This window comes from Balearica regulorum, chromosome 2, assembly GCF_011004875.1.
Source record: "Balearica regulorum gibbericeps isolate bBalReg1 chromosome 2, bBalReg1.pri, whole genome shotgun sequence".
NCBI lineage: Eukaryota > Metazoa > Chordata > Aves > Gruiformes > Gruidae > Balearica > Balearica regulorum.
In genome coordinates this window covers 123,070,453-123,358,810 of record NC_046185.1, presented here as the reverse complement: position 1 = coordinate 123,358,810, position 288,358 = coordinate 123,070,453, and the positions used below count along the sequence as shown (strand labels likewise).

Below are 288,358 nucleotides of genomic sequence, written 5' to 3'. Positions count from 1 at the left end.
GAAGAACTCCTGACTTTAGGGACCATCCAGAGATTTGCTGCAGTTTATGCAGACGTGCATGCACAGCCCAAAGCAAGGCTGTGCAGGAATACTTGAATTATTTCTGTTTAGATACCTCAGCAAGGCTAAGCAGCTCTGCCAAGGCTATACCCTGAGGTGACTATATTGCTTCCAGTAGCCCTAGTAACCCATGGGTCCTGTAGACATATCCTTATGTTATCCTTAGTGATCTCATTAAAGTATTGGCCCATTCTATTAGTTAAATAATATTCAGGCTGTTGGTGCCTCAGGGCTGCACTACATTACTTGGGTTGTTCTGGAAATCACAAACTGAAAGCCTACAGTAGTCCTCTTATCATACCTTCTTATTCAAATAGCCAAGGTTTCCTTTGATGACTGAGAAGCTTTTCTTCTGCTGAAATTACCCAGTTCAGATGCCAGATGGTTCACATCGCCACACAGCAGGGGAAGGATCTAGATATTGGTGGGGTGAAGTCAACACTCAGGCAGGATACAGTAGTCATGCGAAAAGATTGCCAGCCACTGGACTGAACAATGTTCCAGTTGATACAGGCAGAGAGGCAAAAATTAGATAAAATCCAGATGCCACTTAGCCTCAAGGCAACATTTTCAGAAAAGATCTCCTCCTAAAAAGAAAATGTTGAAAAGACAACCAGTTCAAACCTGCCACAAAAAACAGGTAGAGGAAAGAAGTTACATATGTTCTAAGAATCTATAGGACTGGAATAATTTGAGGAATAATAATGAGCTGCATTCTGTTCCCTGTGCTCAAGCCTTTAAGTGAGGCCATCCCTTGAAAAGAAATGGCACTCTGCAAAGGCAGGAATCCTCCCATGTGACTTTAAGATTAAAAAGAAATCACATAAAATGCAAGTGATCCAAAATTTATGATACAGTGAAAGCAAACTACCTCTTTTTGAGGGGAGAGAGGATCTGTTTATTTTCTTGCCAACTCACATGGTTTAAAGAATAATCAGTGACTAAGGAATCTAATGTAATTAGGGAACTGAATAGCCTAATAGCAAATGCATCTTAAATGCAGTTGAATGCAGAGTAATGGAAGGAACAAGATGAACTCCTTGCATACTCTGATGGCTTGTACCCATAACCATTTAGAAAAAGAATTAGACATCTTTCTGAAAAGCACAATGTCCAGTGGCAGTATAAAAACACCAAATGACTTTTTAGCTTTCATTAAAGAATAGATAACAAGCAATCTGAAAAATATCAAAGTGCCATTATATAAAAATCAATTGCAGAATTACATTTCAGTTCTGGTCATCCAATTTCACAAAAAACAGAGCAGAAATAGTAAGGGACAGGTAAAGGCAATAAAAACAATTAGAGAGACAGAAATATTTCCAAATAGGAACAGGCTAAAAACAAAGAAAGATCATAATTCTTGTCTGGAAAGCAAAAAAAAAAAAACAAAACCCTGGGAATAGGACAGATCTATAAAATAAATAATTTATAGAAAAATGCAACAATAGGATCCTAGCTAATAATGAAACACAGTAGAAAAGATTTCTAAAACCAGTAACACACACGAAACTCAGTTCCACAAGATACTATTGAAATAAAGAGTTCAGTAGGATTAAAAATGGGACGTATTGCTGCAGGCACAAGAAAGTCTCCATCTGAAGCTACCTAAAATAAATACATTTCAGTAACACCAGCCTGCTTGCTTTCAGATATGATTGTGTATTACTGCAAAATTGTCCATGAAATATTAGATTTTTATCTTCCTCTAAAACATGTGGTATTGGCCGCTGCTGGTCTCCGGAAATGCAGCTCTAGATGGATCTTGAATCGGATCCATTACAGCAACCCCTGTGTTACTTTTGAAACTGAATAGCATAATATTTTCACCAATAAATTAGTAAATAAATACCTTGACCGTTCACTTCAGGGAGAAAAAAAATAAAATGCAAAAGATAACATCCCAGGGAGTTATTTGTAAAAGAGGGAAATAAAGCAACAACAACAAAACAAAATAGCAGGAGCATGATACATATCGATGAAGGTCTTGTCACTTTGAATCGCTTAGCACAAATAACTTTTGCCAATCTGTTCAAGAGCTGCAAATGCTGAACACTTCTGAAAAATATGATTTATAATAACTTCTGCAACTACAGTTCTTTAGCTAAATGTTACAGAGGCTAATCCTTTCTCATGTTCCCCCAGCCAAGGTTACTAGTTGATCTCACCCATAATTGAGCTACTACTTCAGGAAGTGAAGTACACTCTGAAGGTATTCAACTTTTTGTAAAAGATCAGGACAAGGTTTAATGACTCCAGGTTCCTCCCCACCCCCCCCACCCCCCTTTTGGCTCATAGCACAAAGTTTCACACAGTATAATTGAAATAAATGAGATATTACACCCTAAAAGTCAAGTTACATATAATTAAAATCTAATCACTGTTCACTTCAGCTACCTACTAGGACATCACCTTTTAAGTCTCAAAAGCAACACCATTTTAAGTGACTCATTTCTGTCTGCCTTTTATTTACAAATTACTAGCACTATTGAAGTGTGTCTGCTTTGATTATTCCATGTACATCACCTAATAGAGAGGTTTGAGCTTTCCAAGCTCGTTTGATGGAGATTCACAGATCGGATTCAAACCAAGGTCCCTGAGATAAAATGCACTTATTTATCCACTAAAGCCATCTACTGGAAAATCAATATCTCAGATGTAATGAGTTGTAAGACAAGTAAATTAGAGTACAGATTACTCTGTCAATTGGAACACATAAATTTCCTCTGTAATTAAGTATTTCATGTGTGGTGCATTGCATTTGGCACTGGTTGCTTTGTCTAATTACTGTACATTTTATTTTAAATGAACGAGAAACTTCCTAAAATACATTGGCTTCCACTTCCAAAGGTGCACGTGCCAAAACTGAGGGTCTGGAGTAACCAGAAAAAATTTCCTGCCCTAGCAGGAGCTGGCATTGAAAATAAAGCATGCTGTATAATTAATGCGCCTGTCCTTTCTCATTTCAGCCCTGCTACTTATATGAAAACAGTTACTTTAGAATAGCTCTAATCATTACTTATCCTAGTCACAGAAACAGTGTGGATATGGAAGGCAACATGAAAAATTATAGCTCAAATCAATAACTGAAGGAAATATTTCTATTTAAAAATGCAGCTAAGAAGAATACACAATTACTCCATGTTGTTCTTAAAACATCCATTGACTAAGAGTGTGTGAATCCTGTTCAGGTTTGCAGATGGTTGAGGCATCTGAAACCTATTACACCTGTACTGACAGGAGTACACTGTCTGTTCAGGACGTACACAGCAACATCATCAACTTTGGAAGAGGAAGACTTTGGGGTGGGATGGGATCCTGGACAAACCCAGAATATTCTAAATGCTTGAGAAACCTATACCACAGCTAGAGCCCCCATGCTGCTGAAGATAAAGGAAGAGCTTGGAGTTTGTCCATGTTACAACAGTAGCATGAAGGACCAGCAATAATCTGAGACCAAGAGCTCTTATGTTGTGCAAACCTCTGTTCTCAGGACAGAGATACCAGAAAGGTTACAATACCTGCATCCCAAGAGCATGCCTGCAGACTTATGGATATGAGTGGTGCCTGGACCCTTTGATTCAAGAGGAGTCTGAACGTTTGGTTCAGCTCAACTAGCTCTAACAGGATTTAAACACAGAAGGCTGATAAATAGTATGTTTGCATTTGCACAGATCTGAAACTCACTTCTCAAAAAAAAAAAAAAGCACTAGGAGACTGCACATGCATGGTTATGGAGGATTATATACCAGGACACACTGAAAAATCACAGATCACCATGTACGAACTGATTTTTTTTTTTTTAAAAAGACATTTCATATTATTCTGTGATTTGCAGGTACTGTATTTAGAAAGGTTTTGCTCACTCTAGTAATGAAAAGGGACTGTGTTGTCTGTAGTTCTAAAGAACATCTTTGTGGACAGAGATAAAAAGTTCACTTTTTTATGTTGTTCATTTGTTCTTCAGCTCCTTCCTTTTCACTGCTGCATCTGATCTGCTACCCAGAGAAATCAAAGGAAGATTTTTCTGATCAGTGCTCCTCTGTTGGTGTCAGATACAATCAAAGACTGGGAGTTTATTACATTACAAAGTGTTGGGATTTAGTGGCAGATCAGATCAAATCAGCTAGGGGAAACTACCACAGATCAACATTTAAAGTGCATTGCCTTTTTCTTGAGTAAAACCTGGCTGTTGTCAAGGAAGAAAACTTTTCATATTTTGATACTTACTTTGTCCTTTCAAAGAAAGCCACGTTAACAAAACCCAGATGTATGAGAAAATAGTTCATTGTTTGGACTGTCCGCTAAGTGGGAATTATTATGATTTCTTATTTATTTAGCATGCACTGCAAAGAAGATATTTTATTGCCAACAAACCAAAAATTATTCTACACCAAAGCCCTCCTCTACCTCCAGTAATATAGAAAAGAATTTACATAAGTATGAGGTATACTTACCTCCATTCTAAGTTCATTTTACATTACCTGAGGGATGTAAAGAGGTCATGGTGTTACTGAAGATAAGGCCATTTCCCATCTTCAAAAACCTTTACCCAAACATTTTCTAGTCATCTAGTCGGTAGCTCAAGTATCTCCTTCAGGCCTATCTACACCATGCAATCAAGTAATGCACAAGAGTCTCTAGGCAGTAAATCTAAATGGCACACACAGAGCTGTGTGTGATGACTAGACGAGGTCAAGCAGCTGTGCCTGATGAGCTCAGGCACTGCAGTGGAACAATGTGCCCATCCTGCATCTGAGCCTGACTGGCTCAAATATCCCTGACATAACCTGTGAAAATTTTTGAGAGAACAAGGCAAGCATCTTTCTTATTCTTTCAAACCCTCTTACAATCAAAAGTAATCCATTTCCAGCAAGAGACATATAAGTCAATAAAGCTTTAGGATGCTTTTGTGAATCACGGCTTAGCAGATCTCAAAAAGCAGCAGCGTAGTTGTGCATTATAATTCAGCTGGCAGTAATCATGACTTCTTCACATGACAAGTCCCATCAAAATCAAAAACAACACAAGAACTTTAGGTGCTGATATTGCAAATGACAGCACACAGGCAAACTGCTGAAACTACACATTGTACCACTAAAAATCAATAGAGATACTTTAAGATCCTCCTTTCTACCCTGGTGTTACCAATTGCTGAATTTAAGCTACACTTTGCAGTCTTGTAGTAGGATATTCAAATAGAGGCAAATACACAGAGAAAGAAAATAACTCATCTGCTTAGGTTCTTAAATACTGGTTATGATGTTCTGCAGTCCTGAGCTCTCACACAAAAGTTTTCAACAATAAGCATGCGACAGATACATGCACATTGTGCTAAAGAGTTTATAGCGTAATTTTAAACTTCATACCCAATACACGTGACTCCTTTTTAAAGTAAGACAACTAGCTTTAGATGACTGACCTGAGAAAACAAACGAAACAAAAAAATTGCAATGGAAGCAGCACTGTAGGTTATTGGTTTTTTTAACCACACCATAACTAAGCAAAGTCACAGTAGGTAAGATTTGCCACAGGCTGGCCACATCAAAAGCAGAAGTTCCTAGTACTTTGTCTCCATCAGGATCAGACTAACAAAAAGTGAAAGAGCCACACTCCTTAGAGTGAAGCTGCAGGAGACAAAGGTTCTGCCACTCTCATGATAAGCCATGGAGCTGGGCACACAGAGTGATCTCCCCACCTGGGCAGCCACCAGCTCAAAGTCTACATACACAAAAGGGGAGAGCTTCAAAACTTTCCCAGTCATTCAGCACTCAGCAGGGTTTAAGACACAACTCACCTGCTAACCTTAAATAGCAGAAAATCAGATTACATGAGGAGGATGATAACAACTTTAGAGTACCCTGATCCTAGTACAATAAGAATTCAGCTGATTCAACCTGCCTGCACTTATGCTACTCTTCCATCCAGTTTGCTGCTAAAATTAGGTGCCGTTGTCATTGTAGGCATCTACAGTATAAACATTGAAAATATGGAAACGCGTAGCCTGAACTTTTTCAATTTATCACACAAAACTGCATAAATTTATCACACAAAACTTGATTCCTAGCAGCCACGCAGACACTTTTTCCTGACTATTAATCGTAGGATCTAATCTTGAGTGCTACGTTCAACCATGCCCTAAAGCCCTGAAGAAAGCACTGGTGAAGCCATTTCTGTTTTAATACAAAGGAACTAGGTGTGGGAGAATATTCCGGAAAAGTAATCCAAATTCACTTTTTAAGAAGCTTAGTTAAACTGCATTAAGCTGGCAAGTGGATGCTTTTTCTCAGAATGAAAGTGCCTTAACTTGGTTTAGTTTAATTTGCTTTGGAAGAAGATCAGGAATTAATCTGATTTAACTAATCCACTTTAAGTCCATTAATTCCTTCTGATTCTTGAGTTTTCTAGTGCAGACAAACCCACTTTCATCTTAATGGTCAGAGTCTGAGCTTGCAGATCTAGATGGAACAGTTTAAGGAGCGCATTCCAAATACAGGTTACATCTTCATGGATAAGCCTCATTAAAAATTTTTGTGATCTTACCTAATACAGTTCCATTGGAAACCAAAAGAGATTAATCACCTTCAGTGATCTACAGAGTAGGCCATGTGTGTACTAAATACACTAGACTAATTTAAGGCAGGCTCACTAGATACTCTGGTGCTCAAGAAGCTTTTAGCTGATAAAGGTTGGAGGTTTTATGAGTCATATTTTTTTATTAGCTGAACTGGTATATTGAAAATACTGACAATGGATCTCAAAAGGAAGAAAATATAGAACTTTCCTCTCTCACCTTACATTAGCATTGATATCCCACCCAGGTTTTTAAGAGTTCCTTCTAGAGCAGTTGATATGCAAACAGGGTAGATGCTTTGAGGTAGAAACTTTCAGGTGGCCCTGGGGCACCAATCCATCACCTGGAGATGACACTGGTATGAGCCTTGCCCAGTATTTTCAAAGATTTTCCATCTATCACCTAAAGAGAGGTCAAATATATTGATTATTTTACAGGGCTTCCCAGGACAAAAATTACAATTAGATTAGGGGGAAATGTGAACAAGTGACACAAACGCAAATTGTAATTCACTCCAGGAAAGAGATGCTGAAGTCAAGCCTGCTGCAGTTATTCATGTGGGTTTTGTGACACTTGTCAGCTATGTATCACAACCTTGCTTCAGGGAACAAGTAGCAAACAGCTCCACTGTTGCCAACTCAGACTAAATATTACCTGCAGTTCTGCAAATGTGGTTTTGGAAAGAGAACTGCTTGTGCTTCAGAGAGAACTCATGCCTCCACACTTCTCACTGTCCCAGCTCTCTCAGGGAAGGGCTGCTACTCTCCCTGCCTTACATCTCCACCGACTCCAGCAGGCAGTACTGAGTGCAACTGGGGCCAGCCACTTTCCAGAGGAGCAGTTTAACCCAGGCAGAGAACAGCAGCTTTGGGCAGGATACACTGGGTCCTTGCTAACGTTCCTTCTGGTCTCCAGGAAGAGGAACTGAGAGGTGCAGACTCTAAAGCAAAACTCAGAAAAACACAAGGATATGGTACAGATGCCATTTTGCCCTAGGAGCAGAAATATCTCAGTATGGCTCTGTATATAATAGCCATCTCACTGAAGTACTTAGAAAAAAATTGACAGCAGAAAATGTCAGGTTTCAGGTAAAATCTGAATGGCGTATGACCCCAGCTCATACTCTGCTACGCAGTGCCAGCACATATATGTACTCTGCCTACACCAAACTAGGCTTACTCTTAGCAGGAAATCTATGTCAAACCCGTTCATGGTATGTTGGTCCCAGCCTGCGTTCCTCTGTCTATCATGTCATGAAGCCAATGAGCTGGTGCCCAAAGCACAACTAATGACAGACATTTCATAGCTCAGGGGAGTACGTGACCTACTTAACCACTGACTGAACAGTAGCTGTCCTACCTGAACGTTACCACATACTCTCCAGCCAGTTAAAAACATCACCAGCCACTGGCTGCGGCAGGCAGAAGGGGAGAAAGCCTCTAATCCTACCATGAGCTCCTACATGACCATGAGGCCTGGGGGGTGTCTTGTCACTGATTACCTGAACCTCCACAGTGCTTTCTTTCACATTAGACTCTGCCTTGGTGCTCTCTAAAAGAGCAGAACTGATGCAATTAATCCACATTTTGACTAAATCCAGTTGCCACAGTAATAAAGCCATGATGACCTAGTCCCAACTAATGAGAGTAACCTCACTTACGAGTTTGAATAGATTTGTGTAGGAAGTTAACGCTAGTAGATTGTAACAAGCCTGCAAAAGAAGTAGTTTTGTGCGGTTAGCCTTCTCCAGGATTGTTAAACTTCTACAACAGCAAAGCAGGTAAAAATCTTAAATTTAGCACTGAATAGCACTTTCTATTTTAAGGCATATTTATGACAATAAAACCTGCTATCTTCCACATACACATGCAAGTGTTATTGTTGGGGTTTTTTATTGATTTAGAAACAGACACATTTTCCACTAGCCAGACATTAAAGCAAAAAACCAAAAAGCTCACACACTCTGAAAACAAAATATATTGACCATAAAAGCCAAGCTCCATGATGAATACAGAAGTAAAATCTTATGTCTTAATCATAATATTACCTGACTGTCAGATACAGCAGACAACAACAAAAAAAAGAATGCTCACAGTCTACAGAGGACTACAGCAATATATTGCTGTATTTAAATGTGAGTGATAGATAATGGAATATCTGCATCGCCATCTTGTGCCTTGCCACTCTCCAGCTCATCCACTTTGATTTTTGAATGGAAAGGAAAAAGAGAAGAAATCCATGATTAATGCCATTTTCTAAGTATTCTGTTTTACAGGTATTTAACTTCTCCACAAGAGGAAGAAAGAATAAGGGTGAGGGGAGAACCTCTCAGAAGTGCTGCTACAGATAGATAGTTCACAATGCATTCTCCCCCACAAAGGTTATTTGTGTATGTTTTCAAAATTTGGGGGTTTATATATATAAAAGATATTTCCAGACAACATAACATAACATGGGATTTCACAAAAAGTTTTATAAGACCGTGATAAGCAAGAAAGAGAAAGATATAGGAAATTGCTACATTAAGCAACATAGACATTACAACTTTTCACAGATTTTAACAGAATATAGAGTGAAGACACAAAGGGAAGATGATTTGTGTGTTGCTTCTCTCTGTGCCAGGCCTGAGAGACCACAGAGCTTACCAATGCAAAGATCTTCACTCAAATTGTTCTTGCACCGTTTCAAGGGAACGGCAGAGACACAAACTCAGCTACTGCCCCAAAATCTACTCTGGCATGGCTGTGAACCTGTAACATAGCTGATGGGATATATGAACAAGAATCAAACTTCAATTCAAGTCCTGGATGACACTGAGGATACTTCGTGTGAAGGTCTTCCCTAGTCACCTTCTTCCTTCTTAACAGTAGCTCATCTCTTCCTCCCTTAATCAGCCCTATCACCTTTCCCTGTAACCTAAGGACTACAGATCAGCTCCCTGAAGTGCTTAATCCCCACAGCCACCAGCCTGCTTCCTGCCTGTGCCTACAGGTAACTCACTAGAGCTTCTGAGCCTTTTCTTCCATTACCTTTCTAAGTCTTCAGATTTGCAAAGTTATCAACATTGCTTCTGACCAAATCTTTCCCAGACTCGCTCCCTCCCTCTCTCCCATCACAAGTCATACTGCTTGTACACCTTCTCACATCCTGCTTTTCTCACCAGCAATCCTTTTCCAGCATCTCTTATGACCGTATTTCTTTTACTCTCAGCTTTTCCTTGTGTCTTTAATAATGCTACCTACTTCCTGCCTCTCCCTTTTCTTCCTCTGCTCTTTTTAGTTCTTACAATTTCTTTCCTGTCTCTTCACAGATGGTTCACCATGCCCTTTTCTCACCTCTTCCACAGGCCATATATGCATTTGTTCTCCACTCAGCCTACCCTCTGCTCTTTCATTCTTACATTTGATTTTTGAAGCTACATTCAACAAAATCTAAACAAAAAGCAGGAAAGAGAGAAAGCACTAGTAAAGCCCTGATCATACCTCCATATATCCTCCAGCAAATTTAGCTCTAGTAGCCTCACTAACAGTTTAAGGAGGGCCAATAGATCTCATTCAGGTAACACACCTGGAGCAGTAAATGACTGCGCTCAGCTGTCTTGGCTCTATCTCAGATCCTTAGCACAGAGATATTGCTGTGCCCCGTGAAGCCAGGCATTACTCTTAGTGTATAATATAAACACTGCATAAGCAAACAAAATTTAACACAGGACAAAACTACTTACTTCATATTAGAAAAGCATTCTGGAAAATAAATTTCCAGAGGACTACTGCTCTTCCAGTTGTGTGGCCTGCAGCCTTATACCTTTCAGTAATCCAGCTGAGGCAGTCAATAACCACTCTGAAAGACACTGCTGCCCATGGTGAATTATTGCTTAATTAGATGGAGCCGGAATGTTCTACCACATATGCAACGTTTATGAATAAAATCAAGTGTATCCTGCTTTCTTAGCATTCATCTCACCACAGCATAAAACCTAGGAAGTGACAGCTTGCTACCGGGAGTAAATCTACCCAAAAGAGATATCTGTTATATTTTTTAAAAAGAGTGTAACTATAAACAGTTCAAACAACTCAATAGTCTGCAGTGCTGTCAGTCATAAATGCTTATGTGGTTCAGAAGCAGAGAAAAGCTCCAGTCAATATCAGGAGCCCACTAAGATGAGCTGCATCGATGTGGAAAACAGCCTGGTGAGAGTTTCTCCACAAAAGCAGCTCTGCGGTCACTCCCCTTCTGTGCTCACTCTAATTCCCCACTAAGGCTGCCTTTATACTAATTCACTTCCAAACTAGTTTGAGGCAATTTCAGAAAGATCCTCTGTTTGGATGAAGAGTAGCTGCACGAAGAGTTTGTGCAGAAATAGCTGGCGTGCTTCAAATTCACATTCTGGATTGTTTTGAAACAGCTTTCATGTACAAGTATATACCTTAAACATAAAATCTCTGCCTTGAAGGATTTATTATCCAAAAAGCCAATCTTGCAAACACTTATACACCTTCTCAGCTTGTGGTACACAATTAAACCCTTCCAGTGTGTTTTAAGAAGGTTGCATAAAATTTCACGATCTACAAGGTTAGGAATAGCTTTTAATTTCCGAGTTAATTGGCAGTGATCTCTCTCATGTCAAACTCCCAACAACAGGTCGATAAATTCAGTGGGAGGTCTTTTCAAGCAATATTTGAATTTCCAGTTCATAAGAGAAGACTCTAAAATCAGAATATACTTGAGTGAATGCTGCACTTCTCAAGAGGCTAAAATCACTTACACTTCCCACATTTCAATTTTTTTGTTAGATCTAATACTGTAAAGACACATGTTAACTGTTTAATTATTTGGTTAGTCATTACTGAGGGCTTTCTATACAAAATTGGCACAAAATTAATTCCCTGATTAATTTAACTCTCAAAAAGGTAGTGCAAAGAGTGAACAGAAGGATGAAGGAAGATTGTAACTAATACCACTGCTAGAAGGTTTTGTAATTTGTGTAGCACAGGGAAAGTCCCTACAAACAAGACCTAAAGAAACATTGTGTGATATACATATATAGGGCTAGAAGTCTGGGAGAACAGTGATAGTAGTCCAAATAATTCCAAATATAATTGTTAAATAAATAGAGATGCTGGTAGTGAAAAGTCATTCCAATATCCAGTCAGTACAGGGCTGAGGGCAGTAACCACCAGGTCTCACAAATAGGCGATGCTCTCCGCAGAAGGGAATAACCGCACTGAGAGCAAAGGCGGTGTACTAATTCCATTGAGCACTGCTACTGATAGGTCTCTGCAAAAGGTCCTGGCTAGATGAAGCTGCTGTTCTCCAAAGGAAGCCCTGAGGAAATGTAATCAAAGGCTCTAACGAGTGAGTGGAAGATGGACTGTGCAAGACTGAAGGCACAAACACTAATGGCAAATGTGGGCGGTGCATATTGGACTAGTTATCTTTCTACAGTAACTGTCATCATTGATGTGACGTGTAAATGAAAGCTGGTAATATACAAAAGACCATGAACTTAGAGAATGTATGTGTAATTCATCTCTTCTATAACATTAAATATAGGACATTAATAGCTCCAGCAGGATATTAAAGTATAAATTCCTCAGCACAGCCTGGACAAGAGTAGCTAGCCCTCAATGCCTTCCTCAAAAAAAAAAAAAAAAAGCCTTCAAGCCCTCACATTTTTATTCCAAACCTCAGTTCTCAAAGACATGGACCGTGGGTGATTGAAGACAGTAAAGCTTTTGAAAAAGAGAGGGAGATTGAATTCCTATAGAGAAGAGGGAGAGTGTTATTGGCTACTCAGTACAAACTTTGAAGCTGAAGCAGTGAAAATAAGTGGGAAATTATATTGGAGGGAGGCTGCCCAGAACACAGATATATTTAGGCTCTAGTTGAAAAAGGATAAGTATGGCTACCTACTTATTAAGACTAACTGGATTTGTGTGTGTGTGTTTGTAACATTTCCTTCCATATTGGCAGGCAACAGTATGGCCTTAACTCTTGGTTGGCCTTGCTTGGCCAGTTAAATTTATCTGAAGTTGGCTACAAGGCAGCTTGGGGAAAAACCGCTGGATGGAGCAGACAGTAAAAATTTCAGTATGACAATGATCCTTGAGGACCTGCAGGCATTTTTAGGAGACCCAGTGCTGTAGGGTACTTCTTGCTACACTGCTAATGACCCTTATTTGCAGTTGGTATCACTGGTGCCAAGCCTTGGAAAATAGCTCCCTGTGGCAAACACAAACCAGCATTTCTTTTGCAAAGAGCAGATGGATGAGCAGTACCCTGGGACTCTAGGCAAAGCCTGAGGCATCACACTTGGGAAATTTTCAGTTATCTTTCTTTTCCCTGTTTCCATAATTTCAGGAGAGAAAGAAAGCAGCCAGGCAAATAAGTAACATTTCTGAAAGTCATACGGTTACATTGCTTTACTGGTTACACTATAAACTGGTCCTTTTTCATTAATCAAGACAACTGCTGAAATGTATTTCACTTCAGTGGTGATGAATGCCTTTGGTTCTCAGCATCCCAATTCATAGTGAACACTTGAGAGTACTGCAGATAGATCAGGTAGGGTAGCAAGAAGAGGGGCAACGGCTGCTATTTTAGAGGCCAGTGGATTTCGTGTGCTAGTCTCTTTCCTGATTTACACTGTGTAATGTTGCAACATGTGTGAAACACCCTGGACCAGCTGGTTGTGAAAGTAATTTGGGTTTGTATCTCACAGTCTACAGCTGCCTGGCTTGGATAGAGCGCCACCATTCTCCAAGTGATTCTCACCTTTAAATGAACTTGTTATTCACTGTATGTTGTTCCTCATCAACTACAGTCTTGGTTTCTTTGGGTTATGACAGTTCTGCCAGGCATGTGCTTTTCACGGGACCGTAGCACCAGCAGCCCCACAGAAAAAGTCTGCATGAAAAACTAATTTACATTGAATCACTGCAGCGTCTATTTTACCAAAGCAAGTGGTTCTACACTCAACCAGTGTAAGCCACAGATGGGATGTTTTAGGCAATCAGCTGTAAGATTAGAAAGAAATCCGAATATATAACCTGCCCGTACATTTCTGAATTTAAAAAATAAATATTCAGTAGCATAGGAACAGTAGACAGCAGGTCACTGCTGTCCATCAAATATTTTATCAACTTCAGTAATGGTACATGGATAGTTATCTGGGATGAAAACACACTGCTATGTAGTCTGCTTTGATTAACTCGTCGCATAAATCCTCTCTTACAGGAATTTTTAGGAGGCATTGAAAGCATTATTAGAAATGTGAAGGCTAGAACTGTCAGGAGCTACAGTGTGGAGGAGCCTCAATTGAACAAGGCAGCACATAACAAGAAGAAAACCCTCTAAATTAAAAATGTTTGATTAATTTAACTTTCTTATATGAAATCAAAAGCCCAGTTTGTTTCCTAATCCTTCCCTTGCTGGTCAGAAAAGCACCTCCACTTTAGAACATTATTATGATTTAGTTTCCAGCTATGATTTCCCCAAGCACCTTTGCCAATTGGATGTCTCAGGTCAGGTGAAGTTTCATGAATGACTGGACTACTGGTAAATTTTAAGCTTCCTATAGTCTTAATATTGCCTCAATACTTATAAATTCCTCATATATCCAGAAATAAACATAATTTTTCAAAGAGGTGACACCAGACAAAGAAGACCCAGATTGAGTTGAAGTCCTTACAGGAGCTGTGGATGATGAGAGGACATCCCACAGACTGAAGAATGAACAATACTGTTTTGGAGTTCCTAAGAAACCTGGGAAGATTGTAGAAACACCAGAAAAAGTCATTAGACCCTTGGAAGGAAAAGGAATTTTACATGTTGTTGCTACTAAAAGACCCAAATAAAAATGAGTAAATTAGAAATAAAGTTTTAATAAGATTCTCTCAATTTTTATTCCAAATCTCTTCCACTTCCTAGATGTAGTTTTTGTGATACTAATCTATTTTTTAGCAGCTACACAGCATTTTTACTAAACAATTTCCTGTCTTAGAAAATATTTACTTCATGTGCAAAATTAAAAAAAAAAAAAAATCATAAAGCTGGAAAGGTCTCCATTTTTTGTTTATATATGGAAATCTATTTTATTTGGATGTTTTCTTACAATACCTCATGGAAGTCGTACACTGGTTGCTGAATGCTCCCATTTTCCTCTGCACATTGTGCTCCCTAGCTGGATTTTCTCTTCCATCATTAAAGACCACCTCTCACAAGGGATGAGGCTGTCGTAGTCCCATTAGGAAGGAAGGAAATTATGAGCCAATAGGGAAATATTTTTGAATTCAAAATATAACTGATTTGAATTAAGTATTCCATTTTCAAGTGTTTTGCCAAAAACCTTTTTTTTTTTTTTTTAAGACAATAAAATCAAACTACAGTCTCCATACAGCTTTGTTTTAAAGTTTTGTCAACAATCGGAAACCATCAGGCAACACAGTGTTTGTCCATAAAAATGATTTATCTAAGTGTAGGAAAGCTAGAAACCCCCAAATTTAGGCACAATAAACCCAGAGAATTTCTGCAATGACAATAACACTACTGAAATTATTACAATTTAAATCATAGTAGGTCAAACTTAATTTATTCAGGCAGAATTTGTTCTTTTTGTAGGAACATCTGTGAGAGAGACTGTTGGAAAAAGAGACAAATATCCCATGCTTTATTCTGATTTCTTTTACTAAACCAAATTTATTTACCTAAACTAGGTAATTTTCAGTATAGTAAATCCAGAGGGCCACTGCAGCCAGGGAATGCAAAACTCTTTGCCCTCCCCAGAAGGAAAGCAAACAGGATCTGTGAGAAAAAGAAAATGAATGCCTGAGATTCTCCAGTATAAAGCAAGCACGACCTCTAAGTGTGTCCTATGTGTTGCTAAGGTAATGCTTCCTTCACTGTAGTATTCAAAGTGAGAAAAGGCATGATACTGCAAAAAGGGGATGAAGAATGGTAAATTTGAAGGAATAATGTCATAATAACCCTACTAACATTCTTTGCCTGTGTTAGTGCTACAACCACACATGTTCTTAAAAAGATACAATTTTTTAATCTGTTGTGTTTCTTAACATATATATTGCTTGTTTCCCTCTTCCCACACGCTTTGACAGGTAGTTTCTTTCTCTTGTTTTGTTTCTCTTTCATCTGTTGGTTTTCAGGAACAAGAACTATGTGTGTGTTTTGAATTTATAGCACAGTAAGAACATACTGAATTTAAAGCCATAATCTAATGTAAAGACATTCAAATCACTACAAATAATAAAAGGCAGATATAAATTGTCCTAGACTGCATAGTTCTAAATGCAAGAAATATGATTCAAGATTAAGTTGTAGTGGCATTTTGGCTGTCTCAATATAGACTAAGCAGAGATGGAACGCCTGCTCTGATCTTCATAAATTGAAGTTCAGTGCCTGTGTAGATTTTGAAATGCCATTTGCATATGCAAATAACGTTATTGTTATGTAAAGTGGACATTTATTCACATAGCAGAGTGGAAAATGTGCGATATGCCTACGCACAATTAGTGCAAGCAACTGTGCTATCCACATACACAAAAGAAACCCTAATTACAAGAAGCAGCTACCAAGTAACTTCCAGGTCAATGCTATACTTTCCATGCTTCAGCAGCATGCAGTCAATGACATTACTTTAACGGTTGTTTTCAGAAATTGCCAATAATCCAACAGGGGAAAGAAATTAATTTTCAGATGTAATAACAATAGAGAGATGGCAGTCATATCCCTCACATTGAGACAGGAGGAAAAGCAGAGATTGTTTAACTCAGTATTCCTGAAAATAGTTCCAAGAGCACTTGCACTCCAGCAGACCTGAGCTGCCATCACTTCACCACCACAGACCACTCACTATTCTCTGGCTACAGGAAATACTTCTCCAACATCTGCACATGTATAAGATAGCAAGCAGATATGTAAGCCAATGAGACACATACTAAAATTGCTGTAAAGTAATTCATCCTTCTGCTTCAGTTAGTCATCCAAAAATAATCAATACATGCAGACTTTGAACGCATCATGAAGGTCAGGTTTGGCAGGGAGGCTTTGCTAAGTGAGTGAAACTATGAACAAAATTTTTTCTAGGGGAATAGAAGTTACCTCACAATGACTTTGAGTCTTTCTCATACCATCTTGTGATGACATGCGTTTCTTTATTCTTAATTTATTTCTCTGTGGGAGGTTGAGTCTGAACAATAAGCAAAATGGCAGGCCCACCAAGAGAAAGGTAAGGAGGGAGGGAACGTAAGTGTCATATTCAAGGAACAGAGATACTTAAACAATGACCAGAATATCCGTGAATGAACACTGAAGACACATTTACAATCCATGTTACTTAGTCTTATTTAAGACAGATTGATCATAGAATCATAGAATCATAGGGCTGTAATATCATAGAATCATAGAATGGTTTGGGTTGAAGGAACCTTAAAGACCATCTAGTTCCAAGCCCCCTGCCATGGGCAGGGACACCCTCCACTAGACCAGGTTGCCCAAAGCCCCATCCAACCTGGCCTTGAACACTTCCAGGGATGGGGCATCCACAGCTCTCTGGGCAACCTGTTCCAGTGCCTCACCACCTTCATAGTGAAGAATTTCTTTCTAACATCTAATCTAAATCTACCCTCCTTCAGATTAAGGCCATTACCCCTTGTCCTATCACTGCATGCCCTTGTAAAAAGTCCCTCTCCAGCTTTCTTGTAGGCCCCATTTAGGTACTGGAAGGCTGCTATAAGGTCTCCCTGGAGCCTTCTCCAGGCTGAAGAACCTCAACTATCTCAGCCTGTCTTCACAGGAGAGGTGCTCCAGCCCTCTGATCATCATACAGCTATCAAAGTTATCATATATAATTGCTGCCATTTTCATGGAAATAAAGAGTGTTCATAAAGTCATTTGACTCTGCTAGTCCTTCTTTACTCATAGCGAAATTGAGTAAGAACATGGTTTTAATCTGAACAGAAGCCCCCCCTCCAAAACTATTCTTCGTGAGCACCCCTACAGGTCTATACACACTTCAGTCTTTACACTTTAGCAATAACACAGCTGTTCCCCAAATGTGTTCAACAACTGTTAGCTAATGCCATCAGTTTCATAGTGTAAATGGGTCCTAAAATAGCTGGAACATTATGTCCTTTACCATTATATCTTCCCGCCTGACTGCCAGATTGTTCTCTTTTCCTTTTTTGATGGATTAAGTAGAACCACAGCAATTTGTTGATTTGAAAACTAAGCAATCTCTTTAAACTGTCTGTGTGCTTATTCAGTGCTGTCACTGACTCTACCTGAATTCATTTTGGAGCCTGCATTACAAAAGCTTTATTCTTGAGGAATTTGCATATGCAAGCAGTGTTGATAAATCCAATAAAATAGACTCATTTCATATCTAGACACATCTCTAAAGATTTACTTTTTGGCTCAGTTGCTGACATTGGCTCCCTTCAGTTGTCTTCTTGCCTGTCTCTTTAGGGGCATAGGTTGATTCTGCAAACATTTCACTTGTAAGGGATGTCGTTTCACAGATGCCCCTCTCGCTGGACTGTGCAGAAACGCTAGCAATTACAGCACTCTTCCAAGTTTTGTCAGCAGCAACAGGGCTTTATTCAAGTATCAGTGTGACATTTCTTGAGACCAGCAAAGAAAACAGGCCCAATTCCATTGCCAGAAACCAAGAAGAAATGAAATAACAAGAGACTTGATATTACAAAGACATTCTTCTCCACAACTTAAGAGCTCCCTCCTTCTCTATTGAGAGGTATGTGGATCACAGGCTAGATGTTAAGGTTTGGTTGTGACACCTCTTCACTCAGAGGGCATAACTACAGTCCTGTTGCCCTTTGTCCCAGAGCAAGAAGGAAAAAAAAAAAAAAAAAACCCACCAAACATTTGTTACCCCAAAACCTCAAAATGGAGCAAAAGCTTGCACTGGTATAGCAGGGAACATTAGCAAGGTCAGCTCACCCTGCCTTTTCCCCTAGTCCACCAATAGATGGTGGCAAAGACCCCCTCCGAAGCTGCCACTGGACTTGCACAGTTAACGGGTTCTATATCCCTCTAATAACATATCAAATGGGAAAGGCAGTTGCAGGCATCCCCTTTGCAACAATCACCTATAAACCTGTGAATCGGTTTTTGTTTCTAACATACCTGTACATAATTATTCTGTTAATGCTAGCTTTCTTTATCTTCAGATATGAATGTATTTGTTCCTTCCTTTGTAAAGTTACAGTAGTGTTTCTCTTTAATTTCATGCAACAGTGCATAAAGAGGAAGTTCAAAGCAAGCTCTTCTAAAATATGTTAAGAAATGATACTTTTTCCTAAGAACTCAGCATATCTCTGCCTGAAAGAGAGGAGGAACCGGAGAAGAAAGACTCACAGAAAGTGAATTCAAAGTCTTGTTACAATATGTAACATTTTGAAGAGCTCTCTTTTGAATTGCCAACAGTTGAGGCAACTTCATGTCATTTCAAGAGACTCCACATAGCTGCGTGCCTCTCTTGGGCACCTGTGTCAGGCTCAACGGAGTTTTGATGGCTCAGGGGAGCCAAGTATCAGAGTCTTGTTACGCAGTATTTGGTGGTAAAATCAGCAAAAATTATTTTGGTTTGATTCAAAGGCTTTTTAAGTGCCATCTTTGTGTTTCAAGAAGCTGTGCAAGAAACTTACTTCTCCCTGACTCAGGAAGAGAGCAGTGTAGGTAGAGCACTAAGGGTGGCTGGTAAGTCACTAGCACAGGTGATACATAAAACAGGAGCTCTGAACATTTGCAAAGAACCCATCACAATACTGGCTGAAGTAAACCAGGCATGCTGGCCAAATTACATAGCACATAATAATATCCTGCCTATCTTAATATGACATTGTTTTCATGATGATATTGACCACCTTATTTCATGGTCTTGTGTAATGTTGCCAGCAAATGACTGACTGTCCCATTCCATACCAACTTTTTGAAAGATGGCCAAGCTTTATTACCCTTCTACTTGAGAACAAAGACCTTTGAGGTCCTCAGGTTCAAATTTGTAAAAAAAAAAAAGTTATTTTAGTCTCTTTGCTATCGAGTTCACCTCTGAACACAACCATGCTAGTTTCTTTTACCAGACACCTTTGCAGAGCACTTCACAAGGATTTTCTGTATTTAGATATTGCACTTACGTGCTTTTTAGTTCTTTCCTTATTTGCAGTAACTAACTCATCTCCAAGCTAGGGATCTATGGTCAGCTTATTTGTTTAAGTACCAATCTGTCAGTATAAATAACCCATTGTGCTTCAAGATTTCCATTTTGAAAATAAGAACAAAAAAGATATTCTCAGCTGTTCTTTCCCTAGCAAGTATAAGGAGAACTTCCCCCATATTTTGCACAGAGCATAATTGTTTAAATTTTTGTATGGAGGATCTAAACTATTTTTTCTAAATTGTAAACCTTATTTTTCCTTCTGGATTTGGAATGTAGGTGTGTAGAGAGTCCAAAAAAGACATTCCTAGTGACCCATGGGACTCTTATTTCCTACCAAGAGATATAAAAAGTAGCTCTCAACCAGATATCTGTGGTGTTGGACCAGGTGAGCTCCAGAGATCACTTAAAACCTAAATTATTCTATGAATCTATGACTCTATAATTCATTCCCCTATTAGTTCGCTTCTCTGGGTTATTTATGATAGAAGGGTTGTGTTTCTAAGAAAGAGATAAGTTCAAAGCAGAGAGGATGGATAAGGAGTTCAGTTTCTCTTCTTATCCAGCCCTGAGCTGATACAAACACAGAAACTGATAAAATACTCAGGCTCCCAAAAGGCACTATACTGTGGGTACTAATACTTTGTTAAGAGATCATCACGCATAATGCACAAACCTCCTAACACTCAAAGTCTAGACAGCCCCTTTTTTACCTCCGTAAACTATCCCTATCTTACTGAGTCACACACTCTCCAGAATGAGTTTTTCATCGTCTACATGAAGTGAGGTGGTATCTTTACTAATGTACAAAGCAGATGCTAAACTGTGGGTTGTGTCCTGTGCCTTAAATCATGCCATCCAGAATCAGCTTATGCTTTTGATTTCATCCATGCATTTAGCTGAGACAAGAGTATGGAAAGAATTTGCACTAGGATTTTTTATTATTATTACTATTATTGCTATTACTATTATTATTATTAATAGAGTGAGATGGAGGGAATCCAGTTATGTTCCCAGCCACCATTATTCTTCATTGGCTTTTACAGATATTTTGATTGTTTTCTGATGATAAAACATATTCCTGAAGGTTTCAATACTATGTAGTTTTCTACAGAGCAAACCGGGCAATAGCAGCAAAGAAAACTTCACAGTAGCCCTACCACAAAGGGACAAAATCAAGTAATGGTTCAAACAGTTTAGCAAAAAAGCTAGGTGAGAGTGTAGTGCACCGGACTGAATAGTGGTCACCCTTTTTGCCAGTGTACTTAAAAGAGATTCCTTTGGAAGTGTGGATTATGGCATTTCTTGGGCCAAATAGCATGATGGCCTGAGGGCAGGAAGTGAAAACGCACCTTCAGAAGTCAAAAGGTTTCCAAACCCACCAGCTGTGCTCCAGCCGTCCAGCAAAAGACTATATGTAACAAAGACACATTTTAAATGTGGTTTTCCCATCCAGCAGTGTTTGCTGAGTCTAGGCTACTGCTTTGATCTGAAAGGCTTCTTCAACATCTGCAAGCTGAATTGGGAGTAGTAGCAAGAGCACTACGGCTTCAGTTTGTGTAGGCAGGAAAAAGGGATTGTTTGTTTGTTTGTTTGAAGTCAGAGCACAGAATGGAGGGAGCAGCCTTCAGTCTGAAGAGAAATACTGGGAAGTTCAGCATACTGAGTATAATTATTCCTAAAAGCTCAGCACTTGATCCAATGTCTATTTAAGTCGATGGGCGTTTTTCATTGACTAGGGGTGATAGATAAAATGGGCCATTAGTGCACTTTTTAAAAGCTCAGCTGAACAAACACATCACTAGGTAGCTCAGATCTTTTTTATAATGCCTTTCCTTCTCTCTCAAATACTGCATTTATCTCTACTCTAGTCCTTCACTGCAGCTTGTATTGTAACATTTTCACCTGCATCACACAAGGAGAAAAATTCTCGACCTCTTTTCCTCTTAGTCAGTAACAGAGAATCTGCTCCATTAGTGTCCTCATATCACTGTAGCTCTGAAGATTAAGAAATTTTATCAGGGTGTGTAAAGGTAGATTTGGGTACTTAATGCTGTATACCTAAGCTTTTAAAAAATCACATTTTTTTTCTTTAAAATTCTAATTAAACTAGTTTGTTAAAGAATTTCAGATCTCTTACTTTGAAGTACAGAAGAGTGAAACAACTGGGCAATAAGCATGGATTCATCAAATGAGAAGTACTTTGAATTTTCCTACTCACGCTGGACATTTCCCAGAGGAGTAAAGAGAGAAAAAGAAAACAACTTTAGAAAAGTCATCTGCGTTATACCAAATTGCCATTCCATTCTGCCTCCTAAAAGGGTCTTGTCAACTGATGGTAGTGTGATTTAATAGCTAAGATTAGGTAAAAGTAGATACCATGGAGAAAACACGTAGCACACAGCAGTAATAAAATACAGCAGCAGGCTCTCATTTGCTGCCCACATACTGTAAACTTGTGGGTAACTTCATATGTGTTAAGCACCCTGTATTAAATTCACAGAGAAGCAGAGCCAAAAAAAAAGCCACCAGCTTTAGCTGTCTGGACCAGTAACACCTCCCACCTGCAACGGCACTTACTTCTTCGCTTTTTATTTTTTCAGTTTTCTGTTTACTTAAGATGTAGTACACTCAGTCCTAACACCATTGTCCGTATTGGGGAGCGGAGCATGGGCAGGCAGATCAATGGCAAATGCAGTTTACTCACCTTTCACTGCTGGTCTAGACTACCAAATGCAGATGTTTACCTGCTGTTTTACTTGCCATTGCACCACTGGAATAGAAATGCTCAAAACTAAGCAGTCCTGCAGCATGATTCCCCTAAACAGCTGGAATTCCTTCAAAGACAACATTATTCTTATTAGTACACAGAAGTGGTAGGTCAACAATTCCAGAAGCATCTCAGATGCTTAAAGGTTTGCATGCTGGTGAATGTCATTTTTATTTGAAATGCAACAAGCAGTGTTTAAAAGGAAAACATTAAAACTGAAGGATAACATCATTTTCAGAAACATTGACAATGTTGCTGAAAATGAAATATTGGAAATAATCAAACATTTTCAGATAACACTGCCTTCCGGCTCCCCTGTGCTTTATGAGACAACAGTGAGTCACAGCATAACAACCTTAGTGATAGGCAACATTCTGCAGATGCAGTGGTATCATGACTCAAAAAATACACAGTATCACATGATTAGAAAATTAACAGGTGCTGGTACTACCATGGTGTCTCTACTCGGTGCTACCTGTGTCTCTGCCCCTGTTTCCTGCCCATGTGAGCCTGACGCAGTTCTGGCAGATCAGCTCCCCTGCCCCAGCAGCAGGCAACTGGAGGAACCGGGATGGCTCTGCCTCCCTGTTATTCCTCTGCCCAGGATGAACGCCAGTGCTGCCACTCTTGTGAGCCTGTGAGGACCTAAAGGTCTGTGGAAGAAAGGAGAGGAGGGAGGGATCTTACACTTTCGTACGCTGTGCTGCGAGCTCCAACTTAGAGTGTGAAGCTCTCTATTGACAAGTCCCAGCTCCTCAATCTTTGTCCCCAAGCCAACTAATTCCTAGTCTGAAATCAACCGCATTGCAATAATTTTTTCTATTATCAGTATTATTATACATTCACTAGGTATTGTCCCTGCCTAAGCCACCTATGTACCTCCTATAGCAGTAGCAAAGGAACAAAAATGGAGAACTCAGCCTCAGGAAGAAAGGATGTCAGCGGGGGGGGACACACGCAGCACAAAATACCCTTTTGTTATTCATGAAAGGGAACACTATTTCATTTTAAATTAAATCATGAGGCTTTCTATTTGTCTGAATCATCGCTTTTTGCTGATACCCTCACTACTCACCATGTCTAGAGTTTCTGATTTTCCATCTGGGTATTTAACAAACAACATAATTTGCCTCATAAATCTTTGTTAAGATTTTTTGAATGCTGGCTACTTCCCCACACACAGGCAAGCAAATGCACTCCCATTTCCACAGCAGAGCACCGCATCTCACAGCAGGAGAATGAAGGGGAAAAATACGCAACAACACAAAACCCAGCTGTAGCACAGTCCTATGAAAATGAATGTTAGGAAAGCTGATACAGATTCAACCTTCCCTTGAATTCTCAGAATGAACCCAGCTTTATTTCCTTTGTCAAGGAGCAAGGAGAATGGTTTTTTAAGGAAAAGAGATATTTAGAACTGTTCAGAGAGCTTCCACTTTCCAAAAGCCTTTCCTTGAGGGTGAGCAAGGGAGGAGGGAAGGAAGGACTTGTCAACAGATAGTAATGAGAGGAAATCATGGTAATACCCACTCTTACTCACAAACTATTGCAAACTATTCCAGAACTGCATGTGTTTGTTCCCTTCCCCCAATCCCACTGCCCAGATTACGTGTCATCACTTTTGAAATTAATCACAACACACTGTCTTATCACAAAAGTTAAAACTCTGTCCTTCATGTTCTTCCTCACCAAGGACAAGCAGCAGTAGCTTTCGAGGCAAAACTGTCAGTGTACACTTATAATAGTAAATAAACAAACTAAGGATTACAAGCTCCTAATGAGGTCTTTCAGGCTTTACAGATCAGGCTTCTCAAATTGCCGTTCTCAGAACAAAGGAGTCTTGCTAATCATTGGATTTGTGCTTTACAATTTTGAGAAGTTTGTAGTGCTATTCAAATGATGCGATCTGCTTTTAGATTTCTTTCTTAAGGACCTTAACAGGACTATCCGTCCCTTCTCTTGGCCCCGCTTCAGGAAATATTTTGTCCCATAGTAAGTCAGCTCTTATTCATAAATTCACCTAAGCATGAGTTTAAAAGCATTGCACATAAATCCCCATGAGGTTTGTGTTTAAGTATACATTACCTGGAAAGTAAATTTCCCCAAAGCTTTGAGAATGGACTCAACGACGGAAAACTCATTTTGTAGAAAATGGGGAACTGTGCCTGCTGGACAAGCATCTAAGAAGATGCTTTTTTGAAGTTTTTGTTCTTTCTTTGTGTTAAGTTTCCTTCCCTGAGTTCAGATATGCTGAGTAGCAGGTCTCTAAGATGCTGGCTAGAGAGTCGCAGAATTCTGGTTTTCATGCTGTGCTTTGACCTCATCTGATTTAATTTACATATTTTGCCGCTTTTCAGCTTGGCCTGTCAAATTTGCTTGATATATGCCTAACTCTCTTTCTGCCTTCTCTTCCGAGGGCTTTATCACTCGTCTTTATTTCAGTGCACTTAATTCTCAACAACAGTTTGGTGCTTGTGCAGAAAAAGCTAGTTCTTTCCTTGGTCTTTCTCTTCAGTCCAGCTCTCCTCCATAGCTTGGGTGCTCCTAATTGCATGGGAGTTCGACTTTTACTAGGGGAGGCTCTTTTTACACCAACAAGCACCGCAAAGTGCGAATCAAACCAAAGGTTGTTTGACTGAGAATTTAGAAAGTTAAACTGCTGAAATAAGTAGTTTATAATTAAAGTACTGAGAAAACCTTAACTGAAGAATCACTAGAGCAACACTATAATTACGCTGTCCTTCATATCCCGCCATTAGCATTTCTAGAAGTGACATAATAATAGCATGGCTTTTTTTTCTCTTTAGGAACTGTCAGCTCTCTTTACAGAATTCAAGTAAGTTTATAAAGAATATCAAGTTCTTAAATGGAAAATGCAAATGATGATTTTTGTGTTAGAGACATGACAGTCACATTAGTAAGCTCATGAAATTCATGGCCATATATGTTTCAAGTCAGTAGAGTAGAACACCTTTTTCCTTTTCCTTTTTTTTCCCTATCTATTCAGGGTTCAAGAAAAAAAAAGACCTAACAATCACTCTTTTGAGCTCTCCTGTTAACTGTTCAAATCAAGTATTTTTGTAGACTGCCTGTACTTTTAGGAGCACACAGAGAGCCCATCTCAGTCAATTAGAAGGAAGGTTCTGATCCCAGACATCAAAAAGACTTTATGCAGGTAGCAACCAAGTTTGTAATAAGAAACACATTTTGGGGGATGTCCCAAGAACACCCTTTAGGCTGTTGTTGCCAGCAGACAATGCTCCTGCTGCCCCATAGCAAGGAAAAGGCTGCAGTACCAGCTGTGGCTGTTGAGAACCTGGGAGCCTATTTGGGCATGTATTCTCTGACCACCACATCCCTCAGGAGGTATAATTTCATTTGCATTCTAACACGTCCTAACACATTCAGAAAGAAGTAGAAGAAAGTATGTGTCCCTGTGTTCCTATGTTGGGGATGCTAGTGAGGCTTACTGCTGATTCTGAAGGAGAACTGATACATTTTCAAAGCACAAACTGTCAAGAGTTGTGGCTCACAACAGGACGCAAGGCTTTGGCAGCCAGTTCTGTTCTGTTGATTCTCAGTCAATCATAAGTGTCAATAAAAGAAAAATGTGTTTAGGAAAAGCGCATTTTCTGTCGAACAAGCAGCACAAGTATAATGGAGTTGAAATGAGATACTTGAATATTTTAAATCTTTTGTGGAGTATGGAAGTGAAATAAGTAGCAAAACAAATCTAAATGTGTTCTCTAATAGATTTTAATTATTGACTGCTTGAAAATAAATTATTATATTCAAAAAACTATGTGATGTTGATTAAATTGCATGAAATTATATGGTTAGGATATTTCATAGTGCTTGTGATATAATTTGCTAGCCTTTCAAGATCATAAAATATTACACCGAGGGCAAATACACCTCATTATAACAGTTTTTGGGGAACACAAGCATCTCACATCTGACACAGGCAGGTAGCATTTACCTGTCATATATGTACATATAAGATACTGATTTACTAAGAACAGACAGGAATGAGAGTGAGGTCCTGGGAACATGTGAATGAGATGTGAACTGAATCTGCATTTACCAAGTTAGTGCAGCACCAAGCTCATCTCATAAACTATATGAAAGTCAGTGTATACTTGTTTCAGTCTAGTACTACTTAAATGTAGCTATACTTCTTTCATAGATCAGTTCCCTCCAGCTCAGAGCAGCAATAGAAATAACTCACAGCTGACAAAACATGCCAGCAAAATTGCTGCTGATAAAACCTTGAACTTTTGTTCTTTTTAGAAGCTTGGTCCAGAACCTGTGTAATGGAAGGTGGCCAGAGGTCCTCACTCCCTGCCAGCCAAAGGTCCTTCTTCCATAATAGAGATCACAGCGGTAAAAGATGGACTTCTGTGTAAGTCTCTTTCAGGTTGCATACAGTGCGAGAAAGGATTTGTCTTTGCACCACAATTAAATCAAGCTGTGGCTCCAAAACTCCCTTTTCCTGTATACAACCCAAACATCCCTTTTACCGTATACATGACAAAGGCTTCCAGCTCAAGCTAGTTGGCTTGTAAGATGAGTGGATTAGATCAAATCAGCACAACTCAGTTGTTCACCCAGTCATTGTGGAGCATATTTTGGTGTGGCTAAGGGCTAGACTACATCAGATGGGAGGGGAAAGAGTGAATATGTGGGATGTTCTGGTACTTTGTTTTCAGGTTGAAATCCCTGCAGCGTCATGATGGAGTTCTCCCAAGTGAACTAGCAAGCTTCTGCCAACTGGAGAAACTCTTCCAAAAGGACATTACATTCTTTTAATGATGAGTTAAAGCAGGGGAAGGAAAAGTTCATACAGTTGCATCTGTATGTTAGATGTCCTTTTTTAGACTTTGGCAATCTTCCCACTGCTGTCCTACACTTTGCTGTCTCTCGCCATGACCAATCTGTCAGATTACCTAGCTGCCCTGTAGTGCACCAGAGTCAAGCTGACCAGCTGCTAACTCATTGCTTTTAAAAGCTGGCATGTAACTCAGTGCATTCCACTGGTGGTCACACAGTCCTAAAAGCTGATTATCCTACTCAGCATCACAGCAATCATGGATTGTGTCACTGCCTAGCAGTAAGCAGAGATCCCAGATTTCTCTGACACTTGATAGAAGACTTTATTCTACTTTAAAAGCTGTCACTGTAGCACAAAGAGCTATGAACTATGAGTAAATAAAGGTAGGACAGGGTATTTGCCTAGGACACATCTTAGGTAATGTCAAAAAAGAGGTGCATCTTTTTAAACAGCACAGGACAGTAAGAGGTCTTCTAATAACTGTGCAAGTCTTCATCCTTACTCTGGGTTGGATATTATGGAAAACACTGAGACATTGAAGATACCAGAATCAGAATTCTGATGAGTTAGAGATGAACATCAGAATAATTCTGCTATGAAGGAGCCAAAGAATAACAGAGAAAGAGAGAGAGAGAGAGAGAATGAGTCCCAAGCTCAACAGGGTTATGTAGGGGACCTGGCAGTACACGCTACATTAAAGTACGTGAACGGATGATCTAAACAAAGAGAGATCCTCTGTGCCTGACAGAGGCTGCATTTTAGGCAGGTATTAGTGAAGATCCTTTCTGAACCTGTTTGGCTCTATCCCCATATTCTCACATGTATGCTGGGAAATTCACATCAGCAGCAATTATTTTCCTTCTATTTTCAGATCCCACAGACCTCAGCTGCATTAGCACTTACCCCTCAGCTGTCCCCTTTCATTTGGCTGGCATTCAGGCCATACTCTTTCTGCACTCCAAGTGCCCTCTGAAAGGCTTCATATGACAAAGCAACAGAGGGTAAGTTGGAAACCTCAGCATCAGTGATGGATTAATGAGCCTTTGTCAAACCCTTGTATGTTCTCTTTCAAGTGCAAGGCAAAGTCCTTTGATCTTTCCTTATCTACCATATTTATATAGAAGCACGTAGACCAAAAGAGCAAACAAATAAACAAAATCCCTCAGGTCCACCAAAATAAGAGACTTAATTGGACAAGTTTTTCCTCCTAGGAGAATCTGAGAATAAGCAAGTAACAGATATGTAAGATATATGGCTTAATGCAATAACGGAAGGCTCTTGCATGCCACAGGAATGAATGTAGCCTAACAGCCTAGGGGAAATGGAATTATCCTTGGTAGAATAACTGCAAATGTTATATTTTGACATATACTATGGGTATGTACACCATATATTTTATATACATATATATTTGTTTGTTTCCTCCTTTTTACTCATTTAAGGTGTGATTTTTCAAAATTGCCTAAGTGACTTTCCCATTTTAATTTAATTGAATTCCATAATTACTGAAGATGACAGCATGAGGCCAAATGCTGCCCTTGAAATCATTGCCTTCTCTGGGAATTGTGTGTATTCAGAAGACCACAGGCTTTTGCAGAGGCTGAATCTGCAAAGTCTGCATAATTGTAGCAGCCTGGTCTGGCCTTTTGGAGCTGGCAGCCAGAGTTACGCCTGTGCAAGGACTGTTGACAAAGCCTTCAATATATACACCATTTGAAAAAAAAATCTTTAACAGAAATAGTCCATTCTTCTCCAGACATCTGTGCTGGGATTTCCCTACCACTTCTCTGTAGTTTGGAGTGAGTGCCATGAATTATTTTAGGAAAAGTGTTCCATTGCAAACTAGCAGAACTTGATCCCTCTGTCTTTCCTGCGGCAGTGCCATTTCCAAATCCCTGCCAATCATGTTGGAGAAACACTGCCATGGGCTGTGATTGTGACAGTTCCAACAAAGATCACTGAAAATTTCATTCTGAGCATCCAGCCAGGTGGCTTTAACAGGTATCAGTCTGGAAGACTTGTGCAGAAAAAGGTGGATGCCTTGTGATAATTCCACCTGGATGAACTTTTCCTGGACTTGCTTTACTGAAATGGGAAAACCAGGTGGGAAACCATCAGCTTTTATTAGGAAAGGATAGTAATATGGTTATAGTAACAGAATCCAACAGAAGGAAAGAAACCAGCAGATTGTGCTTGTATGCGCAGGGTACCATGTATCCACTTGTTTATGCACTCCCTAACCTGCATTAGGCACCTGAACATAAACAGTTTACATCGTAAATGTAGGTTGACCAGATTCATTTTGATAGAAGAGGGTTAGGCATTGCTGGCAGCCCTGAATGAGTGATAGCATCTCATATCACAAAGGATGGTGATAAGCAGTTGTGGCATGAACTACTGGTAGTATCTGCTTCCTACTGCAAGCGGAACACAGCATCTCTCCATAGGCTTAAGAGCTAACCTATTTAAAACTGGAAAACCAGCAGTAATGATTTTATATATATATATATATGAAATGTCAGAGTGCAAAACTGATGCTGGTGCTCCTGTGAGCCAGTGGTATTAGAATGAAGTGTAAACCCCCAGGTTACGTTACATTCTTGTATGCCACAAAGACGGGGGAAAAGTGATTCCAGCTTCTGAAGCATCTGATAATAGCATTTGTGGAGTCTGAACGGGGAACCAAATCCCAGCCTCCTTTACTCATGTGAGTATTTTTTTGCTGAGCTATTCTTAAAATAATCATCAATTCCCGCTCAGTGCTTCCCCCCATAAATTAGTTTCTATGATGTATAACAGCCACTGAAAGAAGAATTGAACAGGGGAAATTAACTTGCTTTTCAGTAACAGAAATTTATCAAGGCCCCAGTTTTTACTGGGACAAAAACAATTCATTTAAGCCTTGTCAAGATTCCTAATTAAAAATCCTCTACTCCCAATTGCAACTTACAAATACTGTGCTTAATTTGGAAGTTAATAATATTTCCATGCATTTCTGCTACACTCTGCTACAGCAGCTATGACTCTAGTCTGATAACAAGAGCACTGTACCCAAGCCAGCAGTAAATGACTTCCCTCATTTCTGTGCAAAAATGAAACTTACTTTGTAGAAGGGGGATGGGGAGGTTTGAAGCTGTATTTATTGTCTGAATTTCAGCTCCATCGTATGAGATAAGAAAGATCCCTCTCTTTCAGGCTTAGGCTAATGCATCAGATATTGCAGGCCTGAAAAGCTTTGACTTTTTCTTGTGAATCAATCTGCTCCCGTCAGGCTACCTGCTGCCTGCCAGGTCTCCATTGGTAAGTGTTTGTGTGAACAGCTTGGGTCATAGGTCACACCAATAGGAGATCAAGCCTTCAACCAACTAGCCCATGAGTAGATCTCAACTCTGGTTTCACTAGTTGTGAGTTGGGGGTTTCTTCCTTCAAAGACTTTGGTAGCATAGATCTTCAGCATGTGCAAAGACCAATTTTTCTGTTCTAAAAGAATATGATTAAGATTATTCTGTTCTGTCATGGAAGGTTATGATTTCATAGGTAATCATTCATAGAATCACAGAATCATAGGATGGTTTGGGTTGGAAGGGACCTCAAAGATCATCTAGTTCCAACCCCCCTGCCATGGGCAGGGACACCCTCCACTAGACCAGGTTGCCAAAAGCCTCATCCAACCTGGTCTTAAACACTTCCAGGGATGGGGCATCCACAACCTCTCTGGGCAACCTGTTCCAGTGCCTCCCCACCCTCACAGTAAAGAATTTCTTCTTAACGTCTAATTTAAACCTACCCTCCTTCGGCTTAAGGCCATTACCCCTTGTCCTGTCACTACACTCCCTGATAAACAGTCCCTCTCCATCTTTCCTGTAGGCCCCCTTCAGGTACAGGAAGGCCACAATTAGATCTCCCTAGAGCCTTCTCTTCTCCAGGCTGAACAACCCCAACTCTCTCAGCCTGTCCTCATAGGAGAGGTGCTCCAGCCCTTTGATCATCTTCGTGGCCCTCCTCTGGACTCCCTCCAACAGCTCAATGTCTTTCAAGCCTATAGCACCTTGACTGGATTTTTTAATGCAAACTACAATATGAACTTGAAAGAAAAACAACTCTCTCAATCATTATCAACACATAACAGTTCATCTTTCTCTACTTATGGAGGAATATTACAATGCAGAAATTGATGTGACAAATTTCCAATAAGTCAAAACTCAACACCTCTGTTACGTGTCTCAAAAATACTTTACTTTGAAGCAACCCATATTCTGCCCTCATTATACATCAGTAACACCATTTCCCTACACCATCTCATCTCTGCCAGTTGCCTCCTTGCTTACAGTCTGTGAGACAAGAATATGCATAGCAAATCATACAGTGAGGGTCCCAAACATTTATTTTTCTGTGCACCATCAATCTCATTACCTCAATAGCCAGCATGTTGCCAGACTTCTTGAGAATATCACTTAAAAATAGACAGTATTAAGGAGAGATTTGAGAGAGAAACAGGAGGCAACTTTTCCGATATTTATAGGGAAGGGTTTTCTAATAATCAGGGCCAGGACAGGAGAAAACGAGAAGCTGTGAGTTTAAAAATTCAGACTAGATGTAATGGAGAATGCGATCCCTGGCTGATCATGAGGCCATCGTGAAGTTTGACCTAAACTATATCTTCCAATAAAACAACTGAAAACCAGACTTGACTTTCCTAATGTTTAAAAGCACTTTGAAAAAGAAGCATGAAAAGGCTTTTAAAAGGAGAACTAGCCTTTCTGTTCTTAGTTTTATATGAATTGGATATAAATACATCAACAGTCAAAAAGTGACTTCAGAAATGGCAGTGTAAACATTAAAGGGAAAAAGCCTCAATACAATTTTTGTCCTGGTTTTTTAAAGCTGAATTTAAATATTATTTGTCCTTGAATTTTGTTGTACATCTCTCAGTTTAACCACATTAGAAATTATTAAGAGCCGAAACCAAGTTAAAACTAGGTACCAGTAAGATCATTTTTTTTTAATCCTTGAAGACTGGCATACATGCCAATTTATGAACTCAGAGCTGCAATGTGCAAATCACCTCACTGACGGGGAACCCTCTCAGGACCTCCCTAACTAATACTATTAATTCTCCCTTTAGAGTCATTAAGAAACAAGATAAGAAAACTTTTCCTCATGTTGTTAGGACCTGGTATAAAGCCACCAAAACCAGTACAAGTCTTTCCAATAGTTTCAGATCAGGCCATAAGTCCTGAGATGGCCCCACCTCTTGAATTTCATGAACTATGATTCCTCAGCACTGGCAGCACACAATGTCACTGGCAAGGTCACATCAACCATGAAACCCAGCCAGTGGCAGCAACCAGCCTGCCTTTGGTGACATAAGAGAAAATTCAATGGGCTACGTGTTTTTTGCAGTTATCAGTTTGCACTCAATGCATGGGGAAAGAGAGGGAAAAGAATGAGTCTCAGAGTTCTGCCACTCTACCTGATATTCTCTTAATTATCCCTAATTATCCTATTCTCTTTAAATTTTCAATTTAAATACTGTACACTTTGTATGGCAGTTATTTTTACTTACTCAAATTATTTGATTTTTTTTTTTCCTGCTCTGTAAACACAAAAGAATAGATGTCTTGGCCTTGAGCTGACATCACTTGAGTAATTAGACTGATGCTGGAAACCTACAGTTTGACCTTCTGTGTATTCCTATATAGTTCTTAGGGATGTAACTTTTGTTAGATAAAGCACAGTTAGACAGTTGTTATGAAAGAAATTATAATTGACGGAAATAGCAGAACTAACTTACACAAAGTGTTTACCCAGTGACTCGCTAAACCACTCAAAGACCAAAAGCTCACAACAGTCCTCCAGTCAGCAAAGTTCAAACAATCTGGAAGATGCTCTCCACCTCATAAAACTCATTCACCTCAGCCCAAAAGAGGAGCAGCACAACTCTTCCTCTGGGGATACCTGACCTTGGAGCCTCTCCAGGGATGTCTGCGACCAAGATCATGCAGCCCAAACCAGCACACTTAATGCCCTACTCCTCTAAACTATTGACAACTGCTGCTGAGGTGAGCAGCTAAAGTGGAAGTAGAGACAATCCCATTTCTGCATCTTTGTAGTCTTCTATCCATTAATAATCACTCTTTCAGAGACAATAAATATCTAAATTTCTTCATACAGATCTAATTATCGCATAATATTTGATGTGTGAGTTCAGTCCGTCCTGACCTAACCCACAACCATAGGAAATGCACTTTGAAACTTAATAGTCTCACTGAATTTGTATTAATTATGATAAGCATGAAAATAAGCAGGACTACTAACAGAAGGTTCAGAAAGTCTAGAAAGGGTTTACCTGTTACAGCTATTGTAAAACATTAAATAAATAAATGCAAACATTCTTCCTACATATGACATCCCATTAAAAAGAGCTCCAAAAGTCATCACTTCCTCTTCAAGTATTATCATGGGGCTGGTGTCACAAATTTGGTTTCTCTGGACATACAGGTTTACCTTCTCGCCAGAGATGAAAGACTTATTGATACTGAAACAGCTTTAAAAAAAAAAAAATTGCTCAAAAAAAATATATACAAACTTGTATTTATAAAAACACCAAAAAAATACCTAGTTACCATAAATTTTGTGAAATAATAATGCAGTTTCTGCTTTCAGACTTAAACCTATATTTAACCACTGCTCAGGAGGGCACCTAATGTAAAGAACACATTAGCCTCATTTCTATATGAAGCAGGTGGTTTCTTCCACCTTCCCTCTGAAACATCTGGTGCTGACTACAGTCAGAGACAAGTTTGTAGAGTAGATTGATATGAAGTCTAATTCAGTATGGCAAATCCTCCGGGACAAATTCCACCATAGTGTCCAGATGTACCATGACTCTGTAGTCAACAATGTTGCATAATTTATATCATTATAGATTTTCCCAGGTTGGCTGGGACTGGGTTTTGAGGTTTTGTTGCTGTTCTTTTTTCCTCTTTATTGGATTTTAACAAATAAACATACACAAAATTGTGTCTTTAGCATATTAACTCCTGGATATAGTGATGGGTTTTCTATAAGGCTACTGAATTCAAACAGGGAAAAAAAATCCCCTGTTTCATGAGATGGTCACATTAGTCATGTCAAGAAGTACAATGCAGTACGATAGGTAGTGATCTTACATATGCAAGTGCCTATTCTCTAGATCTAATAGCACAGTTGCTTCTTCACAAAGTGCTGACAGGTCCTGCAAACAAAGCTATTGTGTCCAGCTGTATTACTCAACATAAGAAACACTTCATCAATAAGAATGTTTTTGACCACCTGCAGCCTGCCCTGACAGTCAGTTCTTTTCCTTCCTTCATAACTGCATACAGAATTGAATTTAAATCTGAAGCAGTGATTTTTACCTGAAAACAATTTGAGAACTTGTGACCTGCACACACAGGGAAACTACAGATGGTCCAATAGGCCCTGAGAACAAAGGGAGAAATGAGAGGAATGAATAGCCTTGTCCTCATTCTCTTGTTCTCTGTCTTTTGGGAAGACATCTGTAGACTATTTGATTTCCTTCCCATTGAGAAGTGATTTATTTTTACTCATCGCCTGCTAGAAAAGGTTGTGTTCATGTTAGAATTAGCAAATACTTTTTCCCTCCGTGGGAACTGCAGTCCTGTTCCTCACATTGCTTTAAATAATCTTCTTTTTCCAGAATTTAACAAAGCACTAATGGTCACACAACCATTCCCTCTGCAGAGCTTTGATTCTGTTTACACCAGGAAATGATAACATCACAAAAAGTCTGTTATTCAAAGGTAAACTTAAAAAACAATGAGTTTGCATAGTTAAGCTGGTGACGGACTTCTCATACCTGATAGTAAGCCTCCATGAATACAATTGCAAGCTGTAGATACAATCAACCTACATTTTAATTTTATTTCAGGACTTAAAGTAGATTCCTCATGCATCCTGAATACAGCAAAACCCAAGTATTCATTACAATCAATAGAGTGTATTATATTGTGACCTCTCAGCTGTAGCAACATCTTTCACCCAGCAGAAATCATTCTATGTGAAGGGACCTTGAGCACAAATTAAATGAAAGTAGACTGCAATCGAGGGAAATTATAGTCATAACTGCTGTAGAAATGAAGTCAACTCTTCCTCTGCATGATCACAGCAAACAGTGCAGATGCTCTCTGCTATCAGCATTGATGCAGGTGCCAAAATTCCTTCCTGCTAAAAGAGTTTTATTAAAATGCCTTTATCCTTAAGGGATGTGCCATCAGTATTACACAAAGACAGAAACAAGTCTTGAAAATACAATGGGAGCTCAGGAACCAATTTGATCTACTAGTGCTATTATAATACAAATGAGTGTCTAATGACACATATTACACTTCAGGTGTGAAAAAGTATCTATACATTGCCTGCCTAAGTGATGTGTATGGAGTTGTACAAAACACACTTAAAGGTCTCCTACCCCAAGAAAGTTGACAGAATCCCATTCTAAGAAACCCAAAACATAAACTTATTTAGAAAATGGAATGTTTTCTTTTTCCTTCCAACTGCTTCTTCAGCATAGATTTCACAGTATATAATTTTTTCTCTACAAAGCTTATAAAAGCAAGTGATAGATCCTTAAAAGTAGTAAATCATCAGAATCCAAGCTAGCTTGACGATACCCAAAAAGCTAAGAACACATAATGGAATCTGCTTGCCAACAGCCACCAATTGAAAATACAAAATATTACTACTTATGACCATATTTATCAGAGAGAACTCACTAGCTGGTATAATGCATTACAGTCAATAAAAGAGCATAGAAAGGGCAGAGATATTGTTCTTCTGAGCAGAGACACCAACTTCAGGGCTTTAAGCCTTTAAACAGAAGATCAGATTTAGCGGACATGTTGAGCTCCCTAGGAGAAGCCTAGTGCCAGATTTTAGAATAAATTGGCCTTTCATGAAGGTAGAAATCTCTGAGTTTTCTAAATAAATGAATGCAAACCCCACAATTCTCTTTTAGGACTCAAAGAGCTTAAATGTATATCACTGAAGGAGCAACAGGCCACTTTATTTCAAAGACACTAGGGAATAAGGAAAAAAAAAAAAAGAAACGTTAAGAAATGCTGGTCACAAACTATTTAAGGATACTTCCTCTTTAAAAATATGCTTCACAAATATATCAACTAAATGAATCCTCCTCAAAGGCTAACTCCTAGTACATGTTACAGATTAATTTACAGCGCTAACCTCTTAAAGAGAAAAATGCAAATAGAAACAAAACATGCCATCTTAATGGAACTGCTTGCAGGACACATACCCATTTCCATCAATAACAAACAGCATGCTCTGGGGACCAGGACAGATCGATGACAGGCAAATAGTAAGAAGTCTGAACCGATCATTTCTAACATCACTTTAGGATTCCCTTCTCTTTCCATTCTGAAACTGTTAAAAGCTGAGAAGCGGGGGAAAACATCAGAGGAAGAGAAACATCTCTTTTCCCCATGAAAAAAGTAAGCGCACAAACATACTATCTTTTTTATTTATGGCCTCAGCTCTTTATTGAGACAGCAAATATTTGCATATATATTTTTTTCCCCCCACTAAAGATATTGGAAAAATGTAATGGAAAGTCAAATTACTATCTGTCATAGTCCTGGCTGAGTCTCTTTCATAGACAATCATCAATCTGCTGTAATTGGACCCAACAGTTGCATCCCACACATTTCCAAGCCAGCTGTATCTGGCAAGATTCCAAATACTGTCTTTACTCTGGGTCTCTTCAGCAAATTTCTGGATACAGAAATTCTGTCTGAAGCCCTCTTGAAGGGATCTTTTAGTCTAACTGCCCAGGGCCTGGAATCAGTGGTAGAACCCAACTCAACTTTGCTGTTAGGCATGTTTTCCCAGAATTACACCCAGCTGTAGCTGTTCTATAGACATTCAAAGGAATTTCCTACAAACACGTACTTTAATTTTAGCTGGTTTTAGAGCATTGCAATGTTTGGGGAAAAAAAAAACCCAAAACCCCAAAACAAACAAACCCACAAATACTTGAAAAATGTCTCACTTTGGAGCATTTGGATTTGATCTGTGTCCTTGAGGAAGGACAACACTCCACTTGCCCCTCAGCTCATTCAGCTGTCTTCTTTTTCCAGAAGTAGGTTGGACATACCTCCTTTACTTTTATGGATATGTCTCCTTTATGGTATCAGAACACTATTCTTTTTCTTCTTCCTCTACTTGAAATTTTCCCATCTCTGCCTCCTGCCTCCCCTTCTTTATTGGCAGCTGAGCAGAGAACACATGAAAATCAGTGATTATGCTAGTAGAAACTCTTTTATTCTACCACAGTGGAAATGTTTGCTGAGACCTTGATTGGCCTCTTTCTGCTTCCCAGATGCATTCAGCGCTGCTATAAAACAGATATTCTTCTCTACACTGGAGGTTACAATCATAAATGATGCTCATAAAACAAAGAAGAATTCTTGTCCTGACAGGGGCATATTCCCCACACTGTCACACTATTGCTCCTATCTTTATGTACCAGAGAATCAACAGACTCTTTTGAAGGAGAGCTACTGTAGTGGGGTATAAATAGCTTCCCTCAGCAGAGCCCAGGCCATGTGTCATACTAACATGGCTAGGATGCCTCCAATCCCCGTCTTAGCTACCTGTGGTACACCTGCGTGGCGCTGACCTGGTGCCTTCTGACCATCAAACTACTGATCCTCTTTGGTTTTGCTAATTGGCATTTATGGGAGCAGAATGTGCTTTGGATGCAATTAAAGAAGCATCTCTACCTATGGGCTTGCAATTGAAAACAACTAAATTTGTGCTAATGTTTCCTTACGAAGGGCATTATCGCATATAATAATTCATCAGTACAAAAATATAAACATGAAATTAAGGCATATGGAGCCTCTCTAACATAATGGTCCATGAAACAGATAAGTTCACAAGATATTGTTAAGGGTTTTCAGGCTAGAGAACACAGATACTCCTTCTTAAAACAAGAATTCAATACTTATCCCTAGGCTCTTCGTTTGACAATTTCCTTCACAAAGCCCTGTGTAGCTATAATGTGGGGCCGGTCTAATTTTGAAACATCTTGTAAACTGAACCTTGTCTCAAGCTGAGCTCTCCAGATCAGGTAGTGAGGTCAACTCACCGAACATGCAAGCCCCCAGCTATACAATCGATCATGAAGTCAGGATTCTACGCTGTGTGTATTTTAAATAAAACAACACTGAAACTCTCTTAGCCACCTGACCCTTTGGTCCTAATAATAAACAGATCTACTCAGCCAAACTCTGCTGACACAAAAAGATCCACTTAAATAAAAATAACCCTTTCTTCCTCTTCTGATCAGTTACCACCTAATAGATCGCATCACAACTCAGAAAACCTGTAATCTTAACATCATAATTTCTTTCCCCTCTCTACTAACAAATCTCTTTCTTAAGATTAAGAATTTTATCTTTCTTTATGAGTTACACAGAAAATTTTTGCACCCTCCATGTATTATCTTCTGAGCCATACCTTGTCATTAGCTACTTTCCAATTGCTCAATATTTGTACCGATTGCCTCCATTCCTTGCTGCTGACTCTCATGACACTTGTCATTAATTTGTTGCCTAAAGAAATCATTCTGGAAACCTTCTGAAATAACTCACTTGCTTGGTGCATAAAATTAGGCACTTCTTCAATAAAGGATGCAGGTTCATCAAACAGCCAAGTTCTAAACAGAATTACTTGAATCTTGATTTGATGCCTTTAGGCACTAGGCTGTCATGTAAAGGAATCATTAATAAAGCAAGTATAATTTGTACACCTAGAACAATTCACTCTTCAGTTGGGAAAAAAGCATACTGAATCATTTGAGCTAAATTCCCAAGAATCCCTGGGAAAAGGGCCAAGTAACAAAAAATCCATTTCAGCACAAGACCAAAGAAAGCAAAGTAGAACAGGTTTTTGATGTTATCCTCTAGACAACTGTTGACCTACAGCAAAACAAATTTATAACCACTTCTAACTAATCACATGGCTGCTTTTTTCACTCTTACTCTTTGTTTATCTATGCAGATATAAGGAGTTGACAGAATACTGGATTACTTACTATAGTCACCTTATCCCACAACTTGAGAAAGAATAGGAAAGTATTATTTTCATATGCAATCAGCAAAGCAATACTATCTGGGAATAAACATTCTTCACCTTAGGACAGGAGAAATCTCATGCTACCTTAGGACAGGAGAAATCTCACGCTACCTTCTCCATACTAGAATTAGTAAATTACCTCAGCTATCTGAGAAGCTTTGCTAGCTGACTGCTAAAGGGCAGTTTGCATTTTGCTTAACTGGAGTACAAACTTATTAAGCAGTTTACTTATATTATCTGTAATGTTAACAGGCTACCAAGGAAATGCACTAATATGTCAAGTATGTCAATCTGGGGGGTGGGATATAGGAGGTGTCAGAGAGAGAGAAATTACATATATTTATGTATTAATATCTTTTCATCTCAAGAAGCTGGTGATAGGATTCTGTTAATATGTCAACATTTTCACTTGGAATGGGTTTCAGTCTGATCTCTCTCCTGAAGCACTGGGTTGTTTCTGGGGAATAGGAAGAACAGGCCTATAAAATTCCTTCCAGGCTGAACAGCAAAACCAGCAAAAAACAGCAAAAAACAGCAGCTGCAGGAGGTATGAGTGGTTTTTTGGCAGAAAGGCATCCTGTCATGCATCAGATCCATACTCATTAGTATTAGTGAGCATTGCTGCAGTCAAAATTAACTATTATGCACAGGACTCAAGGATAATTTAGCCTCAAACAATGAGAAAGCATATGTATTTTAACATTAGAAGCAATGGTGGCATCAGCTCAGCTGCACACTTAGTTCTTTTGAACAGAATGCAAATCTAACCCCATGCAGAATGCAAATCTAACCCCATGCAGAATGCCTTCCTGTTATTCTAGTTGAAGACTTCCAGAATATTAAATAGAAAATATAAAACAGTCTTGTAATGGGACAAAATAAAGAAAAAATAGGTGTGAAGAAAAAAAATGTTATTATTTGCACCTAATTCTGCACAATACTGAGGACATGCTAAACATTAAGCATTAAGCATTACTAAGCATTAAGAGGTCTCATTACCATTCAGGTAGCATCTAACAGAATCAGGCCTTTCATAAGGAGATAGTACTTACAGATAAGGTCATAGCAACATTTTTCATCAGTACATCTCAAAGCACCACATGAAAGAGGCTATTATTATGCCCATTTTACAGATAAGGAAATTGAGGCAAAAAAGCTGTGAAGTACCTTCATCAAGACTTGACAAGATACTATTAGACCTAAAAATAAAATCCAGTTCTCTTAAATACTCATCTAGTCTAGTCTGGAGCTTCCCAGGAGGAAAAGGAGACAGTTGTTCTTGGACAATGATAAGGAAGTGACTTTTCAGAGGTGCAGCCAGTGAGGGAGAAAGACACTTGAAGCCTACAGAAAAAAAATGCACATATTTTTTCCCTTTTTATAGCCAACACCATCACCAGATCAATAAGCAGCCTCGAGTGCTAAAGACTACATTTCTTGGCCTGGTGTCAGATGGCATCCCAGACAAACAAATCCAACTGCCCTCAAAGGGTTGCTCTGAACTGAGTGGGATTCCCTTCAGGCAGAAAAGTCGCAGGCACAGGACAACTTATAGGATCAAGATATAATAGCATGATTAATTATTAATTTAAAAATGTTTAAAATTGCAACGTCTCTTTAAATATAAGCTATTTCCTACGTAGTCTTGACAGTACTCTCATTAAATGCTAATAGATGATTCTGTAATAAACAGAAGCTTAAAAATGAATCACATTTATATACCTTGGGATGTCATGAGTAACAACGTTTTGCAACTTAGGAGTGCAGAGAATTTTTTTTTATGATGCATTGATATCTCCTTGGCATTGAACAACACTTCGTAATATCTTACATTATAATTTTATTTCTTTTGTACCAAAATTTGTAGTTGTTCTATAAATTTCAAATGTTAATTGTATAATTGTCCTTTATGAGTATACAAGAAAGTCTCTTCAGTTTCACCTTTTTTTATACATGCAGAGCAATCAGTCCCTTGTGTGCCATAACAATGACAAATGTGAGGTATTTTTCCTTCTGAGTTAAAAGTAATATACCACTTCCCTCATTAGAAATGCAAATATTTGGGCTGAAGAGAAGAATTGTAACTAAGCAATGTTTTCAGAAGGTCACATTTCTCATGACCTACTGTGTAATCCTGTTCTAGGTGTACACATCATAATTTACTCTCAGCAAAGCTGCTGGTGATGCTGAGGTAACAGTTAATTAAATATTTTGTTCTAAGGCACTTTGAAATCCTACGATCAAAGGCACCATGCAATTTCAAATATTATTACATCCAAAATCATTGTTATCGGCTACTATAATAATATAAATTACATTAACATAGACTGCAGTCCTATCAATGCAAACAAACTTGAATTTCAGAGGAGTCCTAAAATGAGATTCTGGTGTTGGGACAGAGGTAGGTGACTCAGCCATTAAAAATGCAGCACTGTCTCAGCTTTTTTTCCTTTGCAGCAAAACCTTGGAGCCATACTATAGGGTACATCTCAATCCTGACACAAAAAAACAAAGAAGTCACCCACTGTTTATCACTGCTATTCACACAGTTCCAAGCTCATCATAGCCACTTTCTAGGGAAACCACATGATGTCTGCACATTTGCAATATTCGAGCTGGAAATAATAGCAGGGCAAAATAAAAGGTTTATATTTGGATATACCAAGGGAAAGAAAACAAGATGAGAACCAAGCTATTTACTTAGGTACAAAAGGATGTGTATAGAGATCCATTTTTAGCAATAAGGTAAGTTATTATGTTGGTTGTGTAAAAAAGCAGACAAGCATTCCATGTAAGCTCTGCGGTTTAGTCGCAATGTTGGTTTTAATCTAACAATTATTAATTACCTCATCTAATTATTAGTAGTCACTTTGTATGCAGGACTACAACACAAACATGAACCAGAAGACTTAATTTCCTCTTTCTTTACATCTGTAGGTTCTAATTCTGTCTACTGTGGGGTTTTACACAATGGTGACACAAGTGTTATTATTGCTACTTATGACAACATGGGGATCAAAATACTTGTTTTATTTGCTCATCTAGATTTTAAAAACTGGCAAAACACAAGTTTAATACTAACTATCAAATTAGTTACATCAATGCAAACCCCTAGAGGTATGTGCACACACACAAATTACTGTGATGTAAAGCAAGGAATGTATTTAGAGATATCGTAGACTGATAGAACGATTAAAATGGTGTAGCTTAATTTGGGTATGTGTATGTCAACAGAAGAAAATAGCTTCTACTTAATTTAGGCTAACATTTTAAAGGAATTTACTCAGGTAGACAAAATAAGCTGTCTCGAAATTCTCAGAAATTGCCACACAGACAAATTACAGTAAGGTAATAGGCTACTGTGTATCAGCTGATCCATGGCCATGGTTCATGTCAGTTTTCTTAGCCTGCAACAAGTAGTGAGATAACCAAAGTTAGCTTAGCCATCTTTCCATGAAACCTAAACTAATTCAAATAATTTGGACACATGCGCAGTCACTGTAGATCAGCTGATACACAATATCTTGTCAAGGCATTGCATTGGATGAAGAATGTGAGAACAGAATAAAATTGTTCTAACTTCTGTACAAAAAAAAAAAAAATAAATGACCAAACTAAAATGGGATAAACTGCATTTTGTTCCAGTTGCTGCATTTTTCAGGGATCTATGTCAGCCTAATCTAACTGGTAGTGGTGCCAATTTTCTTTATCTAGATGGAAACATACAGAGCCATCAATAAAATGTAGTATTAGTTTAACTAAGTGCACATTTAAAATGACTAAATGTAACTCAGTTCAAAACACTACATTTAAAGTAGGTTTATTTTAATTTGCTTTAATTTGATTAGGAATGGGCTTAAATTAAACTAATATAGTCTTAAATCAGAATGCTGTATGGAATACCACAACTATGCAGTTTTTTAACCTATAAAGTTGTTTAAAAATGCTTTCTAACCTCATCAGACAGGCCAAAATTAATACTGGTAAAGGTACTAGAAGGTCCAATTAAGACCTCCATTTTTTGCCAAGAAGCTCTCAATTCTGGTAGTCTTTTGCCTCTGAGTATGACCCAAAGGTGGAAATATTTGCATGTGCAGGGTTATTATAAATATCTGATTTATTCCTCATTGAAATTTAATCCTACTTGAGGAAATACTGTCAGGTAACCCAGAAAGAGTTAATTATTATGCTTGGAAGAAATGAAATATTTCTACAGCTTTAGCAATCTAAATTAAAAATGTAAAACCTTTTGCTCCTCAGACTCAAGGACTACAGCTAATTAGACTGAATCATAATGCTCCCTTAAAACCAATACATATTAAAAGAAGAGTATTTAAAAGACTAGAGAAAACAACATAAAGAAAAAGTAACAAATTAGTAAATTCTTCATGATTCTGCAAATCAGTATCAAAGGGTTTACTGTCATCATCTTTTAACGTCAAACCATATAAAAGAGAATTTCTCTACATGTTTTGAAGCAGGAACATTTCAAGAGAGATTTACTGGGTATATTGCTTTGGATGGAAGTGCCAAAATACACAGAAAAAATATTACTGTCCAAGATGTCCAATCTCATTTCTAAATAAAAGAAGTAATAGCCTGAGTTTCATCCATTACAGGAATACCAATGGTTTGAGAATCACTCACACTAAAACGACAGAGCAAAACATCTTCAGCACACACAGGAACAAACAAGGCCTTGATCCAGGAAACTGCTCCCTGCTGAGACTACTTGAGATCAATTAGACTCAGGACTGACATGGGACATGGTTTATTCAGAGCAGATTGCAAGACTGAGGTCAAAAATCTAAAAGAAAACTTTAACAGAAATTCCTCTCATTGCAAGAAAAAGCCCCTTCTGCATTTTTCAATTTTCCATCTTTTGTTGTTCCTTCTATTAAATTTTAATATTATATCTTATTGTAAGGTATTGGAAAGGCCACGGTTTATTTTATTCTTAACATTTTTCACTAGTAAAAGGGGATATAACCAATGTAAAAAAACATTTAAAATAAATAATTTCAGATATACTACTAATACTCACTGATGACTTCATGGGTGGCCAAAATGTTTCTAAAGGGCTAAGAAATTTTAAGGGCAGGTGTTCCCCAAAAGTCAGTCCACAAATTCCTCTTCTCTCCCAAAGGCAAACTTCCAGATATCTCTTATTTTCATTTAAAAGTTTCTCAGCTGGTCCTTGTGGGTATAGGTAGTGTAAACTGGTGGTGATGGAGAAAGATCATTCTGAGCTGTTATGATTCAAGTGCTGGCATGGGTTCTAAAATAAAGCAACATTCTCAGTGCTATAATAAAGGCTGATCCTCCAACATGTCTGGTTTTACTATTGAAACTATTGCTGAGGTACAGTGTTAGTTATTCTCAGCAATTCATACTAACCTTGGAAAATTTGCAGAGAAAATTGAGAAGTGTCCCACTCTACTTAAATATGCACAGTATATCTACAGATTCAATCCATTAGCTTAATAAAATTGCATTTATTAAAAAAAAAAATTAATTCACCATGGAGCTTGTGTGCTCTTCCTATTTTCACTGCATTAAGTGAAATGCAAAAGGCAGACACTTATCCCAGCAGGGAATAGCACTGAGATATTTCATGGCTTTGTAAAGTTTTAAATCAAAGGAGACCATCAGATCATCCCATCCGCTTCGGGTACATCATAATCCATTACGTCTCATCTAGTCACCACTGCACTGAGCCTCCTCTAACTTGTGTTTGTTGAATGCCTGTCTACCGAAGTAGACACCTGGGGGTTTTGCTTCAGTCATTACTGGTTAAACTGCAGTCTCTGTGGCCCCTGCTGCAGCTGCAAATGAACCCAGAGAAAAAAAATGGCACGGTTTTGTGTGGCACTCTCTGCCAGGGCACTTCACACACATCACAACTCCTTGTGTTTACACGTGAAGACAAGGCTGACATAAGGGCGCTCAGATCCTTCGCAGTTCATGGCACTTGAGGACTCTGACAGCAGGAGTGGCAGGTATGTAGTAGTGACAAAATCTGAAAAGACAGCTATTGTCCCTCCAGTACGTGCTGGTGCCATTCGGAGTGACTGGCCATCAGACTCTTTCCTGAAAGACAGGTGTGAGGTGTTTCGGGACTATTGGTCCAAAAATGACTGATACAACCCTAGCATCTGATCGGGCAGGAATAACTACAGAACAGTTTTTTACAGATATCGGAGGGTTCCTTCACTTCACAACTATGCAGATCTTTGAAACCAGGACACTTGTAAAGACATTTATCTGTACTATATAGCTCCAGCACAACTAAGACTAGCAGCTGGCTTCAGGTAAATGTGGGCAATACTTCACTGTCTCCTCTTCCTCTGTCATTTGGCCCTTAACTTTGATAGTGCACTTGTTCAATTTGAAATTTCCTGCCTCACTGACACAACTGGAGCCTGGATTAGGGTGTATATTAACATACATGAAGGCCTTTGAAGACAGCTACTGCCTTTTTCAATGTGTTTAGCAACTGACGTAATCATGACCAGCACGACAACGAAGGTTAGACCCATGCAGAGGAGTATGTTCACGAACAGTAGGTGAAAATGGATCAATACGATCATGGCTGTCAAAACCAAAGTCATTCAAAGGATTTCTGAAGAAGTTGGAAGGAATTTAATGAAGGGGTGTAGCCACTCCATCTTTATATTCTTGAATGAGAACATGAGGAGACACAGCAGGGGCATACTTGCCAAGTGTGAAAGAAGTGAATCTCCCACAGGGCCCAAGGAATGGAGAAGCCCTGATGCTGAATTAAAAAGAGAGGGAAAAGCACAGATGTCTGGATAAAGAGTCCCACATGATTCCCTCAACTGAGTGCAGTCGAGTTCTGCTATGCCACAGAGGAAAAAGAGAACTGCTATTAAGTCTTCCAGTAGTGGGGCAGAAAAAACAATAAAGAACCACCACCTGTTTCCTTAACAGTTTCACTTTCTAGTTCTCATCTGCAACACTGCAACTACACTGCCTGCAAACACAATAAGGGGACCTCTTTTCCTCTTTTTCTTTTCTCCTGTAGTCAGTCATTTCTGCCTTTCCCTGAGGTGCCACTGAATTCTAAAATTCAAGGAAGAACTTAGTCAGTGAGTGAGTAGGAGTGTAAAGGAAAGAAGGGGGAAGAGAAGGCAAACAAGCAGGTAAATGTCAAACCAAACAAGCGAAGGTAACTATAACACCAATATCAAAGCAGCAAAAGCCACAAAGGCCGAGAACCTGAGGCTGATGTGATTTACTTTCATGCTTTAGGACATTCAGTTCCATATAATCCACTGTCAAAGTCAATTATAAATAGTACAGGATCTGCTGTTGGAACTGATCCAATCCATTCAGAAGAAAACATCAAATGCTGCCTGTAAGGTACATAAGCACTTAATGACAAGGATTTATACCAAGATACAATCAAAATGAACAAGCTGCATAAAAGAGCAAACCAAAGCTAGGTTGCTTGTGTCTCTCTGTTTTTTAATATCTTCACTTGATTTCTCAAGGGATTATTTTAAACTAATTTCTTCAAATATAACAGCATTAGCAAACAAAGGACCAAAGATTTTTTTTAATACTGGCCCATAAAGTTGCTTTCCTAAGTCTGTGTTAATCTGTCAAAATAGACATAATTTTTAGATTTTTAAAACACTCAGAGCCTGGCACCTTCTGCTTAAATCAGTAACACCATCTATCTCACAGCACATGACTTTACCACTACTGAGAGAATGATCCACTCTTGAATGTGACGACGTAGGGCTATTTGAAGAAGGAAACTGTGCTGGTAGGCATAGGGAAATGCTTTGAAGAGTTTGAAATCAGAGTACAGTCTCTTTTCATCAAAGATATACAGGCACAGCTGTTTATTCAAAACTGGAACTGCTCCCCAGATCTTTCCCTAGTTTTAGGGCAGAAGAATAATGATTTTTACTATATCTGCTTGGCTAAGAAACACCAGACTGTTCTGGTGAAAGAGGGCCTTGGCCACATTTATTTCTGTCTTTGCCCTTTCTTGTCTTGTGTACAATTGCCATGTACTTCAACACAAAGCCTCTAACACTTTGGAAATTCCAGCTGGCACCAAGCAGAGCAACATGTGCCCTCAGAAACACATGCTGCTGTGAGCCCATCAAATCTATTCTCCTCACTTTAAAGTGGCTTCTCAACAGGCAACAAATGACGTTCTAGTTCTACCAGATGGCAGAGTGTCTAAAAGATCAACAAAACCTCCAAAATTAACATTAGGATCAACATAATCCCATGGCCCAAGCCTGCACTATGGGAGAAGTCCAAACCTCACCTCACAAGTACAGGTTGACTTTCTCTTACCTTCTGTTCTTCTAGCATTAACATACAACAGTAGGAATAGTGTATATTTTAACCTTAAATTCCATTGCACATACTCTTCCTTTTAAGAAACTGTGGAGTGGGCAGTGCTGTCATATCCTGCCATGTGATGAGGAATATAAAGACCATACCAAGTGGTGATATGGGTGGGAAAGGACTAGTGGATTGCTTAGCACACCCTCATCTAGTGTATAAACTCGAGGTAAGCAAAATTGCTAGGAGGTGCATAGAAGTGCATTCATCACTGAGAAGAATCACGCAATCCTGCTGTAAAATCAGAAAGTAGGAGAGGAGACTGGATCAGATTTTCATTTCTAACTTCCAACGTTTCATCAACCCAGGTCTGGACAATTATGACGCACTGATGCACTTGTAACTTGTGGGAAGCAAGCTGGTTTACTGGATACCTATTGCTAGCAGATAAACCGCTATGGCACAGGCAGGCCCAGGGAAAACAAAGCCTACAAGAGCAGAAAGAATCCTCTAAAGTGATATTCCAAGTGACTGTGTATATCCTTTATGGAGGAAAATCGTACTTCTACTGTTCCTCTTGAAAACAGATGCAAGATTTTTTCCAGCCCTGTTCATTTGACTTCTCCTGACTATGTTAACAACTTATTCCTATATTTCTCACTTCTTTTTAATAGGAAGGATTCCACTGAAAATTGTGGATAGCACAACAGACTAGTTTTAGTTCACCTTTTTAGCACAGTAAAAATCTTTCTACACTATATAATTTCATTTGCTGCAATGAATCATTATAAAGTCAGCTGAAGTGCAAGATAACATATCTTAAGAACCTTCAAAGAAAAAAAAAAATATAACGGTATCTACCTAATTATACATCAAAGAGTACTTTAGGAATAAATTCTGTTATCTGCAATGTTAGATTTTTTTTAGTGCTCTACTTTAGTAATAATATAAGAACAGTGCTGCTTGAATTAACCACAGATTTCTGCATAACTGCGCTCAGATATCAGGGGTGTCCAAATGTCCTTTTACATGTCCAGTCTATTGTTGTCATTAGAGATTCTCATTCCATATTTCCCACAAAAATATTCAATTCTTAATGCAGAAGTACTTCCACTGTGGTCCTTTTTAATAACTTCAGTCTTGTCACAGTTCAGCATAATATTTTATAAAGCTTCTTTTTGAGTTAAAGGGCATGAAGTTCCAATAATACGAGTAATATATATTGCATTTGTATTTCAGTTTTCAATTATTTTCACGTTTCTATTATCAGTTTCTCCACAAAAATGTTTATATGGGGGCAGTCTCATTTTACACACAAGAATACATCTAATTCTGACATCCATCTGGTATGCTGTCTGGAAATCTTTTTTATTATATTTGTCACAGTATATTTAGAGGTAAACTTACTCTGTGACATTTCGAGATATAACAGCATCTTCTCATGCACACTAACAAAAATCCTAACAATCTCCTATACTGTGTTGAAAAATTGCCCTAAATCATAGATACAATGTTTTTCAGGGTACTTTGAATCTGCATATTATTTAGCGTCTAAAACACTTAATCAAAGTTGATCAGAGTTGAGGTTGGAAGGAACCTCTGGAGATCAACTTGTCCAAACCCCTTGTTCAAGCAGGGACACCTACAGTCAGTTTCCCAGAACCATGTCCAGACGGTTTTTGAGTATCTACAAGATGGGAGACCCCACAACCTCCCTGGGCAATCTGTGCCAGTGCTCAGTCACCCTCACAGTGAAAAAGTGTTTCCTGATGTTCAGAGGGAACCTCCCACATTTCAGTTTGTGCCCATTGGCTCTGGTCCTGTCACTGGGCGCCACTGGAAAGAGCTTGGGTCTGTCTTCTTTGCAACCTCCCTTCAGGTATTTATATGTATTGGTCAGATCCCTCCAAGCTTTCTTTTCTCTAGGCTGAGCAGTCCCAGGTCTCTCAGTCAGCCTTTACTCATAGGAGAGATGCTCCAGTCCCAAAATAGTTTTCATGCCCCTTTGTTGGACAATCCAGTATGTCCATGTCTCTCTTGTACTGGGGAGCCCAGAACTGGACACAGCACTCCAGGTGTGGCCTCACCAGTGCAGAACAGAGGGGAAGAATCACCTCCCTTGACCTGCTGGTGATGCTTTGCCTAATGCAGCCCAACACCACACTAGCCTTTTTTGCTACAAAGACACGTTGCTGGCTCATGTTCAACTTGGTGTCCATCAGGACCCCCAGGTCTTTTTCTACCAAGCTGCTTTCCAGCTGGATGGCCCCCCGCATTTATTGGTGCGGAGGTTGTTCCTCCTCAGGATCAGCATGAGCCAGCAATGTGCCCTTGCAGCAAAAAAGGGCAACAGTTTCTTGGGCTGAATTACAAAGAGTGTTGCTAACAAGTCAAGGGACGTATATAAATACCCGAAGGGACAGTATTGGATCCAGTATTGACCCTTGGGGTGCATTGCTTGTTACTGGCCTCCAACCAGACTTTGTGCCACTGATCACAACCCTCTGGGCTCAGCTGTTCACTCAGTTGTCAATCTCCCTCACTGTCTGTTCATCTTGTTCACACTTCAGCTTTTCTGTGAGCATCTTTTGGGAGGCAGTGTTGAATACCTCAATGAAGCCAAGGTATACAATATCCACTGCTCTTAAGTTTACCAGAACCATGATTTCATCTCATATTCTTTTATTGTTCACTAATATATCGACACTCCTGATGTGCTCCAGTTAACATTTTTAAAAGAGAGTAGGTCGAACATTCAGGATTCATCAGTAGGTTCATTGCCTCTGAAATCAGTGATACATTGCTGCTTCCCTGTTAGACCAGGAATGAGCCTTTAATACTGGGAAGAGGAAGCAAGAAAAACACAGGAGCAACCAAGTTCATGTTTTCTTTTTTATTTTTTTATCCTTTTTTCTTTATAAATTCACTTCTTTGGGGTATCCTTGAGGACATCTCTGTGAGATGTCTGAAAGAACAGAGAATGACGGACTGGTAATTGGGATGGAAGAATGTCCTCTACCCAGCAGTCCTTAAAAAAAAAAAAACAGAAGAGCAGGACATGAAAAGCCGGAATCACTAATAGACCAAAAGAAGGAGTGGTGACACAATAAAAGACTATTCAGAGGCAGCAGGCTCCAATGCTCCTCAGTTTTGATTAAACCCCAGAGCAGGCTTATCTTGTGTACTGAATGAACCAAGGGGTCCTTTGGAAAAAAATGGGAAAGCCTTGGTGGCAGAGAACTAATTAAAAACTAATAGCAATCATATACCAAATGAGAAGTCATTAAGAACAACTTAAAACTGTAGATTCCTTACACATTTTACCCCAGTGTACTTTCTTTCAAACAAACAGACATGATATTCAAATTCAGATCTGTTTCCAAATGATTCACTTTTTTACATGCACCATCCAAAATCATTTAAATTATCTTCCTTAAAAATAAGAGTAAAATTCCTTCTCTTTTTAAGATGTTAATTCTCAGAGCAGAGGTGGCATAGGAGACAATTATGAAATCTCAAAGTAAAATTCATCTTTCAAAGGGTAAAAAGTAGTACAGTTACATAATTTAAAAGGTAGAGTAATAAAATAGTAATAACGCTGGCAACTTCTTTCTAAAGATCTTGGAAATCTGTACAAACATTGATGTAGATGTAAGTATAATTTATCTGGAAATTAGGAAATAGTTTCATTTCAGAGATGAATAAAGGCACACCAAGGTTAACTAATTAGCTCAGAGTCACTCAGGTATATCATGGAATCAAAAAGAAGGATTCAGAACTGCTGTGCTTGGCCACCGTTTTAAAAATATAACTGAAAACTGCTCCAAAGTAAGTCACGTGCCTACTTCCTAGATTACATTCCATTCAGGAGTACTATCTATCCAGAAAATAGATCACTTTGTGCCTTACATTAGCAAACAAAAGAAGTTACAAATCTGCTAGTACAGTACCTCAGTAAAGAAACATGTATAGCATACAGTATGGAACAAATGAAAAGGCAAAGTTCTGAAGATGTTTTCTCATTTTCTTACCTGCTTTTATTACTGCACACAAATGAGAACAAGGTTGTGTGGAAAGACTAAATGATTAGAAGAAATGCAAAACAGAATCACCTGGATAAAATTAAATTCTAGTATAAAAATGTGACTGATAATGTAGTGGGAGGAAGAAGGTGCATGCTTACATGCACTCATTTTTTATCAGTGCATGACTGAATCTATTCTACAGCATTACATACCAAGGTAAGAAATAATCAGATTCTATCCCACATCTATTTCCTCTAAAAATGTGCTAATATATACAGAGGGCAATACTGCAACACAATCAGTAACATCCTAGACTGGCTTCTCTAAAGGGGAAGCATAAAGAGTGTAATTCACTGGCATTATAGTGAGATATTTCAATAGAGACACAAGAGAAATCAAATAAAAAATGAAAAGTGAAGCTCTTCCTTGATATGGTATTAGTCACTGTCTTTACCTTTAAAATGAGTGATAAGGGATGAAGCATACCTCATGTTGGTTAATATCCTGTTTGTCACCATTATACTGAATTTAGCAGTCTATTTAACAATCAGAGAATTTTAATCTCATTTGAATGTGACTCCAAAACCTAACATGGCACTTGTATGAGTCCAATCTGTTGCTGAAGAAGCACTGCTTGTTCAGGTAACATCTGTGTGGAAGTAGCTTTAAATTTACAATTCTGTTATTTCCAAAATGTCACCTATTTCTAAGTAACAAGAAGAATAGCACCTCCACGTGGTTGTACAACTTTCCCCAATTACAAAACCAAAACACAGTGGAAAAGATAAGACAATCTGAACATTGAATATCCCAGGACAATTCAGATACTATAATATGAATATGTTTTACCTACCATCAACCAACCTACCTACCATTCTTACATATCAAGCATCCCGGTTGCTATTTTGTATTGCAATATGGCTAGATAATATCAGAATGATTCAGTGGAAAATATTTTGATTTGTTTTAATAGTAATGTAAAGTTTTGACAGAACTCATACACCAAAGCCAAAAGGGTCTGTATTTTTAAAACCTGTATCAAATTTTCATTTGCATTAGTGTCAGTCTGTTAATCTTTACATCAGTTCTTCATTTAAGCAATACATGTAGAAGATTAACACACCCACATACATTCCTTTGCTATCATTTTTGCCATTCACCTAACCAAAAAGACAGATCCTGAAGTGCACTGTAGTTGGAATTGTATGGATCTTAACAGATCCAGAAGCGAATTTTGATGGCCGGGTAATAAGGAATTAGGAAACAGAGCTGTAAAAGCTATCAATGTAGAAATTTGCAAATGGAGAGGTTTCATTAAGGCTTTATCTGGAACTATGTGATTTTTTAATTTATTTTTTTTTAATTTGCCTGTTTTAGAGGAGGAAAATTTTTATCTTAAAAAAATGAACACCGATTCAAGGTGCATTTTTAAAAGTCCAACACATGAAAGATTTTCCTTAGTGTGTTCTAAATGCTGTACAGATTCTCAGTCATCCTGTATTTTCTCAGTTGTCTTCTTTATTCCTCAGCAGAACACTGTCAAGGCAAATCATACCAAGGCACCCGCACAGAAAAAATGACCATGTATATTCAGAAGATATTAATAAATTTTCTAATCTTGATTAATACAAGGCAGCGATAAATTTTTTCACTTTTTGCACACATAATTGCAATTTATTTTAAAAAATGCAACATCTTTCCCTCTTGTGACAGCAAAGCCTCTCACATCTTTTGAGTAAAATCTTAAAAGGATGTCTCACTGTATTCCTTTTCATTAGCAGTCCATAATGCTAAAGCAAGAATATTGTCATTTCATTACAAATGCAAAATAATTTGCATCATCTGGGACTCAAAAACCACACAATCTACTAGAGAAAAATCATATGAGAAAAAGGAAAATAGGAAACAAATTCTGTATCAGACAAGGAGGCTAAATTAAGTGATATTTAGAAACAGGAACAAACCAAGTGTTTTACTTAAGATCTCATCTTTACTTAAGATCTATTTTCTGAGCAAGTTACAAGATCATTAATTGACACAATATTCAAAGGCCAGAGTTTTGAAAGAGAAGCATGCAAGAGCAAGCACCTCCCAGTCAACATCCTGCCAAAGGCGGCGATACATCTTTTGCTATAGCTTACAACTCTATAGAGCTGATAACTAAACCAACTTATGCCCCTGATCTGTCAGTCTTTCATGTCTCAGATAAGTGCCATCAACTGCATCATGGTAGAAGGGCTGAGTCTTTCTCTCTGTTTCTGCACCTGGAAAGCTTTCACTCAGAAGACATTTCATGAAAATAACTATATTTCTGCAGGAAGTTTTAGTTTTATTGAGTGACCATTTTTTTGCAAAAGAATGTTTCATCAGAAAATTCATTATTTGAATTCTGGAGCATAGTCATGGCAATTAATATATTTTTCTGATACCATTTTTCATTAGTTTCTTTCCACACAGACATTTTAATATGTTTCTAATAAAATAGTCATCCAAGACAGACAGAAAGACAGACACTTTAAGGAATATTAAAACTGCCTATCACAGTGCACAAAGAGAACTTAGGAGCCTACTAAGGAATCTATATTCAGGAGTAATCAATCATTCACAGTCTGTATTAATCACAGTCTGTAAGACTTGGCTGTACCTGGAGAGTTAGGAGCAGTAGTTAATTTGGTCATCTGCAGTCCCAAAACAGACTTCTCAGTTTTCTGAGTAGGCTGCACAGAAAAACAAGTCTGGCAGCCTTGGACAGTATGCACTGAATCTGTCATAACTTTCTCATTGTTAGAGGTCTACAATATGCCTTCAAATCTTTTTTTTTTTTTTTTTCCCCCACCTAATCAGAATGACTAAGACTATAACGTTAATAAAAGAGCCCAGAGACTGTTCTCTGTCTTTAAGGCCATGTGGCAGATGCACACCACATAGCATTTGACCCTCAGTCCCTATGGGCCCCATGAATTGCCCCTCTGACCACAAGACATCATTATTTTTTACTGTGTTTTCTTTTCAGTTCAAACCACCTGAAATAACATAAGAGCTGTTCATACAGCTCTTCCAGCTTTGGTTGTTCTCTGTCTGCAAAATTTTACATCTAAAAATAGGACTTAAATATCCCTTCCATAATGATATGTCATACTGAAACAGCAGGCAAAAAAAATGAGTATGTATTACCATATACTATTGCTGTGGCTGGTAGCTGTACTGTAATTAAAAATTGTTAATGATTCTATTATAAGTGTCTAAATCACAGGTTTTATCATTTAGCCTTAAAAGATAATGGCTTCATTTTACTTCATTTACTTGAGTGAGTAATCCGAACTTGTGAAAGGAATCATGTTAATGAGTCACATCAATAAAGATGCAGAATTGGCCCTAAATTGAAAGTAACATTTACAGTGTAAACTTTCACTGAAAGCCACATTTCTTTCTTTCCCCCTCTACCTGTAAATGAAGAAGAACAGCTTCATCTGAACCAAAATGAAAACATGTAGATGCTCTCAGTTGACACCAGATTTGTTTTCAGAATTAAATAGGAAATTTATCAAGTGAGCAGTCATTACAGGGTTATGATTTTTTTTGGAAAAAATCTTTGAAATGTAGTTCAGGTAGTTCATCATCAGTGGTCAGTGCTTTTGTAAAGCAAAATCCAAAGGATCTTGTTGCAAATCATAGAATCATAGAATGGTTTAGGTTGGAAGGGACCTCAAAGATCATCTAGTTCCAACCCCCCTGCCATGGGTAGGGACACCCTCCACTAGACCAGGTTGCCCAAAGCCTCATCCAACCTCATCTTACATAAGGTGCTGAGTTTATACTCACTTCATACTCACTTCATACTCAATACACCCCCAAACTCACTTCAAATCCAGTAGTAATTGGTCAGATCCAAAGGACATGTTTGTTTCTGGATAATGTCTACATATCATGATTTTTAGTTGGCAAATATGAGTCTTTTCACATGTTATGAATGTTTATTTGACCATATAAGGCCTGACCTTTTTCACAAGAATCAGTTCATCAGAGTACAGAAGAAATTCACTCATTTTGATGGAGATCCTATCTGCATTTTTATGCAGTGCCTCTACCGTGGGATTTCCTAGATCCACAAGGTACCCCTTGCACTTAACACTCCATGCTCTGTAGCACTGTATTTTTTCCCACAACATATTATTTTAGACACTAAGACAAATGATGTGCCAGTGCATCAACAGAGATCTTGTATCACTTAGCATACCGACACATAGAAGTGCAAAATCACAGTGAAGAATGAAGTTTCTTTGACGGACAATGAACTCCAGGCTACTGAGGCTAATAAAACAATTCCGTTTCTTCTGCTAAGCTGAACAAGGGAAGTGAATGTGTATCACGGAAGCTAGGAAGAAGTTTGTCCATCAAAACTGGTGACAGAAAGGTGCAACATTCAAGGTACTAAGAGTGCTGGAGAGCTGATGCAAAGGAGGCCAAGCCAATGACAATTCCGGTGATTTACCTTATTTTGAGCTGCTTATTTTAGTGGGGATATTGAACTCATAAAACTAGATCAGGGTTTGGAAAGGCAAAGTTTGATCCTGATGAGGTAAAGTCCTGCCAGTCCCCCAGCTCAGTCCTCGTAGCAATGCAGGAAGCTGCTCTTTATCAACACATCAGTTTCAGACCACAGAGAACTTTCAAGACAGAAATTAGACATTAAAAAAGCACACAAAACAACAGATAACACATCACCATTAGACTAGGACAGAAAACAACATGGAAGAAAATTTGACTCAGAGCTCAGAGGAAAGGGCCAAGAGCAGGATGAGCAAAAGTGCTTACGTGTGCTAACAGCTAAAAACCTAGCTCAAGAGAGCAGCCACTGAAAGAAAAGCTAGGTTAGGCATGTCTTTGAAAAGCTTACCTACCATTTAAATTCCAGTGATAACAAGTGATTAAAAAAAAGGAACAGGAAGCCGCAGGCTGAGACTTACAGGAATCAAGGAATTAATTTTATTTGTATATGTATATATGTATATACATATATATGCACTGAGCACCTAAGAGGCTTTGACAAAATGCTGAAGTTGTGTGGACTAGAATAATTGGAAATTATTCTTGGGGCAAGGATTTTCTTCTGGGTTTTCAGTTACAAAGGAATTGTCTGAAATGCTCTCAGAGCTACCAGATTATGAAAGAATGCTCAGTGGGGTGGATCCTTTGGAACAGCCTTGAAAGTCTCAAAGGTTAGCAGTTTCTCTGATTTGTGTCAAGGGTGAAAAACAAGATGGATAGGTCCAAAACTAAATTAATACTTCACCAGGCTACAGAAAGGGCAATGATTTTGACCTGGGGGCAAAAAATCCTTGGATATTGGGAATGCAAGTGTGAGATGGCAATGACCACAGAGGAGGTAGAAATAAAACTCAAGGGGCTTCATGAACTATAGGGTATCTGCCAATTTCCAAGCTGGTATTCTGAAAGACTTAGCACATGCATTCACATGAAAATACTTTTAATAAATGTCTCAACTTGTCACATGAACAGGTAGCAGCAATTATTAAGTTTGTGTTTATGAAGCAGTGGGGACAGAAAAAATGGTCCAGACAGTTACAGCACTATTTGGGCCTCAATGGAACACAGTGTTTTCAAACAGATGACACTGGTAAATGGAAATAAATACAAAATGGATTCAAAGGCAGATAAGTCCAGACTAAACTTGACAGCATTCCTTTTTAAAGAGAGCTGCCTTTAAAAGAAAATCCTTAGATGTCCTCTGTCTGGACTTCAGTAAAATAGCTAATACAGGGCTATGTGGGAAATTAATAAATAATGCTAGAGAAGAAAGAGGTAAAAGAGAAACTGCTAGACGGGTATTGCTAAAGGAAAAAAGGAAATAGAGGGTTGGATAGTTGACAGTGTTGAAAGGGGCAGTTTGACACCAAAGGAAGCTTAATGGTAGTTACTCGAGGATCAGTTCTGGGGCCAATTCTTTTTAAATTTTCTTTCATGATCATGGCATAAAAATGAGCGGTATGATGATACAAAGCAAAGAAGCATTGTCTGTACAAAACAAAATCAAGTCACTGCAGAGAAAAATTGGAATGATCTGAGGACAGAAGTAATGGAAAAAAGAGTGTGGACTGCAACACTATTTACTTGAGGACCTAATTGCCAATCTTTCTGCAGTAAATGTAGGAAATCACTAGTTGAAAATGCCTGAAGAAAAGGGCCTATCTTGGTTATGAGACACAGATTTACCAGGAAACTAGACTGTCCTTCCTCTCTTGCACCAGCATTTATCTGAGAGCAAGCACAGCACACATACTCCCACTGCATGTGATGCAATTTCAGTTGTTCAGCTTCCTAGTCACCCAGTCAGATCACGGCACACTTAAGGCTGATCACAGAACAACTACGAGCAATGCAGCTGTGACAAGAATGAAGACAAAATCAGGATGTATTATTTGAGGTATTTTCCGTGGACACAGAGAACCATGTGCGCCATTATAGAAGGCATTGGTAACCAGTGACAATTCCAGCCACCCATTAAAAAAAAAGGAAGACCAAACAGGAACAGGTGAGAGAGGCTACTACGGAAAGCACAAGAGTTCTGGTTGATGCAATAGCAGAACTCTGAAGCTGAAGTTGCAAGAAGTTTTGGGCAATTCCTTTTTCTTGGGTTGAAATCAGCAGTCTTTGTTAGCCTGTCTCAATATTTTAAGGTGACGGTCCTGAACTAGGAGCAAAAAGTGTTTGGTTTTTTTAAAAAAAAGTCTCACAACAGGACAAGTATCTTAACAGGTTTCTTTAGCAGAGCTTTAGATTTATATTTACAGCTTTACGCAGATCCAAGATTACAGAGATAGAAGAGACACTAAAAAAATAACAACTCTGCATGGTTTATCTTTCATGCCATTGTACAAGAGTGCATTGTACCATTGTACACTCAAAGAAAGAATCAGTAATGCAACCATAAAGTGATATATTTAATGCGTTCTGCAAGAAGGGCAGTTAACATCACCACATCATAATACAGTCCCATAAAGATTTGCTCACCCTGAGCCAACACACAGAAACATAATGCCTTCAAAGGCTTTTTATAGCCCCCTAGTCTAAAATTTCCAGAGTCTAATAAATAAATAAATAAATAAATAAAGTTATTAATAAAGAGTTCTGACCATTGAGGCGAAAAATGTGCATTTGTGTAACATCTTTTTGTAACCAGGATTAGCAAGCAGAAGGACCACACAGTAAAGCCTGGGGTTTCATTCATTCCTCCAAATAGCCTCCAAATAGTTCACTGTTGCCTTTGCTTGGTTTATATCTTACTTACAAAGTTTTGCATTAAATCAAAGTAATAGTCTTTTCAATCTTACCCTCTTTTCCACAGTAGCCACAGGCAGATAATTTATGCAACAGTTTAAACTTTCTGCCTTGCTAAGGAACTGTTTGATATCACATTGATGTATAAAGTTCCTTCCTCACCTCTGGCAGGTAAAAGTTAGATTATACCCTGAAAACTTACATCCCAGATGATAGCCATTCCTTTCAATATTTCTAATATAAGCTAGCATTACTGTGGTTTGTGTACTAAATATCTCTGTAAAGTGGGAAGGCCCATCTAGAAACATGGGCCATATATGACTTGACAAAATTGATGGAGTCCGGCTGCTCTCTTCTCTTACTAGTCCTGAGGCACAAGTGAGGAGGGAGCTCTCAGCCACCTATGCCCAGTCTTCTTTTCCAGCAGCCCAGCATGTGGCAGTCACAGAAAAATGGGAAAATAGCAGTGAAGGGCTGTTGTGAAAGCAAGCAGCGGGGACTGGGATGGATCAATGATTCTGGAGGTGGCTGTGAAGAACAGCCAAAGCTTTCCTTGATAGATATGGACAGACATACGCTGCATCATGCATCAGCAACGTTTTCATTGCTTCAGGGAAGCATCAGATCTAGCAAGCATACTCAATCTCACTGATTTGGGCATGTTCAGTAAATCCAGTGCCATAAGGATTAATCTAGTTTACTGTGCAAGTGCAAATCCTCTGGACAGTCCATTATGTGCTGGGCGTGTGACCATGGAAGAGCCATGGCACACAGCTCAAGTGCTTTTACAAGAAGCTGTGTGGCCAACTATAGCAGAAAGACTGGGCATCACCAACATAAATAAACAATGGCAAAAAGATTGTCCACATATTAAGATACCAATCTAGCAATCAGGTCACTAAAATTCAGTTTTGTTCTACAAGAAATTCTGTCTGTGGTCCAGGACAAATTATCTAGTGTTCCCCCAGTGTCAATACTGTTCACTGGATTAGGGGCATGATAATACTTGCTGCCTTAGAAGCCTGTTGTAAGGATCCATACATTAAGGATTCTTAAACATTCAGATCATATGCAATTGGATGATTACCCAAGGTAGCAAGAAATGTCAGACCCATGAAGTTCATTGCCTCAGATCTTGAGGCAGTGAGGCCGCGTTTATGCAAAAAGGATTTTCTGCTATCAGTTTTAAACTGAAAGGCTATGATTTCATTGTGAACTCTCTGTTCTTGTGTTCTGAGACAGTTAAATCAGTGCACCTTCTGGACCTTCTCTAAACCATTAATAATTAATACACCTCCTTCATTTCAGCTCTTATTCATTTCTGGTCTTACGTAAATATCCCAATCTTTTTAATCTCTGCATGTATGGAACTCCTTCCATGACTCTAATCATTCTCATTACTATTCTCTATTTCCTAAATGAAATAAAGTGATCAAATTGAATGCATATTCAAAATGGAAGGTTACTACTGCTTTATGTAAGATGTTTATAATACATTCAATTCATTTCTAAATTTCAGAATCCTCTCTTGTTTTTGTCCTATGTATATGTGTAGATGTTTTCAATTGGAAGTCCACAGTAACAGCATAGTCTTTCCTCTGAATATAATTGCTGTTCATTTAGGACTTCTCAGGGTATGCAAGCAGTTCTAATAATTTTTTCCAATGTTCATTAATGTTTTCTTACTTTATCAGCTACTGTTGGAGTACAGGCTTCCAAACTGTAGCTCCCTGCATTCTGCACCCTGGTGTTCTCTCTGTTTTGCTCTTATTTAATTTCTTCTGTCTCTCCTGTGTCAGCATAGCTGTTTCCTGAGCTTTGCGCAAAAATTCTGTTTTTTCTTCAATTTTATTTCTGTTACTCAAATAATTAGTATCCCACCATATCTTGTACTGCTGCCTTATGCCATTGTTTTGCATAAACCGAAACCCAATCATATGGGCACAATGAGAAGACTTTCACTCATCTACTGTGCTGGTCAATCTGTTTAGCTTGGCATGCTCCCATGAACTCTCTTGCTTACCTATCAGGATCTTTTCCTGTCCGTTTGCCTTCCTTTCTGTTTTACTTTAAATCAACAGTCTCCCGACCATCTTAATTGCCAACTGTGCTATACCATCATTTTGTGTTACCCATGGAAGGTGCCTTTGTCCTCAAAGTCCTGTTGATGCTGACTTGGTCAAATCCAGCTGCAACGTGGCATGAACCATTGTCTGAGTACAGTAATCTCAGGCCAAACACATACTTTGCAAAACACACCTGGGGCTCCCTAGTCAGAGCTCTTGTGTGTCCTTCAGACTAGCACTTCCCAGAAATGCCTGTAGTGTCTTACAGGTAACTGTTACCAGAAGTCAAGTCTATTCTCACCTTCTGCCAGAATTGAGGTGTGTAAAGATCATATTGCATACTGTCTTTGGTTTCATCATCCAGTTACATATGTGCCCTCAATTATATATTTATATCTGCCAAGCAGACAGGCTCTCTAACTAGTCTTAGTGATGTCTGTAATTTCATATATGAGATGTTATCTATTTCATACCACCTCCTAAGATTATGACTCGATTCTCGATAACTAAAATGTCTCAACCACACAGCTCATCCATCATCTCATGTAGGAGATAGCTTTGTGTGGTACTTACTCCTCACAGTCCAGTCAATGCCAGAGTTTAAATGCTTTTACTCTCATTAATCCCCACTTTCAGTACAGTGATGTGTTATGCAAGAGAGCACATACACATCTCAAGAAAAGAAGCAAATATAACAACAAAATCCATTGCTGGAATCCATCTCACAGAGATGCGTGCATTGTGTTCAGGAAAACCAGTTCAGTATCTGCTACTGGTAGTGATTCTTGCTCCATGTTGTAGTTCTGGAGTCTTCACAACACTCAGTCATCTGAGCATACTCAGAATGCAGCTTTTTTGATGAGACTGCTCACAGTGCTGGTACCAAGAGGTGATCTGGTGAAAATGTTTGTTTGCAAAAAGCTCAATTTGTGACTCTTGTTCTAAGAGCCATTTTTTGTGTCTCTTGATGCTTTCTAACAACTTCTGCAAGCTGCTCCTTAGCAGCCACAGCATTCTTGGTTTCCAGCAGGACAAATACTTTAGGCAAATATTTCAGCTATAATATTTTTATTCTTCAAATGCCTGTTCTTGGGCCCATGATTCTTCTCATGCTGCATCGCTTCTCATGGTTAAAACCTGTCTCAAAGACTATTTGTAAAAGCATTCAGTATCTAGAAAGACAGTTAGTTATTCATCCTTATAGATCATTGGCTCCCCTCATACACATCGGTCTTATATATTCTTAATAGCATCTCAAGGCTTGATCATTATTTCTTAGAAGCCTACAGAGGTCAGTTGCTCTCACCTTCACCTTGCCCATGTTTTCAGTAATACACTTTTCCCAGTACTTGCTCATAAATTGTTGCACCTTCATTGCTTGTTTCTTGATGCCTCGTTTACCTTCAAGAATGTCATCAGTACTGCGCCTAGCAGTTTTTCTAGTGGGTGTTTCAATTGACATTAGAACTTCTCTGAAGATGGACAGATACTTAAAGCTACTCATGGCCAACCCAATGATAACAAACAATAAAGGTAGTTGCATTGCCTTATTATGCCAAAACTTGTACTTGACTTCACCTAAAATGGTATTTTTCATCCTAAAGCAGATCCTACATCCTCAGTCTCTGGATAAGGCTAATGACTTATTTTCAGTGTGACCTCAGTACAGGTTCTGATGTCACCTGAAGAGTCCTTTATTTCTTGTGGAGCTAGATTACCATTGTAGTCTACTGTAAGTAATTACACAGTATGGTAGTTCATTGGTATGTTTGCCAGTTCCTTTCTATGGGGAGTTTAAAATGAATTCATTCTCACATAGTAAACATGGGAATATACCTCTAAACTAATCCTGCACTGTAGGTGTCCTTTTCCTTGAAATATATTATCATTCTCCTATTTGGATGCTGCTAGACAGTTTTCATTTCTTTTTTTCAATCAAGGACTTCATTGCTGTTCAACAGTGGGAGGTACACCTGCATTTGGACTACTGGAAATTCTAACAAATAACGTATTATTTGGGAAGGAGGGGTTCTTATGGACAGTATGTATTCAGCCCACTGACTTCAGAAAGATTTTACTGTCTTTCATCACTTGGTAAACAACCTTCTTAAATATAACCACTTCATTTATCAGCTGATACTATAATGCAGTTGGAATTTAATTGGTTGCCAGTCTAATAACATAGCTTCAAATATTATTTGACATGAACATATACATACACGCTAGTTTTGGGATCGCTCACACATGGCAGACAGCTCTTCTATAGGCTTCCTTCATTACCCACACTGCTGCTTACCACTCTTATGGTAGTTTCAGTTTTGGGATATGAAGTCTTTCTAGTCCTCATCCCTGCCCCCAGACTGGGCCTTTTTTTTTTCCTGCTTTTCATACTGCTTTCTGATGTGTCCGCTAGATCACAGTATCAGCCTCAATGTCTCCTACTTCATGGTTTTCTTTAATTTGAGCCAGCAGATTGTTTTGTTGGTTTGGGTTTTTTCCTGGTATCCACTATTGCTTTGAAAGTTTCCCTGGATAGCGCAACAGGCTTGGTTATTGGAAGCTATGCTGTTGCACTGGATGTATATCTCTTGACAGTCTTTCCTGCGAGAAACTTGTCTGCCACATACAAATCTGCCATTAACAAGGAATCTTTAATGTTTCCAGAGTTTCACGGGGCTACAAGAATTCTCAGCTCTTGGTATAATTATTTCCTTTTCTGCTTGGCTTCAAGTAGAAAATAGCAAAAACAGCACAACAGCCTCTTGTCCATGATCATCTTCTGTGGGGTCACGTTACTCATTAAGTACTTTTATCAGTCTTCCCAGTGTTTCAGGCACAACAGCATCTTATTTGCTTCTCTTCCATCTTTTCCCAAAAGGATAGTAAAAAAATCCCAAACTTTACTGTCATTTTCTCACCTTTATTCCTTTGGGCATATACTCAATTACTTTTTTTAACCACTTCCTTGTTTGTGTAGGTTATTTTGTCCGGAAATCCACCATCACATGTTTAAAAGTCCCTCCAGGCCATCTGTTTGCTTTACTCTTAGCTTTATTTTCTAGTTAATCATATTTGAAGGAGGAGGTGTGTCTCTCTGGAATTATTGCTGCTGACATGTTTCTGCATCATGTACTGGACAATAATACAAGAAGACTCCATGTTTCTAACACTAACCTGGCTTTTTAATAAGCAAACTATTTACACAGATGCTGAGACTGCAATTAACACCAAAGAAATGTGCATGCAGATTAGCTTATGTGTGGTCTTTCAGATCTCCCTGCAACCTATGTTCTTCTCCCTGGTTTCACACAGACTGCTGTACTCAGTTATCTTTATTTACTTTGCCAGCCTGAGGAATTGTACATGATTTAACAGCAGCTAGAGAAGTCAGATGCTGAGCACTTACTTATCAGTAGCAGTGGCAGGTGTTATTCCAATAAATCTGTCTTTTCCAGCTTGGATTTATATTTAGGTACTCACTTAAGCAAGACTCAATCTATGTTAAACAGAATTCCTCTCAAAAAAGGGAATTTTAAATATTAGCTCTAGCAACGTTATCTATTTACTAGGAGAGCAAATTTTCAAACCTCTGTGCTCACGTTACACGAGTAATACAGGCATATGCAGATAACTACCAATTTTAAGTATTGATGAGTTTTTCTTAAATCCATCACTGGTCTTGTACACCTTATCTCACTTGGACTATGATGTCACCCACACAGGATGTCCAAAAAGTCTGTGCTTAATAAATCAGTGTATTATGCTGATAGAAAAAACCTTTAACGTATTCAAATTTACTCTTTGATCACAGACTACGATGGTATTGCCAAGATAAGGATAAAAGGCACATTTAAAATTACTTTAGCTTAAATATTTAAACACTACTATTTCTAAATTCAAATGTATATAGAGATGTTCTAAAATATATGAGCTACTAAAAATAAACTCTAAGCTCTTCCTATGGTTTTTGACTTAAGCAGCTAAACACGGCAAAATATATCACATATTTTGGTAGGACATTAAAACATGACCATTAAAATGTGGTATGTCCTGTGGAGGGCTCTTTAGTCAATAACTCCTGTGTTAATCTAGAAACATCCTGTAATAATTCAGGCAAATCAGAGAAAGAAATGACAGTTCAGACCTTGTGCTTAAACATTGTGTTCTTTAGTGTAAACCAGCAATGAAAGATTCATTTCACATTTAAAAATTAAACAAACAGCTATAAATATAAAATATGGTATCAATTACAAAATGAAGATTATATTGCCTTTAAGAAAATCCAGCTAATTTTCATTCATCCAAATATGTTCAATCTTACTTAAAAATTAATATATATGTAGAGGCATATTGCATTTTTCCAGGAAGACAGACATAGTATGTTTTCTTACTTCATACTGCAATACAAGTGGCCACATCTGCTCACCTCAGAAAGCAGATGGATGTTCAAATACTGTATCAAAGTATATATTTCAAGGAGAAAATTTAACTACCTGGGTGTCACAGTTTAATTCAATATAGCCGAAGCAGGAAGATTAGAATTTTAAAAAATTTCCTGAGTTAATTGATTGATGAATAACAGCTTCCAAGAACAGACCTTTACTCATCTCTTTTCATATACCCTGATCTGAAATTCACTCAGATTACCTCAGGTCATAAAAAATGATAACTAAGGACACACTGAAGTGTGCACTGCACACTGCACACTTGCAGTTTCTATTTTCTAGCATTTTTCTGAGATTTTAATTTACTGAGATACATGACCAGAATACCTATTTCTATAAAACTACTTCTAGAGCTTGAGTCAAGAAATATTAAGAGCAACTATTTCCCCATAGTGTTTCTGTGAAGAGCAGTAACGACCTGGTGCCACTTCCCTCTCTCAAGGGGGGAGAAACTTTTTTACAACTCTCAACCATAGACAAACAGGAAAGCTTCTCAGCTCCAAAGATAAATATTTTTATAAAGATGGTTATTGATGCAAATGTTTTCTGCCAGATTAGCTTTCTTGCCCAATAGCTTATACAATTGAAGAGGTGTTTGCCAAAATGATAGCGATATAGGTACAAATAACTTAACAATAAAAGAACACCAGCACAAAGTCTGGAACGTGAAATCTATACACATCGTAAGTTATTGTGGATCTATCTGATTTTATCACTGCTGAATGCTTTTTAAATGTTGCATTCCTTTCACATGTGCAAGGAATATTTATATAGCAAGCATATAAATGTCAGCTCTTTCAATTATAGACACCTACTAGCAGGCAGCCAAATTGTCTATATTGTAAGAGGGAAATTTAAGAGATTTAGGTTTTGAGATAGCAACAGCCAATCAGAAATGTAATAAAAAGCATAAATCTTTGGAACATAGTTCAAATTGTATCTTCTTAAAGAATGATCTATAGTGCATCATATTCAGCAGCTCCACAGCTTGGAGTACACCTCGTGTGAACTGGGTACAGCCCTGTGCAGAACATACATGTTTTTCATGGGGACACTATGTGACGGGATGTTCCACACTGAATAGACATGTCACACGCTGACTACATTTAGCCCTCCACTGGGCAGTGAACTGAAGACAAGGAAAAACACCTTCCTTGTCACCCAGACTGAGTGAATGAACAAACATTCCATCTGTGAATAACTGAAGAAAAAATTAAAATTCATGGAGAACGTGGGGTTGTTTGCTTAGCATAATCCTAAAATGTGTGCTGTTCACACAAATTTATGTAAAAAAATGAATACTTGTTCTTCAAAAATAAATAAATGTTTTGCAATAGAACTCCATCATCTCTGATGCTGATCATAGTGGCTTTCTTTTGTCATGAGAGTGATGAAGTATGACTAGTTTTAAGAAGCCATATCATGTAATTATTATCAACATCCACATATATTCAATTGGACAGGTAATTTTTTTCTCGCTGATATTGGCTTCCATCAGCTCTATGGACAGATCTTCTTTTTGTCTTCTGGAATGTTCATAATACTATTGGGAAATTGATTTCTAAATTATAAACGAGGCAGGGTCATTTATAATAAACAATGTTTTTTAAAAGATCAGGTTTTTGGAAGTCAGTTGCTAACATTAATATGAACTGTCATTGCAAGGGGTTTGTTGAGCATAGCTAGAGCAAAGAGGACGAGCAAAGTACAGAACAATAATATTGTAGAAGAGGACATTATTGAACAGAACAGATAAAATGGGATGCAAAAAATACATGGTGTGAGGAGTCAGAAGGTTTAAGAAACTGTGAACTTTAAAATGATTGTTTCACTTATAGCTTGGTGCTGATAGTAAGTAGTCAACTAACTGGTATCACCTATACAAGAGGCTAGCTGAGTTTACTAACTGTATATAGGCAAGTGTGTAGAAATAGCCTAAAGCCCAGGCACAAGCTGAATTTCTCACTTCTCCATAGTGTTTTCCTGCAAAAGCTGATTAAAGGGTCAGCTCTACAGCAACCCAAATAGTGCACCTAGTAGAGAAACCCCATGCACTTTTGAAATCACATAAGGTTATACTTATTTGCTATGTGGATGCACTGCAGGATAACTGCAACTTATTTGCCCTCAGGATGTCATCATGTCATGGAGGTTCGCAAAATGAGATGCCTGAATGTTCTTCCAGGAAGGCCTCACTGAGTCCTACTTCAAAGCCAAATGGGATGTGTAAGCTCAAGCTCCAACTCAAGGAAAACTGCTTGTTACAGAGACATAAAATGTCAAGGTTTCAAAGCATTTGGGGGCCACCCAGATCACATACAATGTGTAAGTAAGGCCAGGGGTTATTAACAGTTGTGATATCTTTGTATCACCTGCTATGTTATTTATATAACAAGTAGGTCACATGGCCAAATATCACTCTACATGTTCCAATGACTATTACCCACACATTTGTCCTTCCTTAGCTTGTTGTTCTTCATTCAGGCCCCAGTTTTGCAGAGTTCCATGGCCTTGTCATGAGGATGGTATTAAAGTCTCAAGACTTTACATTCAAATTTGTTTGGAACAGAGACTGTCTTGTGATATACGTCTGTATAATGCCCAAGGTTTCAGGGTATTGGAGCTTGCTGTTACTAAAAAAACAACCAAAAAAACCCCAAACAAACAGCAATGCAAAACCAGTAGAAGGTTACATTCTCTCCAAAAGATTTCTTCCACACATTAACCTAGTGAGATTATTTGGAATTAGCTGGTCTGTAGAAAGTATTCCTCTGACCCCATTCTTCTTTCTTCTGTTCTCTTTGGAATTGAGAAGGCACCTAGAAATGGGCTCTTACCCACTTTAATCACATCTTCCCTTCAGAATCAACAAACAAAGTCAGCACTATTGGCAAAGAAAAGAATATAACATTTCAAGAGAGAATAATCTTACTTGCAAACCCTCATCAATCTCATTTCCATTTCTTGTTTGCATTCTGGAAACAACACTTTTATATTGCCACTATACCCTTGCAACAATTATCATCTTCAGGTGTCTTTATTTTTGTAAACTAATGGGTTTTATTCATAAATAAAAGTGGGATTGAATAAAGAATGCTGGTAAAGCTAGCAAATAAGAAGCTTTCAAAGCAGAAGTATTCTGGTCTTCATTACCCTAAGACACTGTATTAAAGGCTTTCTCCTATAATAATCTTAACACTGTAAACAAGAGGTATCTGCTTCTGGAGAGTAGTGGAATGAAGGTGCCACAATATTAGCAGTATCACAGCAAGTAACAGACAGGCTCTGATGTGACAGAATAATAACAGAAAATACATCTATTTCAGGAAGAAAACATACTAACTTGCAGTCAACTCCACATGCTGGAGAAATACGGGTAACAACTCCTTAAACCGGCTTCCGAAGAAAGATGGTAGGATATTAGCTTACTGCGTCTCTTGCTGAGAGACACAACCAAGTGCATTACACAGAATGATGAGTGCTATTTTTGAAAAAGGGCAGTTAACTATTTCTACCAAACCTAATAATACTTGCCTCTTCATATGAAGTTTTCCAACTCACCTGCATCTCACAGCACTTTGCAAAGTGCTGTTCTATAGTCCCTTTTGCCCAGGGAATTCAAAAGCAAAGTATTATCAAAGTGGGGTTGCCTCTGAGGAAACACCAAAGGAGGAAAAAATATACCCAAACCATTTCTGCTGCTGCCAAGAAGATTCACCTCTTACGTCGTCATCCTTGCAAGTTCACTCATGGAGGAGGCTGCATATCAGAGTTACAGAGAGAAGGGGTAAAGATAAGCAGGCTGACTGGAAGGATGTGGTGAGGAGAAAATAAGGTCAGAAAAACCTTGGAGGAAGTACAGTTTGATAGAATGGAATGTGGAAAGCCTACACAGTTGGGAGGGCCAAGACCCAGAGGTAAAGATAGTTCATTAACATTTATATGGACTGTCAACCACTTTGGGAAGTAGACCACAGATATGACAACCCTGCACTGCACAACAAAGTTAGTTCTAGTGGGGAATGTGGCATCTGTTGCACAATGAGTAACATTTCACCACATTCTAGGGGACAAAATAAAGAAGCATCTAACTGAAGCTACTAGGAAATTTAATAGGCAACAGGTAATTCTCTACACTACAGACTGGAGTTTGCTTTTCCCACATCTATTAAATGAGAAAAGGCTCTACTTAGCTCCTAGCTAGTGGAAGACAGTTGAGTTCCACCTTATGTTATTCTTCTGCAGAGGTCAAGTAATGCAAGAAAAACTCTCTGCTGTGCAATTCGCTAGAGCAGAATAGAGAGTTCCTCTTCCACAATCCTTTAAGCAACACCTTCGCTTTGTATCCATTGCTAGTAGAATCCATAATCTACCATATGGAGCTCACAGTAGACACTGCATTGGCTCAGTTCCAGCAATTATCTGAAAACACTGTTTCAGCCACTAAATCTACAGTTTTAATCAACTTACAAAAGTAGATCGTCCCCAGCAGTGGGCCACTGCATTCCTCAGTGTTTAGGCCTCATAGAAACAGTGATTGCATCTGTCACCCCAAAAAACCTACTCTCTCTTAGACAGCTCTTCACCATCCCTAGAGTCAGACTCCACATTTAAAATTCATCCCTCTGAATTTAGGCAAGACTTTAAATATGGAACAGTGCCCAAGTTGTTGCTTATTTGGACCAGAATTCCTGTGAACCGTAAATGACAGGGTTTGAGACAGAACTATTATATGTATCATCTGATTCCTAGTTTGACCACAGACTTCCGTACTGCTCTTAAGATATGTTTTATGGGAATCCTTCTAGTATAATTGAATTTCTTGGCTACCATTTCCTTTGTGCCAAGGAGGGGGGGAATACCAAAAAAAAACCATGATGGAAAAACTGGTAGGGACCTCAGCAGTGCAATTTCCAGACAATCCCACTGTTTAAATGAACAACAATGCCAAAAACATTTATTTCTAAGATCTTTAATTCTAGCCACCTTTAAGCCTTGCAAAATCAACTGCAGCCTAGAAAGAGAGCAAAACACAATAGATCAGTTCATCTTTTCTATAGTAGATGTCTATTCTGCACAATGCTCCCACCTGTTTAGTAATGTGGGAAGGACTGCAATTGCCTGTTGCCTCAATCCCAAGGAACACAAGTCTTTGCTAATACAAGTATCTATCTGCTAAAACTCTCTGTAACAAATATGACCTTTGGAGAAACAGTATGCAAGAGGCTTGAATTCTTTAGTTACTACCTACCCATGTAGAATGTAGTATATGACATTGAAAATAGTCATCTTTTCACCAGACATTAATTCTATCACCTCATATTAATTATATCACCAGATATCTAACTCTATCTGGCCAGACTCCCCTATGTCTTCTCCCTGTGCAATCACTTACATTTTTCTAATTTAAAATAAAAAGTAGGTAAGGTGGTCATCCAGTATTGTTGGGACACATAACATCTGTTTTGTAATAGCACAAGGTGCTCTGCATTAAAGAATTTTTTTAAATATCCAAATTCTTCAACATTGGTATACTACCACATAGAAAAAATGATTAAAATGTATAGCAAATAATCTTCTTAGAGACAAATATTTTTGTCCTAGCAAACAGCAGATTTAATCTGGAAGAAGTCTAAAACACATTGCTAAAAATAATCTTTCCAGAGCAGACATAAACCTTCAGGTAAACTTCTGTTTACTTTTACTATTGTTTGATCACTGTTGTCACTAAGAGCTATAGTCATGGACCATGAAGTCACACCACCTTAACTACTGAAAAATTAATATTTACTATGCAATTGATCTTACTTGTACATTGTCAAACACAATTGTCAAAAGTTTCAGGGCACAAAACTGAACACGATGTCCTCAAAAGTGACATAAATGCCTGGTGTCTGCCCACAATACAGTGTAATTCAGTGCCATACTTCTGCAGTTAACAATACTATGAAGAAAATAAACCATATTTGCCATAGAATTTTGCTTTGTGTCCCATACCTTCACTTTCTGTCTTGTTTGCACACTTCTGTTGCCTTGTATAAATACACAATAACTACATCTTCATTTTTCTTAGGAGAATACATTTGGGGTTTTTTGCCTTCCCATCAAGTCTGAACTGTCTTTAGTTTGATAGAGTTAAGATGCATGTGGAAAAAAAAAATAAAAATGAACAGCCTCTACCTTATTCAACAGTGTTTGACATGAGTATGAAACTGGAAAAAACCATATCTTTGAAGTGCATGTGGTATCATACTGTGACATTATATTGCCAGGTGGTGATAAAACGTGACACCATGTGAAATGATGATACATCTTTGTCATGGAGAATTTTGGCTGCTTTGGAAGAGTATCACTTGCTGTTCTGAGAAAGAAAAATTCTAAGTTATCAGGAAACTTACAGGATGGCTGCATCCAACACTGAAGAAAATTACTTGAAAATAGTTTCAACTTCACTGCCCAGAGCATACATTAAATGCATTATCTGTATTGAGCTCTGCTGCAGCTCTAAATTTAGTGAAATGTGGTTTTCACTGAGGCTAATGAAACTGGTAATCCCTATGGAGAGTGAAATTTCAGCATTTTCTTTATTCAGTGGCTTCTCATTTTCCAACCAGACCACCTCAGGCTATGATTTATCAGAGCTCAGAAGCTAAAGTTTGAGGGCCTTTTTAAATACATGGATAGGAAACCTTTTTGGAAAACTTAGTGTTGAAAGAAGTGATAACGATACTATTGCACTACTATAAACTCAGAACAAGGGTAGTAGGTACCTAGCCACTGAAATTCCCTTCTTTTGATTGAGATCTAAAATAGAAGTGTAATTAGCAGAAGATTTGCAAAAGATTATTTTTAAAAAAAAAATTTCCCCACAAGAGGAAATGCCTATACTCTTATTTCAGTGGGATATGAGGCTGTAGTTCTGCGTATTGCCAGGTCACATTGTTTCATCTGGTTTAACTGTGGGCATATAACCATAGTTCTGTTGAATTTGCTAGATGACACAACTTGGAGCTTATACTGGCTTCATGCTTTTTTAATAACTGTATGTCACTAGAGAAGCACCTGCTTCCCCCTAAAATTGGGGTGATAAAGATCATCCATACCCAACTGGCATAAAGTTAGCAGGAGCAAAGCTAGCCTGCCAAAAATTTTCAGAGAAGTCTAACCTAGCCATGTGAGTGGGGTTGTTTAGTCCTGTGGCCAGGGTAGTTTCCATGCAAGACTAAGAGCTCTAATGTTGGATTTACTGTATCACCATGTTATAGCTTGTACACAGATCCAAAGACAAAAAAACCCTGATTTGATGCTCAGTACATGTTATGAGGATGGGATTTACCTCTACATTAAGACATCTAAACTTAGGGTTCTACATTTGAGCTAGATGTCCTCACTCCCACTGTAGTTAGTGGAGATTTGATCAATATAGTTGATTGAATCCAAAACCAAGTCAGCTCAGAAGTCTGTTCTGAATTTGGCAGCTCATAGGGCCAGCATGGTTAAAAGCACTATGTCTGTGGCCAATTTTATACAAATGAACGGTGCATCTGTCAACCCACTTCATTATTTTTGACTCCTGAACCCAAATGACCAAGGACCCACACATAGCAGGATCAATCACAGTTTTGTCACAAGGCTGAAATTCACATCTCTACATACCATAAGGGCCACTCTATTTCCACAGTGCCATCATTCTCTGTATCTGTACTTAATCTCTGTCTTTAGTTCAAAGCTCCACTTAAAAGCCAATAAAACAGAAGCATAACAGTTAGGATTTGGTTTAACACCACAGCTCAAATGGTTTAATTTCCTATCAGCATTAAGTCCTCTTCAAGAAACGTATAATGGCAAAATTTACACAAAGCACCTAAAATTACCTAAATGCCTGAGGTACTGAGCTGCCTGCTGAAACATATACTGATCCTATACATCCTCTAGGCAGCCTTTGCTGACTGACACCTAAGAAATCCACTATGGAATTTAAATCTCCCCCTACCCAGACTTCTCAGGCTCTCTGTCCGATAATTACACCTCGGTATTACAGCAAGGTTCAAGCATCCTCTCATGCATGACATTTAACTGAAAATGGTTCACCCCTCAGCGAAAGTTTGGATGAAGATACTAAAGATATCCCCTGCAGATCAGCTTAAAAGCTTTTTAGCTTTGTTATAAGATGAGAGTCTGATTGTATTAGTATCAGCTAATTGATATGGGGAAAAAAAACTTACTGCCTTAGGTTTAACCCATCTTACAACTGCCCTATAGTTTGCTGGTAAAGCTGAATAGTCAGAGATCAAGTCTTATGAGATGCAGCAGAGACTGGAAATTGGATGTTTTCCAGCTCAGCAATTGGTATAGACGTTATCTGGATTATGCAGTCCCTCATTAAGAAGTGTCAAGGATTAGCCAGAACTAAAAACACTTGTGGGATTAGGGATTTATTTATATGGGGACAATCAGGAAAGTGAATTAACTAAAAATGTTACTTTAAAGAGAAGCTGTAAAACTGCATTAAACCCTAATGTGTATGTTCTCCTTTAGAATTACATTTGAATGATCTAACTTCACTGTAGAAGTAAATTAAATTAAATTAGGACCACTTGAATTCTGGATAAGAAGGTCCTTGGGGGTTTTAATGACGTTTAACTGATCTAAGTCACATCTTTAGCTGACTCACATTAATTTTCATGAATTGCCCCGTGTAGATAAGTCTCAAGTTCTGAAATGAGGAAATCCCACAAAAAGAATAGTGACTGCTAAATTAATGGCAACAAAACATTTCTAAAAACAGTAGCAACACAGCTTCTTCATCTGCAAAGGCAACAGTAAGTAATCACAATGACTCTGGATCTGCATACTGAAGGACAAGATTTAGTAACAGGTTCTTCTTGTGCCAATATCCAAGTGAGGCTCCTTCCATACTTCTCACATTGAAAACTGCTCACTCTGTAATTGTTGTTCAGCTAGTCTTACTCCAAAGATTTTAGACTTTTAGGCAACTCCAACCATTTTGGAAGGCGTTTAGGCCAAGTTTAATATTTATAATTAAAGAACTGTAAACTGTTGATACATCAAGAAAACAGCTTTCTTTTCTCATTTTTTCATTCCAAGTTCAACTGCTAGAGCCAAAAAGAACAAGACTCAAAACCATCTTTTGTTTGTTTCCATTTCTGTAATCTATGCAGTCCATGGTTGACAACTTCTATCCAATCTATTTCTTGTATGGTATTAGAAAGCCAATGGGACAAATCGCATTACTGACCTTTCTCCTTTATGGATGTTCAATATCGTGTTTCCAGAGGGGAAGGAACTATATGGTTCTGTAATATTATTGATATGAGTCAAATTATGCACCAGTTCGTTTGTTGCAAATTCAGCTAATTTACCACTGTCATCCTTCTGTTGTGCATCTAGAGTTCCTTCCATGCTTTTACTGTCTATAGAACAAGTACTATTACATACTCATATTTGGGGTGCGCATAAGACTTCATTCCCTCATACAAGGTTTCCTCTTCCTTAAGAGGTGTTATACAAGAATATGCATTTAAATTGTAACAGCAGGCATTATAAATAGGTTTTCCTTGCTAAGAGATGATTCCTTGAGTCCCTCTCATGACATGTGCAGCAATGAGCATCACATCACTGTGGATGGGTTGTAGTTATTGCTATTCAGAGAGTATCTCTACACTTAATGAGGTAAAAAAAATGCTGCAACAAGGCTAAAAGATAATGGACCATTGGTTCAAATCCTTTTGTCTTCACCACTGTCAGTAGCTAAGGGTAAAGGCATCCATATTATGCCTCAAAAGAGGCAAACTCAAAGATTTTCCTTGTGCACAGGATAATCTGTGAAGGCCTGACCTTCGTTGCTAATAGCAAACACATTAAAACAGATTAAAATGTAGGTCTCAAAATATCCTGCTTTTGAACACATGCACCTAGAAGGACATTATGTCTAATTTAGGTCTTTTGGGAGGCTTAGTATTCAGATCATATTTTACAGATGTCTTAGTATAGTTGCAGAAATAAAGTACAACATGTTGGTTCAGTAGAAAACATGTTTAAAAAAAAAAATCAAGATTGATACAGTGTTTTCTCCTCATTCAAGACTAAAAGAAAAAGCTACTTTGTACCAAAACCCAAAGTAATTTCATTATCGCCATTCGTTATGGTCTGAAACAACATGCATGCTACCAGAGTTGTTAAAAGGAGCAGAAAAACTAAAAAGCTGTAATGGATTGTAGTAAAGCTTAGCTTAGCACCTTTACATTTTTCCATTATGGAATTAAGACTTCAGCATTTTGATTAATAATCCCTGATGTTTTACCCATTGTATCATGATGTTCTACAGAAGGAAACACAAGCTGCCTATTTCAGGGCACTGAACAAACCAGCAAAGATGAGGGGTGGGGGTGGTTGCATTTATGTACAAGGTAGAGAATGCAATATGTCTCTGAACTTTCTGGAAAATACAAAGGGCTAAAACCAGAGAGGTTAAGGGGAGGAAAGTGTGCCAGTTTTAAAAATGAAGAGGAAGCCCATGTAACCTGGACTTCCTCAGTGTTTGTGAAATGCTAACATCCAAGCAGATCTTTAAATGAAAAAAACATCCCTGCTTCTCAATTATGCTGGGGTGACAGGGATTGCAGAACTTCAGAGAGTGTGGTTCTGTAATTCTGGTATGCTGTTGCCCATCACAATATCCTGATTTTATTTTCCACTGGGAAAGATAAAATCAATTATTTCTTTTTTGAGCCCTGAATTAGTAATGGCTTAAGCACATATCTAAATCCTTCTGATTTCTAAAATACTGTATTTTTTCAGGACTATGTTTGTCTTTTTGTTATGTGTTTGTGCAGACTCTTCCATTACAAATATAACAAATAAAATTGCAAAAGCCTGCCTGGTTCAGCAAAAAAACCCCAAACAAACCACCTTGCTTTCTGCTGACTTAATGAGCTGAATCAGCTCCTGAGTGGTTGAACAAGTAACAGTGCCTGTAAAAAAAGAGGTTGGACCATGGGGCAGAAGTAAGGGAGGGCAGAAGAGGAAGCAGGGGAGAACAGAACCTGATATCCTCCTTTCAGCAGTTAGCAAACTGTTGAATGGGCTCAGAGATCTCATCTCTTTGCAGGTTTGCAGACGCAAGTATGTCGTCTGAAAACAGGCAAGCGCCTCTGTCTTTTCCTCTTCCCTTGCTTCCCAGGGGCACAGTTCTGCTAAATGTGTAAAAAGACCTGTTAAATCTTGCAAGTTTTAGCAAAAACTTTTTTTTTTTAAACTGATGAAGTACTTGTAGTAGCTCCAGTGCATTGAATACAGTCTTATAAAGTCCTACCTACTTAATAATAACCCTGATGCTTTCTCATACTAGTATTAAGTCTCCAGAAAAGACATTTTTACAAGGCTTTTCAAAAAAGTCTTTTGCTGTAAAAATGAAAACAATTTCTTTTCAGTTTCCATCCTCTCAAAAAACAGCCTGTGCAGTTGAACTTGAGTCATTTCCAAGTACTTTCTTCTGACTACACATCACACTCCAAAATTTAAAAGAAAAGTTCTCCTCCATGAAAGTCAACATTAAAAGCTTTACCAAAAAAAACCCAAACAAAAAACAAACAAAAAACTCAACAAAAAACACCAAACCAAAACCAACCAACCAAACAAAAAACTTTAACTGTGAAACTGCTGTTGGAAGACTATATTCTCAAGATATGCTGCAAAATATTTGGAGGGAGAGGTACAGAAATTTGTCTGGATTTTTCTGTAAATTATCAACATGCACTGGCAGACTTTGCTGGAATGCACTAAAACGCAGTAGAGGAAAAATGTTGCCCTTTTCTATCTATATTTAAATTAGACCTTTGTACAAAAGCCCATTTCAAATGAGTTGGGTTTGTTTGTTTGTTTGTTTTTGCTTAAACCAACATTGGAAGAGATGAACTATTAAAAAAAAAAATCCCCCCCAAATGAAAAAGAGGATTATCCAATTGTATTTTCTACCCAGTTTTGATTAAAACTCAGTGATAAAAACCTTCATATGCTATCCCATGTAATAAATTGATATATAAGCAGCATCTGCAGAAATCCTAAAAATACAAGTATCTTTCAATGCATACTAAATATCACACACCAAACTCATCAGCCTTCCACTGTGAAATAATACAAGCACAGGTCCCACAAGGTCCCACATGGCAGTCTTTCATGCTGCCTTCTGCTCTTTTCCTGCACTGGAAATACTCTCATGACACTCTTTAACAAAATTTATCATAAACAGATAAAATGGATGGCATTTTCATTATGAATTTTACATCTACACCCCCACACATACACCAGTAGATTTTTACTGTGGTTTTATAAGTAGCAATGTATACCCATTTGCTACATCTTGCCATTGACTGGAGAAAGGAAAACAGATGTGTGTGTGAGGAGGAAATATAAGTGCAGGAGGGAAGGAAAGCAGAACCAAAAGTGAACTTCTGCATACCAAAGTTGGTGGTAGCAAGTAGGGGCTGTAACGTATGATGGAACACTGCTCTTAACATCAACAGTCTTTTGGACTGCACATAACAAGCAGGAATATAGAGATGATTAATGGGTGAAAAGTGAGAAGGAAGGAAAAGCTGAGTGGCTAAAGACTCTGTAGAGTCCCTTGAGACTGTGCTTGGCCTGCTGACCTCTGGAGCAGCAGGACTGTGGCTGCAAGATTGGGGGAGCAAACACTGGATATGGTACGAAACAGTTGGAGGCTGAAGGGGGGAATGCACCTGTGAGGAAATGACAACTTACTCAAATGCAGACACCCTGTCAATTACCGTCCTCAGTTCCTATTTTCAGAGCAATACCTGATTCCCCTGTTGAAGGTAACAGAAGAGGCAGGTGTGCCAGGAACCTTTGGAAATTAGAGTTGGACAACAAAGAATTCAAAGACCAACAGTTATGGATACTTTCCAAAAGCTAGCTGTTAAAGATCTTCCACCTCAGCTTATCTCTAAAACGGAGATACAATATCTAGCTAGCCTACAGAAGATACCAAGTTGTTGGCAGCAAAGCTCTTACTGCAATACATGGGGTAATATAAAAGTGTTAAATATTATTATTATTACAACCACTAAGAAAAAACAATATAATATAGTATTGAACAAAGGGCAGCACACTGTAATATTGATACATGCTGCTTGAAAAAATATCTTTTCCTGTCAATGGTAATAAAAACATACTATAAAAATGAGAACTTGTAAAAATAAATCTCATGTCGGTAAGCTAAGGAGGGTGAGTGATATAAGAAATTGGCATTAGTTTGCTTGATTGCTTTTATACTAAATGACTTGGGCTGAATAAACTGTCGTAAGATTCTCTATTAAGGTTGATTTGTCCAAATCCATTGCTCTGTCAGAATTTGGTCATTTAAGCATCTGTAGGGGAGAGAAATCAAATATTACAAACTCTAAAGCCAGTGATGTAACCCCTGTATTGTAATTTTTCAGTTTGAAGCCACCACAGACCATTTGGATGTTGCGAATCTCTTTATTCCCTCTGCAGGATTCTGGACACACTTACCTTTCTATTCCACCTATGCAACTTTGAGTGGAATAAAGAATATGCCAGTTTGCCACTAGACAGCATAGCTTGTGTGTCAATATCCAAGCTGACTTAACTAACTGGCTTGGTGACTGATGAAAGTACATCACAAAGCAGGACGAGTCTCACTAAAGACTGTTAAAGCCTAAATAAGACAAACAGCCTAAATGGAGCTCCAGGCCCCTGTCTGGCTATACTATGCTTTGTACCCAAGTCAACTGTTTTAAAGCCAGCTCAGGTGTATCATGAGGAGCTATAGCTGCATTGCTGGATTGCAGTGTAGATGTATGATTTGAGAGATGACTGTAGATATTCATCACCTTAAAAAATTAAAAAATGCTCAGGATGAGAGCAGGAAAGAGACAAAGACAAATTTTTAAAGGAAATAAGATTTTACTTTCTGGAAATCGCCATTTGGACATAAATTCTGATTAAGTTTAGTAATGTTTTCAGCATCTAATCACATTTGCTCAGGGTGGTTTTGGCTCCCACCAGTGCTGGTTATCCAGTAAATTCCTAACTAGTGAAATACATGACATTTCCTCAGTCCTCTAAAGCTTTGGTGGGAAGATTTCTCACAAGAAACTGATTCCAGTCCAAGACGTTCTTTGCAGGAATGCCACACAAATTTTGAAGATGTCTATTTTTAGCTTCCTGAGCAACAAGCTTGCTCATTTGCTTATTTTTCTCAGCAATTTCAACAAGCAAAAGCAGCGAAATCCTCCTCAGATGGGAGCACTACTTTCTTAGGGATTCATTTTCACCTCACTTTTCTTTAAGCAAAACAGCCATACAGGCATCCTATGTATAAAACTAAAGTCCTTAGAAAAGAATATAGACAAATGTCTGATCCAACTTATTTTAAAAGTCATTAAGTACTTAAAACATTTTAGCATGGGCATGAGTCCCATTGATATTTTTGGGAAGGGAGGGGAGCAAGTCTGTTTCTTAAGGCCTTTACCATTACAGAGCAAAAACATCAGGAACTTACTGTGTGTAATTAAGGGGTGAAGTCCACAGGAGTTTCAAATCCCTTTTTTGGTGATGAACTGATCTACAGGTACCTAAGCAATCATGTTATTTCATTAAGATACAATTCATTAAGGAACTTAAGCCTGCCAAATTGTTACCATGAATTGTAACCATTATTCTATTACCAAGACTAGAAATATTGAAAGTCCTCTATCTTTTGGGATACTAGCTATTCAGAAAATGAATAAAAGTTTTATTTAAAAACTTTTAATATTAAAGATTATATATATAATTTTTAAATTAGAGAGACTACTATCTTTAGTTTGATATGAACTACTTTAGCAAGCTATATTTTTAGGTTTATTTATTTAACCTGACCTGTTTTCAGGTCTGAGATTTCTATTAATCATCCTCTCATTGTACATTCTTACACAGCAAGTCATTTTTGTCACGTAAGTTGTCCCAAAAAGGTGACAAATGGTTGTATTTATAGGCAAATAGATGTGTTACAATGTTTTAAAATACTAGAAATTATTTCTGTTGCATCTTCTAGCAGGAACAGTAACAGTTTTATTAAAGGGTGAAACAAAATGAAAGTGAATGTTCTCTTTTTGTTCCTCTATAATGCTCTTCCTTACTTGATCTTTAATCTTTTAGCAAGATTAAAAGAACAAGACCTGTGCGATTTGTTTCAACGATAACATTGTTAGTTCAGAAGGAATGCCTATAAAGATCTGCAGTGCTTGGCAGCAAGAATTATTAATGACAGTAGCAAAGACAAGTAGACATGAATTTAAAATAAAGATCATATAATTTACAAATCTTATTTTGCTTACTCTGTTGTTTACCTGTCATTGCAATTAACAGTACATTAAATGGCTGTGATAAGAAGTCATGGTAATACGAAAAGATTTATTTTTTTTTATTTTAGTGAGGATGTATTTGAAAGAATTTGTTTCAATACTATATCCTCTCTCACGCTTCAGGAGGCCCCTTACTGCAACAAATACATATGAACATATAATTGCAAAACCTCAACATTTGCCAAGGCACTTGGGTATATATAGCATTGAACTGGAAAATACTTTAATTTTTTTTCCTCTCTATCTAGCCCAGAAAAGATCAGATAACAAATTGCTGCTCTTTAAAATATATCTATATCCATCTACCTATCTATATATGTATGCTAAATATAAAGTAAAATATAATGTAATAGTTTTCAGTAAGTTATTCAATAACTTCCCTAGGGAAGCAGTAAAATCCTGTTATTTGCAGAGATATTTAAAACTAAATTGCATAAAGCACTGGAAAAGATTATAGTAGAGAACCATTTTGCAGTGGCAAGGTGATGGACTACCCAACCTAGTAAGTCTTTCCTATCTAGATTCCATGATTCATATATATAAAGATGACCAATGACTTTTAAGCAAAAAACCAAATATTTCTTACGAAAACTCTGTCCATTATTCTGGCAGATAATAAGGTTGAGAAGTCTGACAAGTCCACTAATGATTCTAAAATTGCGACAAAATCTAAATAACTGATTTTATTTAAGTACTATTTCACAAGTACTGTATCATACTTACATTTCTAAAACATTACACTTTCTAACATGTTTACATTTGATTGGGGCCTGCCCAGAGCAAAGCAAAACAGCAAAGTCATTCAAGTAAACAAAGGGTACAAAACAAGTATTTAAGCCCAATTTGAGCTGTAAATCTACTAGTCAAGTTAGGGCAATAAATCATTGATCATATGAGTGAGTATTCCTGAAATGACACAGCGCCCTGGAGCCTTCCCAGCTTCACTGGGGATATTTACCAAAATGCCTAAAGTTAACATTGTCACCTTGTGCTCCACCTATGGCCACTTAAGAGAAAGCTGCTCTGCCATGCAATTCAGGCCACCTGCAATCCAAAAGAAAGAGACCGAAGAGGGAGCCTGAGTTATTCATCCCTGCCCCAACAGGGAGCGCAGTTTGAGACACTCCTGGGAGCCCAATTGCAAATTCTTCCTTGGAAACGTTAGCAGATAATGCTCTGCATGACCCCAGCTACTCACAGCAGAGAGCTGTGGCTAACCCCATAGTGATATACAGTTCCAGCTATTGCTTTTTTCTCTCCACAGGGAACAAAAGGTTCATATACTGGAACCATACAGAGTTTCCTATAGGACAGAAAGGGTAGTAACTGGGCTGCGTGCTGGCTATGCCTATCAGCTATTCTTTATTACAGTTGGGTGAGCCTTGAGTAACTTTGGGTTCCCTGCACGCTCCCTCTGGATACATCCCTCTTGAGAGTGTATACCCCCCCCGTCACCAAAAATAAAAATCTGAGATCCACTTCTGCAGGCTGATTCTTCCAAAACAAATTATGAATAATTCTTACTGACAACAGTGGCTTATTCCTGTTTGCAGAGTGATAATAGAGTTTCTTGAGCACAATGACTAGTGTTATACTGGATTGGAGTAGGAGGGCAGGTGATGCCTTGCACTTTCTCTGTGCTTATGTAACAGTACGGAACAGTGCACAAATCCAGCCCTTAGGCTGTTGAAAAGTATCTTATTACTGTCCAGCATTTTATAAATTCTTAATAAAACAGTAACATCAATATATAGCATGATACACTTACCACATGCAACTTTGAAGGAGGGAGGAAGGGAAGAGAAGAGAAGAGAAGGATATTTATGGCACGCTTTTTGCATCTGGGTTGCTGAACTACAGAATTATATTAAAACTGTATTCAAGGGAAATGTATACTAAGAAGAACATACAGAAAGCAAAAATATTTCCACCAACCCTAGGAACAATGCTCATATATTTAGATATATTTTTCTTTGTTCGCATTAAATTCTGTAGGGACTCGATTCAGCAAAACACTTCAACATAAGATTAGCTCTGTGCACTTTAATGGGGCTATTCATGTGCTTACAGAGAAATACTAGTTTAAGTGCTCAACTTAAGGCTTAGACATTTTAATAATTTTAAAATGACAGTCTTCAAATAAAACATGCCAAAATAGATTTTATAAAAATGGATCTTATAATAAAAACATTTGCAACTTGCAAGCAACTTTTCTCCCATCATTCAGAATCTGCAGGGATGTCCTCACCTCATCCATTGCTGGAGAGAACTCTCAAATCAGTCTCTTTTGTTATATCCAGACATAAAACCTAACTACAAATGTCCAAGGTAACCTGATCTCTAGAGCGAGCACATATTTTTAATTATTATTTTTTTAAATCACAACTCTTTTGTTAATTTTCCTAGAAAAAATGAATTTGAAACAATATACCTAGAAAACTGTCAAGAAAGATGCTTTCTTGATGCAATACCTAAACCAAAGTGCTTCTGCATGAAGTTATTGCTCTGATCCCGATTAACAGTCAGCAGCAGCATCTTTCTGGCTTCTACAAAGGACATGACATAAAAGACACAAGTCTAACACACACATCACCATAAGTGTGCTCTGGCAGCACTTCACCTCACCTTGATGGAAACCTTCACAGGAAAATCTACAGATTTTTCTCCTCTCATAGTCCCTGATCTTCTGTCATGGATTCAGCCCAGTCAGAATCCAAGCAACTCTACCTTCAAAAGAATTTGAAAACTCAGAGCAAGAAATGCTTACCTCTATTAGTGAAGGCAAGTTGCTTAGATTAACCAGGTAGCTAAGCACCAAGAATGCTCCTGCCAATTAGGATTTCATACATGCTCCTTAAGACACAGGCATTTTTCTTTTCCCTCCACCACAGTCACAGGACAGAAGTTTAGGATTTAAAATACTTCTTACATTTCTCTACAACTAAAGTCAAGTCTTCCACAACTATCATAGTTTTCTTCCTTTCTGCTTCAAGTATCACAGCTAGTACCCTTATAACACAGCTGAAGGGCAGGAAATTTAGGATTATTTAGCATTAATGTTTTAAGGGTAGAAGTTAATCACCCATCAAACAAAGATATCTGTTAACCTGCAGAACTCTTCTTCCGAACACTCAGAAATCTAGATTTTATTCATTTTAGGGACAGTCTAAAAAGTAAAATACACTATCATATCCTTACAGTTCTTTTACTCTATATGTAAACTATTCATCAGCAGATAGGACTGGGGAAGCTCCTTGCCCACAGTAGGAGATCCTGCACTAGACCAAGAGCACAAACATTGCAACAGAATAGCTCTTTTCAGTCCTTTTCAATTTTTATACCCCAAAAAGTTTTCCAATGAAGATGTATTTCTCCATAGTCAATCTAAGGTCATTGATATAGGGACTCCTTTTACAAACTCTTTATAGGTAGCCATCAAGGGGATCCACTGACCACACTTTGAAATCTGTAAGCAGCATTGTTACCAAAAGAACTGACCCCTGTGACTCTATCCAGCCAGCAGGAAAAAGCTCCACCACATGTAAGTTAGGCCTAAGAAACTGTATTTTTAAAAAAAATTCAAAGTTGACTAGATACATAATTATAAACTCACAGTGTTTGATCATGACATATATATACACTGATGAGCTTGTTTTGAACACTTAACATCTCAACTCTGCTACCAGTGTATTATTTATAACTCCAGAGCATTTCTCAAGCCTTGCAAATGCCTGAAAATAAGGACTACATAAGCACAGGAAAGGAGGCAATGCCAATAACTATGTACTAAGAGGCTCAGAAGAGCCATAATACCGTTCTGGCCAACTTAAATATTCATTCTTTCCTTGTTAACGCAAAGCCTCTCCACGTTCAGTTTCTCAATTAAACAAGAGGTGAAGTGGTTTACATAGAAGTGCTTTAGTAAGATGGAATCTAATTACAGTTAATCTCCCAATATACAAAAGGGTGGCTTCCCAACAGTTAATAAAAAGCAATGGTTAGGAATGATGAGAGTACTGCTTCCAAAATGAACTTAAGATAAAGCACAAGAATGTCTAATTACCAAATTAAAAACCTGCATTGAGAGGTATTAATTTCTTAAGCAAGGATGGGTGGAACAAGTTATGATTACATCTCTCATCCTGGAGGAAAGGAAAGCTTACCATACACAGTTCTTACAGACCTACCTTGCACTAGTGCTTAGGAAGCTGAATGCTTTTGCTTCCTTATCAAGAAACTAGGTGACATGATGTTGGCTCTATGAATAAAAGGATAATAATACCATATGGAGACAGAGGAACTAAAATATTTATATTTCATTTTTTAATCCTACTCGGGATCTGTGGTTCTTCAGATTGTTCTAATATGTGACTGACAGAGAACACTCTTAGCCATCATAAATTAATATGATTCAGGATTGCACACCTAAAGGCACTCAGGGTTTGACCTTGTGTTTCCAAATTTTTAAGAGTCTCTATAGTACTTCAAAACATAATTGTATTATGCTGACAGACAGTGCTTATAATACTCTGGAGAATCTGGCTGATCTTCAGAAGCATATCTCTATCTCAACTAAAATAGAGATTTAAGTAAAAGATGGTCAGTCATTGTACTTAATATTCACAGCTTTCCCAGTTTCTGACTGTGAGAACCAGTGGTGATTGTATTACTAAAAAATTTCTCCTATCACATTAGAAGAAACCACATAAAACTTTTCCTTGACAATTCAGGTTAGGACAGTGCACACTAAGCTACAGGCCACAGCAGGGCAGAGGAACTACAATGAAATGACACTGCATTTTTCCCAAGCCTTACAAAATTACTCTAATGCTGTTAAAAGAGCACCTCCTCGTTGTTACCTAACACAATGAGTTAATGAAGAAAACAAGAAAGTCACAGACTAATACAAGTCACTTTTCTCTCCAGAAGAAGGATAATTGTTACAGAAATAAGAAAAGATTACCATGCCTAATAATTCAAATGCCAGTAATTAACAGCCCAATAAAAATTGCCTAGGATTTCCACACAAATCTTACCATCTGCCTGCAATAAAAACCATGGAGTGTATCTCTGCTTCAAGTGGAAGTCATATGAAGGAGATGTAAGTAGAACTGATTCAGCAAATTAAAGAACCTTGTACATCAAGATAATGGGGGTATTTTCTCTAAAAAAAAAAGCAGCCCATTATCTTAGAAATTCCTGAATTTATTCTTGATATTAACAAATAAGATCATCTCAAAAGAAAAAGTTGTGTGACTCCATAAATATATACAGCCTCCGAGCATAATACTGAATGTGTGATGTTGTGTAAACAACAGTATGTAATAAAAAGACCTTCGAGTAAAGTGAAAAAATTCCTGGTAACCAGGAAAAAGATATCATGGTCCAGATAGCTTGGTCACATTCCCTATCCAGCTTGCCTGTGTGGATTTGGAAACCTGTAGTAGGGGTATGTAGCAAGATTTTGGTAGTGGGGAGACTGCAAGGACAGCTTCTGTGGGAAGAAGTCAGGGGCTGCCCTATCCTAGACACAAATGGTTCCATACAGCTCTGCAATGGACCCACTGCAGGTCAAAACCTGAGCCTATCAGCCAAGTTAGTGACACTTTTATGAAAACAAATCTAAGAAAGAGAAGAAAACACCAGCTAGAGAGAGGAGGAGGGAACAAAAAGTGTTAGAAACAGAGGGAACAGCAAGGTCAGAGGAGGAGGAAGGGGAGGAAGGGCTCCATGACAGATACTCCCTGCAGCCCATGAGACCCTAAATTTATACGATGCACTTAAAGACTGCAACTACAAAATACATCTCTCTCAAATTAATGTTGGTAAGCTCTTTATGACATTGTGTGCCTGTTAGATGACAGAGGACAAGAGCAGGCACAGAAGCTGCCACACAGTTTGGATGCCGGTGCTATCCTGTCCCCTTCCTCCCCGGCCCTGTTAACAATGCATGTCTGACACAGTAAGTTACAGGACTGAAGGCTCTCAGGATCAGTCTTGAATATTGTACATAATGGTTCACATTTTAGGCATGAGTACAGGGAATAGTTGGAAGATTTGTCCATCTCTCACCCATCCAATTTCGAACGTCAACAGTTTGGCTATTCCTACCATGTGATCTCCATGGCACAAAGAAGCTAAGGCAACACTGAACACCCTTGTGCAAAACCAGTGTGCACCTGTTCTAGCTCAGAAAAGAGCAATATTGAGATTAGAGTTATCACATAGACCTCAGCAACTTCAGATGGTCTCAAGCAACAGTGGCTCCATGCAAAAATGAGGCACCATATCAACAAGGCAGGGGAAGGGAGGGGGCAGGCAGGCTGTATGCATGTGCCAGTGGAGTAGAGTTATTAAATCAGCATTTGTAAGGCACTTATGTATCTGCGTGTTAAAGACAATTTCACACAACCCCCCAAAGTGCTTTTAAATGCAAAGTACAGAGAGCATAAAAGCAAAAAACAAGAACAAGTTCTAGAGGACAGAATTCACACCAGAAAACAACAAAGAGGCTTTTTAAAGTTATGAGATGGCTTGTTACGTTATGATATACTGCTCTGGCTGATTGCCACATCAAGGAAGGAAAACAGGGCATGTAATAGTCGCATAACCTGCCCAATATGTCCTGCAAGTGTCTGCCTTGAACTGTGGCTCGGGTGCCTTAGTAGGAGAGTTTACCCTCTGGTCCTGTTTTTGCAGCAGCAGTTCTTATATAGTCAAATAAGCAAATGATCTTTATTTTTGCCTTAGATTTCTATGACTGCTTTCCTTTAGCAATTAGAAATTATCTTTTAGGAAATTAATTTGAAATACTAACTGGGTTTTTAATCTGGGAGCATATACCAGTAACATAAAGTATCAATAGGGATTTCAGTGTCCTATGACCTACAAAAGTAGAACAAATATTTAAAGGAGGGATGCATAAAAAGATAGTGTCCTGGTTCTGGCAAGGACAGAGTTAATGTCACAAGGAGCCAGGACAGGTGAGCCAAGCTGGCCGGGGGCTATTCCATACCATGTGACGTCATGCTCACCATAAAAGGGGGCTAGGCGGACAGGGGCGGGTTCGGCGTGTCGGCGTGGCTCCGGGACAGGCTGAGGGTCCGGTCGGTCGTCGGATCGGTAAATCGTTCTGTGTTATCACCCATTGTTACTATCTGTTATCAGCACTGTTGTTGATTGTTTCCCTCTCCCTTGCTGTCCCAGTAACCTGCCCTTATCCCAACCCTCGAGGCTTTGCCCTTGTTTATTTTCCGTTCTCCTCCCCAGCCCGCCGGGGGAGGGGTGAGCGAGCGGCGCGTGGCACTTAGCTACCGGCTGGGGCTGAACCACGTCAGATAGTTTAGCAGTAAGGATTAATTATTGTGGGATCAGTTTCCTCAGGATGGGGTTTTAAACATTAAGATTCATTGTTCCAGATACACCTACGATTAAAAAACAAAACCAAACCCAAGAACACACACACACACACACACATAAAAAACCCCAAAACACCAGAAATTCAACTGGATAACAATAAATCTGGAATTCAAGTGCTACAGTCACTTACAAAAAGAGATTCCTGTGATAAGAACTGAAGACCTACAGATTAGATATCATAGAACTGTCTCAGTTCACATGTGGACAGTCATTAAAAGCCTCTTAGTAACTTTTCTGCAATACAGCAGATTTTCCATTTTTGAAGCCTCTAATCATTTGATGCCACTGTAGCAGCCAAAAACATTCAAGTCATATAAGTCATAAAGTAGTCATTGCTGAATCCTCTTCTCGACAGTGATGGAGTCCTCACTTCAGATCTATATGTGAGGATCGGTTGAAATTATACTATCCCAAAGCACCCACAAGCTCCTGCTTTGTATTGCATTGTGCATTTTGGCACAGTTCATTCCACAACAAAATGACTTAAATTCTTTTGCAATTGTGATGCAGTTATTAATGCAGCAGTTGACTAGAAGAATAACTACAAGTAGTCTAGAAAACAGCAAGGAGACAATAATTTGTCTGAATTGCTAGCAACAGAAAAGCACTAGAAACAATCCTTTGTAAAATGACTTCTCTTTCCTTAAGGCTATGCACATTTAGACTACAAACCCAATTATGGAAAAATACTGCACAATACTTACTAAGAAGTTTTCATGCATAGGGAAGTCTTTGCTGATATTATACTATACAATCTTCAGGTTTTTTCCTACCGCATTAGTTAATGCTCTGAAGTATCTCTGATATTGTAGAAGAACTTTCCAACTTAAAAAAAACTTGCTCAAATTTATCAGCCAAACTAAAATCAGAAGAGTTCAGCTTTGATGAACGATGGTAATTGTTTACAGACAATGTGCAAACAATACCCTCTTCCCCTATATTCAATTGCTACCAGGAACTGTGTGGAATGTTCTGGTGAGGGAGGCAATGAAAAGAAAAAAAAAAAATACAATTCAAGAATGATCAAAATCCTACCAACAAAAAACTCCCACCAATTTCAACAGGCTTTAAGCAACAACATAAAAATAATTTTCTTTCCTCTCTGTCCCTCAGTTGTGTGCTGCTTCCACATCTCACTCTGATGCTGTAACCTGCTGCTGGTGTTACAGCTAACAGCAGAATGACTCCTTCCTATATTCTGCTCTCCCCTCTCACTTCAATCTAGTGACAAAATTCACCTTAATTGCAACTAAGCAGTAAGAAATCCCATATATTTAAAATGGATATATTTCTCTCACTCCACTCCCCAGAAGTTAGCTTTACCCTCCAGCTGGCTCCCTTAGCAGCTTTGCTGTTCCAACATATTTTAATAAGACCCAGTATCTACAACTTCTGGGGACTTAGTATTTACCTGCTAAACATCACTCTTCAGCTATCTGATGGACCATTTAGTGATCTCCCTGAATATAATGGCCTTTTCTAATTTTTTTTTCCTGATCATCCCCAAGGCAGCACATTCCTTCCTACCAGAAGGAAGAAAATGAAAATTTTGCAAAACACTTGGCCGCAGCATTTGCCAAGAACAACTAAGTTCTTGTTAAGATGCTTGCAAACATTAGAGATGACAAAACACAACACCTCAAGAAAGGTTCTTCAGAGGTCCACAGGTTTTAAATGTTGCGCAGCACTTACTTATGCTCGTGGGTAAGAATATACACACGCATAATGTTGAGTATGGGGCAGGGGGGCGATTTTATTTATTTAAAGAAAGGTCCAGTGTGTGCCTCTTCCTCGCTTTTTCCAACAAGGGAAGGGGACTTTGCAGAGCTGGTACCAGCCCAACAGAAGGAAAAGCTCCCTTTCTTCACAAGAAGTGAAGATGAGGTTGACACAAAAGGTGCTGGTGGCAGAATAATATGCCAGGGTTGGCTAAGGAGAGCAAAAAGAATTGTGATTCCTGGCAGGCCTGTGCATGCAAACTTGAGTGATTTCTACCATTGTGCAGGTCATGGGAAAGGGAAATTAAGTAGGATAATTAAGACAGGGGAAGCAGTGGGAGAACATCAACATGTGTTTAAATTATTGGAAAGGAAGAGAAGAAATCATCAGTAGAACACTGTCAGGAGTAAGTCGAGTTTCTACTGTTACTGAATTAAATGCTAGATGACGGCCTTGTCTAAACACAACAGTTGTGCCATTTTAATTCAAATCAATTAAAAACCTCATTATAGTTACACAGGTGCAAAGCTCTTTGCAGACAATCTTGTATCAGTTTATAACTTGGCTTTACACATATCCACAAAAGGTTGCACCTGCTTAATTAAACTGATTTTAAAATTATTTTAAACTCATGCTATTTTGTCTATACGGAGACTAATAGATATTTTTAAAATGCATTAAACTTCAGATTCTCAAGGATAATTATGTGCAATAGTATTATGTTTTCTCTCTTTTAAACACTGTCATATTAATGATCATCTGAGCACGTAGCTGAAATGAAGCATCCTCCACCACATCTAGTTATGCTCAACTGTGCTACTTGCATTGTAATATCCTTCAGTTCAGGAAGTAACATACCATTAATTTCTAAAGCCATCCAAAAATCATCTTCACACCAAACTTTTTAGCTTGTTCATCTGCAGAACCACAAAGTTGGAACGACTGTTTAAGAGACTTGTTTATTCACCTCAAACCTGAACTGCTTTTCAAACAGCTTTCTAAAGTAAGGTACCTACTCTTGTTAATAAACACTGCTGAAGTGCTGCCAATAAAGTTTGGTGAAAAGTATGAATTGTTCCCACCAACCATGAGTTTGTACTTCTGATTAATAATTTATTACCTGGATGTGTCCATGTGCACAAATTTTTTCTGCACAAATTTTGTTTGCTATTCATTCAATAGCAGACTGAACATTAGTGCCACATAGTAGCTGTGTTGAGGAATGAGGAGCTCTCATCTGACATTTTTCTGTATGTAGCTCCACAACTCTCAAGATGCTCTGGTTTGTACAACCATAACATAAATTCTGCACTTGGCATTATCCCCTGAATAATTCCATTATTAAGGAAGCTTGAAAATGTAATTTTTTTTTTCCTTAAGGCATTTGGCTATTATTTTGCATGATCAGAGTAGGAAACTGATTTTCTAAATGCAAAATGGTTCATAATCGCTATGCAAAGTCAACTCCTCATTCACTTATGTGGACACTTTTGTGGGGTTTTTTTATGCTCAAAGAAAACACCACCACACACAGTGGAACAAATCAAACCAAATTACCTTAAAACGAATGGAAAAACACAAGAGGATGGGGAGGGAGTAAAAAAAAAAAAAAAAAAAGAAAAAAAGAAAATCCTCTTTCCCCATCAAGCTGTTGTTATGGGTTGAGTGCAGTTTTCAGTAGACGTGTTTTGTAACTCCTCTACAGAAATGTACTTTCCATTGCTGTCATGGCAGTATAGTGTCAAAATCACTGAAACCTTCGATCTAACTGTAGGAGTCTATGAATTTCCATCTGTGTGCGTTTGATCAATTTCATTGTAAAACTACTAAACCTTATTTCATACAGAAATTCAAATAATATATTTACAGAAGCATTAACAAAAGCTTTTACTAGAACTGTGCTTTTGCTGCCACTAAATTTCATTGCCCAAGCTCTGAGGTATTCAACAGTACAGACTTTTGAACGGTTTGAAAATGAATAGGCAACAATATCATTTGTTACCAATGACAAAGAAACACTTTACCATTAGTCAGCATTCAAATAAACCACATTCTGTCTGGGCTTGTCTATGCTCAAAAAATTGTCTGATTTAACTCTGTCAGAATGATACAACCTCCCTATTAGATGTAAAAGTTATAGCAATGGAATTTAAAGGAAACACAGTATAACCTTATCCATACTGTGATCTGCAATAACTTTTAATAAACCAGATTCCCAATCAAGGAAAGAAGTTAACATTGATACTAAATTTTACATGAAAATCAGTTCTTACATACACTTTTTTTTTTCCAGCTGATGTGCATCATCAGTTCTTCTTGGCTCCTTAACATCTAGAAAAATCGCTGGGGGAGAGAGGGGGAAGAAAGGACACAGGTATTCTATGTACAACACTACCATTTAAAGCAGCTCCTCTACTGCATCGTTAAGTTTGAACTGCTGTTACCAAAGGACAGGATCCTAGCTGTGAGAATGGAAATACCGCATTGTCATTTCAGAAAAGTAGACCAGGACTGAACCTGTTGTAAAATCAGTCAATGCATTTTAGAAAACATTTGATAGTTGCAAATTTCTAGTCACATTTGCTCTTTGTTCATGAGCCAATTAAAAAAAAAAAATCCTTCATTTGAAATGCCAGTTGGTCAGCTCATTAAAAAAAGCCTCTACTGACAACACTAGAAAAGGGGGCAAACGTCTAACTTAGTTTATCTTGAACATATTATTGGCTTATTTTAACAAGAATAAGAAAGAACATGGTATTAAAAAGCAAGCAAACAAACCAACCCACCAAACAAAAACCCCATAGCCTTCCAAGAGCTAGATTCAGCAAAACCGAACCTCAAAATTTTCTGGAAGCTTTCCCAAGCCTTATTCTAAAAGAGTATGTAAAACAGAGTCCTTTAGGAGCAATAGTATATCAAAGTGCTTATCTTAAAACAAGCACACACCTTACAATATAGTAACTCTTGCTTTCAAACCCAATGACCAAGTTACAGCTGTTGATTAATACAAGGATTGAGTAAAAATAGTTACATTCTCTACAAATTGTTAAACAGCTTTCCACTAAAAGACCAACTTTAATAGAAAGGCTTCCACTTTGCTTACAATGAAACATACTGTTTTTCTTTCTCTGGCAAATAAAATAAAACCAGAAATAATAGCAAGGACTAATTAGAATGATATTAGTCAGCTAAGGCACAGCGTGGTCCCCATCGATAATAGTGAAATTGAACTGCAAATCTTCAGGACCTCTGAAGAGTCATGTTTGTGTATCAAAGGGAATGCCTGGAGCTCAGACAACAAAACCAAAGCTATTTAATTTCAAAAATACAGCCCTACATAAAAGTCACAAAAGGAGTTGTTGGTGTAAACAGTGCAAACAACCATATATTTTTTTTATTCTGCCTGTGTTTAGTATCATACATCTTCTAAAAGCAGGCAGTCTCCTGCCATCTCAGAGTAGAATGAAGGTCAGCAGGACCATTCAAAGTGTGACTGCAAAACTTCACCAGCTTTGCATTTTCCTCACATTATCTTTAAAATTGCAGGTTTCACAAATTATTTGAGGAAGTTGCAAGACTCCCAAGTAGCATTTCATTATGAAAACTCCTAAACCAGAAGTAACTTATATAATAAAAAAAGCACCAAGGTTTCCATTTGCTGATCTCTGCACCAGCCTGGAAGTGACCCAGCAGAGGCAGGGGGGCCCAGCTGCCCTTGCAGGTGGATACAGTGGGGCAGGGGCAGCAAGGTCTCCCAGCTGCCTGAACGTCAAGCTCCGGCACAACGCTCGCTGCGGCCAACACAATTTACGCTGGGGTAATTGAACATTTGAAACAAATGGATCAAAGGTAGGTGAGCCCCGAGGAGGCACAGGATCCAAGAGTATGTTCATATCATGAAAGACAAAAGCAGGGTCCAGGACTGACAGGTGGGTGACCAGAGCTTAACGCCAGCCAAGGGCCCCCTCAGGGGAGGGAGGTGAGACCCTAGGGCTCCCTGGGGAAGGCTGGCACCGCTGCTGCCTCGCACACACATCCCACCACAAGCAGCACCACAAGACCCCTCCGAGAGGGAAGAGCCGTTGGGGCCGTTACAACTGCTAGCGCCACCCCTCGCGCGCTGAGGAACCCCAAACTACGACTCCCAGCAGGCTTCGCTCCACACCGCGCGGCTCGGGCACCCCCGCGCAGAGCACGCCGGGAAGCGGTACCGCCCCGCCAGCCCACGCGCACTGCAGCGCCCTGACACAGCGCCGGAGGCCGCCAGGGCTGATCGCCGCTCCTGAGGGCGCCCATGTGACTCGCACGCCTCACTCCGATTGGAGCCAACCACCGCCAGTCACTGCTGCCCCTCTTTCTTTTATCCCCCCCAATGACTGGCAGTGAGCGCAACGTCCCCTACTCGCGCTGCCACGCCTTCACCCCCGCCGCTCCGATTGGCTGCCTGGAAACGCCCCGCCTCTTTTAAATACCTGTCGCTCTCTGACAGGTCGTCATGGAGTTCCTGTTACAAGGGCTACCGCGGGGATTGGTCCCTCCCCCTCGCCATCCTCGCCTTTTCCTCGGAGCCCCGCCCCTCTCCCCGTAGCTCCTCCCGCCCTGGACGGCGGCAATGTCAAACCGCTCGCTCGGAGCCGACCCACGAGTCCACGAGCCCTCGCGCCCGCCCGCCGCCTCCCGCCCAGGTCCTCGCGCGCCCAAGCGCGGGGCGGCCGCAGCTCCCTGGCGCCAGCCGCGCGCCTGCGGCTCCCCCCGCTCTGCCCTCAGCCTGCGCGCGCGCGGCCGCCGGCCCCTCCCCCCCCGCCTCGAGCCCGGCCCCCGGCTTCTCGGCTCCTCTCCCGCTCCGTCACTGGCCCCGCCCCCGGGCTCGTGCGCCGCACCGGCCCCCCCTCCGCCCCGCGCCGCACTGGGATGGTGACGGCGGCGGCAGGAGGCAGAGCCCGGCTGAGCGAGGAGGCGGCGGCGGCGGCGGGGAGTCAGTGAGGACCACTGAGGGAGCGGGCGGGCTCCGCCCCTCCCCTGCCGAGCCTCCCTCCCCCTGCCCTTCCTCCCGCTCCCTCCCCCACCTCTCCTCCGCCTCCTCCCGCACGCGCCAGGCGGAGAGGCTGCGAGGGAGCCCCGGGTACAACATGGCGGAGCACTCGGCCCCCGACAACAAGCACAAACCCGCCGCCAACTCCGTGGCGCTGCTCAACAGCCGCGCCGGGGCGGGCGGCGGCGGCGGCGCGGCGGCGGCGGCTGCCGGCGGCCCCCCGGCGGGCGGAGGCGGCCTGTCGGGGGGCCTGTCGCAGCCGGCGGGCTGGCAGTCGCTCCTCTCCTTCACCGTCCTCTTCCTGGCCTGGCTGGCCGGCTTCAGCTCCCGGCTCTTCGCCGTCATCCGCTTCGAGAGCATCATCCACGAGTTCGACCCCTGGTCAGTCCCCGCCGCCGCCGGACGGGACGGGACGGGGAGGCGGGAAAGCCGCCCCCTCACGGGGCGCGTCTGAGGCGGGCGCCGCGCCGTGAGCCCCGGCGGCGGAGGTTGGGGGGGGGGGGGGAGGTGTCCTGCAGGCTTCCCCCGCCGCGGGGACGACGAGGGGCCCCCGTCGCCTGCCCCCTGGTCCGCCACTTCGCGAACTTGCTCTCCTGCCTGTTTCCCCGGCCGCCGGGCAGAGGGAGCCGAGAGCCGCGGCCCCCTTGGAAGGGAAGGGAGGGAGGCGGTGCGGACGGGAGACGCTGTGGCAGGTCGGACGGAGCCCGAGGGGTCGCGGTGCGCGGCGACAGGCGTGAGGGGCCGCCGCGGGGCAGGGGCCGGCGGGCGGGGAAAGGGAGCGAGCGGCGGTGCCGGGCGCTTTAGTGTCCCCGCAGGGCGGGAGGGAGCGCGCTGGCGGCGGCGGCGACCTCGGGGATGGGGAGGCGGCTGTTCTCCCGGATCCGGCGGAGTTGTGCGGGCTGGACGCGGTGGAGTTGCGGCAGGACTCTCCACCGCGCTGCCAAGGGGCACGGGGAAAGTTGTGGCGCTGGCAGGGAGGCGGGGTGCCAGGCAGGAATCGGGGGTCCGGCGACCGCCGTCGTAATGAAATAGTTGTACCAAACGTGACCCACGCCCGGGTCCGGGTCCTTCTTGTCGCGGCGTTGGTCTCCAGATGTGCGGTGCGGCTCCTCGGAGGGGTCTTTCCTAGAGCTCTTGTCGGCCGGGGAGGGAGGAGGGTGAGGAATGCACTGCAGGAAGTAATCTTCATAAAAGTGACTTGAGGGATTACAGTGAAATGGGTGACATTGATTTACTGCCAGGTGTTTCAAAGCTGCGTTTCTGAGCCCAAGGACTTTTGCTGTTTCCCACGCATCTTGATTTTTCTAAAGATTGCTTTCCCTCCTATAGAACCTGTCTGTTCTTTTCCCTGTTGGAGGGGACTGAAACCATTTTATGTATAAGATCAAGAAATGCTGCACTCGTTCCTTGCAGCAAGGCGAAGTGAAAGATGACGGGACATGTGGGGCAATTTTTTTAATGCAAAAATGTGACAATGAATTTTTATATTAGTGACTACTTCATGCTAGGAATCCGTGGGGTTTTTTTTATAACTTTAAATAGGGTGAGCAGCAGATGACTTTAGAATAATGATTTCTCTGTTTTTAATTTAAAATCTTATGTCTCGGGACTTACCGTTAATCACACAAAGGAAGGAGATGCTTGGTAGATACTCTGTGTTAAACTTAATCTGAAATTGTTACTGAAATTGTACTTATCTGCAAAGCATGCACTCCACTTTGATAGTTTCAAAAGCATAACTTCCTCTTTTCTGGTTGGTTCCCCCCCCCCCCCACCTCGATGCCCCCCGTCCAATGCAATGCATTCATAAATCGAAATCGTGTGTAGAGAACAAGGAGTTGCTTTGTGTTTAGATGCTGTCTGAAGCAATACACATTTTGTGATATGAAAGCCAGGTATCTTAAAATATCTTCAAAACATCAAGTAATTGCCCATAATTCAAGGGTTTTTCTGCAAACACAAATGAATGGAAGGAATGCAAACTTTCAATTAATAAAGTTAACAACAGGGGGAGCATAGTTAAACACATCTGCAGTGAGACTGTGAACCCAGGGTTGTATCCCTATGGAGTAGTTCTCAGGTTCTTCCAATCTAAACTTAAGCAAAAAGATTTCCTTTTCTGTCCTGGAGGAAATTTTTTATTAAGCATACAACCTATATTTTTTCACAACTTTATCTGATTTTTATAATAAGGCTCATCCTTGTTGGATAAATGGAAATATTACAGTGTTGAGTTGCGTAACTTTTGTTACTAAGCCTTGAAGGACAGTAAAAAATGTGCTATGGGAGTTAAGTTTGTAGTTGTTGTATGGTTGTAAAGATAAACTTCTGGTTTAAGCAATATGTAAGTTGATGGAAAGTCATGTTCCTGAGTATACAAACAGAAGGCATTGCTAATTAGAGAATAGATGAAGTTGACAAAAATAATTGATTTTAATGCAAGTCTGTGAGAAGCAGTTGAAATGTCAAGAATCACGCCAGTGTCATGTTGCTGCATGCCAGAAATAGTAGAGGCAAATGCACTTAAGTTAGTTAATGGGAAGGAGAACCTAAAATTTTAGAAACTAAGGAAAAAACAAAGGGCTTTCTCTATTGCAGCAGCAATATTGATGGAAAGAGAGAAAAATTGTTTAGCTTCTAAATACTGTTGAGTAACTAGGTAGGAATGTTTTTTCACAGTTGTAAGGGTCTTACAAGTCTGAATCTAATGTGGGGAAGGAGCTTAGGAAAAGAGATTAGAAGCAGTGCTCTATTTTTATTTTTTTAACCACTTCTTTAGCAGCTCACCCAGGTAAACTAGATTTTTTAATTTTTTTTTTTTTCAGAACAGTGTCCATAGTCTTGGCTAGTGAAACAGTTCCTAGTTTTCTCCATTCCTTTAGCTTTTTCTATCACGCTTGCATTGCATATCTTGCAATGTGTTATGTCACCTATTTTCTAGTATTCATTTTGTCATCAAGAGAGGAAGCTTAGGTATATTTGATAAAATGAGGAGCATTAGGCAATCTATTATTCTTTTGAATGGAAAAATATTGTTGCCTCTAAGGTGTAGAAAGCTTTCTCATTTACTTAGGAATCCAATTTTCTGGTATGGACATAGGAAATGTAGGAGATCTGGGGTGAGAAGAAAGGGAGATTTGCCTTGGGTTTTCTGCATATTAATTGAATCCGATACTACTTTTTTCTAACATCCCATTCAGGCTGCATTTCTGACAGTAAAGTCAGGTTTTGATTCGGGGGCAGGAGGTTTGCTTGTTTTGTAAAATTAGCCTCTGAGACTTACTCCAGCTGACATTTCTTCCAGAAACTACCCAAATGTTGTACAATAGGCCAAGGCAGTAGAGAGAGGACAGCTTTTGCTTTTGATCTCCGTTATAATACAATGCCTGTGTAAGGAAAAAACAAACTGGTATTTTGAGGTCACCATACTGTCACTTAGAAACTTGTAACCTGTTTGACATTACTAGGATTACTGTTTTTTTCCACACTGAATAGCTCTTCCATATAGTATTGCCACTTTGTTTTGATTTACTTCTCATGTCTTGTTTACTTTCCATATTTGAGCTGGTCTGGAGACTTTGAAAAATGTGTGTAACTTTTGGCAGCTCCTAGGCAGGTGAGCTGATATGTGAAGTCAGTCAGCGTTGACATTAAGCTGTGCTATTGACAGGCCTCTAGCATTTAACTTCATAATTTCATTATCAGGCCAAGAACTTGGCCAGCGTTGATACATTGGGATGGACACATTTCATGTCTGAAATTTGGTTCATCTATTGGCTGGTTTGGCAGCTGGGTGGACCAAGACCATAATTTCTGTTCTATGTACGCACAAGTACACAGTGAAAGCTTTTCATGAAAGTACAACAGCGTGGTTAACTCGGTTGTCAGGCGAGATCTTTCTTTCTGTCAGATGTTGCCGTAAATGCCAGCACGGCTGTCGAACCAAGGCAACCAAAATTATGGAATACTTGAACAGGAATTACTTTCTATGTATTGGTTTGTCTGAAGTACAGCTCCAGCATGCCCATATACTATGTCATTTGTATGCTTGTATCATATATATATATACACCTAATAATCTATATATGTGTGTATATGTATGTATACATACGAGGTAGCTGTATCTACCAAGACCATTGTGTCGTAATACTGCTACTAACTGCAACGGTAACAGCCTTTGGTACATCAGTAGTCTTCAGGGAGTGCTATCAAAATAGTAACATTCATTCTGTTTGCACAGTTCTTACTGGACTTAGAATCACAGAATCTTAAGGTTGGAAAAGACCTCTAAGATCATCAAGTCCAACTGTCGACCCAACACCACCATGTCTACTAAACCGTGTCCTGAAGTGCCACATCTACATGTTTTTTTAACGCCTCCAGGGATGGTGACTCCACCACCTCTCTGGGCAGCCTGTTCCAATGCCTGCGGTGAAGAAATTTTTCCTAACATCTAATCTAAACCTTCCCTGACACTAGTTGAGACTGTTTCCTCTTGTCCTTTCACTAGTTACTTGGGAGAAGAGACCCACCTCACTACAACCTCCTTTCAGGTAGTTGTAGAGAACAATAAGGTCTCCCCTCAGCCTCCTCCAGGCTAAACAACCCCAGTTCCCTCAGCTGCTCCTCATAAGACTTGTGCTCCAGTCCCTTTACCAGCTTTGTTGCCCTTCTTTGGACATGCTCCAGCACCTCAGTGTCCTTTTTGTACTGAGAGGCCCAAAACTGAACACAGTGCTCGAGGTGCAGCCTCACCAGAGTGGAGTACAGAGGCACAATCATTTCCCTACTCCTGGCCACACTATTCCTGATACAAGCCAGGATGTTGTTAGCCTTCTTGGCCACCTGGGCACACTGCTGGCTCATGTTCAGCCGGTTGTCAACCAGCACACACAGGTCCTTTTCCACCAGGCAAATGGTATCTGAATCATTAATGATGTCCCATGACATTAGATCAAACTTCTGTCTTTCCCTGAGAATTTTAACAGCTTGTTAAACCCCAGATTAACACCACTTACCTCAGGAAGTTAGCTTAAGCTGGAATGCAGAAGCTCGTGTGTCTGAGCATGAAACCATCTCTGTACCAGTGATCTTTGTCAGCTACGTTTGCCTACCTATGACTGCCAGGAATGTTGTGTCCTACTGTCCTGCCAGTTCCTGGTGCTGAACAGTACTACCACAATCTCATGTACATCTTTGCCTCTTCCAAACCAGCACCATTGATTGCTGAAACCACCAGCTTTTTAACTGTCATCAGGGTGACCATTGTTTATTATACCTCACAGAGGCAACGTAATTATGCTAGTGGGAAGTATGGTTTATGTATATATGATAGCAATCCACTTTCTTGTCACCGATGCCATCGTCTACTACTAGTGGACTTCGGTGAATGGGGGTGAACTGGTGAAAATAAACATAAGGTTGGTGTCATTGCTTGCATTTTAGAGGCAGATAGGTTAAAGGAAGTTAGGATTTTATCTTGGGCACAGCCAAAAAGACAGGTTTTGCTAGGTTCAAATCATGTTTGCTAAATGGATTCTTGAGCTGTTATAAACTTTTTTCATTAACGAAAACTTAAATTAACACCTATAAATATGATATGAAAGCTTCATTAAAATACAAAGTATGACTCAAGTGAACATTAGAAGTGGTGTATGGAACTGATCAAACACTGGAGATTGTGTAAATGTATTGATTTCATTGGGAGAGAGTAAGATCGTGGGTTTGTATTTTAGTTAGCTGATCTCATGGTTGCCTTTTGGAGTAGGAGTTCTCTTCTGTCACCCACTGTGCAGCCCTGCTTTTTTCTTTGTGCTCACTCTAAAGCAGTCATTGGTTGATTCAATGAGGTAAATGGTCAAAATACTGTAACATTTGAGTTCCCTGAGCCTGCCCACCATCAGTTTTTATATTGCAGTTTAGTTTCTTATTTTTGAGAAAGAATTTGAATGTTGGGAAGGAATGTAAATAGCAACTGATTTTTAGAGGATAAACTGGGATTGAGTGATAGGGTGAAGACATGTATACATATAAAACCAACAGGTTAAGACACTGGAGCAACAGGAGTGACAAAAGAAGGGGTATGTAGCAGTAAATGAGAGTACCTTAAGCTGGTATTCTTACGGGGGGGGGGGGAATTGTGTGAAGAGGATGATAGTGTTGATAATATCAATTAACAATGCTCAATCTGTAGGCTATGGGCAGATGTGGCCCACTCACATAATTCATCCGATCATTGCTTACCTTCTTGCTGGGCAAACAGACAGCAGATTGCATAGTAAATGTGGTGTTCTTGAGAGATGGCAGCCACTGTCATCCTCAAACTGTTGTCTTTCTGGAGGCTTTCAACTCATCACATTATCTTGTTGAAGATGAGTACATGAATGTGGATCTGTTTAGGAAACATTTCCCACCGGTTTTAGGATTCTTTTCCCAAACACTTCCTTTTGTTTATAATTTTCAACAACTTCCAGACCTTGGGAAAGCATTTGATTCCAGTCCAGTTTGAACATAATCACTCTGGATTGATTTTGAGATGTTGGAAATGTCATGAGATTCATATTAAAAACTTAGTATGATATCTTCATTCATAAGCTTTTTGATTCTATGAAATGAGAAGTATTCCATTTATTTCTGTTCTATAGGAATATATATTTACAAGATTGTGTACTTACTGTTAATGAACAGTTCAATTAAGTATTTTGTGACTTTTTGTCTAAATCTAAGATACAGATATATTACGTTTGAATGATAGTTGTTTACACTCTAGTAATACTCACTATTTTAGCAGGATTTCAGGTAGCAAGGTAGCTCAAACTCCTTTCTGCCACTTTATTATAGTAGGGAAAATATTCTAGCATGGTCTCCAGATCTGATTTAGCAAGGCTTGTATATTCATGAAGGGATTCATGAAGTTCAGAGATTTTTATGTTCTTGGAGAATAGCCTGCCAGATATCTTCCTCTTCCCTCCTTTTTAATGAGGAAGATTCAGATCAGACATATTTTTTTTGGTCACTTCTATTGCAATATGACATCGGTTGAAAAACTCTCGTAATCAGTCTCTGGTTTTGGGAACTTTCTAGATTATAAAATACTAAGTCCTGTATGTCTAGGGTCTTGAACGGCCTTTCCTTGTTTAGGTACTTGGAGGGTCCTGTTTTGAAGCTAAGTAAACTTTTCTAGAAGGTTTATACAGTGTTAACAGTCAAGAAGATGTGCAGTTGACTGTACTGAACTTTTCTACTGTTTAGGAAACTGCAGACATAGGTAAATATTAGAAAATTAATGGAAGGAGGACAGTCTGGAAAAAGAACACTGGATGGAGTTGAAGGCATAGCAGAGACTATGCTTTGTGAGTGGAGAGACCTCAGGCTAGATTTTGTAAGTCAGACTGATGGAGCTGAAAAGTGGTTCACCATGTGGCCTCATAAAATAACATTAATGTAAGAATCAAACCTCTGTTCCATCTCTACTATTGTTTTCTTACCATCTTTACTTAGCAGGCAATATTTCTTTCCTCACTTGCACAACTTTTAATTGGGCTGAAAAGCTCATCAAACTTCATGTGGGTGCAGTAATGGGGTTATGCATGAGAGGGTAGGAGGGGCAGTGTTCATAAAACACGTGCAGGATATGGTTGAGTACAGAGACTATCCCTACAGTCTTCTTTTGGAAAACATAGGAGGTGAGACAGAATGCTTGCAAAGTGTTGACCCTTTCATTGATTTCTGGATAGCAGAATGAAACTTAAAAGGAAAAATGTATTGGAGTGTTTTATGTAGACCAAACAGTCAAACCAAACTGGCAAGTTTAGCTTTTAATGCCCCCCCCCCCCCTTTTTTTTTTTTTAAACAGTCTTCAGCAAATACTCGCAAACACTTGACTAGCTAGAGCAAATGCTATGATGAAAATCCTTGAATGGACTTTTCTTGGCAGATATCCTATTATTTGAGCAGCTTAATATGTTCTATGTTTTAAACAGAAATTCGATTTGATTATAAAGGGTTAGGGTGGTTTATAAAGGTTATTTTTTGCTTCCTGTCATAATTCTTTCTCTAATAATCTTTGGTTTTGGCAGCCTGTAATCCTCATGTTTTAAAATCTGTCTCATGTTGAACTAGTGGGGGAAGGGGAGAATAAAAAATTTGGACAGTAAAGCTAGCAGGAAAATTCAAAATCCTATAGGTACTAATAGTTTTTAAATGGGTTAGCGGTAGGCTGGGTTTAGGGAGGTGTCTTTGCTGTTCCACAAGGATGTCTTCTGAATCAGTCGGGTTATTTCCTGTTTAATGTGTAGCTGTACATGTGTTGCAGAATTCCCTCCTTAATTTTTGAAAATTCCGTTTTTCCAAGCCCTTTGAGGTACATTTGTGCTGACGTTTAGGGCTAATCCTGAGGGCTCCTTTCTACTTAGCAGATTCATTAAAGCCGCTGCTGTTTTCGGAGCATGTGGAGCCTGGACCCTGTAGCAGGGCATGTGCAGATGTTTTTAACTCCTTCAGCAAAACTTCTTATAACCATCAGTCTTACCACTTGCTTGGAGAACAAAGTGAACTTAGGAAAAGTATTAGAACAAGTACTGCTGTAGTCTTTCTGTGCTTTACGTCTGCAGTAAATTTTATAGTATGTCCAACAGGTAGATACTATTTCCAGCCCCATAGCTGAGCAAGCTTGTGATCTTTATCTGAGCTGTTGCTGAGAATCAAGCTGAGGTTATTTTAATGTGGGTAGCCAGTGAGTCTGGGCTTGAGAGGTACCATGAAATTGACCCTAATTCTGCACCACACCTTACATAAGTTGAAGCTGCCTGAAGAATGAATTTAAGGATATAGATACAAACAAAATAGATCAGCTTTGGTATTTCTCAACTAACTGCTGCTTTCCCAGGGTAAAAGTTCCTTTGGCATATGGAGAATGAAATGCTGCCTATACTTCAAAAGATCTTGCTATTAAGTGAGGCAATATCCCTGTGTTTTAGAAAGAGAAATGGCCGATTTTAAACAGGGAATAACTGTTTGTACATGCGTGTTTATAAAAGCAGGAAACAGTATTTAAAATGCCTATCTGCTATGAGAGACCCAAGTCCAATACCATACGCTACTTTTTAAAGAGCCCATCTAATATAAATGACTGGGGTATGTGGACTGTAATGATAATTACTTCCGGGTGTTACAATGCTTATCGTATAACTTTCTATGGCAATTGATTTATATGGGTTATGTTAGTTTGTTAGGTAAAGAACATGTTGGAGTTCTGTTCAGCTGATAATCCATGAAGACAGAATTGAAAAACACCTTTTCAAAACTTCTCTCACTTGAAACAAATGAAAAAAACACCTTGGGAAACTACATTGCAACTGAGGATGCAAGTTTGGTTTGATTATTGATTTTTTGGTGGTGTTAATGGAATTGCTGTTTATCTTCTAGACTGTTTTACACAGTATTATTTACATTTATTTAAAAAGAGTGGCTCACTGTATGCATGGGCACCATCTATCCTGTTTGAATGGTAAATGGATTTTGCAGAAGGGAAAAATAGCATGTAATTATGTAATTTTAAACTGATCTAGCAAACATGGCTGGGCAGCCTACATTTTGTGAGTTCTTTGCTTTATTTTTTTCAGTTTCTGCATTCATTTTTTGCGGTTGTTATACTATAAATGGTAGCCAACTTCTTTAACTCCAAGGAGTGTGATTTTATTTATTTTTATTCCAATCTTCCCCGTAGATGGATATTTTAAGGAAATCTAGGTATAGAAAGCACTGGTTTGAGGGTGCAGCTGACAGGGAAGACCACATGTTGAACAAAATACTTGTGTGCTATAGCCAGAGGATTTGAAAATACAGGAATGCATTTTCTTGATGCAGAAGCAAAACATAACAAAACAAGCCTACTTGTCCTGAATATTTGCTTTATGTTTATCCAGCTTTTTTTTTTCCTGTAGTCTATTGCATATGTCTAATGTGCTTCCTTCCTACACTAAACTTATACCAAGCCGCCTTTGGAATTTCAGTTGAGTAACTTAGAATTTCATAAATATTGTTTGGAATGTGTATCTTGAAAAAGGCAGTTTCATCTTCATGGTTGAAATATTTTTATCATTTGTGTATTAAAGGCCTTTAAAATGCCTTTAATTCTTTCTCTGGCAATAGATAAAATGCCTTAAAGTTGCAATTCTTCTAATTTAGAAAGTCAGTGAAACAAAATTGGAGCTTTGGCATTATTGTATTGATGTTAACAATGGAAATAAATAGGCATTTCTTTGACTCGCTTTACTGTAGAACAAGAGTAATGAAAGCCAATGCAGTGTTTGAGTTTTCCAAAAAGTTGTGTAATGGTACTGTGTTTTGACTATTTTATCTTACATAGGTGACTAGAATGATTTATTTGATGTCAAGTGTCTCAAGTAATGTTTGAAAAACTGTTGCATATGTCTCACAATTCATTTTACTCTGTAACAGTTTTAATCTTTCATTTGCCAAATAGAAAATGGATTTTGACACTGGAGAGACTACCTTTTATACATTTGCAAGAGTATCTTAATTTGTGATGTCTCAGGTCAGCTAGTAATGACAAATGTAATTTTTCTGCTATGGCTAAACATGTTTAGGAGCTAAGGAATTTTTAGTGCTTTAATTTTGTAATTCACCGCTACTTCACCAATGCTCCCCCCACCCTCTCACAGTAAAGCCCACTTTTTGCTTGGGAGAAGACTGAATGATATGTTTTATGTCAAATATGCCATGGTTGTAATTGTTTCATCACTGAATTTTACTTTCTAGCTTTTGCTTTAGTAAGTCAACTTCAGGGTCCCTTTTTCCTTACACTTCCATCATACTCTAGTTTCAACACAACATTCTTACCTATGCACATTGTGGTTTTGCTTTGTGATAGTATGTTCCGTACAGTGCCATCTGCTGTCTTCTTTCAGGGCTGTCTTCAAGAAGAAAAAGCCACAGAACAGCTTTAAATGTTAGTTTAATGGGACTTTTACCTGGGAAGTTAAGCAGAGTTGTCTTCTATCTCAGTATCTAATATGCTGTGCTGGAGTACCTGTTGATATCATTTACACATTGGAAAACACTTGGAAGATGATTACAAAGGTTCCTTCGAGAACCTCCAAGAAGCTGCTGTGGCTTATAAGATGGTGGTTCAGAGTGTTCTGAGTAAAACCTGACTCTGAATATCTACAATATGACGTGGTGCTGCTAAGCTTGTCTTCACCAGTATTAATTTGCCTTATTTGCATCTAATCAAGTGAAACAGTTCTCCAGAATTTCCCATCATCTGTTGGACATTTCCTGGGATAGTTTTCTGCTGTGTTAAAAGTTAAGGCAACTCACGGAAATCTGGTAAGCACAGGTGTCAGGCTCTGCAGCTGGATGCAGGGAGAGGGAAATTCTTCTTTTGCAGTGGCAGTGAGCTACTGTATTGGCACATTTTGTACCCTGATCCAATCTCAAGTATCCATGAGTTCTATGCCCAGCAGGTCATCTGGTTATTGAGTGGTAAACATATCAATAGTTTCTGCTAAAGCTCTTCTACTCTGCTGTGCTGTAACTGTTTAAAAGTTCTGCCAGAAATAAGATTGTCATTGCTTAAATGGTTATATGGGATGTTGGGGATCTAGAGCCGAATCCCTTTTCTGAATCAGGAAGGCTAACTCTAGTTTTCTAATTTAAATGCACATTTGTGGAGAGGGAGTTGAGAGGGCATATAGTGTGGTGGGGATTGAAGCATGAAAGATCCTGGAACAGGCCAATTCATGTCTGGAGAGCAAGGAGAGAGATTTAGGATTATGTGACCTAAGGGGTGTCCCTTCAGAACTTCTGCTAGGTCTTTCCCAACAGCTCTCATGTATCCCTTGCAATACATCTTTTTTCAACCCCACCCGAATGGCAACTGATCCTCTTGCTATACGATCTTCCCTTCCTCGTTCCTTTTCGTGGGCAACCAAACATTCATTTTACCATACCCCGTTTCATGTGGCAATGGAGAGAAGGGGAAGGTGTGATAGCTCAAGTCAGTTCTTGTTATTTAATAAAATGGCATTAGAAATTAAACTCATCCATTTTACTGTTCATTAATATAAGACAGAAGGGCTTACAGCTACCAAACTGTATACTAATGTAGTCACCTGGTCAAGGAGGTGATGTGTTTTGGAAAGGACATGTTCCTGGATATATAGACAAGGCAATGGTGGGTGTAGTCTATGAATATTTCTGTAATAGCATTTGTGGCAAAAAGGCATCTTAGCTTCAAAGCATGTGTGTGTAATATTAAGCCCGTCTCATCTTAACAGTGTTTCTCCACCTCCATTTTTATTGTTTTTGTGTTTTTTTTTTAAAAGCCCCTTTAAGGTCACTTCTGAACATGAATTGGGTTTTACTAAAGTGACAGAGGAGCACAGTGAAATAGTTTGATAGCTACAGTATAGTAAGAGTAAGCAGTACTAGAAATTACATCACGTAATGAGAAAACAAACATGTAACTTTAATTTTACATTGTACATGACAGGATTTTAGTATTAATTATAAATACTGTGTTAAATGCTGAGCACTGTAGTCAGTGCAATACACTTAATCTGTAGTGTTTCTGTGAGGATACCTAATAAAAAGCAAATAATGTTTTGTTATTACACTTTTGTGTTTCTTGTGCATAGTCTTTAAAGAAATATCAGTAGCCATTAAATAGTATTCTTAACAGGTTGAATTATATTCAGTGAAAACTTGCTGCTTTCTTTTTTATTTAAACTTACTTAAAACAGTATGAAAGATATAAATGTAGTGGATAACTGATTTGAAATTGTCCTTGCCGTACTTATTTCAGAATAAATCAGACATTGAAAGTGGATCAAGAATGCAAAATACAGTTAGAAAGATAAACTCCAATCTGTGAATTGTAGGGAGGGATGAAGACCACTTTCTGTTGTCATCTACTTTTCTGGTCTTTGTTTATTTTATTGGTGACATCCTATTCCCACATCAATTTCCTCCAATGTGAGAACATGCAGTCACTTTGCAAACAGCTGGAAGCTTTCTGCCCTCAGCTGCAGGCCACTGTCCCTTCTGTTGGATTGTATTAATAGATCATGTGAGTACTCCTAATCTGCTTCAGAGAAAAATCAGGTGAAATAGTTTAAATCATCTTTAGAGTGGTTTGCATTTTAGCTGTGATTCAAGCTAATTTGTCTGATTTGGATACAGAAGCAGATTAGGAGTGCTTCTGCACTCCTTTTAACTAGTAAAACTCAGTTGAAGGATTTAACTGCCACGGTTAAATGTGGGTGAGTGTGCAATTCAGTACAAGGCATTCTGGAGTTGTGTATCTCTTCTTTTTTTTTCTCCCCCCTCTCCATTCCCTTTTGCACTTTGGGCTATATTCATACCTTTTTCAGCTTTATTTGTTTAGGGCAGAATTAAATCTATCTCTGGGTTTCTGCAAACTCTGGGCATATTGTTTGGTTTGGTCTGCAGATAGCTATATATGTATATCTATATATGTACAAAGCCACAGCGGAAGATTGCCTGATCCCTGCTACATGCCTGATGAATGCAATAGTTATGCCTATTTATGTCAGGTTACTGAAGAATTAAGCAGAATTTGAGCAGACATACTTAAATTAGATAAAATTAGGTCTTTAACCTGGCCTCAATCACTGGACAGAAATTGTTCAAGTTAGATAAACTGTCTGGTTCTGCTCTGATGATGCTTTGTATTATCCACTCTGAAACTTTTTTTTTTTAAGCGTTCATTGTAGTAAAATGTCAGTAAGTCAATATTGCAACAGATGGAGCTTAACAGGTGCACTATGAGAGGTCCAGCTTCTTGGACTAAACATAATTACATGCAGAAAGGACAATTGAAAGAAAGCGTAGTTGGAGAATGAGTTACTGAGAGCTAGTTGCAGGAGGAAGAATGGCAGGTGCATTAAGAGATGCACTAAAAAAGCAAATACTTCAGGATGGAACGCTACCTTATTTTAATTTGCTAAACTGACTTAGACTACTGACATGCAGCCACAACACTGTTGATTTTTTTTTTAATTTCTGTGAGCTAGCAAAAAAGTATGTTGAAATAATCTGTGCAGAGTGATTTGATATTTAATGTCGGATTCTGGCTGGATCTACTCTTTCTAATGTTACACAGAAGTTCAAACAACAGGCTGTTGGTTATTGAGGGGTGAACACAATAGTTTCTGCCAAAGCTCTTCTATGGTGCTATAACTGTTTAAATGTTCTGCCAGAAATAAGATTGTCATTGCTTGCATGATTATATAGGATGTTGGGGATCCAGAGCCTTTCTAAGGGTCCTGTTCACTTTTTGCCATGTCTTGTATCTTACAGGGTAGAAACGGTCTGCCAGGCCACATTGTGTCCAGACTGATTCCTTAAATTTCATTTAATGGGAAGTGATTGTGGAGTTGGTTCAAGCGCATTTTGGTGTAGCTAGTACTTCCATAGTTGCCACTGTATTGTAGCATATAGATGACTTTATTACATAATAGAGATGATGGCTGTGCCACATTCTCCCGAATAATTAAAATATAATTGAAGTACCCGCAAAGAATAAGAAATATCCTTTATTATACTCTATATTTCAGACAGTTACAAAAATTAGTATTCTTTTCTGTGTACATATTAGATCTTGCTAGAGGATAATAGGTAGTACGTTTGAGATCAGTTGAGTCCCCTATAGTTGTTGAGGTGTTACAGGCTGCTTTATCCTGTAGTAGAAGACCACAAAAAAACGTGGCTTGAGAGCTAGCTGTTCTCTATTCCCAGTCACTTCTTGTGAAGCAGTCATGTTCAGCCCATTGATTTCTAGTATCACATTGCTCATGGAAAGAATATTTTGCTCCTTAAAATATGTTATTCAGCTAATTGCTTTTTGAATTCCTTTCTGCCGACCAGATTCTGATGTACCAGCCTTTAACTTAGAAGGTCCTGAAGTTCAGCTGCCTCTGTCATGTTAAAATCAAGTACAGCATGAATCTCTTTCATCTGGAAGACGCACCCTTCTTGAACATATTCTTGAATTTGGTGCGAAGCCTTCAGAATTGCAAGATGCAACGTTAATGCACCACAGAGAAGCCCAATAGCACTCAGAAAAAACACCCAGATATAACACTATAGAGCCTTTTGAGTTTGTGGTAGTTAATACTGTATTGAGCAACGCAGTGATGCCTCTCAACAAGCTGATGCTGTCAAAAGATATAGAAAGAATACTGCCATTAGTATTGATGCCGGTCATAGTGTAGTATCTGCAGTGAAGTGTATGTCCAGTAAAGAGGAAAAGGAGCATTCAAGTTTTGCCTGTAGGAACTTTGATTTATTCTGTTTGCATCCAATCTTTGAAACCTCTTGGAAATTTTGACTGTCCCAAGAAAAAATGGCATCATCGCTTTCTTCTTAGGTCTAAAATGTTGTTAAATGTTATGAATGGCAGACTTCACTGTCTTTTAATATTGATAAAACTAACACTTTTCTTAATAATTTGCTGTGAGACATGGAATAGTTCAAAAGTAAGACAGGAAAAAGTCATGAAAAAGCCTAATAGGCATCAGAGGCAGTGTCTGAAACTGTAGGCAGATATACGCCCACTACAGTGATGACAGGAAGCATATCATGGCTTCAGAGGTGGTATATTGTGTGAAAAGTGTAAGCTGTGGTCATGAAATGCTGTAAAAAGCTTGCAGCTCTTTATCGGAAATGTTGAAGATGCCCTGGGCTCTCAGAAGAAGTTAGAGTGACTGTATGCTCCCTGTAGAATTTCATATCGTTAAGCTACTGGCAGCAAGCAGTTCCTGATTTTAGCACTTGCTAAGCGTGACATCTTATTGCAGGCAGTGAAAATACCATGCCAAGTAGTGGCAGTAGGAATGCTGTAATCCTCCTTAAACATGTTGGGGATGTTCTGATATTCTTAATAGTTACTCTATAACCATTCTGATACTCTGCAGGATTTCCATTGAGCCTGTTTGAATGTTGGAGCTGAAAAAATAGCTGCCCTTCTGGTTGTGCGATCCAGCTTTTTTTTTTCCTGCCTGGGCTTTCTGCTGTTCTTCCCCATCAGGGATTATTCTAATGGTACTACAGACAGGAGGAGTTTTGTTGCTTGGGTGTATTCCAGGAACAGAAACTTTTTCCTCCTTTGACTCAGAATTTCCATCTTTTCTGCAGTTAGGTGGCCACATCACTGCAGAACTTCCTGCCATTTTATTACTTCAGCCCACTAACTATCCTTCGTATAACAAAGGAGTCTTCACCACATTTTTCTGAGTGTGTTTGTTCAAAATTAGGAAATCTGAAATCAAAAGCAGGATCAAGACCAATTTTGAACCTGAGGAAACTCAGAGTGATAGTACTGCTGCCAATTCTCTTAGCACACATTAGACTTCTGGATGACAGTCAACTTGTGGGACGTGTATTTCTCTTTTCAAATGGCCCTACTTGCAACAAAACCCCTAAAGATCAGTTGGGCCTCTCTGTAGGGCACTCCTGGGAGCTGTCACCAAATGCTTGATATTAGTTGAGACTTATCTCAGAATACAAAGCGTAACTACAAATCCATATATTTTGAAATAAAATCATAAAGACTAAACCATCCAAAATTCCATATTTAACCCTCTAAACCCAACAGAATTAGGACAATATTAAACTCTACATCAGCTGTAGCTTTTATTTTTTCTTTCTGGTAGACTTGACTTAATAATCATCTTTTTCAATCAACTTTAGTAAGAACTGTGCAAATATGTTCCATGTCTCTTGTGAAAGACTGGGTAGAGTTAATGTGTTCATGACTCCTGGGTGTTTGTCCGGTGAGGTGCAGAAGCTCCAGTTGAGTGTGCAAAGTGATATCTTCCACATAAAACAGGTGTGCATCTAGAGAAATTCCAGAAGAAAAGATTTGTGGACACATAAGTACTAGATTATATGTAAATGTTCTAATTGGGGACAATTCATGCAATGTTGTCTTTGTGTTTGTAATAGATTTAAGATTTAATAAAGCCATTCTGCTAACATCAGCTTAAGTAAAAAAGAGAGGAACGTGAGATCTTTCTGAAATAAAATTGCCTGGTTGCTCTTCCATTTTGCAGACTTATGTCAGTTATACACATAGAACTCAGTGTATGTTTTCTCTATTCTTACTATAAGGTTTGTAACACCTTGGTTTTGGGCAGTGGGAAAGGGCTCTATACCTGTCATAAGTACTTTTGCCTAAAGGTATTACTGGTGCAAAATTCTGATCTTGATTAGTTGAGACTGGCTTAAATGTCCATATGTACTTTCCAAGGTTATCAACTCAACACATGTAAACATTTTCACGATGAGAAATACTGCCGTAGTGCGTTGAATTAGTTATGTGATTGATAGGGTACTGCACTGCCATTTTAAAAACATATGCAAAACTCATTGTGGTAATTGCTTATTCATAGATACAGACTTCAGAATAAGACTTTCAGGATGTTGTGCTTGTAGTATAATATGTAGGCAAGCAGGTGTTTTAAAATTTAATATGGAATACTGTATATATGTTTCTTCGTTTCAGTGAAAGTTACTGAACTTTCTCATTAGATTTTCCATGGAAGTGTTGCACTGAATAAATTCTTCCTTTGGATGCAAAGAATATGTCGGATATGGAGTCAATCTGCAGCTATCTCTTTCAAGAACCTAGACATCTAATCTCTAATTAGATGCTGTATGGCAGAATTGATTCTGTAATCTACATTTGCATTAAAAACTGACTTTCAGAATTGCTCAGATAGCTTGTAATGTTCACAGCTAGTTTGTATCGTGTCATTTTTCCAAGTTTGCAGATGTGAAAATTTTGTGCATCTGCAGCTGAAGACTTTTAGAGCACAGAAGCCTTTATAATTGGAGACTTAGGAAGTTTTCAACAGATTCTGCTAGTAAGGAGATTACATATTCTCAGATGGCTATAAAGTGCCAGATAAAAAGTCTAGATGATGGGGCAGTAGTAGCATGAAATTGATAGGGTTTTAAACAGTCAACAATATTCCCACAAGAAGCAACGCTCGGATCTTGCACTCTGTTGTAATGGGAGGGTCAAATGAATTCCATCGCCGCCAGTGTGATTTGCCTTAAATGTTGTTAAGATTTGGATGAAGTAACCACATAGCTGTATGTGTGATCTTTTTGTATACATTCTTACTTTCGCAGTAGGCTGAATTTTGCTTGAATGTACATCTTAAATAGTACTTTTGTCAAGGAAATGCTAAACTTAGGAATGTCAAAGCCAAAGATGTCTCCTTATAAATATAGCAGTAATTGTTGCTGGGAAGTGCTGGAGAATTCTATAGCTCCTGGATACAGTAAGTGATCACTGTGAATAGCATTAACTAATCATCTTACAGCATTACCTTGTGTCATCAAAAAAGCCATTCATAGGGTGGAATAAAAATCAAACCCAAGCATGAACAGATAGTTAAGATTACATTTTAACAGTACATAACATATAACTGAAAACTTTGCAGGTTTTATTTTGCAAGTTGCCTAGTTAAGCTTTCCAAATTAATGTTGCTACTAAAAAAAAATTATGCCTCTGCTCAGCTGTTTTGCTGTTGCTGCTTGTGCTCTGTTCTATGTTGAAATTGAAATATGCTTTGAAAATGAGAACCATATCTTTATTAACTCATTGTCAATTGTCTCCTGAACCAACTATAATATAGGTAGCTCAAATAGTGCCACAAAATTAATGGTACCATGCATAGAGCGCTTTTGTGATCATTAAAGCATGCCCCAAAAGGTTCAAACTACAATGCCAGGCTAATTTGGTGGTTGGGATTTTGAATTCAGAAATATACAAAGACTTAGGATTGTTTGATGATTCCTTTAAAGTTTATCGTGGAGGAGGAGGAGACAGTTCAAATTAAAGACCTGACAGAAAGAGGCAAGGAGAACAGCAGAGCATCACTTTTCCTTCTAGAACGTCAGCTAAAATAAGAAAAGTCAATGCTTACTGGTGTTAGTCAGGTCCTTAAGAGCTGTTCTCTGCTGAATGTTAACAAGTGTGTTATCTTCACAATGTGGACTGAGAACTTGAATATTCATCTCAGTCTTTCAAGCTAAGTTCTTAATTAGGCAAGTGCTTCACGTAATTTTGTTCTTCGTTCTTCTCAGGTCTGTCTCAAATTGACTTTCCTCAAAGGGATAAGGGAGGATGAGAACGAATCTTAGATGGAGGAACAGTTCCCATACCTCAAGATAAGATCAGTGTGCGGGTTGTGGGTGGGAGAAGAGAGATCTTTTTCCTTCAGTCTGGTCCTTTCACATAGCACTGTATCCTGTTTAGTCACTGTCACCAGCAGTGTACTCCAGTTCCTGTGTCTCCTTGGCTAATGTCTAGCCAGTCAGAAAGAGGGTTGGATAAAACCTCTAAATATCACCTATTCTTACTGCTGCTGGAGATGGACAAACTGGGGAAGGCAGTGACACCCAAGCCTGAAATGTAACCCCTACCCAGCACTGGCTGTTCTTGTCTCCATTCTGATTCCTCCCTTAGTTGCAGCCCTTAAATCTTCAGGATACAGGCATAGGCAAAGGCAGCACTACTTCTGATATTTCCCAGGGCTGTTTTACACCCCTTATGAAACCTATAGATAGTTATAGATACCGTAACAGTACTGCTGTAGAAATACAATATCACTGTGCTTTCTTTCAAACACAGTTCAAAAAGTACCAAGATAGTAAGAAGGTTAAGTGATTATGGTTTGCAATACTTGCTGTTCGTTAGCGGCTCTCTCTGTTCTGGCCAAAAGGGAAACAGTTTTGCAAGGTTCTGGCTTGTCCTTACAGGAGTAGGTGTTATGAAGTGGATAAGCAGTATCAGAGCATAATACTGGCATGGTATGATTGCTAAACCACACTGTTGTGTGGCACGCTGCCCATTACTGCTGCTTTGTCAATGTCTGAAGCTGGCTCTGATGTGCAGCATTACTCATCAAGCTTCTCCTTATGTATGCATGTGTTTTATATTCACATTTTAACTTATTTTTGTTTGCAGGTTACCTAGTGGGAGGGGGAGTGAGGTGGGTTTTATTAATTAAAGTCAAAGTGAGGTGCTGTAGTTAGGCTTCTACATGATTTTTTTTTTACATTGTTGTGGTCAGAAGGCCATTTCTTGTTCTCACCTATAGGTCTTCTCACAGTGAAAAATGAACATACCTATAGTATTGCTCATAATTTCTGCTGTAAAGACATGCCCAGCTATCTCTGCATGCTTTTCATTTGTGGTGAAAGAATCAATTGCTTTTTGAAAGAAGGGGTTAATAGATTTGTATCTATCCAAAAATATATTAGGAAGGAAGATAAAATTCTTACCTCTTAAGTGGTAGAAGTAGAATGCTGTTATGTTGCACTTCAATTTTGGGTGGTAATTCATTCTTATTAAAGACTTAATGGGATGCTGCCAAAGCACAAGACAGTTGTTTGCATCCTTCTGAAGTTTTGAAGCTTTACTAGTTTAAAACATGAGAAGAATGTCGATATGTATTCTTCTTGCCTATTTTAGTTGTTTAACTAATCTTTTAATGCTCTAAGAGTAAACATTTGTCATACTTTTGTAGCCTCTGTGAGTTTGAGTCATGATTTAAAAATTCGAAAGTAATCCATGTTAGTAAATATCTTTCTTGTTTCCTTTTTAAAGTTATAGGATAACAACATCGACCGGGTTTTCAGTGTGTTTTAAGTCCGGTCCATAGCTGGCCGGATTGTATGCATCCTGTAGAACATTGAACTCCTGCTTTTGTCTCGTACCGTACTGCAGGTACTTGGCACTAAACAAATTAACAGTAGACCTTGCTATACTAAGATAAGAGGCTAATTTTACAGGTGCAGCTTTTCATAAATCACATTATAGTTCACAGTGCAGAACTGGAGAAATAATATTTAGAAATCTAGTCAAATGGGAACAGTTGCAGGCTTATTAGAAACAAATGTCACATTGCTGTTTGATACAAGGATTTCTAGGTCAGAATGACTGATGTTTGTGTGAATTTTCTTATATAAACATGAGTAATTACTTTTCAAAGTCCACAGTTTTATCAGTTGATGTATCCCATATAACTGCTTATGTACCATGTAAGAGAGTGTTCCTGAAAATACTGTACTCGTATTTTTTATTTACTTTTAATGTCACTTGACTGATGCTGTGATAGTTCAGTGAGTGAAAACATGCAAGTTTGCTGACATCTAGACTGGAATTTCAAGTCTTTTTGTTCTTTCGCTGTGTAGATGAAGAAATCTGCTCATGACCTCTGTGTGATTGTACTTCAGGTATTAGACTTGTACTGATTAAACAAGCAGGAACTTGATGGGTCTTACAGTTTTGAATGACATTAGCTTTAAATGTTGAAATGAATTAGTTTAAAGTAAACCTGTGATATTTTGGGAATCCTAAATATACGACAGAATTTGATGTATTTTTAAAATTTGCGTTAAAGTGATGCATGTTACTGATATAAGTGGATCCTTTCATAAAATAGACAAAATGAAAAATACACATAAGCTTTTCTAATCTTGAATACTAACTGTCTTTGGAAGCCTTTCATGGTGATTTGCTCATCTAACATGTTGTCTGTTACAGTATTCCATTTAGTCATCTGAACTTCTATTTAATAAATATAATCTTTAATATTTCTTTAATGAATTTCACATTGTTATCTAAATTCCAATTAAAATATCTATTAAGAGGGTTGGGTTTATGGATGTTGCTTGTTTTAGAAGTGGTGTTCACCCAGGCTTTTCTAGGCCTCAACTCTTTACAGAGCTTTACAGTATCAGTACTGGCAGCCTTGTTAGTTTGACTTTTTTGAATGATCATGAGAGAGTTGCATTTTAGGGTAACATGCACTGCAGTTCTTCTCACAGCAGTCTGATACCTAAGTTGAAGAATTAATGGACTTTGTAATACCTGAAAGGTTTTGCTATCTGAAGTTTGAGAAGTTGGAAAAATTACGTGCCAGAAGAGTGGGTTAATGCTATGATGGCAATCCATTGATAGTTTTTAATGGGACATGGGCAATGTGGAAGACTGAAGATATTCATAGGAGGGCTTTTGTTCTACAAGGAATTTTCTGCAGCAGAGAACAGACAAAACTTTGAAGATGAAACTTCATTTATGTAGATTCTATGTTGTGTAGATTCTTCTTGATTGAAAGCAGGGAATATGTCAAGGCCATTAGATTGATAATATGAAAAAATAGCCTGGTTCCCTTTGTTGCATATTATTACATTATGTCACCTCTCAATGTTACATGAAATAGAGCAGCAGCAGATGCATTGGGTAGTTATCCTGTCTCAGAATGGGAGTCTTGTGTTGATTCTTCCATGATCTGAATTCTGTTTAAGTGGTATTCTGGATGTGGTAAATAATTGTTTGATAGACTACATTTGAAAACTAGCTTTAAAAAGGAATGCCGAAAATGACAGGAGTAATTGTCAGAGCAATGGAAACCTTTTTAATGTTTACTTAAAAAAAACCAACCCAAAACTGTAACATTTCAGTTGTGTATATGTACTGACTCTATAGATTTAGAGAGGACCATTGTACTTGTAAACTAAATGAGATGCTAAAGTTTAATTACTCTCTAGATCTTAGAAAACAGATGACTTAAGGTATGCCTAAAACTTAGGTTCTTGATTTTTATATCCCCCCCGTCCCCTTTTTTTCCTCTGTTTCTTTCTAGGTTTAACTATAGATCAACGCATCATCTTGCATCCCATGGGTTTTATGAATTTTTAAATTGGTTTGATGAAAGAGCATGGTATCCACTGGGAAGAATAGTAGGTGGAACTGTAAGTATTGTAATAATAACTTAAAGATGACTTTGCAGTTAGTTTTTTGAACTTTCAGTACAAATTTGACATTGATAAAAGGAGAATCTTAATAAAATATGCTTTTAATTGTCAAATTGCTGCAGAGAGAATAGCGAGATGTTTTTAATTTTTTGCTATGGGAACTAAGACAGTAAGTCAACATGCTTTAGTCTTTAACCAACAGCGTACTATAAACAAGAAACACAGTTTTACTTCCTTACATATGACCTTCTAATTGTAATAAATAAGGGTATTATGACTCCTGTAATTCTGGTACATGAAATGAAAAAAGCAAAAAAAAAATTTTATTTTTTTTTTTTTTTCAAAAAACAGTTATCTAAATTTCTTAAGGCACAAGTTTTAATCCAGTGGTATATTTTGAGTGAACTTCATGTGTGTATGGAAAATGTTAGGATTTCACTGGGAAAAGACCTTTTGAAATTGTATCAGCAGGACACTTGTATGAAGCATCAGGAGTAGGTAAGATGGATGTCGATGCAAGTTACAAGACATGGAAAGGTGTATGAAACTATTATCAAATCAGAATACAAATATCATTCATTAGTAGAATAGCTTTAGTAACACTAACACAGTCATGTGTTACTTAATGTGTGAAAGTGCATTAAAACTTTTTAATTATAGTACATACCATTTAAGTGCATTTACAAGTTTTTTTGTAAAAATCAGATTACAATTTGTTTTAGTATCTTAGAGATACTTTGAGACTCTTTTTATGTAACACATATATGTGCTTTTTCATACCTGTCTTAAATGAAGTAAAAACCCTTACAAAATAGAACTGAAATGTTGATTGCATACATCATTTTGCAAGTTATCTGGTATATTATGTTTTAATAGTTTATCTTGAAAACCAACTTTCAAGGATATATGCAGGTGAACGTTGTGTTGTCTGTTAATTTAGTACATCACTCTTCTTAGCTTTCAAAAGAAACTAAGGCAGGTGAAGTCCATATTAACTTTTCTAGTACATATTGATTTTTCTAATGTTGATAAATGTGGGAGGGCAGAATTCCTATTAAGAATATTTTAATGTTCTCCAATATTCTATGATGGGTTCAATAGATTTGTGTAAGTCTATGCTACCTTTCCTGGAGAACGTCTTAATTCAATTTTATAGGACTTTATTTTAATCCTTTATATCCAAAGATGTCTACAGATGTCTTGGAAATATATAATACTTAACTGACTGTCAGCTTTTCAGCTTAAAAAAAATCTTGTTGATGCATGTTTTCTTTCTCCATGGTTAACAAGAAGTGAAAGAGTGGCATGGTGTATTTTGGAGGTAAATGAATAGGGCCTGGAAATGTTGTTGGATTTCTTCTTGTTGTCGTAGGGGTTTGGGGTTTGTTTTTTTTCCTTAAAGCTGTTAGGTGGCTTGAAATTCTCTTGCAAACTTTAGCTTCTGCTTCCATACCTTAACGACAAATTCTTCTTGTTATATGATAAATGTCAGGCAAGATAGGATATTGTCTGTATGTTGCTTATTCATTTACGAAATGGATTGTATGTAATTGTTAGCATTTGGATAAAATTTAAAGAACCTCTGGTATTCAACGATGTTGTCAAAACATGATTAAAATAGTATTAAAATAATTCCATTAGCTTTACCTGCTCACTGCTTATATCAGCTTAAGAAATGACTGTTTCATTGCAAATTATATACAAAGAACCTTACCGTGATAGTTTTCTGCAATAACCTAGTGGGTTGTGGTTTGTTTTGTTTGTTTGTTTTTTTTTCCCTCCTTTTAGGTGTACCCAGGATTGATGGTGACAGCAGGCCTTATACATTGGATTTTAAATATGCTTAACGTGACAGTCCATATAAGAGATGTATGTGTGTTCCTAGCACCAGTTTTTAGCGGCCTTACAGCTATTTCTACTTTCCTGCTCACCAGAGAACTGTGGAACCAGGGAGCAGGGCTTTTAGCTGCCTGTTTTATTGCCATAGTTCCAGGTTACATATCCCGATCAGTAGCAGGATCATTTGACAATGAAGGCATAGCTATTTTTGCACTGCAGTTCACATACTATTTATGGGTAAGTAATTGCTGAGTCTTTTGCTTTGGAAAGGTTTTTTGGTTCCTCCTCCAAACAAATGACTGATTTTTCTTAGAATCCATTGAATTCTTATTTTCCTCCCTCTCATCCCTCTTCCCCTTGGCTCTTGATCAGGCCGGTACTGAGAAGGCACATGATCTGAACCACTCTATATTCATGCTCTTTAGTTTGCTGTGTAAAAGTACTGTTCACCTGAAGTATGTGTGTCCTATAGAAGTAGTAGTAATAATAATGATGATGACGGGTCTACAAATGTAAAGCAAACAGGAGGGTTGTTTCTGTTTTTCAGTTTGGAGGTATCAGTATTATGTGAGCATCAAACTTTAGCCTTTGTATTTAGCTGGTGAAAAGCAGTAGACTCTGAATAAAAGTGCTTTGAATTGTCTTTTGTAAAAGCTATTAACTGTATGGAGGGTCTAGACTTTGACTTAAGCATCCAAATTAAATACCCAAAGCTGTTCCAGAGCAAGATAATAATAAAAAAATAGTCTGGTGTCTTTTAAATAGCCTACTTGCTAGTGGAGTTTGTCTGTCACTCCTTAATCTGTATGTAGAATTGCTTCTGTAATGCAGTTTTGTATGAAGGAGTTTAGGCAATCTGGAATTTTACTTGACTGTTGCATCTCTTCTGGAAATATCACAAATAGCATAACTATATAGTTAATTCAGCATAGACACTGTGTGGTACTGTCCCTTGTGCATTCCTTGAATGTGTGTACTCTTCATTCTGAGTGTCTCCATGGACAGTATGTATATGATCATTACGGCTTTTCCCATGATTTTGTTAAGAGTTCTGCTTTTCATAAGCAGATGCATACTCACAAGTTTTTTAGCTTTAGAATATTTCAAATTTTGGGCTATTGTTCATAGGAGTATAATGGCAGGGAATTCAAGTTTTTCATGGCTGAGTGACTGGTGTTACATAAATGCAGGGTTTTTTAAATGTGGTCTTAGAATAAACTGCAGCTGTAAAGGTGTACTGTGTTTGATAACAATAGTAGAATCAACCTACATTGTTACTTTATAATAACTGAGACATGATAGCAGTCATCTGTTCTTATGGAACTCATATTTAACTAAACTGCATAATGTAATAATGTTTGCATGAACTCTTGCAGAATTCTATATGACTCAAATATATTTTATAGATAACTTTCTAGCTTTATATAATGTTGGCTTTTCATTCCTATTTTCTCATACCACAATCACCACCATCAGTTTTGGACAAAATCATACTTCTGGGCCAGTTCATGGATCCCTCTAAGCCTTTAGTGGTATCTGGATGCTCTCATTAACCTTAAGTGAGGTTTTCAAAATTACAGAATAGCTATTTTATCTATAATTGCAGAGTATGGTCTGATGCCAGCCAAAGTAAGCCACAGATAGTCTATGCTTAGAATTATAAAGTGATGTAATGCCTCAGAGAAGGTAGCACAGAAGTGTTGCAACTAGTTTTTTACCTCAGATCGTGAAGCAGAGAGTTGCATTGCATTCTGCCTCTGCTTTAACTGGAGAGAAAGGTATAAGCTGTTTTGTGTGCGAATGAATTGCACTTGTGGTTTAGTTTTATGGCCATCAGTTCAGAAGCATACAAATATAACTCAATATGTGCTAAGGAAGTTCTCTTGACAGTTGTTTTGGAATGAAATTTTGGAATATTGTCCAGTATTTGTTTGTCATTCATAAATACTTGGTTATTTTTAAAGGTGAAGTCTGTGAAAACTGGGTCAGTCTTTTGGACAATCTGCTGCTGTCTATCTTACTTTTATATGGTAAGTCTTTTTTTATATATATATACATATAATAGCTAAACTATTTGAGTAGGGCTTATATGATCCATATGCTGACAAAGAACAGGAGAAGGAGATTTTAATCTTTGTTGAAACCATAACATAAAATTGTTGCTTCCTATTACTATTAAAACTTTAAACATATGATTAAAATTATAATATAAATATAGTAAGAGTTTTGAAATTTAAAGTATTTAAATAAACAAAATGAAAACAATTTTTGGAAAAACTCTTAGGTATAACAACTTTACTTACAAATTTGTCCTATGCTGTGAATAGGTACTCTGATTCAGTGGAATTTTTGTTTTGGTGCAGGTGAATTTAAGAGGAACTTTGATATTCATGTGCTTGTGTGTCATTATTACTAAAATGCAATAATAATATTAAAATTTTATGGATAAAGTTACATTTATATAACTTTGAAAGCTATTTCTTTGGGTATAATTATGCCATAAAGTAAAGCTTACACCAGAACTGCTGATTGAATTTGATGTCAGATTAAACAATCATGAAGTTCCTTTTCATTCTTGATCTATGAAAATGGATGCTATTGCAGAGATGTTCCTAAGGGCTGGCAGAGGGAGAAAAACAGTAGTAAAATTGAGGAGATAAAACTAATAGCAAAATGGGGGGACTTGGCTTCCCCCCTCTTACAGCTTCTGAAACCTTAGACTTGAAAAATTTTCCTGTATGAATTGGTCAAAAGCCCCTTTTTCCCCCCCAACTGTTGAACTTTTTTTTTTTTTTTTGTGGTTATATGAAAAATAAATTACCCTCAAAGTAGCCACTGGTGAGACAGTCAGGCTAGTTGCTTGGTGTTGTTTAAGACTGAGGTCTCAAATACTGCTTTTCTACAGTCAGGTAACTAGGTTTGCAAGAAAAAGGAATTTAAGAACTGTTTTGCATTCATTAAAAGTACAAGGTTAATTCAGAGGTTATCTGAATGCTGCCTAGATTTCCTCTAGCTTTAATGTTCATTGGGTTTTCTGGGAGATTTTTGCTGTTGATACAGCAAATAATAATAGCTTTTGTTGCCAAAGAGGATAGTTATGTCCTGTTAAGAGTACATTTATTTCTTCCTCCATTTCTCCTCCTTTTTACCAAGTCATTAAATAAACAGCTACTTTTTTTATATATAACATTGCTGTTTACATAGCATTACAGTGAAGAGATCCTGTAGGTTTGGTACAGACCTATGTGCAGTACAAAATCAGGCAAGTAAGTTTTTGAATTGTTGTATTTATCTGCTGTAGTCTTTTTTATATTGTGCCAGTTTATTGGCAAAATCCTCTAAAAGTGCTCTTTGTAAATGTGCAGTTAACAAATACAATACATCTACAATTTTACTGCTGAAAAAATCACACAGTAACAAGACCTTCTCATCTTAGTCTGACTAATGTCTTGGTCTGTGGGACTGTATGAGAAGGAGGGGGTGTGATCTAGACTGTGCATGGTGACAGAACTTATAGAGTCAATGTCATAATCATGACATTCAATCCTTGAATGTAAATGAATGTTTTTTTCTTTTATTTTCCTTGTAAGTGCTGTCAGCTAGTGAAAGGTTAAGATTTGTCCACAGCTTAGCCTTAGTGATTAGGTGATAGAATTTTATTGCTTACAGAGTGTACCTTCATCCCTGATGGTGACTTTCCAAATATTGTATTTCCTTTGGGGAAGGAGTTTTGTTAAGACGCCCTTCTAGGCATTTTGCTTAGGTAAATTTTTAGGAAAAGGCATAATTGTACTATTATATAATATTAGTTTGTCTTTCTCTAATGGAATTAGTTATGTTTTCAGTGTAAGCTGAAAATTAAATCCAATCACAATTTTGAGGTAGTAAGAGTCAGTCCTTGCATGGGGAGTTCGGAGAACAGGTCCTTGAAAGAGAAATGGATATTGCACGAAATAACAGAAAAGTTTCTTGATAACTGAATCTGCTTAAAATATATACCTAACTCACTGTGGTAATTTGACTCATAGCATTGCGTTGCATAACGAGAAGGGTTTTTTCCTTGCATTTATATTTTTAGCATTTATTTGACTTCAGCAGCTTCTGCTTTGGATAGCTTTTTATAACAAGGAGATAAAATAAAACAAAGCTTTACAGTGAAGCAATCCTTGTAGGTGTAATAGCATGTTTCCGCTCTTTTTGCCAGTCTGTGAGGATGCCTCAGGTTTCTTTAAAAAGAAAGTGCACCTTTAGTTCAGAATGATCTTCAATGCTTACATTTGGTTTAATATTTTGATAATTAGAGATGCAGGTCTCTGGTCCGTACGAACTGTCTGCTACCTGCATCATTCAAACCTTTCCCTAAATATGATGGTGTCCTAATTGCACATGTTCTCATTCTGTTCTGTCTTACCTGCCTTAATACAATATTTTCTCTCAATAAATAAACCTGCCTATGTAAACCGTGATACTTCATGCTAGTAATATGGCAATAGGATCATGATAATCTGAAACAAGTTTATAGAAAATTTAGAAGATTTCTAGTCTGCTTGTTTCATATTGTCTGAATTGGTTACCCCAAATTTTGAAACACTTTTTTTTTGTATATTAGTATGAAAAAACAGTACTTGGCCTCGTCCTTATTTTAGAATCTGTTCTATAGAACACAGTCATTTGTGTTTCTTTTTGCATTCTAGGGCTTTAAAAATATCTACATGAATCTAAGCCCTAAAGTACAATTAAAGTGAAAACCACATTAGCTACTGCATTCTAAAAATGAAGATCTAGGGTAGGCATGGTACATATGGGAGAAGTCTAGACTGTAATTTGACAAGAGGATGTATGTTAAAATACAGATTGTCTAGTCAACATTAGCCCTTCTAAATACGTTAGAAATTTAGATAACACATTGTAATGATAGCTCATTAAATCTTTATCTAACCCAGCAATCAGTGATATATTGATAACATTGTAGTGTTTCTGTTCTAAGTACATCATACCAGTGCTTCTCAAGTGCTGCTGTTACTCCAGGTTTGCAATATCCCTGACGTTGTACACCATTCCACAGGGCTCAGCCTTCCTTCCTTGTGCATCCACCCCCGTTCCTCTTGTTTCTTTCTTTACACTACAACCTGCATTGGCTGCTCTGCTCCAGGAGTTCGGCTCCTGGACAGGTACCTTGCTCCCTTTCTCCTCTCTGGCTGGAGATACTATTCCCTGTCCCCACCAAAAAATGCAGAGCATGGCATTGAATTTGTATGTCAAAGGAAAACTTTGCATCCTACCTGGGAGTCCTACTGCTGCCTTGTGCTGCAGCTTTCACCGCAGGGAAAAGCCCCCAGCATTACATTCTTTTTTGCCAGCATGACCAGATTAGCTTGGGAGGAGGAGAAGATAGAAGGATAGCCTTGCAAATCCATCAACCCATTTCAAAAGACTTTAATATGTTGATATGTGGGGGTTTTGTTCTTTTGCGGGGTTTTTTTCTTTTTTGAGAAGAAATATTGATGAAGATTTTGGTGGTATTACTAGTAGTTCTACTTGTCTAGATGTGGTTTGTGTTTTCTTATTAGGCCATCAGGATGTATAAATCCAGCATCGTCTCTCCTAAGAATCTGCAGATATTTTCAGATCTAATTGCCTATTCCATTTCTCATAGGTCTCTGCATGGGGTGGTTATGTTTTCATCATCAACCTTATTCCACTGCATGTGTTTGTTTTGCTGCTGATGCAGAGATACAGCAGGAGGGTCTATATCGGTAAGTTTTGTTAATTGAACAGTTCTTCTCAAATGCTGAATCATGAGATATGAAATTAATTATACTGATGTGTTTTGTATCAAGTGGGAATTAAGTGATTGCATATCGGGTTGCATTTTATTAATTTGACTAGCGATTATAGTCAGTTATTCTCTACAACATGGAAATAAGGAGTTAAAACATACTCACGCTTCTAAAATTCCATATATGTAACTGCTAATTAATTTTCTCCATTCTAGTGCACTGGAAGAAAAATTGGATGGTTTGATATTTGTAGAATCCTTTTAATACATATTTTTTATATATGTGTGTGTGTGTGTCTGTAATAATGTTTCATATTTTTGTCTTTTCCTAGTATGTTAAACAGTTGCTATTTTAAGAGTTGTGCAGCAGAAATTATGTGAATTATTGTGACACATATGAGAAAAAACCTAGGGAATATTAAGCAGTCATGTAAGCTAGTCTAAAAAGTAGTTGTACGAGTCTGTTCACTCCACATGAATCCTTAAGATTTTATTGGGTTAATGGGTCAGCCTTCCTTCCAGTTTCAGGAATGTGTGAATAGTAATCTTAGGAGACCAACTTTTTAATTGATTTGCCTGACATTTAAATACTCTGTAAACTGTTTTTACAGAGGCTTTACCAGTTAAATCAGTTGGCCATGGTGTAGGTTTCTGAATGAAGTAAATAATAAGCTATTTGGGTATTCAAAGGTTTATAAGTTAGCTAGAACAGTTTTGACTCCCTAATGTGAAATCTTTACAATTGATAGTTTGAGAACATAGTATGAGTTGAAGTGTAATATCACATGATGTCTTGTATTTGTAATTATATTTTTGATACCCATTTTAATACTGTTTTATCTTTGTATTTTTAATTATTTTAATGCTTTTTTTTAGTGTCTGCTAGAGAAATTACTATATTTATATGTATATTTGAACCGTTATATACTATAATACTTACTTAATTTACTCAAGTTCAGTTTTGTATTTTTGTTACCAAAACTGTAAACACTGGTTTCATACTTCTTGTTAATATATTTATGTAATTCAGAAATGGAAATTCTTTTTAAAAAAAAAAAGATGGGGTAGGGAGGAAAGCTCTAACCCACTTTTAATTACTTGTCTTCATTAACTACTTCTTCATAACTTAAGGGGAAAGTAATTTATCTTGTTTTGCTTTTAAAATTGTTTTATTGAATATTTTCATTTTCCAATTTCTATGACTCAGGCAAGAGAAAATTAAATCTACTAATTATAAAATCATGAAGCGATGTGGTAACCAGAAACAATAAAGAATTAAGTAGTCTTGCTTTTTCAGCTTTCAATGAACTAGTCTTTGAACTCATCTGGGGAAAATAGTACTGCAGGTTCATATGAATTAAAGGTTTTGGCAGACGTTTGTTTTGCAAATAGCTACAGTGTTTTGAGATGTTATTGCTCTTCAGCTGTGAGGGAGATGTACTTCAGCAGGGTTGTCAGAATGAAAATGTGATTGCTGCTCTGCTGTTTCATTGCAACTGCTGGCTTAATTTAAGCTACCATGGGAAGCCTTACACACAGAGAAGTCTGTACATCTTGCATGAGTATATGATTTCTACATTTTTTTAACAGGATGTTTTTGTAAAACAGGTAAGAATGTTCAAGCACTTATAGAGGGAAATCAAAGTGTGCTTCGCTTCCAAACTATTCAGATAGCCAGAAGAGTTTACAAAAGCTCATTGGAGTTTTGGAGTTTCTGTGATATGCAATTGCTAGTGTGCCTGCAGCAGTCTCATAATTCCAAAAAAAAATACCAATGTGCAGTTAAAACCTTTGTAAGCTATTGTCAGCTGACGGTAGCTAGTAAAATCTGCATCCATTTTACTACTACCAAGAAGTTTGGGGATTTTAATCTCTACATCAGTTGCTTAATTTTTTAAACTAGCACAAGCCTGACTTTTGTAACTGATGAATGTTTAATCTAATATAATAGTGTAACTGTAGAGAAGAATATTTGGTAACACCACATTTTAAAAAAATAGTGATGGTTTCCTGGTATACGTTTTTTCATATGAATGTTCATACACGAAAGAAAAGGTTAATGCAACATGATCTGATATGCCTGGCAGTGTAATTCAGAATCATTTAATGGTAAAAATTTCCCACAGTGTGAACTTTTTGCCAATCTTAAAATATTTTATGACTTGCAGGCAGATGAATTTATCAGCCAGATAGCTTCTGACCCACTTGGCATGAATGGTGATCATGCTACCTACATTTGAAAGCTTAAACTGTGCTTTTTTTGGTTTGTCTTGACAGTGATCAGTATCTTTCATTGAGATCTTACTAACTTAATAATTAAGAACAAGTGCTTACAATTCCAGTGTGTTAGCAGCCCTTGTATAGGTAAATAACCTCTTCATTAAGATACAGGAACCATTGATACTATTTTCTATTATTGTACTTGTGATTTCTTTTGTAGTTTATCATATGTTTAAAAAATAAATGGTTTTACATTTAGAAACATACAATATAGATTTAAGTCATGCTTGCACGTTTAATAGACTTGGCAATTTTCACTTAAATTTGATTTTTTTTTGTGTACAATTTTTTAATGTTCTGTATACTTTTCAGAATATTTAGTAACAAACACTTAAGGATCTTCTAGAATTTAAAACTTAATTTCAATAATTCCTTGTTCTGTGTCTTGGATTTTATTATTTAAATAGTGAGCAGGCATATGTTTGTATCAAACTTATCATCTGAAGTTTTAGAATACTGAAGTAGTTATTTTTGGTGATTATAATCCATTAATTGAAAGCATGTGGTCAAGTATTCGATTGTACTCTCTGGAGAAGTTTTTCAGTAGGTTTCTTCCTGTGTTTGTACAGTATACAGCAACTAAAATTGTTTGTAAAATGAGTTTATCCATGGTAGGTCAGTACATTTTTGTTCTTGACCTAGTCATGGTTATAACTATGAGAGCAGCTTGCAGGAATGAAAATTAACTCCTTGTTTTTACAAAGACTGTGCAAACAGTAGAATAAAAAGAAACATGGAAAGCATCACCTTGATGCATCTAAGTTGCTAGGAAAATTTTGCTGTGTAAATTGCCAGGATTTTTTTCAATACCAGGCAGGCATATGTGATAGCTGGTTGAAAGAAGTGGGAGTAAGGGATGGGGGGAGGGGGGGAGGGGGGGCAGGCGGAGGGGAGGTGGGCATAGAAAGTATAACAGTTGCAGGACTGGGCTTAAAATTGATGATTTACAATGGTCTAACAAATGTGAAATGTAGTGATTTATGCCAATCATTGGACTTCCACAGGATGGCAGTGTTGTAACACTTTCATGGTACAGTAAATTATTTATGTTGTAGTGAATTCTTCAAAAATCGAGCTTCCTACAGTAAAAATGTATTTCAGTGACTTAAGAGGGCATAGATCAGTAGCCAGGCCAAGTGGTGCAATACAGATGCTTGAAGGGATACACCAAAGAAGACAGCAAGTGGTTGGAAATATCATCACAGTCACTTCAGTGACTTTTGGAAAGCATACAGTACCCTGGGAGCAGACAGTACTCCAGTGAGACCACACAGGTGCTATGGAAACTATATACCACTGGTAAATGATGCGTTCCCCAAACCTGTTCGTATGGAAGTTTGCAAAGGATTGCATGAGAACAGGGATGTCTTCGTAAGATCGAGGCAGTAACAAAGACAGTGGTTTATGATTTGTAGGAGTGTTTAAAAATCTGGGAGGTGGATTATTGCTGTTTGCCACTGAAGGAACAAAAATTCATTTTGACTTCTAAGTTGGCTGGTTACTTCAAATGTAATCAGACTCATGGCTGTTCAGAGTTGATATTTCTCTCTTCACATTCCCATTCTTCTTCACACTGGAATACTGAGGACCAAAACCCTGTCAAAATAAAGTATATGAATCTTAGTGCATACATAATAATCATTCATGTTGTTAATATTAATGATGTTCTTGGCCTCTACTTTCTGGGGGATTATGAGTCCCCATGGTTGATATAGATCCATTAATACATATGCTTAATATTAATTTTTAATTCTGTTGCTTTTCAGTTTCTTGGCATGCCTCTGCTCTTGTGTTAAAAAAAGAACAAGCATATCTCTATGCATTATCTAAATAGGTAGTGGACTGTTAAATGTTTTGCTGCTTTGAGCTCTAATCCCTTCAATTTCTCCTCATATAGAAACCTTCTTTTGTCACTTGTTATCAGAGAGCAATTCCCCCACCAGCGAGCCGCAAAAACAGGATGGGAAGAGAAAACTATTTCCAAGCTAGAACATCTTGGGTGGATGGTTTATTTCCCTAGGAGAAGAAAAAACAGTGCAATTGGGAGCAACAATATTTTGCTACTTCCTCTAAAATTGGGTGTAATAGGCAGGTTTATCCTAGTCAAAGGAGGAAAAAGTCATTTGGATGGCTGAAATATTTGGAATGATACAGTTCTCGTTCAGTGTCACTGAAAATGCGGGGGGAGGATGGACTACTATGGAACCAATGCTTTTTGAAATGTGTGTGTATTCATATTCTTCCCACCTTTCTCTTCCTCCCCTCTCCTCACTCTTTTTTTTTTTTTTTGCAGCATATAGCACTTTCTACATTGTGGGGTTAATATTATCGATGCAGATACCTTTTGTGGGATTTCAGCCAATTAGAACAAGTGAACACATGGCAGCTGCAGGTAAGAAAATGAAATGTATGCTTCCAAACAGCCTGCTTAGCACAAGAAAACCTCAAACCCTTGCGGCTTTCTTTCATTGTGTTAGAAAGAACACCTACTAACAAACCAAATTGTTAAAGAAAAAGAGGTACAATTTAGTGTCTATAGGGAAGTTTTCTTTCCAATTGACACATTATCCTCCTTTGTGTGAGTTAATGGTGGCAAAATGCCTCCATAACACTGAATCAGTTATGCGTTCTGACAAGCATTTATTTTACACATTGATGATCTCTACTGTTTTGCAATATAATGTTGCCTTCAAGCATTGTACAGTTGAAATATTCCTTGTTCGTAAACACAGTTTTTACTGAGCAATTTGGGTTTAGAGTTGATAGTCTTCTGTAATTTTTCAAAGTCAGATAAATACAAATGACTTAAATTACTAATCAGGAGGCTGATCTTTGAACAACTGATTTCAATCTTGTTTGATTCTTTTTATTTCTTTAAAGTAAGTTGATTTTTCCATAGTTGTTAACTGTCAGACATCTTGATTTCTTGACGGCAATGACCTCTACTTAGACTAATAGGTTTGTGTTTAACTGCATACACTGTTTGTGTGATATAGTTTAGTTTGTTAGATTCCTCAGGTTTTTTATTATGTGTAGTCACTTACCAAAATGTATTTGGGACAGCAATTGGAATATTAACATTTACCAGAAAAATACTTCAAAAATGGAGACTTTTTTCAACAATCTGAATATAATGGAAAGAGTAAAGATTATCAAACCACCATTTTGCATCTGAAGAATTTTACATTTATTTAGTGAATAGAGTTTGTGTCTTTCTCTAGGAGATCAGGACTAGTAAATTTCAACATTGTGCACCTCAAATTTATTGTTAAATTGAAGAAAGACCATACACTTGAGTTCTGTTTTCTTCTTCTGTTAGCTACCAGTGAATTTTCATTTTTGAATGGTCTAATCATTGGATTGATCTGATTATATACACCGAAATGAATAACAACAGAAAAACTGTGTCCAGGTTCTGGTTTAATGTTAAACTCCAGGCAGCCTTTTTGAGCATGTGGGGTGCTTACCCAGTGGATTCTGGTTTTTCAACACTAGCTTTATATAATTGAGTTGTCGGTATCACTTAATGCTTGCTTGTTTCTTTCTTTCATTAAATCCTCTTGCTTTGTTCAGTAGCTTAATTTCCATATATTACTATATTAGCCTTGTTTGTGTGTTGCCTGGGGTCTGTGTCTTAATTTTTGACCAGTCTAGGTATGTTAACCTGTGTTTTTGTCATAATCAATGCAATCTAGTTTTCAGGTGATTCTCTCCCTTTCCCCAATTTAATTTGGGAGCAAAGAGGTGGTGGGTGTTGGAGCTCTTGATATAATAAGCAAAGAATGTTTTGTAGAGTGTTATCTCTCATTGCAAGTTTCTCTCATTGCAAGGAAGTATCATCCCTGTCAAGTATTAAAGGCTACTTGTCAGAAAGTGATATTATACTGGTTTTTAGATGTAAGGGTGTACCTTACATTTATTTTTCTAATTCAAATATGGCCGACTTATGCCAATTGCTTTAACAGCTGTTAACTGCTTTTTTTAGCATTTAAACAAAAAGCTTTCTTCTCTCTTTAGGTGTTTTTGCACTACTGCAGGCCTATGCGTTTTTGCAGTATTTGAGAGACAGATTAACAAAGCAAGAATTCCAGACATTATTCTTCTTGGGTGTCTCACTAGCTGCTGGTATTGTATTCCTGAGTGTCATCTATTTGACATACACAGGTAAATAAGTGAAACTAGTTTACCTTTGGAGCAGGTAAACCAGATGATCATCATTTGGTTTAATTTAAAGTAGTTGTTGGTAATGCCACAGCAAACCAGTGCCTGTGTTACTCTGTCTTTCTGTGTGTTGGAATTTGTGCTTTCTGGGCTGCACAAAAAATCACTTTGTAGCATCATTCCAATATTTCAGTTTTATCCATAATCCACGTAACGATGTAAGCAGTCAGACTGGATGAGGAACATAACTACAGCCAAAGTGTATTATGAAGATATGTATAGCTGATCTATTCTGAATAGCATTGATAGGTCAAGGTCAGATTGCTTACTTTCTGAAATACTAGGATCTGATTTCTCTATGACTGGAATTAATCTATAAGTTCTACTTTACTTCTGTGGTTCAGCCTCCAGTCTTCAAGGCAGTTCTACCCAATCTCACAAGAGCAAGATTATATCTCAAATACAGTTCTGTTTTGTCGGTTTTATTTTGGAAAAATAAAACAAGAAAACATTTCTGAGACATGACATGTTTTTATTTTAACCACAATTTTTAAATGTCTAAACTAGATCTTAAACTAAAACCTTCAGTCAGATTATACTAATTTTAAATATCAGATAGAGGGAAGACTTAGTGTGTGAGGCACAAAGATTTGGATAATAAATGAAAGGATTTAACTTTCTCTTATTTCAGCTTGTCTGTATTTGTCTTCAGAGGGAGCTGAAACAGTTGCAAGTAAAGTGGAAATAAAATTTAAGAATCTTACTGTTTCTTTTCATCTTAAGATATTAAAGTATCTAAAGGCTTTGTTTACATGTAAAGCTTATCAGCATGTCTAGTAGCAGCTTTTATATTCCATGCCACATGTGGATTCATCAGTAGAGAAACAATAGGAAACCAGTGTTTCATTGAGTATTAGTGTTTTGGCTATAGATCGTTCCCAGTTTCCTGATCAGGCATTTCAGAAAAATTAAATGCATTCTTATCAATTATGTTTTCTGTTTCTTATACTTCTTTACAGACTGTAGGGTGCTATCTGTCATATTATCTGAGAAATATTTTATTTATTATTGTATTGCTTTGACTATTGGAGGTGTGCATGTCTTGATACTCAATGAGTACAATGTGGTCCTTTAAGACTCTTCTTCTAAAACTAACTTCATGGTTGGTAGACTTTATAGCCTGCCTAATGCAGTAGGTCTGGTTCGCGTATATTGCAAGTTCAGTGAAATTTCTTTGGTTTTGTACTATAATTTGAGGGAGTAGAAAAATTATTGCATTTAAATACCTAGGCAGCAAAAGGTTTTTTTGGTTTTTCTCCCCTTCTCTTTTTCAGGTTATATTGCTCCTTGGAGTGGTAGATTTTATTCATTGTGGGACACTGGGTAAGTAAGGATAAAGGATATAAGGATTTAGATATCAATAGCATTCTACTGAAAACTAATAATCTTTTGCTTTCCTCATCCTCAAATCCATTTAGTATTTCAAGTCAAGGAGACTATAGTGGGCTTTAATCCGTTACCTAAAGAGAGAATTTGTAGTCACCATTTCATGATCTTTACAACCATTTCACTGATTTGTCTATTACATTTCTTACTTCTTTGGAAGTCTTTGAATATGTAGCGGTATGTTTTTCTGTATGAAATTGTAGTACTTCGCATAAAATAACTAAAAGCTGTACCAACACTTGAGGACACATTTAAAAATTACAAAGAGCCTTAAACTTAGACTATTTTCATTGCACAACATTGCATGAAATGACAAAGATGTTCCACATATGATCTTGCATGTTGCCTGTTTATTATGTTCATACATCTGTTTTGTGTATACAGATGTATACTCTGAACAACTCTGGTTTATTCATGTGTGTGCTCATGGGTAAAAACCCATGTTAGTGTTTTGTTTTAGTCAGCTTTTAAAACTCTGATGTTGGATTCTTTAGCCAGCCAGGAGAATAGGAATGAAACTGAAGATATTTTTCTCAGATAAATGTTTTTAAGGTGAAATTCAATGGACAGATTGTTTTTTTTTTTAAGATTAAAAGCAGGGATAGAACTTCAGACTTTTGCAGTTCAGTTTTTTTCAGGCTCCAAAGTCCAGCTCATACAGGATTCTGTACCAACTCTGTAATAACTGTAGTAGAACAGATGTCAGTAAAGAAGCCTCAGATTTATTTGAAGAACATATAGATGTAGTTCTTTGCCTGTAAATGAAGTTGTGTGTGTGTGTGTGTATACACACACACATACAAAGCACTAAACTTTTGAGGGCTTGTCTACATTAGAAAATCATTGTTTTAAAACACACAGTGCAATTTTGAATGAGCACTAGATCTCAGTGAAGAAAAGGACATATGTTTGATACTTCACCATTCAGTCACGTAGCAGATTAGGTCCATGCATATAGCTGTCTTTAATATAGAACACAGTTTTGTCCTTGTCTGCACTGAGTGTTTGACATGTTTAGTTGACGTGTATTTCCAAGTGTAGACAAGGCCTGATTTTTTTTTTTTTTTTTTCCCCCAGCATCTGAAAGAATGTGTGGGCATCAGTAACTGGTCTGGTACTTAATACTGTAACTTTTTGTACCAAGAAAATGATGGTATTCTCTGTAGGGGAGAGTTTTCAAAATACAGTGTTGAAAATCTAGGAAACTTACTGATGTGGATGGTTATCTCTTCAAAATGTAGTGATGGCACATAGCTGCATGTTTTTCTTGTGATGAATTTGGCTTCCTATTTTGTCATAATAAAAGAAAACATCCATAATTTTCATTCTTTTAATTATTATGGAAATAATCCTTTATATTGGTGTTTCAAATAACTCTACCAAATACTTCCTAAATACAGTAAGACCTGAGGACTTTTTTTGGTATAAAAGTTTCATCAGATTTCTGCTGAATAGAGCACTTGCCACTTTAAATTGAAATGCTTCCTTTGAAATGAATTTCAGAATTCCTAATGTTTACAAGTTTTAATAATTTTATCTTTTCAAAATAATTTGAACTGAATTTTTTTTAAAAAAGGTATGCGAAAATTCACATCCCGATCATTGCCTCTGTGTCTGAGCATCAGCCTACAACATGGGTTTCCTTCTTTTTTGATCTGCATATTCTCGTGTGTACTTTCCCAGCAGGGCTGTGGTTCTGTATCAAAAACATCAATGATGAAAGAGTCTTTGGTAAGAGAAAATATTTTAAAATTGTTTTGAAAAGTCTTGCCTTCAACTTGATTCTATTTTGGTTTTGTTTGCTCAAAGCTGGTATATGGCTTGTTCTAAAAAAGGTTTAAAAGTGATGTGTTTAAAGATGATTATTAAAAGTTGCCTGTACCCAGCAGCATTTAAAATCATTTATAAAAATGCAGAGATTGATGAAATGGTGATGGAGTGTCGTCCCAAGAGGTGGGATGGAAGTATTTGCCAGTATGGCTCTGTTCTGCAGCTGGAGTTGTGTACTGTTCCACAGGCTGATCTTGCAAGTTCCACAGCACAGTTCAGCCAGATGAACGGCTCAGTGCAAAGGGAAGGTCCTTACCCTACGCAGGCTGCAAGGCAACTGACCCTTCCCTGGGTGTCTGGCACTCATCCCATCACAGATGATGAGTCAAAATGCCTTTTCTTTCCAGATTTTCTGCCAGTTTAGCGAACTGAATCACTTGCTGTGGAACAAGTGCTAGATAAGGTACAAGCCTAAGTGGAGGTGTGGGGTCTCCAATTGTTTATTTGTACGAAGCTGTACTGTGAAAGCAGACTTGTAAGATTATGAATGAGGCTTGTAAGGATGAGATTTGGAATTCTAGCCCATACAGTTAAGATCACTCAGGTCTTGGGCTCTTCCATGGGCAGGAGGCTCCAGACCAACATAGCTGCCTCTTTGCATTACCTGAGAGGTGTGTGGGCAGTGGGAACATTTCCTGTGTTAAATTCACTGACACAGCAGTATTCTGTGCTTTGTGGCTTGCAATGAGTCCTTGTCAAGACCAGCTGGGCAACTCGCTTTCAGCCTCTTACTGCTGCATCGTCCATTTAAGTCAGCATAAAGGGACCTATGAATGAGAATGGAGAACCATACTACTTTGCTACAAAGCAGAAAATATTTATGTAATGTAATCTGATAAATCTATGTCCCTTGATGTCCGTGGCAAATCTTTCACAACAATGTATTGTTAAACTGTAGCAGACAAGGAATAGCCACTATTACTTGAACAATAGATGTTCCTAACAAGTGTATACAGGTTGGGTGGTGGTGATTGGTTGTTTTTTTTTTCCTTCTAAGAAGTGTTGTGAATATTCCTTACTATTCTGAAAATCTTGTGTTGGTTAGTTTTTTGTGTTGGAGGGTGGGGCAGGTGGGGAGTAGAGTTAATACCGTTCAGGGAAACTTGCTTCAGAATAGGGCTTACAGTATCATATTATTTGTCTGTATGGAATTATAATGTAGACAAGCCCCCAATTTGTTCACAGATATCTTTAACTTAAATTTGAATTTGATATTTACATGAAATTCTAATACTTTCTTTTGCCTTTTCAGTTTTGATATTTGTTTGGTCTAGGGCTGTTTCACCTTTTTAATCATATGAAGCTACCTATTATTCCAGTAGTATTTTTGGTGTGTGATATTACATTTGACTAATAATGTATCTTCTGACACATTATTAACGAATATGAAAATGGGGTTGTGTTATTATTAACAGTTGTCAAGATGGACTTCAGGAAGGGTTTGAGACTTAAAAAGGATAAACGTTATTTGAACTGTATCTCTGTAAATTAAAAAGCAATGAAATGCAAGATGCATACTCAAGTCTTTGTATACACAGATGCTCAACCCACTTCCAGAAGTAGTTTTATGGAAAGCATGTACGTGTGCAGTCAGAGTGAGTGTTATTTTCTAAATGTCATCAGTAGCTTTGTTTTTTTGCAGTTGCTCTGTATGCAATCAGCGCCGTTTATTTTGCTGGTGTGATGGTTCGGCTGATGCTCACTTTAACTCCAGTGGTCTGTATGCTGTCTGCAATTGCTTTCTCCAATGTCTTTGAGCGTTATTTGGGTGATGATATGAAGAGGGAAAATCCACCGATAGAGGACAGCAGTGATGAGGATGACAAAAGGAACCCTGGCAACCTGTATGATAAGGTGAGGGGAGGGAGCAAAAGTTAGAAGTCAGAAAACAGCTTATTTTTACTAATTTTTTTTTCTTTTGCTCAGATATTTTAAATACCACTAGAGATCTGAGTCACTAGCATCTAAATTTACAACAAATATTGATGTTTTCCAATAAAGTGTAACTCATGTCCTGAAAAAAAAAAAAATCAGTGTCAGTGTAGAATTTGGTTCCTTCTGGCTTGATCGGTGATGAGCCTTTAACCTAAAGGAAGTGTACGGTGTTGACCCAGCTTTCTATATAAGCGATGGAAGACAGTTGCACACTCTCCTTAACTAAGTATAGCAGTTCTGTGTCCCTGAATGTTTCCCTCTTGTATTTCCTCTAACACATGGTGAAATTAAAGAATAATATATTTTATGAAAAAGTATTTCTATTCATAAACTTGCATATTATCTTCATCTCTTCATCATGAAAAAAATGCTGTTAGGTACTAATTTTTTTTATCCCTTAGGTTTTGTTATACTGACCCTGATAATGCATGAGCCTTGGGATTCTCCCTTTTCCTCACAGTAAATACCTGTGCCTTTCTCTTTTCTGCCTTGCGTTATAAAAGGGCATCATCATACTGAACCAAACCAAGGAAGTCACACATTGACCCTCAAGTAATAGTTGTGGGGCTTTTACTTCTAAAAGAGGCTTTGAAGGAATCATCCATTTTTACAAGTTGCCAGATTGTCAAAATATTCTTGTGGATACTTAGTTAATTTACGCTACAACTTGGTCTAGCTTTATAGTATCTCGTAGCATTTATGGGGTGCATGTGGTGAGGAAAAAGGCATGGCTTCCATTGTCACAGGTGATAAAAGTTGCCGTAACAGATCTATTTGTGTTTGTTTAGGCAGGCAAAGTGAGAAAACATGTGTCTGAACAGGAAAAAACAGAAGAAGGACTGGGTCCCAATATCAAAAACATTGTTACTATGCTGATGCTGATGTTGTTGATGATGTTTACTGTTCACTGTACCTGGGTAACTAGCAATGCATATTCCAGCCCCAGTGTTGTTCTTGCTTCCTATAACCATGATGGGTAAGTAAGGTCTACAGGTCTGAAAATAATTAAAGGGCAAAGCTTTTCTACTTCCTTTGCGTTAGCAATTTGCTTAATCTTGTTTTAATCACTTATTATATTAAGGCAGAATTGTCACCTGAATAAAAATAATCTTAATACTCTAATTTTCAAAAAGATACAACATTGTCCAAACTATTTAATGTAAAAACTTAAAAATAATCCTATCCAAAGCCAATAAAAATTATGGTTAAAAAAAGAAAGTTTTTGAGTCAATTGGAAAACTTGTTTATCAATATATATTTGAGTGGAAATGCATTTAGTCACATCTTCAAAAGCAGTTCAGCTTATGGCCATTCAGCTCTTGATGGGTTCAAACTTACGACTGCTGTGACTGAATCCCTTAAAGGGAGCCGAACATGTAAGAAAACCCTTATTTGTGAGCCCAGATTTATTGAGATACAGTTTATTTGTTGCTAGTATTTGTACCGATGTAAATAACGTGAACTGTTTTCCAGCACTCGCAATATCCTAGATGACTTCAGAGAAGCCTACTATTGGCTGAGACAAAACACAGATGAGCACGCCAGAGTGATGTCGTGGTGGGACTATGGCTATCAGATAGCAGGAATGGCGAACCGGACCACCTTGGTTGATAACAATACTTGGAACAACAGCCACATAGCTCTGGTAAGGGTGGCAATTTTCTATGGAGTAGAAACACCAAAATGTTTACATTGCAGTCAAATATGAAATTGTAAATGTCTGTTGATGGATAGGATGATATTAAGGAAAAATTCCATAGAGTGGGAAACACAGAGGTGGAAGGAACATATTTTTTTGCATTTATTAGAATTCAAGTATGAAGAGTTTTGGGGCTAGAAAGGATCGATTTTGCTTTTTGAGTTTCCATTTTGTTTACTTGGAGTTTCCCAAACTTCACCTGTACTTCAGTTTGTCAGATTTTCTTTGTGGGAGGACAGACAAAATCTAATGTAACTATGCAAACAGGGATCATTTCAGTTCAGCAGCGTCTTTGCCAACAGGATTTTAAATGGCACTATGAAAACTGCCCACATGAAACAACAAACTTTCAGGCATCTTGGAGATTAGAGAAAGTTTTGAATAGCAACGGACGTGTTGCAGATTTGATACAATTCTGTCTTCTCAAATTTGCAGTTAGACAAAACATCTGTACATTTAATTTCTTTCATTTCTGAAGAGTAAATTTAAGCTTTGTGCATGTGCTTAAAAGCAGGGTGTTAGCATTGCCTGTGGTTACAGGGGCACCACCTTGCCAACTTAAACTTTTTTCAGAAACAAAAGAATGCTCTATATTGTAGCTGGGCTGCAGTCCTACTAGATGCCGTGTAATCCCTCCTCATCACTCAGTGACGACATCACTCATGACTCAGTGGCCATTTCTCCCCAGAAGACCTATGTCATGCTACATGGGCAGAATGAGGAAGAGGCTTGAGGAATGTATTAGGATAGTTTGTTATCTTGTGTCCACAGCACAGCAGTTGGACCAGATCTGCAGACAAGCAGTGTTCAAAATCAACAAATTAAGCTGTGCTTTGAGCATACAAAGTCCTGAAAAAACGTGTATTGAGGAAGGAGGGATCACGTATGCATGCTTTTGACAGGGGCAGGGATCTCACATCAGCCAAAAGCAAGCTTGGGAAATTGTAATGTTGGTGCTAATATCAGTCAATGAGCCTTCCCGTGTACTTCTAAGGCACTTTTCTCTTATTTTGGTTGTTGACCTGACAGCGTTAGTGTGTTTTGATGGACATTCAACTCTGATGGCTTCTACAAGAAGCAGAAGTGCAGATACTGTATCTAGACCAACAGATCCCTGCAGGACAAGGTGCATCATGTGAATAGAGAGGCTGTGGAAGTCATCTGTACAGCATAAGCACAGTAACCATACACATTACAGCAATTAGCAATGATGGTTTTAATTCTCTCCAGTATGACTGCTGGTGCTGTCAGGTTCCATTTCAGAATGAGTAATTCATAAAGGGGGACCCAAGCAATAAGTGCATGTTGTGGCGAATACCTGTACTTGCGTTCTAAATGAGGCATGCCTGGAGACAGGTGCAGATGACTTCCTCCTGCGTGGAAATGGGAATCTGCCAAATAACTTCACATTCATTAGGATAATGGCCAAGAAGCTGAGGTTCTCAATCTTTTTGACAGATTCCAGCCTAAGCTTAGCTTTTTCTAATTATGTTCTTAACTGAATGCTACCCATTTGGATGCAATGTTATTTATATTGTAGTTACTCCCTTTTACTACAGTGATACATTATTATGCCTGTAGTGCAAGAGCTTCAAAAGCAAACAGAAGTACTGAACTGAATGCCAGTTACTGACCTAAGTGAATTGTTGTGGTGGTTTAATCAGGCTGGCAGCTGAAACAACCACACAGCCATTCACTCACTATCCTCCCCGCCCAGTGGGATGGGGGAAAGAATCAAAAAGAGAAAAAAAAAAAAAAAGGTAAAACTCATGGGTTGAGATAAAGACATTTTAATAGGACAGAAAAGGAAGACAATTAATAATAGTAATAATGATAAAAGAATATCCAAAACAAGCGATGCACAGCACAATTGGTCACCAATCAAAGCTGATGCTCAGCTAGTTCCTGAGCTGTGCTGCCTCCTGGCCAACTCCCCCAGTTACATACAGAGCATGACATCATATGGTACGGGATATCTGTTCGGGTCAGCTGCCCTGGCTGTGCTCTCCCAGCTTCTTGGCCACCCCCACCTTCTCATTAGCAGGGCAGTATGAGAAGCTAAAAAGTCCGTGACTGCTGGGCAACAACTAAAAACATCAGTGTGTTATCAACATTACTCTCATCCTAAATCCAAACCACAGCCCTACACCAGCTGCTAGAAAGAAAATTAACTGTATCCCTGCCGAAACCAGGACAATTCTTTAAGTGTCGGAAATGACCAATATGGAAGAGGTTCTGGATAGAGCTTTAAAAAGTCTTTCAAGGCCAAAACTATGTTATGCTTTTAACTCAAAGATGTCTTATTCTGATGCTGTCTCTGCGTAAACTTACTTTGAATTCAATGCTGAGGGTGCTGTATGCTACTGAGTACAATGCAGAATGGCTGCTTCGTTAGTGATGGCCAGAGCTCAAGAAAAAACAAAACCAAGAAATTACTAACATTTCAAATAACTTTGGGCTGTGTCTAAAGCTTTAAAAAGAATTTGTGATTAGGTGTTTTCTGCAACACTTAAGTCTTTGGCAATACAGCCATGACTTGAAAAATCTAGGCACCACAAAAGGAAAACCCTTATTGCTACGTTTTATACTCAAAACGCTCATTTCAAAAGGCAACACTCCTCTTACAGAGGAGGAAATACTTCCATTTAGGTTGGGCTTTTGAGTTTCTGAATAGACACAATGAGTTTTCTTTATCTGGAATGAAAATGTGAGCTTTGGTTGGTAAGCATGTATTCTTGGGCTTTGGTCCAGCAGGTTATTGATCGATAGGCAGCTATGCAGATATTTAAGATGTTTTCGCTATGATACAGGTGGGAAAGGCAATGTCATCGAATGAGTCGGCAGCGTACGAGATCATGAGAAGCCTGGATGTGGATTATGTTTTGATTATTTTTGGTGGTGTGATTGGTTACTCTGGTGATGATATTAATAAGTTCTTATGGATGGTGAGAATAGCAGAGGGGGAACATCCCAAAGATATTCGGGTAAGTGGAAACTATGCAGGAAAACTGAGATGTTCTTGGCTGAACACTATTTCTGTATGTTCATCTCCACTGTTGTGGGTTTTGTTTTTCTTTTTAAACTTTTATTTATGCTGTTGCTTTTCTGGTAGTGCTCATTACAGTGGAGGGAAATCTCTACTACTTATTGCAGTTTTATTTGAAAAATGTATTATGGGTTGTTTTCCTAGAACAGTAGGAGTGCAGAGGCCTGTAGCCCAGTTTCTTTCAATATTTATGGTTTTGAAAGGTCAGTAACCTCAAAAGCTATTCACCTTTTTTGCATGATACAAGTACAGGATATCTTTTGTAATTCTTCTGTGTGTGTCTCACCATCATACTTTAAAAAAGGAATGTTCAGACTGTTTAAATGGTTGGCGTTACGTATTTCTTCAAACTCTGTAATAGTAGGAGACAAGTTAAAGTGTTAATATTGACTTACACAGAGTTTAAGTTATTCAAACATCTTGGAGATTGCAGAAGTCTGTAGTAATATTTTCTTAAGCCTAACAAAAACTTCTAGATATTGAGCACAGGCTTAAGGGAGTAGCCCGTGTGCATAGTTTCATCTTGTACTGGAGATGAAAATGGCAGAAATTCTTTGTTTAAACACTGTCAACATATGAAATTTATGGTAACATTGCAGACCTCATATATTAACAATATGGTGCTTTTCACCTTTCTGAAGAATAATTTTGATGCTCAACTAACTTTTACATTTTGAGAGCAGTTTTCCAGTAACTACCTACTGTGAAGTGACACAACTTGTACCAGTACGATAATAGGGATTTCGGAAGATGAGTCCATTGGGGTCTGGGTTACAAGCAGGTAGTTTGTAACTGTTTTACCTTTAATGAGCACCATTGTTTTCTGTTTTAAGACTAGCTTAAATCAGCTTTTAAAGCCTGTTTAGATTCTTTATGAAACTTTTTTTTGTGGAGAAGGGAATTAGAAATGACCTTAACTAGCAGTTTGGTTAATATTGACTTTTTGTATCTTCTCTTCTTTTTAAAGGAAAGTGATTACTTTACCCCTCAGGGAGAATTCCGAGTAGACAAGGCAGGTTCTCCAACTTTGCTGAACTGCCTCATGTATAAAATGTCCTATTACAGATTTGGAGAGATGCAGGTTAGTGCTACAACTTCTACTGAATCTTAATTGAAATGTGAGAAAACAAATGTTATTGTGATATATTTTACATCTTTTGGATTGAGCGTTGCTTGTAGTAGCAGAATTGAAGGCAAGAGTTACCTTTACAAATTAAAACATGGTTATACATGGTCTACCACATATAACCCTTAGAAAAGAAAAGCATTTCTGCTGCTAACCTACACTTGTACTTAGCTTTTTTGCTGTCCCTCACGTTGCCTCAAACAAGCATCTTAATGCTTTAGCTACTGCACTGTATCATGGAATTAACTGTTAGGTTGTGGAGAGCTTTAGCTTTTTTTTTTTTAATAGCAACACAGAAGTGGAACTGTTAATTGACTATTTAATATCTGTCAGAAACTACCCAATTTCTATCCAAGTCACATCAGTGTATTAAGCAGGGCACTTACATAATAAGGGCATAATTGGCACAGAGAGTTGTCACCCCCCTTTGGGATTGCCAGACAGATGGATGTAGCTAAGTCTGCTTTGTCTGCTTTTTCATTTCCTGTTCTATTCCCCCCCCCCCCCCCCAGTGCCTTTCATTTGGATGTGTTAGCACAAGAATCCTTTATTCAGCTAAAATTGGTGCCAGCGGATCTTATTTGTAACACAGGGGTCAAATTTAACTGATAAACTGTTTCAGACTTGTACGGAAAACCAGAAAAGTGCAAGTCATTGCACTACAGAAGAGAGAGCGCAAGGGAGTGCCCGTGCTAAAACCCCACCACAGGCTGCTGCACCTCAGACTTTCACTTGAGCAGTTTCATCTCTGAATGCAGACATGCTATTTCTGTTGAGCCATGCAGTGCTGTCTCCTGCAACAGCTGCAGGAATAAGAGTGAATTTGTCTCTTTCAATTGTCAAAATGAACCGAGAGGGGTTTGGTTTTTTTTTAATGTGTAGTAATAATCAGTGCAAAAGAAGCGTTGTCCTTTGGGCCAGTTGAAAGCGTTGCCTCGTCGTGGGCAGTACCACAGTTTACAGTGACGGGTGTTTTGGGTTTTGTCTCAAACTAATATGCAACTTTAATTTTTATAGCTGGATTTTCGGACACCCCCGGGATTTGATCGTACGCGCAATGCTGAGATAGGCAACAAAGACATTAAATTTAAACATCTGGAGGAAGCCTTTACCTCAGAGCACTGGCTTGTTAGAATATACAAGGTGAAACAACTAGACAACAGAGAGACATTGGATCATAAACCTAGAGTAACCAACATTGTACCGAAACAGAAGTATTTGTCAAAGAAGGTGGGTTCCTAGTGAAGGGGTCAGGTGAACTGAAAGGGGTCAGGTAGATGGCAGTTTATTTTTAATGGTGAATCACATAGCTGGTGAATTATGTATTTCCACTAGCCTGAATGTTACGGATACTGTTCATGTTGGTGTCCAATATCAGACCTGCCTGCTGGTAATAATTGTTAACTTACTGTCTGCTTAACTTAAAAGCATGTGAAGACACAAGGCTAGATTTTTAGGTTTTTTTTTAGGCAGAATGCTAACTGGAAATAGAGCGTGTCACTGGCTGTTACAACTCTTAGGTCTTCATGTAACTGGAAGTATAATCTCTAAAGTACATCAGTTCATGTTTCAGTAACTATGGCTCACTAAGTAAATAATGTGGAAGTTGCTTTCTGACTTTGTTTGAAAGTAGTGATGCCTAGAAGTTTAAAAATGGCAATTTTGTATGAAATAAATTAAATATGAAATTTTTGTTGATGGAACTTTAGTGTCTGGCTGCTTACTGCTTGAAGTCATCTTTGTGGTTTTAAAGGTGTTAGCTGTGGTGTGCTACTTCAGCCTATTAAGTGATACCAGAGGAGCTGGGGAGACCCTTAGCAGCCCTCTCCTTCACATCTGTTTTCTATATATTCCAATATATGTTGCAAAAGGAATTCCAGAATCCTATCAGAAGCAAACGCATAACAAACTTACTTAGTACAGGCAATAAACTTACACTGCATCATGGAAATCAAAGTAAAGCACATTAGAGGGTAAAGATGCTTGTTTTTGTGATTTGATGGAAGTTCATAAAATAAGGTATTTGGGAATTGCCACTGAAGCTAGACTTACCTTGAAAGGAAATGACAAGCTTTATTGTGCCTAGCATACACTTACAGTGTAACTTCTGATCTTAAGTGACAAGCAAGGCTGTATTTATTAATGATAGATGCATTGACCCTGCTTAAGCTGTGGATGTGTCAGTTCTCTGGCTAAAGACAGGCTAAACTTGATGCAAATTCTGATTCATCACCAACTCCTGCAGTACAAACAGGCTCTACATCCCATTAAGAAATTGGAGAACCACCAATGTTTAAACTGGGATTTCTTAAATGCATTCTGAGAGCAACTTGGTAGCCACAGGTTTTCAGCAGTTGCTTCCTTACGGGAAATTCAGTCTGTCTCCTGTCACTCTTCCACATTAGGAATGACACTGCACGAGCTCAGAGATATAATATGTCTGAGTATTATGTATTAGTTTGTATCATCTGTTTCACTTTATAATAATAATATTGTTATTACTAAGAAGAGAAAAGTTATATTTAATTGGCACAATAGAGCATGCCTGCTGGTAAGCACAGCAAAGTGCAGCAAGTGTGGGAGGTGCCTGCTGTCCAATTTGTTGTGGCAGCCATGTTGAATGTACAACCCTTACCTGCCAGGAGCGTTACAACTGTGTTTATACAACTTTGAAGTTAACATTACCCAAGACTAACATTAATGCTTCCCCCCCCCATTACTACTTTAAAAAAAAATAAATCTAAACTATACTCATAATATTACCTAAGACTAACATTAATGCTTCCCTCCTGTTACTACCTTAAAAAAAAAAATCTATCTAAAATATGCTGATAAAGACAGATGAGCAGAAAGTGCAAAAACAGGCCTACAGACCAATAGCAGAGGACTAAGGACTAAAATGTGATTATGCTGGTTTTCTCTTTTGAAAAATGCTGCTTTGAGCAAGTATTTTTATCTATCATCTTGCTAACGTCTAAGAGAATCAAATAGTGTGAAAGATGTAAGAAGGTATTTCCAAACAAAGCTAACACTCTACACCACTTCTGCTCTTTGGGCATGTTAGAGCTTTGTCACGTTGGTTAATTGTTAATTCTGCCTCAGCACAAGCTTTGAAAACAATTCTATGGATCTGGTGGATGGGGCTTACAAAAGTACATCTTGTGCAAAAGCAAATGTTGGGCATGAATTAACAATCCCAACTTAAAAATAATAACCGGATAATACCTAGTTGAAGGTTTACTATTTAAGCTCTTTCTTTAAAAAAAAATGAGTCCAAAGATCAAGCATTGAAATGCACATCATTAAACCGCGGTCACAACTAAATCATTAACTAATACATTTTATTCTGTTTTTCTTTTTAGACCTCCAAAAGGAAGCGTGGCTACATTAAGAATAAACTAATTTTAAAGAAAGGCAAGAGACCCAACAGGAAGACAGTTTAAATACAGTGTTCCGATTGCTAATACGAAGCAGTTGTCCTTGAGATAACCAGTCTTTGCCTTTAGCTCAAGTCATGTTTCACAGCAACATGAGGGTACAGAACCATCATTGGTCCAGATTATTGTACAAAATTTTCAGGCAATGTCTGATTAAAAATATTGGCTTATTGAGAACAGCTGTTTTAGATTTGTAATGTGAAGCAAGACAGAGCTGCTATATCCAAGTCTAGCAGCATTTTTTTTTATTATTGGTACATATTATCCTTCAAATCCGTTGAGAATTTGGACTGACTGCACCAAAGAACCCTGTAATTTGGTCCTTGGCACATGCATACTTGTCAATCTTTTTTGGAAAACACTGCCCAGCTGAATAGCAGCAGTACGTAAACTGGAATGGTGAAATCTAAAAATGACTTGTTCTCAACAATTAGGAGGAAGCAGAGCTCTCTGAAGCTAAACTTTCCAAATAAGTTACTCCCGTGATTAATTTTCAACAGTTTCTTTCCATGTCCTTTAACTCTTGCTGCAGGCTGGTTTTGTTCTGGAGTGTAAGAAGCAAAGCTGCAGTTTTCACAAGAGATGACAGGACAGATTAATTGGATGCTCATTTAGATGGGACAAGCTGCTTTTGTTTAACATGGGATTGCAGTGCGCCATCGGTTCGTAAGGTAGACAAGGCAAATCTTGCACACTGTAGATACAAGGGCTAAATTTGTATCCTGAAAAATCTGAAATGACAGTAATGAATGCTATAGTAACGTAAAACTGAGCATCATGTAGCAGCTGGTGCTTCAGAACAGAAATTAAACTATTTTAGGTAAATGTTTACATTGGTAAAACAAGTATAGCCTGTTTAACAGGGAAAAAAAAAAGGTTGACAGGTATACAAACCCCCTTTTCTGTGGCTATTGGAGGGAGAGGATTTGCAAACCTCTTCCTCCCCTCACTGCCTTCTCTTGTGAGGGTAAAAATTTTTCTGGAAATCTGTTTCTCTGCATTTTTATTTAGCGTGCTTAAATCAATTGAAGAAATTCCTGCTATAGTGCTATTTGCTTTGTCTGTCTTTTATACTGTTTTGGTTTTGGGTTTTGGTTTTTTTTTAAAGAAAAAGTGGTGAAAACTGTCAGATTAAATGCACTAAAATATAAACGGAGACTGAATATGTTCACTTTCCACTATAGGAAAACTTTATACAGACTTGAAATTTTTCTTTAATTAAAATGAAAAGGTTTTGCAGTTTGTTTTCCTGCCACAGGTTGTAACTTTTTATAGAAACAAAACTTGCATCAATAATTTGATGTAAAATGCAGAATAGTATGTACCTTTCATGAAGAAAATGTAAATTTACAGTGTTCTGTGAGAATGTTACTGCTGACTTCTTTCCCAAGGTGTAGAATATTTTTTTGATTTATGAACTCATTTTTGACGCCAATGGTTTATACAGACCAATATTAGAGCTGCAACATTTTCACAAAGGTAATTAAATCTGGATTTCTGGCCCCCTGTCGTTTGGAGATTTCATTTTATTTTGTTGCTTTAAAGCTCAATGCAGACCAGTTGTTGACTGTAGGGGAAAATAAAGTTAATTCAAGTTTTGTGTTAAGGGTGGTGTGTCAGTTTTGTTGTGATTAACTTGGTAACATGTTGCTTACAGTCCTAGTGATAAATTCGGTCATTCAAACTCCGTAATGCAAATCTGCTGACCTCATGAAGTTGCTGTAATGAAGCCACAGCAGGTACTTCACATCCTTCCAGCTTAAATTTATGAGGCCAAACATAGGGCCTCTGCTGTGATGTAATATTTTCAGAGAACAGCAGCCACCTTTCCCAAACACACAACTTGCAGTGAATCCTTCTAGCAGCTGGAGCAGCCCCAGCTGTTAACAATTGCTTACACACAAGCAGAAGGGGCAATTACATGATGCATGAGTTGTAGTATCTCGGTTCTTCCAAGCAAATCTGCATCCTGTCCCCTCCCTGTTCGTAAGAAAGAAGCAATCTAACATTTGGAAGATCAGCTAAAAGGCAGTAGAACAGATGCTGCTGGTCAGGCTGGGGTTTGGCAGTAACTCAGCCCTGGTTTAAAATTAAAAAAAAAGGAAACAAAAGGCTGCCCTCCCATCTTTACAGTTCTGTCACAGCGTTCTCTTTAAAAGAGCAGATAGAAGCAAATCCTGTCATCTTTTATAGCTTTAAAAATGCTATGTAAAAGAAAAATAAGCTAACTACGGGAATCTTAGTCAGCCTGGGCCTGAAGTTGCCTACCACTTGCCTGACTAACTTGACTTCAAGGCTTCTGCCCATGTTCTGCATTTAAATGAAATGAAAAGCTGGAGTCATTAAGGCAGCTGCTTAGAAAAAAACAAAGCTACAAAAAAGTAGTGGCAGGCACTGTATCACCTCACATAGGTTACCTGCTTCTCCACCTGCAGCCAAGAGTTACTCAGCTAAACTAACTTCCACCTGTTCTCTCAGAGAACTGAACCACACTGTACCAGTGAAGAATACTGTCATCTTCTATCATTATCAAACATACCTTCTACGCTAGGACAAATTTTGAAGCATAACTGCCACAAAACAGTAAAATCTGAAAGGAAAAAAAATGCTCAAGCCAAGCTCTGGTCTTCAGTTGCTAAGGAACTAAAACTGCAAGTGGCTAGAAGCCAGTGTTGCATCAGTTCTGTATCACTTAATCGTTACTGGCGAGGGCAGACAGTACTATTCGTAATCCCAGAAGAAATATTTTGACTTGTGGAAGTAATTCTGTAACAGGGGTGGGGTGGGGGAAGTCATTAGTTAAATGAGTCAATAGATTTACTCTGAAAAAACAGTTAAATGCTTCCACTCAGCCCTCTGTACCTATCAATCCCACTGAGTAAAAACTGAAAACAAATCCTACTTAGCAATGACTAAAAGTGTCGATGATGCCTTCAACCCAAATGTATAAACTGCTCCAAGACGTGGCCTTGACGCAATGAGACAGAAGGCAAGGCCACACCTGGGTAGTGTTCCCTGTCCCGTTTACAGCCAGTGGTGTTTCCTGGTTTGCATAACACCAGTTCTGGCACGATGGTTTCCAACGCTGTGGATGGATGTTTGAAATAACCAGAACTGCATTATCTAACACTTGAAAAATGCAGACCAGGATCAACGAAGTCTCTCATAAGCACATTTTTCCTGCCCATGGAAGTGTCCAATGCTGCAATAATTCAGAGTTGTATTTCAAGAGGTATCTAATCAAGAATCTCTGTTAATGACAAAGTTTAAATGAAATAGGATCTTCAGAAACAAGGGAACATCTTGACCAATTTCCTTTCTATTTCTCAAAGTAAGGCGTATGTTTGTTGCCCAGCCCTGTTTTCCCTGCGTCGTGCTGTCCGATTTAAACAAAAACTTACCTACGCAGTGCCTGGCAGTGCTAACGGGGCAGAAAAACCCCACAACAAACCAGGATTCAGGTGACAAGTCACTTCTATCAGAACCATGCAAACAGCCCACGGGCGTCTTGTTGGATGCTGCTCCTGGATGTCTGAGTAACTGGTACCAGATAACTTGGGCTTCAGTGGAAAGAGAAAGGGCATTCCACTACTAAATGAAACAAATCTTTTATTCATGAGCATTGTCAGTTTAAATTCACAAATTATGAAAGGAAGGCAAATCAGAAGAGACTGTCAGAGCGTCTTTTAAATGAGAAAGGTATAAATTTTCTTGGAACATCTCTAATTTAAGAAAAGAAAAAGGTTGCATAGGCTTTCTACAGGTGTGCACAAAGAAACTGAAGTACGTGGAGGTTTTTACATTACAATTCAGAGTGTACATTGGCTACTTGAAAAGGAAAATATTTACTTGCAAGTCCAAGACAGCTACTGGAACGACCTACGGAATAAGGCTTATGAATATTTACTTTTCAGTCCTGTAAAATATATATATAACATGTAACTATCAGAAAAATAAAATGACACTTGAGAATCTTGTTCTGGAATCTCTCGCTGATGGGATCTTTTCAGAAAGGACTAAGTTTACGTTTGCCTCTCCCAAGTTACTTTGGAAAAGAAACAGCGGTAATGGCATCGGGATTCTTCACAGCATCAGAACAAAACAAAACATTTATCAGAGCACAAGTGGAATGTTCTCGGCATGCAGAAACAACCAACCATGCAGACAGAAAAAATCTTCAATAAATTACAAGCATAAAATTATTCAAATTTCTCCTTAAAAGAACAGCTACAGCGTCTTTGTAGCCTCGACAGTCAAACCATCAAAGCTGAAAGAGGTCTACTCTTTCAGGAGCGCAGGGCTGACAGAGAGAGGTTTTCAATGGCTCTTTTTAGTGAGTGTGTGGCTCGTTCTTTGGTGTGTGAAAGTCAAAGTTCTGGGAGGATGTTCCATGTGTTTAATTCTGTGTTTTCGATTGTGATGATATTGCAAACTATATGAATGCTCCTAGTTACTTATCAGACTAACCTCTGGAACGAGAGTGGCCGCATCATAAAGTTAATTCTTGCAGGTGATAAAGTACACGTTTTCCTGATAATACTTGGTAGTAGCTCAGTGATTACTATGGCAGCATTGTTTTGGTTTTGTTACAGAAAAACATCGACTACTTCTAAAAATAAGATCTTTTTTTCTTTAAAAAAAAAAGTGTCAGTTAGTTACAAACCCAAGGTCATACAGTCCACATTTTTTTTAAAAATAGGATTTAAACCATTTATAACACAAATCTTTCTAACGTGCAAAAAAAAGGACATACAAGCAAAGTAGCATTTAAGAGGAAAAAGGAGCCACACCTTCATTAAACAGGGATCTGAAGTTCAAATGTAAAGATCTATTAAATGTTGTGTCCGGATGGACATCTAATGGTATGTTTCCTTGCGTACACACCTCCATTCAGCCTTTTGAGTTGGTCAAGAGATTTTAACATCTACCTAAAAAAAAAAAAAAAATCAGAAAATGCAGGGCGCACAAGAACAGATACAAGCAGTGCCTTGACCTAAATATATTTGTGTAATATCTATAAAGCGTAAATTACTGTATTAAGAAAGCAGACACAAGGCACAAAATTACTCGGTACTACAGAAAGGTAGGCTTCCATGCTACTGAATGTTAGAAATATAGTGGTTTCTTTACGGGGCACGGTAGGCAGAAGCAGAGCAGAAGTCAGCACGTTTTGCATTTGCCCTTTGTTGCCACTTCACTCAAACACATCTTCACTTTCAACAAATGGGAACTAAAAGGCAACAGAGCCTGAACACGCTTCTAGAATCTACTTTCTCAGTGTCACAGTGGTTACCTTACAAAGCAAGATCAAGCTAGGGATTGTTTGCTTACTTTTTTTTTAACTTTACAGAACAAATTGTATCCCATTTTGTTTCATTAATAAATTTATTGTGTCATTGTAATAATTTACTAAATTGTTATACTGGAAAATCATTCATCTGAGAAAGCTAGTTATATCATCTCTATTCATCCACGCATTTCATCCAGAAGCAATCGACTGGCTCAAAAGCAAATCAAAGCACAGGTCTGCTAGGAGCCTCAACGTGGAATTAAGGGCTCCGACCAGACGAGCTCGGTCTGATTTCCCAGAGCCGCGCACGGAAGCCGCCTCTGGACTGGAGGGGAGGGCTCACACCCAGCGCAGGAGGACAGGACACCTACCCAGCCTCGCCCGCTGCAGCATGCAGCCTGGCATTTTAGCCTGAACGCATCAGCAGCGGCTTAACTTCAACGGCACGGCGGCGAAGGGAGGTGCCTCAGCACAGCCCAACGGCGCACTACGCCTCTCTTACACGGGGTGGAAAGCTGAGGCAAGAGCGAGCCGCAACACCGCAGCTACAGCTGCCAGAAGGGAGTTAGGGGAACACGTAACCCAAAAGCATCGGCGTGACAGTAGCCAGAGAACATTACACAGCAAGATCCAAATTACCAGGGCGCTGGCTCACTGGCGACCGCAGATCTATTAAACAGCCGGCGGTATGACCAAACAAAAAAAGCGAGGACACAACGGGTTAGTGCGAACAATGTTCTTGAGAAGGTATTGCTGCTTCTTATAAGATGGCAGAAAATTCACACTCGTGACAGGAAACATGCTCTTAAACCAGCATCCCGACGAGCGAGTGCGCTGTCAGTGTATCATTCTTATGTCAAAGTGAGTTTTCTCAATGACTGTTTAGACAGAACGACTGCCATTAAGTGACACGTCACATTTTAAGTGCAAAACATTTTTTGGCAAAAGTGAAAAATAGAAAAACCTTAACCAGTACTAATAAAAAAGTATTTTCTGAAATACTAGCATAGGGCCTGATCCTGCAAGCACACGACTCGGGGAACCCCAGCTGAGTCCCGCCAGAGTTCTATGCCCTAACTCTTAGAGGAAAAGGTCTTTAAATCACTGTTAGTGTTTATACGTGTTTACATGTAGTGTAAATAATACACACACAGACACATACACACTGCGTGAATATATGTGTGCATATGTGGACGCGTGCGTGTGTGTTTGTGTGTCTGTACACACAAAATGGCTCCTGAATCAAACTTGAGCTTGTGGTTATTTTGAGATGCATCATTCACAGTATATAACTTCTCCTTTGCTTCTTCTGATAACAGGACCTATTCGATGACATCTTGAAGTTATATACTGTATCATTTTAATGCCTTTAAGGTAAAGTTGTGAGGCAATCGCTCTATCCCGTCAATGGGTCTTCCAGAGAGGATTCAAGTATAGCCAGCCATCGCCCTGCAAGATAATTAGGGAGAGATTTATACACGCCAGATCTGTGGATGTCCACATAAAAGCTAAAATAATACCAGTCGACACAATAAACCATGCCTGTCGGCTGAATATTCTGCACTTAATGAATTTACAGGTAATCTGGGAAAAATTACAAGGGGGAAGAGAAGTAATGGGAAGACAAACAGATGAGCTGCTGGTTTAAATGGCTGCACGTACTGGCTAATTTAACAATACGGTCACATAATAATTCCCTCGGTCAGTCTTATTTCCCTTCCCTCCTTCCTCAAAGAAAAAGCACAGACTAACTTAGGAAAATCTGTTTCATTTCAAGCAGATGAAACCCAAGACTGTGGTTAAGATGTCCATGCTTACTTAATTGGACAAATATCCCTAGATCATGTTCCCTTTAGAGATCCAGATCAGTAGGGGATGTGAGTACACAGCATTTGCAAATTAAGGTGTGGATTTTAAGGTAAAAAACATAGCTTTAGGTGCCTAACATTAGGTACCCAAAATTCAGGTTACAGTTCATCTAACTGAAAGAAAGTGAACAAGTTTACGATATGGTCAGGGAACAAACCATTGCTGCTCTTGAAGAGCCGAACTCTGGCAAAAATTAAATTTAAAAAAGCATTGTTATCTAACACCACTAGCCCTGGTGAAACCACAGACAAGCATCCCCCTGTTTGCAGGAAGATGCGATCAGGTCTCGAATGAACATACCTCTTTGGCAAAGTATTTTGGTTTCCACGGCGTTGTAAGAGCCACACGTTGCCTCTCCTCTGCTCGCTGTCTCTCTTCAAGGCGGTGCTTGTGTTCCGTTGCTGCATCGATGTTACCTTCTTTCAGAGAATTGGTGACGTGTTGCCAAAGGTGCCTGCATGACGGAGAAGGAGCACAAGCAACAGAGTGAGAACGCGTCGGCCCCGGCCGAGCGCCCAGCTGGGCAGCGGTACGGCGAGAGGCAGGCCCAGGCCATGTTCCCCGTGCCACTTTTGCAAGTCGCAGAGCTTGTGAACCATCGCTTTACTGGGATGGGGACTCATCGCATTCGTGGACCACATTTTCAGATTTGCTCAACTCCCCGTATTCTGCCATGCAAGTTCATTTTCTTAATAGCTTTTGTTCATGTTCCTGACTCTTCACCACCTGAGCTTTTTTCTCGAAGCAGACGGATTTTTTCCAATCATTTCCCATTCACATTCTTTATTGGTGATCCACCCTCAAATGACCTGTGTTTATTCTGTGTTTATTCACGGTTAGATTTTTGAATTATAACGGAAAGTTAAGCAAAAACCAAGAGTTCATTAAATCGGGACACTGACTGCTCCCACCAGGTTACTAATGAAGGAGTTGGCACACCAATTCTAGGGAGCCCTTCTAGGTCTGTGCTCTATGTTCCCAGTTACCAATAATTATCGGTACATAACCAAATTTGTTTTTCACATGACTGAGCACTCAGACCCAATGTCTTCTCACACTATACTAGCCTAGCAGAAACTCCACCCAGGAAAATACTGAGAAGAAACGGACTGCAGCTTTCACATTTCCAGGGGTGTTTAAATGAGTTTCTGTTTACAGTCTGATAAACTGCATATCCTGCAGAAACCTTGGATACTTGTAATTTGCTTACTGGTAACCAAAAAATACAACAAACAGACTGCAAAGCTACTGGTTTCCTTATTTACTTCAACCTTTCTGTACCTAAACTACAGGGAAAACCGAGTTTGTGAGCATGTCTAAAAACTAAGAAAATGTCATCTAACCCTGCACAATGACTCAAGACACACCTTTGTACAATAAAGAAAACATATTTGCAGATAATAAAATGATGCTTAACTCATGTTTTTACATCCTCCGATAAAATGTTCCTAAATTCAATAAAAATATTGATTTGTTTTTTTGTGAAGATAAGCATCAATGGTTACTGACAGTGAATAACAAGGTTTTTTTCTAATGTAGCTAGAGTTAGGGGTGTGATGTGGGTTCCGAGAGCCTTAAAACCACATATGTGTGTATTTATATCTCACATTGCATCACATTTTACATATTTATGTATACACAAGAAATAAAATATATAAACCATGAAATTCCACTGTAATTGTAAGATGCAACATTACTTGCAACAACCTAATTTGACTACCAACAACCTAATTTGACTCAAAAAAGTAGGTGAAAACACTGCATTACCATTTTCCAAATGCTCGTTAACATGCATACAAGCATTTTTCCCCTCTACAAAATTGACATCTATGTCACTAGAATGTAATTTCGGTACCAGAGACCCCATACACAGCTTCAGCTATTTGTGCCTAGATTCATGTGCAGTAGGAGGCGAGGCTTTTTTGAACCACACCATTTATAACTGCAGTTTGCTTCCCCATTCTGTTCCCATCTGAGTTTCAAAAGCAGAAGACTGTAAAGCCTCTGCCCTTACCTGGATTCCAGTGGGCCTTGTTTTGCTATCGGCCTAATCTTTTTCCTGATAACAGGCAGTTTGCTAGTGTCAATCACTTTGGTTTCTCCGTTGCTGTAAGTAAATTCCAGCGTACCATTCCATTCTCCCTGTGCCTTGCATACGATGGTGTTAGTGGGATTGTGTTTCACTTCAGCTGTAACCCTAATTCAAGCGGAAGAAAAAAAAAGACCACAGAAGTAACTGGTACTATTTATTACCAGCATATAAAACCACTACCACAGCTAAGCCTACAAGCAGCTTTCTACATCTACAAAGTAATTTTTCCAGCAAAGTAGCGATGCTGTCTCCAGAAAGACAGACTCAACCCAAGAAAGCTCAGCTAACACAGCAATAGCTTTTGGACGGCATTCTCCCAACGCCCAGCAGTAACCCAGTTTAAAACTGGGATGCTCAGCTTTTTCCCAGAGCTGTTCACCTCATCGGCCTGAAAAACAACCCCTGATGTTCATGTGCCATTTTCAGTACACCTTATTTTCACGCCTGAACATAACGCTGTCAGATACCTATGTCAAAGACTTCAGGTACCTTTCTTTTCTTCTTTAGCAGTCGACAAGTTTACTTCCCTGCTGCTGAGAGGCAATGATGAAAGCTACCTCAGTCGTCCAAGAACTGGTCTGAGAGTGAGCAAAATAGGTAGGACTGGAAAACCAAAATGCAGGGAGAAGCTTCGAGAGTGTGTGTGTCTACAATAGTGCACACATGTGCTTTAGCAAGCCATGTCAAGTAATCTGTCAACTCAATTAAGTTTTTAAATTATTCATACAGCACAACCTTCCCCAATTTTCTCTCACCCTGATGGCACCAATTATGAATCTGCCCCTTTTAGAAAAACCCCTATCAAAACAGCCCATGTTGATATTTGCCTGAGCGCAATATTGAAATGACTGACTTGCGTATGGAAGAATAATTAGACCAACTGAAACAAAAGAGAGGTAACTATGCAAAAGCACACCAAACCAACAGGCAACACTGCCTTCTCATGGACACTGCTACAGTCCAGAGCAGGACAAGAAAGGGGTCTGTGTGTGTTAACGACCAGGTCATCAGCTTGGGCACAGAAGTAAGGCAGGAAGCTGTCTTGCAGAGTGCCTCTTCGCACCTTTAATAAAGGGGAACCAAAGACACATAAATAATATTTTCATCATCTGGAATTTCAGTGCAGAAATGGGAGTCCTCGGTAGGGAGCTACTGCTCTGGGCAGCGACACTTTCGTTTCTCTCCTCTTTACAGGAGCTCCAGCCGGAACACCACTTCATCTGCTAAACTCACAGCAGCAGCAGCTGGTGTAGCAGAAACATTGCCTCTTCCATGTACATTTTTCTGATCCTGCACTTACTGCCATTTTACAAGCAACAAAGCCTGGAAGAATACATTCATTTTAGTTTAATGAGAGAAATATATCCAATTCAGTTAAACAATATAAAATATATAACTAGAATAAACTGCGCTCTGAAGTTGTAAGTCATCTCAGACACTAATAGGAAAAGAAATTCAGATATCTGTCTACAAAATACTCCAACAGAAGAACCAACCAGATGCCCAAGAGTCTTTCCTTTGAAAGCCAGCAGCAGGCAAACAAGAGTAAGACAGTAATTCCCGTACCTGTGGACCTTGCCTCCATAGAAAGGCTTGGTGTGGAACGTGACCGTAGCAGAATAGCCTGTTCTGGCACAATTGATGTTGACTTTCCCTCCAAGCTCCACCCATGGGATGGTAAGTATTGAGCGAGCATAGGCACTAGGCAGGGTGAAAACATACTCTTCTTCGTGTTCCATCAAGTAAAGAACACCTATGGAGGAAGAAGGTTGAAAGTGAAATGATAAAAAGTTCACTGATAAGACCTGACAGCCATTGACCATCACCAAAACGTACTTCCACAGAGCGCACAACGTGCTACTTGCCTTGAAGGAGGGTACTGTCTGCTAAGGAAAAAAGTCTGCCCTCAGGAACAAATTTCTTCAAACAAACATTTCAGAAGCACACAATTTGAATGTGTACCCTGGGGTCATTCATGGTGCCAAATGGCTTATCAGAAAATCTGACTGGATTACTTATTTTGTGTTATTGACAAGCAATAAACTGTTAAAGCTGGAAAAAAATAACATTTGCTTGCAAAAAGCCATATTGAATATTCAGATGCTCCCTCGGTGTCATATCGTAATGTCTCTCCAGAAAAAAATATGGGCATGGCCAAAGGACTCTTCAGTTCTCCATTCAATCAGATATGACCAGGTCCTCTCTGCTAAATTCTTACTGATGCATTTGTTGGTGCGAGCAAAAGGCTCTCTTTAGGTCTGTCTGGATGCAACTAGGAAACATGCTTAAGGAAGCCATCTAGAAATTTCCTAGAAGTTTGCTCCTTCAATTCCAAGCATTTCCCATGCAGCCTTTGCAAGTCTCATATAATCAACAGGGGGGGTGCCAGGGCCACTGCTCTGCTGCCATCAAGACCAATGTCTCTACCATGCAGAGAAAATTACTGGCAACTCTATTTCATTCTGAAAAGGTTCTTCCACCCTCAGCATTATGGGGTTGTAACCAAAACCCACAACATGCAGCACCAGTAGTTTTTCAAGATTATTTGGAACTACAAAGAAAGTTACATGTCACATCAGACCTCAGCTTCCTCTGGAGTTAAGGATACAGCTCTATCCCCACCAGAGCTGTAGTTTGGTCTGCAGGATGACAAAGAACAGGACATAAGACCAGGTAAAGAGTACCTTAAACCTTGCACACAGAATTGGATCACACCAAATATCTGTAGTATATTTTTCATTAGAGTTTTACACTCTTTTGTGTCTCGTTTAGTAACTGCCCAAAGGCAAAAATTACAACATTGAATATAATTCTTCACAACAGGGATTGAAAATAACCTATAACAGGAAGCACTCAGAACCCAGAAATGTTTGGAAAAAAAAAAAAAATCAGGAAAATTATCTTGACGTAGTAACAGTATCTGTTTAGAAACAAGATGAGCTTGAGCCAATCTGCCTTCACCCTGGGGCAGACAGAGGAAGAACACATTGGTAGGGGAATTGATTAGTTTGTCTATCTGTTTAAAGGAATAACGATACTAATTTTACAAAGTGATCTGACACGTAATGATGAAAAAGCACTAAGAGAACGAGGCACTACTACTGTCAACATAAAAATATGCCTTTAACGCTGTATGAAAGCATTAACCTAAATAACATTCAGAATTTAAAAGCACAGAGCTCTAACAGAATAATCATCTTAAATATTGGCGCCAATTAATAGAAATAAACGCAGGCACAGAAAGCTCCGCAACTTGTCACTTCTGCCTTCTGTTCCACAGGAAAACATCTTTTGCAAACTGGAATAGCTTTCTGCAGTTGTCCTTGAGACTTCTGCAACCTCAGCCTGCCAGCAACGACAGAGCCAGCACTTCTACCCCAGCAAGTTTGACACAAATGAGCTGGAGAGTGCAAAAGCACAAGCACAGAAAAGCAATGTCTTAAAAGGACCTTTAATCATTTTGCCTCAGCAAGTCACAAGTTCCTCGTGTCATGTGCTGAACCCTGCTGGAGACAGCAGGGACACAGCTGGAACACACACACATTTTGTCTCAAGCTTCCTCAGCTACCTACCTGCAGGTAAAACCAGGCTGAACACATTGCAGGAAGGCTCAACCACCCAACTCACCCAGGACACAGCCAAGACCTTTAACTCAAAAAGACAACTCTGCTGATTAAACTCATTAAATGGATGCTATAATAACATTAAATTAATAAAGAACAATCAAGAAGCCTTTTAACTAGATGATGACATTCAAAAAGGATCACAGAAAGCTAATGGGTACTGATCAAACGCAGGAAGGAAACCTGACAATCTGCAGTTGGGCATTTTCTGCATTGAGAACTACAACAGGTTTTAGACCCAAGTCTGTCAGCTTTCCTTTCTCCTCCTCTTCCCATTTATTCTCCACCTTCTTCACTACAGTCACAGGTAACAGCCATGTAGCAGCAAACAGCTGCAGGAAACCGCCTGTGGTACTACCCAGGAGGTCACATTTCCCCAGTCATAATGGTCTAAGCACAGATACAATCCTCACGCAATCAAAAAGCACAGTCTGCCTGGAAGCATCAGCTTTCAACATTACAGTTTTGGGCATTTTGTTGTTGTGAGGTTTTGAGGGGTTTTGTTTGTGGGGGGTTTTTTTTGGTTTTGGTTTTTTTTTAAAGACAAAAGGTCTATTTTGAGTATGGTGGACAGGTGTGGTGCTCACTACTGAGGGAGAACCTCACTCTATCTATTAGCCACACCTTCACGTGAGCTTCTTCAGAACCTCCTACTTCCCTAGGTCTGGCCATCCTCCTCTGACGGTCACTGCATGTCCCCACGTGAGAGGAAACTGCTGTGATAAAGACCATTTCCTTCTGAGTTAGTGTAGGTTTGCTTTTGTCTCTGTGATGGGATCGATAGCTTGTTTCCTCCATACTGGAGTGGGAAGGACCCGGAGCTCTAATGGACGCTGCCAAGCACACTGAAATGTGAACAGCAAATAACAGCAGTGACCTTCAATATAAATATTTAACCATCACAGCAGGTTAGATATTAAAAACTGAACCCAGCTCTCTTGGCAGTATTTTTAGCACTTGGTAGCATATTTTTTTAATTCCTTAAACACCTGAATAAATACATTTTTAATGAAGTGCTATCTCACTTGAAATATGACTCCAGCTCAACAATTATAATGTAAAAAAGAATAAAGAGCATGATTTAAAATATGCACAATCTTGAGAAATTAAAGGCAGAAAAACTAAAAGCTAACAGTTATTTTTAAAAGCAGTGTGCACTCTTAATATCCACTTAGAAGTATCATTACATTGTGACTGATCTTTACAATACCTGCTGGAAAATACACAGGCTATTTTTCTTCCCTTGCTCCCCAACTGTAAGGGATTATTCCTTTTTAGTTTAAAAGGAACTAAATTCCTTTACTGCTGTAAGGAAGTATACTATATACTATACTTATGTAGTATACTTATAGTATGTACTATACTTATAGTAGAATACTTATATAGTATATACTTAAGTATACTTATAAATATACTTATTCTTTCGGAAACTGCAGATTCCTTTAACAAAAAAAATCTTAAGTATTTATAGGCAGCTATTACACATGGAAGAACGCACCAGGTAAGTACTCTGGGGAGAATAGTAGATTTAGTAGTCTATCTTAGAAAATAATCCCTTAGAGAAGGGTGATTTTTTTTTTTAATAAACAAGTGTGGAATTTTGACATTCCCCCTTGAAATGTCCTCAACGCAATTCACTCCTGCTTTTGACTAAAACAATGTATTCACAGTCACGCTCCTTTCCATGACTTCTCAGCCTGCATTAAAGGAAGTGATGTTCGTGGCATATAATTTTCCCTGTTTGACTATTACACGTCCCTCACTGACGCTGCAGCTTTGTGAATTGATTTTCCAGTAACCCATATTGACGAAATACCCAGAGGAGGCTCTGGATCAATAAGGTGCAGAAGAGGCATATGAAATTTAATGCTTCCCACTGATTGTATGGAGATCAATCTGAACAACAAATGGTACGTGGGACACAAACTGCCTAGGGCAATTTCCTAATTTAACAGGCTCTTCATACTGTCTGCGTTATTCATAAACAAACAAGAGTAAGTTACATATGGGATGAACCCCACACGGGTGTAGCGCATCACCAGCCGCACAGATTCACTCAGGAAAACATGAAATGCCAGAACCTGGCTTTTATCTTCTCAAACATTCCAACGAGCTGCGCTGCACTGCTCATTTTCCAAAGACTGGAACCATTTGCTAAATTAAGTAATGAGTGCCATGCCATATGGAAACTGTCTTGAAACCACTGGGCTAAAAAATATTAATACAAAAATTAGTACTAGGGAAATATTTAGGTAGCTCCAGTTGCAAGGAGCAGTCAATCTTTGGGACTGGTAAATTAAAAAGTCACTCATGCCTCAGGAATAGAAATTACAGACCTGTACATCTATAAACACATACATATATTTGAACAGAAAAAAAAAAAAAACAACCAAGAGAAAAAGCATTCATTGCTTTCATTTAGATTTATGCTGGAAAGAGCACTGAACCTTTTCCCTAGCTATCAAATCTTTTCAAGGTTGATTTCAATTTAAAAAAATAATTTTTGCAAGCCTATATCTGACTAGTTTTTAAACCATTTAGAATAGCAGGAGTGAAAACACAAGACATAACTAGCCACTCGATAATACAGAGCAATCCACTTAAACCGACTTCATACTCTGCAAAATTAACCTGTGAATCAAAGGTGATACTTTTTGTTGGATTTTGCTGCTTTGGAACAAAACCGAAGAGCAGAAAAAGAACACGCATAGCCCACACTGAAGCGTGCTCACCACAGCCATTTCCACTAAAGCATCCTTATCCTACGACCAGTATCTGTTTGAAGATTCTTTGGACCACGTAAAAAACATTAAATATTTACATTGACTCTCCCACTACTTGCTAATTTAAATCTTAATGTGATCCTATTCATTACACCCTCTTCTCCTCCCTCGCTCTCTCATTAGTACATAATTAACATTAACCAGAATTGGGGACTGCACACGCAACATGAATTCTTTTATGCAAAATACCCTCTCTTCTATTCAGGGTAGCTTTCTCAGGAGGAAAGTCAACACTAACTACTCTGAAGAATGGAGTTTTGTTATATAGCAAAGAAAAAGGTGAGACATTTCATTAGCAAACCAGATTTAGACCTCTCATAACCACAGATGAAGGGCTGGCATATGAAACAGCTTCTCACACAGATTTCCAGCAGTGCCTTCCTACTCAATCTGCATCTCTGCAACTGATACTTACTTTGAATCAACAAACAAAAATCACAGATAGGGAAAAAAAAAAAAAAGTCTTAGTCATTCTGAGGTGCAACATACACTAAAAAATGTACAATTAAGATATTGAGCTCTACCTTTTCACCATGCAGTCCTCAAATCCCCTAATTCTTTAAATTCTTACAGAAGCCTTTGGGCTTCCAGGACATCCTACTTCAGCATGTCCACTGCTGCTTCTAACAGCAAAGCATAAGAACAAACACACTCTATACATTGAAGGACATTGTGACAAGTTAAAAAAAAATACACTTCAAAAGCGCCACAGAAACACTGCCAGCATATTCCTTATACAACATAACTCCAAAAATTCAGTAGTACTTCATTGCTGTAAATAACCAACTATAATAAAAAAAGCTTCACAGAACTGTTTGAAGGCCACACACAAAAGTATCCAGTAGAAAGCAAAATTTCAAAACAAATCACAGTTGTTTGTATTCAACACTAAGGTCACAACTAATTTACATGTCAAACAAGGCTGTCTTGATAAATATCTGAACTAGAACCAGATGGTCACTCCCTGCCACTGAATGATTCAACATTAATTACAGCTCTCTAATGCTCTGTTGGGAAGGAATTTTTTTTTCCTACATACATCAAATAGTACTGAATGAATGCACAGTATAACAGAATTACTATAGCAACGCCAGAATGATTTAAATGAAGTCTCAGAATGGACACAGCTATAGTAGAGACATCAAAGAAACTGCCTTTCAAGTAGCATTATGCAGAGTCTAAAACACTTACTGGTCTAACAAAAAGTCAAAGGCACCCACATGTATGTAAGTAAACTCCAGCAACAGCCAAAAAAGGGCTGAATGCTCATAATGGAGAGGGGGAAAAAAAAAGAAAAAAAGAAAAAAAAAGAGGAAGGGACAGGACAAAAAAAATCAACAATAACATATGATTAGTTTGGTCATCTGATGCACAGTAGCAAAAAAAGAAACAAACAAACCCCAGGGATTTCTATGATTCATGAGATGTCACTTTGTGACATCATTCCAGAGAAACTCACTTAATCTGGTTTTAACAGTTTCAAATAAGATTCTAGAACCTCACTAGCCAACCTTGTCAGAAAACTCCTCCTAGTAGCTAACTTTAGTTTCTACCTATGTTAACTACTTCATATACCTTCTGACTAACAGTGTCTTTCCTCAATTTACGCTTCGCTAGATTAACTCACCCCATTTGAAATGCTGCAATGCATAAAATGTCCTTGAATACAAAGAAAATACTCCAAATTATATTTCACCTTAAAACATTATTAGGCTTTGCATTACCAGACATGTAAATACAGACATAGCTTTTCCACATTGTAAGTCCAGTGGCTGCTACTTCTTGGTTCAGCAATCTATTCCTCAGTACTCATGCTGACCTCAATCTAATACAAAATTTATACTTATGCAGCACATGAGAAAGAAACATCTGCAGTAGATTCTAATTTTTGTACAGCTTGACAAATGTACATACCAACTTAATTAGGAAGACTTCCCTGGTACTAAAATAAATGAAAAACAATCTGAAGAAAGTGTCATTTCGAGTGAAGAAATCACACTGTGAAGTAAACATTTTAAACCGAGGCTGTCAGGGTCAGACTGGCTGTTTTCAGATGACAGAAAAGCTTCAGTGGTTCAACTTCTTGCTGCTTATTGCCAGTCCTCAATATGCAACAGAAATGCCTGCGCTGCACTGGAGTTTCTCCATCATTTCCCAGAAATACTGACCCCATGAAGCTGCATGCTTCTGCACTGCTCACATGAACAAAAAAGACAAATGATAACCATGAACTGGTAAAGCCAAACTTCCTCCCCAAATGCCCAAAGACAGCAGCAAACCTTGCAATAAAAGGCTTCACCATTCCAGATGTTCCCCAAAGCCTACCTCCACTCATGGGATATCTCCAGGATCATGGAGAGAGAAAAAAAAAAAAAAGAAAAGGAAAAAGGGGAAAAAAAAAAAAAGGAAAAAAAAGGAAAAGAAAAAAAAAAGAAAAAAAAAGAGGGGAGTGGGTCGGGGAGAACTTATTCTCACAAGCCCACATTAAACAATCCTTGGGGTAGGGAAGTTCCTAGACCCTTTCTCTCTCAAAACTGGGACACATCAGGACTTTGAAGTCTTAAATAATCCCCACACTAGACACCCCCAATCCCAGGGAACTGTGTGCGCTAGCAGCAAGAAATTTCCCTACTCCTACATAATCATAAGTGACTTTGTGTTTAATTTTATTTCCATTAAATAGCTCCCCTTCACTGAAAGAACAGTACTAGAAACAAGTATGTACCAGAAAAATGCAGCAACTGAAACCACTGACTCAGGCTGGCAGTAGTACAGTCAGGAGACAGACAGAAGGACCCATCTCCCTTCTGAGCCTCCCTTCCCAACTTCCTTACCTCCGCATTAAAAGCAAAATACCTAAATCGTAGCAAGAAGGAAACAGCCGTGCAGTTATAGACTTTAACTATCGTAGCAATATGAAATCCCACAGTAAGGAAGTTTCATCGCTCTTCTACAAAAAAGGGACTATATTGCCATCAGGAAAGAAGCTACTGTTTGAGTTTGTCCTTTAGTTCTAGCTAGTAGAAACAACAGAACATATCTGTATGTTTTCACCATAATTGTTTTGTTGTTATTACTAAGCAAAACCAAATCACTACATTTCCCACTCTACTTTTTTTACTGCCTTTAATATCATAGTGTTTAACATAATAATGACAAAAAGCAGCATTTACTGTAAGTCGTCCTGGTGCTTCTGAGACCACAGTCTAAAACCTAGTTAAGACAAAACACTAAAAACCATACACAGGAAATTACCCTCAAATGGCAAGAGGGACTGACTAAATTGCTTAGAAACATTAAATCAGTACATTAGCAGTCAGTAACGATACTGGTACAGGTGTGTTTATCAGTTCAGATCATCCGTTAAGAATTTGTTATGATTCCCTGTATTTCTGAATTCATGTTGAGCAATGACTTATAACAAAGCAGACCGTGTATGTATGACATAGCCAATCACAATTTATACCTGGACTACGTGACTCGCTATAAAGCTGAGATAATACGCCAACTTTGTAAACACTACAGAAACCATGATTCTTTGTAGAAACTATGAAAAAAAAATGTTGCGTTTAAATAAAAATGTGGTTTTTCCTACTGCTTCACTCCAGTTGTGAAACTATCCCATACCAAATCGCCTATTACTTTAAAAATGAGCAAGACAAATAAAAATGTTCTTACAGAATATACAGCCATTTGCTACTACAATTTAATTCTATCTGAAGTCATACGTTAACAGTCTCACATAAATATAAGCACACATTTATATACGTAATGCGTGTCTCACATTCTGTCTGAACAGAAAAAAATTCTACAAACCCTAAAGTTTTAATTCCAAACTTCACAAAAGCAAATAACCACAATGTTGAAATGAGAGGAAGAGCAAGCAGGAAAATATCTGGATTTGTTGTGTTAATACCCACATTAGCTAAAAAAAAAAAAAAAAAAAAACCCAACCAAAGATAAAAGCACATTTCTTACCTTCACCTACCATAGAAACACCTATTGACATGCCCATAAACTTGCTTTTGGTCCATACGTGAGCGTTCACACACATTTTCTTCTCTTTGCACTCACAGTAAAAGCAAGATACCGGTGGATGATGGGATACTTGTTCAGCTACAAACCTCAGCTTGTAGCATGTGGACTGGTCCTGGCCAAACTCCTTGGTTGGGTCCTTAGAAACCGTGGAGGCACCGTTAGTTCTGAATGCTTTCACTTTATCTTTAGGCACATCCCACGAGCAATGAAACGTTTCACCAATTATAGGGTTATAGGGCTTCTTGGCAACCGCTCCCTTTCGGCCTTCGTGAAAAGCTGTTAGATAATACTCCACAAAGCAGATAATTCTTTCCTCGGGAGTGGCTCCAGCTGCAATTGACAAAAACAGGTCTGGATGGGCCATGAAATTTGCATACATCTCCAGCAGGGATCTTTTCTCCAAAATAAATGTTGGAAGCACTACCTGTATGCAAAGCAGACAAAGGCAGATATGATTTCCCCATGATCATACTACCGCGGGGGAAAGGGGAGAAGAACAGTTAAGACAGCTGCAATTCTGGCCCTGCCAAGTTTTGGGACAGCGTGTTTTCCTCCCCTCTGCCACAGCAATTTCATTTTCTTTGCAGTGTAAAGAATGAGCCAAGGAAAAAGCAGCGGCCTTGGGAGCTGTGCAGGCTGCTTCCCATTTCATTACGATTCTCAACAGCAGCTCACGCAACAGGGAGGGGCTGTTCTGCTCTCACGGAAATCTGCCTTTTCCTGTCTTCCCACTGAACAAATCAACCATTCTGCTCCTTGCTTACAGGACATAAAAACATACTTTGATGTAAATTAATTTAATTTACATCAAACATCAACAAACCCAACTACTCATAACCCTCCCAAAAGGGCAGGGCACACCCTCCCAAACCACTAGAAGATGAGTATTTTACATAAACATACACATCATCAACCTGTAAGTGGTGGAGAGTGTAAGGGATTCATCTACTCATTCTGTCAAACAACTGGGCTCCCAATTTCACTCCTGGGCCCTTGACCACCCACTGCTTACGTATTAGATTCCTTCCTCTAACAAACCAAGGCAACTAGATCCAACCAAAAACAGATCTCAGGTGTGTTTCCAAGGATAAAACCACACCAAGGACTCCCCCCAAGAGGCAGGAACAACTCCAGGTTTGACTCCCTTTGCCCTACACTGTCATGATGTGTGTCTTGTCCCCTCTCCCACCTCCCAGGTCAAATCCCTTGCCACCCTTCTGCTCTCCTGTCACCCCCAGGCACATGGCATGTCCCCTCAGTTTGAGACCATACCATACTCCAGTGGCAGGCCCCTGCATGCCTTCACCTTATTTCAGACAAGCTGAAACAAGCCAAAACTGCACAAACTGTTACATCAATGGTCTGGGACTAGAGAGGCTCCAGGGGGCCCAAAAAAAAAAATCTGGGACTGAGCACTAGGCAGCCTGCACTGAAGGGAGCCAGCCCCAAGTGATCTGGATGCAGTCTCAAGTGGCTCAGCTAGCAACACAGATGTTACCAAAGTCACCCACTTGGGTGACTTTAACGCTTTGTTAAAAGTTTTCAGTGAAACACCCTGGAGTGCACTGCAAGACAGACAAGGGCTACAGGACCTAAAATAATTTATTTATCTCCGTTCCTTCTCCCTCACCCTCCACACCTCGTGCAGGACCATCATAGGGGAGCTCAGAGGTCACTCCTGTGTGACCAAGGAACTTCTGGCACACACAGATTTGTCTAGAATCAAAGTGGCCCACTGATGCAGACTAACAGCTGTCCTCTATAAACCCAATTCTTTTGCTTTCCTCTTTAATTCTTCATTGCATTTACTTTTTCCCTTTCCCAAAAACAAGGGTTATTTACTCCAGGCAGGGAGCCATCCTTCAAACACACCCATTTGTCTTCCCCCCTGCCTCCCTAGCTTGCTATTCTAAGTGGGACCAAAGCACAGCTCAGTCCTTTTGGATCCCATGGATAACGAACTAGAAGCTGTCAAACTTTTATTCATCGTTTAGTTCTTTTCAAAGAAAACTTGTAAACATGAAAAAGTTTCCAGTCAGAACAGCTCAAACCCTGTCTTAACAGCTACACAGTAAGTCAACATACCACAACTGCAAAAAAACAGATCACCATGCCGTTTGGTAACATACATGCTCATTCTCTCTCTCCTTCTGTATCTTATTTACACACATACAGGCTTTTATAGGCTAATAATTTTTACAAGTTTAGGTACAAGTCAAGCAAAGTTCCATCTGTAATATTCCTCTGAATTACCCTGTAAGCCTTGAGGACTCTACATGGTCTCTGTTACCAAGCTAATGAGGCCCCAAAAGATGCAGGACCTTAATTTTACACTGTGCGTGGCAAATTAGTGAGTGCTAAAGACAGCCTACCGCCCCCATGGTGGTGTGATAGTGAGGGGCTGAGGAGATTAGTTTTTAACAGTGAAATCTAAAACTTTGGAAGGCAAAGTGGAAAGGTAGTAGATTTTCTTACAGTATTTTTAACTCTTTAAACAACTCCATCTTACTTGCAACATTTTCATTCTGACCAAATACTCATTATCTGATAGAATCTAAAATCTATAAAAAATGCAATTCAGCATGAGTGAACCTCAACACAGGAGCTCGTTTTAATATGTTTTGTACACTCAAAGACCAGGTTATCAAGGAGGAAGCTGACAGGAAAACATAGGAAAAAACCCATCACTCGTGTCTAGAAATACTAGTAGTGACTACCATGAGTTCACTGCACAGACCTGAAAGGGCAGAGAAACTCATTTGAATAAACAGCACTCTGCATCTCGTTATGTCCAAATGCCTCTCTAAAAAGAGTGACCTTTATTAGCACAAATGGAGGAGAAGAAAACTACAGACCATGCTTAAGATGATGCAGATTTTATGGTACAACATTAAGACTGCTGTGGTTTCATCCTGTTGACTTGATCACATAGTCCTCCTATCTATTCTCACAAGTACTGGCTGTGCTTTGCAGCTACGTACTTAATACAGCTACACCAACACAGCCACTAAATGAGATGTTACAAATCACTGGGCTTCTATTATTCAGTTTCAAGAATCAATTTAAAATCCGAATAAAGCTTGAACTCCAGCTTAAATGATCTTCCTTTAAAAGCCCAACTAAAACAGACACTACATCCTTAATTGTAGCAGGAAAGGATCCACTGCAAAGTGCAGAATAATTGTTTCCACAAAAGGAGGCAGAACTATGTATGAAAAACATTTAAGTTTTAAAGCTTATACACCTCCAGTACTACAAAATATGCCTAGAAAGCATTGCCTTTTACTAAATAATTTCATAGCCTCAAAGTTCCAAAATGCAACATCACACACTAACATAGTCCAAAAAACCTTCACACCATTTTTTTTAAATGGCTCTATCTTGATTTCTGCATAAATAAGCAAAATAGAAATAAACAAATTTGAAAGCGTACACTGTTCTTCTTGCCAGTGTTGGACTGTCATGCACTTGTGCTAGTACTTTAGCTTCCAAAGGAATGAGATGTTCAACTCTTCTGCAGCCAAACTGTCCAGAAAAATACACTTAGGACCTATGTTCTTTATATTGGGTTTGGACTACAGCAATTTTTAAATTTTTTTTGTAATTGCATAAAAAGTCAAAACTGCCTAATTTTTTCCTCTGGGAACAAGCCAGCATGACAACGAAATGGACAAAAGAATCTCTCCACAATAAATACCAAGCGGGTGAATGAAGTCTGAAGTTAAAAAAAAAAATCTCCTGACTGTATTCTAAAATTCTCTCTCAGGCTTCATGTGAAAAGGAAGCAATTTAGTAGGCATTCTACCATTTTCATTGAGGTTAAAAAGAGGATATTGGTTCAGAGCTCAGTCATAATCTCCTAGGTTTGAATTCACCTATACTTAATTAGATCTGAATGCAACTTAGAAAAGGAAGAGCATGAATTCTTAGGAACAGAGGTGTTTATCCCCACTACTATTTACTGTGAGGCAAAACATGGGTGTCAGCACCATTCCCTGCTTTTCCCACCCGCCCCCCCAGAAATCTGACCGGGATACCCCATGCTGAGATGTCCTTCTCTTCGAGCTACAAAAGCTTTCCACTGTCATCTGTCGCTGTGGGAATAAAACAGGCTATTTTCATCCCACTTGTATTTTAAAATTACAAGGTAAAGTATATTGACAAGCAAATGAAAAACTTACAACATCATGAACATACTACAATGATAATTTACAACAGGTTGATATTCTGCAAAATTACTGGAAGCCCTTTATTTTTAGCACACATTAACTGCGTAGGGAAGGTAAGGGAATGTGGGGGAGTGACCACCCATCTGTACAAATTGTTAGCATTAGTTTCAATCCATTAGACGCCATTTGCCAACACGCTTATCAGGCTGTCAGTGATTTTTGGTGCTATTTTTCATTTTTTAAAAGTCCAAAGAACAAACAATTTAGAAACTTATTTTTTGTCAGCAATTCCAATTTTAAATGAGGTTTAAAGTCCTAGCCCAGTCCAAGGCATCAGTTTTGTGCTATGGTCTGCTGCTGCGAACAGCTCCCCTGCCCAACTCTCTCTAGCAGCTATTGAAGTCTATTTGGCCACCACAGAGCCTAGCCTATTCTAGCAAATCCCCATGCAGATTTAATACGTTGTTGCGGGTATTTTCCTTCACAGTAGATTTTTACTGTTTAACTCCTCATTAAAAGGCATGGCAGCATGACGCATTTCAAAAGTGAAGCACCTCTGCAACATTAAATGCGGCTATCATCACTGTGGGAAATTCACATCAGCGTAGGCAAGGCCAACACTAACATAAGCAAGCACCCCGTAGGAAAAGGAAAAGATGCTGTTTCCTCTGATATGGTACATGAAGGTAATGATTACGCATCTAGAACCAAAAGCCACCAAGGGCTCAGAAGAGCTGTTTGTTCATGTGTGTATCATGTTACGATCCATAGCTCACCAAATGAGCCAAAAAAACCCAACCCTAGGGAAGAAGGCACAGGAAAATGGAAATGTATAAAACATCCTCTGAGATTAGCAACTACTGTGCCACAACCACTTCCAACAGAAGCTGACTAGCATCAAAGCTATCAGAAAGCTGACTTTCAGAGCAATAATGAAAAACGAGAAGAGGCGCAGCCAATAAACCAAGCTTTATCATCACGTGTCTGTGGCCCTAAGGGTCCCATGTCAGGAAGCAAAGTTAATAAAAAGGCAGCCAGCTGTCTTGTAATTTATTTTTTTTAATCCTCAAAACAGTCAGAAAAGTGATGTGCACATGTGGCATGTCTCATTAGTATTTGTCATATGTGTATTCGTGCATCACACAGACCAGAGATAGATCTAACTCTGCCATATGCCTGTTCCTCTTTTCAGACTGTGGGTATTATATACACACATTCATGCATGCTAATATTATGCCATATTATAGATCTGATAATATTCATCACTATCCTCAAAAACTGTGCTCTAACAACATTATGTAAGAAATAGGTTATCATTTATATTTACCTTCCTACTTTTCCTATAAGTGTCTACACTTCTCATTTAATTTACAGGAATTTCTCTTAGTACAGGAATTTCTTTTATTTACATTAACTGTCTATCTTTGGGGTTCTTTGCCTCCACCGCCGTGACAGAAGGATGACACTGGAAATCAGGGAAGAAAAATCTTATTACCAAAGACAAAATGTTATGAAGACACAAGAACAACAGAGAAGGAATCTTAGTCTAGTTTAAACATTATGGACTGAGAGAGTCTTAGCAAACCAAGATAGAAAAGAGGAAGAGCTATGAAAAATTGAGGAATGTAAGAAAAACAAACTCAAAAATGAACTGTATGTAACCCCAGACATACTAGGAAGTGACAGGTATAAATTATTCACAAATGAAATGATGAAACTTTTGTTCTATTTAGAACAAAACATTCATTTCCATGCAGCCATTTGATAGCTATATTTAGCAAGAGATCAGAGGATTGCTCAGTCTTAAAAATGTAAGTATTTTTAAATACTATCAGTTGTTCCAGAGGAAGCAGAAAAGACTATATTGAGAAAGCCTTATTTTCTAAGAAAGTAATAGTAAAAATAGATTTTGATTAGTATGTAAGATCAAAAGGAAAGCAGATGAACTCTTCAGAATATCAAAATGCCCACCAGAAGAATCTCCTGCATAGCTACTTCATGTGCAAATTTAATTCTCCGGTCATTACAAACTTTTTTTATTTGTGGAGACAGTTAAGTCAGAATAATCTATCTCTTCTTATTTGTGGGAAGTGGATTATAGAGGTTTTATTTGCCTTTTTTTTTTTTTTAAGTAGAAAACCTTTGTGGAAGAAAAGGGTATTCCATATCTTTTACAAAAATCCACTTAATAATCAAGTCCCATGAGAAGATTATTAAGTCCCTGGAATGTAGGACTATTCAAAGAGAGGCACTCCCTGCTTCCAGAACATCTACCTCATTTCCAAAACTCTAAGGACTTATGGGAAATTTTGCAGACACCATAACTTCTCTGATCTATCAGTATGGATAAGTTCATAACAATACTGGTTCCAGGACCAGAAGGATGCACAGAAGGTTAAACTGGTGAGCTGCTTAGCACATACAAGAACAGTGATACATTGAAGACTAATTTCTTCACCATCATGATTGGGTTTTTTTCCTTCGAAGCTGCCAAATAATTAAATGGAATCCAATCTACAACGCAGTAACTTGAGCACCTACCTCCTTCATCCATAAAATTGACAGTATGGTTCCTCAAACACTCAGTGTACTCTGACTTAACATACGTGTAGGACACATACACTACATATGGTTGCTTTTAAACACTTACAAAAAAAAAAAAAGATGACTTGGGGGTGTGTGTGTGTGTGTTCCTTTTTCTTTCCCTTCCCCCTCATCTCTAAAATATCTGACAACACTCCATAGCTCTCTGGAACCACACCTTTATGAAGAGGCAAACTTGATTGTCCACGGGGGCAAAACATGCTCACAGGAATCACACGTGTGCACATGCACACACACACAGAAGGATGAGAAGAAGAAAAAAGAGTGAAGAATTATAAAAAAGATACAGTGTCCGTACCCTGGTAAGGTCCATGCCAAGTTTGAGCTGAGAGATGAGATGAAGAATTACACTACGTTGATCATCCATGACTCCTAAATCCTCCTCTTCATTATCTTCAGTATCTGTCATTTCATCTTCAACTAGGATCAACTCAGAAGCTGAATGCTGAAATGAAAAAAAACATCACCATCTGGACAAAAAGATACAGTATGGGTTTTTTTCCAATATATAACTTTAGAAATGGAACTGTCTCAATGGAACTAAAGACAGCCTCTGTTAAAACCCAGAAAAGATACAAATTTGAAATAAAATAAAAAAAAATACAGGGATGGGTTCATAGGGCAATTTGATCCTATCCTCAGAACAAGAGCCGTAAGTATCAGATGCTAATTTATACATTATCTTCTCATATTTATATGGCAGTGATGCCAGACAAAAATCACAGTGTATTAAAGTAACAGGTCTTCTATTTAGTAAATAGAAGTACACAGTTGAAAATGAGTCTTCAAGAGTTTGTTTCCTAAATCTCTCCAGCAAATATTCATACTTCACACCTAGATGTTGCATGACCTGATTTCACACTATTTTTCTCCTTTCCTCTATCCAACTTCCAAGTTACGTACCTAAGAAAGTCAAGACTATTAACTGAAAGGGATAAAAGGACAACTAAATTAAAGTACATACCTTTGGGAAAAAAACCAGACACATTAGATTTTGGGAGGTAATGTCACAACTCTTTATGACATTTGCAACATTACGCTCCTTCACAGCACAGTAATGCCAATAATGCCCAGTTTCCAGACATACTAGCTGAAGATTAAGAGAGAGGTATCGTGCCATCTCCTTTCAACAGCAACTTTACAGCAGAAAGGGGTAATGATTTGTGATGCTTTATTTCCCCTCAAGGTTTACAATATATTACTAACAATAATCCAAACAGGTGGTAGTTATTTTGTTCAGTCCATTGAAACCACTCTGCAAGCCTTCCAGATACATATTCAGGTAACTTTCTGGTACTTTATAAAAAAAAAATAAATCAGGTTATATAGCTGAAAAATTTACTGCCCAGAATTTCATTATTCCCCAAGGTTTCCATGCTGTAAGTGAGACAACAGTACCTGCAAAAGTTAACATTCCTCCATACTAAAGAACATTTTTGCAGAAACAGCTAGTTTGCTACATAAAATGAGAAATTTTTCATCTCGCTTTGAAAGTCTTTGCAACTGAAAAGTTTCATTAAAACTGGCTGATATTCAGAATTAGGTTTCAAAGAAATATTTCTGAATGATCACATTAGAGACCCCTCGGGTGAACAGTAGCTTGTGTAAGGAGAGTGTCTCTGAAACGTAGTTACTACAGATGTTTCCACGATTTGAATAAAGTGTTTTCTCTTTTTTTTTTTTTTTTAAACTAAATAAATGCGTAGGTAGCTACACCCAAAAGAATAGCTATTTGGTGAAATAGAAGGACATTTGAAAGACACTTTGCAATCACTTTATTTAGAAAGTAGAATGTGTAGATTACATAAAACAGAATCTGGTGAGCTGTAACCTCAACAGCTTGGAGCTTTTCAAACGGACAAAACCACACTTTCTTCTTCCCACTCCCTCAGAAAATAAAAGGATAGAACAATAAACCCTTTCCTCTCAAAATGCACAGCATTATTATCCAACTGACGCCTTACTGACAAGTTCAATTAACATAAAACCTGACAACCTCATACAAAATTATCAGTCGGGGAGACATAAAGCACCGAAGCCTGGCTCAGCTGCACAGGCTACGATTCGTTTGGAGGGAGCGTGGAAAAAGCAGTATCAGAACTTACAGTGGATGCTTCCACAGGAGGTTTCCCTTTGATCCAGCTTGACCTCATTGAGAGCTACCGAATAAGCACTGCTGCTTCTGTTACTGCCATGAACCAAGCTCGCGGCAAACAAGCTCCAGCAGGAATTAACAGCGCTAGAAAAAAAAGCAAGGGAACCTCCCCTCCTCACTCCCACCCCCTCTTTTTTTCTTTTTTTTTTTTTTTTTTGGCTATCCGACCAGTTGGAGAGTGCGTGCGGGATGTCAATCTGCTCCTTGCGTTTCTAGTCACACGGCACTGAGATCAGGGAGCTCAACTGCACACAGCTCCCACTGGGAAATGGGGCTGCTGTTTCCCAAAGGATATCCTGGTGGGCTGCCCTTCAGGTGCGGGGCAGGAGGCATGAGTGTGCATGAGTGTGCACGAGTGTGAGCGAGAGAACATGCTAGCAAGTAACAAGCTTTCAAGTGAATATGTAACAGCTGCGTAACCTTTAGTTGTTAACAGCAGCAGAAAATAAACAAATTGCACGTTCACAAGTCCACGGATTAAATCGTATATTCAGAATTTTCTTTTTCTCCTGATGATTGCACATTCAGCCAGGGACAGAAATCCTTCTTTCTTTCCTGCTAAAATTGGTATTAGGTTTTCCATGCCTTTCAAAGTTACTAACAAAACAGCAACTGCCTCTCATTGCTACTCTACAAAAGCAACCCTATGAACAGTTTAGGTACTCAGGAAAGTAGCGTTTCCATTGATTTAAATGAAAGTACAATGTAACATTAGAATCAAGCACGTTTAACGACCATTCTGCAGTAAGGAGTATAATTTTAATTATCTTAATTATCCCCTATTTTAAGAACATGTGCAAGGGCACCAAAAATCCCACGACTTCTACTAGAGTTATCAACATACTAGTGCATGTAAAATGGCATCGGTTGTCTGCATCTTTTCTCACTTTCCAAGAAAATAAGAACTTAAGTAGCAGTTTACATACAATTTATGTCACAGAAACTGAACAACATTCATCTTCAGTAAGGAATATCCTTTCTGTATCTTCCTCTCTTCTCATTAGCTGTTCTAGGTAATTACTGTATTACTTTATAAAAGCATAGAAAATAGATATTTAAGTAATGCACATTTTTTAAAAACCCACAACCACGTAAGCACAACATAGGGTGTGTGGACATAGAGCCACAAAATACAAGGCTACTGTATCTTTAAAGGGTCATAAAAGTCCAGTCAGGTTTTTCATTCTTTTTCTTTCCACAGAAGTAGTATGCAGTTTAGTAGTAACTGACGTGTAAGCATGCACTAGCATGCAAAAGATTATGTTGAGTTATTATCCTTTAATGGCAGCTTTTCTGAATTATCAGACACAGACCGTGTCCCCCATCCGTCTGGTCGTCGTCATTCCCCCTGCCCCATCCCTGTAAAATATAATTGTAAAGCTGCACTCGGAAAGCTGTTATTTGCTCCGTTCCTGTGCAGTCAGAGTGTAATGTAAAAGGTATTGAGCTGTGTGCAGCTCAGCCTAGGAATGAACAGCACAGCTAGGCTTGGGTGCAGAGAATCAAATACTGAACCAGTTACAAACAAGCACCAAAAAGGGGCTTATATTTAAAACAATGTTAATCAAAATGAATTTCCAACACTGGGCTGAAACACCAGGATTTTTCAGAAAAATCTGAATGGTAAACAACAGATTATTTCTAGAAATTGTGTGAAGGGATTCACTTTAACTCAGTTTAAAGGCTGAAGACATGAAAACACACGCTGAAGAGATCTATGTTAAACAGGTCACTCATTAGAACTGGGATTGATTAATTTACAGAGGTCATCTGCTGGGATATGAAATGGATGTTCTAGTCAGCAGTCTTTACCAGAAAACATGTTGATTCTTTTTTAAGAGATGAAATTTGTAAGAGAAAAAAATTGTTTCTAAAGGAAACATTCTGCATTTTAAAAAAAAAAAAAAGTCTTCAGGAAAAAGACGCTTCTACAAGCCTGGGATAAAATCACAGAGTAAAAAGCTATGTTTCTGTCAAAGGGCAAACCTGCCTCTGTTCTTCCAAAGCTTCTTCCACAAGTTAATTTTTCAAATTAACTGCTGTGTTGCAAATTAATTTTTAGATAATTAGTTCAGCTATAAGGCTCAGAGCTCGGTTTTCCAACATACTTCACAAACCATATTGTGCAATAGTACTGTCAAGTATGACACGGATCTCATCTTGTTTATTTGTTGTGGAGGAGAGAAAGGAATATACAGAATCACAGAATCATTTAAGTTGGAATGGACCTCGTCCTACACCCTGCTCAAGCAGGGACACTTACAGCCAGTTGCCAAGGACCATGTCCAGCTAGGTTTTGAATATCTCCACCACCTCTCTCAGCAACCTGTGCCACAGTTTGACTATCTCCATAGCAAAAAGGTGTTTTCTGGTGTTCAGATTGACTTTCATGTGCCTATTGCCTCTTGTCCTGTCACTGGGCACTACTGAGAAGACTCCAGCTCCCTGTTCTTCGCTCCCTCCCATCAGGTATTTATATACATTTATAAGATCGCCCCCAAGCCTTCTCTTCTCCAGGCTGAACAGTCCCAGCTCCCTTAGCCTCTCCTCATGTGAAGGATGCTCCAGAATCTTCATCACCTTTGTCGACCTGTGCTGGACTCACTCCACTAAGTCCATGTCTCTTGCACTGGGGAGCCCAGAAGTGCACACAGCACCGCAGATGTGGCCTCACCTGTGCCTCCCTCTGCTGGCAACACTCTTCCTAAAGCAGCCCAGGATGCTGCTGGTTGCCTTTGCCACGAGGGTGCGTTGCTGGCTCATGGTCAGCTTGTTATCCACCAGGACCTCAAAGTCTTCTCTGCAGAACTGCCTTCCAGTGAGTTGGCCCCCAGCTTGTCCTGGTGTAGGGGCTTATCCCCAGATATCCCTGGATGCAGTACTTTGCATTTCTCTGTGTTGAACTTGGTGAGATTCCTCTCTGTCCAGCCTGTCAAGGTTCCTCTCAATGGCAACAGAACCCTCTGGCTCATGAGCCACTTCTCCGTTTTTTGTCATCTACAAACTTTGCTGAGGGTGCACTCAGCCCTATCGTCCAGGTCATTAATGAAGATGTTGATCACAACCCTCTGGGCCTGGTCATTCAGACAGTTTTTAATCCACCCCACTGCCCACTTACTTAATCCATGCTCTGTCATATTGTCTACAAGGATGTTATGGGAGACCTTACCAAGTAAAAAACCTTACCAAGGTCAAGGCAAACAACGTCCACTGCTCTCCTCACACGTACCAAGCTAGTCACTTGATTGTAGAGTGTTATCATGTTGGTTAAGCATGATTTCCCCTTTGTAAATCCATGCTGACTACTCCTGATCACTTTCTTGTCCTTCATGTGTTTGGAAATGCTTTCCAGGGTTAGTTGCTCCACCACCTTCCCAGGGATCAAGGCTTACCAACTTGCAGTTCCCCAGATGTTCCTTCTTGCCCTTATTGAAAATAGGAATGGCATTTGCTTTCTTCCAGTCTTCATGAACTCTCCCAAACATCATGGCCCTTTAAAGACAATAGATGGTGGCCTTGCAATGACATTGGCCAACTCCCTCCATGCTCACAGGTGTCTCATAGAGTTATGTATGTGCAGCTTAAGTGCTGCCTAACCTGGTCCTCCTCCACCAAGGCTAAGTCTTCCTCAGACTTTCCCTCTGATCTCTGAGGCCTGGGATTCCCAAAGACTGATGTCACCAGTGAAGACTGAGGCAAAGAAAGCATTGCATAACTCAGCCTTTTCTCCATCATAGTAATAAGCAGAGACCATATGTATCCTGACAGGGACACACTGAGGACTTGTGTAGGACTCATAAGGCAATTCTTCATATAATTACACCAAAATATTCTAAGAATTTTCATTAGAGCATGAAGAAGTTTTATGTAGCAAAAGAAGGACTGTAGTCAGGAGCAAGAGGATTAATCTTAGGAACTTAAAACACCCAGATAAAAGGACATCATTTAATAATATTCCAAGGGAAGTAGTCCTTAAGTCTTTCTACATTCAAAAAAATTGCAGAAGATACTAAAAAAAAAAATACACCATATGAAATATTTCTGCATTGAGGGAAAGATGAAATAAATTACTTGCAAGGCTTGTTCAGAATCAACATTAAACAGAATTAGTATTTTCGGACTACACAAGGATTGCCATATTTTCCGTAGTCATCTAATTACAAGTAGTTCTACTAGTGCACATAAAAGTCAAAGGCCTCATTTTGATATTCAGATTCCCTACGTTAATGATATAGGTTTGCAAGCATCATTTATGCTTGCACTTGTGTAACTTGAGAGCTTGCAAACAGGTTTTCTGTGGGTGTAAGATTAAATATAACTCTGTAAGGTCAGAGAGCTTTAGCACATTTACACTAATGTGACAAATTGGCCCCATGAGATTTTCACCAGTCTCAATACAAAATTAGAATTCTCTTTGTCAAGTAGATACAGTAATAATACCCCAAAAGTAGTAATATATAATGAGCTGTTAGCTTCTTGCAGGGCTTGTCACTCTATCACAGAATCACAGAGTCGCAGATTGGTAGGGTTTAGAAGGGACCTCTGGAGATCATCTAGTCCAACCCCCCTGCTAGAAAAGGATCACCTAGAACGGGTTGCACAGGATCACATCCAGGCGAGTTTTTAATATCTCCAGAGAAGGAGACTCCACAACCTCTCTGGGCAGCCTGTTCCAGTGCTCTGTCACCCTCAAAGTGAAGAAGTTTTTCCTCATATTGAGATGAAACTTCCTGAGTTCCAGTTTGTGCCTGTTGCCCCTTGTCCTGTCACTGGACACCGCTGAAAAGAGTCTGGCCCCACCCTCTTGACATGCACCCTTTAGATATTTATAAGTATTGATCAGATCCCCTCTCAGTCTTCTCTCCTCCAGGCTAAACAGACCCAGCTCCCTCAGCCTTTCCTCATATGAGAGATGCTCCAGTCCCCTCATCATCCTCATAGCCCTCTGCTGGACTCTCTCCAGTAGTTCAGAATTGACAAAACTGTACTAACTTGCATACATCACTTGTCTTCTCTTCTTCCAGCACATACAGCTTCAAAATATTTAATTGCATTTACTACCAGCTGTGGCATGCACCTAATAGAAAAACATGCAAGCTTACTGCACCCATCCCTCATTAGCAGTGATTTGAATCTCAGAATGTAGCTTGTCCAGTAGTTTGTACTTATTAAACTATTTTATATACAGACTAGCATATTAACATGCTGTGAAAGGAGTAATCCCTATATAGAAAATTGAAATGAATATAATAGGAACTAACTAGAAAATTTCAGTTTACTTCAACCTAAATCTTGAAACAAAACAAAAACTCAGATACATTTACTTCAAACCCACTGTAAAGACTGAAATCATCATCATCCATGCACTTCTCTAACTTCCAAATTCATTGTCATTTACAGATTAGCAACTTCTCGCTTAACTATAAGGTAGCAACATTTTCCTTTTTATATCTCTTGAAGAGAGTAGAAAACATTTACCACCACACCATTACACAATGTAAGCAGAGGAAGGGAAAAAAAGAGGTCTGGAAAAGCAGCAGTAGAGCTAACTCATGTCATTGCTTTGAGCCCTGGCCTCCATCTTATGGCAGTCTTATTTATGCTTTGCTCCTGGTAGCCCTGTGACTGATCATTGCAAAGAAAGAGTAAATCAAAGATAAAACCTCAAACACACCAATATCCCATACAACCATTGTAATGCAGGCACTTGGATACCAAAGTTCCAATCATTGTCAAAGAGACTTAAGGCTCCCCAGAGTTCAAGGGGTTTTTTGTTTTGGTTTTTTTTAAGAGACTTAACAAGGTCAGAACCAAAGCAGAGCTTAAATGGAGAATTTAGAAAGCAAACCTTATTACAGCCCATACATCTCAATTTCATCCTGAAAAGGTTGCTTAAAGGTAGCAAAATAGGTGGCTCAGCTCAGCTGATTTTCTTCATTTACTCTGAATATTTCATAGCAGCTGTCTCCTCTACTGCCTTTGTCAGTAGCTTTTGGGTTTATTGCTGGGGAGAATTTTGCCATAGGATTAATATGCAAAAAGTGTATCACCTGAAGGGGGAACCCACCCCCACCAACACCCCAGAACACCCACAGTCACACTTTTCCTAGCAGTCAATCATTATAGCTCAGATATAACAATGATAAATCGAAATTAAAGTTAACTTTTAAAATATCAAAGCAAGTAACAGAGGATGACAATCAAATGAGTAAGATTTTACAATTAAAAAGTGAGCACACTATAACTTGTACACAACACCACTACGGTAAGCAAAACCATCACTTTCTTTTTGCTTTGCTACTGTTGTCTACATACAGATCCAATCAGCAACACAGTTAGTTTCTCCTTCATCCAACTGGATGAAGGAAAAATGGCATAATATGCAGATTTTCTACTTACCTTAAACTACGTGTACCAAGAAAAATAATCCACGCATATCTACTTGGCTAGATAAGTAACTGCTGCATCTGGGTTTGGGCTGTGAGAGAGAGGGGTCAAAGCTTTTATGCAATCCTGGATACATTGTTCATCACTAATAGGTCAAATCACCGAGTATTTGCTAGAAAAAATTTGCATCAGGAAAGAATGTCTACAAAGCGCCAAGAAATTAATTTCTTAGTAAATTTGCTATTTGTGTTTGGTAATTCAGGTCCCCAGAGAAAATAAACTTCTTCAAACTAAGACTATCAACAATTAAAACATCTTGGGGTTTTGTGTATGGATAAAATAAATAAATATATTTTTATATATAGCGGTTTGTTGTTTGGCTTTTTTTAACTGAATGTGCTAAACACACTGGATGTCCAGAAAAATCTCTCCAGCTGGGGGCAAGTGCAAGGATCAAAGTGTGGCAATGTGAGCAATCTCTCCATCACACAAGATTAATTGGGTACAACACTTAACAGCAGAGTCATCTACTGAATCAAATGATGTCTAGCTCTCTTTAGGAGATCCAACCTTCACTGTCAAGCAAGTAAGCAAAGTAGAAACGCATCTTGATACTAATACTTCATAGACAGGCTGACACACAGATGATGCAAACAAAGAAAATAATCACAAACCTGTTTCTCAGGTGACAAATAGGTCTGCAATCTTTTTTCCCTCCCAACAAAACCAATCTGCCAGACATCTGGAGGCAAGCATATTATCCAGATATTTACTATTGTGAGAGATTTACTAATGCTTTTTTATTAATGTTTTGCAGCAGTATGCCTGGGAATGGAAATATTTTCATACTTAAAGAACAAGCTCAGAAAGCTTCGTTTTCTTACGCTGCAGATATGCTTAACTCTGACCTGTGACCATATTTAGGGGTAAACATAACAACACAGCAGCGATGAGGACCAGATAACATAAGAGATTCAAGAAAAAGGGTTGGTTTGTTGTTTAAAGGATAGGAAAAACATGCATGTAACATGAAACAAAGGGCATCTAAGTTTATGTTGCAGTAAGCCTGTGTAAACCTTCAGAAAAGAATATTAGAAACTAACCATGAAAGTGATTATGTTTAAGAATAAAGAATCAATCAGTGACCTAACATCCTTTCAAATGGAGATCCTCGTTTGGGTTACCTACAGCATCACGATCCTATTACACACCAAATCATGTTTGTTGGACAACTTTTTCCCTACATGGTCGTATCTTCTTCACAAGACAATTCCTCTTGCAAATTTTAATTTTCATAAACCTAAGGAAGTCAATACTGAAAATCAGCTGAAAAGCAGCTAATTCCCAAGCTCAGACTCCACAGGAAAAGATTAAATACCAGCATCAGTCCACACATCTTATGAGCATCTTTCATGAAATGAGGGCTACTGAAGTACAGCACTGCTTAATCTGAATACTAAACCACAAGAGGACTTTGCAGTATTGCATAAATTCAGCAAGTACTGGGAATAAATATTTTTCATCACTGTTATCATCAGAAAGGAACAGCAACGTAAGACTACAAAAAATGTGCAGAGAAAAGCCCCATGGACTTGCCCTAAATTGAAGCAAAAAACCTTGAAGACTAACATAAATCACAATAGCAAATTTTATGCTAACCTAAACCCACAAGAAATACAGTATCACATCATAAACAATTTTAACAAAACCTATTCCTCATGCAATACAGACACTAGTGAAGAACAATTTCCTGAAAGAGATTCAGTTTTGAGAATTATTATTTATTTATTTTTTTTTAGAAGCAAGATGGCTGTAAATACAGCATCTGACACTATCCAAAATAAGTTACTCAGAATTTACAAGCTTACAAACCACACAGTGCAGCAGGACAAATTCCCATCACTGGCCAGACAGGACTTCAGAGAGTATGAGATGTCTGGAAGTCACATGCTTCTAACTTTTGGAGAGCTAAAGACAAAAGACTGCAGTGAGCTGCAGGTTGGTGAGGAAGACTAACATGGAGGAAAGTATGGCTGAAGGCTATACTCTTTAGACATCCCTCTGTATTAAAAGGGATCCTCTCTAGAATGAGATCCTTGGGGAGAAACCTGAAGACCTAGGAGCAACTTGCCTCAAAGAAGGCAAAGACAAATACTTTTGGTCAGGATCCGGCAGGCAGTATTAGGTCACCCACCAGCCAGTGCAGCATACTGGTAAGAAAAGGCATCATACTCAAACCAACCTTTGCTCCCATTGATAAAAATCCCTAGAGAAGCTGCAACAGTTTGTGCAGAGAGGTTGTGGAACCTCCACTATTGGAGGTGTTCAAGACTTGACTAGTCATGACCCTGAGTCCCTTCCAACCTGAAGTACTCTGTGATTCCACATCTGTTCTGCTAGCAAAGCCCAGTAACTGAAAAGTTGGGAAGTAAAAGAACTGAAGTCATTCAGCCAGCTGTAATTCTCTTCTATGTCACTTTATATGCTAGCTAAGCAAATTTATGGCAGAAAAATGCTATCACATTAGTCAATAATATCCCATTCACATCTGCAAAAATGCACAAAAAGATGCACAATTACACATTTAACATTTACTATCACCTGGTTTTGCAATACAAATCTACATGTAAACCCAGTTCTCGCAGTGCTATTTCTTGTATCCAATATCACATGCCAGCATATTTACAAGAGGAGAAAAATGGTAAAGACATGTTACAAGCTGTATTAACAATGTTTTGTCAAGGCAACACACTTATTAAACCATCCAGACTCTTCCTGCAATTTTTTGTCCCATTTACTATACACATCCTCATTTTCTGACAAACACACAAAAGAAAAAAAAAAAGAAAAAAAAAGAAAAAAAAAGAAAAAAAAAGAAAAAAAACCAGGCCCAAGCCTTTCAAAAGACAAATACATTATTATAAATCATACCAGGAGAACATTCAATGTATGTGTGAAACAAATTGAGCCTAAAAGATTGTCATCTTTTATACAGGTAACTTCTTGAGGCCAGTGGAGCTCTACTTGAAAAGCTTCTAATATTTGTTCTCAGCCTCATGAATAGCTTGGTCCATCTCAGACTATGCGGTCTCTCTACACTATAATGCAGAAGAGTCCTGCATCTTTCATCTTCTCCTTCCAACTCCTCCTCTGAGACAAAGTTTTATAATTAAATACTTTCATCCCAGCTGTTTCCACATTCAGGCCTTTTCGAATAAAGAATCACTAGAATTCATCACCACAAGCAGAAAACCTTATTTTTTTCTAGCAAGACCAAATGGAACAGCTGAAGGCAGTTTGGATGATGCTTCACTAAGCAAGATAAAGTGCTTCCAACCTGAGACAAATACTCGTTGTAGACGAGTTCAGCCCAACCTACTAAAGTCTAGCTAAGTTATTGACAGTCTTAATGAGATGGGTAACCTTATTAATGGGCAGTATTGCGGAACCCACATATATAAACATACTAAGAAATAAGACTGACAGAACAAAGCAAATCATTTGGTGCGCAACAAATCAATTAGCACACAATCCTGACACAAAATTAACATTGGCTTCAGAGTTCATTTTGCAGAGGGCACAGGTTTGATAATGAACAAAGTAAGCAATTGATCCATTTTAAGTCACTTTTTAAGCCTTACTGCAAGGGAACCTGAGTTCTTTATATTCCAATGATTAGTTTTCACTGAATTTCACTAGTAATTATGGAATGCCACATGAATCACAGCCTCACGTTTATTCAAATTAGATGTAAATTTTGCTTCATATTTTTATTTGAAGTAGAACATTACTTTCAAACATATTGCATAGATAGCAGCTGGAATCCATGCATTTTGGAGGTGGGAGTGACTCAACAAAATGCAATGGCTTTGGCTGGAACTAAATTTTTATTAATTATTTGCATAAAAGCTTTACTAGAGATTGTTTGCTGACATAGTGACTATTCCAAAAAGCTATCAAAAAAATAAAATCAAAATCAGTTAGATTATCTTAGTCATTGGCAGTGCTGCTGTGGCAGGCTTAGGGTCATTTAATTCTACTTTTAGTGTAATTGTACATTCAATCCTTAAATATACCTTGCCTTGATTATCCTTAAATATACCTTCAATTGATTATCTCAGATTTCATTTTTTAGATGGTCTGCTAGTGAATGGATTAACTGGTACTATCTTTGCCTGGAGATTAATTTATCTATCCAAGTCATTATAGGCCATTTACTGTGCTCTTCAAGCCAAAAAGTATTTAAACATGCAGAAGGCAAAAAGCAGAGCACATTCAGAAATCCTGTAATGTCTGTACTGAACAGTGAAAAGGGACTCTCTGTAATACCGCAAATGTTACTTTCCCACCCTGATCTGCTTGTTCTCTTTCCATTACTGCACTTCTGGCTAGCACTGTATGTTTATGGCTAAGCTGATCTCCCAACATCAATTACACAGAGTTATGTCAAGTACAAAAAGGAACTAGGAAACATTAGGAAAAATTTATACCAGGAAAGTATCCACAGTCCTGGGCAAGTCTGCTGAGACACAGAAATACAAAGAAAAGGTAATATTGAATTAGAAATAATTTCTTATATCTAGCTTACTTTCAAAAATTGCAGGAGCATTTTTAAAATTATTTCTTAGCATTGCTCACACATTTTGTAATAGCTCTAAAGGCTATTACATCCTCTGTAAAGGCCGAAGTATCATCATGTCAGGAAGTATACTAACCTACAGATAGAAAACACCTTCACCTTGTAAGTAACTATCACATTAAGAGATTGGACAAAAACACATCATCTTTTAAAATTAAAAACTAAAGAATACAACACCTCCTGCAAATAGTGCAGTTCCTTCTTATAGTTGAAAACATGACGGTTCAGATGATGTAGGGGACCGAAATATCTTTAATGACCTGGACCTGACTGCCCTTGCAATCACTATCACAATTAAAACCTGGTTTAGCAGTTAGATAATCAGAGCTAAAGCCTCAATCCTACAGAGCTAAAACTTCAATCCTATTAAAAAGACACTTGAATATGGAACATGTGTACAGTCTCTTATGCGCACAAGCAAAGGAAAGTTAGGGAGAGGAAAGCAGAGAGATTGCATAGCTACCAGATCCAGAGGATGGAAAGAATGAGCTGGCATGGTATTTTAAGCCATAAAAATCACATGAAGAGAGCTAAGTCGCAGATGTAGCTACAGCATGATTTTTGTAATAATTCTTAACTGTTAGATCAAAAGAAAATTATTCCTCCCCTCTCAGGTCCCACATAAAACCAGTCTGCTTCCCATTTGTATTTGGCTGCCAGGGGAAGGATTTGGCCTACGGTTACATTTTGTCAGCTCAGAAGGGGAATTCTGACACCCAAAATGACAATTAGTTGAACTGGAACAGTAACTCACACATGGAAGCGATTCACACCTTTATTCTACTTAGGCACCGTGTTTATTATAACTGAATTTACTATGAGACTCAATACTTTAATCAATTTCTGCATTTCTTGAAAGGAATTTCAAAATTATAAACCCCTAAATGAAGGAAGCAGGGGCCTGTTTACTGCACACTGGACACAGATCAAGTTCACATCACAGCTCTGCAGAGTGTAGTCTGCGTATTCCACACCAGATTTGCACTGTTCTGCTTTAAGGGAAAAACCCTAAATAATACCTTGAAATTATAACATAGCTTACACCAAAAAGTCCAAAGTGGTTTACTAGGAGGTGCACAAAAGTATTTTACATCAACTCACATCAGATGGAGAACAGTTCTGTTCAGCTCGGTCTTTATCCCTGCTTCTATCTGATGTTTCAGGAGGACAGACCAAAAAAGTCCAAACAGGAAAACTAACTAAAACTTGGAGGCTTATGGAAAAAAAAATAAAAAAAAAAAAAATTAGAAAATAAAAGTGCTTGATCCAGCGTTACCCTGTCAGGAGTTACTTCTTTCAGTGAAGATAACAGGCTTTAACTTAATGCTGTCCTACATCACAACCCTAAACAAAACCCACCTAGGAAGATGAAACAGCAACATCAAGAAAGACATGCTAAAATAGGCAAGAAAATAACCTCTGCCACAAAATCTTTATTTTCTGAACTAGTTTAAGCAATATGTCAAATGATATCCCTGCAGTTTGGAGCAAGAAACACCCTGAATAACAAAAGCAACTAAACACCAACACATTATCTAAAGAGAAGAATCTTCAGCTGCATTCCTGAAACCCTGACAGTGTGACAGACCAAAAAGAAAGGGTTTAGTTATCTATGGCATCAAAACTCAACTCCAGAACTTACTATATCCCTCAAGAATGCTAAAGTATTCAAAGAAAATTACATCAGATGAGCCTTGTTATTCCAGAGGAGAATTATAAAGATCCATGCTTCTTCATAAACATATTAAAAACACAGCAGAGGACAAGTCATTGCTTTGTTAATGACGTTGCTTAATACACTGCTGCAAAGTATCTACATGCAGTGCTGAGAATTAACACAGCTGTCACTAAACACATTCAGCCACTTGGTCATGTTGCCAGAAAACTGCTGCCAGGGGCTATATGGGAAGGATTCCTCAGCAGTCATCCCCCTCCTCACCAACGTAACAATCATCTCTGTTTTCTTTTTAAAAATCATTGCTGATCCACGTACCTAGAATTATCTTTTCCTTATAAATAACATTCTATAACATAAGCAGCTGAGTCGGTTTGTTCCTCAAGGGTAGTAATTTAATGGCTTTTTCTATTTCAGACTACAGGTCAATTCACAATTTGTTTGGTTGGTACATCTACTGTATTATGCCGAGCGTTAGCCAAAAAGCTCTCTCCCGTTCCTTTGGGGTATAGCTTCTAGGAGACAGAGGTTATATCATAAAAAGTACAGAATTTTTAAAATAAAAATCTAGGCCCAGTCAAAGAAGAAATTGGAATTAATTTTGATAGCACCAACAGAGAAACCAGCACTCTCTTCTCATGACTTCTGTAAAAGCAAGTCTCCCTTCTTTTGGCAGGTATATTTTGAAAGCTGAGCCCCATTAATACACTATCAGCTTCTTTGGAAATGAGGATCATCCAGTGCCTAGTTTGGTTGGTTTTGGTTTTGTTTTGTTTTTAAAGAAAATCATTAAGAGAAATAAGCTTTATTTGAATGACACTTGTGGATTCCTCTTTTCTTCTACATTTAAAAGAAGCCATCATATAAATAAAAAAAGAAATCAGGGTCTTAAATGTCAAAAATTTGTCAAACAATGACATCTAGGTGCATTTTCTCATTCTCTGCTGATACCACCACAGTTAATAACAACAATGTATCTGGACTAGGAAACAAGTGGAGTGTAATGATTTGCAGTAATTAGCACAGTCAGTGCTTTTATACCTTTGAAAATAAACGGGCTACTCAGTGCCAAACCTAGGCTTCTGCTTTGGACACACAACAGGCCAGAATATGTTTTTAAAATATGCTTAAACCCTGCACACAGAATTGTTAAAGAGTGAGAAGTCAAACACCTTTGATAACTTTGGGGGGTGTCAGATACCATCTCCTGGGTGACTACCTGGCTTAGATAGCATCCTTAACAGTTATGTTGCTCAAAAGACTTTTCTTCAAAACCTGTTCTCCCACCCTCCTTGCTCCAGTCACAAGAAGAAGCTCCAGCTTCCTGTTTGACACTTTGCTCAGCTTGGATGGCTGGGCAGACCCTGCAGTACTCCAGGAAAACTTCACCTCCTCTCCCAGAAAAGGACCTGACCACAGCAGCCGAGAGGTGTAGCCTCCGTAACAGAGCATGACAACTTTCTTGATCTGAAGATGAATACAGAAACACAAAAGCTCCAACTTATGTTAGATGCAACTGTTCACCTCTTCCACAATTCAGGTTTTGTGCTTCAGCCTTCCAATGGGGCACTGATATCTTCATCAAAATGATCAAAACTGAAAAATGTATCTGCTGCACTTAAAAGAGCACTTCAAATTGTGAGCCAACACTATCAATCTCAGACAACATGAAGCACACAGACTCAGTGGAAGGGAAAACGCAGATTTGGAAAGAGCTTCCAGGAATGAATCCTGATTCAGGCCACTTTCTTGGGGCAAAACCAAATTTCTGCTTAATAAAGTGTGCTACCATAACAAAAATTACATGCCTGAGTCCAGCTGCTTCTTCTTGCTCCACCAATCCATAAATGTCCACTTACTGCTTCTGCCAAAACCACCATCTTCAGCTGAGCTTTTTATAACTTAAAAAAAATCTTATTTAGTCTCTTTTTCACCCCACTTTCTTCTTCTTTTTTAAGGGTTAGTGCCCCAGGGCCTCCAAACGCAGGCTGCTGCTTTCAGGAAGATTGCCCACAAAGCACTGAGGATTCTGTACTACAAACAGGGCGATGCTCCCTTGTTTATATACATCTCTTCAAGGGTACTCCCTTCTCAATAAATCATGAGTTCCATAAGCAAGACAGTACCTCAAGCCACTCGGGCAACTCAGTATCTCTCATCAGCAAGCAAAGGGGAGGAGATTGGACTTTTTTAAAAAGTGTCATTTAAAACAAGTCATAAATGGCTCAATTCAACTGCAAAATGATATCCTGAGATTAGTTAAATCAGCTGCTGGTCTTTATGTTCTTGCTGCAAAGCCCAGGCTTCCAAAACCATTAAAAAAAGACTAATGAAACAAATCGCAGTGCATCGGTGAGTAAAGTAGTAACTCCCAAAACAATATTCTTAAAATAGCCTCTTGTCTTAAAAACACACTGTAAGAACTGCAGTTGGCTTATCTGAAAAAGAAATTACACAACTTCCTAATAAAAAGCAATTACAGGTAATTTAAACATTGTGATGAATGGACACTAGAAGTAATAGAATTTGAAATTACTGTCTAAGGACAGATCTGGAAGAGGACCAAAGTAACACATAATATTAAAAAAAATCTGGTTTATCCTTGGATTTTTTTTGAACTATATTCAATTCAAGATACTACAAAAGAACTGGAAAAACAAACAGCTTTATTGATGTCCCCAGTCATTACACAGTTTGTTAAAGGCAATATGATATAATGTAATTTAAGCCATTCCAATTGCCAAAGAGCATTCACTAGTAGAAAAGGGTTTCTTCAGCTCTCTCAAAAACTTCTTCCCAGTTCTCCAGGTCTTGCGTGCTCCAGGTGCCCTACAATCTGTGGGGTCTCAGAATGAAGTGTTTTCCTGGTGGGCAGCACTGGTAACCGAAGCAGACAGTAGAAGCTGGAGAAGTTTGGCATGGTGAGAGACTTTCAGTGCATGAGATGCCTGATAGTAGCTGTGAGCCTCCTCAAAGAGTCGATGCTTCAGAACTGCCCTTTACCAAGTAAATGCCACAAAAGCACAAATCAACAGGCTGGTGCAGGATGGTGTGGACAAGTTCTGCCCATAATCACTTAACAGGAAAAGGGGTCAGAAAACAATACAGTTTTTCAACTCAAAGAATAGTCAGCTATACTCAAGAGACACCCAAGAGCAAACAGCAACATGGAAGAACAAGTAGCTAGCAAGTGTTGTGGTCCTAAGTGCCTCCTATCTATCTCAAATGAGCATAAAAAACAAATCGCTTTTTCTATCACCAGAAGATAGAAATGTAAACTGACAGTCTGTTAAATGCTTTTACAACTAGAAAAGAGACGGTACGCTTGCTGTAGTCCGCTGTCTCTGTCCAAAGTACTTCAGAGAAGCAAAAGCACACAGCAATACTGTCAACATATTTTTCTAGTTTTTAGAGTGCACTTTTGCATGAAACTTAGCATTTTCACAACTAATTTCAAACAAATAGGATACTCTAAAGAAAAAAGTACAATAGGTAATTAGTAAAAGCATCCACAATCATATATGGTTTGTACTCAACCAACGTCAAGTCTCAGATACAAGAGAAATGGCCTACAGAGACCTAGCATGCCTACCTCTGTATTTGGTTGTAGCGCCTGTCCGTCCTGGGCTGCAGATGGTACTATTGCCCATGTAATGTTGGCACTAGCAGATGATAAGGAGCTCAGGGCACCGTTCTTCAGTTGCTCTGTGGAGTGTGACTTGGGCCCAGGCCATCCCAGGATACCTTCTGAAGCAGAAAATGGTTGTCAACTTACAAGAGACAGATTACAGATTTCTTCCATTCATCTCATCATTCTACTTATATAAATGATCTGCTATCTCTTCTCTGCTTCCATGCACAGTTTTACTTGAGTAACAAAAATACTCTAGCATCTTCTATGCAAATTTATCTGTGATAAATGTTTCTTTTAAAAAGTCAATGAAGGAAGATTTTAAAATGTTGCTCCTACTACCAGATAGAATTATATACAAAGATTGTATAATCTGGTACATCTTGGTAATTAAGCAAGTATTCTCTATCTAGTATTTTAATAGTTATGAAGTTATCCAAGTAAACATTCTTGATACAATGCAGGTGTTTGTCACATCTTATAAATATGGTTCAGTAACTGATTAGGTGACTAATAATCTAGCTTATGCATCAGAGCTTAGTCCAAAGACTAGTTCAGGTAATATGCTCCCCGTCCCTCCATTTCTTCTGTCTGAAATCAGAATTTTAAGCTTAGCAGCTATATTTTATTTCTCTCTGTACTATTAAAAGCTCTTTCTAGATTAAATGCTAAAATGCTTTACTGGTCCCATGACCACAGTTTAGAAAAGGTCTCGTTAAAAAGACACACACTAAACATGAATCAAACAGAACTAAACATCAGAACAACTGTTATTTCAGGGGCACCTGATTGCCAGGATGGGCCAGTATTTAAGGTTACCAAGACAGAAAGAACAATCAGCTAAGGCAACTGCAGAGTTGTTCCTCCCTTGCTGCTCTAAAAGATAGTATCAACATTCAAATCAAGCCCTCAGCATAGGGTTTAAATTTCAGCTATTAATTACACGCTGCTATAAAATGCAGAGATATGGCTAAGAAAATCGCAGTTTTTCACTCGTTACCATAATTTGTATATGAAAATACAATTAGTGCCACAAGGAGGATCTCCTTCTCTCATCACTGACAACTTAATAAGGAGGTGATTGGTGACAGCCAACATGGCTTCACTAAGGGCAAATCGTGCCTGACAAATCTGGTAGCCTTCTACAACGGGGTTACAGCATTGGTGGATAATGGAAGAGCAACTGACATCATCTACCTGGACTTGTGCAAAGCATTTGACACTGTCCCATATGACATCCTTGTCTCTAAATTGCAGAGACAATTGGATGGATGGATCATCCGGTGGATAAGGAATTGGCTGGATGGTTGCACTCAAAGAGTTGCAGTCAACAGCTCAATGTCCAAGTGGAGATCAGTGACAAGTGGTGTTCTTCAGGCATTGGTATCGGGACTGGCACTGTTTAACATCTTTGTTGGTGACACGGAGAGTGGAATCGATTGCACCCTCAGCAAGTTTGCCAACAACACCAAGCTGTGTGATGCAGTCATCATCCTGGAGGCAAGAGATGCCATCCAGAGGGACCTTGACAGGCTTGAGAGATGGGCCCATGCAAACCGCATGAAGTTCAACAAGGCCAAGTGCAAGGTCCTGCACGTGGGTCGGCGCAATCCCAAGCACAACTACAGGCTGGGTGAGGAATGGACTGAGAGCAGCCCTCAGGAGAAGGACTTGGGGGTGTTGGTGGACAAGAAGCTCAACACGACTCAGCAATGTGCATTTGCAGCCCAGAAAGCCAACCATATCCTGGGCTGAATCAAAAGCAGCATGACCAGCAGGTCGAGGGAGGTGATTCTGCCCCTCTACTCTGCTCTCATGAGACCCCATCTGGAGCTCTGAGGTCCCCAGTACAAGAAAGGCATTGAGCTGTTGGAGTGAGTCCAGAGGAGAGCCACAAAGATGATCAGAGGGATGGAGCACCTCTCCTATGAAGACAGGCTGAGAGAGTTGGGGTTGTTCAGCCTGGAGAAGAGAAGGCTCCAGGGAGACCTTATAGCAGCCTTCCAGTACTTAAAGGGAGCCTACAAGAAAGCTGGAGACGGACTGTTTATCAGGGAGTGTAGCGATAGGACAAGGGCTTTAAACTGAAAGAGGGTCGATTTAGATTAGATGCTAGAAAGAAATTCTTTACTGTTAGATTGGTGAGGCACTGGAACAGGTTGCCCAGAGAGATTGTGGATGCCCCATCCCTGGAAGTATTCAAGGCCAGGTTGGATGGGGCTTTGGGCAACCTGGTCTAGTGGAGGGTGTCCCTGCCCATGGCCAGGAGGGTTGGAACTAGATGATCTTTGAGGTCCCTTCCAACCCAAACCATTCTATGATTCTAACTTTTTAAGATGACCCAAACCAACACAAAGTACACTAAAGAACATGCAATTTCTCCTCTCTGCATCACCAGGAGTTAGCAGAGATTGCTTCCTAATTAAAATAAATGGTTTGATCTGATGAGGCAATCCTGTGTACTATTATATTACCACTTATTAAAAAATGGGACACAAATCCTATAGCTGACCTCTTACCAAATTCTAAAGATAAAATAATTAAATGGCACTAAGTTATGATGACATGACAAAACTTTGGGTCTACTTGCTTAGAATGATTATGTGGCACCATCTTTTGCTGAAGTAAGCATAAGCAAATAGTTAAGTATAAAATTATTTTCAAAGATCTGAGTAACCAACAGGGGAAAAAATCCTTTGTTTTTTTAAAATGTGTATTTCACACAATGACTCAAATTTCCCATTGCCAAAGGAAGAACATCTCTGTGGCTCTGCTGACAGGTCACATACTGATTTTTTGGGTTTCAATGACTTTGAGGACAATGCCAGTAGATATTATAAGTCCCAGTGAAGTTATGTGAACCATGTGAGAGAAAATGCAAGTACCAAGCAAAAGGTCATTTTCTTGGATTGGCTCTATACCTTGGTCCTACACATCAGGAAGCTAACATCTGCCCCCATTCCAAAGATGGAGTGAAATCAACACACAATAGTGGTGTACATAGCAAGGAATGAAGAGCACAATGACTGTAGTGACTTGCTCCTCAGGTCTTGAGCAATTTGCTGCTAGGAACAAAGGATAACCCCAGATGCCTCAAAACAAGCTCTGATTCAGAGTATAATCTGAAGATTATTTTGACAGATCCAAAATGGACTCTCACTCTGCATGTGAGGAAGGAAGCATACCATCATCATGAACAATAAAACTAGACTGGAAAATTTCAAATAAAAATGTTGGTTCCTTGGTGAGAATTCACATGTCTAAACTGTTAAAAAATGTTAGCTTTTTTGGTGTTAATTAGTACAGATTTCAAAGAGAGGGGGAAAAAAGGCAAAAAGTTAACATAAACTTGTTTCACTTTTGAATAGCCACAAAGACTTTTATGGAGCATGCTTGGCACTCTGCTACTTTGCAGTAACAAGTCTCAATCTCTGTTTCTCCCTGTCAAACAGCTGAATATTGAATTATTACTGCTATTTTCCTATTACAGAGAGACTAAAAAAAAAAATAAATTTTTAAAAATTGAACTGACTTCTCTTTATGCCAATCTTTGAAAATAAGTCATCTGGTCATTTCCTTGGGCTATCCATTTTCTCTCTGCACACACAATCTATTTGGCCTTCATCATAAACAATTAATTTTTTAATTATTCTTTTTAATTATAATCTATTTTCAGTAAATAAGCACAAGAAAAAGCTCCCACTCAAATAAATACCTCGCTTCAGGGGAAGTTTTTAAGTGCGAACATTTACTTAACCATGACATATATATTTTTAAAAACACTATGCTAGTTTTCCTCTTCAGTACAAACACACCGTAAAAAGACTAATTACTTCATCTTTCTCCACACATATTAAACTCCCTTACTGAAATCGAAACTGTTAGAACTACGCAAGTATGTTTTTCCACCTGTCCCAAGGGCAATGCTACTCTCACAAAACAAATCTTGTCAGCTTAATCAATTTTTAAACAGATCTTAACAACACATTATGATCTAGCCAACACAAGGAAGCCACGAGTTAAGGTCCAAAGGATAAAGCACGTCTGTTTCCTCAACACCTCTGCATAGGAGAACAATTGTGTTGTTAAATTCTGCCTGCCTAGAACTCGACTATTTTGCAGAAGAGACATAGGCAGTAAAAGATATTAGTCACACACCACAGAAACCTAAATAAATAAAAAGTCAGATCCCTGAACAAGTTGAAAAAAATTCCATGACTAGTTTCAAAGTGCCATCAGGGAACCTTTGACAATCTCTAGTCTACAAATCTTACTCTGAGATGTCAGCATTCTCGTAACAGCCCAAGGGAGCTGCCATATACTGAATATAGCAGCCTACTTTTCAGGCAAAAGCAAAGTATGAAGAGAGAACTCATCAGAAGTAATCTTAAAATCAACTAAAATCAGAATACAATCTCTCAATAGAAAGTGAGAGGACACAACAACATGGCTCCTACTTCACTCACATTATCAGTTGTACATCCAAAACATTCTCATCTGCACTAGTAGAAATTACTCTTACCAGAAAATAGTACAGGTAGTTGTTCTCTGTCCCACATCAAATCAAATTATTTTATTGGAATTTAATCTCCACACACTAAACTGCTATCTGTAAATAATTTGATCCACTCTAATGGAGTTGCCATCTTTGCCACTTCATGGCACTCAAAATTTTCTATCACTAGTTCAATTCCTGTTCTTTTAAAGACTTCAAGAAGAAAATAAAAAAGATACAAAACCTAAACATATTATGAGAAAGAAAGTTTATCTTCAGAGTTGGATAAGAAGAAACTGCTGTTATTGTTTTGTTTTTAAGCCAGATTTTTGCTCTGTTCTCAGTCATAGCCGAATACAGCTGACAGAAAGGTAAATTCAATTCTTATTTTGATACATCTCGTAATTCTAAAGACATTCTCCAGAAAGGCAGTCACAAACAATATAAAAGCATTCACAGCTACTTTACTATTTGTTTTAAGACTATGCAAAGCACTCCACTAATTAAAACAAAACATCTGTTTCTGCAGTAAAGCATGCAAAATTTAGAAAGGACATACCAAATATACAACTAGTAAAATCAGCCAGATCTCTTCTACCTCCATGGTGTTGGTTCTGTTGTTCCAGGAGTGAAAACCCAAGCCTGATTCCTCTGGAAGTTCAGTGCACGTGTACGCACAAAATGAGAGTTCTTACAGAAAATACTCAAAAATTAGTTTCTTCCCTGCTTCCCCTCAACACCAATTTCCACTGTGATGAACACGCAGCAGATAAATCCACCAAAGCACAGGAGAACATTTCAATATAAGTACAGCATCCAGACACAACCTACTATCCTTTCCCTATGGCAATGCTACAGTTCACAAAACCCCATCTATTTCAGATGGCAAAACAGGCTGTATCCCCCACAGATGCCCTCAGGAGAAATGTGTTTCCCTTTCACAGGTGCACACAGCAGGAGGGAGGGAAATACTCCCCCAAAGAGAAGGTTTACAGGAAATTTTTCAGTTAAGCAATGTTGATAATTTTCTTTTGTTGGTTCTGATTGTCTAGGTACCTGATGTACCTTCAAACATTGTTTTTGCATGATAATTGAGCATGAAACATGCTTAACATCTACCTCAATTCTGCAACAAAAATCTTTCTATTTTTAAGTCCTCTGGTCTTGGTTTATAGACTGAAAACCACACATGTTTTTTCCTGGCACAATTGTAAGCTGCCATCTATTGATAAAACTCTTACAATGTACTGTAACTGTACTCTAACAAATATCCCTTAACAATGCAACAGTAGGCCTCAAGGAGAGGCCAAGATGAGATCTGGATTCCTTCCCCTGCCAGGGATGGATGCAACAGTTTTGTCTCTCTGCTGAACCTACAGCAGGCTGAACCAGCAACAGCAAGTGGCTGCTGCACATCTGCTTTTCAGATTAAAAAAAAAAAATACATCATTGTATTTGCTAATGCTGCACGGGGACTAGAAAATAAGGTTATCTTCCAAAGAAGAACATATAAGGAATAATGTATTAGCATTTAAGATAGAACAGCAAATTGTTCTGGTTATTCTCAACAAAAGCAAGTCTAGTGATGATGCATTTAAGGGAGACCTGACTGACCATGCCAAATTTAGTAAATTATACCAGTAACAAAGAATATGTTCTCCTCTGTCTTCTTTCCTCACCATTCCCTGCCCACAAGCATTTAGGGGGAATGGTTTAAGCAAGAAAGAGGACTCCTTTGCTCATTTTTCTCTCCTGCCATCTCACCTGCAGGAGAATCCCTAGCTGTCATTTGTCACCAAATTGAAAGCATCTAGATTTTGTCTTTCCTGTCCCTTTATTATCTCCAAAAAGGAGGCAACACAGAATCTGGTAAAACAAAGTTCAAATCCACCCCCAACTTCAGAATCATCTTCATCCATTTGCTGCCATGGTAGCCAAAATAATCAGCATTTGCACATTCAAATGAACTTCAGAAAATCCATAGTTAAAGATGGGTTTGGGTTTTGTTTTTAAAAAAATCTGCAGAAAAAAGAAACATTCTATTTTACACTTTGGAAAAGTGGGCAAGTGAGAAACAGAAAAATGTTAGAGGTAATTACTATCAGGGAGATGCTTTATTCAGTAAATGAATAGCTAATGGGAAATGCAGTCTAAAAGAACGGATTTATCTGTGCAGGCTGCTACTACAGGACAGGATTCTGTCTGCCAAAATACTAATATTAAAAAAACCCAACAAGACACTTAAAACACAACATAAGCTGGTAAAGCTGCTTTAAAACAAACGTTCAAGTTTGCTCTGTTCACAGATTGGGTGGGAAGGATGTTAACCATAGTAGTCAATAGGCTCTAGAGATACTCGTCTGCCACAGGCTACACAGGCAGAAAAAAATAACACTAAAAGTTTCAAAGTTTGAAATGAAGACAAAAGTTTCTTCTCCACATTTTTATTTTAAAGGGACCTGTTTCCTGTCTGCATGCTAAATGAACTCGAGTTTATCACAATGCGCTTAATGCTGATTAGCAAATACTTTACATGTACTTAAGTGATGACATCCCTGGCCAGTAAGAAAATCCTTGACATTTTTCTCCTTCCTACAAAAAGAACAAAATTCCTAAAGTCAGAGAAGCTTGTATAGATGCAAGCCCTCATCCTCAACTTACACTGTATGTAACCAATACTTTGAGCTAATAATATCATTCTCCAGCATATTTTTCCTTGAAAGAAAAAAAATTACAAATAATGTAGCCAGTGATCAATGCACATACCTTTAATAACAACAGCTAGAAATGAATTTGACATTCTTTTGACTCAAAAGTAGAAACACTGACAGGATTTTGCTTCACTGACTGTTCTTGTTGATGCACTTCCAAAAATCACTAACAAAAAAGGCAATCACAGAAACCTTCCTTGAAGCTTTACAGGAGAAATAAAACATGTATTGACTACCCTTCAAGATAAGATTGAAGACTTCAGCTTAATCTTTATGTCTCCTTGTAGACTTGAGGTCTAAGACTGACAACTCATGAGAAACATGAAAATGATGAGGAGAAGTCATGTCATCCTTAAACTATTCCATGACAAAGGATGCCATAAAATATTTAAAGTCAAGACCTCCACGATCCCAGTTTCTGGTTAAGATTCCACTAAATGGAATGCCAAGCTGCTTGCTTTCTACTTACATTACTGGAAAACAAAGCAATAAAAATACTTACATCAAAAGAAAGGAGACAACTTTTTTTTTTCTTTTTAAAACAATAGAGGTCTGTAAATCTGTTTAAAATAGCTACTATTTAATTATAATGTTCATGAGTGCATTCCGTAAGTACTAGGGTCAGAAACTCTGAGCTACTTTAAGTCCTTGCTTTAAAAGTAGTAAGACTGCAAGGCCTACGGTGCACAGACAAGTCAGCAATTCTTGCGTAATCGGCCATAAAGGCTTCAAGGACTTAAGCAGAGCAAAGGTGCAGAGAAAGTAGATACGTATCTACTTTTTAGGCAGTTCTCTCTCTTTATGGTGTAATAGTGAGAGCTTCTGATGCTGAAGGAAGGTAAACTCAAGGGTAAGTTCAAATCACCAAAGCTAAGCCACTGATTATTTCTCATACTCCACATGAGCAGGACTGTGCTGCTTTGCTGGACTGCTTTCATGATCTGTAGGCTAGAAGCAAGAAAGTAAGTTATCAAATTCCTATCCTCTCTCTCTCTAAGAATTCTGGGGAGCCTGCCCCACAATGCCCACTAGCATCTTGAACACTATGCAGCAGGTAATGAGAGAGGACTGGGATGGAAACATTTGGTAAGAAATTGCACAGGGCCATCACCTCTCAAGGGAAAGGCATTTGAGTGTTAGAGGAACAGAGCTTTTAAACTAACAAGAGTCATTTTCACCTGACAGTATCAAGAGGTGACAGTAAAAGTCATCTTTTGGTTGCACTTTCTGAATTAAAAAAATTCACCTGGAAGACACAGAATCAAAATGAAATATATTATCTCTCAGAATTAGAGTTTGCTAGAGGATTACTTAAAGGCATTAGTCTGATTAGATACAAGTTTACGCAGCTTTGATGACTCTGATACTCTACCGAGTCAGCAGAAATGTTAAGTCTATCAAAGTATGCCTGGACAAGATTAAGTGCATTGGAAAATCAGTAATCAAGACTTTTAGGCCAGGTTCTTTCAGGCAACTGTGTTGCATAACAAGGCCTGGGGAAAAGAAAAGGCGTGGGGAATCATTTCACAGACTCTTTCAGTCAGGGAGAAGAGACTAAATATTTCAGCAGCTTTTAGTTCCTCTCTTTTTTTTTTTGAATTACATACCAAAGAATAAGCACACGTACACCTCGAAGAATTAACTGTTTGCATTCAGGTTCTCACAGTTACACCAAAGATGCTGGTGTGAACCAGTGCTACAGAATTTTGATTCCTGAAAGGATTCTTGTATAAGTTTAAAGTCATAGGAGGAACAAAAACTATTAAATAAATTTTATTAAGTACATTACAGTCACAGCTTTCCAGTTTTTTCCCAAAACAATGGGATTCCCTTTCAGCAATTACTAATGTTATGCTTGCTTTCCTCTGTTCTTGTGCACAGATCCTCAAAAATCATTATCAAGTCAAAATAGAGACACTGATTTAACAGAAGATTATTTAAACACAGATTCAAGGACATGTACAACAAGTCACCTATCTCTGACAGTTCACTTAGATCTCATGCACATGAAAAACAACCTTCAGGGACTTTGAAACTAGAAAGTGACTTTTCTTTGAAGGATGCTTTTCATCTTTGTTCCAAACCATTCTCTTTTGAAATGAAATTATATCAAATAATTCAACTAAATGCACTTTATCATTACTATTTAAACATGTGTAAGGGGTTTTTTTGCATTTCCTACAAGAAAACAAGAATATAGAAAATGAGAAATTTTTTGGTTCATATATGTCCTTTATGAAATACATCAGAAACTGGATGCAAGGAAGTCATGATATACCGTAGCATACGCATCAAAGTTTTGACACTGTTTTTCCAAGAACCCCTTTTACATCATTTGCCTACTTCTCAGCTGACACTCTCACACTTCTATTCTCCTCACAATAGGAATTCTTCAGAGGACTTCCTACCTAGATGTCTCAGCAGCCCTTAGGGCATATCCTGCCCTGCAGTAAACCTACAGTAAGTAAGGACAGATTGCCTGGAGAGGGGGGTGAGGGTGTATGTTCTTGTAACACCAGAAAAAAAAAGGCAAAAAAGGCACCTTGTATCCACCACAGTTCTGCTGCTGCTGCTCCTCTTATATCAAGTCCTGCTCTTAGAACAGGCAGTGCAGTTTATGTATGGAAAAACACTGGCCACCCTTTCAGAAAGCTAAAGGTCCAACTTCCAACGTTATGGACAGAGACATAGAACTGGGTGAACTGAAAAAATTGAGCTACATGGGGACTGAGAGGTTCATGTCTGCAGAGCTCAATGCAGAATCACACTGTTTGACATTTTAGGCTCACAAAAATTTGCCACAGATTTTTTTTTACATAGCAACACAGAGAACTCTTTTCAGATTTAAAGAAAATGACAGACTAGAATAAATCTGCCTCAACAACATCCTTCGATGTAGAAAACTAGAAATATGATTTTCACTATAGCATTGCATAACATTACATGTATGTTTTCAAACAAATCTGTACTGTGATTTCAATCTCAAAAAAACCCAAAACTCCAAAACAAAACAACCAGGCAGGTTCTGCACTCTCATTAGGAATATAGGCTTAACTACCTGTTCTCCGTGCTCCCCCTTTTTTGTTTTGCTGTCTTCAGAACCTGATTTCCCTGAGAAGACTTTGGACAACCTCTTTTCCTCTTCTTTTCTGATTTCAATAGATTTTGCAACTTTTTTTTTAGACAAAGAAAAAATTATGATACTTGAGGCTATAGAAGCTCACAAGATTCTCACCCCAACTTGCCTCTTTGAGGAATGGTTAATTTTGCCCGATTCAGTATCATAGTAAAAACCCCAAAGGCACATAAAATAATACCCAAGAGAGCTTGTGCTCACCTGATGACAGTGTCCTGTTATGATGCTGGCCCACTTGATGCATGCTTTGCTGTAATAGAGTCAGGCATTCTCCAAGGCAGCTCAGGGTGGCAGCAGAGGTAGCTTTTAAAAGTAGCAAGTCCTGATCCAAGGCAGAAAGGGGCCCAGAACTCGGGAGAGCTTCAATGGCTTGTACAAGATTCTTCTGTTGTCCCTCAACTTGGCTCATGATCTGTAAAGGTCCGAAAACATCTGCTGTTATAGGAAATATCACTATATAGCTGTTAAATTCTTATGGGTTGATATAGTGACTAAATGTGAAGAACTACCACAAATGGATGTTAATGTTCTGATCCAAACATTCCATATACTTACCTACAAAACCGAAGGGCTTGAGACTACCAAAGGCCTGTAAAAATGTCAAGACTATGTTAGAGAAAATCGTCTCTTAAAATAGTAGGTTCATAGTAGGTTTAATAGTGCGACTCATACTTTCTGAAAGTCTTCGTAAGGAAAAACATGAAAATTCTACTTCTTTCTCCATTATTAATTTAGGCTTAGATTTTCTTTCCTTTGTAGGTGATCCAAGACACCCAAGGAAGCTACACTGTCCCTCCTCCTTCTTTCCTACATAAAATATCTAATCACAGTTTAAGAATGGACATTTTTCATTTCTCAAGCATAAGTAAGGAATTACTTTTACAAAATAAGGTAACTTGTAAGTTTACAAACATTAGCATAGGATGCCACTTAGAGTACTTATTTACTATCATATATGTATACCAGCTGTAAGGGAGAAAGTTAATCTGTTTCTAGATTTGAACCATCCAGATGAAGATGAAATTCATGTTTGTATAGCAGATAAAAACAACATCACTTGAGCAGGCTAGTTTTTAAACAAATTGACAAGCTTCCAAAATCCTTCCTATAAACCAGAAGAAAAAGGAGATGTTTAAAACTTCTCTCTCTGTTTTTACAGCCTGTAGGAAATTATACATGCACATGACAAGACTCTTTACTCATACTTACCTTGCAAAAAACTTATTGCAAAAACTTATAGGTTCATACTTGAAGTATCCAAAGCTTTCAAAAAAAAAAAAAAAAAAAAGCTCAAGACTTCATAAGCAAAGATTCAAGCTCCATTTGTCCAAGCTACTATACTGTAAAAAATTATTATTATGAACTTTATGAATCTTTTATTACCATTATTGTGTTTTCAAAGTACAGTGTGCTTCCTGTAGCCTCCCTACGCTGTGGTAAACAGACTGATTAAAAAAAAAGTATACGTTGAACACACTGAAAAGCAAGAAAGGAAACTGAACTCCGTGATGCAAATAACCATCCTTGCAAACAAGTTTGAGTAGAATTAAGTGAAAAGCTGTTGTTGCAACGTTCGTAAAGAAATTTAGCTAAAAGCCTTGCTGAAGGTTACAATAATGACATTTTAATAGTCAGCATTTAAAACAGAGGCCAAAGCTTCAGTAGAAGACACAGTCAATTTTAATTCCCTTTGACAGAAAGCAAGATCAGACAGAAGGTGACACAGACCCCCACAATACACAGCTTCACAGAACCACTAGAATCCCAGTGCTCTGCTTTGAGAAGTCACACGCTGTGTGACTGAGCTCCACAGCACAGACAGAGGGTTGCTTCAAAGCTAAAACAAACCCAAGAGCACCACAAGACACACACTCATGCAAATACTTTTTAGTAGGGCCTGTTGCAATAGAACAAAGAATAATGGTTTTAAACTAAAAGAGAGCAGATTCAGGGTAGATTCAGACTAGACGTAAGGAAGAAATTTACGATGAGGGTGGTGAAACACTGGAACAGGTTGCCCAGAGAGGTGGTAGATGCGCCATCCCTGGAAACTTTCAAGGTCAGGTTGGACGGGGCTCTGAGCAACCTGATCTAGTTGAAGATGTCACTGCTCATTGCAGGGGGTTTGGACTAGATGACCTTTAAAGGTCCCTTCCAACCCAAACTGTTGTTCTATGATGAAATATTCCTCCCTCAGGAAAAGAGCTCAGGGAGGCAAATTGAAGGAATGACTAGGAGAAAAAAAAGATCATCTTCTCACTGGAAGACTGCACAGTATAATTGTATGGAAAATTGCTTCCCTCCTTTTCCCATCCTGAATAAGAGTATGAAGTTGAAAATCTGATGCTGTCTTGCTTCGCAGCAACAGAATTTCATTTCTAAGTGATCAGCTTTCCTACCATTTTTTTTTTTTGTTAGAAACAGCTTATATTTCCAAAGACATGCTTCCATAGGAAATAAAAATCCAAAGTAAAACTTTGAAAACTTCAAACATTTCCATTTTCCCATCCCCACTAATAAAGGGCAACTATATTCTTCTGCAGTTAAAACAAGAACATAAGATAAACTGACCAGAGAGCTTAGGAAACATTTGGAAAATTAACTGAATGTTTGCAGTTATCACCTAGTCCAAAGCTTTGCAGGCTTTTATCAACTATGTTGTTCCTAGATTAGGAAAAATTTAAATAAAATCAATTATTTATTCTCCCTTTATCCAAAATGAGTTATTGCTCTGAGTCTTACTATTCTTTAGCTGATCTAAGATATGTTTAAAGAAGCCTTTTTGATTCATCCTTTCTGTGCTACCTAGCTTCACGTTATAGTTGTGATACCAGCAGCTGTTCTACGGATCTGACGCAGCAGAAGACACCAGGAATGGCAACTTCCATGTAGGATTCAAAGTATTGGAACTTGCTGAATGCGTATTGCTCAAGCACTGATCAAACCCACTCTTTTTAAGGTACTGAATGAACAGAACAAGAAGGAAGAACCTTCCCTGCTCTAAAGAGTCACAAAACACCTCTGTGGCCAAAGAATAACACATATTATTGAAAAAACTGAACTTTTCTTACATGGTTGCCAATATTTTTATTAAAAAAGTCATTGACAAAATATTTTAAAAGAGTTGAAGTTTGGTTGTTCTAAAAAGAATAAAGAGGCACTAATACAAAACCACCAAATCATTCCAGGCAAAACTCATGAAACACATTAACCCTCAACAGGATAGACACTAGGCCATGCAGCTACGGCATTATCCTCTACCTTACTTGTGGGTCTGCTTTTTGCTATCTCAGGGAGAGGGGAGGCAGAATGCTTGATTTATCAGCACTCCAAGCTGGTTTCAAAACCAGAATGAAAAGCTTTGATTTTGAGAAAGTTAAATCGTAACTTTCTTTTTCCAAAGGGAAATAACTTGCTGTATTTTGCATGACTTTGCTCTTACACAGGGTTATTTTAGTACCTTACAGCTCTTCATCCTCCCCATTTGCAAATACAGACAGTTCAGAGTAGTAGTTCTCTACTTTTGACAATGGCAAAGACTATTTGCCCCTGTCTCCTCATCAAGTCTCAACCCACTTCTCTTTCCAGTCTTGTTTCAGCTTTGGCACCCCCTCTTCACCTATAAATAGCTTCTCATAGTATGGAAAAGAAACCCCATATTCCCACAAATGCACTCAAACTTCAGAAATACAAGTCTATGCTAGATTAAAAAACTGAAGAACTGTCAGGGCTACATGTATTAAAAGGAATGATACGCGTGCATATAGATATCTAACATTAGCAGGCCCGCATTTACCTAACTGCTTTGTAAGAGGAAGCCTCGGGCTAGGAAGAGACCAGCTCATATGCATGGTTTGCTCCTTTCTCCATCTTCAGCCTGCAGCAGGAGAACAAGCAGACCACATTATGTGTTCCCCATTAACAGCTCTTTCTGAAGCTTGGAGGAGATTCAGTCCTTTTAGCTCACCAGAAATTCTCAGGTACTGTCTGTATTCTTCTGAATAATGACACTACCCTCAAGTAACCCACCACCCAATGACACCCTCACAGAAGACAAATGCAACAGGAATCATCTCTGACATTGGCCTCAGTAGGTCATCCACTCTCTACCGCTTGCTCCAAAACCGCCAGTTCACAGCTTCTGTTGCTGCCTGCTTCCCCCTCTCCCCGTGTCATTGCTTTCCCTACTTACCCCAGCCAAAGCAACTGCTAACTACTCCTTCACAGCTGGAGTTGCACCTCCTGGATCTTCCTGTTGTGAACGCACTGCCAACCATGATGTGTGGGACCAAATGGTTATGTGACAAGATCCCAAACAAATGGGCAAGTAGAAATTACTCTCTTCTTGGGGTCACTCTCACAGTATATCAAAGACAGGCAGAAAAAGTTATGAGATATATTTCTTTGCAATCCTAGGGTATTTTAGACAGAATAATAAGAAAAAAACATTCTTTCATACAGTAAATAAGCTAAAATCAGCTGCTAAAAATTAATTTAAGAAACAATTATGAAAAATTGAGGTGCTATTTTCTATGCTAAAAAAATTACAGTAATTTAATATTTTGTTAAAATACTAGATGATATATTAATCTTTCCCATACAGAGAAATCATCTTACAAAACCTGAGTGTCATTTTTTATTTAAGGCTTCAATTTGTTTCTGAAACTGCAGAGAGAGAGAGAGATTCCCAATTATTAAGTATAATAATAAACTCTCTGTTAAAAAATTTTCCCCCCATCTTAAAACAAATAGAAACTTCAAAGGAAGAAAACAAATAGCCACATGTAAATGGAAGAGCATATGACTGCTTTTGACATGATTTTATTTACAGTGGAAATGCTCTATTATCCAGACTCTAGGACTAACAGGCCTAAGTTTGTCCAGCCCAGACGGGTATTATTGTCATCAGAACATCTTTCTTTCTAGAATTACTGATCCTACAGGATTTCACCCAGCTAACACAGTGCATCACAACCACCTAAAGCAAACACCAGCTTTAAGCCATCTACAAAACAGCCTGAGCTACAGCTGTCTCAAGGGCATCTCCCAAGACACAGTGATTTCAAGCTCCCTGAAGCAAAGGAAGAATGACATCAGCCATATTACCTCAAAGGGCAACCAGACACTCTCCCTTGGTCACACAGGCCACATGGAGTGTGTCGATAAGTAGCGTCACCAATCTTTCTGTGTAATGATTTAAATACTTCAGATCTTCCTACCCTTCTTTTGGAATATAAAACCCGAGCAAGATTCTTCAGACCTCCCCAGCCACAGTCTGATATGCACACATGAGCAATTTAAAATTTAACATATGGCATTTTCCTTTTTTGGTATTGATTTTCACATATATTGAATCCTTTTATAGTATGTATTAAGATACGCCTCCCCATGTGTACGAAGAAAACAAAATACTCCAGAGAAAAAGGAAAATATTCTTTTAGCACTAAGAACTCTCAGAAATTCTGTATTGTCAAGCTCCTCTGATGTGCTAGAAATCATTCATCACAGAGACATTTGGCTCCATCAGTTAATAACTCTCTCTACTGTAGTATTCTCTGTGCAACACCACTAGCAGCACATTCTCTGCCTACTTATCTCTAGGCAATTCCTCTGAAAGATTTAATGCAGTGATTTTTATTTTTAAATCCTTTCCATTACTAACTGTATGCAAGTTGAAAATAATTATTAAAAACATGGGAAAATAAACAACACAGTGCTTATATGAAAAACAGAGCATCTGTAAAAATAAACAGTTGTGTGGGAAAAGCTTTAGACATTTAAATAGAAACAGAAATTCAAGTTGCCCTTATGAGACGTTTACTGCCTTCAAAGGCTGGGAAAGAGCCCGTTTGCCGCTTCAGTTTTTTGTGGTTGGTTGGTTTGTTGGGGTTTTTTTGGGTTTTGGGGTTTTTTTGTTGGTTGGTTTGTTTGGTTTTTTAAAAAATAAATGAAGTGTTATATGAAAACACAGTATCTATCATACACATATACACTTTCTGGAAATATTAGATTCTTGCTTTTAGACAATAGTACCAAAAGAAAAACATTTCAGAAGACATTGGGAAAGGATGTGAGGAGACATCAGCTTTTCAAACCACCCTAGAATAAGTCATAAGTGATATGAGTCGGGACCTTGGTTCTCATTGTTAAACAAGCATATACCACAGGGGTTTCTTGGGGTTTTTTTCTGTAATATAAACCACTGGTTTTCTTAAAAGCGAAAGTAGATGAGTGACAGAAGAAAAGAAAGTCCCCACACGAAAAATAAAAACCTTCTAAGTCATTGTAATCCCAATACCTTGGGTTGCCATGTAAATGTAACATAGTCATCAATTCTGACCTAGAGCAAGGACACTTCTTGCAATCGTGACCCATATTTCATCAACACCACAACAAACTGTCATCTTGTAAAAATTAAAAGTTAAAACAGATAACCTATATACGTAACAGCACACACACACACAAGTATATATTAAAATGTAACATACAGATACCTGAAACTCCAATGTTACTAAAGCAATCATACCAGTCATTAATTTGACACACTAGCTACCAACTCAGCTCAAGTTCACAATTCCCACTTAGTATTTCCATGAAATAGTCCCACTTTCAACTATTTATTCTGAAAAAGCAAAGAGTATAAACACACATGCAAAAAGACTATTGTAAATACTGTTAATCACCAGCTCAAAAGGTATACCTCTCCAACTGAAAGGTCTGACAAATTAAGATAACTTCTACAACGGCAGTAAAAGTGTTTTTTTTTTTCCAATTTAATGCATTTTTGTTTTGAGTCAAGCATTTACACCTAACCACTGCAAAGCAAGACAAATTTTGCCTTGGCTTAATTTCTGAAAAGCTTTCTCAAGCTACTCAAGGTCATTTGCTATGTGCATCTTACTATTTGACAAAAGAAATTGTCTTATAAGTATTTATAGACTTCTCTCTTTTCTTCAGTAAAGTCACATCCATAGATCTTTTAATGAGATTCCATCAATAGCATGCAAACTAGGAAGGCAAAATTACAGCTTAATATATAATGAAAGTGAAAGAGCTATACGCAGAGGTTATTGCTAGACGTAGTGCAATACATAACACAAATCTCCTTTATAAGAGAATTTTGCATTTCAGCTTTAAGAGTCTAGTATAGAAGCACATACAAGACCAGATGACCACAAACATGCTTAAAGTCGACAAGTAACATATCTGTACACTTTGCTTACAATAAAACCTGAGCTTTTGACCAAAAAGAACCTCCTTGAGCTGCAAACACAAGGGAATTCTACCCACAAAGCTTCAAGCTGGATGAAGACCCACAGTAGCCTCTGTGAACATTACTATGCTAATGAGAAAAAATATTTTAAGACAGGATCCTAGAACCTGTAGATGAGTGACAGAAGAAAAGAAAGTCCCCACACGAAAAATAAAAACCTTCTAAGTCATTGTAATCCCAATACCTTGGGTTGCCATGTAAATGTAACATAGTCATCAATTCTGACCTAGAGCAAGGACACTTGCTATTGAGGTGCTATTTTCTATGCTAAAAAAATTACAGTAATTTAATATTTTGTTAAAATACAAAATATTAAATTAATATTTATACAAAATATTAAATATCTCACCAAGTGAGATATTCTGAAAGCGTCCTGGAAAGATGGAACCAGATAATGACACACATATCAATTGTCCTTTCTTGATTACTGCTTCCCTCCCATTACAGAGAGTAAGCACGTAATTCTCCATTATTGTCACCTCAGGGTAGCAGCCAGCTTGACCTCAATTATTTTAAAGAAGCAAACAATGAAGAGTAAAATTGGAAAGACTTGTTACATAATAGTTATTAAGGCTTAGAGACATACATCCTATCAATGAAGCTTCAAAGGAGCAAGTTAATTTTCACTTGGTATGTAATTTGCAGACAGAGACACAAAAAGTGACAAAACAAACAGAACTATACATCTGATAATCAGGATGGCAGCTAATCACCAGGGCACATTTCTTTTTCTTTTCAGTCCTTGCCTCTGCTTTCACAATTCTATTTCATCCCTCCAAGGAGAATGAAAACAAGTTCCCCTCACCCCCATCCACTATTTTATTCTCTTTTCCCTAACCAAGGTCCACATCATCTCTGTTAAGGGAACAACTGAAAAGCCAGTTGCTACATATCTTCATTGTCTCAGCTAACAAACCATTATTTCCTTTGGGGTTTTGTTTTGGCTTTTTTTGCTCAGCCTTGTCATCATGCACTCTGCAGAGCGGTTCCTTGTGAGGAAAACCTTACAGAAGAGAGAGCAGATGTCATTAGGACTGATTCTAAAAGCCCAGTCTAAGGGAACCAGGAGAAAACAAGGCATGGAGGAGGCAGTCTGGCTCAATTGTTTCCTCTTCTTAGCTACTCTTTCCAATCTTCTGTTTCCATTGACACTGCTGCTGTTCCACTGGTCACCATCAGCACCTCCAGGGACCTCAGCACAGGACTTACACTCCATGGAGCAGCTGTTATTTACCAACTCCTGTCATGCACTCTTTAAATTGGCTAGTTAATTTATTCATATCCTAGACATGATCCTATGCTCCATTATTTACACCTGCAATTCCTATTTTATCACTTTAAATTCTATCACTTGGATGCTGCATATCCTTACAACATAACATCATTCTATTCTGTGAAGACAACATTTAATGGACTACAGACTTCTTATTCACTGGTCTGCTATCCAGTAGATTATTAGTCACGCCTCCAAGCTCCCTTGCCGTTAGTTGCACAGCTACAATAATTGGACTTTGTATTTTGTAGGTTTGCGTTGGCCCATGAGGTTGTTGGATTTGGGGGAGGGAGGGAGGAAAAAGGGGAGAAGGGTCTTTTTTGTTGATGGGTCTGGAAGACTTAAACATTCCTTCCAGTACCAGAAAAGTAATCTACCTTCCCAAGAAATTCTCCATCTGTTGCAACTCAGGTATACAGGAGGAAGCTCCTCTTTTCCTTCAATGCTTTAAACCAGGCAGAAGCTCAGCAAGGAAAGGAGCTGACCTAACTACCTGTTTCACAAAAGCATCTCTCTGTTCAGAAGAACAAATGACAGGATATACTTAACAGATATATCTTCAAATAGCGAAGAAAGAATGACATCTGTAATTGTGAATGTTCTCTAGGACTTTGTGCAGACACTTTAGTTGGATGCAAAACACTCCCAAGGACAACCTGACTGTCCACTGTGAGTTTCTATGGAACTCCACTTCTTACATCAGGCAAATAGACATCAGAGAGAGGTTCACAGCCCTTGCAACACATATGCTAGTTAGTAGAGAGGATCTAGCAGTTCTGGCAGGATTCCTGAGAATGCCTCCAGAAATCTCTGCAAAACAGCTCACCTGCTTCAGGTCAAAACAAATCAGATGCTTCCCTTTGCTACCTCAGACTCTTTACCACACTTCTTTATGACCACAATTGCAGACTTAAGGTTAAATGCATGCTCTCTGTATTCAATCTGTCCTTCTCCTCACCTGAGAAATGAGCTAGTGATTGACAGAAAGGAAACAGGGTGGGGGGAGAAGAGGAGGAATTACAGAAAAGACCTTTTGTCCATGGAGACGGACTAGGACAAAAAATTTAAATCTTGCCAGAGAATGTTTTAGCAGACAGACAATCTTGGGTTTTCTAAACTAAAGAATGCTTGAATTAATTAAGAATTAATCTTAATCAATACCCCGAGATATTCAGCTTCCCTTGAATGACTTCGTATTTTATCACTGGGGGAGGGGGCAAAAAGCAAAATAAAATAAGCTTTTCCTGCCATCCTCCCAACATTTGCTAGTTATTCTGAAAATACCTTCCTGCTGCTTAAGATCTGAAGAGGAGAACACTTCTCCCTTCCAAACCAACATAAACTTCACATTCTTTTCCCTGTGGAAGATTTACAAACAAACCAAAGTACTAAAATCTGGAGGAAAATAAATTCCTCTGATAGTGTCAGCTGTCTTAAGTGTTTCATGGAGCTACTCCACAACTCTTTAGGTGAGAAGTTAAAGCTTTTTAGTAAGAGCTGGCTGCCGTAATAAATACTCACGTGAAAGAGCATGATTAAGACCAACTGTATCAATGAGCGCTACTTTGCCTCACAAATCAGAGTAAGCGGGCTATACATTTTCTGCAAAATGATCAGTATCAATCTAGCACGGGTCATTTTGCTACCAGAGTGAGATGTATGGGGATCAGGTCTATTGCAGGAGACGTGACAGATTTGCCTGTTGTGTTAGAGCTCCCTGTGGATACTCCACACGTGTAGGTAATGCATGACATTTCCTACCAGTATAATGTTTGTGCCAAAACAAAACTAGTAAGCACTAGGATCCCCCACTGTGAGCTCTTTTCTTGAGCACTTGCTAATCTAATCTGCTATATTAACCATATCCTACTAATAGTCACCTACTGAGACTTACCATTTACTATTAAAGATGACTCAAGGGGAGTAGGGTGTTGGGATCTTGAGGTAAACCACTGAGAAGAGAAAAAGCAGACAGTGGCTGCCAAGGTTGTTTCCCCTGTCCCAAGTTGCTTCCAGTGATCCAGAACCAAAAGTTAGAGAAGCAAAAGGAAGGAGCTTGCAAGTTCAAGTAAATCTTGGACAGCAACTGGCTGCCATCCAGCCAAGCAGGAAGCACACGGTTGTTGTTTTAAAATCACAGAATGCAGCATTGAGAACACAGCTTATTAAAAAAAAAAAAAAAAAAAAAAAAAAAAAAAAAAAAAAAAAACCTCGTGGGGAATTATTCTTGCACAATTTTACTATAAAAATTACCTCAAAATCTGCAAGGAAAAGTCATTAGTTTTAGTGATTAAACATTACTCATAAACAGATGTTATTCTATGGGCTCTTCTGAGTAGCAGTTTCTCTTACACATTTCAGAAGGATCACTTTGGTGAAGTTAATAGCTATAGCACAGAGCCAGAAAGCATATTTTGATTATCAGCAATCAAGGCACATTTGTGAATTTTAAGCACTCAAAAGAGCACCTAAAAGGTTGCTGCTAGTCATTAAGTCAATATCAGCAATCACAGGAAATTTTTATTAGTTTACCGTGACATAACATACTATCGATAAAACCTGGGTTTGTTCTTTGAGTGAAATCAGTCTTCAGAAGAGAAAAGGCCACGTTGCACTGGAACATAAATTGCACATTTCAACATGTGTAGCTTCAAGGATGAGGAGGTTTCTCTCAGAACACATGTTGATAGAAAATGCAACTCTGATGTTAATTTTTTTTTATTTATTTATTCCATTCCACCTGGGAATATATAAACACATACTGACATTCAGAGTAGTCCAATATCCTACATAGTACTTACTCAAATTTCTGATGGACACTTCCAGTGCATCTTCTCTTTCCCAACAATGCTTATGCTTCCTTTCACCCCCTCCCAGTTGGCCACCTAGCTTGTAGTGTCCAAGCATAAAATAAAATTTGATTTCTGTTATTTAAACAACTCTGGGGTGTGCAGTATACACTGGAATGACCTTCCATTTTAATCAAAGTAGAAATTACTTCCCCATCTTACAGTCAATTCACCTCATGTTTTCTGAAATGCAAGTGAACTGTCACTGTCAAGACGATCTCATCGTGCCATTCCTAAGCCTTAAATAAAGAGTTTCTCTATGACTTGTGACAAAGCATTCCAAAAGCTTCTCCCCATGTCCCAAAGCTGACTGTCAACTGGTTTAAGTTGACATCAGTAACTTCACAGCACTGAAGTGATTCAACATACACTACCATGATTTTGAGTAGCCAATTTATGATCTACTGTAATATGGCTGAATTGCATTTATACAGCAACTTTTCCACAAATTCATGTGGTTTGCGTCTGCAATTGGGTAACTGAGGATCTCTGTGAGAAAAACTGCAAGCAGTCATCCCAGAACACGGTAGATTATCATCAGAAGAACATGCTAAGCAGTATGTGCAAGAACATAAGACTATGTTTCCTGAGCCACGGACTAATACATGAGCCATAATAAAAATTACAAATAATTAATCAATTACAAGTATACATCTAGTACCTGTAATACAAAGCTACTTAAAAGTATATGCCAAATTCAGGCAGATATAGTTCAGTTTAGCTTGTCAGATGAAGTGTTGCTAGCCATCATGTTATTAGCCATATTTTAAAAGCACACTGTCAGAAATCAGAATTGCAACCAAGAAGCTGCTTAAAAGCATCTGTGTAACACACAAAGTTTCTAAAACATTCAAAACCTGCAAGCCAAGCATTAGAGATGGAGATCACAATAATAACATGTAGCAAAAGCTGCTAGAGATCAGGTCTTTGTTAAATAACAGATGACAGCTATAGTGTTTACTATTCCCATTTGTTGTAAAATCAAAATGTTTCCTGTATTTCTTAGTGTAGCATGCAGCACTTTGGGTGTTACACAAGGAGTTGAAGATTACAGTAAGTCCCTCAATAAACGCATATACTAACATAAACTGAATGGTACGCTTAAAATATATGAGCCATCTCTATGGTTACTTCCTCCTGGAGGGCATTTACATAAGTACTTTCTGTACTCAACATTTAAAACTTGGCTAGCCACCTAATATTACATTGTCATCTATTACGACTGTGAACATTCAGAAGTATCTTCTACTTAATTTAATAAAAATAGCATTTAAGTGTGGGTTATCAAAATAACCCATGTATCTTGGAAGCAGTAATTTGCATTATAAACAGAGTTGCGGAAGGTAAATGCACCTTGTCGCGTTCAGGGTTTGCCAAGAAGATCATTGCTGCACCAGCCAGCCACCCAGAAACCTGCACTGAAAGCAAGGCCACTAAACAGCCATGAGATGTGATACCCTAATCTGAGAAAATATTTGCTGAAGTATGTTTTCTTTAAAGCTTCAAACTGTCAACTCTAAATTGAAACTACCACAGTATTTGTGCTTTAATTGTGAAAGAAAACAGCCTTGCTGCTTTCCAAAAAATGTAGGTAAGTGTATGATATGCTATACTGTTTAATATAGGTATATAAAACAGAACAGTTTAATTCTGTTTCACATACAAAATTAAGTGACATTTTTGAAGGCATACAAAAGCTGAAGTCATTCTCTCAAGCTCCTTTGGGAAATTCTCCTTTGGGAATCTACCATTTGCGTAAAATTTAATGAAATATTTTAATAACTGTAAAGAGTAATCTTAGCTTCTCTGCAATTGCTTAAGAAAATGAATGCTGCAGCAGCCTCTGAATGTAGCTATCATGTGCACTGTATTATCCTAATTTATAAATCGCCATTAAATGATTGAAAATTATCATATTTGCACATACTCACTTACTACTAAACTACAGGTTGAAAAAAAAATAATGAAAAGAAGCCATGTTTGCATCATTTACAGTTTTCAGATTTGGAGGGGAAAAAAAGAGAATCAGAAATAATGAACCAGGTTCACTCTTGACATAACCTGCATGGACAAATAGTGTAATTTTAGTAGAACATTTGCTCTATGATTCCCATAGCAACCTTAATTTCCTTGCCTGGGTGTCTGGAATCTACGATGACTCAACCTTTGCACGAATACAAAATCAAATGCACAGAACAAGGTGTAGCTTAGGAAGGTGTAACTTATATGCACTCTTAGCAACCTCAAAGATACTGCAAAGGCAAGGTAAAGACTCAAGTATTCAGCTCACATTTATGTGATTTAATAATTATTGGTTTATAGTATTAGAATAATTTACATTTCCTCATCCCCAAAGTGAGACAGTTAATGCTACCTACTGAATGATTTTTATGAGCATGTGCACATTTACTACTTTGGAAGGTACAAGACTGACACTCCCAGAGATTTAAGCATCCCATTTATCCCCTGAGGAGACATGTTTTTACTCATCTTTGCAATACTAACTTAAGGTAGAATAAACAGCCGTAGGAGATAAGACTTCTACAGACAAGTCAAATAGCCTCCAAAGAAAATGCCCCAGAAGATACCAAATAATTTCATCTGTTCCTATATGCTCTAAATTTGCTTTTTTTCCTGCAAGGGTATGGACAGCAGACAATCGCACCAACATTGTTAAACAGTCAGAAGAAGATTTCTGCATGCTTGCACTAGTATTTTCATATTGTACAAGGAACATCCATGTCGAGAACTGGGGCCAATATAAATTCAGAAAAAAGTGCTATTGTAACACCTGCAGCTGTCCCTTTTAGCCCTCATATTAGGTTTGAAACTGGTTTATACTGTTACAGGTTTAATGCCCCTAAACAAATTATAATGGCTCCTGTTAAAACACAGCTGGGAGCAACCCTCTCAGTAACAGCCACCTCAGCTGTAACTAAGCTGTTAAACGTACCTGTAATGCAAATTTGTATTACAATACTTACCAATTCAAAAAGTGTTTCTAAGCACGGTTAAATAGCTGTAGTATAATTTACATGAGCATATTCTATGCCAAATAAATATCAACAGCTAAATTAAGATTCATGCACTTTCTTTTGACTTCAGTGGACACAGAAGTGACTCCTAAGTATTCTATCTTTTCTTCACTAGCACTAGCCAAGAAGAAATCATTGCTTTCTGAGAAACAGCTATAGTTTTGGTTTGGGGTTTTTGCAAGCACTTTTTCATTATCTGTTTCAGAGTGGAGACATTAGTCTCTGTTTTCCACACCCTGCTAATTAAAATGAAAAATTTGTGACAATAAGTTTAATACATACATTCCATATAAATTATAGATGTAGTGGTATTAAGATGTAACCTATTAGGTAGCATATCTCATTTTCTGACCAGCACCCACCTATAGCTACAAACTATCTATTTTTTGTATATATGATATGATGAGCTTGACTGAAGATGATCAAAAGGATGACCTTGTACTTTTAATTTATTATGGATAGTAGGGGGTGGGAGGAAGATATTTTAAATACAAGCCCAGAAAAAACTGGAGATCTGTACCTAACAAAGGTTCCTCCTCTGTGTTCTTTTCTCTTTCCAAAATTGCCACTCACTGTACCACCATATTATTTGGCCAAACGGATAGAAATCAGGATACTTACATTTCAAAAGTGAAATGCTATAAACACTTTCTGCAATAAACTACCAAGATGAAACTACCGTGATCAGTCCAACTGAGAGATCTCTAGAGGGTATTACAATACTGGTTTTGAAGTACGGGAAGACTCTAAAGAGTCAACCATAAACTCCCACAAAGAAAGCATCACAAAGCTACTTTTTATACTAAAACATGTCTAGAAGAAAAAACAGACATGAATTTAGGTAATTAGCTTTAAAACTGCCTAGCACAAGCACAGCAGCACAGATTTCAGCAGTGCTATAGCAGCCATAGTCCATGATTATCAGGCCTCTCTCTGATAAAGCACCTACATTACAAGGCCAGAAAGACTGAAGTTAGGGTAGTCTACCAGTCCATCTTACATCCACACCTTTCAGTTCAGTGAGCATGACGACAGCATTTTCACCTTCTAAAAGCAAACATTTATTAGCCATGCAGTCCTGAAGGTCATCTAGCTCTCATCTTCCCACACTCTAAAAATCAAGATGAGAACTGTCAGTGAAAGCAATAGATGTAATACAGAGCATTTCTCCCTACTTACACAAAGTTTATCAAATTAATCAAAATTATACATCTACTTTCAAAACCACTTCAATTATTAGCAGGATTTTTTTAAAATGTTCCTTGTGCATACTTCACACTGTTTATGCATGATGTCCTGTTCAGACCTGAATCAATAATTTTTCTACATACACCCTTACTTATCACATAACCTCAATGCTATGCCAAACACCAAGAGCTACAGCATTCTTTTCGCTAGAACTGACATTAGATTGCTTCTCTTCCTATCCATTGACCTTTATATGTACAGATTTCTAGAGAAACAAAAGGACAATAAAAAAATGAAATAAAAAGCAAAACTTGGCTTTGAAAAAGTTGAAAAGTAAAATTTGGCATGAAACAAATCATCAGTTTTTCCCCCTACTACCAGCTTAAACGTTGATTACAAAGTTTTACCATCAACACACAGCTTAGTTTATGTCTTCATGTGTTCACATACATAAAAGTCCTGCAAGTCTCAATGTCTCCCCAAGTGGTTTAAATACTGCATCTGCTTTACTCACCTACAGTGCTGCCTGTGCAGTGCTGTAATTCTGTAACAGAACAAACAGTTCTCCACAGACAACAGCATCCTTTTCCTCTATAAATAGAGAGTCACAGTTCCTGATTTTGCTATCCAAATATTACAGTGACTTGAAGATGTTCACGTCTTGCTTGAAAATTCCCCAAAGTGTTTTAGAAGTATCTCTTTCTCCTAGCACCCACATAAAACTGGACAATTGTGGCCCCACAAAACTGCAGGTAAAACCTCACTCTGTGAAGCCCAAAGTGCAAGTCCTAGATTTTCCTGTACTGTAAGGGAGGAAGCAAAGAACTACCAGCTAGTTGCATAATTCCTGCAGGAATCAAATGGTAACCATGTTTATATATGGCAAAGGACATGCAAGAAGCAGCAGGACTGTCATCTTACCAAAAAGCAGTCCTTTCCAGATTCTGAAACTGCTCAGTGGCACATAAAATGGATGTCACACTGGTGGAGGCCCCAAGAAATCTGGACTGTACCAGCTATTCAGAAACACATGCTGATGACTAGTCCATGTAGAGTATCACAAGTTGTAACAAATATCACATTGCAAAGGGATGAGAAATTCCTCTATTGACTTTTTAAAGTTATGGAAAAAATATTTCTCTAGACTTCTTTCAGTTAACCTCATTTAATTTCTCTAAACTTCTGTAAATAAGTTACTACAAAACATTCACACACAGCAATTCTTGGGTCTTTAGCAACAATGGTAACACTGGCAGAGCTTGTACAATAGTCATTCTCAGCAAAAATAAGCACCATTCCAAGATGAACTATGTTGCTATTACATAGTTCAGTGGCAGCTAAAATTTAATATGAAGTATGATGTGGCCACTTGGCTTTATGTTCCAGTTAATTTTAACCGCCCGCAGTAAAGAATTCTGCGAGTATAACTCTTACCGCAAATTGCTAAGAGGCTAATAATATGTGTAGTTTAAAAAACATAATTCAATTTCAAGACCACACACACTTAGGTTACCATAAAATCACTTACTAAAAAAATCAGTTGATAGCACCCCTTTAATGATAAGTTATGGCCCCAATAAAGAGGTAGGATCTTGAATAATTCTGCATAAAATGCAACACATAGTAGATCAGTTCTCTCAAAGGAATGTATGTTGAATTTTAGTTTTGATATAACATTCCATAAATCAGTATGGAGTATTGACATCAAGTTAATATAATCAAAAATTTGATTTAAGAGAACAATATTATTTTAAACAAAAAAATTACATTACGATGAAAAGAAATGCTCCTGAGCTGCTTTTCAATTCAATGCTATACAAAAGAAGCTTGAGTATTAAAAGTAAAGTTTTTATAGCAGTCTAAAGCTCCATATTCGTGCTCAGTTTTAACTTACCAACCCTTTGAAAAAAGGTGAAGTTCTAATTTTACAACAGAAACATTACTTATTACATGTGTCATTTTGGAAACCTACGCAGTTGCTTTTACTACCTTACAGAATTTTGCACATCAGGTTGGTTCTAAATAAACCTCTTTGCTGTAATTTATTTTACACTAAAATTCTCTGTTGTCTAAAAAAAGAAATAAAAAAATTTAAAGCAGCCAGAACAAACAACAGAAGGAAACAATGTATTGTTTATTCTTACTATGAAAGAAAAAAAAGGGGGGAAAGAACAACCAAGTATTACCAAATATCATTGCATTATGTCATATATAAGAGTGCATTTTGTCCTATTTGCAGCATGGAGATATACTTTACTGCTGCAAATAACATGGCCAAATCAAGGAAAACTGGTCCAGAGTATGGATGTCAAGTTCAGCACTTCCCAGGTATATCGTCCAAGCTACTGAAGACCATATGTCCCAAGTTGAGGATGCCCCTTTGGCAGCATTCCTGTTTTTCACAGATCTCATATATAACATTGTAGTATTACCATAACACTATTTTAAAATTTAAAAAATATATACTTCTGATTTTCCAGAAGTATATCAATTCTTTCCATTGATTTAACTACTGTATTTTACAAGATGTAAAATTAGTTAATGCAGGCCTATTTATAGTACAATAAAAAAGGCTTATTTGCATGTAAAAGCTCCAATGACTTAATTCTATAATGGGAACACTAACACGAATCTATAATCCTTTTGCAGTCTCTTCCCTTCATCCAAATCATACCAAACAACTTCCAAGTAAAAAGCAAAGATTTGGGTGTTAAAGAGGGGATTAACTCTCTCTTATTGTACTTTTAGTTCCTATTTTTCCTTGCTTCAGATTGAATAAAAAGGACTAGAACAGGTTTAAGTGCACTTTTTTGAAGGTTTCTAGAACCACCTCCTTATTTATAAATTTAAGAAGGGAGGGTAGATCTAACAGGCACCATTGACTCATAGGTAACAAGAATATTCCCTGAAAACAGGCAACATGTATCCAAGTCTATTGCGTTCACTCTGGAAAAGGGGGAGAAGGAAATGCACAGAGCATGACGTTGAAATGAAATCTGCCTGCTTCCTTCATCTGGAAAAACAGACTTATCCTTTCACAAGATGGAAGCAAGATCAGTCAAGCAGCCACTTTTTAGATGAGACTGGGAAAGACGGCAGAAGGACTGATTTTTCCACCAATATGCTCTTCTTTAAGAAGCCGCCCACAAAAAAAAATCCAATACACAAAAACGTAACGTTCACACACCACCTTATAAAATTTTCTTATGCATTGTTTATCTTAGTACCATTTTGCCTCCCTGAAAAACACTCATTTCTTTTAACCTTCAATCATTACCATATGTTCAATATCTAAGATTTTTTATTGCAGCCATCTAAGTTGTTATCACAGGATTTGGTGATGCAGCTGAGGTATCACTCATAACAAACATAGCAAAAAAATTATCTTCCATGATTACAGATTGAAGTGTTGTAATATTGACCTTTTTGGAATGACAGTACATTGTAATACACTGCAAACAAATGAGTCAGCAACCCCCAGGCCTTTTCTGCAGGGATGATACCCAGCCGCTTATTTTCTGGTTTACTAGAGGCTAGTATTTATTTCTTTTTTCCCCAAGTGTAGTTCTCTGCACCTGTTGACTTCTTCCCTTCCCAACTTATTATGATCAGCATATATACTAATTCTCTTTTAAATTCCTTTCAGTCCTACCCAGCTTCATTTGACAAAGCTGCAAGAGCTCCCACTGTTTATTTTATTAATAGGTTTAAGGTGCACTCTGAATTCGACCTATGAGAGTATATACATTTAGTAAAGTAGAAACAACTTGGGGGAGAAGACTGGTAGGCAAAGATAAGATATTCTCATGAAAAACAAACAATGTGTGTTTTCTATAACATAAAGAAAACGTGGGAGACATTCAGACAGTGCTCTTCAGAGCAAGAAATGACTATTGTTAATACAATATAGGATACAAGGGAAGTTCTCGCTTTTGATATTACTAGAATAAGAACAAGCATTCTTCATGAGGATGTGTAATTTGAGTCTTCATTGGGAGCACAAACTAAGAATTTATTCAAATTCTTCATATGAAAGGTCTCCATTTATAAAACGTGTAGGGAGCATAAACTTAAAAGCAGACTCTTGAGATTGCAACTGGAAGGACAGGGGTAGATATTTTACAGCCGTGTGATAAAAGAATGCTTTAAAGCAGCCAGACTGCCAATAGTGTTTTTAGTAGAAAGGGTGGAAGGTGGACCTACAAAGGCACTATTAGAGAATAGCAAGAAATTCAGACAAAGTAAAAATAACAAAGGATGAAAGAAAGATGAAAGTGAATTCTGTGAAAGTATGCCATACTATTTAAGCTTGAAACTGTACTATTTTTATTGTCTGGAAGACAGACTTAAATCAGTATATGAGTTATACGTCTTAAACCCTGGTAAACATGCTTTAAAAGAAACATACTTTCTTGTTCGCTTTTCACATGTTTAATATGGACAAACCATTCTTCATCACCAGGCCAGCAACAGAAACTTGACAACAAAGTAAAGACTATAGAGATACAGAAACAAACTGCTGAGAGCAGAGCTGTGCCTTTTTTCACATTCATTCATCAGATTTATTCGAGTTTTTTTCTAGTTATGTTTAAATGCTTAAGGACCTTCTTTCCAGTCTGAAAGGTTTTGCTGCATGCAACTTAAGAGATGTTCCCTCAGCACTACTGCAAAGTCTGGGAGCTGTGGCCAACCTACTTCCTCTTTTAAGCACGTGCACACATTAATTTTAACATTGGCACAAAAAAAGCCTGTATACACCAGACTTCAAGGTGAACGAGAACTGAAGACTGCCTTTTGCTCGGCAAGGGGATTGAAACAAAGCAGTCAAACATAAAGTAGAAAACAAAGAGAATTGTTAACTTGTCAGACTTGATTGCTTATTCTAAAGCAAAATATGCATTTAGAAGTTATAGCAAAACAGCAGATTTTTATCTCTTACCTCTCTGACTTCATGGAGTTGACCAGAACGCTGGCTCTTTGCTCTTCGAGCGGCTGCAGGTGATTTGTGATGTGTGATGGTTACAACTGTTGGCCCACTTTGATTCATGTGTTTCTGGCCACTAGGAGATGCAGAATTAACTGTCCCAGGTGGCAGCAGAGATGAGCTTCTACTTCGCGAGGATGAAATGCTCTAGAACAAGCAATGGGAAGTTGATATTCGCAACCTTTACAAGCATAAATAATTTACAATTCAGGCTACAGATTTGTGCCGTTCTACTTTCCTCACAAACCTAAATCTGGAGGTGTAACTGTGCTAAGGACTGATTTATTCCCTCTGAATCATCTGCATTGCTCAGCAGGGATCTTCTTGGAAACACTGGCAATCACCTTTGTTTCCTGGAATGTCTGAAATTGGCCCTTGCAAAAATCTTCACAAACTCTTACAGATCAACATGCTGCTAAGTTCTTACAACCATACTTCTTAGGAAAGATTAGGAAGGATTTTGCAGACAGAGTAGTAACAATGCCAACACAAGTATTTTTTATGAAGCCATTGACCTATAATTCACCAAACTGGTGAGAACAGCAAACAAGAAAAGAAATGTTAATGCTTTCACCTGATGAATTTCTGAAACAGTGCAGTGCTGTTATCAACATTAGATGAGCTGCAATTTTGGCAAGGCTAATCCACATGCCAATTAAACATTAACATTTAAAACAAAATACGGCTTAAAGAGTCAACACATTTTGGAGTAAGCTTGGGATAAACCCTAAATATAAAAAAGGCCAGAAATAAATCTCCAACAGTGTATCCGCAGTGTGAATACTCTTAACATAAAACCTACGAAATTAGTCTGAAAATTCAAGAACTTTCTCTGTTCTTATCTAACTGTCTGTCAGTGTTGTCATCTTGGTTTGTTTTCTGCAGCCCTCAAACCCAAGTTTTCCTGGAGGTCTTTAGGACAGCAAATCTCAATCAAGCTCAGATGTGCACAAGAGCACCACGGGACATCATATATAAAAGTATAATACAAAAGAGCTTTTCCCTTCTATTTGAACTGTTGATTGCATCTGTAAGGTTAAAACTGAAATACAGTACTCCTACCTCATGAAACACAAACCATTTCAGAGAGTAACATTTAGTAGCACTTTCAGAAAGTAAGGTAAACATACAGCCCTATGGGTGAAATATCATGTCATCTCTCCTACAAACCCTGTACAAGTAATGATGGCAGCCTCCAACATTGCTAAGCCAGTTACCGTCAATGTGGGTTACTACTCTTCAGTCTGCTGGCAAATGCGCAAAAACATTACCTGGGTACAATCTCTCTTCTTATTCCTTACAGCTTAAACTTTGCAATTCTGTGGTAATTTTATTAAACACTTTTAATGCAAGGTGGACAGGTCCCAACTAGCACTGGAATTAAAATCAGGCATCATGTTACCACTACACTGACTGTAAATGACAAGGTAGACTATCTGGCACTGTCAACACGGAAGAATGAAATAAGTTACATGATCCCTCTGCCACCCACACACAAAACTAGACTTCAGACTTTCTGAGGCATTTGAAGATTTAAAAAATGGGTTATCACATTCCCAGCATGCAAACAGCTGTTATACTCAGAAATAAGCATTACTCAATTAGTCTGGACTTACATTTACAAACACTTGCAAGAATGATGGTCTGACTCTGTTTTTGCAACAAATATATTCTTTACTACCATGACTAATAAGAGTATAATAATAAGCATCTGTAGAATCAGACATTAAAAAAACCTATCCACCCTGGCTGATAATTCACAATTGCATTAAAACTGGATTTGACTCTAAGGCAAAAAAGAGCACAGAGGGTGGAATTTGTCAGAAGGGCACAGAAGGTTGCCAGGTTTCTTCCATTTGAAAAAGCATTGCTTAGACATAACTACAATTAAAATGAGAGCCAGAGAAAAGGTGTTTGGGAGAAGGAAGGGGATGAGGGAAACTGGGTGCAAATTAATTTCCTCTTTTAAATAGCAGTTTCACAGAAAAAGGCTATCCCTAGTATACAATAGCAGAATATACTTACTGATGTTTCTCTTTTTAAACTGACTAGCATCAGAATACTTCTTTAAAAATTTAGGGTGCAAAGGAAGAACAAGATAATTTCATTTCTTTTCAGCATAAGATCAACTTATCTTCCAGTTTAATAAAAGTTATTTTCTTTATAGAATGAAATCTTCTGAAAAAATCACTGACATTCTAGTGTCATGCATTCATGATACTAAAAATACACAACTGCTACCTTCACAGAGCTAAACTGATCCTGAAACTCAGATAAACAGCAGCAATATAAAACAGTGAGTTTAGCCATTAGTTTTGCTTGAAAGAAAACATTCTGTGAGAAGTGAAGTTTTATTATGTTTTGATTTTCTTTGGGGGCAGGGGGAAGTTATAGATCTGCAAATAACAGAAGTAATATAAAACTAATATGGAAAAATCCATGCACTGTTTCTGTTTAAATACAGAATCAGGAAGGAATTCTAGGAGAGAGGTAGCTTTCAGAAAAAAGCAGTTACCAAAATAATCTCATTTAACCTGCAAACTTTGAGAGAGATGTTCATAAATTGAAATGCATGTATATTCTAAGTCAATATCTACATCATTGGTATTATTTGGCAATTCAACACTATTTTTCCTCAAGACAGTGTTTCAAACTGCAGTGAACTATCTGCAGCTGACCCATGGACCACAACAGATACCTTGACTGCAGCTCACACCTCATGTTTTCTCTCATCGTGTCACCTAACGCAAAGACACCTTTCACCAAACCCCACTTATGCTTGGGAGTTATAATTTGGTAGTGAACTATCAGTACAAAAGCTGCTAGCTACCTGTCATTTTTTTATCAAAATAAGTAATGGACACATTTCCAAGAAACAGATATGCCCATCATTTTGTGAGTCTCTTAATCCAGATTAGATTTTTCCCTACAAGATTTGCTCTAGTTCATTTCACAACTCACTGGGCTATATCAGCTACACTCCTGAACTGTGACTTGAGGCAGAAAAAACAGTCTGTGGGACCATGGTGTATTTAAGATGGCTTTTCATTAGGTTTTGCAAAGGCATGTGGCAGCTCACAGCAACTGCTGGTAGACAGTCATTTAGGGTATGGAGTGTGGGAATCAGTGGAGCAGGAGAGAAAAATCAGGAAGAACAGCCCATCTACAGTTTCAGCAGCAGGTGGTGCTCAAGAAGACTGTCCTGCTACAGGGACACTAGGTAAGCTCAAACCTCTACAAACGCAAGTTCACAGCCTGGCAAGGGCTGACCATATCACACTGCCTGGTGTGCCTGACATCAGGCTGCATGCCTTGCCCTACAATAGTGCTGCATGATCTCTAGGGAGGGATCACCTCTGCCAGTGAGCCTCTCCTAGCGTCCTCTCCTTCCCATCTCAGCACAAGATAATTATCAATCCTATGCAGCTCACCAAGTCAGGAAGATTGGCAATCTTGAATTAGCACATACAGTCACAGTCTGTGCCAAATATCGGAGCCAAATACACTGGTTTGAACAGCTCCTACAGGTCTATAAGCAAGTTTTCCTCACCTCTTCATTTTCTGTCCCTTTATAACCCTTCATCCATCTGGTGACTCAACATTTCCAACCAACATACCAGAAAACCCCACCAGCCCATGGCGCAAATCCTCTAGCATCTAATTGGGGATTATTCTTTAGAGGACATCTGTAACATACAAACCATAAATGAGCTCAGCATCAGGACCTCTGGCTACCCATGAAGCTATTCCTAGCAAGACCCCATGACAAATGTGAAAAAATCCAACTTACAACTTGCAAAAGCAGTCACACACAAAGCGCGGGTGAACGTCTGCAGGAGGCAGTTTTTACATCCACTCAAAACCTTGTGAAGTGGGGCTCCACTCCTCAATGCCACAGAGAACAGCAGCAGAGCACTGTACCTGCTCCGTCCAAGAAGACAGGGGCGGCAGCTAATTCCTTCAGACAGCTTCTTCCTGCCGCTGCCAGAAGAGGCCTCTCCAGGAACTACACACTCAGCCCCTTAGGCACTTTTGAATTTTACAACACATTGTCAACACCTACGTCCCAGCCAAATACTTGACTCCCTTTTTTGCAGAACTTCTTCAGATTAAACACTGGGAATGACAAGCATCTCTTTTGCATTGATATACAGCTATACAAAAATAAAAATTTTCCATTTTTGTTAAAATGTTAAAACCTATGTGATGTTTTCCACAGCTAAAAACACTCTAATTACACATCATACTACAACAGTCATTAAAGCCACTCTCTCAGGAAATCAAAGCAATGACAGTAACTGATGGATCTTTATTCCTAATCCCCTGCTCTTCCCCCTAGCACTGCTGGTATGACGGATCTGCCCCTCTAACTATTATCATACCTCATTTTCTTTGGTCCCACTGTTTTCTGGTTTGCAAATAAATAAAAAAGATAGTGAAAAGTCTGATGAAAGGAAGACATAAGCTCTTCAACAATTAGTAATGCATGATGCCAATAATGAGTCAAGAAGTCCACAGGCTGAAGCATCCCAAAAGGAATACAAGTATTCTTTCCTGAGGCCACACTTTACCATTGCTCCAACAGTTTGCCTGCTAATAAAATGAAACTAATAAAAGAAGAATAAAGAAGCTAATAAAAGATTAATTTGTAACTTGCGTTCATCTTGCTTTTATGACCTAAAGCTAGCTAAAGTACGCTTAGCTAACACAGATTTGGGTTAAGATTTTTGTTTTAGTAGACTGTCCATCTCCAAGATAAAAAAGCAGCATAATGAATGCTTTCATTTGGATATCAAAAATCCTAACAATTAAAATAATGTAATTGTAGAACAGTAAGTTCCAACTATAGTAATGTTTTCATGACTCATTCTCCCTGGAGATTACCCTTCCTGCTCACAAAGAAACTGAAGTGTTTTTCACCATTTACCAGAAGCAAACAGTTTTGTTTATTTTGGAAAGTAAATGCAATGTTCCAGAGATCAATAAACTAATTTCTGAAGTGAATTGTCATATCTGTTTATGGCTGATAATCATCATTTTCACAGGCACTGTGCCATAGATGTTTTCTACAGAAAAAGAAACACTGAAATGACATTCCTTTACTCCTCTGCACATATACAGCACAGAACCATTCCCTGCATGCAGCTTTAGAGCAATGCGAAGTCACATGCTATCAGAAAGTAATTACAATTGAGATGCCATCATTCAGTATTTTAATTCCCATCTACTTCTTTTCCAATGCATCCTAAGTAAACAAACACTGATTAAAGAAAAATATAGACAGAGATCTGTTTAATTTACATTATAATCACTCACAAACATTAAAATTCAAATGACTGAATCTACATAACATCCAAACTTCAGCAGTGCAAAGGGACCAGCTTATGATATGCTTTGCACATTTGTGTAAAGCATCATCTATGGTGCTAACTTTTCTGACAGAATATTACCGTGCTTCATCATCTTCAGTAAAAGCAGACACATGTATTGCCTTAAGCAAGAGACTATGATAATCATTTCATCATATAATCTTTTGTCAAGAATCATTTGAGCAAGCTCATGTTCAGTCCTAAATGGCTTTTTTCCCCTTTCTGTAGAAGGATTTTGAAAGTAGACAGCTGTGAGCAACTCTTATCGTCATGCAGCTTCCAAAGGGAAGAGAAAAGGTGTCAAACACACACTTATCTACAGCCAAGCACTGCTTCCTTCTCAGCCTCACCAATGTAAGGATTTCCAAAGCATGTTTTAAATAGAAGCACCATTCTTTAGTTGACTTCTATAGGTCAGGGATGAGAGGAAGCAGCAGACAAACATACCAGAGGAGGGAAGAGTGAACTTGCTCAAAAGGAAAAGAGGTTTGATGTGCACAAAAGAACCAAAACAACACTCAAAGATTTGAAACTTTCACTAATCTGGCTTTAAGGAAACAGTTATCATGCAGACGTTAAAGATATCCAGTGAATAATCCATTTAGAAAGGTAAAGGTATCTCCGTGGCGATTCATAGAATCATCATAGAATGGTTTGGGTTGGAAGGGACCTTAAAGATCATCTAGTTCCAACCCCCCTGCTGCAGGCAGGGACACCCTCCACTAGACCATGTTGCCCAAAGCCTCATCCAACCTGGTCTTAAACACTTCCATTCATTAATAAGGCAAGAAGAAACCTGATAAAACTGAAGAATGGCCACCAAAGATCTATGATAGCCATTCTTCCAGCTGTGGAGAAAAATTACATTATCTGCCTCAATGACTTCAGAAAAGTGTTGACCTCAAACTTTCAGGCCTTACTACATGTGCTGTTCCACATTACTGCTAAACTGCCACTGCAGTTGCCACTGAAAGGGGCAGATTTGGACTTTTTTCTCCACCATCTCTCCATGCTGGCTCTGAGGCCCATTTGCCCTCATGGTCAACTCCAGGGAGTTAAACCAGAAAAGAAACATAAATGGAGACACACATACAGAACGTTCTGCTGATTCAGCTCCCCAAAGTGCCTTTCCAAAGTGCTGGATGATGCTTATAACAGGCACCAGGAGCACTGCTTCAGGGGAAAGAGAGCAGGACAGTCCCTCGCAGAGGCACGCAGTCATCAGGTTGGCTCAGTTTTAAATACAAAGCTTCAGACTAAACCAGAGAAAGGTTAGGTTTTGGCCAGATCCATTTCAGCTATCCTCCATCCAGGAGGAAGAAGAGAGCAGGGCTTTATCACCAGGGGCTGCTGAAAGCAGAGTCCAGCTTCCCCTACATCAGTGCTCGTTGACTTCCTCAGTGAGCTGATCAGGTGACTAAGCCCCTTTTAGTAAGATGCCGTTTTCTCTGTTTCTGATGGCCAAGCTACCACAGGAGCAGAAACACAACAGAGCCCACAGAAAGGGTGGCAGCAGCAGAAGGGAATTAGACTGCCATTTACAGCTGCAGGGAATCAGCAGATGAGTTCAGCTGAAACATAAAACTACACTATCCAATTTTTAGCAGCTCACTTGTGCAGCTCTGAACCAGAAGCTGGAACAACGGGGAGTCTACCTCCTTATTCTAGCGCAAACCTAAGTTGAAAGTTATCATCTGAGCACAATTTAAGACAGAAGCTACTTCCCAAGATAAAGGTTTCTGGTCCCTGCCACATTCCTGATACGCACTGAGAAATACAAGGGTTATATGTCAATCCAGCAACTGATCCACATGTTGGAAGTAAGAGCTGGTACAAAAACCTGGGTGTTTGTTTTTAGTAGTGCTTTTACAGCCACCATCGTTAAACAGTCAAGAAAAAAGGGGTATGAAACAGAAGAAATAACAAGCTTGTGACGATTTATGGATATAAAATTATTGTTGGAAGTTACCACAAAAATTATGCATAAGCCTACTTCTTGGAAGCATTTTATATCACTGAATTCCAATTTGACTAATGCTTTAATTAAAACTTTTACAATAATATTCACTTAACGTAGTCTAAAAAACCAGCAATCCTATCTAGACATAGAAGACTTCTTCCAATACAGTGTAATTTAGCACTCTCTGGAGGTTGAGCAATCTGTAATTAAGTGAAATGAGACTTGTATGGGAATACCAAGACCATTAAGACTATCTTATAGCATGGGAATTATTTGCCAGAGAACATTATCCTTTCACTGCTTTTTTATCATTAAAATGTAAAATTTAATTAAAACAAAGTGACAAACTTAGCTTGTGTTACATTCATTTGTCAGCTGTATAGCGCACCTCAGGACCATTCATTAGGATGCAACTAGATTTAGTCATTAGCATACAACTTTTTTCTTTTTTTCTTTTTTTTTTTTAATCACTGCTCTGCTTCATTTCCTCCAGCACAGCAGTCCCCAGATGAAGCTTTAAAGACAGCAAGTCACACAATGCTACTGTAGACTCGAAGCAAGCAGTAGCTCTGAAAAAGAGAGAAAATCAGTGCTGATCTGGATCCAGTGCGGGAAGAAGGAATGCTTTCCTATGAATACTTCACAAGCAGTGACATAGCTTCAGCTTTGAAAAACATCCTCCAAATTCTCATGTTTTCCTATAAATCTCCTTCCAATAATATCTATTCAAAATTCCTCTCCAATATTTAAGACCTGTAGCTGAGTGTTGCTTCACTTATTCTTGGGAACCTTCCCACTGCTTGCCTGGTTATCCCATTATTTTTTCCCCAGTTAACCTATATCCCACTTGCATAAGATCAAACATGCCCCTCACTGCATATTTTACACTTCTCATTCCAGCTCCTTCTCAAGTCTACAACTCCTAACAAAATAGCTAGAAATTTCTGCCTCTCATTCTTCCTGTGAAAAAGGCAAGTTTAAGCTGTAGAAACAGCTGGGAGCAAACACTCAGGCTCTGACTTTCCAGATGCTTGTTCCCAGCAGAGACAGAGCTTGGATTCTGTTCAAACTCCAGAAGCTTAAAACACATGAGTATCTATCTGCCTGTTCATGACAGCACTATGAGAGACAGACAATTTGCATTTATCACTTACTACAGCCCTCAAAGTATGGGAGAGGGGAGAAGAGAGAGATCCAGCCCTGTTGCTGGTAGAATAATAGAATAATGTCACATCATGACAGTCCTATCAATAGTAGGCCTACTTTAACAAAATCCAAACCCATGTATCTATGTCAAGTCCTCTATTATGCAAAAGGAAGTCAAACATGTACCCTTCTCTGTGTCACTACAGACCTTCGTATGTAATTCCAGTCCCTAACCCCAACACAAAAGAAACAAGAAGGTGGCTAAAATAGTAGCATGCTATTTTATGTAAATTTAAAATATTTTAAACAGCATGTGTCCACTCCCATGCTAATAATTATTATATTAAAGTTCCTTCATCTACTAGAGAAAGAAAAAAAGTCACAAAGAAATGCAGCAGTTCTTGCTTCCCTTACTACCTACCAGGCAGTCATTTTGAAGTAAGAAACTTTGAGGAAAAGAAAAAAAAAAAAGTTATAGAAATGCATGTTTTTCTAGTTTCTGGGAAGCTTTAAAATTTACTTGTAGGTTAAATCCAAGTTAGCGCTATATGCAATGCTAAAGCCAGGGAAAATCTGACTCTCAGATAATACTCTAACCCTGAGAAGACAAGAAGGAAAAATGAAAAAAGTATATTGAAAAACAAGAGACAAATCTTGTCAAAAGAAAGGTTCCTAGGAATAAGTACGCGCAACATTGCTTCAAGTACAGTACACTTCTGGAGTAAGAAGCAGTGTTATCAGTTGTCTCATCTGAAGGACATAAATTCCCAACACTATTTTCTGGGCTGTAAAGCTTAAAATACAAAATATATAAATTCTCTATTTGCTCTGTTACTTACAAAAGTGGAGAATTAAGAGTGCTTTACTAACAAACTTGTCAAGTCAAGAGTGACCTACTCTAATTTTAGATATAGAATTGTAACACAGAACTAAGAAAAATATTTTAGTTTTCTTCAGCATTTCTATTTTATACTAAATGAATGGAGGCCAATTAAAATGTATGACTGGCTGTATCAACCAAAATGCATCTATATTCCAGCATCCTATGCCAAGTTTCTATAACTCAGTTGTCCAAGAAGAATGCAAGAACCTCCCTCCTGCTGTTTGAAATACTCATTTATTTGGTTCCTCAGTTACGTAGGCCCACCACCCCTCAGTCAAGGAAATCGTTTCATTTTCTTGCACGATAAGCCTAGGAACCAGAATAAAGCCACAGCAGTAGTAGGTCACTATGCAAGAGGACAAGAACAAGTTTAGAGGAATGTTCCCCATTCTAAGCCCTTCCTGTTTCTAAAAGTTGTGTGTTAGATCTTCTGTGACAGAGGCTGTCTTTGTATTTAATTGCCTCCTACTCACTTAGTCGAGACTTTCTAATAACATTTTGCCTTTCAAATACTTTTCAAATCTATATATGCTTTTGGCATCGAAAGCATCCAAGAATAATTGCCAGTTTTCATTAATCTCCTTTTATTTTGAATCTGTTTTCAGCTCATTTTCTTTGAGGGTCTCCCATACCGATATTATTAACAGCTAGCAAACACTTCCTTTTCAGCAACTCCAGAGCACTTATTAACACTATACGTCCCTGATTTGCCCTTTCCCTTCCCATCATCAGAAAAAAAAGACTCCAGTGTAGTCAAGTTTTGTCACACAGAGTTCATTCTGTACAGAACAATAACAAAAGTGATCAAAATTACCTGGGCTGCATCAAAAAAGCAGCATGACCAGCAGGTCGAGGGAGGTGATCCTGCCCCTCTACTCCGCTCTTGTGAGACCCCACCTGGAGTACTGCGTCTAGCTCTGGGGGCCCCAGTACAGCAGAGACATGGAGCTGTTGGAGAGAGTCCAGAGGAGGGCCACGAAGCTGATCAGAGGGACGGAGCACCTCTCCTGTGAGGACAGGCTGAGAGAGTTGGGATTGTTCAGCCTGGAGAAGAGAAGGCTCCAGGGAGACCTTATAGCAGCCTTCCAGTACCTGAAGGGGGCCTACAGGAAAGATGGTGAGGGACTGTTTATCAGGGAGTGTAGTGACAGGACAAGGGGTAATGGGTTTAAGCTGAAGGAGGGTCGATTTAGATTAGATGTTAGAAAGAAATTCTTGACTGTTAGATTGGTGAAGCACTGGAACAGGTTGCCCAGAGAGGTTGTGGATGCCCCATCCCTGGAAGTGTTTAAGACCAGGTTGGATGAGGCTTTGGGCAACGTGGTCTAGTGGAGGGTGTCCCTGCCCACAGCAGGAGGGTTGCAACTAGATGATCTTTGAGGTCCCTTCCAACCCAAACCATTCTATACTTTCCCCCATTCCAATGTTTCCATTTCAAAAATGGAAGGGGACTGATAAAACTGTTCAAGACAACTATGTGACAGAGTTAGAGCAGTCCAAGTATTTTCCTTTTGTTCCCTGCTCCTTTCCTGATAATCCCTAAAATTCTATTTGCTGGTTTTGAACCACTACTAATTGCTGGACTTTTTCACTGTTATAACACCAAGATTTTTCTCTTGACATACTAATTAATTCAGAGCCTATCAAAATATGTAGATACTACTACTGCAGGAACTCAACATGGAGACACAGTATGAAAAACTCTAAACATAAATTGTTACTAAGTGCAATAGTTTTTACATAAGGAGGAAAAATGATCCAAACTTCACTTACACAAAGATCAGCCTCAACTCAATTACTGCCACTCTGGAATGAGATTTTGGAATGAAAATAGACACCTCTGCACTCTACAGAACTATTTATCAGAAGCAGGCAAAAGGAGAAAAACAAATCTAGTATTAAGAAATACTAGCAAACAAATAGAAGTATAAGAATCAGTATGTCACTGCACAAGTTTCTGATATCATATATACTGCACAACAGTTCTACTACCTCACCACAATACACTGTAGATGCTAAACATTTAAATGGGTTCAAGAAGTGATCAGAAAACTTATTGAGGAATAATTAATTGATGGCAATTGTGTATAAAAAGTTACCATCTCTACCTACCACAGGAAGTCCCTGAGCTGCAAATCAACAGCAACTGTAACAGTGCTCTGACCAAGAACAGTTGCACCTTTGTGAATTGAGCGCACCCTCAGCAAGTTCGCTGAAGACACCAAGCGGTGTGGTGCAGTCACACACGAGACAGAAGGGATGCCATCCAGAGGGACCTAGACAGGCTTGAGAAGCAGGCCAAGTTCAACAAGGCCAAGTGCAAGATCCTGCACGTGGGTCGGGGCAATCCCAAGCACAAATACAGTGGAAGGTGTCCCTGCCCATGTCAGGGGGGTTGGAACAAGATGATCTTTAAGGTCCCTTCAAACCCAAACCATTCTATGGTTCTATGAATAGTACTGGGCCACAGCTATATAAATATCATATTTAGTGTCATGCAGAAGAATTGAAAGAGTTCCAAAACATTGAAGTTACTTATTGTCCTTCAAAAAGGGTTTTAATTATACCATAATTACTCCCTGACAAGTCTACATCACTCAAAAAGAAGGAGAAAAAAAAAGTTGTTTTTATTTTACTTCACCCACTTCAATGAATGTCAGTCTCCTCAAAATACCATCCATATTTTCAAATTCCAAGTTTCAAAGATACTCAGGATCATGGCTCTGACTGCAGTTAACATAAGACTTATATTCTCAATATCTTGGGGGAGGAAGGAATCCTTTCTGTTTGTAGCTAAATGCTTTTTTTTATTTTAATATAGCAAAAAATTAGTCATGAGGAAATAAATATTTTTTCATTCTTGTAAAGATATCAATAGAAGTGCTTATAAGATTGAAGAGCAGGATTTTTTTTCTTTTTAAGTGACTTAGTATTAACACCAAAGGCATACATAAAATAAAAACAGTAATAATTTATTTCTAATAGGTTTTTTGTTTGCTTGTTTTTATTACATCCCACTTTCAAAGTATGTTCTAATTTAAACAGATTCATGCTATTTCTGCTTGGAGGCAGGGGACATCTTGAACCCATCATTCTACTATTTTTCAAGTCCAAACATTTTTTTTAATAGTCCAAAATATTTATCTGTTTGAGGACAAAAATTCTGGCATCACTTCCTAAGAGAAATAAATCATATAAATATTCATATAATGACCTCTCTCAGATTTGGTAAAGAAGTTGAAGACTGACCACTGCTAACATCTACCTGAGCTTCCCTAATAAGAGACATTAAATCTTATAAAATGAAATAAAACTAATATCAGTTTATATTTTTAAATACCAATGAGGACATCACACCAGTATTTATTAATAAACTGATGACCCAGCGACTCAATTAACTATGTATTGACAGCATCTGAAATGTACTTCATTAATTTCTTATAAATAGGACAATATTTATTAAGATTGCCCAATTGACTTAAGTCTGCTCCAGTTAGTGACGTATGACAACTTGCTGTTTTTATTCATAAACCTCTAAATATCAACCCACTAACTACAGCAGCCAGTCTATTATCCAAATCATGCTGTTCTTCACCTACACCACTTAAAAAAGAAGCTACTTCTCCCTCTTAATTATTTACCTTAGAATTACCTTCCTTGTGGTGTTTGGCACAGGATCGAAGCTGAGTTATCCAGTATTGTTTCTCCTTTGCATCAGCAGCTAGAATAGAAACAAGAAAATGCAGGGAATCACACATAAACTAATACTCTTTTTTTGCATAACAAAATGTGATGGGGTCAGGGTGGGGAGAGAGTATTTATTGGTTAGGATGCATTATAAATTCTAATTTACGCTACTTAAGTACAACACATGTAAACCTCAACTTCAGATGGTATGGCCAGTTGGAAGAGGTAACTATGAAGAAGACTCATAAGCTTATCTCCTTCAAGTGTTATTAGAAGCAGAATTACTTCAAGATTACTTTTTTTAAAAAATAAATCCATTTTTGCTTTACTCATCTCTCTCTGAAGTGCAAGGGTCACACCACAGCATTTAAAATCAATGAAATCTCTACACTCAGGCCGTAAATTAGCTACAAGACAAGCTATCAATTCCCAAGATACTTCAGTACTTATGTTTTAATGTAGTTCAACTAAATCTCTCTTTAAAACTGTGTGTCATTCCAATGCAACTTAAAGACACAGGAATGAAAAACACAATTTCCCCCTCATACATCTTTGAAAAACAGCTTTAAAAATTATTGAAAAAGATTGTCTACAGTCTATATCTGGTGAGTCCTGTGTAATATTAATAAGTATATTTAGGAGAGAGGTTTGGTTGGTTTTGTTTCTTTAAACAAAATACTACTACAGTAATCCTAATTAAGAATACCAAGACAGACTGGGTAATTTCAGTAAATATTTTCTCTTACTTCCTCTGCTATTAAGTATCTCCATGGTTATTGACTCAGCATAAAAATTATTTACTGATTTGCATCAAATTCATAGATCTCATTAAAAACAGCATATTGTAAGTATTTGATTATCTCAAGTGATTGGAAAAGCATGATAATGAAAACACAAGTGTTCATGATTTCTAGCTATGCAAATTCCAAAACATTTTAACAGAAACTCTCACTGTTTGTTCTTGTGTTTCAGTTCTACACATAAAACAGCAATGCACTGTACCACAGGGGAGTCCTGCATACTCTGCCCTGCTAGCCAACTGATAAACTGTGGTCAGAATAAAACTAACACAATTTTAAACTTTTGTTACACTGCATTAGATGTCACCTTTTTTTTTTTTTTTTTAATAAACTAGTTTGATATTAAAGTATCTAGATCAACCATACTGAAAATATCTTAGAATCAGAATAGTGCCTTTAAAAAAACCACCACAAAACCAACAAAAAAACCCATAAATATTCCAGGGTAACCCTTAACATACTCTATATTGTCTTTCTTACATTTGGGAGCAAGGGAAGGCAAAATTTTATGTTAAAGGTGCATTCAATTATTCCCAGACTGACAAGAACAGAGTATCTTAACAGTCTTCCACTGGCCTTTTCCCTTTCTCTGACCCATCACCAGATTCATTACTGCACATTATCTGCAGGATGATGGCAGGGGAGAACAATACTAGAAATGAAATGTTATGCTGTGGACAGCAATGACAGCAGCTTTTTCTTCCTTCAAAAGCCAACAAGATATACTGTACAATCAAAATACCACAATAACAGCTTGTAGAAGGCATCTTGAGGTACCTTCCAGCCCCAAAAGTCTATATATTGTAAATTCACACATATTTAACTCCAGATTGCTGTTGCACTATGGTTTATAATATAGTATGTAACAATATAGCTGTATAACCACTACTTTCTGACAGTACAGGGAAGTAAAAGATAAATGAGACATGAGAGAAGAGGCGCAGAAGCGGGAATGGGAGAGAAGAACAACTCAGCTGGCAGTTTGAGCAGCACTATACCTCTCAACTTATACATCTCTCCATTAGCAGAGTAGACCACCAACATGTGTGGCACTTCATCACTGGGTGATATTATAGCTCCAGCTAAAGACAAGGTTCCTCGTGGCTTCTGGTTTTTGCTTTGTTCATTCACAAAATACTGCAGAATCCCTGTTTCAAAGTCCAGCACAAAGTACCTGTTGAAAGAAATTGCAATAGTATAGTATTTCTGTTGAAGAATTTTTCAACATTTACTTGAAGACGACCACAGGTTGATCTTAAATCAAGATCATAAACAAACCAATGAGGTTAAAGTCGTTTCTGTAATAAGTCAATTCTACGTAGTACTGTTATTTTGATCATTAGGTTTGGTTTTTTAAGGGCATGTGTGAACTATTTCTTTACTCATGTTTCTTTCAGATTAGTGGTGAGGTTCACATACAAGACATAAAAGCAAGGAAAGGAGTTTTTAATTGAAGAGGTTCCACTGAAGAAGTATGAGACTGCTTCTTTGGGGGGTTTTTGGCCCCTCTCCCCTTTTTTCCATTTATAACCTTGAAAGACATGCTAATTCCCCACAACTAGTCTTTTGAAAAGGTGAGGCTGCCTTTGGAGAGGGATGGGCACAATTAAAGATACCATGGTATTTTCATCTTTGTGATAATATTTCACATACAGATTTTGAGTGTAATTTTGAAATCTGGCCAAGGGAATTGAACATTCAGTTCCAAATAAGTACTAGGTAGGAAGTATGGACACCCATGTATAAGGAAATAATTAAGAAGAGAGAGAAATAAAGTCTACATTCTATTTAGTTATTCTGCTAACAAATTCTAACAAGGGAAAAACATTTTTACTACTGATCATATATTTAGGATCAGGAAATACTCTGTGAAAACCCAGTAAAAAGGTGGGTCTTTGTTTTTAAAAAAGTGTTTTGACAAACACAAGCCATTCCACAATAAACCAACTGCTAGGACTGCAAGATCATACAAACAAAAATAAACTAATTGCATTGTCCAAATGTACTAAATGAAAGTGAAGAGGTTTTGAACTTAGTGGGTCAGTCTCAAGAGCTGGAAACATAAAATTTTAGGTTTGGTTGTGTTGTTTGGGGGTTTTTTTCTCCAAATAAGCCTGTCTTTCACAACAGCACAGATCTTAAATTCCATTTCCCTGTGGAAATGATCTATGCTATTACACAGAGCAACTATTTAACACTTTAACTCTTCGCTAAGAGGGGACGGACAGCAACCTCCTAGCTCACATGAAGGACAGTTTGCTATGACTCACAACAGACTAGACTGAAGATCACACAAATGCAGGTTACCCCCTTAGCTTCTACTAAAAGCCAGCCCTCGCAAGCTGGTTAATACCACTAACATGGGCATTCAGAAGGCATACTATTTGCTACTGTTCCTCTAGATGGGATTAGCAGAGGTCATACAAATTTGTGTATAATATTTCAGAAACTGTGATTATTCAGACTTCTACAGCTTTGTATACTCCAAGTTTGCTCAAGTCACTACTTTGTTTTGAAAGTGACATTTTGTCTTAGCTCTTTTTCAATATCCCAATATGCAGAACACCTCTAAGCTTTCCCATCACAGAATATTTCCAGAATTTTCTCACCCTGTTGACATTACAGGTGTTCTCGTGCTCATCTCTTTATTCAAGCTAAATAAGCCTGGATACGATGCAAGCAATCATTGCCTAAGATTTACAGAGCTTCAGACATTTTGCTTGGGCAATCTTCCTTTGCCACATTACTGCCACTGTCTCCACACCAGAACAAAGATCAAATTCTCTTCAAATTATCTCAGATTAACAACCGCTGTCCCAAATAATTTTAAACGACTGCATCACTACACCACTCACTTCTGCACTGACTCCATCTTTGACATCTCCCATAAGCACCTCGGCTTCCCTTCCCTCATAAAACAAATGAAAAGACTCCCTTTTGTAACCATGAAGCACATCTCTTCACCTTCCCTCTACAGTTTGTCTTCACCACAAAAAAATGGACTAGAGAAATGGCAAGCTGAATGCCAACCACCACAATGTTGACAGTAGCATTAAAAATAAGGATGCTCTAAATGGAAGTTGCCAAAATTTCAGATCACCTTATTGACTTGTATTACACCAGTCCATAACCTTCCTGTTTTGTTTGACTTTTAAATGATTTTACAATACTGCTCTCCCACTTACAAAGCATTTTTTCTCTTCAGGTTGCTTAGTAGGGAAAGATGATGCACTTAACTGCAAGTGAAAAGAGCAAAATTGGAAAACATACAATAAAGTCAGACTTGCGCATTTCATAATAAATTTTAATTTTGCTCATTCTCCATTTCCCTTGTCCATTTTAGGAACAGCTGTTACATATTCAGGAGAAAAAGCTGAGCAGTAGACAGAAGTAATGTCATGCCCCTGAGAAAATGATAGTCACTTGACCCTAGAGCTAGTGCTCCTGTCCATCCAACTGACAAGTTTTCAGCAATTTCTTTGGGTCTAGCAAACAAGTCTAGGCTTTATATGCAGCAACGTCCATTCTGAGCCTATGCCACCCTCATTATAATTTCATTGTCCTTTTATTGTTCAGGTACAAATCATTTATTTCAGACGTTGTTATTAGGCCATCTTTTATCAATTACTACCTTGGAAGACATCATTGTGGTTACTGCAGTACGGCTCTACAATTAACAAAAGGAGGAACAACAATTTTGGGGGGAAAAAAATGAAAGAAAAAAAAGAAAGACAAGAAAAATAATCTTTCCTTCTCCTATCAAGACCAAAGGATTTGGGGAAAAAAGTTCCTCTGAGTCTATTAGAACAGAATCTATAAAAGTTACATAAAGACTACAAACACTTCAGCTCAGAAACCTTTGCATGCTAGACAAGCAAAGCACTCCCAGAATGACTGTAAGCTCCACAAAGCTTTGCATTGCCATGAAGCTACCCCAGGGACAAAAAACAGCCATTTGAGTAGAGAATACACCTTTACTCAGCATAATGACGTCTGAGAGCAGCGACTTCTGCAAATCCACATGTGCAGAGACAGCATCCTTCCGCATCCTTGTTATCACAGCTACAGCAGTAGCAGCAATTTGACCTTCAGCCAACCATAACCTATTTTATGTACAGTCGCAGAAAAACAGAACAGTATCATTGGCCTTGTACCTTCAGTTTTCAATACTTGTGATGATGTCTTAGTTGCCCGTAAAAGCACGTAATATGTTTCCAGTACAACTCAAGCAATAATCTTAAGAAAGGAAAAAGTAACCAGTTCTCGCAAGCCTTTGCATCGCCCTCTTCAAGCATTCTGCCTTCTTTCTTGTCCCAGATAAACCAGTTTCTATGTCTGCCAACTTTGAAAGTCATAAAAGAAAAGAGAATTACCTACAGAAACACAAGTCCCAACTGCCCGACAAAAACTCGTGTCAACAAAATAGCCTTCCTGTGACTTTGGAGAGCTCAGGAACTTTTCACAGGCATGCTGACTATGACACTATTCTTATCACACAGAACCAAGTATTTGCTTTTCAAGACTTATGGTTTGATATGCAGCTCCTCTCTTCACATTTCACACACTGGTATCACAGAAAAACATAGACAGGAGTAAGCTGCACAGACAACTATAGTCTCACAAGAGAAGCAGGGGGGATAACGCACTTTGAAAACTGCTAAAAGGATAGGAAAGGCCAGGAAAAGGAATAAGGAATTAAATGTCAAATCAGGCAGCGCAAGACTTCATACAAAGGGGAAGGAGGGGAGGAACAGAAAGAGACAGAAGAAACAGAAGCAGCTTTCAAAAACATTTTCTTGCATCACAGACCAAGTGATGACCCAGTTCAGACCATCACAAAAAGGCAGAAGAAATGGAGGCCAGATTCTTTCATTAACTGAAGATGGAAAAGCATTATATATATACACACATAAAGCAGAACAGAAGTAAGAGAATGGTACATGTCCCATTTTGGAAGCCCCATGTAACTGTATCAAAAGGACAAGGATCTATTTTAACCTGAGTTCCAGAAGTCATTTGTTCTGCACACCAGGGAAATAACAGCACTAACCTCTCTAGAACTGATTAATCTTGCCACCTTATTCTGTATTTCGCTATTGGTCTTGCTCACAGAGCACACATTTACCCATGATGTCGTATTTCTGTAATTAATTTACAGATGAACATTGATGAAAACTAACATACTCTTTAGAGGTCAGGTAGAGAAGTTATACTGTACTGGATACAATTATCCAGTGCTATACAGAAATGAAATAACTGTTATTAACAGACACTTCTAAGCAACAGCTAAATTTTTCTGTTATTCCAAATTTGGACAAAATCATAATTTGGGTTTGGGGGTTTTTTTTAAGTTAATATTCATTAAAAGAGTCCATCTAACAATAAGCTAGAAAACTACCACTTTAAACACATTTCAAGCAGTTTTAAACTGCTTAAGCACTGTTCAAAGTAGACATGTAAAATTACACACAAGAGAAAGCAGGCCATTTCACAAAAGAAAAGCCTTGCTCGATGGATGTCTCACTTTCTGTGCTGAACACATCTCAGAAACCAACCATCTGAAAATAAGTTTGCACTAGTCTGTAGTCTCAAGAAGTTTTCATGTAGGACTACCAATTTTTTCCATTGTGTAATGTATTCCTAGTGATTTGAATTCTCCCCACACCCTTCTTCCTGTTAAGTCAGTTTTCTCAAACACTTTTGTACAACTTCCACTTTGAATTCATAATGTGATAGAGATTTTCTATATAAAAACTTCTGCAACTGGGCAACTGCAATCCCAGTCAAATCTTCAATTATGGACTTAGTCTGCTAAAACACTCACCTCTTTTGGAAAGCATAATTGTATTAATTACTTCCTTGTGTTCATAAACTAGCCTACATGGGAATCTGTGCTTCATAGCTGGACTGTGTGCAACCCTAGAGCTCACCTGTCTAGAATTGGTACAGATGCCCAAATACCGCACAGTGGCATAGACAAATCCTTTGACTAAAGACACAATCTTCCATAACCTCCAAACAATAAAATGGTTTTCCTTATATGATGACCTAACACAGCAACTACTTCTGGAAGCAGAAGCATGCTGGGTTTCTACAGCAGGCTAGCCTTGGTCTCAGCTTTTTTGGAAATTTTCTTCCCAGTTACTTTCTCATTCAGAGACAGAGCTTTTTTCTCTAAACACCCCTTTAGCTCTTCCACAGGCACCTTTTCTCCTAAACCAGTCTCACAATACATACTTTATGATCTACTTTTTATTTTGCTTTAATCATCAAAATGCAAATTGTTCACATAAAATACATTGATTTGAAACAGCACAAAGTCATCGCCCTGATTTGAAACCTTGATAGGCAACATCACCTTCCCTATCATATTAGAAAAGTAACAAGTCATGTAACTCCCCTTCTCAGACTGCTGAATTTAATATTCCAGACAATGTGACAAATACTATGCTCCATGTCATGGTTTAACCCCAGCCGGTAACCAAGCACCACGCAGCCACTTGCTCACCTCCTCCCCAAACAAGTGATGCTCAAATGCAATTGCTCACCACATGTAGAAGGAAATAAAAACCAACCCAATGCCCAGCCAGTTTCCAAGCAGTGATCCCGCCTCCCAGCTAGCTTCCCCAGTTCCATACGGAGCATGATGTTATATGGTAGGGAATACCCCTTTGGCCAGTCCAGTTCAGCTGTCCTGGCTGTGCTCTCCCAGCTTCTTGCGCACCTGGCATGTCGTGAGAAGCTGAAAAGTCCTTGACTTAGTGTAGACACTACAACTACCTAGCAATACCTAAAAACATCAGTGTGTTATCAACATTACTCTCATCCTAAACCCAGAACAGAGCACTATCCCAGCTACTAGAAAGAAAATTAACTCTATCCCAGCTGAAATCAGGATGCTTCAGTACATGTTTCAGGATCAAATCAGCTCAAGAAGAGAAGTAGCTCACCAACAGAAGAATTTCACTACCTTATCCTTCTATCACTTTGTTCTCAACATTTCCAAACGCGTGTTCCTTTCACGCCATTCCAGTTTTCCTCCAGTCACTGGCAGTGTGTGTTCTTCAGTGATTCCATAATCCTCAAAAAGAGGACATTTTCAAGAATACGGAATCAAACTATTTTATAATTCTCTTCCATTTTTTTTTCTAATGTAGTTTAAAAAACTAGATAAGAATTATAGGATAGGAAGTAAATGACTGTGTCAAAGAAAAACAAAGTTTATGGTTCCAGCAACTGAATGAGATGTCACACAGAAATATTTCATTCTTAGGAAACTGTATCTTATTAGGCCATCTTGGAGACAACATTTATGCAACCGCTTAATTTTTTTTTCCCTTTTACCTTCAGCCATAAGATTAATGGAATTATTCATGCCAATAAAGATAAAGCATGGCATACACATTTGACAGTCAAGGACTTTATTATTAAAAATCATCTCTAAAGTTGTCATTTAAAGACAGGTAGTTGGGAGAACATGCTTACATTTCAGTAACTGTTTAACATCCTTTATTCACTGAAGTTCCTCAATTTATCATTTTTCTAAGAAAACGTAAGAACCACAGTATTCTTTAAAAGTTTTATCGACTTTGAACATCTCTGAATGAAAACTGGATTCTTAAAACAGTAATTTCTCTGCATTATTGTAATTGCATATCAGTCAAGCTGAACTACAATTTGCTGGATACTTTTAGAAATGTTCTACATCTAAAGTGGAGATAAGAAATAAAAGAAGTATTATCCACAGCTAATAAATGGACTGCTTGGTTTTGATCATCATGCCCTTCATGATTTTAACATCCACAGAACTCAAACACAAATAAAATCTTAAGAGAAATCTCCTTTCCTGTTTTGTCAAGTCCCAGTCAATCTTTAGGTTTACAAGCAAGCTCGCTTTATTAAAAAAAAAAAAAAGTCCCTTCTTTCTCAGCATCTGCAGAAGCTACAATTGCTACTGATCAGCTCCTGAGTTCATCAACTTCTGCTTGCCATACCAATTACTTTCAATGGTCTGAAATTAGAATCACAGAATGGTTTGGGTTGGAAGGGACCTCAAAGATCATCTAGCTCCAACCCCCCTGTCATGGGCAGGGACACCCTCCACTAGACCAGATTGCTCAAAGCCCCATCCAACCTGGCCTTGAACACTTCCAGGGATGGGGCATCCACAACTTCACTGGGCAGAATTCTATACAGTCAGCAATATACATGCTGCCCAATTTTTATTTAAGTAAAAACAGGCTACAGAAAGGATAAATATCAATATTAGTTTTATAATTTCAAACAGAGTTGCTTAGGGGTTGCTTTTTAGGACTGAGGGAGGAAAAATAGGTTTAAAAATGCATCCATTTTTACCCATCAGGCTTAGAAGTCATACAGATTTGTGGAAAAGTACATACATCATACTAACCTATGTTATAGCACAACATGGCTACATTGAGGGGTAACAATTGCAATGTAGGGGCAAACACATAAACAAAAGGTACACAGTTGAGGTTGATACCAAAACAGCACTTACTGCTCACCGCCCACCAAACTGGCTGGCTGCCCAGTGCTGCTTTGTGTCATTTAGTAGGCCTCACCACCTTTCTTTATGTTTGCTCTAAATTCACTACTACTTAATAATTAAGCAGACTCCAATTTTTGTATTGCGGAACAGAGAGAAAAGGCTAGCAGTGACATAACTGGGGGAATAAATAGACTGGCGCAATCTTAATTCTGGCAATGTTATCATCCAGCTCGATTCTGTTCACAGATTAGAAACAGAGCTTCCAGATAGGAAAACACATTTTCCTTCATAAGAAAAACAAGATCTAAAACAAAACAAGAACAGAGTACCTCCATGTCACTTCTAATAATTTGTATGTAATGAAAGGACATTAAACTTTAGAAAGACACATTTCTGTGCAATTCTGAAGCAAGATACAGGAAACATACAAGAGACAAGCAGTTTCACATACCAACTCCCTTCCACATCTGAGGGGAAGGCAGTGCTCTGTATGACACAAGACTCTGCTGCTAAATTGGTTCTCACCAAAGCCAGGTGCACAGGACAGTCATTCGGGCATCAGAATTAGCGAAGCTGTCTGGCTTATCCTCTCTCAAGCCCACCCTTCCACCTTATCCAGGAGCAAGATTTTGCTCCTTTGAGAAAGGAGCTCCTACTCTGGAGCCTGCACAGACAACTGCTTCTCTAAGTCTTTACATGGTATTGGTCTCTCCCAACTACCAAAAAGAAACCACCGATAAATAAAGCACCTATCCGAAATCAAGCTCTTCATTTTCTGTTTTTCCAAAATCTAACTAAAGTGGGGCTTACATTAAGAAGTTTAGATTTCACCTAGCCATCCCAAGAGGACGCAAAGAAGAAGAATGCATGTACTTTGCTTAGTCAAGGAATATTCTAGTTGGAAAGTACCTTAAGTCTATCCAGAGAAACAACTGTTAGGAGGACCTACAAAGCCAACTAGGTAAGTAGCAGTAAGTAAGTGAGATAAACTGACTCAATTGCTTTCATTAGCATAACAAATCACCTACAGAAAAAATAACTAAACATTTGGGTGGAGAAATATCTAAAAATTGGGAAAAAGCTGAGTTTCTTCCCCAAAACAGAGAAAATAAATATATAAAATGAGACATTCAATTATGTCTAGCTTTTGAAAGCAGATTTTCCATATTAATATTTGTGATTCTCTACTCACATTAGCAGTTGTCAAAACTGCTGCTGAACAAACAGCTGCATTACCACAAAGTTTTAAACTTCTCCCAAAACTATGCCAGCCATACCAGGAATCTTACTGCCTATTCTCTCCTGTAACAAAAAACCACACCAAAACTGTGATACAGAAATATTTGACCTTCCCTAAAAATATGTCGTGTTTCTGCTTGACACTTTCTGCAATGAGTTCAATAAGATTCGACACATTTAGCAAGCACACTTCACATCAAAAATTGCCTAGTGCCTAGCATCAACTCATCTCCCACAAAGTACTTACAAAATACAATATGAAATAAACAATTTAGAAGATGGCCTAACATACCAAAAATACAACTCTCCAACAAGCCACATAACAAATTCAGGAAGCCTGAAATGCAGAACCAAAGGCTCTATCACGTATATTAAACACACTAAGACTGGCTTTCTTAAAATAGAAGCATCCCACAGACCTATTTGAAGGAAAGTAATCAAAAAGAAGGCGGCACTGAATGCAGCCACTGTTAACACAGCTGCTCACAGCACTAATGAGTCCAACAGTGACTGACACTATTATGTATTATTCTTTCAACATTCTCTACTTTAAGTAGGGACATGCGCACACACAGAAAACACATTTCCAGGAAGGTCATATATGAAGACAGATCAATAATGAAGTGAGATTTCACCAAGGGCAGTATTTTACAGAGATTTCTGTCTGCTACTTGCCATAGTCTGCAGGAGACTTCACGGACAGAAAACAAATGTGATCTTAGCTTGGTCTTTCTGGTATTTGCTATTACAACATCCATAAATGAATCAAATATATCCATTTGACAGCCTGGTTCTCATGCAACATAATGAGAGAGTAGCAAGTTCAGCCACCTAATATAATGCCCCCACAACATACAAAACCAGCAATTCCAGGCTCCCTGTGAGTGTATCAGCACTACCACGCAACAGAGTTTAAAGAAAACCACATCCCATAGAATTTGTGTGAGTCAGCCAGGTCTAAATCACAATTTTATCTCAAAATACTATCATCCACAATCCAAATTCTCTGCAATTTGCAGCTACAAAATTTTGGCAATCCCAAATATACATACCTCCAAAAGGGGCTGCTGAACAAAAAACATCTATTCAACTGAAATACCCCCAACACCACTCTCCTTCACCTTTGGCAACTAGAGCCTGCCCTCTGAATTACATTGAGATGGATACTATTACTAGAAGGACAGAAAACATTGGAAGGAAGCAGTAAACACACACGCACACGCACCTACTACACAATACCTTCCAATGGCCCCACCCTAAACTTTCATATCACTTTGCTCTTATGGTGTATCAATGATGAATCCAATCCTTATTTGCAGAGGTGAAGCTGGTTTATGCTTCTCTTCCTCTCTTTTCCAAGAACTTATATTCCTCACTGGCAAGAATTAGCCCTAACTCAACCCAGCAGTACTGTTATTGGATATTATGTCCCATCTAGGGGAGGCACCTTCTTACATCAAACATCTGCAGATTTTGAGAGCCCTCTTTTGCTGCTAAGAATTACAGGCTGTATACAGAAAAACATTCAGCTATGAGACAACCAATATGACCCTGGTTTTTTATGCCAGATCTAATGTTAGTTAGAATCTCACCTGGAGAAAAAATACCTTCAGTGACTGAAATATTAATCAAAGGCACAGAGAGTGACCCTGAACAACAGCATGAACACTGAAGCCGAGGAAGAGACAATTGCTGGATTAAAACCAAGGAAGGGATGGCCCAACACTTCCAAGTGGGAATATCAGGCCTGATATCTATTCAGGTAATCAGACCAGAAAACAGACTGCAAATAGACGTAGCTCAAATTACAAGACTACTCTAGCTTCAATTATAGTAGCTGTAGAGTAGTTCAGCTACTTTAAGTGCTGCTTTTTGCTCAATTTAACAATGAGAGAACCGAAATTAGGAATATTATTCAAGTCATATCTTGAGCCAATTACACAGACAAAAGAAGTCTGTTATCTCAGTCTGAAGTATTTGGGCTGCGTGTCTCCAAGTTAAAAGCCAGGGAAATTGTCTAGATAGGTGAACCCTAATGAGTCTCTTCCTCACAGGTGAATACAGTACCATGCAAAACAGTAACAGCCTGTAGTGATAAGTCAGGGAACTTCAGGGGGTTGACCTTCTTATAAATAAAAAGAAGTAAATGTTAATGCAAGCAAATTGGCCATTGGAGTTCTTTCCAATTAATTTTTACTGCTTACTGGGAACCAAGGTCACTTTAAGACAGACTGTAAAAACCCCGAAGTCACAGGAAAGGTACCTTAAGTCATGCAATGGAATTGTAAATTCTATGCTATAAAATCTGCACTATTTTGTATATAGTAATTATTGAACAAAATAGCTAAATCACTGAACTGTCTTCAATGTTACTTAGCTCTTCCCTCATTTTTAATTATTAAACATGAAATATAAAAGGTTAGATAGGATTCATAAACTCTCTTAATAAAAAGATGTCACCAACCTAAAAGTTTTTAATACAAAGATGTTCCTGAAAATTAATTAGAGTCACATATGTCATGGTTTACGGAGACAGAACCTCAGTTTTATTACGACCTCTCTGCTGCCAACAAGTGAGGGACAATTTACAGAGGAAATGAAGTGGAGGGATGAAGGAGTAGACAAGCTGAACAGTTTGGCAACAGGACACGCCAAAAGGTTTTCAGTAAATTCACCTACAACTAAGTAAACAGAAATCTAAAGAATCATTTGACACTACAGTCAAGAATAAAGCACCCTACTAGCTAGACTTCCAAGCACCATCCAGAGCAAAACACTCTCCTGCACTGGACTATACATACTATAGGCTACTTAGTAGGTTAGTGAAAATTGGGTTCCTATTTCTCACCAAAACTAGTTCTTCATCAACATCTTGATCATATCCTTAAAGAAAATAATTAGTTGGTTACTTCTTCCAAGGCTTATTAGGTGACCGACAGAAAAGCCAACATCAGACTGCACTTTGACAGTACATTCATACCATTCTGTTAAGCTACATAGAGCATTACATTTTCTCGTGATAGCTGTGTAGTTTCAATAGACTAAGCAAGCACATACTGGAAGCAGCAAAGATGCAACTGGAGTACTCTGACGCTGAAGTACTTAAGAAGAAAGGTATCAACACCTAATATATACTTAGTTTAAGATTTTTTTCCTTCTTTTTTTGGCCAGGTCAATTTTCTGCCATTTTAGTGAGCTGAATTCCATTACCATACAATCAACAGGACAACAGAGTCATGGCAAAGAGGAGTGAGGAGCAGTGAGGAGCATGCAAAGAGGTTGCCCCTCCTTTTATTCACAGCATGCTCTTAACTCAGCTCAAGAAATCTCATTAAACCATACCCTCTGAGGGCTATTTTAATGATATAGCGCTTTATTGTATTTATCAGCAGGGATAAAACTGTAGAAAATAATTCTGATGCTTCTGTTATTCTCATTTGGTCTTTTCAGTTTCCAACACTACTAAGTGATGGTGTACAGTCTGATGTTTGGATTTTTATTTTTCAATCATAGAGGAATAACCATAGTACCATTTTTTCCTCATTCATTTTACTCTTATACCATATTCTTGACCTCTGTCTTACCCCTGCTAATATAAAAACCTACATGTATGGAAAAAGTAAACTTACAAGTGAAAATGCAAATCTACTATATTCTGTACATTCAACGCTCTCAGGCATGCTGTGTACAGATCTCATTATATCACTCCTGCTGTGATTAAAGGTGATCAGCAGGCAGAAAAAGCACCCTCTTTGTGCCTTCGTGATGTGTAAGCAACACCTAGGATGCTCTCCTCCTGTTATATCATCCTCGAGATATTGGTTCCAGCTTTCCCCAGTCTTTCTAGAAGAGTAATGGGCCAGAAACACCACCACAAGGTAATAAACACAAATAAACAAAAATTCATTCCTGTAGAGCAAGCAGGGAAATATTCAAGGGTACACAGGAATCTAAATGAGTCTGTAAAGGCATTCTATCTTTCCATTTCATCCCATCCCATCCACTCTATTCTGTGTGCTTTCTCAGAACATATTTTTGCATTCCAAATCTTGAAAAACTTCCAACAGGTACCATTTTAAAATATTAAAAGTCGTATTTATTGCTGAATACCTGCAGGCTCCAAATCACAAGTGCATCTAATGCATGCTGTGACAGGAGAAGCTGTTATGTCTTCCTGTTGTCTGCTCCCCTCCACTGCATTGCCAGCAATCATCACCCCTGCAGAGCAGCAACCAACCAACCCTACCGAATTCCTGTGCTCAGTGAAACTAAAACTGACAGCAGATGATAATGTATCGCTGTGCCGCATTATGAACAACAGCAGCTGATGGCATTGACTCACAACCTCTACCTCAACCGTTAAATGAGTGAAGCAGCAGCATGAGTGGTAAACGAGCGATCAGAAAGAGGCCTCAGTTAAGTATGAACTGAAACAAACGATCACTTCGCTCTCCCTCAGAAACTGGTATGCTAAGCTTACTCCCAAATGTGAGTTAAATTTACATATCTTTAATTTTCTTCACAAAACACAGCACAGTTAACCTCACCTCATGCCTACAGCTCAGCTGGTTGTAAAACCTCATCCAAACTTACAGTCCACCACCACTCCTCTTTACTTCTCCTTTCCCTGCTAGACAGCCACAACCCATCCCTCGGGTCCTCTCTAGTGCTCAATGGGAACTAATTTAATTTGCTAAACCAGGGGAAAAAAATATAGAAGGAACACACAGGTGAGAGAGGGTCTCCCTCATTCAGCAGCAGGAGGGTGAAACAGTGGCTCATCTTCTGGTCTCACGAAAGCAGTCAGTACAAGCTACCACAAAAGCAAAAGAGGTATTTTCAGTTACCATCTACCAGCTCGACCCCAACCACAAAATACATTCATGCTCATTATATCAGAAGACAACAACTGGAATATGCAAAATAATTTGTAACTACCAAATCATTATAGAAGTCTACAAAGAGAGATAAGCTATGTTCATTTTTTTCCTCTTAACTATGCAATAACTTTTACTTTTTTTTTTCTCCTAATCTGCTTTTCCAACATTGTTTTTTGGAACAAAGTCAAAGATATTTAATTCTGTGCAAGTTACTGATATGAGACTCTAAAGAACATGGACATTCCTCTGGATGCTAAAACCATTCCAAAAATTATATTTAACCTGATTTACATTTGATGCATTTCCATGGATGAAGACTTTCAAAATCAGCACAGACATCCTCTTATAATTGTTTGCATTCTATATGAACAGTTCCATTCCAGAACTACTTTATTGAAGAAAATACAGAAAGTAGCTCAGGTATTTCTCAATACATAAATTCCTTTATGACCAGTAATTAAGATTGGGGGGGGGGGGGGAGGGTTAAACATCAGATGAGTCCTTTAATGTCTAAAACACTTAATTTTAGATAGAATGTCTTTCATGTTTACACAACAGTCCACAGCAATGATGCAAAATAAATAGCAATTGTTCCCCCAAAATCTCAGTAAATTGTTATATCAACATAATTTAGCAACGTGAAAAAAGCTGCTTTTCGAAAGCACAAGTGAAAATCAGTTGTAATTTCTCACCCTCCTCAAGGAAGAATTGCTGATTTGCACTTTAAAAACCTAGTTCAGCTGAACTAGCCTTCCCCTATTTGGTATCAAATCAGAACTACTACTCTGTCATCTTCATTTCTTTGTTCCCATCACTGGCCACTAACAGAACTCAGCACTGATTCCCAGTACAGCCTACGTAATAATATATAATAATAATATAATGAGTTGTAGTTAGCTAAAGAATAATGCAGCCAGGTCAGTCTTTGGGTAGAAGAGGAACTTTGCAGAGTCATCCACCAGCAGGAAAGAGATCCATTTCCTCTGCAGCTATGATCATTACATGGAAACTACTGGCCAACATTTTCAACTGTAGGTCTGTGATGGATACACTTAGCTGTATTTTGGCTCAGGCTGACTAAGGAGCAACAGGCCTCACGCCCTGGAGTGAACTTGTGAGCCGGAAAGCTCCTGGCTCATGTACAAGGGAGTGAAGGTGCCTCAGAAAAATATTTCAAAAAGTGATTTCGAAACCCAAAAATGCAAGATAACCAAAGTACAGAACAAGATACCAGAGCTAAAATGTAGACATCTGTCTTGTCTATACTATTGACTAGCAGCCAACTACTTCACTCTGTAAATATTACCATTAGGACAGGCTGAATTTGAGCTCTCCTGGAATTGCAGCTGGACTGCACACCAGGTGACTCTCCTCTTGAGCAGGACGCCTTACCTGAGACTAAGAGAACCTTCCTTATCCAAGGCAGAGAGATCCCTTACCCATGACAGATCCTCAGTAAGTGACTGACAGCATGCTGAATTAATACTAATGAAACATTACTAATCCATGTAGCTACTCAATATTACTATAAACATTGTATAGATAATTCCATTAGACATAAAACTTTGTCCAAGTCCAAGATTGGACCTAACCACACCTAGGCTCCATAAGGAGTTTAGAAAGCAAGGGGATCCACTCTGAACCTCATCACTCAACGGGAGGGTCTTCCTTACTCTTTGCGTCTCTGGTCTCTGTGTGAATTATTCTAACAATTCTAACTCAATTTTCCTTTGTATGTTTCTTCAGTGCAGCAATTAACAAGGTGAATCTTGCCATCAAACTTATTGAACCTTGTTAAACTCTGTTAAATTCCATCAAATTTATTGAACTCTGTCAAATTATTATTTTACCACAATAAAACATATTGCTGCTTCTCTCTATTGGGTGAGGTGCATTCCACTCATCCACATTAGTCATCGTACATAGCAGTCCTGACTTGACAGCTTGTCCAGCACACAGGAAAGCTCACTTGCTGCCCCATTATCAACTTTCAACTTCTCCAAACTCCTGGAAAGTAAGCTTTTACGCAATTACATGCAACAACTTTCTCCCAGGCTGAAAACACAGACTCTCCCATAGTGACAGCTACTTAACTAACATGAATCTTAGATGACCGTCAAAGAAAACAGATAGTAAGAACAATTTGCACCACTCAGCACTAGCAGTCCTGCCGAATTAGTTTCCACTGTACTCAGTACTACATCAATTTCCATCCTAAATTATGAAAAAATGGTATTTACATTACATACATGTCTGTCAAATTCGTTGTTATATCTTACTGAATTACTGAGAAGAGTTGTATTGGCTGGTCAGCTGGCAAGTAGGCACTTTTAAATGAAAATTGACAAATACAAAAGCAATCGGTTTGCTCTACAATGAGGCAGAAACTCACTAGTAACTTTTTAAAAACTTACTTAATTTCTGTTGTCATTCCTATAGTTACAATCACACCAGTTATAAAAGCAATTCAGAAATTGCTCATCTAATCCACCCTCCCGCACAAATAAAAAGAGCTCCTTTGCCACAACTAATATTATGAACTTCTGAGCTATGAAGAACTACGACCCAATGACTTCAAAAGAGAAGTTTAAATTCTTCACTATTGCAATAAACTAGTACAAGGGTATTAGAGAAGTAATGCCAATAATGAAAACATGACAGCAAAACCAATTTCTTTTAAACATGCTGACAATGTCACTGCTTATCAGTGGTACAAAGCAGAATCACCTGCCTCTAGAAGATCAAACCATGGAAACAATGAATTAACTTAATGAGACAAATATCCTTTACAGTCTGCTTCTAGTTCAACTTCAGATATTTATAGATTCTCTATTCAGGTTTATGCTCTCCTCATTTTGGTAAAACCAGCATTAAATATATTATAGCAAAGCAGGAGGCTTTTTTTCCCATGTGATGGAAGTAACATCAAGTTGTGAGATTTCTATTCAACCTGAAGTTTAATGGTTCTAGCACTAGCTAGAACCCCAAGCTTATTTTTAGTGCCTGAACATTTAGGCTACATTACGAACATCCTCACGAACCTCCATAGTCATAATAATGAAAGGCTACAGGGAAATTTGGAATAAGGAAAGAACAAGTTGTTATAGTTTAACCACTTCCTCAACTAGCAGTTATAAGCAGTATGTTTTCTTTCAGTTACCAGAAGTCTTCAGCTTTAAAAATCAGAAGCAAGCAAAATTACTGCACTAAGTTGTCTTCAGTAATGACTCAGAATTTATTTTATTTTTTCCTTCAAGTGCAGTTCAAAATGCTCTTCCTTCTAGCCTTTTTCCTTGTCCCTAATCATGATAAATGTCAATGCTGTGTTAAGTACTTCTCTGTTCAACCACTTTTTGTAGTTTTTTTTTTAGCTAATTCCCAAATGTTGCAAACAGACAACTGTTTTGCAAACAGTCTCAAGAAATGCTGCTCCTTAGCTGTTAGGTTCTCTTATCTAGCACCTCAAACAGACAAGATATGATTCGAGAGCTGTAGAATGTATACCATTATTCCTCCCTTGCCCAACAAAATGAGGAGTTCCTCTCACTCATTGTATCTAAGACACCCAAATTTACAATCAGAAATGTTCAGGCAAAAACACAGGGGAAAAAAATTCCCAAAGAAACATTAGTCCCAACTGAAAACTGTAACTACAGAGAGATGATTTTTTTTTTTTTAACAGCCATTTCTAAAAGCTTGCTATTTCTCAAAAGAAAACATTGTAAAGAAGTATTATTCCTTCACTTTAGGGAGCACAAAACAGGAGTCCTGTTTTCTAACAGAGATTTGACATTTGAAGGTCACTGCTGCTCTGCAGTGCTCTTTGGTACCCTACTACCTGCCTTCACCACACTACTCAGTACTCACACTGGTCCTGCACTGCAGTATTTGACAAGGCACCTTCTCCGCTTCTCACTTCATTCTGAGTAGTGACAAGCAGACGGTATGATGAAAGGATCATTAAAAAAAAGGAAAACCCACCAACCTAAATACACTTGGAGGAAAAAGTCCTTAACAGCAGACTAAAAGACTAGCAATAATTTTATGGATTTCCTTAGACTCCTCTACTAAACCCCATGCTTGCTGTTACAACTGCAATAGCCAGTGTGCCTACCATGCAGTCCCTGAAACAATGACAGAGCGGGAAGTGATGCAGAGAAAGAATTTCAGGAAGAAATGCAGTAGTAGAGATTTCAGGAAACATAAGGTGGTCTTTCGAAAAAGATATAAGGTGGTCATTTTTTCCTTCAGTAGCATAAAGAAACTGAACCTCTGAACCCAGTGTTGGAAAATGCATACAGAAATGGGGTGGGGAATAAACCAATTCATAAGTGTAAAATAATCTTTAAAACAGAAGAGACCCATCACAATTAGCCCAAGTACCTAATAGACGACAATGTCATGGGGGCAGGGGGGGGAAGTAAGCACAGAACAAGTGGAGATAATAAATATATACATTGCCAGAGCAGAGATCCAGTACTTTTCACATTCCCAGAACTAAGTTACAGTTTCATAATTCTGATATTTTCCTTTTAAAAAGCCTGCAATTCAGCATTTCCAATAATTAAATCCAGTTGAGGAATTATTTAATGAAAGTTAAAACTCAACATCAGTAGAGTAGGTATTTTCAGTCTCTCAGACATCTGTTCCTGATAGCCTGACACCATCTCAAATAAGCAATCTGTGAGAAACTGCACTATATTTTTTCCCTATACAAGCTGCTTTCTCTATTACTGCCGACAGTTCCATCAAAGTTTCCAGCTCTCTTGGTTGAGACACCTATTCCACACCCCTTACATTCAATCTGTTCAAATGTCACTTCTGAAAACCAAATTTTAAGCTTAAGGGGACTAAAACCCAAAAGGCTTGATGTCATTAGCCTCCTCTCTGGAACCTGAGGTCACAGCTCATCCACCTCTAAATTTTAGCACATGTAACATTTTCATATCTGATCTCTTTACTTTCAATGTGTTCTTCTCTTCAGTCCATCTCCTACAGCACTACTCCCCCCTACGCTTGCCATCACAGTATCAAAGCAGGATCAAATAAATGTGAAAGGAGAGACATCTTTAGAATACAGGAAGGAGGACAGGTGGATTCGTACCATTTATCTGATCCTACAGAGAAATTTCATATTCAACTGAAAACCTGTTTGTTCAGCGCAAGGAGCAAGATCATATCTGGCATCTGTTCAGCTCTCTTCCTCAAGTCCTTTAATTCCTTCCATTTAAAAACTAGCATAGAGAAAAGAGAAGAACCAAGTTATGAGGCTAACAGTTGTAAGCTGCTACGGTCTGCTTGGAAGGTCTAGCTATTTCCATGGCTTGTCCCTCAGCTCAGGGACTTCCACCAGAACCTCTGTGCCCAAGGAGCATCCCCCTAAGCTTCCTACCAGCTTTCACAACCCTCTACACAAAAGGTCATGCGCAGGGAGACACTTGCAACGCTCTTCCCATACTGACGGGCACAGTGTACTATGGGGAGCCCCGAGCTCTGCCTAGGTTTGAACGATGTGCCAGCCTTTAGTTCACAACATAGCAAAAATCCAGTATATATTAGAGGATCCTATCCTTTGTTGTTGGGCCCAGGGACTGTGAATTAATTGAGTATAGCTCAACAAACTAATACGAGCCTGAGCTCACAGGAACAGATGAGCTCCAGGCCACGTAGCATTGAGCACACCAAAGCAGGGCTGCGGACAGCCAACAATGCCAGCCATCAGAAACCCCACAACAAAAACACTCTAGAGTGCTCCAAAATGCAGGTATCACCTGCCTACACCCTGTAAGCAGCACAGGGCATGCGAGGACATAAAGGCTGGAAAAGCACTGGATTACTGGAAAGCTTGCAGAATGAAACTTGCAGTTTGAACCTCTGAGCCCCTGGGAAGGACAGAACAGCTGAACAAGGCTGTCATACTGACAGGTTATCAATTCCTGACTGTCTGCAACTGATTTTCATGTTCTCATAGCTCCTTATGACTATCAAGTCTAAATTAGTATCTTAATTAAAAAGAAGGATAAGAGTACCAGTGAAGCCATCATTTTCCCAGCATAAATTACATTTTCACTATGTTTTTTACTATCAAAATATAACAACTGGGGGGAAAACCAGCAGTCTGTTAGCAGGTTATTTAATGACAGAAGAAAATTGAAGAATTAGAAGTTTCTGGTATTCCAGTCTTTCGCTGTGTTTTATCATTCAGGAGCAAAGTGACCCAGCTAGACAGCACCCCCAGGTCAAGCTTTCACTTCTGGGGAAAATAGCAACCTTCCTCTAAACAGTGCAATTTGGGACTTGGGAGGAGAAAAGAATATTCTGAAAGAAGCCTCATGTTTAGATTAAAGTGCCCTCCCAGAGGGAAAGAGAGAGAGATAAAAGAAGAAAAGGAAAAGAAAAATATGAACCACACATTTTATCAGCAACCTCCGGATCCCTTGCATTTCACTATCTCCGCGATGATGAATTTACTTGGCACACTAAACTGCATTCCTTACTGGGTGTGGAACAATTGCAGACATGCTGTATAAGCCTGGTAAGCATTAAAGAAAATGTATACATAGACTTAACTGGACAGGACTTGCATCAATTATAGCTGTAGTTTTTATAAACATAATACAGAAATGCCTTAGGATGTCCAAAAAAGATTGAACAAACTGAAAAGAATAGAGGCACTGGCAACAGAGGGGTGGGAATTAAGGGAAGTACAGCATGACTGCACAGTCAATTTAAAAAAAAAAAAAATCCATGTAATTTTTAGAGAGATCTTCTACACAGAAGTAATTGTATTAGTAAAGATTACCTCACTATGTAAGAAAAAAATTTTTCTCAGTACACACTATGTTAAGGACTGGCAAGTATAAGTAGTTCACGTTATCATTATATGTTTAGAAAGTGGCAGAAAAAGTTTCAAGTATATTCAAAACTACTCCTAGTTTATTTTTAGATCAACTGGATTTCAAGTTGACGTTTTTTCAATATTCAGAACCTATTTTGTTGAAGCCAACATTTTTAAGAACAAGAACATATCAAGAGAAAGATACTGACTGTACTGCATACAATAATGCAATCCAATGAGGTTTCAAAGCATAACACATCCCATCAATGGATATTATAGCATAAATTTTCAATTAGCTGCCTTGAGTCAGCAAAGTTTTATAGAGGTCACATCACAGTTCACTGACTTCTTTGCCAGACCGTCATAGCTCATCCTTGTTTTGTAAATGCTCTGTTCTCAGCAAGATCACTGCCAGGAGCCAGCAACTCTTCAGTGTTATTTTCTAGTCTGTAGCTAAAAATGACAAGGAGTAAGAGACCTCAATATATAATAACCTTCCTGTAAACTGTAAGATTAATGTTTAGATTTGAAAACCACCTTGTCAATGAAAGCCAGTTGTGGATCTCAGTTTTACAGCAAGAAAAGTAAAACATATATATTACACCTGGTAATCATTTAATGAGGAAAGATGTGCTTAGTTAGAGACCAAGCACCTTTTCCTCTAACCTCAGTAATGTAAGCATCACATCTAATGCTTGCTAAAATTTTTATAAAGTACCTATCGTATTCTCAGATGAAAAATAAAACTTTTTTTTGTAAATAAAACACTATCATGATAAAATACAGTGTTAAAAGTTTAAAAAAAGAGAACAGTTGTGCTACAACTTAGTTTTAGTAAGTATTTTATTTTTATTGAGCCATGTATTGCAATACTGACAAGGATGCAAGCTTACTGATGGCTTTTAATATATTATGGTATGTTTGAAATATTAATAACATTTCTAACAAAACAAAGAAGTAAAAACAGTTTTGAAACACTTTTCACCTGAAGTGTGCTTGTCTTCAATCTAGGTCACAGAGTTACATGCAAATATAAAGTTTCTGTACCAAGAATCTGGCTTCTTGATTTTTCTCCTGATAACTCTCTCACATTCACCTAGCTATTTTTGGTTTGTGGATACAGGTACATTACTTATATAATTTATATGGAAGAAACACATAACAGGAGCTGATATACCACCCATGAAAGCAACACAAAAATTTTAAAGGTAATTTTCCAGGAAGAGAAAGATATACACATGATGCCAGGAGACAGCAGTCCTCAAACCAATTCTTCATTCCTCCCTCATTCCACACTATAATTCTTATATAATTCACTGAGCGTATATTCACTATAGCTGTTCTAGACACAAATTATGATATATTCTAAGTGAATATATGAACTATCAGATACTTTCTACGAGACAAATAGTTCCTGAACACATCTGTATGGACAGTATTTTTTGTGCAAGTTGATGGAATAAAACATCTGTTTTAAAATTTGTTCTGCCATCTTTACTGTAGTGTTTATAGCAGCTGTTTATTTTTCACTTTCAAGATGCAGATAATTTATCATCTAGGTTCTCAAAATTTGAACCACATGAATGTTGGCATTTCTCCAACTGCAAGTTTCATTTAAAACATTATTTCACTGTCAGAACCTGTTCAACAAGTAATATTCATTCCACTCTTGCATACAAGGGGCTGAGAACTCAGCTATGTTACACTGATGCATTTTTTGTGAGCTTGCATATATTTGAAATATATTATTTACATAGAAGAAAAAAAAAGCAAGAGGCAATTTAAGGTCTTGCTTTGGGAATTTTTGAGGTTCTTAATTTTATATCTCCTTTCTGCTTGTTTTTCCTAGCTTTTGAGTTTTTTGTTTTTCTTTCTTTTTTTTTTTTTTTCAATCCATAGTCTAAAAGTCCCTGGTTGAAAAGAATGAACATATCCAAGACCATGCAGTATTTCTTTACGCATCATATGGAAGAAAATTACAATATACAAAGTAAGGATCTTGCTTGTGAGATCAACATGCTGGCTCATTTCCATCTCTTCTCCACCCCCAGCTATTTCAAGCAAAGCTTTGCAGAAACCAGACCTTTCTTACACGCTGCATCATCTTAGGATAGTTGGAACTTTTCAGCTTTCTGTGCCAATACTTTGCAGCCCAATAGTTTGCTTTGCCTTTACACTTAGGACTATCAATTCATTGACTGAAATCAGAAGTTTAAGTTTCTATGTTTGGTCTTTATCCTGACAGTTGATACGCAGCCATCTTCACAACAGAGTATCTTGTCAACCACTGTTTCTTAGAAACATATGTATAGAGTCCACAGAGTCCATGACGAGGGTGGTTTCATCAATATGTTGTGAGATATGCAGTGTATTAGCCATGAACCTTTTGAGGAAAGTGTATTTAGATTTGCAAGCAACAATTACTTCAAAGACCTTTATGCATTAGGTTGCTGCTTTATATACATATATTTTTTTCTAAAAACACTGTTCTACCAAAATCCAGATACTCACTGTTTTAATAAAAAATTAAGAAACAATACTTACAACCTTTAACAAGAAAACAGTTTCATCATGACATCTGCTTGAATTCCCACATAAGCAATACTGTGTTTTAAAGGTGCAAAGGTAAGTTCTGGCACGTTAATATATATCCAGGTGGACACTGTCAGTAGCTTCCTCTGGCTGCTATTCAGGCTAGTAGATGACTGATGTGAAATGAGCTCTGCTACAGAAGGTGGTGGAGGAAAGCAAGCAAAACGAGAAAAATCCTCACTGCACTGCACATTCTGCAAGAATAATTTCCCCTCTACTTCTTGTGTGCCATTCTTATTAATTAAAATTAATAAATAAGAGCAAGTTATCTCACTTGGGTTTCCAAGACTTCATTCTGAATTCACGTTATATGAATTCCCAGACTTTTTTTTTTAAGTGGTAAAGGTCTATCCTTGTGCTGTCTTCAGTATCTGCTTCTTTCTCTCCTGTTTCTTTCCCTTCCCATGGCTCCTTTTCTTTCCATTAGTCATCCTCCAGAGATTTTAACTCCTTTTCTAAACCTCTTCCACCATTCTAACATCTATTCTTTCCTCCCTTGTTCTATTGCCAAACTACCCTTTCCTTGCACTTGCATAATAAAAATAAGATCAAGTTTGACCACAAACTCAACAGTCACAAAATCAAAGCCTAGTAACCAGGTAAGACGAAACAAAGGCAACAGAAGAAGAAAGAAAAGAAAAGAAAAAAAAAAAAAAAACCCACAACCACAAACCCCACACTACACGGTATGGTGTGGAAGGCAAACCTTCCAGTTTAAAAACAAACAAACAAACCAACAGATGAGAAAGAAATCCCTTTATTCTGTGTCAAGAGCAAGAACTTCTATAAAAGCTTACTGTGATAAGGCACAAAAAACCAACCAAACAAAACCAAAACACTACACACACCTTCAGGAGAAGTAGTTGTGCCAGTGCAAAATGCTTATAGCAATGAATGACACATTTTTTGCTTCTCCATCTTGCCCACACTTCCTATCTTTCATTATCAAGTTCATTATCTTCCTCCTATCACCATGATAAAGCAGTATGGAGAAATTGATACAACTTTTCAATTCCCTGCCAGCTCCAATAACAGCAACAGACAAGAAATTGGCCATTTTCTCCTCTTCCCCCCCCCCTTTTTTTTTTTTTTAATTTTATGAATTTAAGGAGAATAATAGCAGAATGCCTGATCTTGTCTGTACCAGCTTAAAACTATTCTCCCTTTTACTAGGAAGGTCTTCTCCATATTCCAAAGTTAGAAAAAACACACACACACACGGTCTCTCCTCATGAGGTTAAACATACTACTCCAACTGGTTCCAGTGCGTAGATTCTCCCACAGTGTGTATGCATCCCTTACGTAAAAGCATCATCCCATCTCAATGAAAGATCTAGCAACCAATATAGCTGTAAGTGGCAGTGTGGTTCACAATTCTGCACATAAACACAGAAACTTTATCGACACAGAGCCCCCAACTTATATTTATGCACTTCCTCTAACTTGTAAATATACTGTTGAATGACCTAGACAAGTTGCCCTGTCACAATTCGTAACCATGTTGCAAGTCCATTCCCAAGCAAATCAAATATTCATTATTGACTTATTTTATAAAAAATCTTTGGAATCTGATAAAAGGCACACTATACAAGGCACAACTCTTAATACTGCAACAGGTAATCTCTAAAAGGCTGTGTAGTTGAAGCAAAGCCATTTCCCAGGTCACTGAGAAATATGTACTTGATATATGAAACTTGTAGTAGTAACTTATTCAAAACCACAGAAAAATAATAATTTAGGGATTTCAGCTTAGAACCATCCAATTGATAACCTAAGGTCTTTTCAGTCAAATATCTTGAGGCACCTGCAAATGCTGTACAACACTCTTGAGTGGGTGCACAGGACTGAGAGACACATAATAGCAACTGCAGTTAGCCTGTGGAAGGGTCCTGAAACGAGCACCAAGCATAGAGCAATTAATACTACATATCGGTGTAGTCCAGTCTTTTATTTTAAACTGTAATTTTAAGAGAAAGATATTACCAACAAAATTGCTAGGTTTCACCAAGCATATACTGAATGATTCAAAACACTAGAGTTCATCAATACTTGGTGCATCCAGCTTCTTTCTACCAAAACCAACGGGAAAGTTCCCAAACTGAAGGGAACAACACTGTGCAAACATTTTCAAAAGTAAAAATGCAACAGCCTAGTTAATTGCGTAGGCCTCAGCCTATCTAATGCTCAATAAAATAACACAACAGCTGATACAGTACATTTTTAAACAAACAAAAGATATTTAAAGCAAGATAATTATCACCAATCAGTATGCATTTACTAAAAACATATTTCCTCCAGAAAACCTGCTAGGTTTCTGATATCATGTTTGCTTCATAACATTAACAGCATTGAAGCAATGCAGGCAGCACTGAGTTTTAAGTGCGATTAAAAAAAATTAACAAGACACATTAAATGCATTGAAAAACAGTTAAAAGATGGAGCCAGCCTCAAAATATAACTAAATCAGGATATTTGAGTGAATGTATTTCTAATAGGGTTCCTTGACAATCAGTTGTTGGCTTTGGAGAGTTTAGCAATGACCTAGACAGAAAGAAGAAAAAAAATCAATAAATATCACTGATGACATGAAAACAAGCCATCATCAGCAAACAACATGCATTCCAATACTGTCAAAATAAAATTATACATCTAGTGACAAAAAAAGTCTTAATTACAAGACAGAGGATTTACCTGTAAAAGCACTGACTCATACAAATTCAGGATAAGGAAAATCTACTGATTATTTTGTCCAAGTAATTCTTCCAACTAATAATCAGTTTCCTCAACTATATTTTTAAAATTATTGTCTTTCTGTAAACACATAATTAACTGCTATTTTTACCCCTCAAAAATGGGGCATCCACACACCATGAGAAAGCCCATGAAGTATCACTGGAGATATGCAAAAACATGCTAACCACGGAGAAAGCGTACTGGAAGGAGACAGCTCCCATAGCATTCCTTTTCATCACCTTCTTATCCAAAAAAAGGGATAGTTAAGTGCTACTCTTCATTTTGGACACTTCTGGCACTCATTTCGGTAGTACTATGCCATATGTTACTGGATCAAAAAGTATACCAGATATCAGGAGAAAACAGCATAACAAGCACCAGGTTGTTGTGCCCCTGACAGCTTAAGCAAAGCAAGTAGGAAGGAACAAGAACATGGAGATGAAGATACCTGTCTGGAGAACCCAGGCAGCACCAGGGAACATGAGGTCTCGGTGTTGTGTGTTATTAGACTAACAAGTTTAACTTACAAGGCAAAATTAACAACCTAGTTTTCAAAAAATAATGATGGAGACCTAAAAAGCTAATGGTCTTTTAGCTTTTAAGCAGGAATATTGAGTTGGAGGAAATGGGATGCATTACCCCTGTACTTGATCCCACTGCAAACACAACTGAAAGTGTACACAGTTCTGGTGTCCACATGTGAAGAAAAACATTGAAATACCAAATAATAACCAGAACTATCATAAATTATTAAAATTACTGAGAGACTTGACTTGCAGCAATAAAATTCCATTGGTCTAGATACTCCAAATACAAACAAAAGATAACCTAGCCTGCCCAAAAAGACTGCACACAGAAATGAAATTTGATAAGAGGTATCTTCAGTCTCATACATAACCAGCATAATGAGATTCAGTAAAAAGTCAAAGGTTGACATGTATTAAGAACAACAAGCAACTTTTTAAGTAGTAAATAAGCCAGGCAAATTGTTCCCATAGCTAAGTGAAGAATCCGCTATCACTGGAAGAAAAATTCTCAGATGTCCAAAGAGAAACACAGAAGTCTAGGTGGAACAGAAACCACAACAAATTCAATGGCTTGTGCTACAGAAACTGGGTAGTTAAGGACCTACATTCTTCAATGTTAAATTACCTACTAATCAAATGCTGTCTTGAAAAAGAGAAGTACAGTAGCACTTAGCATTTACTGAAACATTTTTACATGCAACAGTTAAATACTAAGCAAACTTTGTCTCCCTAGATTAGGTTCCAAAAAGTAATCAAACATCTTTGTAAGATATCCACAAAATCCTACAAGATCTAAAGCATAATGCCAACATACTTGAAGTAAAGTTGTGGAAGTGTATTAGGATCAAAGAACAAACTCAGCATTTTTAGTTGAATCAAATTCAATACTTTTTGTTTTCATCATTCATTATAATACAGTTTTAACAAATATAATTTTACATTAAAAACAATAGTTATAGCAATTTTTTAGCATCCTTTTCACTTAGAAGGTTGTCTTTTAAATACATCATAAAGGACAAAGTAAGAATTTTAGGATTACTTTGTCAAGGAGAAGCTAAAGCCCAATTAAATTCTTATTGTTAAACAATTGTTTTTAAATATAAAATAACTGGGGAAGTCTTTCCAATACTTTTCTTATATATTCACAAAAAGACTCCAGGCACATTACTTAGTTTAACAACTTACTGTCACATCTCCTACATGAACAAAATCCATATTCATAAACTGGTAGGTTTTTTAAAATGACCCAGCAAGGTGCATGTGTGCTCCCTCTAACCACATTTATCATTGCGTTGAAATCACCATTCAAAAAGCTAGCAGGGAGATGAACTAGTAACAACAAAACTCAGATAAGGGTAAGTGCTTCCAGTGTTAGTGCCAACTGCCACTTCTTTTCACTGTCTGAAAGCTAAGTGTGACATCTGGGTGAAAGGAAGATCACCTCTGTTTTGCCTGTCACTTCATTCCCTCTGGTACAAGACTGCTGCTCAGCTCTGAAATCCACTTGCAAATCCCAAATACACTGCCTTGAGTGAAAATGCCTGAGTCTCATTTGTTTTAAATAGATTTTTTTTTCTACGTTATCATCATGCATCTTATGCATTAGATTATTACACATTATATGAATTTATCCTTTGCATAGGCATAAGCAGCCCTGACACCATGTGGCACAAGCAGCTGCAGAACAAGAACTTGGGTTACCTGCCAGGGTACAAGAGAAATGTCCATGGCAGTTGTCCAACCAGAAATGACGTCTCCAAAGCACAAACCAATTCCTTAACCACAAGATCATCCTTTTCATTCAGCCTGAGGTTCAAAGTTCTCTTCTTCAAATGTTTCTTGTAAGCATCAATGAAGGGCAGAGAATGATGGATTTCTCAGCCTCCTCTTACCTTGTTTAAATTCTTTCTCTGACTTCACCATTTGAACAGCCTTCTCCATTCTCCCCACTGAGCTAGTTTAGAGGCAACAGCAAAAAGCTATTCAAACTAAATCAACCAGCTCATGATTAAAACAGTTACGTTTAATCAACCACTAACTAAACAAAGACAAAGTCCATCTTAACTGAAAGTCCTAATTCTCCTACAAAGAAATTAGGGATATACAGTTGAAAAGATTACTTTTTTCTTTCTTTTTTTTTTACGTGGAGCATTAATGGTAAGTATTTAGAAGGAAAAAGTTTCAACAGCAAAAAGTGAAGGAAGGAGAAGAGGAAAAAAAGAAAGCTTCCCATTTGAATGTGATTACTTTTGCTACATAGGTTTCAGGATTAAGAAAAAAAAAAATAGTGTCTTAATCCAGAACAGAATTTACTAATAACTGATTTTTTGACATTTTAAATTCCGAGTTTATTTCAAAACTAATGACATTTCAATAACATAAGATATATGGACTCCTGAGTGTTTCAGCACAGAAAATATCCTGTTTGTTCAACAGAACTAAAAGACATTGCTTTTAAGTAGTTTTCTTCCTTTCCACATTGCTTCCTGCTACAAACAGAATCTAAATGTGAAGGGACAACACAGTTCCTAGTAAAATCTTTCATAGAATGTTAGCCCAATATTATCAAAATGTCTTGAAAATTTAAAGTGTATCCACAATTCCTAGCAAATTATAATCAAGGTTCCAGAATTTAAGGAACAGACTTCCAGTGACAGAAGAAAGAGAGAAAGTTGCATCTCCGGCTCCTTAAAATAATCTCCCCTGTCCCAAATAAATCCTGGAAGGTATTACAACACTACACAAATCCCCATATAGATATGGCAGAAACACACTAAGACTAAAAAATATGCAGTGGAGGGGTTGGTGTTAATCTGATTCTAGAAAGAACACAAAAAATTCCCATTTCAGCTAACTCCACAAACACTACATAAGCACATGGTTATCTTCTTCTCAGGCACCATCTACCATTAGAATCTGACAGTATGGTTTATTCTAAAAAACAGTTTATTTCTCTAGGATAGACTTCCCTCCCAGCAGCTATATTGGTATACCTATACAACTATAGTCATGTAGTTTGTTCACTAACCATCTACTCATTTTTTACACTGGAAAAAGGCTGACTGGTACCATTGAAGTATTAGCAACTACTAGGGGTAATTAACTATCTCAAAGCTAGTCAGAGCAGCATAACCTCTGGGGGCCAAAGTCAGCCCCTAAAGTAGCACTAAAGTCTGCTGGTTCTTCCAGCTGTATCCTAGCTGCAGTTTGGACACTGGAAATAAGGAAGGGTCTTTCTGTGGTGGCAGCAGTCAGATTGCAAACTGTTCTCCGCAACTACACAAGCAAAGAGACTACACCACAGCATTGTGAAGCCCAGTAAAGAGACTGAGCACAAAAAAATCCCCAAATTGCCTAAAGTACACTTTTTTGTGGACATACAAGGAATGCAGCTAATCCCCAAAAGAAGTCTGGTGGTGCCCAAGCACAAGAAGTGCATTGGGCACAATTCATGCAGACTGGTAACACGATACATTAATCAACTGACAGAGGAAACAGGAATAGGCCAAAGTAATGCTTTAGAAAACACCTGGGCAACACACAATTTACACACAGCAGTTCAGCTCAGGAAATAACATCACCCATCAGCTGGTGCTCCATTTGTTGTTGTTACAAATCCAAATTTAAGCCCCAGCCCAAATGCAGATGATGCAGGGGCTTATACGTGCTTGCAGGACAGGCCCCTACAAGTACTAAAAACATTTTGAAGGGAAAAGTGGGTAAGGGGGAGGCAGACCACATGTGAATTTCACCACTACTCTGGGCAAATGGCGTTTTAAGACTTTTTACAACATTTTACCAATCTAGTTCAAGAACAGGGTAATAATGCCACAAGCAGTTTTTCATTAATATCAAATTAATTCAGGCAAAATAGGTTTTTGCATGACATGAGATGATTCTACAAAGACATATTTGTCCATCAAACCCACACAACTCCATTTAAAATACAAGCTACTACTCTCCCATACACATAGAACAAGTAAATCCCAACAGAAACACTTTGTAACAGTACTTCAATTCTGAGAACATAATTGTTTGTAATTTCATAGTAAAGACAGTCAGATGCCCCGATGTCTCAGACCAGACACAAGTGTTCTTATGTCAAAGAGTCTGTGTGTTAGATGGAAGTTCCGCTCTCTGCATTCATACCTGTGTAAATCTACAGAATGTTACAGACTTTAGCAGAGACGCTGTAGATGCTCAGGCCCCTTGACACATTTATCACACAAACTGCCTCAAAACAACCAAACAACAAAAAAACACACAGCAATTCCTTCTGCTTGTTATAAAGGTGAAAACCTCATTTATTTTCAGATCAGGTTGTTCCTGACCTGCTAGAGCTGAAAAAATAGATTTCCTTAGCAATAAACAACAAACCTTCAAAATTCTTTAATTAAGAAGTAATGTAGCTCTCCAGATTGACTGAATTTGAGGCCTTCAATTACTTCAGTGAGTACTTATAAATGCAGTGTTATGCTTCAATATTCATACTCAGTTGCCTCATCCAAAATAAGACTATCTTGCATACACCTGTGAAGGACCATTGATAAAAAAGCTACACTAATTTATTATAATTCAAATGACAATAATTTCTTTAGACTTGTAGAGGCTACTCTGCACAGTACATGTTGGATAACCTAAGAAAGCCTTTCAACTTCAATACCACATGGCATAAGCTAACATTAAATACATTTAAATTATTTAGGCTAATGGATAAGGAGCTTTAAAGAAGAGCATTCCAAATCCATGATCACTAAACTCTGTCAGTTTTTGCTTTATTTTTCCATTTTTATTAACACCATCTGGTTGTATCAATCATGCGGTTAAGCAATCTTGTGGTTTTTTTTCAGATGAAGTAAATCAAAACTAATTTTTATGGACTATTCAGTAACACATACACTCTTGATTGATTTGTAGGTGCCAGCCATGAAGTCACTTACCAAATCTTATAGACTGAGCTCCAATTCACAGAAAACACACTCCATAACAAATACTCAGAAGGCCAAACAGACAACCATGCTTGAACTCACAGATCACTGCTCATTTACTGGACATTATATAGTTTCAACTGTTCTGTTTAGAACATGTATCAGATTCCCCATCCCAAACAACAGATACGTAAATCAACTGAACGGAATAAGTCAACAAACTAAAAAAGTTACTTAGCCTAAAAGCTCTGTGTCATCATAAACCACTTGCACACACAGCCAGATTTACAGAAAATAAAATTGGCAATTGACAAAGCATGATAAAGCAGCATTAAAAAAAGACTGCTAAAAATAAACAGACATTAATTTCCAAGTGCTATGGTAGAATTAAGTAACATTTATCTTTTTTCCATGATGTTGCAGATAAAAGTCTCTTGGACATACATAGATTATACATGCTATTTCAAGCTATGAGCCTTATCAGAGATTTAATCTGTGCCTAAATACAACAAACAGGTAGTCCTAGACCCAAAGATTACAAGCAAAGACCTCTACTTTGTAATTTCATCAGATTACATGAAAGTGACCCTTAAAAATCACTCACATAGTTAGTTAGTTACCATTTCTACTAAAAGAGATTGAAGTATCAGGGAAAAAAGGAGGAGGGTGGACTTTTAATTTTTACTCATAGATTTTAGTCCTGTATTTTAGGTATCAAAACGTGTTTGTTTGGTTTTTAAACAAAACTACAGGAGGACTGCATAAATCAACCAACAGATACAAGCCTAATGTGAAACTAGCACAGTTGCAGTAACCAAATGACAGTCAAGAGACACTACGTCTCCACTGAAGCAGCTTAGTTTTGTGGAGATGAGTGTCTATCCAAATCATACTAGGCATATTCATTATCACTCATAGCCGGTGCACCTATGCATGCCCTCCAGTGTATGGAATTAGACCAGTTCCTAAAACTTTTCAGGAAGTACTGCTACAGTACTCCTACCACTGATTTAGCCTCACACGAGTCAGCATCATGGCATCATTGGCATTTGTGCAATTTAACTCTGTCATTTATAAGTGTGTTAAAATTACTTTCAGAACATCAAGGTCCCAGCCATTCCCATGTTCTTACTGCCTGGTATCACTTAATATAAGCAACAGCAGGTTTTGGTACATTTGGGGTTTTCCTGGGTTTTTTAAAGGGTTGTGAAGGGGTTTTTAAGTAGTCCTGTAAGTGTTCTCTCTATAGCATTTGCTTCTCTTAAAACCTTCACTATGACGCCTTACATTAAAAAGTCAAGTTTTTGAGTCTCTTTCTCATCCATCCACTAAGAGGACAGAGTAATAATAAGTAAAACACTAATAAGAACTCTCCTCTCTTGATTTCAGCAGATGCCACCACAGCATTATTAATTCCACAGGCTGGCTTCAACTATGTAAAAAATTTTGTACTGAGACACTAGATTCAAACCCAGACCCTCCCTGGGACTTCCACAGATGCACATCAGCCTGTCCGCACCCAACAAATTGGCAGGACCAGGGCCTGTCACCGTATCAACATAAATTAGGACTTGTCAAACAGGAAGGACATAGCAACAGAAGAGATCTTATTAAACACATAGGTAACTGTTTCCACTGTCACACCCCGCAGCAAAAAAAAAAAAAAAAAAAAAAAAAAAGCAATACTAACAAGCGTGGCATTTTCACTGTTTATTTTGGGACACTCTCAGCCAGTTTCCCATTCTTTAGTTATCCAAGATAACTTCACAGAAGAAGGAAACTAACGTGATAGAAAAGGAGCTTAAAAACGGAACAGTGCCGGCAGAACAGCATGTGCAGCGTTATTTCTCCCCTGCCCCCGCCCGCACCTGCGGCGGCAGCGCTGGGGGTCACCGCTCCGGCCGCGTTGCCCTGTGCGCCCCAACACCGGGCCGCCCCCTCCCGCCCCGTCCTTATGCCCAACTGCTCCTTCGGTTGGGAAAACAAAACAAGTAAAACAAAATGAAGGAAAGCGGGCGCGGAGGGGAATGGAGCCTGGCCTCGGGCAGGGCTGGCGGCACAGCCCGGCCTACCTGCCCGCGGCGGCCGGGGAGGGGTCGGGTCGGGGCGGCGGCGCGAGCTGCCCGGACACCATCTTGAGGGCGGCTGGGCGTGAGGAGCGGCGCCCGCTGACAGAGGACGCGGCCCCCACAGCCCCGCCGGGGGCCGGCCCGGCGGTTTACCTGCTCTGCCAGCCCTGCAGGAGGTTGGTGTATTTGCTGAGCGTCCCTTCCAGCACCGGCTCCCGCCGCCTGCTGCTGCCGCCGCCGCCACCGGGCGCCTGCGCGCCCCCCGGGCTGGCCGCCGCCGAGCCGGGGCTGCTGCTGCCGCCGGCCCCTCCGCCTCCATCCAGCCTCCCCGCGGGCCGCCGCCCGGCCCGGCAGCCCGCGGCTGGCGGAGGAGGACGAGGGAGACGAGCCCGCCGACGTGGGGCGGCTGCTGCTGCGGCTGCTGCTGTTGCTGCCGCCGCCCTCGCTCACCGCTGCCGCCTTCTCCATGGAGCCCCGCGGCGGAGCTGCGAGCCCACTCCGGCCGCGGCTGCTACCGTGCCCGGCAAAGCCCTGACTCACAGGCGGCGCGGAGAGGGGCGGCGCCCGAGGGAGAAGGGGCCGGGCCGCGCCGGGCGAGGGAACCGCCGCGCCGCCTCCTCGCGAGTTGCCGAGGGGAGTTGGGCGGCGGTTGGCGCCCCGCGGGAGCCCGCCGCCCCCTCGGCCGCCTCGCCTGCCCGGGCCAGGGGCAGGGCGCTGCCCTGGCAGCGGGAGCCGGCCGGCTGCCACGGGCCACGGGAGCCGCGCAGGCCCCCTTCGCGTGGGCGGGTGCCACGCATATAGACACGGAGACACCCAGCGAAGGGGGAAAGGCATGACATACACACAGAGTGCATGGTGCTGCGAGGCGGCACACGGGAGTGCCCGCGCGCCCCGAGCAATGACATGTACTGATACGCCTTGTGACACAAAGGTCACCCTTAAAGGGAAGAGTGCCCAGCGCACAGGGCGTGGGGCGGGCTTGCAGACCCGTACATACACAGGCTGACGACAGTGGAAGCGGGTGCCCTGCGTACACGTTGGGAGGCCCTTGTGCATGTGGCAGGGAGAGAGGAGGCCTCACCATGCAGCGCTGGGCAAACACCATCTCCATCGCTGACAGGCCTCACACGCGCACCACATGGCACGCACACGGCACGCACACATATGGGGAGCAAGGAAAGCAGTGGCTGTATGCAGGGTGTACACATAGAAACACCACCAGAGGAGGATGCCCAGGCTACAAAGCATATGACTGACACTTGGAAAAGCTGTGCCCACCAGAGCACAAAGCGTAGCATCGGAGAGGGGATTTCTTGGTACAGGCTGATGCACATCACTGCCTGTTACCACACAGCGTAACACCGAGGAGATGACTGTCCATGGCAGAGTATACCAGCAGCACAGACCAGTGCCCACACACAGTGAAAAATCAAGATATATGTGTGTGCCCAGCAGTCAGGAACACAAAAGTCTGTCCAACACACAGCATATACTGCTGCACATAATGAATATCAACATACCACATCAGTCATATCATTCATTCAGACTTTGCAAAAAATACTACTGTGGGCTAAGGTACATCTTCTGAAAACAGAGGATGTAACCTCTAGATCACTGTAAAAAGCTAAGCAGGTCCTTGTATAGTCAGCTCAGTACAAAACTACGTGGTTACATTCCCTCAAAGCAATTCTACAGCCATCCTTGCTGCATTAGCCAAGTGCCTCTATTTTGTTACAATATGTATCTTCACAGCATACCAGAGATGTAGTTATTCTTATTGTCATTTTATAACTGGAGACCTGAAATATAGAGGAGCTCAGACAGTCTATGACAAAATATGAAGAGAGCTTAGCTCCTATGCTTTAACGCTGTGGAAAGTTTTGCACTCCTGCATACTAGAGATTTTTGGAGTGTACCAAATACCATGTTCCCTCCATGTTCTGTACCTCAGTAGATACTCAAACCATCCGAATCCACATACAGTTAGAGGCCTTCATTCCCCATATAAATGAGCATAGAGAGGAGGGCTCCTAACTTAGATTTTCCCAGTTTATCTCTGGAAAATCGTACCATATGTGTTGTGGTTGGGTAGCGGAAATGTTGGGCAACCTGATCCTGAATTTTGGGTAGTTAAACTTCACATGTTGTAGCGAAATACTGAGGCACTGCAGTCTGGAAACTTGAATTTTAGTTTAGTATTTCATTGGCACGTCTCTTGCAGTACAAAGATTATGAACTTAGTTATTTTTTACAACAAAATATTTTTGAGTAGTTAATTTTTCAATCCAGAGCTATTACTTCAGATGTTCATGTAAAATTCCCCAATCATTGTTTACCATGGAAAGAAACTCCATGACCACAATCTCAAAATCCTCATTCTTAGGCTCAACTTCACTACTTTTGATGACCACAGTTTTCAGAAGACATTGGCATGAACAAGGCATGCTCCTGCAGAAGCTCAGATCCTGCTCGCTGGAGATAAGCATGAAACCCCTGCATTTCTCCTCATAATCATTTACAACAACAGCCCAAAACAGTGGAACAAAATGCTTTAAAGAAATAACAGTGTCATCATATCAGCCACTGCAACACATTACCTATATATGTTCTACATTATAAAGAATGAATGTAATTTTTTCTGCCTTCCACAGAATTTTTTGGAAGAGAATTGTCTCAGGAAAAGAAACTTTCTTACACAGGTATAGAAAAGCCTCTCCATACTTTTCTATACAATAAACTCCAGTAACAATGCTGTCCTCATCAGGGAGTTTCTGAAATGGAAGGGACAACAGGCTGCAAGTATATTATGTCCCCAGGAGAATTTTGCAAAATCCCAAAACATTCTTTGCTGCTGCTAGAAGGATTACTGTGATGTGATAACATAGAAAGTCCTCTTACAGCTTATAAACTAGTTAATAGATGGGAAACAAAACCCAGGAATAAACGGCCACTTTTCAAATAGAGGGAAACCACTACTCTGAGTTGGGATCTGTGTTACTCAGTATCTTCTTAAATCAGAATCCCTTCACTCACTCATAGTTAAAACTAGAATCAAGTGCAAAAAATAGCAGAAGGATTTCACAGTAGTGACTAAATCACTGATAAAATGGCAACTGAAATTTAATGTTGCTAAAAACCCGAAGTAAAGCACCTGGGGAAAAAACAGCTTTTACTATGCATGCATAATGATGATCTATAAATTAGCTGTAGCCTCTCAGGAAAGAGATCTTAGAGTCATTTTAAATAGTCCTCTGAAAACCCCATCTCAGTGTTCAAGGGTAATCAAGTGAACAGCTGTGATGAGCTCATTAGGAAAACAAAAATATAGCATGCTGCTATATAAATCTATAGTAGAGTCAGTGTCTGTATACTCTGCATTTATAATATTCCTTCAAAAAGGATGGAGTAAAAAGAGAAAAGGTATAAACCCTAGCTTTTTTATGAGAGAGCTAACTGAACAGGGATTTTTTTGAGACAACCAGTGTATGAAACAGTATTCAGGTTAATATGAATGATTCTTCGCTGTTTCTCATGAAAGAAGAACTATGGGGCAGTTGGTTTAAAACAAGCAGAAGAAAATACTTTTTCACATTTGTACTTGTAAAACTCATTGTTACAAAATGGTTTTGGATGCCAAACATAAGAAAGATTTAAAAAGCAATTGTTTTTGAAGAACCTTTAAACAAGGTTGACCAAAGTGTTTTGAATGTATTTGAAGTTCAGAAAGGCCCCTAAACATCTGATTGCTTGAAGGACTGTTTACTTTGTTGATGAAACAATCCCTGCCCTGTTCTTGAGTCTTTCTCTAAGCACCTACTATTGGAAGGAATAAAGTACTGGACTAGACAGACCTTTGACATAACCTATAGTGCAGCTTTTATATACTAAGGATTCCTTCCCCTTGGTTAACCAAAGGTCCTTTTGAGTCAAACACTGGCACTCTACGCAGCTTTTAGATTGTATTTAAGCAAAAGAATACATAATTCTTATCTCTTTTCCCTTTCCCGTATGTATGTACTGTTGCAATCTAACAGAGCTGGACAATCTTTCATAGCAATCTTGATATCACTGAGCCCCCTAACCTCTTTTATTTTCAGTTATGAATGTTCTTCAAAATGACTGAACCTGTAGTGGTTTTTTTTTTTACTAGCTAATGGTCTGTCCCAGTAGAGCTAGACTTCAGGGTATTACATACTGACTTAGTCTGATGCAATACTGCATGATGTATGGTTTGTTTGCAAGTATTCTTAATTAGCTATTTATTAACAGCAACCTGCCTAATGAAGGTTCTCACTGTTTCCAAGGTAACACAGCTGCTACGTTACAGTCCTCCTTTAGAATGTTATGTTCACTCTCTGACCAAACCAAAATTTTGCCTCTTTAGTTACGTACCCAAAAGAATCAAAATAACTCATTATTTATCCCACCTTTTAGAAAGCAAAACATCTGGTAAGTAAATTCAATACTGTTTACCCTTATCAGGAAACAGAGCCATTTCTCCATCCTTTGCTAATCTACACAGTTTTTAACTTCTAGAACAAGGTCAGCTCGTAATCTATTTGCCAATTTCTGTTTCCTGGTCATCTTGGTTTGGGTTTCTATAACTTTTTAATGGTCCCCCTAGCAAAGAGTTTTCTAGAATTACTTTCCAATTTCTTTTTCCACCTCCTCCCCCCGCCCCCCCAGATTTCCACACAATTTCTTACCATCATAATCATACGGAGGAATTTAACTATATGGTCTACAGAAACTACTTCTGCTCAGCCTACATTCAAGCATTGAACCTGTCCATGGAAATGCCCAAAGGCTTGCTCAGTTTTATCATCTCCTCCTTCTTGCCCGACAGAGTCCTGAGACACTGCTTCATTTCACATAAGCTTTGGAGACTAAAGCCATCTGTCACTAAACTGCAGGCAATACTTAGGGCAAAAACATACCACTGTGCACCTCTACCACCACTGTCTATAGACGTCAGCACTGGAATGACTCAGACACAATCCCTGAAGTTGTTCATGTCGCAGTCACACCTGCACCAAGCCTGCTCTTGCTAATCCTTCCCCAGTTGTCTACAGCACCTGCCAGAGGGTGAATGCAGCAGGTGGAACAGTGCACATCAACAGCATGTCCTCTTCTCCTTCCTCAGATCCAATTGCATAGATTACTGGACTTGAAGGTCTAAAAGAAGCTGCGACCACACTTATCCTGGACTTTTTCATAACACAGTACAAGAATTGTCATACTATATTCTATCTTATATAATGGTTTCACTTAGATTTAAATTAAATTTAGTAATGTCATCCATGAGTAAAACAGTTCTGACCTGAGGATTTCAAGAACATAGAGAAGCTACTTTGCAGTCTGCCAACTTTTAGCATCAGCTTTGCTGAATCAGTATGCATCTTATCCTCCCTCCCTGGTGCCTGTAAGCCTGCAATGTATGCTAAACGTGCCTCTTTGCCATGCTTCATCCTGTTGTCAGCAGCTTCTGATCCAGGTTTCTCATCCACCAGCGTAACCATCCTCCTAAACCTCACTTAACTTAAAGCTGGTGACAGGGAAACAGTCAAGACAGACATGGCATATGGCAAAAGTATCCAAACTACCTTTGCTGCCAGAAACAATCAAGCCCAGGAAACAGAGACTTGCGTGCAGGGTAATTTACCACGAGGCATTGCAAATTCATTTGGACTGAGGTTTGTGCTTCCAAGCTAGACTCTCATAGCTTGTTTACTCAGCTACAATGCACTGCTCTGTGATTTGCAGGTTAGACTAGTTGAAACAAAACTTGAATCAAAATGTCTGAGCTTCTGGAATACAAACTATGGGATGGTTAGCTGGAGAGAAATACTAGTTTATATTATGCATATTATATATATTTGCATTGGATGTCATTAAATGTGCATGAGAAAGTGATGTATACAACAACCATGACAAAAAGTATTTTCTGTACAGCTAGAATCAACCCTTTGAACTGCAACTGGAAACAAATAGGAAGCCAGTGCATAAACTAAGTGAGCATAAATATCACTGACACTATATATTGTGTATTTTAGCTAGTGGGAACAGGCTTATTCTGTGCCAGCTAATGTTTGAACAGTTGTTATAGGTAGTCACAAATAGTTGTTAAAAATAGACTCATTCATACACTGAGGCCAGAAGAAAACACTGAGATTATTTAGTATAACCTGCTGAATAATGAAAACTTGTTTTGGTTTGATGTGGAATTACAGATAAATGTCAATATACCAAATCTTAACAGTGTGCAAGCATTTTTATTCAATGTTTTTCTAGCTCTATAACTGAACATTTAGAGATTTGAAAAGTACACTAACCCACTAAGGGTCAAATTCAGATTCAAGACCAGGCTGAGTTTACTCAGTGCCGCTTTCTTATATCATATCTCAAACCAGTGCTCAAACTCTCTTTTATCCCCCTTTTTTGGAGAGCTGAGTGGTTCCAGTGGAATCTGTCAGATTTTAACATTTATTATTCATTAGGCATGAGGTTCTATATCACTGTAAAAACACCCAGCTTAGTGTCCATCCACTTTCTGAATGAAACATCTATGTACCTGTAATCTTATGCCTAATTTGCAAAACCATATTTACATCTATTGCTATAGAGCATTTATACTGCAGAGTGTATATTTATTGATAATATAATGCTATCTTATGCCACTTGGGCTCTGATCTCATACTCCACCAACAGCAATTTGTATAGCTGGTTGATAATGGCATGTAGTATCTTATAGCTTAAGAACCAGTCCCATTCAAATTGGGCCAATCTCTAATCCCCTTATTCATCCACAGCAGAGGTGTATTTTACTCACATCATCTTTAAAAATACTATTTAGGTGGTGTTAGAATCCACCACAAAATAGGATGACAGTTTAAAAAAAAAAAAAAACCAAAAAAAAAACCCAAAACACCAAAAACCAACAACTATGCACTAGAAATCAAAACCAAACCACAAACATTTAAGATTTTTTGGCACTGATAAAAGGACAAAAATTCAGTTAATAAAACTTTCTGACAACTACTTATGCAGAAAGTACTTTAGATTGCTAAGTTCAGACTCCGTTCTGCAAGCATTTTCATCTACAGAAACCTAATTGAAATGAATAGAAGTTTCTAATGCAACAGGACTGACTCCTTTTTTACGTACAAATCTGCATTAAAAATACTGGTAGGTATTTCAATATGTGTGATCGAAATATGTAGACATGCCAACAGACAGTATGTTTGAAACACTTTCTGAAACTGCAGAACTTCATATTAAAACAAGCATAATGTTGACTCCCTTTTTTCATGACAATGTTTTAGAAGCTGGGCTAATTACAGAGATTCCCTAGTTTTTTATGAGCAATGTTAACACAAAATGCAAGACCCTTAAAGCAAATCATTATACCTATATTTTAACTGCTTTATACTATCAAAATAAATACCTTGTAAATTCAGTAAACTACTGAAATACATTTTGCCATTCAGTTCTAAATTTCAGCTCTCACCAATAAAGCCAGTCAATAAGTACGTAAAAGGCAATAAAAGGCAGTACGACTTGGAGCGTTATACAGTTTGGGGGCTTACAGTCTTGGGGGTTATACTTTGATTAACTCTAGAATCTGTGTGATGTATGCAATTATCCCAAGCTAGGGATGACATTTTGTTTGCCAGGGTTCACCACTGAGACATTATATTTTGGCTGATAACAGACAAATTACAATAGCTTGTGAAAAACACATGAACGAAAAATTTCTTACATAGTACAATAAACAAGATTAGTTAAAAAAAACCCCAAATATAAAAGGAGTGTGCTGCATATTGCCTAATTCATGCAAATGCTGGGCTAATTCTTTTGTGTTCTGCTGGTTTAATGCTGATATAACAGATAGGCAACAGTATGTTCAGCAGGACCCCACAGCACAGAATTGATTGTTATCTTCACTGATTCTGAAGAACAATAGAAACTGAAGTTTATAAAGGCCTGACAAGGTCATTTATCTAATCCTCTTCTGGTTGCTGGACAGAAAATGACAGTCATATTTTTTTCTCCTTCTCCAGTGAATTTGCTTGTAATGCTTGCTCTCTCATATCACAGCCTTGACAGGAGTGTCCAGTGGAGATAACCTCAAATATGCAAAGACCTGAATTATGATTCCGTCTTTCTGGTTCCTAAAACTCAGCTGTCAGCTTTGATCTTTGACTTTTGAGAGCCTACTCTGCAAAACTGAATGTGCATTCATACGTGGCTTGATATGAGAGTATTTGCCATGATTTCAAAGGTAGAAACAAATATTAACTTTTTAGAATAAGCAAACTACAAGTTCAGGAAGCTGCCATTTTTCAGTTTAACTTTTCCTGACCTTGGTCTTTTCCATAAAGGATGTCTGGAACAGGCACTCCTTAGCTGCAGTTTCACAAATCCAGACATTCTAAACTCTGAGCTCTGCCAGCTTCAATCAATTATAACCTTCCCCTTACTATGGTGATACTGTGTTACAGCCTAAAAATAGGGCTATGCTTTCAGAAAATGAGATAGCAAGTTGATAAAACATATTTCAGACACTAACAATCTGAAATGACAATAAGAGAAAGAATCCCGAGGTTTGCACAAAGAGACAATTTTCTTCCTTCTTTATAAGATACACAAGAGACTGGAGAAACTTGTTTTAATTTTTCTGACATCCTGTTTGTGTGAAATGAAGAAGGAATATCTAATCTTACTATTCTATAGGGGAAAAATAGGGATCAGTTCTGGGGGACCTTGAAATCCTGATCAGGAGAGGTCAACCCCTAACTAACAAGACAGGTTTTGATCTCTTAAAAAAAAATCTTCACACAAATATTTGAAACTGTCACCAGAAATAAAAATTTAAACAAAAATATAACAAAGCTTTGAAGGGTCTCAATAAGAACTCTCCCCATTCAAATTAGGCTTCACTTAATCTGATGTGAGATTTAAATATTCTGTAAGTTCTCTACATAATTTTCAAAACACTTCATGAAAAACAAATAGAAAGGATCCAAGGTTTTTGTACAAATATCAAATGAAACAAGAAAGGTCTTCAAAAGATCATGCACCTCTTTTTTTTTTTTTTTTTTTTTTAAGAAGACTGCTTGAACAAAATCATCATCTAAAAGTTATAAATAAAACTCATACACAGCATGTGCTTCATAAACTGGAATAGGGTCTTATTAAGGGAAAAAACACAGCCCATATACTAATTTAATCTGATCCTAGATTCCTTCATGTCAGAAATCAAGTTCATATTGTTTTTAGTAGAGAAAGGCATAGGATTTTATTGCTGACACAGGGAAATGAGGCTTATAGGCAGAAACAGAGACAAGAATCAGTCAGTTTGAAAGAGAAGAGTTTTAGATTTTTTTCTTTGCTGAAAGCAATAAGGACCGTCACACTACATTCGGAGCACCAGCAAGGTCTTTGGCAGTTGCTAGTGCCTTATTTTTGCCAGCGAGATCTGTTCTAACCAAGTTTAGACAACACTTTGATAGCAACACAAGCGGCTGGTCTACTTTAGAATTCCCAGTGGAGGTGGAGCTGCTCCAGTGTCAGCCTAAGAGTGTAATGGGGAGTTTGCCAAAAAGGCTAGGTTAGATGCAGTCTTCGGAGGCTGCATATAAACCACACGTGTCAAAATCCTGGCAGTTAACTCCCAAGAAGTTTATAACCCAGGGAGAAATAGAAGACAAGTTTCCTGACATAACCACGGAATTTTCTCACTCTCATAGAGCTTCAGAAGGAAAACTGATGCTGTTTGATGGTGCAGTGCACCAGAAATCAGTCAGACGCCATCAACCACAGACAGAGATAACCAAGCATTTCAGGGTAATTTGAATCTTAGGAAAATACTGTAAAGGGAAACATATCTAAGCAAGCCAACCCAAGCCATTGCACAAGAAAAGAGAAGGGTTTAAGAGGAAAAAAAGCAAGCTTTCTCTTCTGCATGAAAGTAAACTGATGCCCTGATGCCACAGGTTTTTAAGATTACTTTTCTTTAGTTTAGTAGTTTTGAGGGAAAATACTACTCTTCTTATCTACGCAAATTTTATGCATAACACTTCTGACACATTCCTTGCACTCAAGTAATTTTTCTTCACAGAGGATAGGAACTGTGTTTATGTATTCAGAGGTACTAATGGTCTTATTAATTAATAAAATACACAAAGCAATTTATTTTCACTTCCCCCCCCCCCCCCCCCCCCCCCCCCCCCCCCCCCCCCCCCCCCCCCCCCCCCCCCCCCCCCCCCAACATTTCCCTTGTGTAAAATTAGCACAGTTCTCAAAAGTGGAAATTCTATGAAGTTGTTTAAATGCAGTACAGGTCCTCAGGCTTGAGTCTTGCTAAAAGACAAAAATAAAAGTGAGGGAAAGGTAGAACAATACTCTTGCATCAGCCTCTTTCTCAGGGAAATTCTCCACTTTAGTTCCAGTAAAGAGAGCTAAGGTTACCAGCTTCCTTTTATTTGGCCAAGAGCAGTTTGTTTCAACCTGGACTGGCGAAGTAGAAATAAACAGCAAGAAATACACAGTATCATTTTACGAAAAAGGGATGGATACCCATTTGTAACACAGAACCAAGGCAGTACATTTTTCGTTTACAATTTGTAGCACAATGCAATTGATGTTTCTTCCTTGGAGAATAAAGTTATTTTCTTCTCACTAGTGCTCCTCGTGGCTACCCAGGAATGCACACATGGAAGGACTGACCAGGAAGCATGTACTTTCCTGTTTCACTGGCTTCTGAACTTCCCTTATATTCTCTGTACTGTCAGTGGCACCCTTTGTGAAGAGCTGCGCCTCTGAGAAATTTGTGCTATGTAATAGAGAAGATCAAGAAATTCAAGCCCAACTGGAATCAAAGCACTTAATATAGTTGATCTCTGCTATGCATCCTGTGTCCCAGAGTCTACTTAATGTCACATAACATCAGAAATAAAATTAAAATACATATCCTAAAGGCTCAATCACAGCTCTAACTCTCTAGAAATACAGCAGACAATGAGAGGAAGTTCAAACACTGTTATACTGTGTATACAAAAGCAATAGGTATCATTAAAAGAAAAAACGACATTGAGAGGTCACCTTTTTATGGTGGCTGGTGCTGAAATGTATTTAAGCATCTCCTGTTAATATAGGTCAAAGGAGGCGGTGAAACTGCAGCATAGAAATGTAAGAAGTACAATAGCTGTGACATAAAATGAAACACAAAAATGTGGTTTTTATCTAGGGTACAAGATTACATTAGAAGTATCTGTGGCTGAAAGAAAACTGAAGAACCAAATTTCTTTTCTCATGAAGGAAAAGAATATTGAAATCTAGGATGCAACTAAAAAGCTTCAGAAAACACTTCAAAGACTGGCAGATTTAGAATTAAATCTAGGCACATTATTTTGAGTTAGCTCAAAATCTACTCAGTCCCAAATAAAGCTTCTAGCAGATGGATGGCAGTCTAATTCAGTAGACATGACTGAAAATTCAAAATGCCAGTAAAAAGGACAACTCGGGTATGAAGCTCACATCCACGGGGTAATAAGGAATATGCACACAAAGCTCAAAATCAACGTCAAACAAAATAACACAAGAAGCCTTACATTCTGTGGTAGCCAGCACAATCTAGGAAAACATGTCATAAAACATATGTAGAAAGAGAAGCAAAAAACCCTAATATATTATGTCATTTTGCAAGGGTGCACCAGCAGAGTGCACAACATCAAAAAGAAGATGATGAGGCCCCCATTAAGTCTGATTAATTCCTCACAGGAGTTGTACCAGGAGATGAATGGACTGTCAGCTAGAAAGCAAATTGGAAATGTATTGCTTTGTGCACTACTGTCCAGCTTAAAACTAATGTATTGCCAGAACTGCAGAGTTTCTAATAAAATGCCACTAATAATAAGATAGAAGATAAGCAGTAGGACCTAGATCTCACAGTGGTTAGTTTTCCTACAAACATCATATATTAATTAGGCTATATTTCTATAAATTATAACATTGTCAAAGGAAAAAAAACCCCAACTTTTGGCTTAAAAGTAACTAACATCCTTGGTCTTATGAAGCAGGCCACAGTCAGAGACAAAGGGAAAGCCAAATAATTCAGGTTATCATAACAACATCTTCCTAGAGAATATAGAAGTCCTCACAGAGTGTTGAAAAGAGCTGGAGAAGTTCAAGCACTTCACATTTCATGCCTCCAGGAAAGCAGGAAATTTGCCTTGGCCTAACATAGCATGAGAAGAGAACCTGAATGCATTATTTTGGGAGTCAGAGAGCAAACAGAAGAACCACAAGAACAAATGCATTTAAACATCATAGAAAAAATATTCCACTTAGGCATGGAGTCCAAAGAATTCAGCAAATATTTAAAAAGGGAACATGTTCCATTTCCTCAAAGGAAATGAAACACTCAGGCAATATGGCTGATGCCAAGGATTTTTCTTCACTGAATGCATTCTCAAAATCTTCCAGATACATCTGCAGTAGCCTATCCTGAAAAGCTTATGCATTTCACTTTTCCTTTTGAGAAAAGACTAAATCATATTTTTATTTAATCCAATATTCTAATAAAATCTGCAAGGTTTAGAGGTGCAAGAAAGTGCCCAGTTAATGTGGTAATTCATGACTACAAAGTCAATTTTCCATTTCATTGTAATTTGGACAGCTCACTTCAGAAGACATCTGATTGCATTACTGATGATGAATTTTGAATGGTCAAAGCATGTATGCATTGTGCACATTTTAGTGCCTTCAAGGCTCACACACTAAACAATTAAAAACTTTCCAATAAATACTGTTGCAAACTTGAAAGCTAAGCCATAAGCTACATTACTAAGTGCACTGTTATTACAGCAGATTAATTAGTCATGCAATAGAGTTTACGGGTGCAAAGAAAAAGAAAGACAATGCATCTTCTCTACTAGCAGGAAATATGAAGATCTGAATCTCCAAGAGAACTGATAATATTTCTTCTAAAAGATGCAGCAAGTTTTATAGCAGTTGAGAAAATAAATACAAATGAGAAGAGGCCTCATTATCTACTGTGTTAATTTATTCTTTAATCCAAATGTTTTTTACACCATCATGGTATCCATTCTTATGTATTGGGTATAAACTAGAATATCAGAGCAGAGGAGACAAGTTTGCAGAGATGGGATAACTATAGGGACGATAGTCTCTTCATGCTAATGATGATTGTAAAGAATTACCTCTTTAACCAAATGAATACCAATTAGAATATCAAACAGTGCTAGAGTCTCTCCTTTATATAAAAGATAGTTGGGGTTTTTTGAGACAGTAGTTTGCAGCATGCTGTTGACTCTCTGAGTGGATTTATGTAAATAAAAGTGGATTTATCCCCTGTGCATATTCAAAATTAAAACTCTTCTACTGAGAGATATCTGCTAATATTTACTGATATCTAGTGATATCTAGTGATACCTATGTACTGATATTTACTGGGTTTTATTCCTATCAGAAGTGACCAAAACTCATCTCTTCTTCATCCTGTTTCTTAATCAACATGATTGCATCTTACACTCCCATCATTTATGCCTCCACAATCCTATCCACAGCAATCAAGTTGCATGAGCTTTGGCAATGAATACTTCAGGCTCTAGAACATTATTTTAGGTCTGAATAGCACATCAATACACATAAGCATTACAAACAATGAAGTTTTTCTATCCAAAATTAAATAAAATTGTTAACATCACCATAGTTCATCATTATTTTTCTAAAAACTTGCAGGGATTTTTTTTTTCCCTGTTGCTTCTCCCACACCCAAATAACCAAGTGAGGCATCACTCAGGAATTCGGAACTCAGAATTCTTTTGGAAACGCCTCTTTTGAGTGGGTACCTAAGCTAGCTGTTTAAAACCAATTCAGCTATCCATAAACTACAGATTTTTAGTTTTTCAATGAATAACATCCCAGTCTTTCTTAAACATAAAGGGTGGAGACTCAAATTAGGTCCAAAGTGCGAGAGTAATTAAAATCACTTACTAATTTTAAGAACTGCAATAAAAATTGACACGTTAACTGGCTGCAAATTTCATTTTGTGCCACATCTTGTTCAGGAACGGTCAGTCTAACGCCTCCTTTGTCTCCATCTTTGTCTTTTGCTCAGTCAGTTTGCATACAAACTCTGTAAACCAATAAAGTCTCCATATGTTTGAACTTTAGCTGCATGACATAGGATTTATTGTCAGGAAACAGCAACTCCCTCTAGTGCCAAAGGCACTTCCTCCTTCACAGCACACTAAATTAATCTCCAGTAAAAATAATTCTTTGCTGATTAATATAATGTTCTTGTTAAAAAGTTGCATTCTGGAGTCTTTTCTTCTGCTACTGGGCTTTGTTATATCTGCTAACACAAGTGTTAACAGGCACTAGAATTTAACAGAAAAAAACCTTTCTTGCAAATCAGGACACTGTTGGGCATTGATGATTTTTTTCTTTGAAACAAATGATGTTAAGCACACTGAAAGGCTTTGGTTTACATACTCAGACCACTAAAGCTGGCTAGGTGCCATCTTTGAAAGCTGTTTCAGAACCCCCTGGCCTTTCACAATTTATGGCAAGTGTATGATTTCCAATTAAACAAAAACATCGAAATCAGTCACAGTTACTCTGGATGCTAAATTTTGTCATAGCAGTTGATACTCAGGAGGTTAATATGCATAGACTCTGCCACAGAATAACATAACAGAAAGTTGGAACACCCTCATGGGAGTTTTTATCCTCTGTGGATAAGATAAATAAAGCCCTACACCCTTGAGTTACAAACTAGCTGCGGCAGATCAGTTTCATGGGGGACATTCCATGCTGGCTTGGTATGCTGATAACAGTGTTTGGATGCTGCTTGTACTATTAGACTGCACATACTGTACATGAAGGTACTGAGATTGTCCACTCGATGCAGAGAGGCTTTGCACACATTAGGACTGCACAGCTTCCATTGTTTTCTGATGCACAGCAATGGAACAGCACGAATGTAAGTGGTAAAGGTAAAAAACCCCATCTGACTGCTGGTGGCAAATAAGATTGCATCTCATTAAAGGTGACCAGAAGCAGCAGGAAAGCTGTCCTACCTCCATCACAGAGAGGTGACTAGCCTGCAATGCTAGACTTGCCTTCCATCCTGAAGATACGCTAAGCACTATGGGTGGACAAGAGTAGTAGAAAATGGGGTTAATTGAAAAGATCTTACTACACATTCCTATTGCAATGCTCCTAAACTTAGATAACAATCTGATGCATAAAAATAAGTATTTTTAAACCTTTATAGGATCACTCGTATGACCTACTATCTAGAAAAAGGATGAACACAGGAAACAATCAGCTGCTCTACAGTCTTAAAGTCAGAAGCTGAGATGCAAGCTGCCCCTCCTGTAGAGTATGTGGTGGCCGCTTACAAAGCATACAATATACATGCCCTGTGCAGACCCATAGTGGCAAGGTATGTCTCTGTAAGTTGCAACGCAGCAGAGTTCTCTACAGTGCACAAGCTAAAATAGAACAAAATCAGCATACCGTGAATTAGGGTCTCTACAATGCAGATAAAAGTGGTGAAGACAGCCGGACCAAGAAATTACATGTCTATCCCAGCACAACTACCAAGTACAATTTTGCTTTCTTACTCCTGTAGCCTATACTTTTTTTTTCCTAGGATCACTCTGTGAGTCCCACATAGCAGAACTCCTGCACATTGTATGGCTTTACACACGCAACTGACACCCCACAACCTGGTCTTCAGCAACAGCCAGCTTGACTTGGTACTCAGCTCAAAGGTTCACAAATGTCCTTCCTCCTATGAAGAATGACCCATTTTGAGACTGTCACCTGAGATTTAATTAAGTAACCAGCCTGATTGCCCAGGTGGAGCCATGGGATAAGGTGATTCTCTTAAGTCTGTCAAGAATGTCTTCAGGCAGGGTTTCAATGTCTATTATGCATTTTGTGGCTAATGAAATGTTGGCTGGTATAGCTGCTGGATGTTTTACATTTTGCATGTCAAATTACTAAGCTGCTTTTTACTAAATACCATATTAGTTTTGCTTGGCATGTAGAGTATATTTTTAATAGTTGTTATAGACACAGATTTTGTTTATACTACCTGATCTATTTTAAATATGATCTCACATAATAATAGAGTGATTTGCTCCAATTCTACTACAAGGGAATAAGGTGATGTTTACACTTCCAGTCTTAAATAGTTTTGTAATCTGGAATAATCTGCTCTTTGAACATAACTTGTATGAGTGAGTCATGTATTAATTGTTACTTCTTATGGCCCTAGCCCCTAATCCTGCATAACTTTACTCAAATAAACCAGCTCTGCGGCTGCTCAAATGAGTGAAGTCAGATAGAAACACAAGCAAATTGCCTTCCTGTGCAGCTGATCTTTGCCCTCTTGTTAGTCTTACTCCTACGCTCAGCAATGCAGGATCAGCACAGGTGCATCCACATAACTAAGACAACAGTTATGCTTTTGCTGTGCTAAAGTGAATCTTAATAAGCCTGCATTATCATAGCTTTTCAAGCTGGTGTAGAAAAAATTTCTAGCTTTAGCTGTCAGGAAACAGCAAGAATGAGCTGCTCTGCAAAGGAAGGTGAGCAAAGAGGACAAGCCAGGATGGCAAGTAGATAGGAGCAATGCCCTTCCTAAAAAGGGTGTAGTTCCACACTACTTAAGCAAGAAGAGCAAAGCAGGTCCGGTAGCAGTAGCCAGGTTCAGCAAAAAGTCCATTGATGGCCAGACAACTCTGCAGACACCTGGCAGGTCCAAGGTCAACCCAGGGAGACAAGTCAGGAAGGCAAGATCAGGGTTGGCAAGGTGCAAGGCCAGGCAGTGCATACATGCAACATAGTTCAGGCAGGAACTGACAGCCAGGCCTAAGCTGAAATGCAGCTCCTGAGCCAATGGGTGGAGCGTGCATGGATGGAAACGCACACCCTGGTCCCACATGACGTTTCTCACAGCTCTTTCTCTTGACCTAGCTATTTACAGAGCAGTCTGATCGAACCACAGGTTGCGCCACACCATAGGTGCCTGTGAACAGAGGCAGCCAAAGCCTGGGAGATGGGGATGGGTTTCCAAAGGCTTGCAGAGAAAGATGGTTACAGGTTGGTCAAGGCAACTAGAGCCTGTGGGCTCACTGAGTGCCCTGATAGCAGCCTTAGTTAAAATGTTTTGTAGAAACTTTTTAGCTATTCATTTCCATTGAAAAATGGAGTACTCTTATTTCTTACTCTCCTTGCTACACCAAATGTTCACGAACCCATACACATTGAGGCTCTCATTTTGCTCAAATAAACCAACAATTACTTTCTGATTTTAATACTTTACATATTGACTGTTTCACAGTGAATTATATTGTTTATTGTTTCACAATATTTACATCATGAAAAACGTGTTCCATGGTTCTCAGTTCTGTTTCTCTTGATAGACAAGACAGTTCACTAATTTGTTCCAAAAATGACAATGACATATAATCAAATCTGAATGCAACAAATATCAGTTCTGGAAATGCATACAATTTCACATAGTCTATATCA

At 38.4% G+C, this 288,358-nt stretch overlaps 2 protein-coding genes across 2 annotated transcripts; one reads left to right on the top strand and one right to left on the bottom strand.

Moving 5' to 3' along the window:
* Nucleotides 1–95,365: 95,365 nt before the first annotated feature.
* STT3B (STT3 oligosaccharyltransferase complex catalytic subunit B) lies at nucleotides 95,366–148,331 on the top strand. Its single transcript, XM_075745742.1, has 16 exons — nucleotides 95,366–95,707; nucleotides 118,036–118,144; nucleotides 119,936–120,223; nucleotides 121,951–122,016; nucleotides 125,643–125,742; nucleotides 130,339–130,437; nucleotides 132,063–132,209; nucleotides 133,541–133,589; nucleotides 135,229–135,383; nucleotides 137,125–137,336; nucleotides 138,206–138,393; nucleotides 138,891–139,062; nucleotides 141,927–142,100; nucleotides 143,130–143,243; nucleotides 144,306–144,518; nucleotides 146,651–148,331. Exons 1-16 carry the CDS (start codon nucleotides 95,424–95,426, stop codon nucleotides 146,729–146,731), a joined length of 2,451 nt encoding a protein of 816 aa, XP_075601857.1. The 5' UTR covers nucleotides 95,366–95,423; the 3' UTR covers nucleotides 146,732–148,331.
* A 1,986-nt stretch (nucleotides 148,332–150,317) lies between these two features.
* On the bottom strand, nucleotides 150,318–271,420 carry OSBPL10 (oxysterol binding protein like 10). The gene is given in 13 exon segments (XM_075745741.1): nucleotides 150,318–153,464; nucleotides 154,185–154,338; nucleotides 155,899–156,081; nucleotides 157,543–157,729; nucleotides 166,361–166,844; nucleotides 173,492–173,638; nucleotides 191,642–191,796; nucleotides 202,224–202,434; nucleotides 222,580–222,771; nucleotides 235,624–235,703; nucleotides 237,468–237,643; nucleotides 270,938–271,107; nucleotides 271,109–271,420. Coding segments are annotated over 13 exon segments (2,328 nt in total). The 5' UTR covers nucleotides 271,253–271,420; the 3' UTR covers nucleotides 150,318–153,419.
* Nucleotides 271,421–288,358: the final 16,938 nt, after the last annotated feature.

Coding starts and splice junctions, on each gene's coding strand:
- STT3B (XM_075745742.1), top strand. CDS start 95,424: ATGGCGGAGCACTCGGCCCCCGACAACAAGCACAAACCCGCCGCCAAC. Junction 95,708..118,035: donor ATCCACGAGTTCGACCCCTG/GTCAGTCCCCGC, acceptor GTTTCTTTCTAG/GTTTAACTATAGATCAACGC. Junction 132,210..133,540: donor CATCTATTTGACATACACAG/GTAAATAAGTGA, acceptor TCTCTTTTTCAG/GTTATATTGCTCCTTGGAGT.